The sequence below is a fragment of the Podarcis pityusensis genome (assembly GCF_964106645.2).
Source record: "Podarcis pityusensis genome assembly, chromosome: 3".
Lineage (NCBI taxonomy): Eukaryota > Metazoa > Chordata > Lepidosauria > Squamata > Lacertidae > Podarcis > Podarcis pityusensis.
In genome coordinates, this window is record NC_138026.1 from 92,490,541 (window position 1) to 92,701,165 (window position 210,625).

The 210,625-nt window shown below is 42.5% G+C and overlaps 5 protein-coding genes and 3 long non-coding RNA genes across 17 annotated transcripts; 4 read left to right on the plus strand and 4 right to left on the minus strand.

Moving 5' to 3' along the window:
• Nucleotides 1-37,972: 37,972 nt before the first annotated feature.
• NVL (nuclear VCP like) lies at nt 37,973-135,562 on the plus strand. 2 transcript variants are annotated; one of them, XM_081000133.1, is made up of 24 exons: nt 37,973-37,982; nt 89,166-89,234; nt 90,067-90,140; nt 91,829-91,881; nt 93,521-93,617; nt 94,324-94,372; nt 95,637-95,903; nt 101,847-101,958; nt 102,138-102,214; nt 103,062-103,196; nt 104,067-104,168; nt 106,285-106,402; nt 108,720-108,864; nt 109,982-110,252; nt 111,521-111,739; nt 116,222-116,326; nt 117,907-117,969; nt 118,834-118,953; nt 120,116-120,215; nt 121,397-121,503; nt 131,002-131,078; nt 131,607-131,695; nt 133,579-133,649; nt 134,040-135,562. In XM_081000133.1, exons 2-24 carry the CDS (start codon nt 89,172-89,174, stop codon nt 134,082-134,084), a joined length of 2,559 nt encoding a protein of 852 aa, XP_080856259.1. In that variant the 5' UTR covers nt 37,973-37,982; nt 89,166-89,171; the 3' UTR covers nt 134,085-135,562. The 2 variants fall into 2 exon arrangements, with proteins under 2 accessions (XP_080856259.1, XP_080856258.1); XM_081000132.1 differs by lacking the exon at nt 37,973-37,982 and having other exon boundaries at nt 88,699-89,234.
• Nucleotides 37,991-73,725, plus strand: WDR26 (WD repeat domain 26). Of its 5 annotated transcripts, none has more exons than XM_081000176.1 (15): nt 37,991-38,516; nt 40,325-40,424; nt 40,638-40,694; nt 53,925-53,972; nt 55,502-55,638; nt 56,816-56,913; nt 57,538-57,694; nt 59,077-59,215; nt 61,131-61,271; nt 61,752-61,871; nt 62,787-62,932; nt 63,233-63,311; nt 63,815-63,944; nt 66,678-66,863; nt 73,396-73,725. In XM_081000176.1, exons 1-15 carry the CDS (start codon nt 38,125-38,127, stop codon nt 73,428-73,430), a joined length of 1,965 nt encoding a protein of 654 aa, XP_080856302.1. In that variant the 5' UTR covers nt 37,991-38,124; the 3' UTR covers nt 73,431-73,725. The 5 variants fall into 5 exon arrangements, with proteins under 5 accessions (XP_080856302.1, XP_080856303.1, XP_080856305.1 ...); XM_081000178.1 differs by having other exon boundaries at nt 37,992-38,516; nt 69,458-73,725; XM_081000177.1 differs by lacking the exon at nt 53,925-53,972 and having other exon boundaries at nt 55,457-55,638.
• CNIH4 (cornichon family member 4) lies at nt 77,200-88,617 on the minus strand. 2 transcript variants are annotated; one of them, XM_081000327.1, is made up of 5 exons: nt 88,458-88,617; nt 85,735-85,803; nt 82,551-82,663; nt 79,290-79,430; nt 77,200-77,384 (listed from the first exon to the last, which is right to left on the minus strand). In XM_081000327.1, the coding sequence occupies exons 1-5, from the start codon at nt 88,524-88,526 to the stop codon at nt 77,357-77,359; spliced, it is 420 nt and encodes a 139-aa protein (XP_080856453.1). In that variant the 5' UTR covers nt 88,527-88,617; the 3' UTR covers nt 77,200-77,356. The 2 variants fall into 2 exon arrangements, with proteins under 2 accessions (XP_080856453.1, XP_080856454.1); XM_081000328.1 differs by lacking the exons at nt 85,735-85,803; nt 88,458-88,617 and adding an exon at nt 84,854-84,877.
• Nucleotides 135,243-136,704, minus strand: LOC308474250. The gene is made up of 2 exons (XR_013984617.1): nt 136,423-136,704; nt 135,243-135,943 (listed from the first exon to the last, which is right to left on the minus strand). It is a non-coding gene; the product is annotated as an uncharacterized lncRNA (long non-coding RNA).
• Nucleotides 136,705-137,284: 580 nt separating this feature from the next.
• Nucleotides 137,285-156,029, minus strand: DEGS1 (delta 4-desaturase, sphingolipid 1). Of its 3 annotated transcripts, none has more exons than XM_081000272.1 (3): nt 155,825-156,029; nt 151,595-152,337; nt 137,285-138,384 (listed from the first exon to the last, which is right to left on the minus strand). In XM_081000272.1, the coding sequence occupies exons 1-3, from the start codon at nt 155,904-155,906 to the stop codon at nt 138,238-138,240; spliced, it is 972 nt and encodes a 323-aa protein (XP_080856398.1). In that variant the 5' UTR covers nt 155,907-156,029; the 3' UTR covers nt 137,285-138,237. The 3 variants fall into 3 exon arrangements, with proteins under 3 accessions (XP_080856398.1, XP_080856396.1, XP_080856397.1); XM_081000270.1 differs by lacking the exons at nt 151,595-152,337; nt 155,825-156,029 and adding exons at nt 139,787-140,529; nt 144,067-144,235; XM_081000271.1 differs by lacking the exon at nt 137,285-138,384 and adding an exon at nt 149,905-150,221 and having other exon boundaries at nt 155,825-156,027.
• Nucleotides 137,514-150,136, plus strand: LOC308474221. Its single transcript, XR_013984572.1, has 2 exons — nt 137,514-137,626; nt 149,359-150,136. It is a non-coding gene; the product is annotated as an uncharacterized lncRNA (long non-coding RNA).
• Nucleotides 156,030-156,148: 119 nt separating the features above from the next.
• LOC308474215 lies at nt 156,149-183,075 on the plus strand. 2 transcript variants are annotated; one of them, XR_013984557.1, is made up of 4 exons: nt 156,149-156,838; nt 161,836-161,968; nt 178,754-178,807; nt 179,983-183,075. It is a non-coding gene; the product is annotated as an uncharacterized lncRNA (long non-coding RNA). The 2 variants fall into 2 exon arrangements; XR_013984558.1 differs by lacking the exons at nt 161,836-161,968; nt 178,754-178,807; nt 179,983-183,075 and adding an exon at nt 175,381-175,519.
• On the minus strand, nt 169,741-190,720 carry FBXO28 (F-box protein 28). Its single transcript, XM_081000273.1, has 5 exons — nt 190,469-190,720; nt 178,273-178,382; nt 175,373-175,511; nt 174,756-174,951; nt 169,741-171,974 (listed from the first exon to the last, which is right to left on the minus strand). Exons 1-5 carry the CDS (start codon nt 190,703-190,705, stop codon nt 171,580-171,582), a joined length of 1,077 nt encoding a protein of 358 aa, XP_080856399.1. The 5' UTR covers nt 190,706-190,720; the 3' UTR covers nt 169,741-171,579.
• Between the last annotated feature and the right edge of the window lie 19,905 nt (nt 190,721-210,625).

Here is a 210,625-nt window from a genome sequence, read left to right on the forward strand (position 1 = left end):
GTAATCATTACTGATAAATGTCTACCATTTCTCTACTTTAGCCAAGACATAACATACAGGAAGCTGCCTTACGCTGAGTCAGACCATTGGGCCATCCATCCCAGTATTGTAGACACTGACTGGCAGTGGCTCCCCCGGGTTTCAGACATGGGTCTTTCCCATCCTTACCTGGAAATGCATGGGATCAAACCTGGGACTTTCTGCATGCAAAGCGGGTGCTCAGTTACTAAGCTCTGGCTCTCCCCAAAATACTCTCCCCAAACCTAGCAATAAAGCCATTCCTTTCTTTCAGCTCACTGACAGTCCTGCTTCCAATCTTCTTGCTTCTTGTTTTAGTTCACTTTTGTAACTTCCTTCTTGTGATTTGTATATCTCTCTTTCCTCTACCTGCTCTGCTTCACCTGCATACACTATTTTAACTCACCCATCCAATGTTCTAGCCAACCAGAAGTGCAGGAGTGTTCAAGTCAGTGACTGAACACTGCTAGTGGGGGGAAAGAAACAGGAAATTCATAGCTGTCTACATTTCCCTTTTTTTACGGGAACTTCCCTTATTCCGAATAGGATTCCTCGCAAGAAAAGGGAAAAGTTGACAGCTATGGGAAATTGGGGACAAGTAACTAGATTTCCAAACCCCTCCCTTACATTTCAGTTTCCTGGGTTGACCTTTCTGAATTCCCAGCAAGAACAGCCGCCGAACAGAAGGCAACCATTTTGTACCTAAAAGCAAACACAAAATGGCCGGACAGAGTTATGCTTTACGTCAGGCATAGGCAAACTTGGTCTCCAGATGTTTTGGGACTACAATTCCCATAATCCCTGACCACTGGTCCTGTTAGCTAGGGATCATGGGAGTTGTAGTCCCAAAACACCTGAAGGGCCGAGTTTGCCTATGCCTGCTTTACGTTATTGACCTGTGAACTGCAGAGGACTACATTGCAGTAGGGATGTGGTGATGGATGAACCAGCATAAATGTCTTTGCTAAAAAATAGAAGAAAAACCATATCCTTTGTTAACTGCTCACAATACTACTGTATTAGAATTGTTGCAGACCCTTAAGATGGTCATCCCTATTCCGTGGGTGGCACGGTGGTCCAAATCACAGACCCTCTTGGGCTTGCTGATCAGAAGGTCGGCAGTTTGAATCCCTGTAGCGGAGTGAGCTCCCATTGCTCTGTTCCAGCTCCTGCCAACTTAGCAGTTCAAAAGCATTCCAGTGCTAGTAGATAAATAGGTACTGCTGTGGCAGGAAGGTAAATGGCGTTTCCGTGCACTCTGGGTTCTGTCACAGTGTTTTGTTGTGCCAGAAGCAGTTTTGTTGAAAAGAAGACAAACTTAACATCCCCCTCACCCTGCTTTTCCCCAGCCTGAAAGCATAGTTCAAATGTAGACAATAATAGCAAATTTCATACAAGCACTGAAGTGGAAAGAGACTGAAAGCTGCTAATATCAATATAAAGGAAAATGTCAACCCAACCATATATTATGGAATATGGCAGGCACAGTTTGTCCTGTAGTCTTTGTTCATGTGCTAGATGAATGGCCACCAGTCTGCTACAAAAGTCTCTCAGTTTTTGAACTTTACAGTTTCTAGCTATCAATAATCTTGCTGCCAGTAACCAATTAAATGCTTATAAAATAAGCCTTGGTTGTCCCCGCTGAATATACCCAACAATTCTTGTATTATTATTATTATTATTATTATTATTATTATTATTCCTCTTCTATTTGAAAGTTGAAATACCCAACAATGCTTTAAAAAAAATTATTAAAGATTTTCATGAACTACAAAGAACATGCAATGTCTCTCATTTTTTTTCTTGATCAGCTTATAATCTTTTGGTTACGTTCAAAGTAAGATGTAAAGCAATATGATATCCAAAGGCAAGAGTGGAGGGTGGGAGGTAAACTCTTGTTGTTTTGTCAACTTGGTACGTACATGGGGTTTTTATGTCAGTGTCAATTGTGTAGGTTCTCTTTCTGTATATTTATTGGTTTACGTTGACAATGAGAGATATTTTTAAATAGGTTTTCCCAGTATTTTTGTTATTTCTGCAAGTATCCAATAAGTATCTGATTCCTATTTCCTTTCCCCCAACCTGTCATAATTTGATGTACTTTTGTCAGAGTCAACATGTTCTTCAAAACTGAATGGGGTCCAGTGACATAACTAATTATTTTCCATGCCCAGGATATGTTTGCATTGCTGTGTGTTTCCTGCAGCAGAAATGAAACTTTTTAGTGAGCCACTGCTGAAATTTCAAATTATTGCTGCTCTGCTCAAATAGGACTTCTGTAGTGCCCAGCAACCTACTGGCAGCTACTGCCACCCATTGTCACATGCCCTGGTTTTCTTCTCCCTCACCAGCAGAGTTCAGTGGCTGTATGTGCTTTACTGTGCTAGACTGCAGGGACACCTTCCATGGCTGAGCACCATCAGTGACCTCACAATACAACTGATGACACTTCAAGTCCTTAAAAAAACACCCACTTTTCTTCCAAGTCATCTCCTCAGTTGTTGTTGTTATTATTTTATTTGTACCCTGCCCATCTGACTAGGTTGCCCCAGCCACGCTGGGCGGCTCCCAACAAAATATTAAAAACACAATAAAACCAACCATAAAAAACTTTCCTGAACAGGACAACCTTCAGATGTCTTCTAAAAGTCATGTCATTTATCTCTGTGACATCTGCTGGGAGGTTGTCCCACAGGGCGGGCGCCACTTCCGAGAAGTCCCTCTGCCTTGTTCCCTGTAACTTCACTTCTCACAGTGAGGGAACCACCAGAAGGCCCTCGGAGCTGGACTTCAGTGTCTGGGCTGAACAATGTGGATGGAGACACTCCTTCAGGTAAAGGTACAGGACCCCTGGACAGTTAAGTCCAGTCAAAGGCGACTATGGGGTTGCGCTGTTCATCTCGTTTTCAGGCTGAGGGAGCCGGCCAGTGTTTGTCCACAGACAGCTTTCCGGGTCCTGTGGCCAGCATGACTAAACCACTTTAAAAAAAAAAAAAAAAAAATATTAAAGTTTTCACAATATTACATAATAAAAAAGAAAAAATACAAAATACAAAATAAAAAACAGTTAAAAACAATTCCATCTTTTCATCACTTATCTTTCATTTGCTTGTTTCCCGGACCTCCTCATGCCTCCCTTTTTTGTATTCCAGTTCAATTTATTAATTCAGCAATTCCTTTCCCTCCTTATTTTATCCTGATCTTTATCTTAATATATTATAGCATTAAATTTTTACCTGTTAAAAATCCAATTTGTTCATATTCTTTTATACCATTACAGCTAGAAACCACTTAAATTCATTCCAACATCATTATAACATTCATTAATTTTGCAATATTTCTGTAAATAGTCTTTAAATTTCTTCCAATCTTCTTCCACCGACTCTTCTCCCTGGTCTCGGATTCTACCAGTCATTTCCGCCAATTCCATGTAATCCATCATTTTCATCTGCCATTCTTCCAGAGTGGGTAGGTCCTGTGTCTTCCAATACTTTGCAATAAGTATTCTTGCTGCTGTTGTAGCATACATAAAGAAAGTTCTGTCCTTCTTTAACACCGATTGGCCGACTATGCCCAGGAGAAAGGCCTCTGGTTTCTTCAAGAAGGTATATTTAAATACCTTTTTAAATTAATTATAAATCATCTCCCAGAAAACCTTAATCCTTGGGCACGTCCACCAAAGGTGAAAGAATGTACCTTCAGTTTCTTTGCATTTCCAACATTTGTTATCGGGCAAATGGTAGATTTTTGCAAGCTTGACTGGGGTCATGTACCACCTGTATATCATTTTCATAATATTCTCTCTTAAGGCATTGCATGCCGTAAACTTCATACCTGTGGTCCATAACTGTTCCCAGTCAGCCATCATTATGTTATGTCCAACGTCTTGTGCCCATTTAATCATAGCAGATTTCACCGTTTCATCCTGAGTATTCCATTTCAACAGCAAGTTATACATTCTTGACAAATTCTTAACTTTAGGGTCTAACAATTCTGTTTCCAGTTTTGATTTTTCCACCTGGAAGCCAATTTTCTTATCCAAATTGTATGCCTCCATTATCTGATAATAATGAAGCCAGTCTCGCACTTTGTTTTTTAGTTTTTCAAAACTCTGCAATTTCAGTCTATCTCCATCTTGTTCCAAAATTTCCCAATATTTCGGCCATTTGACCTCCATATTGAGCTTTTTCAGAGCTTTCGCTTCCATCGGTGATGACTAAACCACTTTTGGTGCAACGGAACACCATGATGGAAACCAGAGCACACGGAAACACCGTTTACCTTCCTGCCACAGCAGTACCTATTTATCTACTTGCACTGATGTGCTTTCGAACTGCTAGGTTGGCAGGAGCTGGGACAGAGCAACGGGAGCTCACTCCATTGCGGGGATTCAAACCACCGACCTTTTGATCGGCAAGCCCAAAGAGACTTAGTGCTTTAGATCACAGCGCCACCCGCGTACAGGGCCAAGGCCATTTAGGGCTTTAAAGGTCATTTATTGCCTTGGCTCTGGCTTATAGTCTGATCTTGCCTGATCTTCAACCCATCTGTGATCATGTCTCCTTCCACTGACAAGTCCCCCCCCCCCCCCGCCCAGCTTATCTGTACCAGAATCAGAGTGCCATTGTAGCCTGGTGCAAAGCTAAGCTCCAAATATGACCACCACGTTACCAAGATCTGCACTCCAGACCTTTATCTGCAGAGGTGTTTTTTTTTTAATGAAGTTTATTTTATTTATGTATCTTAATTTTAATTTAAGGAATGTTTTTATGCCACCTTTCAGTGACAAGATTATTTCTAAGGTACATTGCATAAAACAGGTATTCCTTTAAAAAGCTCAACAATTTTCAGGTTGTCCTGGTTTGTACTTTTTTGAAATATGACAACCCTAATAAAAGGCATACTTGCAAATAATATATTTTTTAGTTCATAAGAGGAAGTTTTATTTTTAGTAGGTATGCTGCTGCTTTTTCTTTTCTTTTCTTTTCTTTTCTTTTCTTTTCTTTTCTTTTCTTTTCTTTTCTTGCCTTATGGGGATGACAGTATTTAAAAAAAAAAAAATCCAGCGGCAAGGCTAAAAAATTAATAAACTAGCCTGAAATTATTTGCTAGAAGCAGTGCTATTAATGATCATTCAGTACAACACATTAACTAGATTTCATTAACTGGAGCAAAACAATTGCAAATTATAATAGGCTTCACAGTTATGCTGGAATGTGGTGAATACAGTAACATTATTTGGTCTGTTTGCCTTTTTACATCCGAAAGCCCTTTCTTCCTACAAATGTGGAAATTAAATTATTTCTCAATAACCCAGTAGATTTTAGACTGCAAAACAATATCTTTGAAGAAACAGTCACTGTCATTTGTACAGTATTGTATTACATTTCCTCCAACACCTGAATGTTTATCATCCACATTAATATGGATGGGGGGGGGGGGACAGCAGATGGTTTGTGGATAATCTGTAAAAAAAAACATTTTGTTCTGAAGCAGCTCTACAATAAGAATACACAGAACGTGGATGAGAAGTCTGCAGCACTGTAGTGCAAATTGATTCTTAAAGTGTTTTTGCTATTCATATTTGTTTCCTTTCTCCACACAATAATGTCCTTGCAATGGTACATAATTTCTTTTTTTAAAAAACCCAATGCATTTCTAAGCACTGGCTGTATCTGCAGCTACTTCCACCTAATCGGACATATTATGTTAAACTAAGGTAATGATGCCATGGCAGAGTTGTAGACTAGCACAAATGTTGAGATAAAAGAAGCAGCTACCAGCCACCACTATGGTTTTATGCCAGTATGCACAGGTATACATGATGAATGATGGAACCTGAACTGATTTTAGGCTGGACCACTACTTTCACTGTCTAAGCTGAAGACTAGCACCAGAAAATTAATTTCCAATGTTCAGGTACAATGAAAGATGAGGGTCATTAGATAAATGGCATGGGGCCAGGTTAGTATTAGGAGTCTCATCTTCCCCCCTATGAGTCTGCCTGCCCACTACATTCATCATCTGAGGCAGGTGTGGGGAACCTGTGGCCCTCCAGATGTTGCTCAACTACAACTCCCATCAGCCCCAGCAAGCATAGCCAATGGCCAGGGATGATGGGAGTTTTAGTTCCAACATCTGGAGGATCAAAAGTTCCTCACACTTGATCTGAGACCTGAGAGCAGGCATAGGTAACAGGACCCTAGCTAACAGGACCAGTGGTCAGGGATGATGGGAGTTGTAGTCCCAAAACATCTGGAGGGCCAAGTTTGCCTATGCCTGCTTGAAAGGCTCAGGTGTCCCGGACATGTTGACAAGGTCTTTGTCATTCTGGGGCAATGAAGGCATTCCTCTATTATCAGGAGTTTGGCTTCTTTTAACAATTCTCTCGCTGTTGTGGTTTGTTGTACTGCTGCTTTCTCTCTCACTTTTTTTTATTTGCTTGCTTGCTTACTTACAATATTTATAAAAAGAGTTCTAAGGATGGCTTGTGAGAAGAAATTTAAGATTCAGTAACTACTATAACGAGCGTGAAAAAAAGATCAGCACATAAAAACAGTCACAGAAAACAAAAGCAGCTGAAAGCAAAAACAGATGGAAAGGCCTGCAAAATGAAAAAGTGCCAGGCAAACCTTTATGGAGAGGGCATTTGACAACTGGGGGCCCACCACTTAAAAGGCCCTCTGTCCTGTAGCCATCTATCACACCTCACTTACCAGAGCCTCAGAAGAAGATCTCAAAGTCGAGGTAGGTTGATATGGAGAGAGATGGTCTTTCAGGTACCCTGACCTCAAGTCAGGAAGAACCTTAAAGGTCAAAACCAACACCTTGAACTGGGTCTGGAAATGGTTCCGTGAAGTTCTGCAAATAACTGGCATGATATGTTTACATCATCCAGTCCCTATTAGCAGCATTACAGCCATATTACGATATACAATATACGATATCTTTATTGTCATTGTCCCATGCAGAACAATGAAATTGAAAAACTACATAAAACTACTACAAAACTACATAAAACTACTACAAAACTACATAAAACATTCAAAAGCCCCTAAAAACTCTGAAGCCCCATTTTAAAATACACTATACTATAGATAGAGACCGCTTATGCTGCGTTTAGAACCAGAATTGCATTTGCGTAGAAACTGTTTCTCAGGCGGCTATTCCTGGCCTTTATAACCCTATACCTTCTTCCAGAAGGCAGAAGCTGAAAGAGATAATTTCTGGAGTGCGTACTATCCTGCGCTATCTCTGCCGCTTTCTTATGGCACCTGGCAGCATAGATTTGATCTAAGGTAGGAAGAGTGCACCCAGTTATTCTGAACTAAGTGAAGATTCTGGACCGTCTTCAAGGCAGCCCCACATGCAACACAATTCAGTAGCCCCCCAAAAGGAAGTTACTAGATGCATGGGTAACAGAAGCAAAGCTCTCTCTTTTCAGACAGGGGCACAGATCTCCATTATTAATTGTCTTGTTACATGCACCCCATATCTAGAAGCCAGATGCTAAATTGCAGCAGACAGGAGGCCAGCCTCCAGAAAGGTATGCTGGGGGCCCTCTCAATCATTCCTGGCACCTGACACCTCTACTCATTTTTTTACCCATGCATAGCACACAGAGAGAGAGTCAGTATGAAGGGGACATCAGCAACCAAATTGGGGAATCAATACACAACTGATTGGTTTGACCTGGTTGTCCATGTCACTCAAACAACACATATTCTTGGGACTTTGCTTCCGGTTATCCAAGGAATATCCAATGTTGTATCTATAGTTGTGCTGCTATTGCACAGGCCAGGAACAGTCTACATGATACCTCCAGATGTTGTTAGACTCCCTGACAATTGGCCATGCTTGGTGGGGCTGATCTGGAGGGCACCAGGTTGGCTAACCGCTCAGTTAACCAACAGGATAACACAAGGGTCCTCCAAATCAATTACTCTGGTTTTGAGCATTTTTTCAGCTTGTGAGAGCAGTCATGGGCTGTTGCATATGTAATAGCACTGAATCACTTACATATAACAATTACAAATACATTTATTCAGAAAATCCACAAGTTGCAGCTTTGATGCACATATGGCATTACCAATCTTTGTTGTTGGATGAAAAGGTTAGATTTCAAAAACATGGCTTTTGCTTTTGCATATTCTTCTGCATTTAATTAAGCATTGTTCTAAATTGGTGTAAACAGCTTGAAATAAAAACTGTCTAGTTTTCACCTTGCAGAAAGAAGAAAAACAGACAAAAGCTGTAGTCTTCAAATCTCTTGTCTTAGAATCACTGGTTCGTCTTCAGCACATTATTCTGCCTAAAGTTGATCTGTGGTGTTGCCTGGAATGTAATTTGTACAAGGACTAAAATGACATTTTTAAAAGGAAAAAAATGAGAGGGTTTGAGTTTTCTGTTTTGCTTTTTTCCTAAGTACATTAAAGACCAGGTGAGTCAAAAGCTATTTTAGTGACACCACTCAAAACTACCTACATTAGAGAATTATAATAAATAAATAAATTATAATAAATAAATAAATAAATAAATAAATAAATAGAATTATAATAAATAAATAAATTATAATAAATAAATAAATTTTCTCTGAAAATCAAAAGGGGCTAAAATAAAGACTTACTATGAGTATTATATTATAAAGAAGAAAGCCACCTGTTCCCTACATGCAATGTGGGTTTCCCCATTTTATTTTTATTTTATTTTGAAAATAGATCTTGTCAGGATGTTCTCATAATTAAGATTTCACTGCTTTTTATAGACTGGTTCCTACTTTCATGACAGAACCTTGGCTAGCCCATGGGCATCCATGGTGAGAGGCGGGGCATGGGGCACAGTTGCCCCCCGCCCATGAACTATAATCCCCAGATTCCCGGCTTTCTTTTCTTTTTAAAGGGTAAGTTCATAGATTCGGGAGATGCTGAGATATGAGGCAAATGTACAGGGACTAGGTAAAGGTAAAGGGACCCCTGACCATTAGGTCCAGTCGTAATCGACTCTGGGGTTGCGGCGCTCATCTCGCTTTATTGGCCAAGGGAGCCGGCGTACAGCTTCCGGGTCATGTGGCCAGCATGACTAAGCCGCTTCTGGCGAACCAGAGCAGCGCACGGAAATGCTGTTTACCTTCCCGCCGGAGCGGTACCTATTTATCTGCTTGCACTTTGACATGCTTTTGAACTGCTAGGTTGGCAGGAGCATGTACAGGGACTATTATTCTCTTTATTTTTATTCTTAGAATCTAGCCTGCTCCCCACTTCCAGGGTTTTGCTTCGCCTTCCCCTGAAAAAGTCCTGCAGATGCCCAAACACTGGCTGAAGACATTTTGCTGCCTGAGGTGACATTCTATGTACAGAAGCCAGTGAAAACGGCAGTTGAATCTTACTGCAATAATGGCAATGAGATCATGTCTTCCACTACATCTGAACACAGGAGATTGTCTTGGAGTGATGGGCTGGCTACATGGCACACAAGCTGTGTCCTCCAGCAGAAGGCTACAACTAGGGAGCTTAGAAGGTACAGCCAGAGGACTGCTGCCACTGTCCCACAGCATCTGCCACCTGAGGCTGTCACCTCACTGCCTAATAGCAGGGCCAGCAGCCATAGGTGTGTAATCATTTTTTAAGCCGTTCTCCTCCAGTACAGTGGTACCTCGGGTTAAGAACTTAATTCGTTCTGGAGGTCTGTTCTTAACCTGAAACTGTTCTTAACCTGAAGCACCAATTTAGCTAATGGGGCCTCCTGCTGCCGCCGCGCCGCCGGAGCACGATTTCTGTTCTCATCCTGAAGCAAAGTTCTTAACCTGAAGCACTATTTCTAGGTTAGCGGAGTCTGTAACCTGAAGCGTATGTAACCTGAAGCGTATGTAACCCGAGGTACCACTGTATTAAATAGTTTCCTGAAGCCATCATACCACTCAGAATTCTCAAGGAAGTGTTGATTAGGAGATAGGTGAAATGTAATTTCTGGAGAAATGGAAGTACTAAATAAAATCATAATTATTCATTACCTAAATGAAGATAATGATACTTGTCAACCTGAGAAACATGAATAGTCAATAAAATGCCACTGCTTGCAGAAATGTCACAGACACATATAGATGTGGTGATTTGAATTGCATACTACCTAGCCTTTCCATGATAGCCTTTCCACTGTCTTGACTATTTAGAATGAAGTTCTACTGACCCAGCTACTGCTTAGCATTACTACTATGGGATGTGAGTGGCGCTGAGCCTCTTGGGCTTGCAGATCAGAAGGTCAGCGGTTTGGATCCCTGCAACGGGGTGAGCTCCCATTGCTCTGTCCTAGCCTAGCAGTTCGAAAGCACACCAGTACAAGTAGATAAATAGGTAGTGGGAAGGTAAACGGTGTTTCCATGTGCTCTGGTTTCCGTCACGGTGTTCCGTTGCACCAGAAGCAGTTTAGTCATGCTGGCCACATGGCCCGGAAAGCTGTCTGTGGACAAACGCCGGTTCCCTCGGCCTGAAAAGTGAGATGAGAGCTGCAACACCATTGCCACCTTTGACTGGACTTAACCATCCAGGGATCCTTTACCTTTTTTTACCTTAGCATTACTACTACTTGAAGTGCATTGGTAAGACAGAATAATCCTATAATCACAATGTGATGAGGGGAGATACGCTGCCACTGTGCTGGTGGAATAGCTGTCATATCCAATTCATGCTCATCCCAGGAAAAGAAAAAACGCACAAGCAGAAAACACAAATAAGTCATAAAAGCAACAGGCATCCCACTCAGCCCTGGACACTCAGTTTCAGCAGCAGACCAATATAATGGAGCATTTTTCTTCCACCAAAAACTGTTAGAAGCACAGGGGATATTGAAGGAACCCTAGCTGAGTGGAGCAGCTCATGTTTTAAATGCAGGCGCTCTCAGCTTAACATCTCTAGGGTATGATTCTGCAGGCCCAGCTGATCCCATCAGAAGCTGGGTAACACAGACCGATAGCCCTGCTCCTGCATGGACCAACTCACCCTTTTGGCTTTACCCATCACCCCGGCAACACGTGTGATCACTTCTTATTACATTTTAGTTCTAGTGTAGACAAGGGTATTGCATGCACATCTAAGGATTTTTCAAAACCTCCTTTAGGGAGGTTGTGAAAATCTCCGCCCCCATCCCTCTTTGCATCTGACTCATGCACCCTGACAGCAGCCCCCAATCCACTTGTATACCCTGAGGGCTTCATTAACTAAAAAACCCAAAATTTGGGATCTCCTCCAAACAGGTACCAAAGCTGTGTAATAGTTTTGTAACAGCCCCAAACCTGAATAATTGTTACATCAAACCAGGGTTCCTTGTTAACAGCCCCAAACCCACCATGCTCTGATTCACTCCAAACTGGTGCCAAAGTTTTGCAGTAGTTTTGCAACCTTTTTGTAGCGAAACCCCCACAGTTGAGACACGATATAGTAATAACATAGCACAAAGGAGTGAGGAAGACACTCGGGGCAATTCTACTTTGCAGCAAATGTTTATCCTTCCGGGTGCTCCATCCTGACATGGCCAATTTTTGGAGGGGAGTTTGGTGTTTGTGTCTTGAGCCTCAAACAGTACCGGATTACCAAATAGGCAGGGCCCTACACCTTTTAGGAGCCCTATGACAATGGATCAAAATACTATTGATCTTGAAAGAAAAAATTACAATCAAGTTTTCTTAGTTTTAGGAGATAATTTGCGAGCCCCTTGCCCTGAGATTTTTTTTGTGTTTGTGTGTGTTTTATTTTTTTATTTTTTTAAAAGATATTTATTAAAAGTTTAACAATTATAGAAAAAGAGAAAAAAAGAAAACAGTAAAAAATTACAATACATTACATCAAAAGAAAATAAAAACCAGATTAGAAAGGAAACAATGCAGCACAACAATAAAAACAAAAAAAGCAAAAACATTTAAAAACAAAAAACATTTAAAAACACATCCAATATTCCTTATCTTTACCTTTCATTTACCTGTTTCATCGACCTCCTCACACCTCCCTTTTTGTATTCTAGTTCAGTTAACTATTTCAGCAAATTCTTTCCATCTTTCTCAATTTTTGTTCTATAATTTATCTTAACAGTCTAACCTTTAATTTTTCCATTTTTACCCATTATCAATCAACTTTTACTTAAATATTTATTACATTTCTGTTAAAACCATATAGCTTCATTCCAACATCCTTCTAACATTCATTAATTTTGCAATGTTTTTGTAAATATACTTTAAATTTTTTCCAATCTTCTTCCACCATCTCTTCTCCCTGGTCTCGGATTCTGCCAGTCATTTCCACCAGTTCCACGTAGTCCATCAGCTTCATCTGCCATTCTTCCCTGGTAGGTAGATCTTGTGTCTTCCAGTGCTTTGCAATGAGTATTCTTGCTGCTGTTGTGGCATACATAAAGAAAGTTCTATCCTTCTTTGACACCAATTGGCCGACCATGCCCAGGAGAAAGGCCTCTGGTTTCTTCAGGAAGGTATATTTAAATACCTTTTTAATTTCATTATAGATCATCTCCCAGAATGCCTTAATCTTTGGGCATGTCCACCAAAGGTGAAAGAATGTACCTTCAGTTACATTTCCAACATTTGTTATCGGGCAAATGGTAGATTTTTGCAAGCTTGACTGGTGTTATGTACCACCTATAAATCATTTTCATTAAATTCTCTTTTAAGACATTACATGCCGTAAACTTCATGCCAGTGGTCCATAACTGTTCCCAGTCAGCCATCATGATATTATGTCCAACATCTTGTGCCCATTTAATCATAGCAGATTTCACCATTTCATCTTGTGTATTCCATTTCAACAGCAAGTTATACATTCTTGACAAATTCTTAACTTTAGGGTCTAACAATTCTGTTTCCAGTTTTGATTTTTCCACCTGGAAGCCTAATTTTTTATCCAAATTATATGCCTCCATTATTTGATAATAGTGGAGCCAATCTCGTACTCTATTTTTTAGTTTTTCAAAACTCTGCAATTTTAATCTGTCTCCCTCTTGTTCCAGGATTTCCCAATACTTCGGCCATTTGGCCTCCATATTAAGTTTTTTCTGTGCCTTTGCTTCCATTGGTGACAACCATCTTGGGGTTTTATTTTCTAACAAATCCTTGTATCTTATCCAGACATTAAACAATGCTTTTCTGACAATATGGTTTTTAAACGCTTTGTGTGCTTTAAACTTATCATACCACAGGTATGCATGCCAACCAAATACATTGTTGAAACCTTCCAAGTCCAGCACATCCGTGTTTTCAAGAAGCATCCATTCTCTCAGCCAGCAAAATGCGGCTGATTCATAATAAAGTTTAAGGTCTGGCAGGGCAAATCCACCTCTTTCTTTAGCAACTGTTAATATCTTAAATTTTATTCGAGGTTTCTTGCCCTGCCAGATAAATCTAGAGATATCTCTCTGCCACTTCTTGAAACAGTCCATTTTATCCAAAATTTGCAAAGTTTGAAACAAAAACAGCATTCTTGGCAATCCGTTCATTTTTATCGCAGCAATTCAGCCTAACAATGATAACTTCAAATTTGACCATATTTCTAGATCCTTTTTCACTTCAACCCAGCATTTTTCATAATTATCCTTAAATAAATTCACATTCTTAGCAGTCATGTTAACCCCTAGGTATTTTACTTTCTTTACCAGTGTTAATCCTGTCTCTTTCTGAAACTTATCTCTCTCCATTTCAGTTAAGTTTTTCTCTAAAACTTTAGTTTTCATCTTGTTCAACTTAAATCCTGCTACCTGACCAAATTCTTGAATCAGTTCTAATACTCTTTTAGTACTTGATTCTGGTTCCTGTAAAGTCAATACCAAGTCATCAGCAAATGCTTTCAATTTGTACTGTTTGGCTTCCACTTGTATACCTTTTACCAATTGGTCCCTTCTAATCATGTTTAGCAAAACCTCCAGGATAAAAAGCAATGGAGAGATTGGGCAACCTTTTCGTGTTCCTTTCTCAATCTTAAATTCTTCCGTCACTACGTTGTTCACAATCCCTTGCCCTGAGATTTCAAGGGACAAGCTATCTCCTTGCTAACAATTCTGTGCCAGATGCTAGCCACTTGCAACCATTGCTCCACTCCCTGATCTGGCCAGAGCACTGTGGGGCTGGGGGCAGCAGGAGGCCCTATACCATAAGGGAATCCCAGCACAGCTGGCTCTTGCAACTTGGAGAACACGGTCACAATATTGGCCCCGCCTGCTCTCAATGGAACAGGGCACACAAAGGGAATGATAGAATTCTGCAGTTGGAAGGGACCTTGGATGTCATCTAGGTAAAGCCACTAGTCCAACAGTAGAACATCTGCTTTGGATTCAGAAGATCCCAGGCGCAATCCCCAACATCTCCAGTTAGGGCTGGGAGATTCTCCTGCATGGAACCCTGGAGAGCTGCTACCAGTCTGAATGGACCTGTGTCACCACTGCGGTATGCACCCATTTATGTGCACAGACATGCCCCATGTCCCTGCCCATGCCAGGCCTCACCTTTCTCCCAATTCCTAGTAAATATTACCAGCAGAATTTAAACTCCGATTTCTAGGTTCTTCTGCATTCGGTGGCCCATGACAACTTCCTGAGCATCAAATGGGAAAGCAATCGAGCACAACTCCATGTCTGCTACTCTTCAGCACATTACATTCATCTAACCAATAATTATTAATTGCTATTAGTTGTTGAGAACTGTGATGGAACAAAACATTTCTGCCTCAACTACTTCGACTTTTGCTTATGTGTCAGTTCCTGCTGTTGTTACATAAAAATGTTCTAGTTTTTTCATTTGTACTGTTTGACATAACAGTTGGAACAAAGATAGCATTTAATAAAGGAGGGATCAATTGTACAGTATGTCTGGTCCTTTTAAACAACAGAAGATGTACCAGCCTGGAAAGGAAAGCTTATAGAATTCTCCTACAATAGTAGCAGGTGCTTCGCTAGGTATTTAAAGTCTCAGGGTGCAGGACCATGAAACAAATTTGCATATCATTTGCACATGATGATTTATATGCATAGCCACAAATACTGCGTTCTATCCAACACTGCTGTTCCGACGCAAGAGACTTCCGCTTGCACAACGGAACAGTCCTCTTCTGTGCCCTGAAGCCACCTGTGCACCTTCAAATTCTGCTCCAGAGGATTGGGAGACCCTCTAGAGCAAATATTTATGGGATGGGGCAAGAAGAGGTAGTGGAAGTCCCACTGCATTAGTAGATACATCATTCCTGAAAATGGAGTGGTGGTGGGGAGCCCACAACCCAACATTTTAATTTGAGGGGGAAACCCTGGCCAAGAGAATGTCATTCAAAAGTTTGGGTATATGTACAGGAATGACTAATTTTGTAATTGCTCAAGCAATTGTCAGAATTTGTTGTTGTTTTGTATAGTAAAAGCTAAAGTACCTGAAGTAGAAAATGCTAAATCTCAATTTTCTGCTTTCAAAGGGAGTCGAAACAAATGAATCCCCAGCTGCTAGGCTGCAATGACTAAATTATTTCAATTTGTTGCTGACATAATGCCATGATCAATTTTGATTTCCAAACAGAACTAGCATCTACAATTCCCTGTGAAAGTGGTACAGAAAAAGAAGCCAGGAAATGGTGAATTGGAACAAGTTTATTTGGAATTAAACCCAAGGACTTAACTGTTTTGGACATATTTTCATGGGACTTTTGTCTCTATACTCTTAGATACCATGGTTATCCACTAAAAGAAATTGAGGTGCAATCCTGTGCACCTGTGTTCAATACAGCTTACTCACTATTTAAAAAAATTTAGGATTGCAATCTTACCCAGCTGCAATCCTGTACACACTTACCTGAACGCAATAGTGTTAATAATACTAATAATAATAATAATAATAATAATAATAATAATAATAATAATTTATTTACACCCTGCCCATCTGGCTGGGTTTCTCCAGCCACTCTGGGCAGCTCCCAACAGAATTAATGACAATAAATAATTAAAAAGTGATAAAACATCAGACATTAAAAGCTTCCCTAAAAAGGGCTGCCTTCAGATGTCTTCTAAAAGTCAGATAGTTGTTTATTTCCTTGACATCTGATGGGAGGGTGTTCCACAGGGCGGGTGCCACTACCGAGAAGGCCCTCTGCCTGGTTCCCTGTAACCTCATTTCTCGCAGTGAGGGAACCGTCAGATGGCCCTTGGCACTGGACCTCTGTGTCTGGGCCAAACGATGAGGGTGGAGACACTCCTTCAGGTATACTGAGCCATATACGATTAGAGATATACAGGATTGTACTTAAAACCTAACTACACATTACGTTAATAAAATTATTAACAAGGCCATGGTTTTTTTAAAAGTACCAGATATAGGGGAAGCATTAGCCATCAGCACTGTAGCATGTGGGATGGAGAACTTTCCTCCTCAGATTTGATGTCAATAAAAATCCGCCTCACCACATAATTAAAATGGGAAGGAACTCCCATTGGTACTAGTGGCAGTTTGGGAAGGTAGCTTAAATCTCTCTTCCCCAAATGTTGTGTTGTTGATGAGTACTCTCCCCACCACCCAACCTAGTATTTCATTTTTTAAAATATATAATTATCACATCATTAACATAATGTGTAGTTCAGTCAGTTATTTTTTATAAGTTTTAGCTGATGAATTAATAGTCTGCAAAATTTTGCATTACAATTGCACAGCATAGAACTGTAAAAAGCAAACTTCCTGTGTTTTTTAGAATATGAAAGTATGTCTGCATTTTAGAATAACTGTCCCGCCTTCTCTCACAAACCAGAGGGAATGTCTCTTTTAAGATTGTGCTTGCCATCTGCAGGTTTCATTAAAGCGTATCAGTAAATGTGCAACTCTAAGTGGGGTTTGGAGGAGTGAAATGACAGGCAGTTCACCAATTCTAAAGTCTGTTGTTTGGTGTCACCAGGCCAGAAAGTGTGGAACAAGACTTTTCCCTCTCCCAGCAGCTCATTATTATTATTCCCCCTCAATTGAAACCGATGGGAAGGAAATTACCTATACCAGGTCTAGGCTGGCATAGATAGTGAACCCAATTTTGTGGCCTCTCAGGGTTACAGTGTTGCAGATATTAATATTGTGCAGTTTGAAGTGACTGGATGCATGCATGAAAACTGACTCCTTTTAGAAATGAAGCATTGTCCAGGCCCATAAAAACCATTATTCAAATTTTACTAACAGAACTCTTCAAACTCTTCAAAACAAAACAGAAACATTAACCGATATATCCAAAATATCCATCCAATGTCTTCTGTTGTCCAGCACAGGCTCAGCATCTTACAAAATATGAAATAATTCCAACAGACCTAGAAGCAGAGTTCTGTCTCTTCCCACAGCATCCATTTTAGCCTGGACCTGTTTTCTGTCTCTCAGCCAGCCAGACAGTGTCATTTACATGTCCTTACTTCACAGAACCTTGAGACAAAAGACACAAAGGCAACTCCCTTCAAAATGGAGATTAGCAACCCAATTTCTTCATCACATGATCTAAGGTTACAACACTCACATGTTAGCTACCAGAGAACTAGTTAATGATTAACTAGCAAAAGCTCAGAGTGCTCTCCTTAGTTTTAATATAGCCCCATGGATAATCTCCATATTAAATCTTCAGCAATATATACTTAGCCATTTTTCATTTTAGGTAAAGGTAAAGGGACCCCTGACCATTAGGTCCAGTCATGGCCAACTCTGGGGTTGCGGCGCTCATCTCGCTTTATTGGCTGAGGGAGCCGGCGTACAGCTTCCGGGTCATGTGGCCAGCATGACTAAGCTGCTTCTGGAGAACCAGAGCAGCACACAGAAACGCCATTTACCTTCCCACCAGAGCGGTACCTATTTATCTACTTGCACTTTGAAGTGCTTTCAAACTGCTACGTTGGCAGGAGCAGGGACTGAGCAACGGGCGCTCACCCCGTCACGGGGATTCGAACCGCCAACCTTCTGATTGGCAAGTCCTAGGCTCTGTGATTTAACCCATAGCGCCACCCGCGTCCTATTTTTCATTTTAAACTTTCATTAATACACATACATTTTCCATTTCTGTGTCAATTAAATCTATTATACTTAACATCCAGGTGTGCTTTGGATCCAGTGGATTCAATGCCACATCTCTCTGACTTCTCCAACTACTTAAGACTGTTCCAGTCTTGACGGTGGTGATCTCACCATGGAGTTTTCTGCTGGAGTAGTAGGGACATCTGTGGTGGACGTGGTCCTCCTGCCAGCAGAATTACTCTGCACAGGTGGAAAAGGATCTCTGCCCCTCTATCCAACAGATCTAGGATTTCTGTCTATGTGTATAAAAATAATTGACAATCTGATGCCTAGTTAATAGAAGTAGGCTTTTAATCAAGCGTTCCCCAACCTGGGTGCTCTCGTCTGTCCCAACCAGCATGGCCAATAGTCAGGATTGATGGAAATTGGAATCCAAGACATCTGGAGGGCACCAGGTTGGGAATGGGTGTTTTAGTCAATGAAAATGTTTTGCACCTATGTTCATAAGTGTTCCTTATGTTCCTATTTATGACCTCTGTTGGGTTGAAATAAGCAACAGATGAATGGCAAGGTGTCATACGGGAGGCATCTCTCGAGCATGTGCTCGGGAAGTCCCTTTTATTGAATCTTACAGCATTTGCCACATATGTGCTTATTGCTGATTGGTTAACACAAGTACAAAGCAAAGTTTACATTAATCACCAATAGATTAAAGGTTGGGAAAGGGAGCACAGAACTAGACAGGCATGAAACCTCCTAATTAAATGATAACTAGTGATTGATATAGCAAGACTAAAACAATTACTAATGATTGATCATAACATGAAAGAATAATCGCGTTCCGTAGATGTGGTCAACTATGCATTAAGAACAGGTCAGAGTACAATGTTTTCATGAACTCAATATGAACTGAACATCCTAGGGAGATGAGGGACTGTCTTGGTATTTAGAACGGGTTGTGCAGCATGTGCAAAAGAAAAGCTTAGAAGCAAGACTTCCCATCATGCCACAGTCATGTGCAGAAGCAGAGCTTCCCTTCAGACCTCACCAATGGTGCAGCAATGCTAGCACATTTGCAAAGCTATATGGTTCTATATGGTTTCAAATTGAATGGGGGACCACATGTTGAGATTCCTGCATTGCAGGGATTTGGACTAGATTACTCTTGGGGTCCCTACCAACTCTACAGTTCTATGATTCTATGATAGCAGGACTAACACCATCAGTAAACAGATCTTCCTTGCATAAGTTATATTCATGAAAGATGCATAAGTTCAGACCTCCCAAGAGAAAGTAAGAGTTTTCCCCATTTTAGATATATATATATATATTTATCTTTACCATTTTAATCTTAAAACAGATTATGGGGAACATTTTGGGAGCTTTATTTAAAACGGCTGCATATTTAAAAGCAGCTTGTTGATTTCATCGAGAATTGGTTAAGACATATAAGACATTTACACAAATCTGCACTATTTGTAGGAGGAAAATAATAAAGGAAGACAGAACTTCCTTAACCTAAAATTAGGATTTTATTATTTTCTATAAATCTCTTTAAATCTGTCAAGATATTGGGGGTCTTCTACGAAGCCTTGTCCACAAATGTTGGTTCAGCCAGGAGATTAGACATTTTTCTCTCTGCTAGTTGTTAGCACTCTCATTAATTGCACCTGTGTTATCTTGCCTGTGCCAGGAATTCGAGGCTGAAGATGGCCAATCTGCTAATTGGGGGGAAATCCACAGCTGTGAAGTCACACATACATACACCCTAACTCTCAGCTCTGGAAAGTTACAGCTTAGACATCTTCCGATTGGCTGGGGAAATCCAGTTGGTTACTAAGCAAAAGAGTATGTTACTCATATGCCCGGTATGAGCTTCCTCACCTGTGTCTTTACCTTCCTGACTAATACCAGCGTTACATCTCTATGGGGTCATGGATTTGCTGGTAATGTGCTAAACAAGGTTAACTTTATTTTTTATTTTTTATTTGGTTGTTGCTTTGTGATTTCCCAAATGGTCCTATATTCGGAACAGAGTTTCTTTCCTTGTTTTTCCTGGTTGGTAGACAGGTTTTATGCTATGCTGCTATTTTAATTACATATTATTTATACTATATATATATATACCTCTTCATTTTGAGGTGTTTATTTGAATTTAACCTGGGTTCTAAGCCAGTTCCTTGGACCTCTGGGGTCACAGTGGCTGTGTAATTTAGCTTCTTTTGCCTGGGGTCCCTGAAGAGTGGAGAGCCAGTGTGGTGTAGTGGTTAAGAGCGATAAGACTCGTAATCTGGGGAACTGGGTTTGCGTCTCTGCTCCTCCACATGCAGCTGCTGGGTGACCTTGGGCTAGTCACACTCCTCTGAAGTCTCTCAGCCCCACTCACCTCACAGAATGTTTGTTGTGGGAGAGGAAGGGAAAGGAGAATGTTAGCTGCTTTGAGACTCCTTCGGGTAGTGATAAAGCGGGATATCAAATCCAAACTCCTCCTCCTCCTCTTCTTCTTCTTCTTCTTCTTCTTCTTCTTTAGCTCTTGTTCCTTGGAGTCTTGGCAGTGTCCACACTACAGTACAGGCTGAGCTGTCCTGGTTCAGGCTGGGTGGACTAAACAGGAGCGATGGCAGTTTACTACCTGGCAGGATTGGTTTTACTCCCTGGGTGCACCATCAGAACCACCAAGAAAACACTGGCCTGGGTTTTGGGTCAGGTTTGTTTGACAAATCCAGTTTCATAATCTTCAAATCTCAAATATCTGAAAGATAGGTTCCATCAGCTTAAACACCTGTTAATTTCCTCCTATTATTTAAAGGAAGGAGACTGAATGTTGAGATTATTTTTTTAAGTTCGCATTTTCTCCCAGTTTATCTGCTTGAACTGCAGAGTGTGTGTTTTTTACAATTGAAATTTGCAGATATCTGTTCAAAGAACCCCAGCAACCATACTTTTGCCATTCAGCATTTTCTTAAAACAATAGTTTATGAGTGGAGGTGTTTAAAAAAAGAAAGAAATCATTTCAGAAGAATTATGCAGATTTGGTGCCCCCTGCTGTCCTTTTTAACTATGGGAATATCAACTAACAGAAAAGGTGCACTAAATATTTCCAACTGCACAAAACCACCCGTTGAAAATCTTAGGAAACATTTGGCACATAGGAATAAATTGCCACAGAAATTATCACTGCTTTGCCCTCTTTTGCAGTCTTCCTGCTTGCTCCTCCAGGTCCATTAAAAAAAATGTCCCTTCAAAAGAAAAATCCAAATGCTTCGAATTAGGACTACCTATTGTTAGGTTTACACATGTTCAGTGCTATTTTTCTAGAAAAAGAAGTGCCGGAACTCACCACGAACACCTCCCTTGTTCTCTTATAATGGCTATGGGGCCCACCTGAAAGGTGTCTGAACTGAGTTCCAGCAGCGGGAAGGGGGGAAGCCCTGATCCTTAGAAGTTATTTTCTGCTGGGGCCCAAATGTTATGGATTGGGAAATAAAATGTTGGACTTCACTGAATCTTTGAACTAACTCAGTGAATGAAAAACTCTCTCTCTCTCTTGCTGTGTGTGTGTGTGTGTGTGTGTGTGTGTGTGTGAAATAGGAGCATGGCAGCATACCCCAACCTTGACCCACATGCATTCATTTGAAAGTCTGCATAAGAAGTAAAAGTGTACACATGTATAGGCACCTAGGGAACGATCTATGCAATAAAAAGCAGGGGATCTGATTCCATGTACTGCATAGAGTCCTATAGGGTGCAGACTTCCAAAAGAATACATGTACTCTAGGGGGTAGGGATAGTGTATGTGATCCCACATGTTCATTCAATTTGGATACAATGGAACTGGAGGCCCCTTGACTGTCTTCGGGTCCAGTATTGGACCACTTCAATCGGATACTCCCAGCCGATGTGGACAGACTCCTCCAAGCCGGAAAGTCCACCACTTGCCCTCTTGACCCATGCCCGTCCTGGCTGATTAGAGCGTGCCCAGACGAGGTGCGGGTCCCCCTGGGTGACATCATCAATTTGTCCCTTGGCACGGGGACATTGCCAGGGAGTTGAAGGAGGCAGTGGTGCGTCCGCTCTTTAAAAAGCATCATTAGATCCTTTAGATCTATCCAATTACCACCCAGTTTCGAACCTTTCGTACCTGGGTAAGGTGATTGAGAGAGTGGTTGCTGAACAGCTTGGTGGATTCCTGGATGAAACATCAGCTTTGGATCCATTCCAGTCCGGCTTCCATCTTGGTTATGGGACCGAGATGGCTCTGGTCACCCTAACAGATTATCTCCATAGGCAGCTGGATCGAGGTGGGTCGGGGCTGCTGATCCTTTTAGACCTGTCAGCAGCCTTCGACATGGTCGATCACAAACTTTTGGACCACCGCCTTCCCAACGTGGGGAATCAGGGCACAGTCCTACAATGGCTGCGCTCTTTCCTTTCTGGTTGGGGACAGAGGGTGGCGTTAGGGCAGGAGCTGTCGTCGCACCACTCCTTGGTGTGTGGAGTGCTGCAGGGTGCAATTCTCTCCTTGATGCTTTTTAACATCTTTATGCACCCCCTCGCCCAGCTTGTCCAGAGTTTTGGTTTGGGCTGCCATCAGTACACTGATGACACCCAACTCTATCTGCTGATGGACGGCTATCCTGACTCGGCTCCAGACACACTGATCAGATGTTTGGAAGCTGTGGCTGGATGGTTGCGTGGGTTGAAGCTAAATCCTTCAAGGACAGAGGTCCTTTGGCTGGGTCGGGATGATATGGGGTTGTGGGGCCAACACCCATCTATTGCGGGGGTGCAATTTGTGCCAGCGCCTTCTGTCAAGAGTTTGGGTGTAATCGACGCCTCCCTTTCTATGAGGCCACAGGTTGCAGCTACAACAAAGGCAGCATTTTCCCATCTCCTCCGTGCTAAGCAGTTGGTCCCTTACCTCTCTCGCCCTGATCTCGCCACTGTGATCCACGCAACGGTCACCTCCAGGCTTGATTATTGTAACTCACTCTATGTGGGGCCGCCCTTGAAGCTGACCCAGAAACTCCAGCAGGTGCAGAATGCCACGGCGAGACACCTTACGGGGCTTTGCCGCTGGATCACATTCATCCAGTGCTGTATCAGCTGCACTGGCTCCTGGTGCAGTACAGGATCAGGTTTAAGGTACTGGTTTTAACCTTTAAAGACCTATATGGCCTAGGACCCTCGTACCTACGGGACTGCCTCTCCTGGTATGCCCCACGGAGGACCTTACAGTCTGCAAATAATAACAGCTTGGGGATCCCAGGCCCCAGGGAGATTAGGTTGGCCTCGACCGAGGCCTGGTGGAATGCTCTGCCACAAAAGATCAGGGCCCTGCGGGATTTGACATCTTTCCACAGGGCCTGCAAGATGGAGTTGTTCCGCCAGGCCTTTGGTCAGGGCTCAGCCTGACTCCCCTTCTCTTTTTGTATACGAACTAGTATGAAAGAGGCCTCCCAGCATTCTCACAGGCCCATATAAGAACAGTGTAAACAGTTGGGCCTGATGAACATTTACTGTTCCCAACCCTAATCCTGTGGAAAGCCATCTAATTAGATTTAAATTTGATCCTGACTTGTTTTTAGGAGGTAATTTAATTATTGTTTGATTTTATACTAATGTTACCGGTATATATTTGATGTTAGCCGCCCTCAGCCCGGGTTCGGCCGAGGAGGGCGGGATACAAATAAAAGTTGTTTATTGTTGTTGTTATTGTTATTATTAACTTCTGAAAGGGAATAAAGTATATGGGGTGTGGTTAGGAAGAGTCCCCGGGGCCAAACAGAGAAACTTGGAGGGCCACATTTGGCCCCAGGATCTGAGGTTCTCCACTCCTGATATATAGGATTACAATGTAGTGTGTTCTCTTGCACAAGTAATATTAACACAAATGCTTTGATGTATACAGTATATGCTAAAACACATATATTATTTCACTACCACAAAATCAGTTAAGTTTTATGGAAAGCAAAAAGATTATCTTTCCAATAATCATATATATAAGCAGTGCTTTTTTCTGGGGGGGATGCAGGGGTATGCATACCCCTAAATATTTTGTGAATCTTTGTACTTTTGTCCATTTACTGTATTTATTTTTCCCAATTTGAACTATAAAATGGTGGTTTTCTTGAGTCAAAGAGAGAGTACCCCTAAACAATTTTTTTAAAGCACTGTATATAAGACAGAGAATCTTCAAACTTAAAAAAAAAAATAATAATTCAAATCATACTTCCAAAAGTGGAAATTTCTGAATCAGGCATATTCTGTGAAAGACCACTAGGTGTCTTAATTTCCAACAGTACATTCTACACATTATTAAGATTTTACCAACTCTCACAGCTTTAAAAGAAGTGCTTTTAGCTTCTCTTTTGTGAATGACCAATATATAGTTTATTATGTGAATGAGACTAACTTTTGATCTAGTGAAGATGTCTGTCTGGAAAATAGATTTACACAGTGGAGAATGCAAAGGAGGAAATCTGCAACTGACACATCTTGCATGGCAAGGATTTAAGTAATACTGCGGGTCTCAAGTTTTATGACCAATTAAGCGTAGACGAAGTCAAATAATGAAAAAAATAACCAATCAGCAGCTTAGCACCTCCCTTTCATTTCATGTGCTAGCAACTGGCAAGGTAACCCTACTTAAAAGCTAAGGGTTGTGTTTTAGCTGTCTGAAGATCTTACTGTAAAGTTCAATGTGTCTTACAAGTTGACCTTCCACAGGCAGAAGGACCACTGAGTTCAATGGTTCTCACTCCCATGTAACTATGCAAAGGATTGCAATCATACTAATCCTAATAAATTGGATATTGTACTATGTACTCATGCTATTTGGGGTGTGTGTGTTTATTTTTATTTTCACCTTTTAATACAAATTTATTGGCTAATAGATTGGGAAATTTAGCCAAATATCATAGTAAACCACAACAAAATCACTAAATTCCTGTACCTATAATTACATTAAATACTACTAAAGAACACAATGAAGATCAATGGACAAACGTACTGGAGTTAATTTCAAAACATAGAACATAATCTGTTAGGAATTATAAAACAATTGTATGCAGAAAATGATAAAAATAGGAATGTCTATTGATGATATCCTATAACATTAAAAGGGAAAAAATCCCAATTTTGTCTATTTATTCAAGGTGCTACCAATAAACACTCCTCCAGAGAAACGAAAGAGCTGACAAAAAATGTAAATCTATGAGTACACACAGGAAAGAAATCCAGAAGAGGAACAAGCTAAAGGGAACAAGGACACAAATGCTAGAGAACACATAAAAGAGGTCTCTATGTGATTCCCTTCCACCATAAAGAGCAAACTATCAGATCCAGATCCACGCAGATCTCTACACCCACCCACCCTTCACCTGGTCTTCACAATTCGGGCTGAAAGATAATCAGAGATGTAACCAAGAGAAGCATTAGGCTTCTGGAAGGGGAAATGCTTGTGTGTGAAGGGTGTGTGTGTGTATGAAGCGATCTGCGTGGATCTGGATCTGACAGTTCACTACTCCCTGTTGTAGGGAGTTGTATGTTTTGGGACTTCAGGTGGGCTTTGATGTCCTTCAGGTGAGCTCTGGGATGCATGGCTTTCCTCCATTTCCACTGTGCAGGATTCCTCTCGAATTTCAAGATCTTCTGCAAGACTTTCCACCATTTCAACTGTGGAGGATTTCTCTTGAATTGCCAGATCCAGCAGAGAACCACACTTCGAACAAGTAATTAGTCTCTCGCTTTTTACCGTACTTCCTGGGGTAATCACCACTACAGTTTCTATTTGATATGTATCTGTTGCGGTGGTCCTGATGCAACATCTCTCCATCCCAACCAATGCTGCACTCAGCAGCTGGAAACCTGCAGCGATACAGCCTAGATAAATAGAAGGTCCAATATGCTGCTCGCTGGGAATTTGAGGCAATTCAAAAGTTTCTGGGAAGACAATTTCCCCATTTTGCAAGACAGCAGACATGTTCCATATCACAGAAATCAGGACAAGTATCCCTGCAAGTAAGTTCAGGAGAGCTCCAAGCCTAAAAAAGGTTAAGACAAAATCCTTATGTTTTCTGGGCTTGAACACATTGTACAAGGCAAATGATATTAATCCTAGGGCCGCTGAATTCATAATGGAAGCTAATGCCATTAAGTCCTGAGCAATAAAAATTTCCCTTGGGAGGGTTGGATATTGCTCACTGAGATCTTCACATTGCCAAAGAGATTTGGCGTTGTTAAAAGGGCCTTTCCAAAAACAGACATCCCAGATTCCAATCCAGACGTTTCCAGAGCCGATTCCCTTGATGTTTTCCACACGCCACACTCTCCAGTTGACACTGACTGTTGAGGCAATGCACACCAGCAAGGCCAAAATACTCATCAAGAATGCACATAACTGGAGGCAAGAAACTAAGCTCAGCCATCTTACCACCAGGGAGCCTTCTTTCACCCGCGGGGGGGGGGGTTGGAGGGGAGAGGACCCCGGTAGACATTGGCAGACATTGTGAAATGCGTTCCTCAGCTACAGTCTAGCGTGCCAGGAACAGGGCAGGTATTTGCTAGGTGCTCCTGAGCCTCAAAAAGACTGAGCTGCTGGCCACTGAGCTGACCACAGCAGCAACTGCTCTGCAGAATAATTCTTAGGTCAGTTACAGTCCAGTTAGAATCCTGACACCAACACAAATCATAACTCCAGGGTACTGGTCATTTGGAACATCAGGAAAGTGGAAAATGGGAGGGAACTCAGTTCCCTTCTTTCCTAATGCAGAGTGTCTTTTCCAGGACACTTTGCAGTTAAAATACGTTCTTCCTGATGTCAGATTCAGAGCAGTTCCAGTAGTAAAAATGGTGATGTGTGTATCTCAGTTCAGATTTGTTTGATGGTCCTGAATGCATTTGATAAAGGATCTCAGTTCAGATTTGTTTGATGGTCCTGAATGCATTTGATAAAGGATCTCCATGTACAAGAAGGGCTAATAGCATGAGGCCCTGAACAATAAAAATGTCCTTTGCAAAATTATTGAAGACTCCTTAAAAACCAATCATTCTTCTTCCCCATCTCATCTTGTTTGGACATTATAGTAAGGGAGAAGATCTTAGCTCTTTTCCTTTGCACTGGGACCAAATGAAATTTGTGCCATGGGACCCCCATCACTCACACCAATACAGGCAACATCATTTTCAGAACCTAGGTGTCCATGATTTAAAATTGCTTTTCTAAGACACTTCAGTCAAAATATTTGTGTTGCTTTCTTTCTGTTCCTTTCTGTGTTGATGCTCCGAATGTGAGCTGCTCAGCTGCATGCAGTTTCCACTGAAGTGTGTGTGTGTCATTAACATTTGGCCAAGCAATGGGCCTAAATCCATCTCTTTAAATATAAGTAGAGTTAACAGGGAAGCTCAAGCATTAAGGATAATGCTAGTCCAAACCTCAAACTGCCCACAAAGCAAGCTTATGTGAGCAGTATCTGTTTTATTTTTTTTATTTCATAAAAAATTATATACTACTTGATTGTTTTAAAAAAACCTAGTTAGGGATATACAGTGGTGCCTCGCAAGACGAAATTAATTCGTTCCGCAAGTCTCTTCGTCTTGCGGGTTTTTCGTCTTGCGATGCAGGGTTTCCCATAGGAATGCATTGAAAATCAATTAATGCGTTCCTAGGGAAACCACCTTCAGACCAGGTCCGGGGACAGTCTGTCCCCGGACCTCTTCTGAAGGCTGGGGGGGGGGGGATAAGGGCTTTTCTTCCCACCCCCAGCATTTTAAAAAACCCCGGGACAGCGGAGGACTTCTCCGCTGTCCGGGCAATCTTAAAATGCTGGCGGGCGGCATTTTAAAATCGCCCCGGGACAGCGGAGGACTTCTCCGCTATCCGGGGCGATTTAAAAGCCCCTGGGAAGGCAGGCAGGGGGGACAAAGACTTTTGCCCCCCGCCAGCCTTCAGAAGGTGTTCCCGCCCCCCCGCCCCGCTTCGGAGCACCGTTTCGAAGCGGGGCGGTGGGGGAAGGTGTTCCCACCCCCCGCCCCGCTTCGGAGCACCGTTCCGAAGCGGGGCGGTGGGGGAAGATGTTCCCACCACCCCGCCCCGCTTCGGAGCACCGTTCCGAAGCCGGGCGGTGGGGGAAGGTGTTCCCACCCCCCCCGCCCCGCTTCGGAGCAGCGTTCCGAAGCGGGGCGGTGGGGGAAGGTGTTCCCGCCCCCCCGCCCCGCTTCGGAGCACCGGGAGAAGCGATCTCCCCGCAGCCCCTTGCTTCAAAAGAGGTCCGGGGGCAGCGGGAAGCGCTTCCCGCTGCCCCCGGACCTGGGGCTGCGGGGAGAAGATCGCTTCTCCCCGCCGCCCCTTGCTTCAAAAGAGGTCCGGGGGCAGCGCGAAGCGCTTCCCGCTGTCCCCGGACCTGGGGCTGCGGGGAGAAGATCGCTTCTCCCCGCCGCCCCTTGCTTCAAAAGAGGTCCGGGGGCAGCGTGAAGCGCTTCCCGCTGCCCCCGGACCTCTTTTGAAGCAAGGGGCTGCGGGGAGATCGCGATCTCCCCACCGCCCCTTGCTTCAAAAGAGGTCCGGGGACAGCGGGAAGCGCCCGCTGTCCCCGGACCTCTTTTGAAGCAAGGGGCGATGGGGAGAAGCGATCTCCCCGCAGCCCCTTGCTTCAAAAGAGGTCCGGGGGCAGCGGGAAGCGCCCGCTGTCCCCGGACCTCTTTTGAAGCAAGGGGCGATGGGGAGAAGCGATCTCCCCGCAGCCCCTTGCTTCAAAAGAGGTCCGGGGGCAGCGGGAAGCGCTTCCCGCTGTCCCCGGACCTGGGGCTGCGGGTAGAAGATCGCTTCTCCCCGCCGCCCCTTGCTTCAAAAGAGAAGACCCGCTGTCCCCGGGGCAAGCTTCGTTTTGCGAAGCAAGCCCATAGGGAAATTCGTCTTGCGAGGCAACTCGAAAACGAAAAACCTTTCGTTTTGCGAGTTTTTCGTCTCGCGAGGCGTTCGTCTTGCGGGGCACCACTGTACGTTAATAGTGGTTCCGCTCCTTCCTCCTGGGCCGTGTTCAGAAAGTGGTGGTGGGAGATGAGTGTTCAGACCCCTGGGCTCTCACTTGTGGGGTGTCTCAGGGTTCTGTCCTCTCCTCCATGCTTTTCAACATCTACATGCAGCTGCTGGGAGAGATCAACAGGGGGGTTGGGCTGGGTGTTCATCAGTATGGGGATGATACCCAGCTCTACCTCTCTTTCAAATCAGAACCAGTGAAGGCAGTGAAGGTCCTGTGTGAGTGTCTGGAGGCGGTTGGAGGATGGATGGCAGCTAACATATTGAGGCTGAATCCTGACAAGACAGAAGTACTGTTTTGGGGGGACAGGAGGAGGACATGTGGGGGGATTCCCTGGTCCTGAATGGGGTAACTGTGCCCCTGAAGGACCAGGTGTGCAGCCTGGGAGTCATTTTGGACTCACAGCTGTCCATGGAGGCACAGGTCAATTCTGTGTCAAGGGCAGCTGTTTACCAGCTCCATCTGATACGCAGGCTAAGACCCTACCTGCCCGTGGACTGTCTTGCCAGAGTGGTGCATGCTCTAGTTATCTCTCGCTTGGACTACTGCAATGCGCTCTATGTGGGGCTACCTTTGAAGGTGACCCAGAAACTACAACTAATCCAGAATGCAGCAGCAAGACTGGTGACTGGGAGCAGCTGCCGAAACCACATAACACTGGTCTTGAAAGACCTACATTGGCTCCCAGTACGTTTCCGAGCACAGTTCAAAGTGTTGGTGCTGACCTTTAAAGCCCTAAACGGCCTCGGTCCAGTATACCTGCAGGAGCGTCTCCACCCCCATCGTTTTGCACGGACACTGAGGTCCAGCGCCGAGGGTCTTCTGGCAGTTCCCTCGCTGTGAGAAGCCAGGTTACAGGGAACCAGGCAGAGAGCCTTCTTGGTAGTGGCACCCGCCCTGTGGAATGGAACGCCCTCCCACCAGATGTCAAAGAGAAAAACAACTACCAGACTTTTAGAAGACATCTGACGGCAGAAGCTTTTAATGTTTAATAGGTTATTGTATTTTAGTGTTCTGTTGGAAGCCGTCCAGAGTGGCTGGTGAAACCCAGCCAGATGGGTGGGGTATAAATAAATAAATAATATAGATATATAGTGTGTGTGTGTGTGTGTGTGTGTGTGTGTGTATGCAGTGCCGGATTTACATATAAGATAAACAATCTATAGCTTAGGGCCTCACTCTCTTGGGGCCCCCCCAAAAAATTTAAAGGGAAAAAATTGTATATACATTTCCAAAATATAAGATAAAAAAACAAATAAAATAAAACCTACAATTATTATTTCATGTTATAGCAAGTTTCTAGACACTAGATTATGAGTCTTTGTAAATTGTGTTTCTAAAGGAACTTTTGTTATTGCCAAATGCCAATGTGTTTGCATTATTAAGCTTGTTATGAATAAAAAATCATTTTAAGTTAGACCTTAATAATTATTTCACTATTAATATACTTCTTCTTAATTGTATTTCACTATTAATATACTTCTTAATTGCATTTCAGTTCAACAATTACTTTGATAAAATACATATTTTGTTAGGTGCAAATGGGTTTAGATACCTATTAGGTCCATAAATTACCATATAGCATATATTCAACACAAAAAAACAGTGACAATTTGTTGCTGACAAAGGACAGCTGGACATATAAAGGGCCCCATTACCTTCAGTAGCTTAGGGCCACATCAAACCTAAATCTGGCCCTCTGTGTGTTTGTGTTTGTGTCTGTGTATGACCTTGGGCTTCCCCCAAGTCTGCTGACACATTCCCCTTTGTGAATGGTTAGTGCCACTCTTTGGCTACATAAGCACCAGCACTCAAAGTGCACAAAACCAGAGCAAATGATACACAGCAGATGTGCTTGGTGCAATACACCCACGTTTCTGAACATAACCCTGGAGAGTTCAGTGCTAACATTCATGGACTCTCATTTTCAGTCATGTGAATGTTCTCTCAGATTTATTTTTTGTCCAGAAAAGTCCAGAAAGTCAGAGATATATCAGTGAATGTTGCCTATCACTGAGATAAGATCACCCACATTCATTGATGTATTACAGTATTTTATTATTTTTTTGGAAGCCGCCCAGAGTGGCTGGGGAAGCCCAGCCAGATGGGTGGGGTATAAATAATAATTTATTTAAATTATTATTATTATTATCAGTGTACATCCTATAAGCAGCACCATGCATGAGGAATGCCAATATTCACAAAAGATGATCAACATTAACATGTGTTGATAGACGACAATGGTGAGGTTGAGAGGGGGTCGTCGTCTGGGTATCCCAGGACCTCTATACACATTGCCCAGGCTTGAGACCCTGGGAGGTCACTTTGGTGCCACTAACAGACTGCTTTGATTTCACCCCTGGAGGCACACTCCATTCTCTTTTGAGACAGACAGGTGCCAACAACAACAATAATGTCTTAAACTAAACTTCCACTGCCACTTGTTCATCACTGGATGCTGATTTTAAATCTATTTTGGAAAGAGGCTGGTTTTTAAGGTTACATATGATCAATTTGAACCAAAGCATTACCATCCTGAGCACCATTTTGTATCATGCATATTCAGTATAACGACACACAGCAAATGCACAATAAAATGGTAGTGGGTGGATAATGAAGTTGAGCTGGAGGTTTGTGTCAATGGCAATGTGTCATGATTCTCATGGCTGTTTCTCCTGCTGACATGTCTCTAACTCCACTGCATTTATAATTTTCTGCTCCTGCTTTCATCCTTCTATTCTTTCCTTTGTATCCCCTCCCTCCTTCAACAGCACCATCCATTTCTTATGACAGGTATCAAATCTATAGAGCCACTTCCGACCTGGAGAGGAGGTGGGGTTGCGGGCCCACCCCCTCCCCACGCACACGGGGGCTGGCTCTTAGCCCCCGCGAGAGTAGGGGAATCCTCCGGCGCACCTCCGACCCGGCCAGCCAATCGGCAGGCCGGGGAGGTGTGGCCTAGCGCATCTAAGGCTGGCGCACCCGGGGACTGCCCTCTCTTCCCCGTCCCAGCTGCTCAGGTTTTCCCATCCCACCCTCCCTTAGGTTTAGCTAGCGTTGACCTTGCTATGGACTTCGGTTGGTCACCGCAAGGGGCCTGGTAGGAATTTTTCCACTTGGCAAATTTCCAGCCTTTGGTTTTTTCGCCTACCTTGTAGCAAACGTCACAACTTTCTCGCTATTGGCAGTTAGGCATTGGCAGGGGTTATTGTTATGCAAATGAAGGGGGAAGGAAGCGCCATCACCTTCCCCCAAGGAAAAGGAGTAGTCCGGTAGAGGACACCGGGGGGCGTTGCCTTGTCCAAAACCTAGGGAGGTAAGGGCCTAAGGCACGCCCCCGAGCGGTGACACCCAGGAGATCCTAGTTGGCGTACTTCAACAGGACTCCCCCGGCTGGTGGTTAACCCTTCCCGGTCTCCATGCCGGGTAGTCAATAGGAGCCAATGCCTAAGGCCAATACCTTTCAATTCCTGTAATCAATAAAGTTGTGGCCTTTTTACACCCATTAACCTTAAATAATGTGTCTGGTGTCTTCATTTCACAAGGGGGGAGGGGACTTGCCACGCAATCAATTATATCAGTGTTTGAAAAAGAAAAAGGTTCTGACCTCCTTTTTACTCCTTTGCCTAGTCCTCAGACCTTAGTTGGCACAAAAGAGTCTTTGAGAAAGAGTATTCTTGCAGAGTATTGCTGCTTTTATTCTTAAAAAGTCTTCTTCTTCAACCATGACCGACAGCTTTTACACACACCAAACGCAACCAGCTTTCTACCATCCATCCAACCCACACCAAACGCTAACATTGACCATTCTATATATACAGGTACAATTTGGTGAAAGGTTGCATGAGCCATTGTAGGCCGCTGACTCATGCTGACTTAGTTCTTTTAGCATTAAAGAAACAGCGGCCAATTTTTAGCTGTGACAAATTATTTAAAAAATTATAAAAATAAAATATATAGAAATAAAATATATAGAAATAAATAGGTTAGGCTAACAAACAGTGACAGGTCCAAGATCACCAAGTGCTCTTCATGGGTGAAAGGACATTTGAACCCTGGCCTCCCAGACCCTAGTCCAACACTCTGATGCATCAAACAAGAGTACAGTTGTACCTTGGAAATCAAACGGAATCCGTTCCGGAAGTCTGTTCAACTTCCAAAATGTTTGGAAACCAAAGTGTGTGTGTGTGTGTGTGTGTGTGAGAGAGAGAGAGAGAGAGAGAGAGAGAGAGAGAGGAATTAGAATCAAACCTATGGAGCTTCCTAGTTCTTCTCATTTCTACTGTGTACCATTTTTAACTTACAAGATACCTATTTTGAAAATTAGCTATATGGTACTCAGGGCTTTTTTTCCAGCTGGAACTCACGGGAACTCAGTTTCGGCACCTCTCAGGGGGGCACCATTGCCATTCTAAAAGAACAAGGGAGGCGTTCATGGTGAATTCTGGCACCTCTTCTTCTAGAAAAATAGCCCTGATGGTACTGTAATCATAGAAACCAAAAAAGTTGTTCTCAATTGATGTTTATCAGACAAAACTTCCAGATGATTTACAATTCTATTTTGTATATGAATCCAGGAAACCATGACAATCCCAGTTCATAGGCGAATAAAAATTAAAAGGAGTGCCAGGATGCGCTGTAATGCCAGGGCAGGCTACTCAGGTTATAATTGGATCTAATTAACACCTTACAAGTTGCAGCATTAACGACTAGTTTGTGCATCATACCAAAGAGTGAGGCACACTTTCCTGTCTTTAAAATTAAATCTTTTTTTTAAAAAGTGTCTTTGATGATTGCTATTCTAAGCAACAGCTCTGATCCAATATTGGTATATGTGAGTAACAAACATTAACTGAAACCAGTTTTGAAAGGAAAGCTGTAGTGTAACACACACACACACACACACACAGAGAGAGAGAGAGAGAGAGAGAGCGTGCGCGCAAGAGCATTTCACAGACAAAACCACAATATTTGATGATTTAAAAAAATATATTGGAAAGAATTCTAACCCTAAACGTTTCTGTTTAAGAGGTTAAATTCCTCAAACAGATTCAGTTACAGTTTGACTATATTTGAAAGTAGTGGAATGTGACTAGGAATACAAAGATATGTTCTTAAAAGGTAAAGGTAAAGGGACCCCTGACCATTAAGTCCAGTCGCAGACGACTCTGGGGTTGTGGCGCTCATCTTGCTTTATTGGCCAAGGGAGCAGGTGTACAGCTTCCGGGTCATGTGGCCAGCATGACTAAGCCGCTTCTGGCGAACCAGAGCAGCGCACGGAAATGCTGTTTACCTTCCCGCCGAAGCGGTACCTATATATCTACTTGCACTTTGATGTGCTTTCGAACTGCTAGGTTGACAGGAGCAGGGACCAAGCAACGGGAGCTCACCCCATCGCAGGGATTTGAACCGCCGACCTTCTGATCAGCAAGCCCTAGGCTCTGTGGTTTAACCCACAGCGCCACCCGCTGTTCTTACCCAGTGACTAAAACAGAAAAGAGGGTGCTCACCCCTGTTTTAGAGAAACTGTGAACATCTTCCTTGTTGAAAGCTATGTGATCAAGTACAATAAAGTCCTTTCTTCTGGTCACATCTCTACAGATCTTGAAAGAGCCTATTTTTATGCAGCAGTTAGGAAAAAATTGTGTCATTCTCAGCACATTTGCCACATTCAACTTACTTTTTAGTCACTCACTGGCCTGAAGTGATAGTGCAACTTTACCCTTGCCACACCCCTAAAAGAAGGGAAGAAGCTCTGATAGTGAAGGAGGGATGAGACAACAGCCAGGAAAGAGTCAATATTACATTCCGTATGCACCAGTCACTCAAAATGTTTTCCTCTCTAGTGAGATACAAATTTTTGCATGAAAAACTGAAAAGTGGAAAAGTATCAGCATTTTACTGTGTGAACACCTGAAATTGCAGATAAAGTCAGAAGATGCAGGGTCTTCCCCACCATCAACCTCAATAAATATCCCTCTAATATTTTATGAAGAAAGCGGATAAGGTTAATTTAGCAGGACATAAATGGTATAATAACAAATGTGTATTTAACAACAACGGGCACAGTAAGCCCCTTCAGTGAGGAGTAGTGGCATGCTTTAGCTAAACAATGTTTCAATATTAACCTTTATACTGTACATTTTTATCTCTGTTTGATAGCTGTGAGTGAAGTGCTCTACCAGTGCAATCTAAAGATATATACTGAGGTAAATACCATTAAAATTGCAGCCTAAATGTCTGCTGCTACCTGAAGAACTGTGGGGAGGGGAAGTTGCTGCTTCATAGCATTTATGGGTGGTCTAGAAATTAAATCAATAATATTTTAATAATAATAAATTTAATATGTGATAAATTTTAATAAATAAGAACATTAACAAATAATAATGCTGTGTCTTGAGTTATTATTTTTGTTTGTCATTGTGGTACGTATTTATGTGTTTTTCTGTTGTAAACCACACTCTGATCTTTGGATGAAGGGTGGTATAGAAATTTGATAAATAATAATAACAATTTATAGTGAGAGACCATAGGGATTTTGAATGTAATTATTGTTCATTATGTATACACATTGGCTGTTCACTGCTACTCAGTGACATTACACAACAATATAATGGCAGGAAGTGAGAAATAGCATTGTATTCATGGTACTATTTAGGTAGGATGCTTGGATAATTACATTTTATAAATTGGAATTAGGCATGGCACAAGGCCAACACCCATGCCTTGTAAAAAGTACCATAGGATCTTTGTTGAGAAGGAGTAGCATAATTGTATTCTGATGTCTCTTCCAAAAAGATGGTAACTAAACAAGACTCACCTGGTGCAGTTGGGAGGTCAGCATCATATAGAGAAGCTTCATATCTGAATTACCAGTCACCAGCATTATCAGGCCAAAGACCATAAAGATTATTGTGGCACCTTCAAGACTTAAAAACAAATTTATTATGGCACAAGTTTTTGTGAATTGGAGTCCATATAATTAGATGCATGAATTATTACCCTGAGTTACCTAGGTATGGTTGTAGGTAGGCAATGGCAAGGGTTAGTTACAAGATGCCTAATGGAAAGGCAGACCCAGTTGTAGTTGGGTCCTTTCGAGACAGTTTTTAGCACTATCAATAAGCAGTTGTTATTCATTCACTGTGTGGATTTCTGCAAAACCAGTAAGATCCATACATCAAGCTGCAATATTTCTCCATACGTCAAGCAACAATATTTTGTCACTGAGAAAAACACAACTCCTGCCCACAGTATATCCTTTTGGGATTGTTAGTGCTACGTGGAATATATTGGCATGAGAGCCACAAGCATCTACTGGATAGTGACTGGGTTGTCATAGGGTTTACTTCCTCCCTCAATGTTCTGTTGCCCTTGAAATACTTTTCATTTTAATGCATTTTACAACATTTAGTATTTTTAATAGAAGGCAGTACTAAAGCTAACACCTGCTCTTAAGGGGGGGGGGAAGTACATATATATAGATAGATAGAGAGTTATTATGTATATTTTGTTATTCAAAGGCTATACACAACTGCCCTCTAACACCAGAGCCCCATTTTTCCCTATTAAATGGGAAAGGCTGTAATTCCTGCAGTAAGGCAGGGCTTGCCACTCCTACTCTATTGTGTGGGGAAATAATATTGAAGTTCTACCTCAAGGTAGGGGCACAAAAACAAGGGGGAGGGATATTTTCTTAGTCTGAAAACACTATGCAAATATGTTTGTGTTTCTTACAAACACCTGTTACTTTGATGTTAAAGGTATATCCATCTAACTATCATCCACTGCTTTTTTTTTCCTTCTTAAAAAATGTTTAGGAGTAACTCTCATTTTCCTACTCGTATTGTAATTCTGCCCCTCAATGAGGCCAAACTCAGATTCACAAAATGTTTAGGAGTATGTGTACCCTTGCATCCCCCCAGAAAAAAGCACTGGATCTACCTACCTACCTACCCATACATATATATACATACAAGCCAGAAAGGGAAGAAACCCACTCAGAACTGAAACAACAACTTCCAGGACAGTAGCCCTATTAGTCTTGCGGAGCCTTAAAGACGAACACATCGGCCACAAGGCTCTTTTGCTGTTTCGAATACAAAGATTCAACTCACTCCCCCCGCCCCCAAAAAAGTAATTGGTAACTATAGAACAATGTTTTCGGAGCACATCAACATGCTAGTTCCCGTTTATGTGTGCCATTTCAGAGCACGGGGAAATGAGGGGGTGTGTATATATTTACATATACCTCCAGCCTTGCCCTATATGGGCATATGAGATAAGCAAGGTGGAAGCATAACAAGCCAGCCAGCCTCACGCAAACAGTCAGGTGCGGTGACAAAGCGCCCACCTCAGCCACCCCGAGCAGGGCCTGTGCCCGCCCAGCGGGTGGTGCTGTGGAGGCCAGCCGGAGCCCCTCACGCCACTGGCCCTAGGCTGCCCCCTCTGCACTCTGCACCCCCAGAGCCTACCCCAGGCGGCGGCGGAAGTGAGTGTAGGGGGCAGTATAGGAATTTCCTGTGACGTCCCGGCCCGGACTCCATTAGGCTGCAGCTAGGCAGAGAAGCCACAAACCCAGCGGGCTAGTGGAGAGGAGTGGGCCGGGCGCCTGGGGCTGCCAGGCGGTGGGCTTCGGGCAGCGTTAGCTGGAGGGACCCTAGAGCGGGCGGCGGCGGCCGCTGCTGAGGGGCCTCGAGGAAGAGGGACCAGGGCTCCCCCCCACCCCGCTCCTCACCCCCACCACCTCCCCCACCCCACTCCCACCCCCGCCTCCCCTTCCTCACTCCCCCCCCCCGGCTTCCCACCACGGCCGCTCTCGGCGAGGAAACTCTGGCCTCCGCTTCCTCCTCCTCCGACTCGGACACCGGCGGAGCCTCCCCGCCACCGCGGAAGAAAGCGCGGGCCTCCCCGGCGGCGGCGGCGGCGGAGGGAGCAGGAGAGCCCGGGGCTTCCGCGGGCAGAGCAGGCCTCACCTCGTCCCCGTCCCCCTCGCTCTCCGCCGGGCTCGCCCCCCCTGCTGCCAACCCCCTCAGAGCCAGCGGCGGCAGCAGCAGCAGCAGCAGCGCCATGCAGGCCAACGGGGCAGGAGGGGGTCAGCAGCAACAGCAGCAGCAACAACAACAGCCGCCGCCGCCGCCGCCGTCATCGTCGCAGGGTCCGGAGCTGGGCTGCCTCAGCGCCCAAAACGGCGAGGCCTCTTCGGGCTCGAGCGCCGGGGAGCAGCTCGCTCACGCCAACGGGCTTCTGCCGTCGGCCAACAACAACAACGGCGGCGGTGGCGGCGGCGGGCCGAGTGTCAACAACGGGGTTTCGGCCCCCGGGGGGTCCGCCGTCGAGATGGGGGGAGGCAGCGGCGTCGGGGTCGGCGGCAGCGCCCTGAAGAAGAAGAAGCGGCTTTCGCAGTCCGACGAGGACGTGATCCGGCTCATCGGGCAGCACCTCCACGGGCTGGGCCTCAAGTAAGTGGGGCAAGCTGAGGACGACAGTCTCCATTAATGCCCTTCCCAACTCAGCGCTGTGTGGGGCGCGGAATCTTCCGTGGGGTGCGGAAGTGGGCCCAAAGACGAGATTTCACTCACACACACACACCGTTTTGGCTGACCCCATCTCCAGAAACCTCTGTTTTGGCTTTGGCTTTCTCGTTGTTGTTTGTGCTTTCCCCCCTTTTGAGTCACTGCGAGGCTCGCGTTTAAGAGACCCCCAGCTCTTGGGGTGGGGTCGGGGGTATTGCTCTTGTAAAATGCCTTTTTATTTTTTATTTCCAGCCAAATCTTTGAGAGGGGGGAGGAGGATACAAAATAGACGAGGGTTTGTGCTGATGAGAATAATAGCCATGGCCGACTTGTTTATTTTAGGACACATTATATGCCCAGGGGAGAGAATCCAACACTTTTGTGTGGCTGCCTTGGCCCATATTTATCCCAAAGAGGGGCACTTTTTGTCACAGATTATTCTGTCGCAGTTTAATATCAAAGAGAGAGATGGGGGGGAGAGGAGATAAATCCAGGGAATGAAGGGATGAAGGCAGTGAAACTATGGGGCCTATTTTTTCAGGCCTAGTCCTGTGTGGACTTCCTACTCGGAGAACAGGTAGACTCTTCTGTCAACTATGACAGTACGAAGGCCCAAGAACATAGAATAAAGGTGAATTGGTGCAAAGATGGTACAGATAAAATAGCATTTTCAACACAACAGTGTACGGAAATCTCTTTGTCTATAGTCTTAAAACAAGTATGTTGAGTTAAAAAAGCAAACCAGTATATCAAAATACTTATATTTGTACAGTCTCTGTCGTTGGCTAGGTGTTAAAATGAACAGTATGTTTAAAATGTAATTTGGATATAACTATGTCTAATGTAGTCTTTGAATATACTCTGTGTATAAGTACTTCAGAAAATTAATGTCAAATTTGTTGACTCTTCTGTTGCTTGCAGCACTGCAGTACTTTGAGCTGAGTAATAGGCATGCAGCTGGGGTGGGGGAGGGTGAAAAGCAAATAAATGCAGGACATCAGCAGTTGGATTAACAAAACAAACCTAACAATAGTACAATATAATAGCATCTAGAGAATATTGAGATGTGGATGTGTAGGAATATGTACTATAGGAAAATTATGGCCCCTTGTATGCCAAGAGCTTGTGTTATTGTGGGAATGGATTGGTTTTAATTAACTCGGTCCTCGAAACAAGCACACCACTGAAATAGGGCAAGTTTACAGCAGCAGGTGACAACTCGTGACTGTTCATAGACTACACCATAGTAAATGCGCTATTTTTAGTTTAAAATGTGAAGGGGAGGGTTGTAGGTTATAGAATAGTCTATTTTATTAAGATCCCAGCCTAATGGACAACTGACTTGAAGGCAGATGATATATTGGTAGGGAATAACACTGTGCTCGCTGCATCAACAAAATTCCAGTTGCTATAGGTAGTTCTAATCACGTTATAATCTAATGTCAATGTTTGTGTTTTCATATGAATAACATGTTAAAACACTGTGTTTTTATGGAGCCGTGTTTTTCTTGATCATCAAAATAGTTGAGGAAAATAACTTTGTATTTGTGAAGTTTATACTCCATATGAAACTTGTGGATCTGAGGGCACAAGTTTGTTTGCTGGAATTCATTAGAACACATTCCAGCATCTTATTTTTCTTAAGGTGGAACATATTTTTAAACAATATTTTGGATTTATGGCTACATGGATGGCTTCACTGTAAGAATAAGATTGGTCAGCTTTTTTTAAAATACTGTACCTCTCTCCTGCAGCCAGACTGTTGATCTTCTAATGCAAGAGTCAGGATGTCGTTTAGAACATCCTTCTGCTACCAAATTCCGCAATCATGTCATGGAAGGAGAATGGGATAAGGTAATGGAAGAGGCATGCAACTGCCTAATTATCACTAGAACTGCAATCCTATACACAGTTACTTGAGAGTAAATCCATTGAACTTAGTGAGATTTAACTTTGAATAAGCTTCCATAGGTCTGAGTTGCAGATTTGTTGGTTGGTGCTGTTCATAATCCTTGGTTTATCTCTTTTTTTTCTCTCCCTTTCTATTTTAAAAACTGCTACTTGTAGGCTGAGAACGACCTGAATGAACTCAAGCCTTTAGTGCACTCTCCTCATGCAATTGTGGTAAGAGAGATTCTTGAATTGTTTGATATAGTTTAGTTTATTTGTAGTAATACTATGCCTCCCCCTCCCCCCAGATTTGTGTTGGGGTACACATGTGTCTTAATAAAATAAGTATATACACCAGCCTACCTGATATTTGTAATGAAAAGCCTAAAAAAATTAAAGTGTCATGTCTCATGTCATGAGTGTATTTGAACATCCTGCAGCAGTGTGGGCATAGATATATAACTATCTCTTGTAAGTCACTGATGATAAATGTGTACATTTTTGTGTTCAACTCTTTAATCTGTTCTTGAGTGAAATTGTTCTGGGTATGCCTTTCAGGGGATGATATATGGTCTCTGTGAAGTGGCATATTTGAATAAACATTAGTGAAATGCAATGACTGACAGCAAACAGTACTCTTTTCAGTTGACTTTTGCATTTATGTAGCTGTCTAGAACTTGGGTCATTCTCTGTAGTTTTCTGTTTAATTAAAACAAGGCAGTCTTCTGATCATTTCATTGAGATGATATAGCTCAAATTTATACACTGGAACTAAAACAATTATGTGCGTACACACACAAAATAAGGGAGACAATGTATTGTGTTTACGGGAAGCATGAAATACTCTCTTAACCACTCCTATCACCCATACTCTTCTGTACTGAGGGTTGCATGCATCTGAGTCATACTCTGAGTAGACCCATTCAAATAAATTGAAATTACTAATGTAAGTACTTTGATTTCAGGGGCTTTCCTCAGAGTATGGTTCAGTTGGATACAACCCTGATTTTTTTTTTCATACATTCAGCTGCCCTGTCATTATAGTGGTGTATTTTTCCTCTTATTCAAGTGGAAAATACAGCATTACTACAAAAGTGACTATGAAAACAGTGAGGAATTGGTTGATGTTGGTTTAGCTTTCTTCTGGTTGATTTATTTGTTGTCAAAAGGATATTTTCCTGTTCTCTCTTCCCTTCCCCCATCAGACAGGAAATGAAGTATGGAAAAACAGGTGTTTTGTTAAACTTCAGTTGCTGCCTGAAAGTATTTGTATCTTGTTCTTTTTAATCAAATCAAAGTCTAATCATGCATAAACTTTTCCTCTCAGACAAGTAGAACTGTGTTACTTTAAGAATGGACAGCTGATAATATGATAGTCAGCACTTAGATAATATAACCAGACAGAACAAACAAATGCTATAAAGTGCAAGAGTTGTGTAGGAATAAATAATGTAACTGAGGTGAATATAAATTGAGGTAAAATCTTGTGCTTTTATTGAGCACATTGCATAGAAGTGGACTGGCATTCTTTTGAGTATTACATTTATTGGAGCAAGGAGTGTTTTCACCATTCATATGTCAAAAAAGCAATTTTGGGAAAGTGTATTGAAGTAATTGGGAGAGACTGGTATTTCCATTTATGTACAAATGTAGATAAGATGAATAAGAAATACATTAATACATTTTTTTTTAATTAAAAGACCTGTACTGTAGTACCTTTGTCCCCTTCAGATTTCTGAGAATAAAATTTATCCTTAAATCTTATTCAGAACATTTCACAATAAACTTCTGAGAATGAAAACCAGAGTATTTTTCCTAGAAAATAGGTGTTTGCCTTTATATTTTGAACAACTGGTTTCTCATTAGAACACACAACAAAGACATTTAATTTATTGGAATTTCAGCTGATGCCTCTGGTGATATTTTATGGGTCATGGGGGGGGGGGAATCCATAGGTGTTAAGATGAGAGAGAGAGAGAAGTTAAGGGGTGGAATACTTCTCACTTTAGGATTTTATGTTTGTAATAGGAGACCCAAAAGATATACATGACTAAGTATTTATATTTGGATTATATTTTGGTCAGTCCAATTTAAAACTATGTATCTGCTAGATGCAGGCAACAGGGGTGAAACTGCTAAAGTAGCTGTTTTAGCAAATGCTGCAGTTAGACAACGTTATGGTCTTCTTTGATAATATCTAGTATATTGCTTTCATGATGGCACATTTTGATTTTACATTGTGCCATCACTTTTCCTTTTGTATACAACTTCTGTGTTGCTTATTTGTTCTGACAGCTAAGCCTTCACAATAAATTGAAATATGAAATAACTATGAGAAGCATATAACTTACAAATGGGAGAGATGCTCCAGGTACCTCAAAACGTTAATAAAAGAATCTATGAATTTGGAATGTGTTGTCAAGCTCGACCTTTCTTTGAACAGTCCTACTATATAATTGCTGGTGAATCAAAATAAGAATTAATATGGGAAGATGTATAGTAAACTTTATTTTAAAAGTAGTATTTAGGAGCTGTATTTTTTCCCTCCTATATTAAATTTGAACACACCTCATCTAGAAGACTATAGATTATATATTTGCAAAATATAAAAGAAAAATGAATGATGAAGTACTAACTCCTCCTGCAAGCAAAGTTAGCATAAGAGCCTGTGTGTGTGTGTGTGTGTGCGCGCGCGTGCACACACACACACACACACACATGCATATGTGCTACATGTATACACTGACAATACTTTCAAAAGATGTTTAGGGCTGGGCGATAGTAGATCTTCAGGAAAGGAATCCTAAATTAGAGCAATTACAGAGAAATCCCATGTATATACGAACAAATCTGATAATAAACAAAAAGGTATCATTATGATTAATAGCTTGTGTTGCTGTTGACCTTTCAAGCTAACAATCTCACGTGAGATTGGGAAAAATTTATATTGCAGTTATTTTGGGTCAAGCTGCTTAGGGCTCTGCAGCCTGATTCTGTGGGTGGTTCCTTAGAAATAAGTCCTGTTGAGTTCAATAGAACTTTCTCAAAGTAAGTGCATGTAGGACAGCAGCCTTAAATGTTTAGTCAATTCTGCCAGAAGTTACTAGGATTTACTTCATATGTTCCACTTTTTAGGTTGATGCCAAAAATGTGTGAATGTATTATACAATGGAGTTCAAACATACAGGTACATTTGTTGGGGCTCTAAAGGCCAACATAGATATTATTATTAATAATAATATTTATTACCCTCCCTTCACTAGTAGGCCCCTAGGCAGGTTACAGTTTAAAATTTTAAAAGCTATCCAGGCTGTAGACTTAAGTGACCAAGGGAGACTGAATTGCTGTCAGTGAAGTGTGTCTCTCCTTCTTCTCCACACCGCCTCTTTTGTACTATCTGCCAACGGTGGTCATTACAGCTTTGTGTAGATCCTTTTTCATTTGGCTTGCTAACATCCAGTATCACGAAGAGAGCCATCCCAGAGCACGCAATCAGGCCAACATCCTATTTCTAACAGTTGCCAGTCAGAATTCCCTGGGCAGTCTAATAGAGAGACATGAATACAACAGTCCTCCTCCTGCTAAACATTCAAAGTATCTGGTATTCAGATGTATACTACCGTGTGTGTGTTTTCAGTCATGGCCAACAGAGCAATAAGATTGCAGGTTTTGAGTGAGGTGCCCATGAGTTGGCTCATGTTTATAACCCGTGACACCATGTATTCAAATCAGTTTGCGCAGTTACCTTGCAAGAGGCAACTTGGAAAACCTGTAAGGGGATAACGAATAGTCCTTTCACTTTCTTACATGTTCTTATAAAAACGAAAAGAAAGTGGAACACTTGAGCAGCATCACAGCACTAATCAGACCCCATAGTCATGTCAGCAGTGATCACTTGGTATCAAAGGCTACAGAAAGGACTAACAAGATTGATGAGGTTCCATTTCTCCTCTTGATCTCTAAGCAAAGCAGTGCTTATCATTAACTCTAGCGTTTGTCATACCCAGGCTGAATGGTGGATTGGGAGAGACTCCAGAAAAAAATGATAGCTCTTTCCATTTGTCTTTTTGGATTAGCTGAGTGACCACTTGTTCAACAAGTGACTTTGAAAAGCAAGTCTGCAGAGAGGGCAATACATGGATCAAGAATCTAGAATTAATCAGCTAGGATGATCATGGGTCTATATATAGTCACCTATATATATGCCCCAGTACATCTTCTAGTGATAGAAAATATTATCTGAAGTTTAATAACTTCCTCTGTTTCTCTGAATAGTTATTTTGATATTTTGTTTTAAATCCTATATTGCTGTTGGAAACAAGATTAATCCAATAAGTAGACCATTGAAATTATTGATTCAGACTAACGGGTCTATTCTGAGTATGACTTACTTGGATGCTATTTGATGGATATGGCATGGCAGAAAAGGGGTAAAGTAGCCATCTGTGTTCATCATTTTCAATGTTGTATTAAGTATCGTATATTATTTAGCATATATGCCCCTGAGGTTGATCATTGCTATCTGTGGATTTAACATGGATAACTACTACTTGCCCAAAGCCACCTCATGAGTCTATGCCTGATCTGGATATTCAGTTATATTACTTTGATACAAGTCTATTAATTGGATTGCAATAACAAAATAGAAAATGCATCATTCTTATATTAAGATGTTACTGATACAATATTGATAATATCTTACTTCTATTCCAATCCACCATTAATAATCTTTCAGATATAATTTAATAATTATCATAAATTAAATAATTTCTTCTGAAAGACATTGTGCTTTATTGTGTATAAAACTAATAAACTTGTAATCAATGCTGAACAGTCTCCAAGTGTATTCCGGGGTATAGTGTGTTTCAGGGATGTAGGAGACTAGTTCCAAGCCAAATTTAGGTGGTGACAAAAGTCCTGTGCTGCTTGCTCATTTACACATTATTGTGGCGGCTGTTCTTCATGTTCTATAGTCTTCGAGTGTGAAGTGAAGTGAACTGCATTAGAAGAGAGGTCATTGGGACAGCCACAGGTTTCTGACCCTTGACATATGCTGCTTCAGGTGCATGGTGACAGTATTGGGAGAGATTCTGTAATGGGTGTGCCTCCAAATGCAGTGGCATATTAGGTTGCATTACCCTCATTCTTTCCAGACTTTTTACTTCCTTGATGAATGGCTATAATTATAATGGATATTGGGGAGGCATGCACTCTCATACCTCACCTGCCATCAGATTTTGAAATGGGAATATTATTAGCTGTTTCCACTTCCTCCAGGTTATTGTGATTTGAGGGCCTGCAATAAGAGCACCAATTTCTGTTTTATTGCTGAAATCTTCATGAGAGTTTGAGTTTTGTATTCCTGTTTTGAAGTTGAGCTTTGGATGTAGGAGGTTTTTGTCTTAATTTTGAGAAACAGGCTTTCTGTGTGCTGTGGGATAAAGCCTACATTTTAAAATTCCTTATTCTAGAAAGGGTAACATCTTGAGGGTCAGCATGGTACCCGTCAGATGTTGGTGTATTGCAGTCTCCATCTTCCCTGACGATTGGCCATGCTATTCCGATCTGATGGCCTCTGATAACATCTGGAGAGCACCGCATTGGCTACCCCTGCTGTAGAAGGTTAGTTAGCACATGTGGACTAAAGGGGGCCTGTGTTGTCCTTGTTTGCATTTCATTTGTTTCAACCTTGATTTGACAGTTGGTCATGGATGCTTTAGTTGAGATTCCTGCATTGCAGGGGGTTGGAGTAGATGACCCTCAGGGTCCCTTCCAACTCTGTAATTCTATTATTCTGTGTAACTATTCACAGGCTGAAGTGTGGTGTAGTGGTTAAGAGCGGTAGTCTCGTAATCTGGGGAACCGGGTTCGCGTCTCCGCTCCTCCACATGCAGCTGCTGGGTGACCTTGAGCTAGTCACACTTCTTTGAAGTCTCTCAGCCCCACTCACCTCACAGAGTGTCTGTTGTGGGGGAGGAAGGGAAAGGAGAATGTTAGCCGCTTTGAGACTCCTTGAAGGGAGTGAAAGGTGGGATATCAAATCCAAACTCCTCCTCTTCTTCTTCTTCTTTTTAGAGACTAAAGTTGTAATTGCCAAGAGATAATTTTAAAAGTATGCGTACCATTTGGCACATACTTCTTTCTGATTTATGCTTACAAAACAAGTTTTAAAAATTCCCTGGGAATCTATAGGCATCTTTAGGCTATTCAGTGTACACGAGGCTTTAAAAATGGTTGATATGTATCCATATTTTAAAAATTATTAGTTTTTCAATTATTAGGGAACCACAGGCAATTTACAGAATTCAGTAATATATCTAACTAAAGGCAGGGCAAATAAAACATAACCATATTAAATAATACCCAGTCTGGAATGGTAATCATATTCTGTAGATGGTGTGGGGAGAGATACCTGTAAATCTGTAACTAAACTATTTGAAATAAAATCCCAGGAAAATACAGTGGTACCTCGGGATGCGAACGGGATCCGTTCCGGAGCCCCGTTCGCATCCTGAATGGAGCGTAAGACACGACGGCGTGCATGCATGCGCGGATCGCGTTTTGCCGCTTCCGCGCATGCACGTGATGTCATTTTTAGCATCTGCGCATGCGTGAGCGGTGAAACCCGGAAGTAATGCACTCCGTTACTTCTGGGTTGCCGCGGAGCGCAACCCGAAAGCGCTCAACCTGAGGTATGACTGTACTGTATCTCTGGGGCCAGCTGAAGGATGCATGGAAAGGCGGCTGCTGCACTACTGCACACATCAGCTGTTAGGAGGGGAGCCTGAGGAGCCTAAACAAAGCCCTGCTGCATTTCCAGGCTCTTCGAGGCTTCCTCTGCCCTCATTGATGTCCTGCACCAGGCTCCAGGGAGGGTCTCCTTGTGAGCCACGAGGACTTTCCATCTCTCTCCCACCATTTCCAGGTTTGAATCAGATTATTTATTTATTTCCCAGTGCCGTGTGTCTATGATGCAATTGCGTGTGAGTTGATCATGTGTAAATGGGAGGGCGCCTGTATTCAATTTTGAATAATCACTTCTGAATTCACACAAGTGCATGTATATTGTGTATCTGGAATCATTTTAACCAGGTTGGACCTCAAGGATGTTTAATTTTTGAAGAGAGACTCTACTGTTCTGGAATGAAGGGCGGAGCTCTTTCTGCCAGCAAAGGAAATGGGGGAGAGGATACAGTTAGTGACAACTGTATCATTCCAGTTTGAAGAACCAGAACAAATGCCCTTCGACTCACACAGGAGTCAGAGGTGGGGAGTTGTAGAGTGAGCTGTGTGATGGCATTAGCCACTGGCTGTCCCTTTGGAATGCAACCCTAACCCTAACCCTTCCCATGAGTCAGCTGATGAATTTGAATTTATATAATGAAATCAAGTTTCTCTTTCCTCATAGAAATTCAGATACAGTCATACCTCGGGTTACAGACGCTTCAGGTTGCTTTTTTTCGGGTTACGGACCCGCCAAAACCTGGAAGTACCGGGTTACTCCCAGTTTTTGGCAGTCGCGTATGTGCAGATGCGCCAAATCGCAACCCATGTGTGTGCAGACGCACCGCTGCGGGTTGCGAACTTGCATCCCGCACAGATCACGTTCACAACCCGAGCATCCACTGTATTTCCTGACTTAACATACACACAAATGGCTTGCTTTATACATATGTTTGTAACTAAACACTTTTATATGGTCACAAAGCCAAATTCAAAACTTCTGTTTGCATAATTGCCATGACTTTTTCACCACTGGAATATTAATGATTCCTTGCCTTGTACAAAGAGTCTTAAGGAGAAGAAGAAATAATACAATTCAAAAATACAAAAATTCAAATTCAAAAATAAACAATAAACGAAGTAATAAACTAGAACACTGCCGATGAGCATATGATGGTTTTCAGTACATTGATAAAAACCCCACCTTCAAAAACATGAACTACTAAATAATTCCCTTTCAGTAATGGCAATATTTGTTAAGAATCAAATATTTAGAATAAAAGATGATAATGTTGGCACCTGGTTTGTCTCTTTAGGGGGTTAGCACTTGCCACTCTGAATGTCTATGGGAAGGTGCACTCTGAGAAAGGCCTCTGAAGCTGACCTCTGAGTCTGGGTAGCTCATATGAGATGAGGTGTTCAGTAAAGTATTGGGGTCTCAAGCAGTGTAAGGCTTTGAAGGTTAAAGCCAACCTTTGGTCCTGGGAATGTATTTGGAGCCAGTACACATGGTCCAGAATTTATTACTGCCTAGAGACAGGAGATCAATAGTGAAATTAAAAGATTTCTGTTTGGCTTACTCTCAGGACACGCAAGGATACGAAGCAAAAACATTCAATGGCAGATCAGGTATCTGGATTTTTTTAAAATAAGGACTGCCAGTAGCTAGGGAGTACAATGTTGTTTCCATGTGTTGGGAAGCAAACTATACTAGACCTTTGCTGGTGCTACAGCTGTGATCTCATTAAAGAAATCTTAGTTACTTTTAAGTGTTGATTGAGCAATTAATTAAATCTGCATATGAGAAAAAAACACAATAGTTCTAAAGCAGGTGCATGTTTTTTTAAGGCGATGCACACATTTTATGTAGCAATAATATTTTTTAAAAATATTAAAAATCTGATTTAAAAAAAAAATGCTAACCAGGACACTTTTTAGTCTACAAAAATCTGCCTGTCAATTTCTCCTATTGATTTAAACAATAAATGTTGCAACTCTCATTAATCTAAAAATATTCATAGTTCATAGCTTGTACAATGATAAAATCCATTGTATATGGCTTTTGTGTTAAAACTGACTTTTGATTTGTTCTCTTTCATACAAGAGGGTTATGGGTGTTATTTTTAGCAATTATCAGTGTTAAGATGCCTTACTTTTGCATATAAAATCTTTCCTTCTACAGTAATCAGTTTTATTTTTTTTCCTTTTTAAAAAAGAATTCTATCTTACCTCCTGCACTTCATTTGTCTATGTATTCTCTAACTTCAAGCTTTGTGGTTAGAATCCTAGCAGCCTATACTGTTTTAAGCCTTCCTTATTTTGTGACTTTCTCCCCCCTCCCCATTGCACCCTCCGCTGTCTTGAGTTTGAATGGCATATCAGGCCTTGTCTCAGTCTTGGACTTTGCTCCCTTGTGTTGTGCTGCTGCTCCCCCATTTCCACCTTGATAAATGAGATCATTTGTACATGTCACTGCAATAATTGCACATTCCTCCCCTGTTTACTTTGTACTTGTTTTAATTGTGACATTCCTCCATTTCCTTCCCTTTCTTCTGTAGTTTATTTAGTAAAAAAAAAGTCACAGTCAAAACAAGTACTGGTTACATTAAAATCATAAAATAAAACCACAGAACAAGCAATGACAAGATAACAAAACAGCACAGAACAGCAGTCCACAATCTGTTGTCTCTTTCGTGGTGTTCTGAAATGCTAGGGGTGTGCAAAAATTAGATATTAACACATTTCAGTGAGTATCTTAAAGGAAAGGATATCTGTTTGGATTGAGTTTGACTTTATGGAGGCAGGAATAGTATCTTGAAAAATTACTTCAATATTATAAAAGGATGGTAGGAAACTGGGTGTAAGGTAAAGGGAGGTGCAGTGTGTGCGCTCTCTCTCTCTCTCTCTCTCTCACACACACACACACACACACACCCCAAGCCTGCCTGTGATTTATCAGTGGTAGAAGGCAAGCCTGGGCTGTTGAAGGGGACATTTTTAGTGAATATTCTAAAATGGGGTGTCAAACCTGTCTGGTTGTCATACTTAGACACCTCTAAACATGAAAGAAGGGACGCGAGTGGTGCTGTGGGTTAAACCACTGAGCCTAGGACTTGCCGACCAGAAGGTCGGCGGTTCGAATCCCCGCGGCGGGGTGAGCGCCTGTTGCTTGGTCCCTGCTCCTGCCAACCTAGCAGTTCGAAAGCACGTCAAGGTGCAAGTAGATAAATAGGTACCGCTCTGGCGGGAATGTGAACGGAGTTTCCATGCGCTGCTCTGGTTTGCCAGAAGCGGCTTAGTCATGCTGGCCACACGACCTGGAGGCTGTGCGCCGGCTCCCTTGGCCAGTGAAGCGAGTTGAGCGCCGCAACTCCAGAGTCAGTCATGACTGGACCTAATGGTCAGGCGTCCCTTTACTAAACATGAAAGATACTCTTCTTGATACCAGACATAAGGAGGCTGGTTATTTGTGTACATGCTCTGTGGGTATTTACATTTCCAAGACTGAGCTTTGACATTGAAATAGGATCTAATGCTATGGATCCTGATTCAGAGTATATCCTTATTTTTGTCCATGTGACTGAAATAATTAGTTCAGTTTTAAGGGAAGAAGTGGTTTGGAGTTTGAGAGTCTGCATGATGGTGGTTCTTGAAGTGGGTGTTCCCTTTCATTTTAAAGGTGTGATATATTTGATTTTCAGCAATACGGCATATGTATGTTTGCCTAAATGCCCATACATTCAAGAACCTATGCCATATGCTATGGTTTAACTTGTACATGAGAAATTTAACTCTTTATATCACCAGCTGTTCCATGAACAGAAGGAACCCTTCTGTCTTTAGAATAAACTGATTCTGTGTTTTTCTCACTGTGATACACATAAGACATAAAGCAAACAGTGGGATGTTTTGTTTTTAATGTAAAGGTTATGTGTCTGGTGATGTTAGCACAACAAAGTATATAAGGTGGAGCCTTTTTGTTTTTACTGATTCAGGAACTAAACAAAACTCTTGCATAAAGTTCTGCAGTTTCATCATCAAGGGCCATAGTGTAAACAATGTGGGAGTTGAAAGGCAAATGATCATAAGTTTATGGGCTGCCAAAGTAAGGATGACATTAGTTAGCATTGATCAAATATGCAATTGTCTTTAATCTGGGGGCATTGTGATTCTTGCAGGTTTGAAGTAAAAACTGAGGTCACCATTTCATTTTAAAAATAATTAGTTGCAAGTAGGATACAATTGGTGGCTTTGTAAATAGAAAGAATAATAGCAAATTACATTGTTGGCTTAATAGTTAAATTATGCTTTGTTTCATTAAATTATTGAAATACTGTTATTCCTTTTTATGTTAGTATATCATAAAAATAAGCATGTAATCTTCCTGTGAGTATGTCACAATCGCTTGACAATCTGAAGGCAGCCCTGTTTAGGGAAGTTTTTAATGACTGATGTTTTAATGTATTTTTAATCGTTTATTGGAAGCCACCTAGAGTGGGGAAACCCATCCAGATGGGCGAGGTAAAAATAAATTATTATTATTATTATTATTATTATTACTACTACTACTACTACTACTACTACTACTACAATCGGGGAGCAGACCTACAGGAAGACTAAGCAAAGAGGCACTGGCTGGCCCTTTCTGGTTTTTCTCCCAGACAGCAAGACAGAGAGAGGGAGGGGGAGTTTTGCCTGCATCAGTTTGTTTGTTCTGTTACATATCTGCCTGCAGGTAAGAGAGTGTTTGTACTGATTGCAGTGAATAGTACTTCTTGATTGCTGGCTGAGTGCATGCAGCTAGGGTGTGGTTCTTAGCCTGCCTTATTGCAGCAGATTCTCGCCATATGTGGTGCAGTTGTCCCCAAATGGGTTGACATAAAAAGGAATCTCTCTCCCCTTTAGGTTATCACTGAGGGAAAGGGGTATCTCCTGTCAATCAGGATATGAAATTGTAGGCCATGCACTGTGGGAGACAGGCATGTGACCATTACCCAGGGTGAGAGCCTGGGAGAGTGGAGGTTTGGCTTGGTGGATTCCCCCTGAGATCCAAAGAGAGAGATGGTGAAATTACTGTCTTTCACTTAACAGTAGAATATGCCTACAGCTGGGCCTTTGTTTATTACCTGTGGCCCTAACCTCAAAGCTGTATAGTGTGATATTGGATGGTAGTGCTAGAAGGTGTTGGGAGGGGGGAGGTAATAGGGAGTTACAAAGATATTGTCCCAATTTCAGAAATGGTGTTTGGCAGGGGAAGGTATAGTTGTAGTGGAGTGGCTGACCGCATTCTGGGATGGAGACCTAGGAGTTTGGTTTGTAGATCCTTCTGGTGTGGTGGTGCTGTTATTGTATGCCAGGTCCATCACTAAAAAGGCCATGTTCATCCACAACTTGATCATGGATGATCAAGGGATGGCTTGGCTGCTGTTGGACTGGCTCAGAACTTCAAGGTCTTCATGACAACCATGGAGCTGTCTCAAATACTCATTAGTCAAACTCATTGGGAAAGGCACACCCTTAGTCTTTACCGCCCCCCCCCCCACATAGACCATAGACCCAAAGATAGTGGGGAGCAGTGCACTCCCTTGCAATGCATTTCACCAGCTAATGATGAAGCCTGGAATAGTAGTGGCAAATTCCTCCGTTAGGGTGGTGGGCCCATTTGGATGGCCCTCCCTTAGAGATGGATGGAACTTGATGGGTTCCAGCAGAGAAAGCTGGTGATCCTGTTGGAGCCCTGGTCTTGCTATGAAATCACGAGATAAAATGGGTGGTTAACAGGATCATTCACAGACCTACTTTAACCAACTGGCTGCACGTTTTGAGGATAAAGTCGCTCAACTTCAGAGTGACCTTGACTGTGCAGTTATTGCAGTTCCAGACGAAGTATCCAGTAGCACTGTCAGTGATGTGTTGTGGGATTGGTTTCAGCTTATGCAGTCAGATGACATGGATAAAGTGCTTGCACCTATATGCCTGACCCCTGTGCCTTTTTGACCCCTGTCCCACCTGGCTTATTTAAACCTAGCAGAGGAAGTTTGACTGCTTGGGTCCAGAGCAAGGTTAATACTTTGTTGCATATAAGGAAGTGTTGACTTTTGCCTTAAAAGAGGCAGTGGTACAGCCTCTCCTAAAGGAACCAGCCCTGGATCCCTCGGACTGGAAAAACTATCAACCAGTTGCAAATAACCCTTTCTTGGGGAATGTAGTAGCGAGAGTTGTGGTGGGGCAGCTGCAAGCATTCTTGGATGATGGAGATTATTTAAATTCGTGCATTCGTGCATAGGTGCAATCTTGCTGCTGTTTCTTGATCTCTCCATGGCTTTCAATACCATTGATTATGGTATCCTCATGGACCAGCTCTATGGATTGGGAATTGGGGGCACCGTGTCACAGGGATTCTGGTCTAACCTATGGGACCAGGTCCAGAAAGTAGTACTGAGAGAGTGCTTTTTGATCCCCAGGCATACTAATAGATAGATAGATAGATAGATAGATAGATGAAGCTGCTGGGAGCGTCAGAAGTTTGGGGGCAAGGTGCTTTTCATTGCACTGATGATACCTGGCTCTGTTTCTCCATAACATCTGAATCAAGAGAGGCTGTGTTTGGTGCCTGAATGCAATGGTGGTATAGATGACAAAAAATATGCTGAGCCTGTATCCTTGTAAGACAGACAATGTGAGTGAGTAGGTCCCATGTCCGGAAAATGTATTATATTTGTTACGTCACTTTTCTCACAGGGGGAACCAACGCAACTTAAATGGGAATGCACTCCTCTGAAGGAACAGGTATGCAGTTTGGGAGTGGTTCTTGATCCAGCTACTAGGTCAACTTCAAAGCATTACCATTAGTATATTCCCTTAACAGTTTGGGACCAGTCTACTTGCCTAACCCATATATGCACTCTTATCTCTTCAATCTGCAGAACTGGCAATGTTAACTGGTGCCACATAATACTGATTCCACACTTAGAAAAAATTGATCTTTTAGTATGATAGCAGTTACCATTTGGAGTTCCCTCTCTATTGACATCAGGCAGACGCCTTCACTATAGTCTTTTTGGTGCCTGCTTAAAAAATAAAAACCATTCTTGTTTAGGCAGGCCCATCCAGACACGTAGAAGTTACATCTTAGAAAAAGATGTAACTACTGTTGATTTTTATAATTTTCTGAATGTTTTAAAATACCTGTTCCTGTTTTCTATTTCGATGTTTCATTGTATATGTTTTTGTAAACCACTTAGAGATTTTCTTACAATCAAATGATGCATAAATTTCTTTAAATAATGGAAGTTTGAATAAAAAGAACAAGAAACTGTTTGTAAGGAATTGTTTCCAATAACTTAAAACATAAACAGATATTCAAAAATTGATGCTTATCACTACTGGTATCAAAGCCTAAGTATACGTAACAGAATAAACTCCTTTGTCCCTCACGCCTCATGTTCCCCACTCCTTGCCCCTGGGACAAAAGTATAATTCAGCAGTTCTTCTGAGCTGAGACTTTTTTGGGGCATGAGGGAGGACATTGCCTGCTACCAGGTGAGAGACAGGCACAATACATAGCAATGCCATGCTACGAATGATATACTACTGCCACTTGAGCTTTCGATAATCTGTGCCAAATATTTTTCTCCTTCCTTCCCCCTTACCTTAAATTCATGAATTTGTTGTGTTGGTCATGGCTATCAATGAGAGGTCCAATTTTTAAAATATATGAAGGTAACATTGCTGCTGAAGGTGCATATATTTTCCATGGACATGCCTGCTAAGTGAGTTCTGAATGTAGAGAGTGGATAATCTTTGCTTTCCATGAAGACCAAAATATATACATCAAGTTAAGCCGGGTCTGTGTTTTGTTTTGCAGACAAGCAATGTTTGCTTTTGCATATAATATATTTGGAGGTCCTACATGCTCTGTATAAATCTAGTTTCTGGGCAGATCCCTACTGGGCTGGTGTTCTGTAGTGTCATTGTACCTAGAGTGATAATCAGGGGGCGGGATTCCCATCCCTAGCTTAATAGGATTGTTTGAAAGTATGGGTACTTGGTATAGGAAACTGGAGGAAGATTGAGAAGATAATTTGGGGTTCCATCAAGTGTGTATTCTTGCAGCTTGATGACTTATAATAAACAGCACGAATCAGTGTGTCTTGCAAATGCTGAAAGGCTGTTCAAAGCATTCCTATGTCATGAGAGCAAATGTATTGAAAAGGCAAGTTGGAATGGTGTATACTCCCTTGTTTGGGCTCAAATGTTTTCTGAAATTTCAGTCATCCTTTTCTCCCCACCTGACCTGCTGCTTTCTGTCATGTCAGAGGATGAAGTTTTTGCTGCTGCAGCAAAAGTACCTAGAGTATCTTGAGGATGGTAAGGTTCTGGAGGCACTTCAAGTTCTGCGTTGTGAGTTGACACCACTGAAATACAACACAGAGCGCATTCACATTCTCAGTGGGTAAGTACTTAGGGTTGCAATCACATGTTTACTCAAGAGTAAATCCCATTGAACTAAATAACTTTTGACTTGAATTGCATAAGATCCTACTACCTGTTTTACACCAGTGCTAGTGTTTTCTGGGATTCCTGAAGCAGAGGCATGCCAAAAGGATATGATTCTACATTGTTGAATATATCTCAGTAGTAAACTTATTATCCAAGCATTGATCCTTGCAAAACCGAAATGGCATCACCCACATACAAGAGGCTGAGAGGAACGTCCATATTTGCAGAAGTGTCAAAGAAACTTATTTTCTCTAAACGAAAGGTGAAACATTCAAACAGCTCTCTGAGGACTGAGCATGCTCAGTCTGCACAAAATGCTAATTGATGAGGTGAAAGAAACAGAAAACTGGGGCGGGATGGGGAGCATGTCATGAACTGTGTATAGGAGTACTCAGCACTGCAGTGTTTTGTTGCAGGTTCCACTAGTCTTTATTAAAGTAAACATCCACCTGGGAAAACTCCTATAGAAAGAAGACATTCCTGGATGCCTCCTTTCAGAACTCCCACATTATTTCTAAATTAAATGTGAAATTAATATATTCTTACTAAATAGAATTGCATTTTTACTTAGTAAAAATCTTTAATCATTTGCATTCTGAGATTTTAATGTGCTTTTATCTTCACATCCTGACATTTCTCAAGGAGATTCAAGGGGAAAATGTGTGTACGAGAACACAGACTAATCAGTTGTGTAGACAGAACATCTGAACTGATCAGTTACTGATTGGTGCTGGAAGTTGAACTCCGTGGGATTTTTTCATTGATCTATATAAGGGAAGTCCTGTCAAACAGTTTTTAAAAGCAGTTTCAGGAACATGCCTTTGAATTCTCATGGCTCTGCTTCCTTCCCACCAACTGCATACTTGAGCAGCGTCTTTAATTAGATATGCTAAATTCCTTTAAATATATATATATATTAGAGCTTTACTAAACAGTGAAAGCAGAAGTTTAAGCCATATAGACTTAACATAAAGTCTGGTGTTAATAGCTTTTCTGCTAAGTCCATCTCCCTTTTTCTTGCTCCAGAGAAGAATAAATGTGCTCTTTTGGTTCAAATGCTGTTGCAGTTGGGGAAGGTCAATATTTCCGAAATATGTAATCTCATGTGTTTCTCTTTTATATACAAACAGATATCTGATGTGTAGTCATGCAGAAGACCTGCGTGCAAAAGCAGAATGGGAAGGGAAAGGCACAACTTCCAGATCTAGACTTTTGGACAAACTCCAGAGTAAGAAAAAACTTAGTTTCCACTGGGCATACAATGTTTGCACATCTGTTTATCTAGTATATTTCACTCTAAATCTTCCTTCCCTAACTGGGTGCCCGTCATATATGTTGGATCCTTCCTGGCTGAGGTTGATGGGATTTGTAGGTCAAAACATAGGAAGGGTAGTAGGTTAGGGAGACCTACTTTTAAGGGGGAAATTTATGAAGGGGGAAATGCAATGGTTAAGAATTGTTAGCTGTAATTAGGATAGCATAATTCTGCATAATGGTGACTTAAGTGTCTCATAAAATCAAAGTATAATGTACTCTGCTATTATCTGTGTTTTACTTCCATATCGATGACACCTAATAAGATACCATGGCGCTGTGTGATAGAGTTTAGGAACTGACTTGTAGTAACTAGCATTTTCTTAATAATTTTATTGGCATTTAAACAATCTTCTGCTTCTTTGCAACAGCAAAGGTTGAGTTAAGGTTAATGTGAGAGGATTTTATTAATGTCCCAAAGTTATGGGTAATTTTTAGCTTAAATTAGATCTGATACTGGCCTGTATGTGAATACCAGATTTCTTACATGCTGTTTCTTATAAGATTGCTCTGAAATACTCTCTTTAATTTTTTGAAGCTTACCTACCACCATCAGTGATGCTCCCCCCAAGGCGTCTGCAGAATTTACTGCGTCAGGCTGTGGAACTACAACGGGACCGGTGCCTCTATCACAATACCAAACTAGATAATAATCTAGATTCTGTATCACTGCTGATAGACCATGTTTGCAGTAGGTAAGAGAACTGCTCCATTTTAATGAGAATGGAAATATCTTTTAATATAACAACATTCCTTTAAATAATTTTTACTCTCTTATGAAGGCTTTAAAGAGCAATTTTCTTAGGCAGCTGACTTGTTAAGAATGTTGTATTTTTGCAATGTTAGGGGGTGTTTGGAACGTTTGTGTTAAGTCCTTGATCAATTTAGAAACATGTTAACAATATGAACAGAGAAGTAGTCTTTATATAGCAGTAAATCTAAATGTAAGGATCCTAAAATAATCAAAATATTTTCAAATCTCTGGCAGTTTTTTCAGTTTCAGAACTTACTGCTGATGGTCTTGGCTTCAGTCCTAATTGCAATCCTAAGCACATCTATTCAGAAGTAAGCTCTGTTCAGTTCAGCAGGGCTTACTTAATGATAAGTGTGCATGGGATTCAATATATTTGGTAGCTTGGACTGCCATTCTACACAGTTATTGTGTTAAATCCCACTGAACTCTGAGATCTAAGCAGACTAGTTATGTGCAGGATTGCCATAATAGGTTCCAGTATCAGACTGAATGATAGCCTTTAATGACATGAGCTCAGCCCTGTGGAACACCCTGTCAATAGACATTCAATCAGCTCCCTTCTGTTCCAACTTTTAAATGCCTGCTGAAAACTTTTCTATTTTTCCAGGCCTATGTAGGCAATTAAGAATACACCCACCCACCCACACCACACAATGGCCTATTGATGCTTGTTTTTAACTTGTTATGATTTTATTGTTTGGTTTTATATTGATGTAAACTGCTGTGAAAATTTTTATGACACAGCAGTATGTATTTTTTTAAATAAATAAATAAAATAAATAACAGTTTAGGATTTGTTGCTTGCCCCTTACATCCTTGGTTCTTACTTTTTAAGAATCCTTTCCCTCAATTCCTAAAAATCACCATAAAATATTGGGTAGCAATTCCTAACTAGCATTCAAATGCCCAGTCAGGGTTGGGGCCCTGTTTGCAATGCCATGAGCCAAAGAGCTCCTTTTAGACATATACAAGAGTTTGGTGTCAAGCAGACCCTCATGTGATATTGCAAACTGCTTTTGAAAGTCTAATCAATTTAGCGTCCAGTTTGCTTTGCACCACTGGAGGCTACTGTTTGACCCAAAGGCTCTTTGAATGCATGCAGCTAGCTGCATGTTTATTTGGTTCATGACTGATACCTGGTCATCATGCAAATAGGAGCCAGCATGACAGCTTCAAAAACTAAAGTGCTATAGCAACAAGAAGTTTCATATTGTATATTTGTAAAATCCTACTCTCGAATCCATGCTTTATTGGGATATGTATTAGCGCAAGTAAAATGACTATGATTCTACTATATAATCCTTTCTTTGCTTGTATTTTTAGGAAACAGTTCCCATGTTACACACAGCAGATACTTACAGAACACTGTAATGAAGTGTGGTTCTGTAAATTCTCAAATGACGGCACTAAACTAGCAACAGGATCTAAGGATACAACTGTTATTATATGGCAGGTTGATCCAGTAAGTTTGTAAATTTGTGCACCAGAATCTTCTGACACACAAGCATAAAATTTGGCACATCACTCCTTAGTCATTAAGCTTTAATTTTTAGTGCATTACTTTATTTCCTAAATGCCTTGGTGTATTTCTGTTTGCATCAGTTTTGTGTTTTAGGCTATGTTCTGCTCAGTTGTTCAACCAATACTGTGATTAGTTTCCTGGAGCGGGTTGTATTGGAAATAAAGCCTGTTTAGAATAGGAGATACCTATCTCAGTCAGTCTGTTGTAATCTTAAAAGTCAGTAAGTGTCTTGCATGGTGAGACTTGTCAACGGTCTTGGATAGATGTGTTGTTCTTCCCCGTAATGTACCTCCTTTTGTGTCTTCTGAAATTCTCCTAAAATGTCAACATTCCCTTTTTACTTTGTCTCCTTTTTGCACTCTGTATAACTTAATTGATGAAGCCTGTTGATGAATGGTTATTTGACTGAAATGTTGGATAGTGTTGCTGGACTCAGACTCCCATCATCTCTAACTATTGGCCATCTGAAGCAGTGTTTCCCAAACTTGGGCCTCGAGCTGCTTTTGGATTACATTTCCCATCATCCCTGACCTCTAGTCCTGATGGGAGTTGTAGTCCAAAAATAGCTGGAGACCCAAGTTTGGGAAACCCTGATCTGAAGGATTCTCCGCCACTGGACTAAATAGTAGCTCCTTCCAAAATCTGAATTACATTACCTAGACTGAAATCTATGCATACCAGACCAAGAATCCATCAGATCCTGCTTTTTGTTTTCAACAGTGACTAGTTAGGTGCCTTTAGGAAGCCCACAATCAATTCAAGAAGATAATACCCTCTTCTGTTGTTACTTTTCAGTAACTGGTACAAAGAGGTATACCACCTCTGAATCTGAGGCTGCATGTAGCCTTTGTGACTATTGGTAGACAAATTAATAGAATATATATCTTTAACTCCCTTTTAAAGCTACCTAAGTTAGAGGCCACCACAATCACTGTATTGTCACTTGCCTCTAAGTAATCACGCATAGAATGGCATTGTACAATTCCAGTCCTGATAGTCTCTGTGGACTTGGCTGACACCGCCTGGTCCGTCTTTGGGGAGTGGGGGGTGAGCGAGCGGGGTAGCTCGCCTGTACCCAAAGCCAGCGCCAGGAGCCTCAGAAAGGTGCTCCGAGGTCCCTGCTGCTTGCGCACAAGCAGCAGGGACATTGGGGCTTGCTCAGCTGGGGGCAGGAGCCTCTCCAATGCATCTGGCCCCAGCCTGCGAGACGCTGGAGTGAAAGCGACTCAGCTCCCGCTGTTGACAGCTGAGGCAGTTTCACCCCGCGCCTTGCCGGTTGGTGCCAATGCATCTTGTTTCAACACTGTGGTTTATCGCCAAACTGCGCTGCTCGGCTAGTGATACATCACAGTATTGAAAACCTAACATCACCCAGCCCTAGAACATACAAAAACTAGGCAAAAATCTTTGAGGACCAAAGGTGCAAACGGTTATTATGCCCAAGGTTTACATTTGCTAGTCCATAGCCTTCCTTTCACTAGTACTTCTGCTTATCGCCCTAATGTCTATCTGTGTTTGAAAGTATTTTGCTTTTCATTAGTTGGTTTCCAAGAATGTTGTTAAACCAGAATGGGGAGGCGGTTCTGTGTTGCTTTGTATGGCTTCCTGTGTACCTCCTTTCTTGGTTTGCCCTGGTACAGCCTTTCCTACACTTCTGTCAAGTAGGCAGAAAATGAGTGTGTGTCTTCCCTGAGGTAAGGTGGAACTGGTAAACAAGCCCTTGGTATGTTGGTTTCCTAAACTGTTTTGGGAGGAGGCAGCGAGAGATTAGGCATCAAAGACAACTGCTTAAAACTGCAGGTAGATCTCAGTAACAACCCAGATAGCCATTGTTGCAATATTTTCTTTTTTAAAGGATACACACCAGCTAAAACTGCTCAAGACACTGGAAGGCCATGCATATGGTGTTTCCTACATTGCTTGGAGTCCAGATGACAACTACCTTGTTGCCTGTGGTCCAGATGACTGCTCTGAGCTTTGGCTCTGGAATGTACAAGTAAGGGTTATTAATATGAAGTTCGTTGATAGAGTGTCTTAATCAATAATGTTTTCACAGGAACCATAATTGAAGTATTGATATTATTGAAGGGGAGCCCCTGCTATTCTTGGAGATGAAAATCTGATTAAAACATGGTTATCTATATAGAACAGATTATTGATTTCTATTCATTATTACCAGCAGTATTCCAATGATGTCATCAGTTACTATGTATGTGTATATATCCTATATACGTAACAATGTAAGGCTGTTGTCACGTTGCAGTTCATGTGGCTGCCGATAAGAGTGTGAGCAGGGGTGGCAGCCTCCACTGTATGTATGTGTTTGTTTGTTTGTTTGTTTGTTTTAGTGTCTCGATTCTTTATTTGTAAGCTGCCCTGAATTTATGAAGCAGGTTAAAAATTTAAGTAAATGTTAAAAATTTGCTTTCTTAAGCAAAATTTTCATTGGCTTTACTTTATACTTCTTCACCTACAGACAGGGGAGCTGAGGACAAAGATGAGTCAGTCTCATGAAGATAGTTTAACAAGTGTGGCCTGGAATCCAGATGGAAAACGTTTTGTGACTGGAGGGCAGCGTGGACAGTTCTATCAGTGTGTAAGTACTGTTTTTACAATGCAAAGTGCCATCAGTTTCTTGTAGACTTTGCACTTAATGCTGTCTCTGTGGTTCTATGTTCTGTGTGGGTAGCTGTGTATAGCTGTACTAGAATATATTTTGTAAGGGTTTCTTTTCACAGTAAAAAGCCTCGCAAGTATAACCTGTTGTAGAAACCTACCATTTGGAATTCGCTGAGTGTTTTTATTCCTGTGAAATACTAAGCATATTTATCTGAAGCAAAAATAAAGCCTCTTTGAAAAGATCCCCTTCTTGCTCATGTGTGGTGCCATCGTTTATTAGGTTTTGGTAAGACATAGGAAACAAGAAAGAATCCTTCTGCAAAGTAAAAAAAAAAAAAAAAAAAAAAAAAAAGCCAAAAGAAAAATTCAGGGAAAGATCTGTACCCCTGTTGTTATGCTGGACTAGGTGGAGAGATTGAAACTAGTGTGTTGGAAGTCTACAGCACTGCCTAAAAAAAAAAGGGAAGTTTTTAGATGAAGATACAGTGGTACCTTGGATTTTGAATGTAATCCGTTCCAGAAGACTGGAGTTCCAAAACATTCGAAAACTAAATACGGAAGTTACGTGGCATGTACAACTTCCGAGGCGTGTTTGAAAACCGAAGCGTTTCGGCATTCGAAAACCGAAATGTTTGTCAACAGAGACGTTTGAAAACTGAGGTACCACTGTATATAGAAAACCAAGTTAGCGGTCAAATTGTTAAGGGGCTCTGAAGTCTGCCAGATATGGACTGCAGGTTCACCACCTTTGTCTTGGAATATATTTTCCCTTGTCTGCAGCACATACTTACATACTGCTAACTGCTTTTATAACCCAAATTTTTCATGTTACAATTTGCTTTAAATGAAGACAACCTTTATCATTATTTCACTGCATGCATTTCCTGTCTAGGATTTAGATGGTAATCTCCTTGACTCCTGGGAAGGAGTGAGAGTGCAATGCCTGTGGTGCTTGAGTGACGGGAAGACTGTGTTGGCATCAGACACACACCAGCGAATTCGGGGCTATAACTTTGAGGACCTTACAGACAGAAACATGTAACTACCTCTTCTTCATGTTGTGCTACATAAACAGATCATTGTAAACTTTGTCAAATACTGAAACTGAGTTGAGATGCCTTAAAATTCCATATGGTGTCTTGTTCATACACCTGCTTTAAAGCTGGGCTCCCCCCCTTTTTTCTTTTTTTTAGGCCCTAATTAGGCAAAACGTGTGGATGTGATTGGGTCTTATGGGTCTGCAAGGCACCATATAATGAGACCAGTTAAGTTGGGTAGAAATGCTAATTTTGAATACGAAGTCATGACTCTCATCTTATGTGTTCTGTTATTTTTCAGAGTACAAGAAGATCATCCAATTATGTCTTTTACGATTTCGAAAAATGGCCGGTTAGCTTTGTTAAACGTAGCAACTCAGGTAAGTGGTCCAGTTGGCCTTTCGCTTTATCCCTTTCATACTCATAAATGAGAAGGAAAGTCCTGCCTACATTCTCCATTGCATTGCCATGGAAACTGTACAAGCACATGTTTTCACCCCCTTTCCTCCCGGATTTTAAAGTCTATTCTTCTGGGAGGCAGAAGGGAAACAAGTGCCCATTAGCGCTGCATATCACAACCTCCGTATCCTCCTGGAGCCGCTTGTGTAAATGGGAAGTTGCTTGTACACACTGCATCTCTTTCCCACTTGAGCTTCAGGGGCCTTTTCTGAAGGTCCCTCAATGCCAGGCAGAGGCTGTCTGGAGGTGCAGGCAATCTGCAGTGAAGAGGAGTAGGCAAGAAATCTCTGTTGAGCAAGCGACCTTCTGCTCATGTAACTTTGGGGTATAAACCATTGTTGGTGCACATAAAATGGATTGCTTTTTCTGTTCTGAATTTGTTTGTGTAATGTTACATTACCTCCACCCTGCTCTTTGTTCTCAGGGAGTTCATTTATGGGACTTGCAAGACAGAGTTTTAGTGAGAAAGTACCAAGGTGTTACACAAGGTTTTTACACGATTCACTCATGTTTTGGAGGCCATAATGAAGACTTCATCGCTAGTGGCAGTGAAGGTAACTCTTGCTTTTAAGATCTGTTTCTGTGTGTTTTATATATATTTCAAGGATATTCTTCCTACATAGGGGAATGATGTAGTATTCTACTTAACAAGTAAGGTAAATATGCTAGCAACAATTCACACAAACATCAGAAGAGTCTTGCTGGATCAGACCAAAGGCCTATCTAATCCAATTCTCACAGTGACCAAGCTGATCCATATAAAAAGTTATTTCCATAGAAATGATTTGTTTGCTGAAAGAAGAAAAATCATCTAGTAGCACAGGAGGTTGAATGTACAAGGCTATTGTTTATGGTAACAGCTGTAGTCTGGGTAGAATGAGCGTGGTGTACAGGGATACAATTTTTATTTGATGTAGGCTTGTTTTTCCAAAGGTAGGTGTGCTTATGTAAATCCAGATGAGTTCTGACATCTCAAGGATAATTACTAATTACAGTGAGAGAAACAAGTTTCATATCCTGTAGCAGATCTAGCATGTTCAGTAACTTTGGCTATCAGCAACCTGACTGTCATCTTAGCGTTTTCTATTGTTGGTTCTGTGAGTGGCCTATTTGACAGCTTTTCTAGGCATTAAGGAGCTTACTCTCTGTGAGGGTAATAGTATGGTGGTATATACAGTGTGGACAACAGTACTCCTGTCCTGTAGCTTATAGAAACTTTAGGAGAAGGTGGTTTTGGTCTGAATAGGAGGTCATTTCTAATTGGGCTCTGCAATAAAGTATTTTGAAACAGTGTTTCTTCTTTACCACTAACTGGTGAATTTTTCACCTGAGAACAGCCTGTTTATTGATGCCTTGTATCTTAACTGTATTGCCATTGTATGTAGTTGTGCCACTCCTATTGCATGCATTAATCCCCTTCCCCTTCCAGATAATTTCTGGCCCCAGGAATGTCTAATCAACTGTATTAACTCCCTGGTGTATCAGTTTTTCAGTACACCACACAGGATTGCATAAACAAATCACTTAGTTACAGCCTACTGTTTGTTTGACATGAATGTGAATTTAATTTATCCAGGTCAACTTAGAAAAGCTTTTTATTTTTTTCATTTTCAGTGTCTAAAAACTACCCAGCTGTAGTTGAAGCTGATGGCACCTAATTTAGATTCCGACTGCCTGAGGCTGTTGCCTCTTTGCACTGAATTGTTGCAAATATGGCTGCTGTGAAAGTCTCTATGTACAAAAAAAGTAACAGATTTAAATGTCATAAGCTCTTAAGTGTAAAGGTATGTTCTCAGCTAGGTAGGCTTTCCACCTACCAGCCCCAAACATCAAAGGGTCTTCCCTGGGAGTAAAAATCACGTCTAACTCGTGTGCACATAAACATCCATAAAGTAGAGGGGAAAATATCTTTCTATGAGTAAGTGCTGTGTGTTGCAGCCTTACAGTGAATGTGTGATGACTTGAAGCTTATACAGTATAGTTTGAAATTGGTAGGTTAAAAATGGAAATACGTACAAGTAGGAGTCTTTGATACCATTTAGATGCCATGGTAATTTGATTTTTTTAATGATACAGACAGCACTTCTATAAAATACTTTAGCAATACTTTAGGTCACAGCATGATTATAGGGGTTGGGAAATAAGTGAGTACTTTTGGAAATGGACTGTCATATTTTAGTTTTCAAACATTGTAGTTTAACTTCTAAAACTTTTAAAATAACTCTTGTACTACCAGATGTTCTTCATGTAATTGCTTCTGCCTTATCAAGTATTTAACTCCAAGTCAAGTTTGCTTCTATGGAATATTAATATTTAGCAGAAATCTCTCTTTTTGGTAGCCATTGTGACTTGTGGTTTTTCAGTAGTGCAGAGAGTTGTACATCTGATCTGCAGCCATCTCTGTATAATCTACAATTTAGATGGGTGCAGTCAGTACAGGAATCGGCGCAAGAATCGCACAAAGTTGTCTCATGTCACATTGCTACTGTTCAGATTTGTACACTTTTTATGTGGATATGTTGTTCTACAACAACACAGCCATGGATGTTTGGAGCCTTTGAAATGGAGTTTGTTGCCTCCACTGATAGAATTGTTCAGATAGGATAAGATACTTAAAGGCAACTCTGTGGCTGTTGCTCCTCCCTCTCCCTTACCTGTACATTTGGAAAGATGAAGACTGGGCCCTGCAGTTTGCCCACTTCCTTCTCTGTTCTTAGGCAAAAGTTAATCAGTGAATAAAGAGTTTCCTGCAGTTAATTGAATACAGAATTTTCATAGCCCTACATATTGAACCGGTTACAGAAAGGGATTTTAATATCCAGTTTTAGATGGGATCCCACACTGAAATAGCTGTGTTCTTTTTGGAAGTTGCCCATACCACCTGTAGAGGTGGAGGAGGGACAGAAAGAATATGGAGGAAGTGTGAGAGACCAGAGCTTGATTCCAGTCTTGATGCATGTAGAAGGCTAGGGTAAGGAGTTAACACCCAAACCACTCGCATTCTTACTTGGATAATATGAAGCCTACTTAAAGCTGTATTATGTTCCAGTTACCTACAAATATTTTCAACTTGCAGAGAAGATCAGTGCTTGTTGTTAGTTTAAATACAGGATTCTAAATGCCATAAAAGAAGCTTCTTGAAGCTGTTGGATGCATTACTGAGCAGATATCAGTTCTTGGACATAACATGGAATTTTAACATGGAAACAGTTAATACATGGATAAGTGCCGGAACATGTTTTAAATTTTGGGATGCTTCATGTTTCTTCCCTCCTGTCTCATCTTAGATCACAAAGTATATATTTGGCACAAACGCAGCGAGCTGCCAATTGCGGAGCTGACGGGGCACACGCGCACAGTCAACTGTGTGAGCTGGAACCCACAAATTCCATCCATGATGGCCAGCGCCTCTGACGATGGCACTGTTAGAATATGGGGACCAGCACCTTTTGTAGACAACCAGGATATTGAAGGTAAATCAAATCTAATTTTTATGGAAGAGGAATTTGGTATGCTGCACTTACTTACTTGTGATCAGGTAACTCACAACAGATGCACATTTAATTTGTGCGCATTCAGCTTTACACACTTGGCAAAAGAATAAAAATGGGGCAGGAAAGAGATTGTGGGTCGGGGTCGGGGAAGCAATGTTGGCAATCCCATTCCACTCACCATGGAACCAAATGTGTTTTGACTATATGCGGTTTTGGCTTTATGCACTGTCCCTGGAACGTAACTCCAGCGTAAGCCGAGAGTCGTCTGTATTTTATTTTGGGAATTTATTTTATTTATATCCCACCTTTCCTTCAAGGAGCTCAAGGCAGCATAAATAGTATTCTTCGCTCTCTCCGCCCCCCCCCCCCCCCCCAAAACCAGCTTTTGGTCCTTACAATAGATCTGTAAGATAGGACAGGCTGAAAGTTAATGACAGGCTGGAGTCACCCAGCATGTTTAATTGTTTAGAGTGGATTTGAAGCAGGGTCTCCCCAGCCTTGGTTCAGAATTAAGCTGCACACCACAGTGTATGAGGAATTGGCTGCCTCAGTTATTATTACTGTAAATAGTTAGGACTGGGTAAAGGGGACTTTGGACAAATTCACATCATACTGTGTATTAGTTCCTCCTTTTGAAGAGTCTGCTACCTTGGGAAACTCCAAAAAGTTCAGAACAGGGTGGTAGTACCTGTTGGCTTGAACTATAACCTCTCACAAGATGCCTAAGGACTGGGAAGAAGTTAAGGGACAAGGAGCACAAAGACAAGAATGATAAGTGAGGTGCAATATAGCCCAGGGAACCAAGAAAGAAACCTCAAGGAAGAGTAGGTAGAGAATGAGACTTGAGAGTAAATGACAGAGGAGATAAGTTACTGAAGTATGGTGTGGAGTTTCTGCATTTTATCTGTAAGCGGCTTTGAGTACAGGTCTGGAAAAAATGTGGGATATTACTACTACTACTACTAATAATAATAATAACATTGGGTCACACACATAATGAATTTTATTATCTCCTCTCCCTATGCCCCCTAAAAAGTCTCTTGAGAGTCAAAGGAAGCAACTTGAACAATATGGATTGCAGCGTTAGTGGAAGGGCTGCACAGAGAGGCAGGGGATTGCCAAAAATCAGATGGAGACACCTTGTGTGAACCGTTAGAAGCTGCAGCAAGCTATTTTAATGTTACTGAACCTGGTAGTTAATTTTTTTTAGTTGGCATGAAATGAAAAGAAATCTGGACCCTAGCAAACTAGAATAAAGATCAATTGAAACTGATGATGTAGCTGTTTCTTTGCTTTGAAATGAAAGGGTATCTTGCTCATTTTGTTAATTGAAGCTGTATCTGTTACATGAGGAGAGAGCTTCAATAGCTGAGACAAACCTGAGCTTCAATTCTTGACTGCTTCTTAGGTATCACCTGGAACCTTTTACTGCCAGTGGTTCTGCAGGTTTTGAATTAATTCCAGTTGATATCTCTGAAATGCAAAAGTCCTATCTGGGTATTAGTCCAAGCCAGGACTAATTTTTCCATCGCTCTGTCAAGATGCCCTTCTTTTGCAAAGCTGGTGCAGCATAAAAAGAGATACCATCATATGTGAAAACTAGACTGTAGTAAACAAGTTCTTAGCACACAGGCTTTTGTTAGATGTATACACTTTCTAATATGCAAGGCTGTAGGAGTTTTTGTGTTTATAGGTGTAAGCCAATACATTGCACCATGGTGTGAGCAAAAACAATGTTATTTTCTTAACAATGTATCAAAATTTTAATTGGGCTTCCAGTCTGCAAAACATTTTCCATTCTTTTAGAAATGCTTGCTTTATTCTGCTTTAGAATTTCCTGAAGTGGCTTGCAAAGTAATCTTAGGGAAAATTAAAGCCCCATGTACCAGTTCTTATTCCTTCCATCTCAGTATCTAAAATGGGTTTTACGAGAGCCAGTGTGGTGTAGTGGTTAAGAGCGGTAGACTCCTAATCTGGGGAACCGGGTTCGCTTCCCTGCTCCTCCACATGCAGCTGCTGGGTGACCTTGGGCCAGTCACACTTCTTTGAAGTCTCAGCCCCACTCACCTCACAGAGTGTTTGTTGTGGGGGAGGAAGGGAAAGGAGAATGTTAGCCGCTTTGAGACTCCTGAAGGGGAGTGAAAGGCGGGATATCAAATCCAAACTCTTCTTCTTCTACTACTACAACTTTTCTCAACCTCTTAATTACTTTATCACACTGTTAAATGTGGGTTCTGGCAGCTGTCTGCTCCTGCAGGGGAGGTTTCATCTCAATCAAGGAAGTCTCTTTTGCACGAAAAGCCCCTCTTCCCACTGGCCCGGTATTAGAAATGACTTCTGTACCTCCCAAAGTGAAGCAAGCTGTTTAAAAGCCCCTGCTGGACTCTCAGAACTAGTACGATGGCGATTGTAGCTGCTCAGTTGGGTTGGGTTGCTCTAAAAGAGTTTGTGTGTATGTGTTTTGTAAATCTGAAGATACATATGTATATCATGGCTAAGGTGAACTATGATTTTAAAGATATTTCTTATTTTTTCTTTTCTTTTTACATTCCATCTCCCTCTCCCCCCCTTAGAGGAATGCAGTAGCATGGATAGTTGATGGTGAATTTGGAGCAGACGACTTCTGTTTAACTTAAATTTAGTCGTATTTTAAATGGCTTGGGATTTGGTGCAAACAAACATGATTGATAGCTGGACAGACATGCTCGTCATGAAAAAAAAGAACCATTTCTGAAGCCCAACTGGGGCCAAACATTTTACCACCTTGCTTCATAGTAAACAGTTGAGATGAAGCACGTCGTTAGAACGTTGTTGGACACCATGTTGAAGTAACCCCCCATCGGTTGTGAAGAACTGTGCTACATTCAGGCTAACCATTGAACTCCGTATATACATTTTCCCTTCTGCCATTTTGTCAGGCAGACTACTGTTATTGTTGCTCTTCTTCTGTGTAATGAAGTTTAAATGCTTGTTTGGAAACCTTTTATTTAACAGTTTAGAAGGCTTGGTAGAAAGAGTGCTTTAGTCTGAAGAGTACATGTTGGATAGGAAAGTCTTTCCTTCTCTTCTTTCTCTGAGTCTCTCCGCCTTATTTAGCTTGAGATCTTTGCAGCTTAGTTCATGGATTCTAAGCCTTGCCCGTTGCACAGTATATCTAAACCCAGATGTTTAAACCAGTGAATGACATGAAAAGCACTCTTCAGTATCACACTTGACAAAAGGTTTTGTACTTTTCACCTAGCTTGTTGCCCTGTAAGTAGGTTAACAGCACAATCTTCTTTTTTAAGAAAGAAAAATAAATAATTTATAGCATTAAAATGACTTCATTTGTATACATTTGGAATTGAAACCAGCTTAAAAAGTGTCATCTACAAGTAAATGCAGTATAATTGGTGCTCCTCTGGAGTGTTGTGTAAGACCATTTGGCTGGCAACAGTTTTACACAGGCTATATAAAGTATTATTTTAAAAGGAAACTTTGTTTACCAACGTAAAACAATTTGAGAACTTTCAGAATCGCCAACTAAACCATTACAATGTAATTTCTGAAATTTAATAAATGAAAATTCTAAATTGGCCTTAATGTGCAATGGTTCTTATTTAAAACATAGTAAAGACCTAAAATGAGAATAGTACTTTATAGCATTATCTTAAAAATAAATAAATCAGTGAGTTGACTGTCTGCTGTGAATTAAATACATACCTTGTACAAACTTTCCAGATCATTCTTTCTCCAGGAACTGTTTCTGAGTAGGTGCTGTTAACTATCTTTGTGCAGAGGATACATACTAAAATTCAGAGAACTAACCAGCTGTTTGACATAGTTAGTTGGTTTCAGAATTTCTCTTATAGTTAAAGGGTGAAAATGCACTTAGGGCCATCCTTAAGTTTAAAAAGAACAGAAAAGAAAGCAACTCATAATAAAAGAACAGTTAACACATCCTTGTAGTACCAGCTAAAATAGAAGCTACAGGTGGGAAAAGGTCTTAACATCAGGAAAGACACAGGACTAGAAGGAAATATGCTCCCTTGTGCTTGTTTTTTTTTAGGCACAGATTCTGTGATAAGGAATATGAGTTACTGCCATTGCACTTGGCATGTATCCCTTAACTCAGACTTGCTACAGTTTTCCTTCAGAGCCTTCTAATTTGATCAGAGATTCATGATTGAATTTCTTTAAATACCTCCAGACTGGAACAAGTGGTATTCCGATCAATGTGGTAATTCAGTTGTTTAACTTTGATTGTCTCTGAATAAGCACACAACACTATTACAATTATCCAAGTCGCTTAAAATGTATGTGCAGACCAGGTTTACAGAGAAATCTTTAAACAACAGAATGCCGCTGCCTTGCATTCTCATGGATTTAGGAGCAGCAAAGAAATTTACATCCAGTCTTTAATACATTTAAGCTGTTCTGTTGCAGCTTTTTATATGTAATTTTACCTTACATTTATTACAATTGTCCATTGACATGTATTCTGTTCATTTGACATTAAGGTTTGTTTTTGTAATTGGAACATTTTTGTAGTCTTCCCTCTGAGCCTGTATAAAATCTTACTTTTGCAGACACCCTCATTCTGAATCTTTAAAAATTCACAGCTGTATTACTGATATGGTGCTGGTGGTACTGCTTGCAAACTCAAAACTACCCTAGGAGATTGGAAGGGAAATTGGAAGTGAATTATGAAGAGTGCACTAAAATCAGTTTGATTTGGTGCTACTAGATTTCTATAGGTTATTCAATCTGATGCTTGTAGTTAAGACTTCCTGCAAAGACGCTGTTGTGGTGAAAAAAAATTGACCAATTTGTTTCCTTTTCTTTGAAACGCATAACACCAGCAGGAAACCAAATTAAGAGCAAAATTAAGTGGACACACTACTGCTTATGCTTCCTCACCTCTTATGAAAGAGTTCTTGGATTTTTTTTAATAAAAAAGCACTTGAGTGTGGAGCTGAACGAGAAGCATGTGTTTTGAGAGTGCCATTTCTAAATCCAGTTGCATAATACAGACCACGCAACTTTAAGAGGAAGCTCTTCAGATTGAGGTAGTTTTAATTTCTGCTTCTTGACATACAACTGAACCAAATAAAGTCAAGATCAGTCTGGAAGCAAACTTTTAACTGCAATAACAATGCTAGGATTTCTTGTGAGTCATCTTAAATAGTTGAGCAGCCTAAATTGACTGATATGTAGATTGAAAAGCATGTCAGCATTTCAGATAAAAAAGAACCCTAGAGTGTCACTGTTGTTAGGGGAGAAGTCAAGGAATAGGCTTATCTCAACATTCTTTTTTATATATGACGAAGGCATTTCTACTCTAGGCTAGAGCAATCACTGATTACTGGCCATATCTTACCATGAGCAGAAGGCAATGAATGGGAAAGAGGATACAGTAGTTTGCATTTTGCCTTAGGTTTTGTACCCATCAACTCCAAAATATGCACACTGGCTATAAATCACTACAGTATCTTGCCACAGTGCTTCTCAGATCAGGTAAGTGATTTTAAAAGTAGGAGCACAAAAGAAGAAACAGTTTTTACATAGCCCTTAAAATCGCCTTGTAAATGTGTGGCTTAGTTCCCTCATTTAAGTTTTTAGTTTTAAAATTAGGGGATCATAATACAAGTTTTGATATGAAGTCACCAGTGAAAGCTACCCAACTTTTGCCAATAGTCTCATTCTGGCTTCCGAGCAGATACTGTTGAATGTAATTTAATACTAGGTGTTTAGTGCCATCTTAATTAAAAAAATTAATTCCCACCCCAAAGGGAAAAATGGCTTTAAGTTAAAATGTTTTCTTAAACCAGTCCTGTGCTGGCAAAAGAGACATTGGGAGAGTTCTTGTAATTTTTATTTTTATTTTAGTTAACAGCAGAAGAATGTCTAGTTTCTAATTTTGGGGTAGGATCAGAAGGGGAAGAGAACCAATTTTCAGTAAAACTTGGTGCCCTTTGTCAATACCCCCAAAGCACACGTTGCCTCAATTTGATGCATTTCAAATGAACTGTTAAAACTGGAGTATCAATCCTATATATGGTTAAAATGTATATTGCATTGGCTTGAGTCCATTTTCAGCTGCCATAGAACAAACCGCTCATTTGACAATTAGTAGAATTTTGGAAACACTTTGACACTTTTTGAACAGGGTGGACTTGACTTGTGCAGTGTTGTCTGCAGTAGCTGCTCTAGTTGCTGGAACACAAACTAGAACCCCATTTCCTGTTTGCTGACTTTGGATGACCCGGATTCAGCAAAGTGTGTGTGTGCGTGTGGTATGAATGTGTGTGCGTGAAACACAAAGTCATGGAACCAACTGTTCTAGGTACATGTCATGTTTTACTGCATACTTTAAGTCATGTTGTGTGTATGTGAAGTGTCCTCTAACTTTAAGATTTTGGTTAATACCAATATATTTTTATAAATTTGAAATTCAGTGTGCTCCATCTTTTAAGTGTTTCATTGTTAGGATAAATGTACTAGATTTAATTCTTAACACTTCTCGGCACAGATGGAAAAAGTTGTCGGCTCCTTGAAAATGTATGAGGAAGAAACGGATCCTCAAAGCATGTGTGTACTTACAAACCAAGCTGTAGAGATCAAGAAAAGAACTTTTATTCTCAAATTTCTAAATTGTCAAGATTTATATGGAGTTGTGGTGGAACTAGTTAACACTTAGAGCTTTTGGTATGTAATGACTATTTGCTATGGACTGATATTAAATGTTTCAAAGGATTGCGTTCTTAAACTTTCTGGATTTTTGTTACTCTTGAATTATATTAAGTAGTTTAAAGTTTCTTTACTATATTACATTAAAACATAAGAACTTTGGGTCTCCATATTTATTTTCACTTGTTTTACTAATTATTTACAGAACACCTTATTTTATAAATATGTAGTATATTAAACATATCTTTTAAAATGTTCATTCAAACTACATTAATTACTGGTTTTTGTTTTTATTGGGGTTTAAAAAAAAAATACACTTTTCCATGTCGGTGCACAGCACTTAACAAATATTTGTATTCCCTTTCTTTCCAATTCAATAAACAGAATGAATAAATGGACTTGAATAGTTCTTAGCTTTCTAAGCTTCAGTGCTATTTCTGGCCAACCCTGGTATATATCCCATGAGCATTTGTGGTCTTTTTATGCAGGAGCAGCAGGCCCCGGGCTTTAGGCTATGATAGTTAATCCTCCAGTGCTACTCTTGCTCATTACATAAGAGCAAGTTTACAAGAGTGATCCACAGAGCAGAAAAACAGCTTAGCAGCCATCCGTTATGGCTTGACAGCCATTCCTGCTTTATAACCACAGATGGGACTCAAGGCCGGGCTGTTTATGCACAGGGCTATATTCAGCTTGGAGGATCATACGTTGTGCTGGGCTGCATTATAAACTAAATGACCCCCACAGCTGGTATATGTGTACAGTCAAACCTCGGTTTTCGAACGTCTCGGCTGTCAAACATTTCAGAAGCCGAATGCCGAAAACCTGGAAGTGAATGCTTCCGTTTTCGAACGCACCTCGGAAGTTGAACTGCTATCATCAGATGTCAAAGAGATAAACTACTACCTGACGTTTAGAAGACATCTGAAGGCAGCCCTGTTTAGGGAAGTTTTTAATGATTGATGTTTTAATGTATTTTTAATCTCTGTTGGAAGCCACCCAGAGTGGCTGGGGAAACCCAGCCAGATAGGCGGGGTACAAATAATAATAATTCTGAGGTGCATTTTTCATTTTTTCCCATTGACTTTGCAGCCAGCCCTTTCTCGGTTTTCGAATGTTTCAGAAGTCGAACCAACTTCCAGAATGGATTACGTTTGAAACCCGAGATTCCACTCTATATATTTTCCCCAGACTGCCTCTCTGTACCCTGGAGTGACACTCAAAAGGTGGCCACTAGTATATAGTAGAGGTTGCTTCAGCTGCAACAACTTAACACCTTTTACAGGGATACTCTTGCATCAAGTACGTATAGAGCAAGCTACTGAAGGATATGTGCACCTCCCTTGACCTTTTTTTCAGTTGCACCAAAGGAAGGTAGAGATTTCCATGCATTTTCGAAGAATAAGTGTGCCTAGCTCTCTAGAAACTACTTTAACCTCTAACTACACTATAGACTAACCTATACAGTGGTACCTTGGGTTACATACGCTTCAGGTTACGTACGCTTCAGGTTACAGACTCCGCTAACCCAGAAATAGTGCTTCATGTTAAGAACTTTGCTTCAGGATGAGAACAGAAATCATGCTCCGGCGGCAGCAGGTGGCCCCATTAGCTAAAGTGGTGCTTCAGGTTAAGAACAGTTTCAGGTTAAGAACGAACCTCCGGAACAAATTAAGTACTTAACCCGAGGTACCACTGTATATGCCACCTGTGTGCTATGTGACCAGTAGCAGAAGAGGAGCAATATGTACCAAGCCAGTTAGTGAAACTATTGCGAGAGCAGTTGAGGGAACCACCTGCAGAACAAGACAAAAATGTGTTTTGCTCTGTCTTCTAATAGGAGGAAAAATTATACCTGATTCTAAACCAAGGAAAATCAGACGCAGGATAGGGAGTAAACTCCATTTCTATAGCAAGCCAGATAACAATGCAATTAACAGTTTAGGTGGAAAATAGCTCCTAAAGGTGCATAATCCATTTTAAAAACTAATCTAAAAAATTTAAGTGGTTTAGGCTAGAGTGGTGTTGAAATGAGCCAAACAGACTGATGTAAGCCCTTAAGGCATATTTAAAGTAGGTAAGGATTGTGAGATGTGTTTTCTTAGAAGCAGCCCTTAATTACCAAGAACCAGCTTCAACTGCAGAAGCCTGATGAAAGAGGACACTTCCTGCTCCTATTAGTGATCAGATTAAAATACCATCCGTGAATGAGCCGAGACTGCCTGATCCTGTAGCATTTCATGAACCTACCTTGACATGAGTCACAATAAGCCATCATGACCAAACCAACAGCAGCTTTGGGCATGAGGAAGATGGATTGGGCTACTTAATCCTCTCCTTTACACCCTTCCAACAAGGTTATTAGTATCTCTAAAAGGGAAGATTCACACAGAAAACCAGGAGAAAAGGGTTGAATTTATCCTACCATAGGGAACTCCTACTATGTCAAGGGCAACGACAGTAGAAATGTTGACAAAAAGCTGTTAAGTATTCTAGTCTTTGATTGATAGCCAACTTTATTAGGCTTCAGGTCTTTTAGCCTGCTACCCTGTGTCTTTTGGCCAGATGCATTTAGAAATAGCTCCAGTATTTCAGATGCAGTTTCACTGCTTCAGTATAGAAATACATCCCCTGAGAGCCAGTGTGGTGTAGTGCTTAAGAGCGGTAGTCTCGTAATCTGGGAAACTGGGTTCGCGTCTCCGCTCCTCCACATGCAGCTGCTGGGTGACCTTGGGCCAGTCACATTTCTCTGAAGTCTCTCAGCCCCACTCACCTCACAGAGTGTTTGTTGTGGGGGAGGAAGGGAAAAGGAGATTGTTAGCCGCTTTGAGACTCCTTAGGGTAGTGATAAAGCGGGATATCAAATCCAAACTCTTCTTAAAAAAAAGAAAAGAAACACATCCCCTATGACCCACAGCAGTTTGTTAATGTACTGGTGGAAATTTGATTTTACAGGGAACTACTCCAGGGCCCCCCCGATTGGGGTAAGAGCAAAAACACTGCAGGTGTTTAGAGGCCGCTCCATATCCCATATAGGTAGCATCAAATGCAGTTCTTGGGTTGAAATGGTTTATGTCACAGTAATATCTTGGGATTAGCCAAGCTCTAATGGTCTTTATCAACAGCACTTCAACACTAGCACAGCTCATACAAAAACTACCATTTATTATGGTATAAGTTTTCACTCCATCGGATGCATTAATTCAGTGGTGGTCAGACTTGGCACTCGAGCTGTTTTGGGACTACAACTCCCAGCATCCCTAGCTAACAGGACCAGCGGTCAGGGAAGATGGGAATTGTAGTTCCAAAACAGCTGGAAGGCCAAGTTTGGCCATCACTGCATTAAGTGCTATCCTGATTTATAGAGGGGTGTGTGTGGATACACAAACGAGGAGCGAGGAAGTGAAAGATTTTAAAAAGTTAGGTCCAAGGGAAATAAAATTCAGTAAAATACAGGAAGTGATGGTTATGTACTTGTAACTGTGGTAATTCACAAAACAATTATTGATGGTGACATCCTGGCATTGGTGCCATCATCTGACTCCATTCATTGGCTAGCTGGCATTCTTGAGAAAAAGATGCATTGAATATAATAGGAAAATTGACTGTAGAAGGGACAAATCAATGGTTCAAGAAACTCAGTATGTTGGTTTTTTAAATATTTTTTATGTTAAAAAATACAGCAAAAATATTTTTTGTTCAAAGAGGAAAAAATATACTGCATGACGACACTGGTCTAGGTTTACTTGAAAGCTGTGAGTGACAACTCAGAATTTGGCAACTGTAACACTTCTACTTCAACTTCAGTCATTTATCAGCGCCAAGATCATACTGCAGAAAGAAGGAAAACATATTAAAGGTACAATTTTAAATAGATAACCTTACATGCACACCCTGCAACTTGCATCTTTATTATGCTAGCAACATTGGCAAAGTTGTTTCCATTTGGTTCATTTGCATAGTCCGGTCTTACTGAAGAACTAGGCATCGTGATGCAAAGTGGTAGCATATGTGATTGTACAAGGCTAGCCGTTACCGCAGCAAGTCACTTTTAGTCCAGGATATCCTCAAGTTTAAAGCTGCTTGATAATCAAGGCTTCGTAAGGCATGTCTAGTGCTAGACAAATTCCAGAGTTTACAAGGTATGTATTATGCATAGCTGGTGTGGCATGTAGGACTGCGTGTTAAACAGGCCTGTCTTGTCAATAGTTCACCACCCAGAGTTTCAAAAGCATTTAGATCATAAGCCTTCAAATAAAGGCAAGGACCACTTTCATCATCGGTTGCAACATCCCCAGCACAGATGGACCAATGATTTCCATCTCTGGGAACCTCAAAGAAAATCCTTATAACTTAAACCTGTCCAGAAATCCAACCTCACAGCCTGAAATGATGAAACTAAGTGAATGGTGTTAATACCACATAGTGTTACTTCCCATCTATGAGCACATGGCATTTATTCCAAAAACCATTCCACACATGCAGAATAACCACCCTGGAACCGGGCCTATATTCTAGGGAAGGAATGGGACACTTTTGTCATATATGTATGATAACATCTAAATATATGACAATTTACATATATGGAATCTTCTATATATGGAATCTTCTCAAGGTGTGGCCTGAATGCAGATATTTAAACAGAAACAAGGAACTGCTCAAAAACTGAGCCTGCAGTACTGTATACAGGACAAGATGACAAACACTGTATACTACAGATTTCAACTTGTTAAACACAAATTCTCTCTTCCCAGAGAACTTTGGGAACTGTACTTCTGATGCGGCAGGAAAGAGAGTAGGGATCTCTTAGCAGATAACACCCAGCTAAACTACAATTCCTAGGATGTTTTTGTATAAAGGCACAAGCGTGAAAAGAAATATCCAGCTGGAAGAACAAAACATACCGCATCTAAACAGAAAGTGTAAGTTAAGAGTGGACTCGCACCTCATTCCGCAGTGAGTGTCGCCACAAATAAACTTCGCCCACAGAGAGGCTCTCAAAGAAAAAGCCAGCAGTGATGGAAGTCTTTGTGTGACAACCAGTCACCATACAACAAACATGACCAGGTGAATTCATTAATTGATTGATTTCTATACCGCCTTATACCCGCAGGTCTCAGGGTGGTTCACAGGATAAAAATAAAGAGCTATTAACAGCTAAGGAAGCGCAAAGGAACCATGCCCTTGTTTACTTGCCTTTTTACACGAGAACCACAAGATCAATTTAAGTTGTGACCACCTCTGCTGTTGCTTTGTGAGGATTATGTGTCAGCAGTAAAATTTGGGGATGTGTTTTCAAAAGCATTGCAAGGTGCCTTTCTGATTTGTTTTACATTAGATATATCCAGGTCTTGAATCTCTTTCCTGGATGAGCTGTAGTGTGATATCCCAGAGGGTCATGTGATGTGCTGGGCTCCCAGTCTAAACCTAAACCCAGTTACAAACAGTGTCAGTCAGATATTCCTGATACCCTCACGAAAACACATGAACACAGGAACATGCAGCAAAACTGAAAGGCAACTAGTATTTTTTTAACAAAAAGAAAGAAATGGGGGGGTGGGGTTTGAGGAGAGAGGAAGAACTAGCATTTGGCCACTATTACGAATTGTGAATGTAGCAGAAAGCTTAAACAGCACAGCAGATAGATGAACCCTATTAAGTTCAGAGCTGGTGTGGCGGCAGGTATTTTAAATATGCTGCTGGTCTTCTTTCCAAGTTGTAAGACTTGAGACTTACCTGTAAAGATACATGAAAAAACAAAGGAGATGAAAGCCAAGCTTAATCATGGCTTCCTTCATGTGTGATTTCAGCTGCCCTCGATTATGGATCTCTGTGGGGTCAAATACTCCCATGTTTCCACTAGGAACCATAATGTACCTGAAAAGGATTAAGGAAAAAATGTTGTAATGCCAACAGCACTCCAGCACAGAGGAGACACAAATCAAGCTCATTGTGCTAATAGAAAGGACCAAAAGGTATCAAAGCATGAAGAAGGGTCTAGGCAAGCAGAGCGGCGGCAAGACAAGTTTTGAAGCAGATTTTGTAGAGAAAACTGGATTGATGGCTGGTGGGAAAGCAGGGTTTGTCCCAGAGAGAATATGTAATGCGATGGAAGGCAGATATCAGAAGGCTCAAACAGGAGAGCAAAACGAAAAAGGGACAGAGAACATGGAAACCTGAATACTTGCGAGGGCAGATGGAAGCAGTGCAACTGGAAAGAATGAGGGCATATGGAGACTGTGCCTGTGCAAAGGGGGACAGTTGTGGAGAAAGCGTTTGCACAACATTAGTTTCACTAGACAAAGAAATGCTTTCAAAATATGGTGCAAATTCATTATCTGGAGAACCCTGGGAACTCCCCCAATCTGGAAAAATGGAATACTGCAAATGCAGGGTTATATATTTACTTGGAACATGGAAGAATTTAGTTAAGAGCTTAAGAACATGGCCAGTTGAAAGCTGTCTCTCCAGTGTGTGTGTTGGAACCATGCTATTTAATTTGGGTGCTACTTCAGCTGCTTGACCCTTGTAAAGAGTTGCTCATGCACAGAACCTACTCATGTGAACAGCATTATCTGAGAGACTTCTGTGAGATCACAGCATCCCACCGGCAATTAGAAAAACACACACATGGCAAGTTGTCCTGTTTACAGAGGGAAGGGCTATGATCTTTCGTAAATCACCTTGTTTTGACTTTATACTATTCATGTGAGTAGATCCACACAAGCAATTTATGTGTGAGGGAGAGCTGGCTGAAATGTTCTCTGACCCAAATTTTAGACCATACAATGGATCTGCAATCCACTTGTCAATATCAACTGTAGAATGCAAGCAGCTTTCTACTGGGAAGGGGGATGGGAAAGGGAACCAAATGAATGCTTACTTTCTTGTGATCAGCATATACAAACCTGCATCAATGTACAAAATAGGTTCACAGACAGTAAAAAAAAACCCCAGCTTTGATATGGTAAATGTACTTCAGAAACCACTTTCACATTTAGCTTCTCTCTACTGGAAGCACAGGCAAGTTACTCATTTCGACATCAAAAAGGTCAGTGGTTTTCTTTTAAAGAGAAATGAGTTAACAACCAAGCACCTACAGCAATGCCTACAAGACTTATTTGGATATATTTTATTTTGAGGAGACAATTTAAACAATATTTAAACAATTATTCATAAGCCCACAAAAGCTAATGAATCTATTTAAAATTCAACAATAAAAGTATGAATACAGCAAAGGGGTAGTTACAGAAAATAAAAATATTGCAGGCAAAGACAGATCAAAAGGCTTGGAAAAACAAAAAGATCTTGCTCTGGCAGCAAAATGACAACCATATAGGTTGAAACAAAATAAAAAAATTCCTTCCAGTAGCACCTTGGAGACCAGCTAAGTTTGTTATTGGTATGAGCTTTCGTGTGCATGGACACTTCTTCAGATACTTCTTCTGCACATGAAAGCTCATACCAATAACAAACTTAGCTGGTCTCCAAGGTGCTACTGGAAGGAATTTAACCATACAGGTGTCAGATGAGTCTCTTTGAGAAAGGTAGATCACAGCCAGGGGGCAACCACTGAAAATGCCCTCTGTCCTGTGGCCACCAACTACACCTCAATCATTCAGGGCACTTTTGAGAAGGGCATCTAAGGTGATCAAGTGGAAGAAGATGGTCCTTAAAGATCAAAAGCAACACCTGGAATTCTGTTCCAAAACAGCTATGTCAAGGATGGGAACTCTCTGTCTTCTAGATGCTATGACTACAACTCCTATTGTCCCTGTCCATTGTCTGGGATGACTGGGGCTGTTGGGAGTTTGAGTCCAAGAACAACTCGAGGGCCACAGATTCCCCATCTCTCATCTATTATGTTAAGTTCCCTCTAATGTGTCATACACACATAGAAGTCATCAAGAGGAACATGAATGTTTGACCTAATGTGCTAAGTTTTTTTTGTGTTTTTTAAAATTTATTAAAGATTTTCTTGGTTTACGAAAGTACATGCATTGTCTCTTTTCAGGTTGCAGAATCTTTTTTGCATTTGAAGTGAGACATTAGTGTTGTGTACAGAATAAAGTTGAGGAAGAAGAGGGGGGTAAGGGTGGAAATACTTAGTGTCTGTGTGGGGTTTTTGTGTCAGTGTCACTAGGGTAGATTCTCTTTCTATTTGTTTATTATATTTCCTTGGTAGCGAGAGGTTAGGAGAGGCAGGGCATGGTTGGTTGTCTTTAGTTGGCTGCAAACAAATCTCACTGCAGCCAACTATGGAAAACCAACCATGTGCTAAGTTCACCACAATATTAGAGGAAAAACAGCAGCTCAGGCCTTATAAATAGTTGCTCTACCAACAGTGGTGTCAACTATTATCAGCAGCACTTGGCATAGCACCACAGCTATTGGAATTAGTGGCTCAGTATGTGCATCACTTAGGACATTATTACATAATACCAATACTAATGGAAGAACACAAGGGGAAAGCAATGATACAAACCAATAGATTATTTCGCAGTAGATAGTGCCCACAGTAGCAATGATGTGGGGGTATAGAATTTTATGTAACAGAAAAAATTCCCACCATATATTTTCCTGTAAAATAAACTTTCCATCCATCATGAGGGAGGCAGACACAAACAACATCAGGGCCTGCTTCAACCCATGGGATCTTTTTATTTGGACAGGAATAAAGAAGCTCCAAGATGCAGTTAGTGAGCTTTCTGGCCCTCCCCCCACCTTCAAATGCCCTCAAGGAGAGAAGTCACATCAGTCCTCAGGAAAAGCAAAACACCTCGACAGATTTAAAAGTTAAGAGAGTAGAGAAAGTAACACTGAGGTTCAAGCAGTTCCCGCTGAGGATGGTGAATTTCATAAATTGTGGAACAAGACAGACTAATGGAGGAACAGCATGATCGGCATCAAGTCAATAACAGCATTCCACATCTGAAACACATTTTCAATAAGTGGTAACAGTTATAAAGACCCACAAACAACCCCACTGGCCCTTACCTATATATATTCCAGGTTGCTACAGGTAAATTGAGGAGGAAGATGAACCAGTGCAGTGAAATAAGCATTAATACAGTAACAATGGTATGGCCAATCAATTCAGGGATCACCCACTGGAAAAGAGAAATTTTTAGAAAAATAAAAGCCTTTATACAACACTCTGTGGGAGTGTACAAGCAAATGGGATAAAAGTACACTGTCAACACTATTATCAGTCTGCCGACTGATCACAGAACTGGCACAATTCACATGACTCCAAGTACTTTAAAAAAAAAACACACACAAAAACACCACAATGCTGTCAAAGTGTCCAAACTTCTTTTCAGGATCTAGCCGTGCACTTCAGAGGCAGCATTGAGAAAAGTACTGCAGACAGAAGCAGTTGGGTCTATTTGGGAACATATCCAAGTCCAGAGTTGTGTGCAGGATTTGGAAAAAAAGTGCATAATTTAGCATTCCAAGGATCTTAATCTTATTTTTAAGTTTCTAAGCCTTTTGGCTGAGCTCAGGCTTCAACATGTAGCCTGTTGCATATCTTCCAACATTTATCCAATGAAAATAGGGATAGTCTAAGGAAAAGCCGGAAATTCCAGGATCAGTTCAGAAACTGGGACGGCTTCTGTAAATCTGGGACTGTCCCTGGAAAATAGGGCACTTGGAGGGTCTACTGTTGAGATTTCAGAAGCAGAATGGAGAAGTGTGCCCAGGCTCTGAGGCATCACCTTGCAAGCACACGCTCTTTCCCTCTCTCTCTCTCTCTCTCTCTCACACACACACACACACACACACACACATAAGCAAACATTGGCATGATTCTTTTCTGCTGAAACCCCTAATTTTGAGCTCAAACAGTAACATTCCACTTCCACCAGCATTACTACTATGTTCCTTTCTACTTACTTTTGCACCTGAATGGTCTGCTAGGTTCCCTCTACAGCATGGGTAGGCAAACTAAGGCCCGGGGACCAGATCCGGCCCAATCGCCTTCTAAATCCGGGAATCAGCGTGTTTTTACATGAGTAGAATGTGTGCTTTTATTTAAAATGAATCTCTGGGTTATTTGTGGGGCATAGGAATTTGTTCATTTTTTTTCTTCAAAATATAGTCCGGCCCCCATAAGGTCTGAGGGACAGTGGACCAGCCGCTTACAGAAAATGTTTGCTAACCCCTGCTCTACAGGAACAAATTATAAATGCTTGCCTTTAACTTCAAGACTAAAGTTCTAGGGAGGGCTCCACAGAGGGAAGAGGACTTTCCAAAAGGGCAGGGCTGCATGTGTTATGTTCTTAAATTCTTAAGACACAGTAATCCAAACTGTGTCATAAAAAGGATGACATTGACAACACACATATCTTTGCTGTTTGTTAGCAATGGATACTAGTCCTCGGCAAATTGTTGATCTTTTAAAGCCATCGATGGTAACCTGACTGCAGAACTAATGCAACTTAACAGGAAACAAACTGTAAAGAGCAGAGGAGAAACCAGGTGGCAAAGGGGACTGAGCCATGGGATGCAAGCAGTGACAATACTACAAGGGGAGAGCAAGGAGGAAAAACACAGGAATGGGCTAGAGAGGCATACTTTGCAGGAAGTTGCAAATGGCCAGGTCTGGGCAAGGAAGAGGAAATGGCCTGCAAAGGACAAGAAGGTAGCAGAATGCGGGTATACAAGATGAGCTATGGAACACAGGAAGCCTTATACTGAGTCAGAGCACTGATCCAACTAACTCAGTATTGACAGCATAATAGCCTCCAGGTCGTCAGACAGGAGTTCTTCCCAGCCCTTCCTCGAGATGTCAGGGACTAAATCTGGGACCTTTAGCAAACAAGGCATGTGATTCCCCCCCCCCCCCCGAGTCACGGCTCTTGCTTTCCCAAAGCCAGGAAACACAAGGAGAAAAATAGAGAAGTCATGGAGTGTGGTGGAGGAATTTGAGCAACGCAGGTTCTGAGGATCAGGGGAGATCCAAAAGGCCCATTAACTGAACAACCCACATGTTGACACCAGGTCCCAAAGAGAGTTAGTGGGACGGGAAGAGGATTCCTTTTCCCTCACAAAGACAAAATACTATTAGCATAGTGCTGGGGAAATCCCTGCATCAAAAGTACTACCAGAGGAATGCATCTAGATCTAAGTGGGTGAATTTTCAAATAAGCAAAAGGCAGCAAACTATTCACACATGAAGGACTCATCCATTTCTTAGTTATTCCATTGTAAGTCAGAATAGGGATTCAAGATGACCTAAACAGGAGAACTGGGCCCAAACTTTATTATTATTATTATTATTATTATTTTATTTATACCCTGCCCATCTGGCTGAGTTTCCCCAGGCACTCTGGGCGGCTTATAGCATATCTAAAAACAAAATAAAAACATCAAACATTAAAAACCTCCTGCCTTCAGATGTCTTTTAAAAGTTTCAATAGGGACAAATGTCAGGTTCTACACTTAGGCAGGAAGAATCAGGTGTACAAATATAAGATGGGGGACACCTGTCTTGTGGGTACAGTGGTACCTCTTGGTTACAAACTTAATTCATTCCAGAGGTCTGTTCTTAACCTGAAACTGTTCTTAACCTGAGGTACCACTTTAGTTAATGGGGCCTCCCGCTGCCACCGGCATGCGATTTCTGTTCTCATCCTGAGGTTAAGTTCTTAACCTGAGGTACTACTTCCGGGTTAGCAGAGTCTGTAACCCAAAGTGTTTGTAACCCGAGGTACCACTGTATAGGTGTAAAAAGGATCTAGAGGTCGTTGCAGACCACTAACTGAACATGAGTCAACAGTGTGATGCAACAAAAAAAAAAGCTAATGCTATTCTAGGCTGTATTAACATAAGTATAGTGTCCAGATCAAGGGAAGTAACAGTACTATTCTGCCTTGGTCAGACCACACCTGGAGTACTGTGTCCAGTTCTGGGCACCACAGTTTAAGTAAGATATTGACAAGCTGGAACACGTGCAAAGGAGGGCAACCAAGATGATCAAAGGTCTGAAAACCAAACCCTATGAGGAATGGTTTGACAGTAAAAGATATTTGACAGTGGAACGGACTCTATCGGTATTATTATTATACGTTACATAATCCTGATTATTTCATATTAATAAGATGACCCCCCCCACACCACTTCTAAATCTAATTCCAGAATTGCATCACTTTAAAAAGAGAAAAGAAAAAAAACTTACTTTATTTAGTTTTGAGCAGCAAGATCTAGCATTAATGTAGTCACATTCCAAATCTGATAATGTAATTATCTGAAGGTCAAGATAAGGAATTACTATGGTTTTGGAAGCCCTCTACCCTGTGACACAAGACCCATAAATGCCTTGCACCACCCCTGAGTATTACAACAGAGTTAAACAGTTCATATAAACATCTGACTACAAGAGATTCTACTAATGTAACAAAGGTTACAGAACAGGCAGAACGCTCACAAGCAAGAGGCTATTTCAGAAGATTCATCGATTAGTAACAGCAGAATTCACAACCCAGCTGTTACGCTGATAGACTTAACAACATCAGTGCACACAGCCAAGCCCCAAGCTACAACAAACTTGGCATCCTAGGTAGTGCAAGCCCCAGCATCCACACAACCACCGTGACTGGCCACAGCAATCATAATAGTTATAAGGCAGAAGCAGAGAACCTAAGGTGCCAACCTAAGCGCACACACCCAAGACTAAGTGCAGGCTTCCCTGGCCATTGTTGCAATTACTGTGTTGGGTCACAGCCGCTTCAGCAATAGCTGAACAGTGGCTTGGCCACGAAGGGTTCCAGTTATACCTGGAGTCTGCAGGAGCCTGACAGGTTTTCTAAACTGTTTTTATATAAGGAACTGTTTTTTACACTTTTTAAACTTTCCTTGTTTCGTGGTTTTAACTGTTTTCTTTGTTTTATAATTGTAAATTGTAACCTGCCCTGGAACCATATGATAAATGGCAAGAAAGCAAATTAAATAAAGAAAATAGTTGCATCTTCATTGCAGAGCTATAGATAACACCTCTCTATCAGCTTGGGTTCGTTCCTGTTATTGTACAACTATTTTATATATTGAACATTTAATGCAGAATAGCTGCTGTAACAAAAGCATACAACCACACATTGGTCACATTCATATGCTGCAGGAAACAGCAGCATTGGGATTGTATTCAACCAAGTTTACTTAGAGTAGAACCACTGAAATTAATGGACCCATCTCAGTCATATCAATTTTATTGAGTCTACTTAGCTGAATAAAACCCATGGTTTCCCTTTATGTGAATGAGCTGCAATGAGACTTACACATTCTTCCCTCTCTTCCCTTCCATCCCCTTTTGTGCACTGGAAACTGTTGTTGAAATTCAGAAGCAAAACTTTCAGATCCCCTGCCTGGAGGCACGCAAAGGGAACGGAGGGAAGGGTGAGCTGTTAATTCACGTAAAACAGAAACCTATGGTTTCTTGCCACAAGGCTACTGTGGCATCACGCTGAACCCATGACAGATACACCCTCTTTGTGCTGTTACAATAAATTCTTGAGCTAGAAATTTAGACCCAACTACAGGTCGTGACCAACAGAAGTAAGAGCTAAGTATGCCACTTAATACACTGAATTTAACTGAAGCAGGGCATAATTATACTGACATGTTCAGTGCTCCATAATGCCTTACTTATAATGGATGCATGAAAAGGAAGCAATTTTAGTTAGGAAATACTAGTCATGTAATCAACCATTTAGCATAGCAACATCTTCAGCAGCATCAAGATATTTAAGAAAAAACTCAGGATATCACACAATTCTTAACTAAAATGCTTGAACATTTTCTTGGAAAATGAGAGATATCTAAATGTTAATCTTAGGAGCAGGCACACTTAAGGTACTTTGACCTTCAGAAAAAAATCTGAAGGCCATGTTTAAGGCCTTTGTAACCTAAGAAGTCATAAAACAACCACAGAAGTATTCTTGCAACAGTCTGAATGATAAAACAAAGGGCACATATACCTGGAAGTAAGCTCCCATTCATGAGACTAAGTTCCTATTCATGAAATTTATTTCCAAGTATACACATCTAGGACTAGGGGGGCAACCCAAGTATAAGCAGGCACCCCAGCAGAACTCTCAAATATCTCATATGAGGCGTATAGCTAAAATGTCATGATAACAATAACAGTTTTCAATAGTTTATATATTTGTAAGTTGCGAGTTCTAGGCAAAACTTAACCTATCCATATAAAACAATCCGTGAAAAGCACTGCCTGAGTGCCATACTACAATTTACAGAGCTACAATAAAACAGGGTTTTTATACAGTTAGGAAGACTGCGTGTGCATTTAAATTTCTGCTGGAAATGCTGCCATATTACCTCCATGTCTCCTTGGCCACCACCATGGCTAGTACCATAGCTTAGCAAAACTGGGTGGCTGCCAGGGCCCAGCAGTGGTGCCTTCTAGTCTAGGCTCTCCAATGGGCCCAAAGGGGTAAGAGGCCGGCACTAATGTCCCATTTGCCTGGGCCAGGATACCAACCCTGACTGAAGGTGCAAGGGTCCGCGGATTCATTCCTTTTTACCCCTCGTTGGCCACACCACCCTTTCCTCTCGCCCCAAACACCTGAAGGCAGCGTTTAAAACATTCGCACCCCACGTTTCTTCCCCTTAAAACATATTCTCGAGGCCGCTCCCCCAAAGCCCCTCGCTGCCCCCCCCCACGGTCTCCTTCCCAGGAGCCCCTTCTTTCCTCGTTCTCCCGCAGCAGCACCTTCGCGGCCCCCACGGCCGACGGTCACCGACGCCCCCGGCCTCCCAGAGCCCCTTCGCCGCCCCAACGGTCCTTCCCAACCCCACCCACCCACAGACCACGAGGGCTGCCTGGCCCGCTCGAGCCTCCCTCTTCCCAGGCCGCCCGCCAAAAAAACAGAGACCGGAGGATACGAAATAAACGGAGAGGAAGATCAGGGCGCAGCAGTCAATGAGCGAAAAAATGAACACCACTGACTCCATCCCGCCACTGACAGTGCCGCCTCCGGCGCGAGCCCCACCAGCCACCGTATATCGCCACACCCCTCGCGTCCCTTCGCAGCCACCGTACAGCTCCCGCTTCCTGCGGCTTTGCCGCATTGCACGCTGGGAATTGTAGTCTCTTTATCCAGTCGCTCAATAGAGGTGTGGCAAACGTGAGGCGCTCCAGATATTTTTTTTGGACTGCAACTCCCATCATCCCTGGCCGTTGACGACGGTGGCTAGGAATGATGGGAATTGGAGTCCAAGGACATCTGGCGGGCTGCGCTTCCCTCCACACACACACAGGACCAAGGGATACGAAATGCTTCCGTAGAGAGAGAGCTGAGGCTAGAAAGTATCATAGGCGCCGGGAGTGGAAGGGTTGGAACGGGGGGCTTAAATCAGGAATGAGACCGGAGGGTGACGCCAATTTGGGCCTTCATGAGTCGGGTGGGTGTTAGGCGTCTAAAGCAGTGCCTGCACGGGGATCCCAACCGGCCTCTTGGCTCTGCCTTTCCCTTTTCTGAGGGGATCGTCGTGCCTCAAGGCGAGGCCGATTTCCGGGGTCTTCAAGGAGTCTGAGGCGGAGGGAGGCGGAGCTCCCGCTTCGTTTGAGGGGCGGAATTCGGCGGCGGCGGAGCTGCCATGCGGATTCGCGGAGGAAGTAGCCCCGCAGGGGATCCTCGGCTGAAGCATCGGATTAAGCAGGTACCGCTTCGTTTCTCTCCCTTGGTCCTTCGCTTATGGGGCGGACTCCCCATAAGCTGAGCCGCCTGGGCTTTTTTTTTTGCACCCTGGGCAAGGAAAAGCGTGCCTCTGAGCCTACTTAGATTGTTTTTGCCGCACTACGCCAACCCAGCAGCCGTAGCCTGGTCTCGCACATCCAGCATTAGGAGAGAACTGGGCGATCAAGTCCGTACGTAGCACTTTTGTTCTGCAGACCAAGTTGATTTTTATTTTACCTTGAACTGAATTAATATACAGTTGCGGGATAAATTTAAAGCCCCATCCTTACCATCTTCGGTTTGGAAATAAGTCCCAATGTGTCTGGCGGGATTGATTTGCGAGTGTATTTTGGAGTCATGCAGCCTAGGCGTGTTTATCATGTCTGCCGAGTTCAGTGGATTTTTAATCACATTGAACATCCTCCTCCTATGAAATCAGTGGGCATATTGCTATACCTGCAGTGAAACAGGTAGGCATGTCCTTGTCAGATAGCATAGGATTGGGCTGTTAGTCTTTAGTGTGAGATGGACAAGTTAAATGCTGATGGTAGAAGGTATTGTGCCATGCTTTTAGACCATGGGCTTCCAAATGGTTGAGCTGAGATGGAGTGAGTAAATAAATCCCTTGCTTCTCTTCACATTATCACAATTCACATTTGTAAAAAGCAGTGCTAGAACCTTCATACAATGAGCAATTGTTTATTTGATGTTTGTCTAAAAACTAAAAAACCACAATTGAATTTCATAAACCTATCACGTATGCAAATACTGTACTAAAGTTATTTTTTATATTTAAAAAATTGTATCAATTACAGTACCTGAAGAGTAACAAATGTGGCAAGTATGTTGACATTGGAGTTTTAGCTGCTGAGCTACAGAAAACATACAGGTAAGCGATTGAATTCTTACACTTGCTTGATGATAAACACAAGGACCGGGCTTATACAGAACTGTAAAGTGTGGTTTAGTATTATGTACATGAGCCTCAGGGACTCACATGCTTCTCCTTTCCCTGCTCCTATTTACAGTGATGCCAGTGGAGGAGCAGAGAATGGGGATTGGAAGTTTTTGTTTCCATTTTCAAATAACCACAATAGTTAATTTTGTCTAATCGCCATTTGTCCAGCCTCAGTGTTAGGGAAATAAGCCAACTTCAAGTCATGGTTTATTATCCTGGCTTTTTTTTTCTAAACCATGGGTAGGCAAACTAAGGCCCGGGGGCCAGTTCCAGCCCAATCTAAATCTTCTAAATCTAAATCCGACCCGCGGACGGTCCGGGAATCAGCATGTTTTTACATGAGTAGAATGTGCCCTTTTATTTAAAATGCATCTCTGGGTTATTTTTGGGGCATAGGAATTAGTTCATTCCCCCCCCCCCCCAAAAAAATATAGTCTGGCCTCCCACAAGGTCTGAGGGACAGTGACCAGCCCCCTGCTGAAAAAGTAAGCTGACCCCTGGTCTAAACTATAGTTAACACTAACAATGACGGATTGGATCCTAAAATTCCTAGGCACTCTGATGTGTCCTGATGAATAGCAGAGTCCCAGAAGTGTATATTTGTAGTGAATGTAGTAATAAAACACGCAGAGTTAAAGGTCTATTAGTAAAAGAAAAACTTACTAAAGGCAAAAAGGCTTCGTTACAAAAAAAAAAACTTCAGAGAAAAAACTGCAAACATGTGAGGTACAAATGAAAGTAAGAGAGAGAATGACCAGCTCGCTGAGCGCACAAATTTATCTCTCTTGGCTCAGCGTGACCTTGAGATAGTCAAAACAATATATGCAACAGAAATGAATATTCTAGAATGAACTAGAATCTTCCAGCATTTTCTAGTTTCTGCCATCAAAGACTTTAGCCATGACAAACAATAGTTCCAGATTTGGAAAAATAAATAATTTCCATTAGTTGGAAAAATAACAGAAAATGTTCCAGTCACCTTTTCAGGACTGTGCTGGAAGAGGAGAGCTCAGGACTCACCCAGGCTTAGGGCCCATTTACATATCCTCCCTCTGCCAGCAAGTTACTTGTGCTCTGCAGCATGGATAACTTATACTGGACATAAATGCTGGATGGAGTTAAGGAAAAGGTGAACCAACCTCTATCTCATAAGGAGAACCTTACACCTGTGCATGGTTCTGTTGAGTCTAAAGGGCCTCCCATGGTAGAACCCATGGCAGACTGAAGAATGATATGTTATTTGATAAAGAATGTACAGTTGAGTCACAACTTACGTGGGGGTTATGATCTGGGGTTAGCTTGTAAAGCAAAAATTGCATATAGTCAAAACACACTCTCCCTGCACCTCCAAACTCCTGAGGTGAGTGCAATGGCGGGTGAGATTGCTTACGTTCCCCGCTTCCTTTCCCCTGGCCAAACTGTAAAACTGGATTCATGCAAGTTAAGTACACATGAATTGCAAGTCAATTGTAATTTGGAAAGCAGCCCACTTTTGTTAAATATTGGTCCCAATATTTCCCTGTGTTTGACCTGAATAACTCAGGATAAGTCTTTGCTGGAAATGCAATATGTGCAGAAGAAGGCCTTCACTGAGACTAATGTATAAAATTGATTTCCAGTGCTGATTATGGACGAAGAAAAAGAAATGCCTTTAGAATACAGGTAGAGAAAGGTGAGTCCTTTTTTAATATTGAATTTGAAGCGAAAATTCAGTCCTCGGTAATGGGCTGGATGAGAGCCAAGAAACTGAAGCTCAAATCTAGAGAAGACTGAGACACTGCTGTTGGGTTGTTCCCTAGACTAGATGGATGGGAGATTGCCTGCTCTTGAAGGGGTTATACTTCCTCTGAAGAAGAGGGTACATAGTTTGGGGGTCCTTCTAGATCCTTTGCTGATGCTTAAGGCTCAGGTGACCTCACTGGTGTGGAGTATCTTCCATCAGCTTCAATTGCACCCATATCTGGACAGGAATAGCTTAACTTCTGTCTATGCTCCAGTAACCTCTAGGTTATGTTAGAATTCCTGCTCCATGATTGCAGTCATGGGATGTTTGTCTTTCACATGATGGTATATGTTTTGACTCCACAGAGTGGGAAGTGACAGAGACAGGATGCTTGTGTTACTGTGTTCCATGAAGTGGGGCTATTGTCCTTTGTTCTTTTTCCCTTTGCTGTCTGATGCTAGAGAGAGAGGGAGCCATGTTGCAGTGCTCCGTGTGTGTTTATATGTAAATAAAGTAGATTAGCCAAAATGCTGAGCTGCTGAGGTCTGTCACACAAGATGCGCAAACTCTGCGGATCCCTAAGTGTGCCAGTGTTGGTTGGCATCGGTCGCTGTGATGTTCGGGCTGAAGAAAGCTTTTGAAGCTCCCGAACGATCGGCTAGGAGGGAGGGAACATGCCAGTTGGGCATGTGTCTCTGCCAGGGTCCTACTCAAGTGTAGGCTGAACTACTGACAGGTTATACGTAGTGCTGCCTCTGAAGATGAAGTTGGAAACTTCAGCTGGTGCAGAATTCAGTGGCCAGGTTGTTTACCAGGGCAAGACTGTTTGAGCATATTACATTGACCCTGTCCTGACTGCGCTGGCTGCTGCTTTGTTTCTGGGCCCAATTCAAAGTGCTCGTTTTGAGATCTAAAATGGCTCATGACCTCAATACCTCATGGACCGCCTTTCCCCATATGAACTGACCCAGATCCTGAGATCATAATCTGAGGACCTTCTTCATATGCTGCCTCCATGAGACGTCTGGAGGGTGGCAACACAAGAATGGACATTTTCTGTGGTGGAATTCTCTCCCCAGTGAGGCTCTCCTAGTGCCTTCATGGCATATCTTTAGGTGACAAGAGAAAAGGTTTCTATATAACCAGGACTTTGCCTGATTCTATGGCCTTTTAAATGTGTTTGGAGGGGTTATTGGTTTGTTTTTGTTTTATTATGTATTTTGTTTTCTCATTCTGTATTTTTGTGTTGTGAACCGTCCTGTGATCTTCAAATGAAGAGTGGTATATAAATATAATAAAAAATCATTGCATCAAAGGTAGTTGTGGGTAATCCAAAAGTATCCTAAGATTCTGCCTGCTCCTCATCAAAATGGATCTAGGCCAGATTCACTGTGATGTGTGGATCCTAGGTAGATCTAACACTTACTTAGGCTATGGTCTTATTGAGGAGCTTTGAATTCATTGAGACTTCATTAAAAGTAAATAGGATTGTGCTGTTCAAAGTGTTTCTTCTTTTTGGTTTCACTATTGCCAAACGAGATGATGGGGTTCTGTGCTTTCATCTAGGTTTATTAATTTTATTCAACAGTTTTTGGGATAATCAATGATGAGCTGAAGTCTGAAGATTTAGCTGCTCTAGAGGATGAACATTTGGCGAAGAAAGCAAGACACAAAAGGGAGGAAGAGTAAGTTAAGAGTTAAGAACTTTTTATAAAGCCATGGAAATTAATTGGTCCAGGTCAGAGGTAACACTGCATGATCTCGGAACCATAGTTGGGCAATTCTCTCCTCCAGAGCAGATACTAACCCCTCTTTCTGTTTCCGAGCAAACTATGGGTAGTATTACAAATCATGTAGGAAACAGAATAGGGACGTGGTTGGCGCTGTGGGTTAAACCACAGAGCCTAGGACTTGCCGATCAGAAGGTCGGCGGTTCAAATCCCCATGACGGGGTGAGCTCCCGTTGCTCGGTCCCTGCTCCTGCCAACCTAGCAGTTTGAAAGCACGTCAAAGTGCAAGTAGATAAATAGGTACCGCTCCGGCGGGAAGGTAAACGGTGTTTCCGTGCGCTGCTCTGGTTCGCCAGAAGCGGCTTAGTCATGCTGGCCACATGACCCGGAAGCTGTACGCTGGCTCCCTTGGCCAATAAAGCGAGATGAGCGCCGCAACCCCAGAGTCAGTCATGACTGGACCTAATGGTCAAGGGTCCCTTTACCCTTTATCTTAGGAAACAGAATGCTGAACTAGATAGACCTTTGGTTTGATCTAGCAGGGCTCCTATGTCAGGGATGATGGCAGTTGCCATCCAACAGCATGTGAAAGGTCACAGGGTCTCTGTCTTAAAGAATAATGCCAAACATTGTTGTTAAAACATCCTTTCTTTTTCCTAAGTGATTCAGAAAGCTGCATGGATACTTCGGACACTGACACAGGACTCCCAGTAAGTGTGTCTGTGTTGGACTGTTGTCTGATGAAATGTATCTTTACTATGTGTTCTAAGAATAGTTTATAGTTCTGAAACCAAGTGTATGCAGTGGATATAGATGAAAAGCCTTCAATCAGTAGTGGCCAGCCTTTTCTTCAAATCTATGTGAGATTCAGGTAGGTAGCCGTGTATCTGAAGAAGTGTGCATGCACACGAAAGCTTATACCAAGAACAAACTTAGTTGGTCTCTAAGGTGCTACTGGACAATTTTTTATATATATTCAACTACGTGAGATGGACAGCGCCACTCCTGGTACAGTTCATGATCATACATACGTAGCTCCTGCCATCTAGTGGCTTGGACCGGTTTGCCTCTTATCTATTGTTTTTCCTATAATCCAAACGACAACGCTCCTGTCAAGGTGTGACACATACTGCTGCTTGTGTGACTTGTGACACTCACATTGCAAATTGATGTTGGAAAAGGTGTGCGAAAGCAACCCTGAAAGAGAAAGGTATCACAGAGAGCCAGAAAAATTATAATCCAGAACATTATAAATATATAAATTAAAGAAGTGTTATAATGGACTTCCTGAGTGATAAAACTAGGGTGGGAGGGCGATTGCAGGAAATACCCTACAGAAGGAGGAAAAGCTGGATACTATTTACAGCTAGAAATTTTCTGAAGTGCAGATGTCAGATATTTTGAATGATTACTTTATATGTAATTGGCAGATAGAGAAGCGGACCTTCTTTTTCTATTTCTTATTATTTTTATTATTTTCTTCTTGCCTTTCTTTTTCTTCTTTCTAGACTTACTTTTTCTCCTTATTCTTTTTCTTCTATTTTTTCTTTGTTAAGATATTTAATGTTTTAGTTTGGGGGGAGATATTTGATAATGTCCTGTGTTTTTCTTTATGTTCTAATAAAATTTATTTTTAAAAATATGGGTGAAAGTCAGCTACATATGTGCTTGTACCAAGTCTGCCTTCACCTGGGCAAAAATAAGAAGTGCATGTGTGACTAAAATGTATAAGTGTTATTTGTGAAGTCAGTTACTTGCTGGAGAACTCTTGCCTACCTGTATAGGCAAGAAGGCAAGGGGTTGGTTACAGATCTGGTATATTTATAAAGTACCATTCAGTATTTTATGCATCATGTATTCTGTAGTGTATTCTGTAGCACATGTATTCTGTAGCACACTAGTAAAAATAACTATGGTTTAAAAAATTCATAACCTTCCATTGATTCTTTTATAAATATATATTATATTTTTCAGCCCTCAAATCACATGAACTCCTCTTTGTTGACCTTATACCGGAAAGGAAATCCAGATTCTCTTCCAGCATCTCCCAAGAGTTCGCAGACAATGTCCAGCACTCCTTCACAGAAGCCTGGATCGAATAGGCTTCCCACTCAAGCGCCATCTGATACCAGGATCTCAGAAGGTGGCTGGTTTATTGATAAAACCCCAGACAGGAAAGAGGAAAACTTTTTTATCGACCTTTGTGCAGAAGAAAGCGATGGTTCTAAACAGATGGTTGAGGTAATGTCTTGACATTAGTGAGAATTTCTTCCCTCTTTCCTGTCCCATCACAAAAACTTAGGGTAAATAACAATAAAGCATACATCTAAAACGTACTATAAAAATAGTTTTAGGAAGCTATGTTATTGCAGAAACTAAAAGTCCTAAACTAGTATCACCTTCACCAGCTGAAGGCAGTTCTAATGTTGTGTTGTTATTAGCCCATTTCAGATGTTTTCAAAAACACATGGGAATGACAAATTATTTTACAGTTCAGTGCTCTTGGAGTTCAGTGAACATGCTCAGTCATTTGTTTATTTTTAAAAGAATATTCTGTATTTCTGCATACCACAAGATTCATCTGAGCGTGGGGATTTTTCCCACTTGTTTCTCAGTGGCCTGGTTTTGGTTCCATTTGTGTTCTCCTGAGTTTGCAGTGAGAGGGAATATCCTCACCAAAACTGAGACCATTTACACATCTTGTTGCATTGTATGATGATGATGCATAGCTTTGAGTAACAAGTTCCATGTTATGTTTTGTTATAGTGTTGGCACAAACCCTGTTCTTTGTTTTCAGCCTTGCCTTAGTATATGGCTGGCTGCACATCTGGAAAACATCATTGTTTAACTTTTGACACACGTTCAGACCTTCTTGGCCTTAATCCCTCTGTTGGCACATGTAAAATGCACCCCAAGGCTACGGGGGGGGGGGGGAACCATACAACCTTTTTTGTGCCTGTCTCCCACACCTTGCATGTTCCAGGTAGTCCTCAGCCTAGATGAGATGTGAATGGTCATGTGGTGTTTCAGGGTCCCTCTTCCTTAATCCAATGGAAAATCAGTGTTTTTACAGCTTTTTTGCTCAATTCTCACCCTATTTGAATGACTGAGAGAATTAATCAAAAAAACAAAACAAAAACCAACCATGCACATCAGGTTCTGGGGAGTCAACGGGCTTTTTGCAAAATGTTGTTTAAGGTTGTTAGTTGCTCATTATCTACAGCTGCTTAGCCCAGAACCTGTTTTTCTCAAGTTGCTTGAGAAAGCAGCACATAACGTGTAAAACAATATCTTGTCTATTTTATGACAAATTATAATGTTATTGGGGTCGATAGGACCACACAGGTTTCCAGACACCCTTATCTAGCTTGCATTGTTTAAACATTCGCCCACAAGGAAAGCCTTCCTTGTGACGCACTAAGACTGGGTTTGTCTAATCACATCATTTTGTGTAAAACTTTCTAATCTAGTCACTGACACCCCAACTGTTTACAGACAATCAGTAGCCTCACTTTGGCAGGTGGCCAGACTTAAGGGCAGCTCTCAGGGCCTTTCAGTGGCTCACTCACGAGTTACTAGGACTCATAAGTTCCTTGAACTTGTAACTTTGAGCCTGCAAGACAAGTACACTTAAATGACCGTGTCTTGGCTTTCCCCCCTGCAAGGATAAGCTTATACACTCTTAACATGCCAGCCAAACCCACAAGGTATGGCATAACAGTTTGGCTGTGCTGCGATTCCAAAGAAGAGAGAGAAACAGAGAGAGAAAGGGATAGAAAGAGAGAGAAAGGGAAGGAAGCTTCCCAACATCTAAGCCAAACAGAGAGCTGGTAAGTTAGTCATCACTCTGCCACCCACCGGGAAATAGCTAATAAAAGATTGACTGCAGTTGGCATGTTATAAAACAAACCAGAAATGCCTTGCTCACAAATCCAGAACGATCGGAGGCAGTTTTTATAGTTTTTAAGAATGTTTGGCACTTGAAATGAAGTAGATCAAGCAGATCAAGAGAAAGGGAAGGTTTGTGAAACCTGCAAGCAGGATTTGAGCCCAAGAGCACCCCCCTCCTGTAGTTCAGCAGCTGGTCTTGAGAAGCATTACTGCTTCCAATTGTGGAGTCAGAACATCGCCATCATGGCCAATAGCCTTTCATGGCCCTCTTCTCCCTGAATTTGTTCGATCCCCTTTTGAAGCCCTCTAGGTTGGTGGTGGTTGCTGCCTTCTGTGGGAGTGAGCGTCATAGTTTCACCATGCGCTGCATGAAGAAGTGCTTTTATCTCTCCTGAATTTTCCAACTTTCATTTTCCCTGGGTGTTTCTTGTGTTATGAGGGAGGGTGAGAACAAAATATATCTCCTTGCACTTTCTCCATACCATGCATAATTGTATCAACTTCTATCATGTCTCCACTTACTCACCTTGTCTCTGAACTTAAAAGTCCCAAATGCAGCATCCTTTCTTCATTGGGGAGTTGCTGCATCCCTTTCATCATTTGGGCTGCCCTTTTCTGAACCTTCACCAACTCTACAATACAGTGGTGCCTCGCAAGACGAAATTAATTCGTTCCGTGAGTTTTTTCGTCTAGTGAATTTTTTGTCTTGCGAAGCACGAAATCCCATAGGAATGCATTGAAATTCAATTAATGCGTTCCTATGGTCAAAAAAAGTCCAAACAAAGCCAAATTTGGTACAACAAGAGTTTATTAAGTGCTCTTTAAAGTCACACATACTGTAAAGAGCATTTCAAAAACTGAAGGAACAATAAATTAAGTTTCTAAACATGACAGAAAAACATTTAAAAATCAACAAAGTGTACAGTACATTTTCTAAGACTCTGGGGGACAACTCGAAGAAGGTACCTCTTCCACTCTTTGCTTCTTGCTGAAGAACCCCCTCCTCAACTGTTCCCCCAGCCACCCACCACACAGAAATTCAAATCCAGAAATTTTTTAAAAAAACAGCAGAGTGGCCCAATGGTCACAGAAAATCATAAAAATGCAGAAAAAAAACCACAAGCTTCCAGATTCTTGCAAACCCCTCCCCAACACCAAGTCCTTGAATTCCAAACACCCCAACCCAAAATCCAAAAACCCCCCCAAAAAAGAGGACTTCCGGGTCAGCGCCATCGGTGAATGGCGGAGTTCCTCCGATCGGAGGAACGGGCTCCGTGGAAACTGGGTCTTCCCGCCGCGGCGAAGGTGGGGACCCGCTAGAAATCCCAGGCGGAGGAAGCCTGGGAACGTGGGGTTCAGCAGGGCACCAGGAGCACCCCCCCTACTCACCGGGAACCCCATTTTGGGGCGCCGGAGCGAAGTGGGGTGAGCGGCGCGGTGCTGCGAACTGATTGCTATTTTCACAGAGTGAAGCCGCACAGCCATTGCCGGAGAGCGCTGACTTTTTCCTGTGGACAATTGGATTTAAAACAAGTACCCGTGAGTAGAAACGGAAAATTGGATCAAGAAATATCTTAATTTGGCATCGAAGCGGGAAGGTTCCAAACAGGAAGTCCGCCTTCCGCTTATTGTATATAGACTAAAGCAAAAACTTTGTGAGCTAAAGCCTGGAAAGCCGTTAAAAAAGTCTAAATTTCCTTCATTTAGAATTACTGAAACCCCCTTGGAAGCAGGAGAAAAGGGGGGGAACTTTCTTTAACCCCTGCAGGAGAGGGAGTGAAGAAGGATAAGTTTCCACCGTCTCTAACCTGGGAACGGGGTGTCAGAGACAGAAATAGTTGGAGAGGTTCATTGACTGTGAATGGAATACTTTGACAGATAGCTAAAGAAGAGAAATAAACTGATTCCAATGTTGCCTTTTGCATTCTAAAGAAACAAAATAGCTGAAAAATATCTGAAAAATGAAAGTAATTTTCCTTTGTTGGACTTGCCTTAAAAAAAAAAAAAATGGATACAAATAGAAATTGTCTCCTCTAGAGGGAGCTTGTTAAATTGTTGCTGCAGCATACTTGAGGACTCAACAGCTGTGAGATTAAGATCGTGGGACCAGTCTTTTCTGACCTTGACTAAAGATGAGCTGGGAGGAAGATTGGGTGCTTGCTTTATGCAAGACAAGTTCCTTGCTGGAACAGATGCACGAGAAGATGGATTTGATGAATGAGAAAATGGACTTGATGACTGTTGTGGTTAATAACTGTGGACAAACAGGGAACATTGATACAGAAACCATTCAGGGACCAACTCATGAATCTGTACTGACTGGGCAAGTGCAGAAGATAATGGAGGAGGATGTGGTTGCACCTCAAATAGTACAAATGGAGAGAGGCCCTACAGGAGCATAAGCCGCTGTCATTGAAGATTGAAGTTGGAGCGGGCCAGGGGGAGTTTGGAGCTGAGGAGGTTCGTAACTTTGGAGAGACCTTGAAATATGCTTTTAAATACTTTTTGGATTACATTGATGACTGTGGGGAGTGGGACTGTGGGGAATGGGCGGGTTTGATGAAGGGAGATGGAGACAATTTTGGGTTGGAATCCCCCAGAGACCTACTCCTCAATGAGAAAGGAAAGAAATTAAGAAAGAGACCAACAAAAGACAAGGAAAAGGGCAAGTATAAACAAGAAGAAGAAGATCTGCAGAAGGGACATGGAAGAGACTTAAGGGCCTCGGACATAAGGCTTCCAGGTTGATGGACTAGATGGAATGGACAGTAAGGACTGACACGACCCGAGACCAGGAAGAAGAGATGTTGGATGAAGATTGGAAGAAAATTTATAAAGAAAATTTTTTATTTAGGGAATTAGCCTAAAATCAATGAATATTAGGGGAAATGTTGGAATGAAACTATATGACTCTAGCAGAAATGATATCAGGAGTTATGTCTATTTGAGTATTAAGATTCAAGCTTTAAGGTATTTTATGGTAAGATAAGGTTAAATAAATTAAGGTAATTTGAATAACAGAATATGGGGAAAGATGGAAAGGATTTGTTGAGCTAATTATTAGGTTAAATTGTTAAGATAAATTATTTAACAAAAATTGAGAAAGATGGAAAGAATTTGCTGAAATAACTAATTAAACTAGAATACAAAAAGGGAGGTGTGAGGAGGTCAATGAAACAAGCAAATGGAAGTTAAAGATATGTAATTTGGGATTTGTGTCTTTTTTTCTTCCTTTTTTATCTTTTTGCTGTATTGCTGTATTGTTGTATTGGTTTTTGCGTTTTTTCTTCTTTTTTATGTATTGTAGTGTTGTTTTTTATTAATTCTGAAACTATTAATAAATATGATTTTAAAAAAAACAAAAACAAAAAAAGTTTTAAAAGTTTAAAAGAAGTTTTGGAAAAGCTTCAAAAATCACCAAAGTCTTTAAAAACCTCAAAAAAGGCTACCACACCGCGTTCTATGAGTTGCTCCTCGAAGTCAAGTCGCAACTGTATTAACAGTGTTAAGAAAAAGGAAACAAACTTGCAAGACGTTTTCGTTTTTCGTCTTGCGAAGCAAGCCCATAGGGAAATTTGTCTTGCGAAGCAGCTCAAAAAACGCAAAACCCTTTCGTCTAGCGAGTTTTTCGTCTTGCGAGGCATTCGTCTTGCGGGGCACCACTGTAACCTTTTTGAGCTGAGGCAGTCACAGGAACATTATGCTTAAGTAAAAGTATTATCTGCCCTCATCATGCAGTTGTGTAATGTGATTGTACGTAGGCTATTTGTGTTATGTAGCATGTGTTGTTACCAGCAATCCACAACTCTTCATATTGTACTTCATATTGTGCAGCTATTGGTGGAATCCAAACCGTGTCTTAACGGAAGTAAGTCATACCGAATTCAATTGGGCTTTCTTCCCAGTGGTTAAGATTGCAGCCCATTAAATGTATGTTGATGGTATATTAAAAACTGGGGGATTAGTCAAGCCCAAACTACTGCTTGTGTTGTTTTTTGTCCCTGTTGGGGTAACCCTAATAACTTGTGTGCAGCTATATTTTTTGCTAGAAAAGGGAAAGTCTAAATGAATACTTTACATTTTTTAAAGCTTGCAAATGATGTCATACTTAATAACTTCCGCTGGGCATTTCATTGGCATTTCCTTCTTGGGGTACATTTGGCTTACCAGTTCATTTTTCTATTGATTGAGTTTAAAGGTTTTTTTTTAAAAAAAATTTTTACTGCTTTTGGTGTGGCTTACTGGGTAAAGAATATCAGCAGACTAAATAGAAAAATCTTATTTGTACTCTAGGATTCAAAAGACATTTCCTTTCTGGAGAAACCCAAGAGGAAGAGAAGTAAAAGGAGGAACGAATCTCAGGAAGTAGATGAAGAAATAGAATCTGCTTTGAGGAAACAGAAGAGTAAGAGACATTCCACTAAAGAATATTTAAACAAAAACACAAGAAAGCCACTGCTTATTCCTCTGGCTCTTTTGTAAATGTAATACCTTGTTCTGTCCCGTGCTTTCCATGTACTTGATGAGAATACCTCGCAGATTGTGTTCTCGCTGTCCTAGTAATATCTCCATTTTTCCTTACAGTTAAACAGAAAGGGTTTGAGCTGAGAACTTCTTCTGTGAAGTTTGAGGATATAGGAGGCAATGATGACACTCTGAAGGTTAGAGTTAACTAAACTCTCTGGGCGGGATTCAACTAATGAGTGCCATCAGTGGAAGCCCTGCGCAAAGACAGTGCTCTCCCTCAACCCTGCACTTTGCGAAAATGGCTTTGAGTGGCTCAGGAGAAACCCACAGGGTAGGAGGAGGGGCTGTTGTGACTGGCAAGTTGAAAAGCTTGCCATAAGAGAGCAGTCACCTTAGCTCAACATTGAATTCCTTCCTCTGACTGGATAAAAGTTGTCAAGAAAATCACTTATACAGTGAAAGAGATGAGCATCTACATAATGCTGAGGGTTGTTTCATGCAGCATTATTTAGGTGTAAGGCTATTTTTAAAAGCTGTAATCCACAAATCCTGAATCAGTGCTTTGCCTCACAGTAAAAGAAATTAAAACTCTATTCTGAGCTAACCCCAGTTTAGCTGTAAAAAACTAAATTATACTTGCTTTATTGCATGATTCTGCTTTTGCTAGCAGTAGGAGGGTAAACTGAAGCACTAGCCTTAGATACCTTAGGAATGCTATGATTGCGCCAGGCATTGTTCACAGACTTTCAAGCATATCTTCAGCTTCAGGGCTGAAGACTTCCATGGCTTAAAATGAAAGGTGCGCTCTGACCCAAGTGCTATCTCTGCGCTTGTGATAAAGACACATAGTGCTGTTAATAACATTTGCAAAGATGAGATAATGCAGAATTTACTTATTTGCATTGGTCGGAATCCCTTCACTGGTTGGGTGTGATCTCATATGGTGACAGGGCAGGAGAACACAGAATTCTGGGAGGATGTGGAAACTGTTAACCGTTACAAAAAGTAAGATAGAACAATTTTTTCCCATTTTCACTGTAGGAAGTGTGCAAGATGCTGATACATATCTGTCATCCTGAAGTATACAACTATTTAGGAGCTGTTCCACCTCGAGGATTTCTCTTGCATGGACCACCAGGGTGTGGGAAGACGTTATTAGCTCAGGCAATTGCTGGGGTGAGACTATTGGTGTATACTTTTTCTTTCTCTGCCTTCAAACCTCAGGTATATTTGTATTTTTAATGCAGGCAGAGATGGTTTTAGGCATTGTCTAATATGTATGTGACTGCGTACGTGCACATCGCACCGAACCTGGAAGTGACCCCAAAAATCACAAAAAGGTCACAAAAGGGGCAGGGGTGGAATGGGGTGCTTGCAGGTATTTTCAGTGGTGTTTCAAATATGCGCGGTTTCACTTAAACACATGGTGCTTTGGAACATAGCCTCCACATAAATGGGAAGTTGCCTGTATACCAGTACTTCTGCTAGTTCTTGCATTCAAGATGTTATAGAATGCATTGCAGAGTAATAGCTGATGAAGCTCAAAACCTGCATTAAAAAAACAAACCTCCGTACAGCATTTCTGTAGCATCTTGAAAGACAGCGCTAGTGGAAGCACTGTGAACAACACTGTAAAATGTTGAAGCTGTATGGGCCTCTTCCTGCTTTGTATGTCATGGTGCCCAGTACTTTTTTGAATAGAGGGGAAATAATTTTGATACACAAGTTCTCTCTTCTCTTCCTGCAGGCCAGGCCTCCCAGGAGGTCATTGGGCTGCAATCTAGGGTCTCCTCAATGGTTGCCTTTCCTTGTCTTTTAAATGGTACTTTACAAGGGAGTAGTACATGCTGGATAACTGCAAAATCTCATGACACTGTTATCTGTTAAAGTCTTTTTGTGCGTTGCCCATTGAATCAAGGTGTGATATTACTCTCCCTTCCACCATTCAGCCCTCCACGGTAGAGGCCCCTGTAAAATGCCTGAGCCTTGGTAAGTGTCTTTCCTACAATAATCTTGTTTTGTGTTCATTTGTGTTTGTTTTTTTAGGAGCTTGAACTGCCAATACTCAAAGTAGCTGCTACTGAGATTGTGTCGGGAGTATCTGGTGAATCGGAACAGAAGCTAAGGGAACTGTTTGAGCAAGCTGTGGTAAGACCAGCAGGAAAGAGTCTTAAAGCCTTTTATTAATTCACTTGACTCTGAATCATTTCTACACACAAATTTAAATGTGGAGAAAGGTGCATCCTCATCTAACATCCTGACAGGAAGGCAAATTTCCATGTATCAGAATACTAACTGTAGGATGGCTGTAAAATTGTCCCACTTATTTTTGTAAAAAATAATATATAGCTGAAATGCAACCTCTTTATGTTGTTGTTTAGTCATTTAGTCGTGTCCGATTCTTTGTGACCCCATGGACCAGAGCACGCCAGGCTCTCCTGTCTTCCACTGCCTCCCACAGTTTGGTCAAACTCATGCTGGTAGCTTCGAGAACACTGTCCAACCATCTCGTCCTCTGTCGTCCCCTTCTCCTTGTGCCCTCAGTCTTTCCCAACATCAGGGTCTTTTCCAGGCAGTCTTCTCTTCTCATGAGGTGGCCTCATGCTGGTGCCTCAGCTTCAGGATCTGTCCAGTGAGCACTCAGGGCTGATTTCCTTCAGAATGGATAGGTCTGATCTTCTTGCAGTCCATGGGACTCTCAAGAGTCTCCTCCAGCACCATAATTCAAAAGCATCAATTCTTTGGCGATCAGCCTTCTTTATGGTCCAGCTCTCACTTCCATACATCACTACTGGGAAAACCATAGCTTTAACTATACAGATCACTGCCTTAGATCACTGCCTTGCCGTGGTGAAGGGGCTTGAATAATTCAGAGAAGCTATGAGCTATGCCGTGCAGGGCCACCCAAGATGCACAGGTCATAGTGGAGAGTTTTGACCAAACGTGATCCACCCGGAGGAGGAACCGGCAAGCCACTCCAGTATCCCTGCCAAGAAAACTCTATGGACAAAGACAACAGGCATATAAAAAACCTCTTTATAGCTTCTATTAAAAATCTGCACTCAATAGAATCAAAACCTTTTTCTGCATTAGAATTAAAACCCAAATATTGCCTTTGCTGCCAAGTGTAGTTTTTCTAACATTTCATGATGGTTGTCCTCCAGCTATAAATTTTGTTCAGTATGGTCTCTAAGAAACTTATTTGCTAAATAATATTGCTGCCAAAATCAAATGATCTGCATTCAGCAGGCATGTAGATCTTTATGATTCTAGTTTCTCCAGGTTCTTTTCTACTTTGAATTAGGATGTGTCTGTTTCTTTATATAGTCTGTTATGCAAAAGGTTTTAGAGGAAGTTGTTTTAATGTGTGTCATATTCTAGCTCTGACAGTACAATAACTTCTTTTGAAACTATTCAGACAATACACAGTGCTTATGAGTTTGAAGGTCACTTTCTCTTTAGTTTAATGCTGGACATTTTGTATTGTCCAAACATAGTGGTGTGTTTCGGTAATTGGAATCAACTTCCTTTTATTGACTCAATCCACAGTCAAGCAGCTCTAAAAGTGGTGCATATGCCAGTTTAGCATTGCACCGCCATGTTCCTTATTAAAACCTGTATTTTCCTGCAAAGGAGAAAAGCTATTTTGGTTTTGAATAGTAGTTTTTTCTCCATATAGTAGTAGTAGAAATAAAATGATGGCTTATGAATAGACACAGAAAAGGGTGCAGTCCAAATCCATTAACTCAGTGGGGGGGGGGGGGGATTGGGGGGGGGATATTGGATTTGACCAATACTGCATCTTTCATTTTTGTATTAGTGCTGCTGTTAGTCCATGCAAAAGGGGGGAAACTGTTTATTGAATGGATTTGGTAAAAATAAAAATAAGGAAGCACCTGCAATTATTAATTGTGGCTCAATGTGTTGGGGAAGCAGAAGGTGCAAGGGGACATTATTTTGATAACTCTCATTCATTCTGTCACACCCCGACTCTCTTTTCATGTGTGTATGTCCCGTTCAATTTTATTACGCTTATACCTTTGGTAGATACCCTATGCAGACCTCTTTCCAGCACAGAGCACTTGCTAATATATATCCGATTGGGTGAAAAGTTTTGTTTTAACTTTTAACAGTTGGTACCTTGCTGTTCTTTCAACAAGTATTTATTTGAAATTATAAAACAAAAAAATCATAATATGCTAAGAGTTACTTAATCATTTTCTGTGTTTGTGCTGATTTCTTTTTTTATCATTATTATTTCTAGGCCAATGCGCCATGCATCCTCTTCATAGATGAAATTGATGCTATCACACCCAAGAGAGAAGTTGCCTCAAAGGACATGGAGCGGAGAATTGTAGCGCAGCTTCTGACTTGCATGGATGGTCAGGGCTTTTTTATTCTAGTAAAAGTTCTCTATCAAACCTGCTTTTTAAATTGGATCTTGCTCTTTAGGTGAAATTTCAGCTGAATATCATGTCAGCTGCAGATTTCCAAGTACCAAATCAGCAAATTACAGAGGGGTAATTTGTGATAATCTTTACCGAAAGCACAAAAAAGTGGGGTGTGTATCTTGTGGCACCTTAAAGACTAATTGATCTGTCATGGCAGGAGCTTTCAAAGGCCAGAACTCACTTTGTCAGATGCATTAGATACTTTTCAGATCACAACTGTGTTTATACATGCTAATAGGTCCAGTGTTGAACCTCTAATCTTCCACATGTTGAAGGACTCTAAATTCAATCAGCCACAACCAGCATGATCAGACATGCTGGGAGCTGAAGTATACCAACATCTGTATACCTGGTATAGATAGAAAAATGTGCCAGGAGACCACAATGTCAAGCAATGTAAAAGGCAACAGTTGGGTGTGTCACAGTATTATGCAGAGAGCACAGATGAGTACAGAATCCAGTGAATTGAATGCATAAGGACTAGTTAGCCTGGTAATGACTTTCAAAAGAGCAACTCAGTAAGAGGTGTTACCACCAATCAGCATTTCTGAGTAAATTAACACTATCGTTGCTATTCTGAAGGGTCATTTAGCATACACAAAAACTGGTTAAATTTGTCACAAAACTCCCTCCTTTATATTCTTCTCCCGCTCCAATTGTAACTGTGTGTCTTCTTGACAACTGAGACCACAAAAGTGTATGCAGTAATAAGATTTGTTAATCTCTAAGCTGTTGCGGGTGGCGCTGTGGGTTAAACCACTGAGCCTAGGACTTGCCAATCAGAAGGCTGGCGGTTAGAATCCCCGTGACGGGGTGAGCTCCCGTTGCTCGGTCCCTGCTCCTGCCAACCTAGCAGTTCCAAAGCATGTCAAAGTGCAAGGAGATAAATGGGTACCGCTCCGGCGGGAAGGTAAACGGTGTTTCCGTGCGCAGTTCTCGTTCGCCAGAAGCGGCTTAGTCATGCTGGCCACATGACCTGGAAGCTGTACGCTGGCTCCTCGGCCAATAAAGCGAGATGAGCGCCGCAACCCCAGAGTCGGCCACGACTGGACCTAATGGTCAGGGGTCCCTTTACCTTTAAGTGTTGCAAGACTCTTTCTGATAAGTAGGTGTTGTAAGATCAATAGTGCAGAGACAATTGCTCCGCCCATGTACTATATCAAGGGCTAGAAGGCAAATTAAAACACACCACAACATGGGCAGATACTATTCCCGTCAACTTGGATGTGTGACTAGCAGGTCAGCACTTGTTAAGCTTGGTTGGGCCTTGAACTTGCCACCCCAAGACTCTTGAGAAAAGGGAGTTGGGACCCACCCCACCCCTTTACCTCTGTTGTAAATCCAGCCCAATGCCTCCAGTACCTGTCCAAACGGTTGTGATGAATTATAGAAAGCTATAACAACCCAACAAATGCTGTTGCTACGGGAAGGGCAAAAGGTCTACTTCGTGAAGCCAACTGGGAGAGCATAAAATTCCTTCCCAGCCTTGGCAAGTGATGTTTGTCCATAGCAAGATCATGAGCAAAACTGCAACATGACAACTGGTAGAAGGCGAGTCGGTGTCAGTACTAGTGGGACCCTAAATTTATAGCTTGGGCACGGGACAGAAGGAAGTGGTTCTCGCGCCACCTTGCACTGAGGCCCTGTTCCCCAGAAGCCAACTGGTGTAGCCAGGAAGCAGGATTGAATTCTCTGTGCATCTGTTGATTGGCAGGGAGTTCAATCCTGATCAGAAAGGGTTTTGCACTGAAATCCCGGCTAAAGGTCTCACAGCCCCATTTCATTTTAATGGAAACTGCTTTCTGCTCCTGGAGCAAGGTGAGCAAGCTTGGATCTCTTGCCCATCACCTGCTTTTGGGAGATGCATGCCTTACTGCCCGTGAGGTGCTTCAAAGTCCCGGTGTTTGGACTTTTAAATGCCAAATCGGGTGATTGACAGGCAGGTGGCCCTGCCCCCTGTCAGTCTTGGCCTATAAGGCCAATCCTGTTGGAGATCTAGCATGCTGAGTTTCCTTACCTGTTTTATGTGTTCTTCTCTCCTAGCCCAGTATTATCACTGCCAAAGAGCTATAGCAGACATGCTGCGCAGTCCCAGCATTCCCTGTAGCATCATCACTAGTAAAAGTTGGTGGTACACACCTGAGTTGTGTACTGAGGGTATATAGCACAAATAATCCTTTCCTAACAGCAACGCGTACTTTCCTTTGCCAGTTCCCTGTGAGTTTATTGTTTTTCCTTCATCTTTCAGACTTGAATAATCTGGCTACTGCTGCTCAGGTCCTAGTAATTGGGGCAACCAACAGACCAGACTCGCTGGACCCAGCTCTGCGACGTGCAGGAAGATTTGATCGAGAGATTTGTTTGGGGATTCCGGGTGAAGCAGCCAGAGAGAAGTGTGTGAGCTTTGCTTTTAAAGTTGTTGATTTTTTTAAAAAAATGTTCAGTTTATGGCTTGCTAGCTCTTGAATCCAAAAGTTTCTCTTAAACTTTTAACTAAAAAAGAGCAAATATAGCTGCTGCTTCTGTTGTAGTACAGGAAAAAGTCTGTGTCAGATTTTTCCCTGTAGCATAGACGTCCCAATTCAGACATTTGGCCAATAAAGCAATAATACGGAAAGAGTAGCATGTGTGAGATTTTGATCAGCTCCTGCCCATCTGGAGCTGATACAGGCTCGTCTTATCTTGAGCCCAAGCAGAGCGTAGTCACACAACGAAAGGATAAGTAGGTAATGTGCTACATCCTGAAGTTTATTTACAAGCTATGCTGAGAGCATACAGATATACATCTTGCCTCTGTGAGAGCAGAGAAGCAACTCCTCTTGACACAAAGAAACCGAGACAACACTGAAAAACAGGAAACCAGTGTACGTCACATCCAGTCTCCCATTCCCATGGGAACCCAACAGTAACTCTGACTGTGGAATGTAAACAATGTCTTGTGACAAGCACTTTTGCTGCTCAGTGAGGGAAATAGAAACCAATAGCATGGCTTGTTTAGGATTTTTTGAGGAGTCGATGCCTTCATGCTATGTTTTCTCATAGATTTGTTTATTTTCTATTCAGATGCTTTGGTTTTGGTTCACCTATTACAGGAGTAAGCAGATTAAGGGCTTGTGGGATCTACTTCACTTTTTACTAGGACCTCGAGACTCACCCTGGTGCAAAAGACAATAGAATTAAAGAACTCTGAGCCCAGGAAACTTGCTTTGAGTAACAGACTAAAAATCTATTCAGCAGTCTAATTTGGGACACTGGAGTGGGAGGGAGAACATTAATTTTGTTACTGGTATTGTTTAAAGTTTAAGCAATGAAAAAATGGAGCATTCCTGTGGATCTTCTGCAAATCATGCAGAAATCCACCAAAGTTTAATAAATTATAAATATCTCTGCCCCTTTCATAAGCTCTGGGACAAATAATTCAATAACTTATGATTTTCTTTCTTTCTTTCTTTCTTTCATTTGTAAAGACTAAAACTGTAGTAACTTCTTCCTTTTTCTTCCCTTTGCCAGAATTCTGAAGACATTGTGTCGAAAACTTAGATTGCAGGAATCTTTTGACTTTGGTCATTTGGCTCATTTGACCCCAGGCTACGTCGGTGCTGATCTCATGGCACTGTGCCGTGAAGCCGCAATGTGCACTGTGAATAGAGTTCTCGTTAAGCTGGAGATGGAGCAGCACAAAGTCCCGAGAAATAACGAAAGGTCATCTGGACAAGACATGGAAAAGGATACTGAGGAGCTTGTAAGACAGGTTATCAAAGAGCCAGATCTTCCCACTATGGTATGTATTTTCTTTGTATCCTTTCCCTGTATCCTACTAGAACTCTTCCTTAACTTTTAATATTTCCCATTTGGTATATGCATTAGTCTTTCCTTCATTGGGGCAAACTTTGCAAAAGCCTGAGAATGGTCTATTAGGAGATGCATGTGGTCCTCCATATGTTGCTGAACTACAATTCCCATCAGCCCTAGCCAGCATGGCCAAAGGTTAAGGTTGCTGGGAGCTGTAGTCCAAGAATGTTTGGTGGGCCAAAGGTTTCACAGCCCTGAACTATAACATCACAAAGTAGCAAGCAAACTTTTGAGTTCTCCAAACTCATTTTTGGACTGGATGTTCAGTAAAATGATGAGGGAGAACCAGATATACTTCCCTGAGTTTGTTGGAACAAGCGTGGGATTAAAATGTGGTAATTATAATAGTTTAAAAAAACTCCTTTAACCCTCTCCTTGTAGTGTACAATTTTCAGGGCTGGTGGGATCAGTTGATGATGAATAAACTTTTATTTACTTATTTACTTCTTTTATTTACTTATTTAGGAAGAATTTATGAACCACTTGATTTTTTAAAAAACCTAAGCAGTAATCAATAATATAAAAATAAATTTATGTACATTTATTTTTAGAAGAATAAAGATGTGTTAAATTGAAGGGCAAGACCATTAATAAATGGCAAAACCTAAAAGTACAAGGAGCAGTGCAAATATGTTCAATTAAAGAGATTTTTTTCCTTTTTTTAGAAAAGAGCCTTGGCTTCTAAGGGTCATGCATAAGCAAAAAAACAAAAACAGAACCATAAACTTTTATTGCGCTAGCCAAAGGCCATGCCATCTTCCAAAGAAGGGGGGGAAAACAGCAGTAGCTATGCATGCAGTAAAGCCATGATCAAATCCACCAGAATTCCTTATTACGCAGAATAAAAAGTAATTCTCAAAAGAAATATGCAGATTAGATCTTGGCGTCTCCTTCATAAGCCAGTAAAACATGAATCTCTGGCCTTCTCTTGGAATACATAAACACATTAATGGAATGCAAGACAGTGAATTGCCTACTAAAGTTAATTAGTTTGTGCTTGTCTTGAACTCAATTGTTCCTGCAATATTTCACTACAAAAGGATTCTGTAAAGTAACAGTAGTCTTTGGCCAGTTTCAAGCATGTTGTAATCAAACTCCTGCCTTCATTGTTATTTATCCATACATGATTAAACTTTAGGGGATTCTCCCTCTAACCTGTTCTTGTATTTCCTGCTACTCCTGATCTTTCTTCTCTAGGATGAATTGCAGAGGCTACTCCAGTTGCTAAAGGAACCAGACCCCCTTGGGGAAGATCAGCTGCAAAAGCTATGCATTGAGTTGAATGATTTCATTGTTGCGCTCTCTTCGGTGCAACCCTCTGCCAAGAGAGAAGGCTTTGTTACAGTCCCCGATGTGACGTGGGCGGATGTGGGCGCCCTGGAGGATATTCGGGAGGAGCTCACCATGGCAATACTGGTAGGGGCTGGACACTGCTACAAAGTCCTGTTAATGCACGCGAGGCTGAAATAGCTTCTGGAGGTTAAGCAGTGCGATTCTGCCAGGGCATTTTTGCAGTTTTTTTGCTTGAAAGAATATGAGAGGAAACGAGTTGCATTCTTGGCCTATCAAGTTTGCGGGAGCAAGAAATGGTGTGGTGGTTTCACTTGGAAATGGAGGCTTATTGACTAAAGTGTGACATTATAATTACCGTATTTTTTGCTCTATAAGACTCACTTTTTTCCTCCTAAAAAGTAAGGGGAAATGTGTGTGCATCTTATGGAGCGAATGCAGGCTGCGCAGCTATCCCAGAAGCCAGAACAGCAAGAGGGATCGCTGCGCACCGATCCCTCTTGTTGTTCTGGCTTCTGAGATTCAGAATATTTTTTTTCTTCTTTTCCTCCTCCAAAAACTAGGTGCGTCTTATGGTCTGGTGCGTCTTATAGAGTGAAAAATACAGTAGTCAGCAGCTTCCTTATCCAGTCAAGTCAGAATGTAGTTTGAGGAAACAGTAAGAGGAAGCAGTACATAGAAAGGAGACATTGAAGTTCCAAGTAATTATTTCTGTCGGACTCCAGCACCAATGAGTCTTGGCCAGGCCTAGCTAATGGTCAGAGAGATAGGAGCCATAGTCCTGCAGCAGTTGGAAGGCCACAGGTTACCCCATCACTTGTCTGTAGTATAGTCCTCTTGAGGACTGAACTGTTCCTTTTTTAAAAGGAGAAACAAGTGCTATAAAGAGTAACTGCAGTGTGCAGACAGCTGTTACCAGAGATTTGGATGGAGGGAAATACAGACACTCCCTGAGTTGGTAATGCATAAAAACAAACCAGTCCTTTTTTAATTTAAGCTTGAGATGTGTAGGTGTAACACTGGCTCCCTATATCCCATGGTTTACAAATTGGGCGCCAGGCTCAGGAATAATAATAATAATAATAATAATAATAATAATAATTCATTATTTATACCCTGCCCATCTGGCTGGCTTTCACCAGCCACTCTGGGCGGCTTCCAACAAAACACTAAAATACAATACCCTATTAAACATTAAAAGCTTCCCTAAACAGGGCTGCCTTCAGATGTCTTCTAAAAGTTTGGTAGTTATTTTTCTCTTTGACATCTGGTGGGAGGGCATTCCACAGGGCGGGTGCCACTACCGAGAAGGCCCTGTGCCTGGTTCCCTGTAACTTGGCTTCTCGCAGTGAGGGAACCGCCAGAAGGCCCTCGGTGCTGGACCTCAGTGTCTGGGCAGAACGATGGGGGTGGAGACGCTCCTTCAGATATACTGGACCAAGGCCGTTTAGGGCTTTAAAGGTTAGCACCAACACTTTGTGCTCAGACACTTTGTGTCTCCCTCCAACCTGACACAACACTTTGTGAATTGTGCTCAGAAACGTACAGGGAGCCAGTGCAGGTCTTTCAAGACCGGTGTTATATGGTCTCGGCGGCCACTCCCAGTCACCAGTCTAGCTGCCGCATTCTGGATTAGTTGTAGTTTCTGGGTCACCTTCAAAGGTAGCCCCACGTAGAGCGCATTGCAGTAGTGCAAGCGAGAGATAACTAGAGCATGCACCACTCTGGCGAGACAGTCCACGGGCAGGTAGGGTCTCAGTCTGCGTACCAGATGGAGCTGATAAACAGCTGCCCTGGACACAGAATTTACCTGCGCCTCCATGGACAGCTGTGAGTCCAGAATGACTCCCAGGCTGTGCACCTGGTCCTTCAGGGGCACAGTTACCCCATTCAGGACCAGGGAGTGCCATGTTGCCCCACACCAGAGAACCAGTAGCTGCTGGGAGCTTGCTTCTCTTCCTAATAAAAAGCCCAGCAAAACTGACAGCTTACCATATTTTTTGCCCCAAAAGACTCACTTTTTCCCTCCTAAAAAGCAAGGGGAAATGTGTGTGCGTCTTATGGAGCGAATGCAGGCTGCGCAGCTATCCCAGAAGCCAGAACAGCAAGAGGGATTGCTGCTTTCACTGCGCAGCAATCCCTCTTGCTGTTCTGGCTTCTGAGATTCAGGATATTTTTTTTCTTGTTTTCCTCCTCCAAAAACTAGGTGCGTCTTGTGGTCTGGTGCGTCTTATAGAGCAAAAAATACGGTACTTTTCTTCTTTTGGAATAGCCTGGTTGCTGTGGTTTTTATAAGACCTTCCATATCCCCATTCAGGCTTCCTATCTATCTGAGTGTTTGTGTCTTGTGTTGTGCTTCCGTTAACTATTGGTACAGTGGTGCCCCGCAAGACGAATGCCTCGCAAAACGAAAAACCCGCTAGACGAAAGGGTTTTCCGTTTTTCGATGCGCTTTGCAGGACGAATTTCCCTATGGGCTTGCTTCGCAAGACGAAAATGTCTTGCGAGTCTTGAGATTTTTTTCGCTTCCCCCCCCTTTTTCTAAGCCGCTAATAGCCTTTTAGCCGCTAAGCCTTTAATAGCCGCTAAACCGCTAATAGCGCTAAGCCGCTAATAGGGTTGCTTCGCAAGACGAAAAAACCGCTAGACGAAGAGACTCGCGGAACGGATTAATTTCGTCTTGCGAGGCACCACTGTATAGGCTGCCCTGCCTTAGAGAGGGCCTTTTGAGAGCTATATATTTTATGTAAGTTTTGAAACCCCCTTCATATTGAGTGGCCGCCTCCAAAGGCTACAGTTGAGTTGGGAAGCAGGACCATTCCAGAAAGTTCTATTTGGCTCTTCCTCTCTCGACTGTTTTCATCCCAGCTGATCATTTTTAGAAGGACTGCTATTAAATTAGTGTCTGAGTTTATATCTTTGTCCTCTTCACTTTATAATCCTATTTAATCTTTTGCGCAATATATATATTTTTCTGCAGATTTTAAGCCTGTGGATAGGGACTGTCTTATGAATGCCACCCTGGAAGCCTTTTTCAGCTAAATAGCTGGGTAAAGAAGTTTTTAAAAAGCAGACAGAAAGGCCTAGACGGGGCTGGAGCAGAGTCTACTTCACCCAAGTTGCCTCAGCACTTGCTGCCACCTCCCCTTGTCCTTGACATGTTGTATGCTGAAGATAGACCTCTTTGAGACCCAAGAGAATTTTTTTCAGGACCCACCCTCTTGTGACTGTATTTCTTTAAAACTGCCTTTAATGTCGTCTTTTAAATTGTTACCTACCCTGGAACCTAATGGCAAAGGGATGTTGAGGATGATGGTGCTACTACTACTATTACAAATAATAGTATTGATTAATTCCACCCACGCCTTGGCCATCTTTGCAAGCATTCTTTATAGATAATCATAGAATCATAGAATCATAGAGTTGGAAGAGACCACAAGGGCCATCGAGTCCAACCCCCTGCCAAGCAGGAAACACCATCAGAGCACTCCTGACATATGGTTGTCAAGCCTCTGTTTAAAGACCTCCAAAGAAGGAGACTCCACCACACTCCTTGGCAGCAAATTCCAATGTCAGATCCCAGATGCCTCTCCCCTGCCCCCAGCCATGTAAATGAGGATACCAGAGTTTACGCTGTTGTTTGGGTTGAGCGCAAGGAGTCAACAACAGAGGACTTGAATCTGGGCTTCCTTGCTGCTCGGCATTCCACCATGCCATCTCTGGAGCAGCCGCATGTTTGTGGCCTGGTAGTTGGCTGCTTGTATGTGCAGGAGTAGTTATGCATGCTGTGTTGACTTACGCTGGTTTGATGGTGCTGGGGCCCAGCAGCAAAAGTGTGGGAGGTTGACTTTTCAAAGACTTCCTTCCAAGCAATATTCCTTTCCTTTGAAGACACAGCACGATCATTTGCAGGCCTCGGTCGATACTGCTTCTTATCAGTTGTCACTATGCTTGAGAAGACAGCAAGTGCTGTGAACACAAGTTCTCTTTAAGCTCTTTTGGACAACTTTAGCAGGTCGTTTCTTTTTTCATGTAGGGCAGGAGTGGAGAATCTTTTTGGCCCAACAGGCCACATCTTTCTCTCCCACACCCATGGGCTAGCTTTGACAGCTGGGCAGAACCATCTACCTGCCAATCATCTGAGGTCATAATGTGGGGGGAAATAGTGACCAAGCAGGATAGAACCCCTGGACAATCAGCTAATGAGCTGCGGGGGGATCGCGTCAGTCATACTTTCTGCCATATCGAAGCTGCCCATCAGCTGACATCACCTGCCCATTGAGGTGATATCACCTTATTGTCAGGCTTCAGAAAATTGGAACTCTGGTGGACCAGGATTGGTCCGAGGTTCCCCAGCCCTGATGTCCTGTTGAGACTTTTCAGAATCTGTCATCTGTACCAAAGGTGTGTCTCCCTCGGGAGGTTGTGGACTCTCCTTCCTTGGAGGCTTTTAAGCAGAGGTTGGATGGCCGTCTGTCATGGTTGCTTCAGCTGAGATTCCTGCATTGCAGGGGGTTGGACTAGATGACCCTTGCGGTCCCTTCCAATTCTATGATTCTATAAATAGCTGGCACTTCCATTTTCACCTACCAACAACTCTTGTTACAGGCACCCGTGCGGAATCCTGAGCAATTCAGAGCCCTTGGCCTCTCGGCTCCAGCTGGTGTGCTGCTTGCTGGCCCTCCTGGTTGCGGCAAAACGCTACTTGCTAAGGTAACGTTGATATAATCATAGTAACAGCTTGTACTAAGGGATATGGAATCACATTAAATGGGTGTCTCACATCTGGAGCTCCACTGTGTGTCTTGCGTCCGAACCAGCTTGGGCCTCTTGAGTATGCTTTGGACTTGTGGGTCTCTCCTGAAGATCATTTTGCACTTGTTTCTGTGCTGCAGGTGTAAAGCAACCAGGCATTGCTACGAAGTAGTGGTGTGAAGTACCGTATTTTTTGCACCATAACACTCACTTTTTTCCTCCTAGAAAGTAAGGGGAAATGTCTGTGCGTGTTATGGAGGGAATGCCTATGGGTGGCATGCCTACGGATTTTCCTCCTCTAAAAACTACATGCGTGTTATGGTCGGGTGCGTGTTATAGAGCGAAAAATACGGTACTCCTACAAGATGCACTGGTGGCCACTAATTTATGTGACTTGGAAAGGGTATTGCCAGGCTTCAGGGACTTGGCGTCCTCCTACCCTTTGGCAGTAGATAAGCAGAACAAAGCGAGAGGAGTGTCTTACCAGTTAGACATTTTAATGATCATAGCGAGAGAACAAAGAATCCATCTCTAGGAATGAAGGTGTTCACCCAATTAAGGATTCCACCCACTTCCCCCCCTTGTCACTTCTGTGTCTTGCAACCTGATCTCGCAGCCACTGTGCTTTCTGTGCTGCCGCCTTATCTGCTCTCCTTGATCTTGGACTGAGCAGATGGATGCTTTCCAGCAAAAGGGAGTCTGTTAACTCTCTCTCTCCCAGTTCTTCTTCTCCTAGCTGTTCACCACCCAGTTCTTCCCAACTTCGGTCTTCTGAACTATGTCCCTCTGCAAGCCACTATTCCAAATCTATACTGTCCTCCTCCTGGGAAGATTCAGGATCCTGAGCAGGGGGAGGCTCCCTCCATTCCTCCTCAGTGCAGCCCTCCTCAGCACGATCCCTGACATGTATTGAGTAAATTCATGGAGGATAGGGGTCTCAGAGGATATTGGTCCTGATGGTTAGAAGGGAAACCCCCATTCTTCCCATTTCCCCCTCATTCGCATACAGTGATGTGACCTGGTTTTCCCTAACCTGGTGTCCTCTAGATGTTTTGGACTGCAGCATAGCCAAGTAGCCAGGGATGGCACTTGGTTGTACCAGGTCACACCATTTTTAACCAGCTCAGTCTGCAGAGCTTTCGGTCATGTAAGTGGTTTGCTGCGCCTCTTTCTGAATTGTGTTAATCATTTTCTTTGTAGGGAGATGATAGTTCAGGGAAAGGACTCTGGCTCCATGACAAGAGTACATGCTTGTATGGAGAAGATCCCAGGTTCAGCCCCTTACATTCCCCTCCTATAGGGCTGGGGTAGATTCCTGGAAGCCACTGCCATCATTGTTGATAACACTGAGCTAGATGGACAAATGTTCTGATTCTGTATAAGGGAGCACCCTGTATTCCTGGGTTATATTTTTGTGTGTTTTTAATGTTTGGTGTATTGTTAGATGCCTGAAAGGGTCTTCATGGATGCAAAGTGAGGGCAAAATATGTTGATAAAATTAGTATATGCATCTCTTTATTTCCTTGCCTCTTCCCCAGGCTGTGGCAAATGAGTCTGGACTGAATTTCATATCCGTGAAAGGCCCTGAACTGTTGAATATGGTAAGTTCTGTTTGTTGTGCTCAGTTGTCACTGATTTGGGGTTTGCAGGGAACGTGAAATGTTTTGATGCTCAGCCCAAATTGACTTTACCAAATCCATACTATTAGAATGCGTTTTTACAGTGGTCTGTTAGAGCTGCTGGCCTGCAAGTGAAATGACAAGTTGAATTTGGTAGTTTAATTCTAGCCTAATTCTATGCACCTCTAATGGTTCAGGGTGAGAGGATGCTTTCTTTTTTTTTTAAAAAAAAAATTATTAACTGGCCAATCACATCAAATTAAATCATATCACATAAATTCCGAATTACAAAGCCGAATTTTAAATTTTGTTGGGGGGACCCATATTTCAAGATCCGAAGGGGAATTCTGATCATCTTCTTGCTGCTGCGTTAATGTCCCAATCAGTCCAAACAGAGTTCATAATTCTATCCCATCTTATCTTGCTGTTTCCACATCACATCTTGTTCATATATTTTCTCTTTTTTCTTTATGATCTCTTCTGATAGTCTCCTTAAGCCGATAAACACCAAGGGTGAGAGGATGCTTTCGGCATGCCCTCTGGTTAGAGAGGGCTTGCTTGAAGCTCACAAAAGTTAAAATCTTAAGCGTCCTTCCCCAGCCTTGTGTTTCAGATGTTTTGAACTGCAACTTCCATCAGCTGTAGCTGGCATGGCTAAGATGACTGAAGCTGAGGGAAATTACAGCTCAAAATATCTAGAGGGCACCTGGTTGGAGAATACTGATCTTGAGGGTAAAGCAATATCTGAACAGGTCCTTTTGACAAGCCTGTTCAAATGATTGGGCATATGATACTTATCTTAAAGATCTTACAGTGATTTCCCCTCTTTCCTTTGTCCTTTTCCAGTATGTGGGGGAAAGCGAACGTGCTGTACGTCAGGTTTTCCAGCGTGCAAGGAATTCGGCGCCTTGTGTCATATTCTTTGACGAAGTTGATGCTTTGTGTCCCCGGAGATCAGACCGTGAGGTGAGCCTAAAAACACTTCCACCAATAGCTTAGATCCACTGGAGGACTGGGGGAATATGTAAATAGGTGTCTTTTGTCAGATTTATTTGCTTTCACAATAATCCTATGAACTGGCTGTTATTCCTAGAAAAGAAATTAAGTAACCTGCTCAAACCTCCATAATTACTTTCTGGCACAGTCGAGGCCTCAGGCCACATCACCTAAACCTAAACTAACCTGCACACTGATTCATTTCTCCCCTGCTTTAAAGTTGTTAAATTTTTAAATAGCAGCAACTTCCTTTATTTTCTCCTTGCCAAAGTAACATCCCAATGCAAATCCTATGGGAACCAAAGTTCCGGCACAGTGGTCTCGCACAAGATGCAAAATATTCACCATAGTTAGTGACTGGAAGGCCTAAAAGTGTGATCCCGACCTGAGGACCTCAACCAAAGACGCTCTTGTTTATAAGACTTGCCAGGTTCTCTGTCACATTGCGACTCTTTGCACCTGGAAGACAGCAGACCTCCAGGACAACCCTTAACCTCTACAAACTGCTGCCCTTGTGCCCCTCAGTCAGGAGTCATCTACCACCACCCCATCTCTTTTTCTCTGGGAAGTGGCAGGAATCATTCCATACATGGTACCTTCCACAGCCATCTCTGTGTATTCTGAGGTCTGCAACTGCTTAGCACATTCAATCTCAAAGCAGGCTAACTTTAACCCACTGGTTTTGAAGCTCTGTTGTGTAAACTAACCATAGTTACTGTAAACCAGATAAAAACAGCAATCTGCATTTAAGAGAAACAAAAAGGCTCATTTGTGAGGGAATGGGCTAGCAATTCATTAGTTTACCTGGACAAACAAGAGCTTAAACTAGTGCTTAGTATTTTTTACTCCATCTTTCACTTGAAACAGCTCCCAGAACGTGTTACAGGTACTAGTAATAATATTAACAAGGCTATGGAAATGCTGGATGACCCTAGAATGTGGATGGTGGACTGCATCCTTAGGACCTCCCCACTTCCAAGTTTGACAGAAGGGTGGGGCCACCCCTTGATGACACTGTGACTATCTCAGTTCCTCTCAGCTGGTCAGCAGTGTGAGTCAGCTAAGATGCGCTGTCAGCATCAATCAGTTTCTTTTTAACATCTTTTTGTCATCTTTTCAATTCACTGCATAGTCGGGTGCCAGTGTCCGTGTAGTGAACCAGTTGCTAACAGAGATGGATGGCCTGGAATCTCGTCGTCAGGTTTTCATCATGGCAGCCACCAACAGGCCAGGTAAGAATGGTTAAAACAGTTGTAGCTCCACCTTAGGAGCCTTGTGTGGGTGTCTGTTCTGCCACATGTACACGTATCTGAAATCAGCAGCTTAAGTACGACATATGTTAATTGGATTGTTGTTTTTATTTTGATTGTATATATATATATATATATATATATATATATATTGTGATTTTTATGTTGATCTTGTTCTGTGAGCTGCTCTGAGACCTCCATGTATAGGGCAGTATATAGATTCAATAAATAAGAATAAGAATAAATAAGAATAATGTATGTGGTTTATACACACAATCACAGGGAAATTGTGTGTGTAAAGCAGCAGTTATTTTAGGGATTTGAGAAGCAACACACTGTGTGCATTTGAATTTTGGTACCTGTACTTACCGTATTTTTTGTCCCATAGGACGCTCCGTCCCATAGGACGCACCTAGTTTTTTGGGGGGGGAAATAAAGGAAAAAATTTTTTCCTTTATTTCCCCCCCCCCCCAAAGCAGGTCGGGAAAACCGAACAAGGTCGAGGAACAGCGGGATGGCGGCGCTGCGCCTCCCTGCTGTCCCCCGAGCTTGTGGGGCTGGCCGATTTCTGCCCGGTGCGAGGGGCGCTCTGCTTCAGGGTGCCCCGCCCACCGGGCGGCAGGCTGCTATCCGCAGCATGGGGAACCCTGCGGGGACCTCCCGCAGGGCTGCCTAGGCTGCGGATGTGTTCCCGAAGCGCCGGGCGCTCTGCTTTCAGGGCGCCCGGCGCTCCGGGAAGCAAGCTGCTATCCGCAGCCTAGACATCCCTGCGGGACCTCCCACAGGGCTGCCTAGGCTGCGGATGTGTTCCCGAAGCACCTATGTCCTTCTTTTGACTTCAGGATGCTAAGTCATCAGATGTCTGCTACTAATCTAGAGTCCTTTTTTTTAGAGTTAACTGTGCCAGCTACCTAAAATAAACACACCACTTGCTTCTGGGTAATCAACATAATATGTGCATAAACCCATAATTTCGCAGTAAAGAAGAGCTATGTAGTTGTGGTAAATGATGGCATTCCTTCTTTCTGGAGAGAAGGCACTTTGAGAAATGTCGTTTTCTGTTCTCAAAAGCTTCCTGTGGTCTGCCTTCTGGGTGTGTCTTCCTTGTGTGCTTCCAGTTTTGAATCCAGGGTCTAAATAGGATTTTACCGTTTCTCTATCAGATATTCTAGATCCAGCTATTTTGCGCCCCGGAAGACTGGATAAAACACTCTACGTCGGTTTGCCACCGCCTTTGGATCGCCTTGCCATTCTAAAGACTATTACTAAAGTAAGTGTGTGTCTGTGTGTCTGTGTGTGTGTGTGTGTGTGTGTGTGTTTAAAGTAATTTTCCCTAGAGCTTTACCTTACTCAGAATAGTTAAACGTAAACTGAATGCATAACATAATGTTCTGGATTAGACGGTCCTTTTAATTATTATTTTTTGTGCTGTTTTTAATCATTTTAATGGTTTTTATATTGCTGTACACCACCCTGATATTTTATGAGGGGGCAGTAGGCAAATCCTTTTATAGATAATTATGTAGAAAAGTTATGTATGTTGACATGGAAGGATGCGCCTCCTGCTGGGAAACATCATCCCAGTTTTCCCCCACAAACTTCCGCTGAAGGATTTAGCCCTGTTTAGCTCTGAAACTCTTTCAGCCTAACCTGCTTTACAAGGTTGCTGGGTAGATAAAATTGGTGGTGGAAAGATGGGGTTAAAAGATGATGAAATAACTCCTGGGAAAAATGGCAGTATAGCGCTGTCAGGTATAAATGGAACACCTTGCCCTTGTTGCTAAAACTTGGAGAGAGGTGAAGAACATCACCATTTGAAATTTATTTAAATTCAATTAGCTATTGTGAAATGAAATGTTTGATCTGCTGTCTTGCATCACATGCTGATGTGTAAGAATGCGAGGCTAAAGGACTCCAGTAAATACTGTCTTTTGGAGTACTTTCAAGTACAGTCATACCTCAGGTTGAATACGCTTTGAACTGAGCGCGTTTGAGTTGCGCTCCGCAGCAACTGGGAAGTAACGGAGCACGTTACTTCCAGGTTTCGCCGCATGCGCAGACGCTCAAAATGACGTCACGTGCATACACAGAAGCAGCAAAAAGCGACGTGCGTGTGCGCAGACGTGCCATCACTAGTTATGTTTGCTTCTAGATGCGAACGGGGCTCCGGAATGGATCCCGTTCATATCTAGAGGTACCACTGTAGTAAATTGTGGATTAAAAAGGTAAAGGTAAAGGACCCCTGACAGTTAAGTCGAGTCGCGAACGACTCATCTCGCTTTACTGGCCGAGGGAGCTGACGTTTGTCCGCAGACAGTTTTTCCGGGTCACGTGGCCAGTATGACTAAGCCGCTTCTGGCGAAACCAGAGCAGCGCACAGAAACACCGTTTACCTTCCCGCCGGAGTGGTACCTATTTATCTACTTGCACTTTGACATGCTTTTGAACTGCTAGGTTGGCAGGAGCAGGGGCCGAGCAACGGGAGCTCACCCCATCGCGAGGATTCAAACCGCCGACCTTCCACATGGTTCTGCTCTCGATTTTATCCTCATAATAACCCTGAGAGACTGAATTCAGTGGATTTCACAGCTACTAATGGTTAAGCTTGAGTTTTCATAGCATGTCCAAATGGAGCAAATTACTTCATGTGGCCATATTATCTCAACAGTTGTGATCTGGACTCCTTTGATCACTTCTTCTGTGGAAACTTGAAGAAAACAAATCTCCGATGCAATTTGTACTTGTGTGCAAGAACATTATGTGTTGTGCTAGCAACCCTATTAATTGCTTTTCTGTTCAAAATGTTCTCAAGTCGTAAGTGAAAAATGATTAAACACCACTGTAGTGAAGTTACAACTGTTAGAAAATCATTCCTTGGTCAAGTGAAAGAATGTGGCCTTGTGGGTATTTTATCAGCCGCAAGGACCCTGGGAAAGGGAGCTGTGTATCTTTAAACTCCAGACTTTCTGTCTCTTTGGTGTGAGAGGTTTATGGGAGGAAAGGAATCCTTGATTTAATGAAAGGCTTGACACCTGGGTTTGGGAGTGTGAACCTCTTTTCCCCTCCCGGAGGTTATTTGTTTTCTAACTGCTGAGAATTGGGGATCTGGTTAATTTCCACAGATGGGAGGAAGATTCTCTGATTAGGGCTCGAACCAAAAAACTGACCCAGCTGCAAAAGGGTAAATTGATCAATTAGGACTTTCTGATTGGCTAACAAGTTACGACGCAAAGTAAGAATTGTAGATAAAAGGATCAAGGAATTGTTTGTGAATTGCTCTCTGCCATTGCTCTGCAACTTGCAAAGATGCCCGGCTGTAACATCCATCTATAGCCGTCGTTTCGTCCTTTGAGATGGAAATCTTCAAACACCTTTAGTACGCAGATGCTTGAAAAGACTTTGACTACCCTAACTGAGTGTTGTTGTGAGTATGTAAAGCTAGTTAGATTCTACAGCGTTTTTATTTTCTTGTTTGTAAGATTCAAAAGAAGTGCCTGTTGATTTTCAACATGTTTTGTGTTATTCTTTTAAAATAAACTTTTAAAGAAGAACCTGTTGGTTTTTGTGCCTTTTCCGAGGGAATAGCTAAATCCTAGCCTTCCGCTTAGTTACGCTCTACCGGGAGAATTTCTGTCTGCAAGCCTGTGGATTCAGCTTGTAGAGGGGGGGAACTGCCAGGTAAATGAGACACACCCTTCTCCCTGGGTTGTGACTCTGGGTTCCCCTGGAACAAAGGGAGTGGTGGCAGCTCTACCGGTGTTATTTCGGCCTGTGTTTGTGAAAAGTAAACCCTCGCCAACCTGCGCCAGAAACCTGGTCTGGCCGGAGAGCAAAGACAGGTGATGGAGGGGCAGTTGGGGGCGAGCGGCTTTACTACATGTTGGCAGCTTGGTGGGATCTAGAACTTCCCTGCGGAAAAGCACTGTAACGTTTTAAAAAACTTTGGCACGTATCTTCTGTGGCTTACAAGCGGTTTATTGTTTTGGACAGAGATAGTTAGGATGGAGCAAAGCCTGGAACAATCCCTGAGAACTATTGATCAATGGGGGGTAATGGGAGAAGCTAGTTCCCTGCCGGTGGAAACCAACCCCATTAGGACTCCAAGTCCTAGCGAAAAGTCCGCGTCCTGGTTTTCCGACGGGTCCCAGGAAGAGCTGGTGGATACCAGTATTCCAGAGACGGTCCGGAAGGGTCAGCAAGAGACCTGCCGTGTGGAGGGAGGGAGAGGTGTGCCAGATTACCAATCCCTAACCCCTCGTGAGGAGGTGCAAGCCGAGATGGCCTCTACACGTCCTAGGGGAAATTTCCCTGTTTACACAGAGTCTAGAGAGATGGATTTCTCAGAGGGACTTGATGTGGAGTGGATACGAGATCCGGTGGATGGTGGATTCCGTTCCCGTGAGAAGTGTCCGAAGATGGGCCAAGCTATCCTTATGGCGCCACGAGTCAGCCGGATGCCGCCTGACTATCAAGGTTTGCCGCAACAGCGACAAGAGGTGACGGAGAGAGACTACAGCCGAGAGGCGTATGCGCCGGACGTGCGCAGGAAGGTGGGACAGCCTTCGTTTAGCCCGGGAAAGGTCTACTCGCCCGTCAGTGCTCAACCGTTTCGCGTGCCAGTACGTCGGTACGTGGTGGAGGAGGAGGAGGAGTTTTTTCAAAGACCTCAACGTGAATATGCAACGGCGGAACAGCTACGCCCGGATGGGTGGATGCCGCCCAGCAGAGCCCCAAGGTATGAACCTGTCCCTGTGAGGGGGGAAAACCAACGTCAACCGTCCCCTCCAGGACTGACTTTAAATAATCTCAATTGGAGGGTGTTCCAGAAATATCAGCCTCCTACTGATGTACTGTGTTACCTAAATCTCTTTGAGGTGACTTGCAAGGACATGGGGGTTGCTCCGGAACTGTACATGGTGGTTTTGCGCCCCCTGGTCTGTGGGGACTTGGCAGAGCTGATGGGAAATCTTCCCCAAGATGAACTAAATAATTATGAAAGGTTTAAACAGCTAGTTATGCAGCAGCATGGACTACATCCTGAGCAATATAGGAAAGCTTTTCGGAAAGTTGAGAAAGGAGGGCTCACTGACAATATAGCCGTTTTTTCTGCAAAAATGGCCCAGAATTTTGAACTGTGGCTTGCAGCCGAAGGGGTTCAGGATGCGAAGGAGATCAAGCAGCTCCTGTTGATTGAACAGTTGATGCGTTCCCTGTCCCCAGAAATTGCCAGTTTGGTTGCAGATCAAAAGCCACGAACTTTGGCGGAAGCCACCTCCCTTGCTGAGTCCTTCAGGGTTAATCGGGCCCATTGGGCTAATAAGGGGGGGAACAATGCGAATAGACCTATGACTGGGTCTGGAAGATCTGCCCCCCCCCATCAAGGAACCTAGCCGAGGTTTTCCTACACCTACCAAAGACTTTGTTGCAACAGGGGGAGAGCGACCTAAACTGTCCCCAACGTCTGGACTGTGTTTCTTTTGTAAAAAACCGGGACACGTGAAAGCAGCTTGTCCCCAGCTGGGTAACACAAAGCCTCCCATTCTGACTTCCACCCCTGCCGTGCGGTTGATTCAGCAGCAGGAGGAGGATTGGGAAGAGGAGGAACAAAAAGCTGGAGAAACCCCGCTCCTGGATGGGAAGGGTGGGGCAACTCCTGATGCTATGGCTTCTGGAACAGCTGAAGCCACTTCTAATGCTGTCACAGTGGGACCTGTGGGTACCGGTGCTGGTCCAAATGCGCCTCATGTAAAGTGGGCTATGTCGAAGTTTACAGCGCCCATTGAAGTCAACGGAATTGCTGTGAACTCTTTTAGAGACACTGGATCTGATATTACCAGTGTGTCCCGTGATCTGGTTATGCCTATACAAATGCAGGATAAACCCATGAAAATTAGTCCCTTTGGTGTGAAAGAGATTTTTCAACCTACTGCTATTATTCCAATTTCGTATATGGGTTTTCAAGGAAAAATGTTGGTTATAGTGCATGACCCCAAAATGTGTAAAAGTCCGGTCTTGGTTGGTAATGACTTGGGATATCGGGTTGCCCAGCAACAACAGACAGTAAACGTTTGTTCCATCAAGGTTTCACCCACCCAGGTACAGGGAATGGAGAACTGGGGAACAACATCCCAAAGTTTGAGGGTTGAGGAGAATCTTGTCCCGGATAGGGAGGGTGGAAGTTTGGCGCCTGATACTGTAACTCCCAAAACTACTGAGACTGTTGGGACTGCAACATCTGAGGAATTGATTGGGAGGAGGGTTGGCTTAATACGCACTGCCACTCCTTGTGTTAATTGGCCCTGTTCAGCGTCTGACGTAATCCCCAGGGTTCATCGAGTTGCTGTGCCTTCTTTTCAAAGTATAGACTCTGTTACCGTGACTCTACAAAAAGACTCAGTTTTGTCCCAATGGAACCAGCCTGACTTCCAGAAGAGTAATCCTGGTTGTGGAAAATTAATTCCCCAACCTGCAACTGCTGATTTGTTTACCTCCAAGGGTTGTATGGGGGATCCTTTTGATCCAGGTCTTGAACCCCAAGTTAGTGAAAATTTTCTTTTGGGGGAAAAGGTTTTGAGATCTGCAGTTTCAATACAGCCGCTTGCAGCAAACCCCCTAGTAGCACAAACTGTGAACTATGCAAGTGTTCCCTGTCAGCCAAACGCTGAGAGGCAAGCAGGAGGAGGGGGGTCAACTCCACCCAGTCAAGCTGCTATAGGAAGTTTTGAGTTTTTTGATCATTCTCTCCTAGGTTGCCGGGAAGCTACAGAAACTTCCCCTTGTGAGACTAAGTTTATCTCTGGTGTGGCTAACAAAGAAATTCTTTGCCCACAGCTCGAGGACTTTAGAGACCCTGATGATGTGTTTATTGTGTTTCAAAAGAAGTTTTGTAATGCAAATGTTTGTGTCAAGAAGAAAGTGAATTTGGTGGGTCTTTTACAGAATTTCAGTCCTAGGAAACAGTATGATGATGTTAAGAGCAAAAATGTTTTCAGGTTTGCTTGGAGTTCCATTTTGCCCAATCCCTGCGTTCAAAATCTGTTAGGTATGTTTGGAGGAAAATGGGAGGGATTGGAAGAAGTTAAGTTGATTTTTTCTGATTTGTGGCCAAAACGCCTTAAGCATGTGCAGAGTGTCTTGGCCCAATTGCAAGATCCAAACCTGACCGGGAAGAAACATAAATGTCAGTTTGCTCAAGGAAAAGTGATTTCATTGGAATTCAGAGTGGGGTCCGGGAATACCAAAACTTTGGAGGCCAAGGTGCAATGCGTTCAAGAGTGGCCCCGCCCTGTAGTGAAAAAAGTGGTGCAGTCTTTCATGGGGCTGGTAAATAATCAGGCTGACATCCCAGTAACTCCTCTCACTAACCTTTGCAAGAAATCCTTGCCAGTTAAGATAGAATGGACTGAGGAGTGTCAAAGAGCTTTTGATTTGTTGAAACATGCCCTGGCGAGCAACCAAGTGATGTTGGCCCCAGATCAGAGACGGCCGTTTAAAGTACAAACTGATGCCAGTCAGACTGGATTGGGTGCCGTTTTGTTACAAGAGGATCAAGAAGGAAATTGGCGTCCCGTGGTTTACCTGAGTAAGAAACTGTTAACCAGGGAACAAAATTATTCCACCATTGAAAAGGAGTGTTTTGCTTTGGTCTGGGCTCTAACTAAATTGCGTCCCTATTTGTGGGGTACCTTCTTTGAAGTTCAGACTGATCACTCTCCACTATGTTGGCTGGAAAGAGTAAAGAATTCTAACCAGAAACTGGCTAGATGGAGCATGGCCCTACAAGACTTCCAGTTTAAGGTCACTCATATTGCTGGAAAGGAAAATGTGGTTGCCGACACTCTGTCTAGGATGTACCAATCTGTTAAATGAAGTATGGATATGTATTCTGCCTGCATTTACTGCTGAGAAATTATCTTGAAACTGTGTAAATATTGGATTAGGGGGATGCTGCTAGTATGTGTGTTTAACAGCTGCTAAAAACCCCTGGTCCAGGAAAATCTACCTCATTGTAAAAATAGTTGAGATGGAATAATGGGACTTAACCCTATATTCCCTCTAGGGGGGAGGATGTAGTGAAGTTACAACTGTTAGAAAATCATTCCTTGGTCAAGTGAAAGAATGTGGCCTTGTGGGTATTTTATCAGCCGCAAGGACCCTGGGAAAGGGAGCTGTGTATCTTTAAACTCCAGACTTTCTGTCTCTTTGGTGTGAGAGGTTTATGGGAGGAAAGGAATCCTTGATTTAATGAAAGGCTTGACACCTGGGTTTGGGAGTGTGAACCTCTTTTCCCCTCCCGGAGGTTATTTGTTTTCTAACTGCTGAGAATTGGGGATCTGGTTAATTTCCACAGATGGGAGGAAGATTCTCTGATTAGGGCTCGAACCAAAAAACTGACCCAGCTGCAAAAGGGTAAATTGATCAATTAGGACTTTCTGATTGGCTAACAAGTTACGACGCAAAGTAAGAATTGTAGATAAAAGGATCAAGGAATTGTTTGTGAATTGCTCTCTGCCATTGCTCTGCAACTTGCAAAGATGCCCGGCTGTAACATCCATCTATAGCCGTCGTTTCGTCCTTTGAGATGGAAATCTTCAAACACCTTTAGTACGCAGATGCTTGAAAAGACTTTGACTACCCTAACTGAGTGTTGTTGTGAGTATGTAAAGCTAGTTAGATTCTACAGCGTTTTTATTTTCTTGTTTGTAAGATTCAAAAGAAGTGCCTGTTGATTTTCAACATGTTTTGTGTTATTCTTTTAAAATAAACTTTTAAAGAAGAACCTGTTGGTTTTTGTGCCTTTTCCGAGGGAATAGCTAAATCCTAGCCTTCCGCTTAGTTACGCTCTACCGGGAGAATTTCTGTCTGCAAGCCTGTGGATTCAGCTTGTAGAGGGGGGGAACTGCCAGGTAAATGAGACACACCCTTCTCCCTGGGTTGTGACTCTGGGTTCCCCTGGAACAAAGGGAGTGGTGGCAGCTCTACCGGTGTTATTTCGGCCTGTGTTTGTGAAAAGTAAACCCTCGCCAACCTGCGCCAGAAACCTGGTCTGGCCGGAGAGCAAAGACAGGTGATGGAGGGGCAGTTGGGGGCGAGCGGCTTTACTACAACCACTTTGCAAGTAACTGAATTTGTTTAAACACAATGTGCACATATTTGTCGCTTTCAGAGCTGACACAATGAGTGTGTTTTGTGCGTTCTGTATCTGAGTACAGAATGTTGTTTTTTAAAGCAGGTTTTGGTTCTAGGACTGAGCCAACTTTGGCCTAGAGCCAAACTTAGACTGGTAGAGATTAATGAAATGTTTTCCTGGAAAAAAGTGAAGGGATTGGGTTAATGAATGTGGGTGCTGCTCTTTAGCTCAGGTTGTGTTAAGGAAATTAGCAAAACTGCATACAAAGCTGGTTCTGTGCAAGATTGGAAGAAGACAAAGCTTGTCTTGCTGTAAATGGAATAAAGTGTGTTTTGGCTTGTTCCTACATATCTAAATGCAGGCTTGAAATTTAGTCACTGAAAAATGTTTCCCAGGCAGGCAATTTTCCAAACAATTTCTCAAGCTGCCTTTCTGATGCATAAGTATATAAGTAGTTGGTGCCTGGCTGGTAGAACTTGTTTGTGGACTGCCAAATTTTTCCTTCCTTATTGAAAGTCTGGTGATTGTATTCTTCCCAGTGCTGTTAGGATTTTTAGCTGTTGCCTAAGCCAGTGCCCTTTATGTCTGCAAATTTAGATATGTCATGCATGTTAACAGAGGGCTCTTTGATGCAGCAGACGCTTCCTTCAGTGGGAAGGGAGACAATCTTTTTTTCCAGTTCATACTACCCACTCTAGAACCACATGCCACATTGTTCCACAAGTGTCCCACCCCCACCCCCTGGATTCAGGGTCTGAAGAGGATGAAGGATTTGCAAAACTTGCCTTCCTCCCTGTTACACAGCTTGATGGTGGCCTCCACTGGGTCAAAGTGCCTTCCATCAGCAGAAAAACACTGCTGAATAAAATCCCATGCTTTCTCTGTTTTATGTGGAAACAACCAAGCAATGTTTCACATAGTTCTCTCTTTAGTCATGCCATTTGGTACTAGTGTTTGTATTTTTTAAAACAACATTATAGACTTGTTAACTTGTTTGTGAGGCTTTTGATTCAGTGTTTTTCCTGTTGTTTATTTCTTCTTTAAAAGTATTTTAAATCCTTGAGGACAGTGAGTAATTTAAGAACCTCATAAAGCCCTGGTGGCAAATAACAACATCTTGCTGGCATCGAATCAAGAAACCCGGGTTAAGAAACTGTGAGTGCCCCAAGCCAGCCATGGGTGTTCCTGAGAAGCTTACTGAATAGTTTGTGTGATTGATTAGTAGCTTGGAGGGAGGACTTGGGAAAGCCACTCCCTCCTTGACAGTTTGGTTTCTCCATTTGGCTGTTGGGGATCTTGCCAGGCCACACCCTTTGCCAGTCCTGATTTGCATCCTCCTTGTGTTTTTCCCCAGGTGTGATCATGCCTCTTTCTTGTCTGGGTGGAGGAGCATGGGATTGTGTGTTGAGACTGGCCTACCGTACAAACACAAAATTCACATTCATTTCTCTCTGCACTGTTCATCCTGCCCCCACCAACCACCTGCCGTATCCAACCCTGTCCCCAGAATGGAATAATGCAGTCCTTGGGCTGAAAAATGTACCCCATCCCTGCTGTAGGATGAAACGATTGCTCCGTGGGTGGTTGCAGTTGATGCCCTATGTCTCTAAACATTTCCCCGGTTGTCACCTTTTATAGGATGGAACCCGACCCCCGCTTGACACTGATGTGGACCTTGAAGAAATTGCTCATAATCCCTGCTGTGATAGTTATACGTAAGTAAATTTCTCTTTTTTATCTTCCATTGCCACTTGTAGGTAGTGTTGGTCCTTCTATGATACCGCCTTATCAGTAGTAGAAAATAAACACATCACTCCAAATCCTCATCTTCTTGCCTTTTTATCTCCATTAACACATCTGCCTAATGTTCCAGATTTCTTTGAATCTTCCTGTTTATGACACTGAAATGCATTAGGTTCTGCATAGGAAAAACCTCTGTGCCTAGTTTACGTTTATTTTGAAAGCAAGTGTACTTCTGTAAAATGTGTCAAGGAGGCTTGCAGCATATGCTTACAGAATCTAAATTAACACATGTTAATCCCAGTTTGCCCCCAAAATATATAAAAAGAGCACATCTCAGACTAACCGGCACACCTTGCTGAATGGAAATAATTTTATTTAAATGTCTGTTCAGTGACATTTTAATGCCCATATTCGTTCCACTTCTGCTGTTACAACTCTCCTTTGGGATAAAAAATGCGCCCTAAAATGACTCATTGGCTTTTTGTTGTTTGTTTTTATAGGGGAGCAGATCTTTCAGCTCTAGTGCGGGAGGCCTCTGTCTGTGCCCTGAAAGAGGAGATGGCAGTGCTGAATGCCACAGACAGGAAAGGTAAGGAAGAGGATATTAAACAGAATAACTTGAAGAGAGAGCAAGTTGAAAGATTTTCTTTCTTCTTTTTTGGGGACATAATTTCTTTTTGAAACTTTTCATCATACAATACAATACAATACAAGACAAACTAAATAAAATAATGTAACCAAAAGAGAAAGAGAACGGTAGATTTTAACCCTTGTCTCACAAAGAAGCTCTCCCCTTTTGGCAGCTCCATTACTGTCACTGTGTTTACTGTTATGAGAGGGAGTGATAATATAGAACTCTGAATCTGGGATAACCTCTACATGCCGACTCTTTTGGGATTCCCATCTAGACTGACTGACCAACTATGCTGAAGGGGCTAGCTGGGAGAGCAACTCGAGCCATGTGGCTCTATCCTTGTCCATACAGAAAGGCTGCTTCACACACAAGCAGCTGTAACAATTATTTCAAGTGGCAGTGTACGATCGAGCAGCGAATATTCTCCGCCCTTTCCTCTGCATGTGGTTAGAGGCTTTGTGAAATGAGACTGTGAGACACATCACAGCAATATCATTGTAGCCTTTGTTCACTGACTTTGTAGAGAAGCCAAGAATCAATGGCAGCTGTTGCTCTCACCTAAATGCTTTGTTTACACCAGGAGTTTCCTCTCAAAATAATATAAAGATTTCAGGTTAAGGTTGCTTTAGAATATTTAAGCAGATTCAAGATTTTTAAACTGGCAATCTTCAAAACTTTAAAACTACCATTTAGATTAGTTTAGTGAACTATCAGGAAGCAGGTGGGAGGGATTTTTTTCCTTATTTCTGATTGGTGCTTGCCCGTAAATGTAGAATGAAGTCCTTCAGTGCTGATGCAAATATGTCAGATGTTATGCTGGGAGCTGAAACAAATAAAATGAATTATTGCATGTTTTTGGACTATTTTACAAGTCATTGCTTCCCTTTGTGATTTGCCAGAGTTTGATGAGGAACAGCCAGTTACAACTAATTTGTGTTAGTTTGGAATGTTCTACTAGTCATGGAGCTTGTTCTGTTGTACCTTCCAAATTTGTGCTTTGATCTCCCTGTAGCCCGTGAAGTTGACAGTTCAGAGAAAATCCTTGCATACAGCAACGTACACAGAGTTTGTGGCTGGATGCATGGCTCCGGAGATGTAGACCATTAGTTAGTTACATAAACGTTTCAAGGCAGTAGGTTTAAAAAACTGTTCTTCCTGTTAGCAGAATACTGGAGTTGGACCATTCTTCATTTTAAAAACCTGTTTCTAAAGAAGACCTGGATGGGCCAATTTACTTGGTGTTAGATACCAACAATACATCATTTTCATATAATTTTCTCTTCAACCATAACATGCTGTCAATTTTATATCCAAATTCCACGAAGAACCGTAAAAATGATGTCAGATTTTTGAGTGCACTAAGGAGATTGTTCCTTTGGGCAAGCATTTCTCCTCACCTGGTGGGACAGTCTCCCCCTCCTCCCCCTGAATGCTTTTCTGGGGGTTCTCCAGACCCTCCAGAGTCAATCTGGGGGAGCCATGGGGGGAAGGGAAAGAATCCCATTGTGCTAGCAGGAGCCCTTATTCTGGCTCCCGTCAGAGGAGCAGGGTAGTTGAATCCAGCCCTTTGTTTATAAAAAATTGCGCAATCTCTTTCTACTGTTGAGAGTAGGAAATTTAGGAGCCTTTTTATCCATTTGAGCTTGGAAGTGCCTAGAAGGCAAATAGTGGGAAGCTCAATCTCTGGGCAGTCTTCATTGTTAAGGGCGTTTGATGCTTTCATTATCCTCTTCCCAAAACTTATTTTGTTTATAGCCTTAAGTTTCATTTCATTACAGTTCATTATGTATACTGTGGAAGCATGTGAACCTTCTCCTGTTGTACTGTATTGTTCGCAGGAGAAATCAAGATTGCCAGAAAACACTTCGAAGCAGCTTTCAAGAAAGTTAAATCTTCTGTATCGAGAAAGGTGAGAGGTGCTCTAGGCCAGCTGGTGACTTAAGCTGGGAGTGGCACAGAATGCTAAGGATTGTGCAAAGGAATATGAGGCAACCAATTTCCCCTTCACTCTTGTCCAAACAAGTCTGATCTGGGGGAAAACCATGCATCTGCCTTGGTGTTAGTGGGAGGGAATCTTACTGGCACATGGAGAAGGAAGGCTCTGGACACTGCCTCCTCAGCGGCTGGGATCTTTAAAAAGCCAGTAAATTAGCCACTTTGCCTTTCCCTAGGTTTCTTTTGTAAATGTTGAAACACAATCTTTGCCACTAGGTAAAAGTTTTCCTTATGGTACAGTCAGCTCAAAAGCCTTACTGAATGAGTTTGTTTCTGTTTTTCCTCCCTTCACCGGCATCCTTAGGACCAAATAATGTATGAAGAGCTGCGCAAGTCACTGAGCAGGTGATAGATGGATCATCCCTAATACCCAACATGTTGCTTAACCTGAGGAGCTCTCCCAGTGGACTATTTTCCAGAAGCATCTTCATGGCTTGGACCTAACCTTGGTTTTGCTTGCTTCAACATTGCTGGACTCCGTTTCTGAGAGAAGTTCTATCACATTGTATAGTAATTAACATTTGGCCACAACCTTTCAAACTGGTCTCCAGGATATGGCCAGAAGATACATGATGTGGCCATCTGGCTGAAACTAAGCAACCCTGGATCTGGTCAGAACCCCCATATATGCCATGGATTCTGTGATGGAAGAAAGTGCAAGATGTAAATGTTGTTTTAAAAATATGCTGTCAGCTGTCATGGGCTTCTCCCCATCACTCTTCAGATGTTAAATTTTTCTTTCCGCTATGAGACATTTGATTAATCTTGTTAGTGTCCTGCCTGTAAACTGAACCGGTTAATACACAAAGAAGCAATAACAAGTCAACCTACCGCATCAAGCCTAGCCCAGATAGCAGGGATGGGGGACCTGTGATGCTCTAGATGTTGGGACTGTAGTTTCCATCAGCCCCAGAGAGCATGGCCAATTTCCAAGGATGATGGGAGTTGCAATCCGGCATTGGGCTGCAGGGTGGGCACAAGTTCCCTATCCCCGTCTTACCCCACAGACAGGAAAACAGCCAGGCAGGTAATAGGAGTAATGTTACCATGAGGGTAGTTACTCTGCCACCTACTACGCCCTTCCAAAAAAAAGTGGGCAGCAGGGCCCAGCTGAGGAGAGGGGAAATTGTGCTGTTGGGCAAGCAGAAATGCTTTCGCTAGCAGAAAAATATCCTTAAACCTACATTGAAAACTTAAGGAAAAACAGCTTTTTCTCTGTGGGGAAGCTTCATATTATTTAAAGAAGTCTGCTTGTTTGCTTTAAAAATACCACATTCTTTCCCATACTAGTTTTATGTGTATGACTTAAAACAAGGGAATATTAGAAAAAATTGGGTGCAGTGGGCTGAAGAAGCAAGACTAAAGCCAAGCGCCTGTAGGATCTGTCATTTGATCCACCCATGACCAATCCAGACAATGCAAAGGAGACCCTCACAGGAGTGTACAAGGACTTTTAGATAGCAACCATTAATCAGCTGCATGGGTGTCCTAAGAACATGGCTTTATTATTGCAGAATCCTCTGCTTCCCACACATAGAAAGCACACAGACTTTGCTTTTCCATGTGGTCTGGTGTGAAAGTCAGATATGATTGGATTTTTTAAAAATGCATGTTTTCAAGCATCAGCAAAGCAGTAAAACAAAAAAAGTAACTTGAGAATAAATAATACAGAGCTTGTATTACAGAGAAACAGCCATCTGTAATGTGTTCCTCAAAGAGGTTCAGTGTTCAGCTTAGGATGTATTTCCATAGATTACTGGGTGTTAAGGAATGCATCCATATTCCAATGTATTTGTGTACATAATAAAGCACATTTCATAAAAACTGCTCCCTTCTGCGTTGCTTTAACTTTATGCTTAAGTTTTTTCATGATTGCTATATTCCATACTTCCCAACGTTATTTGTCCTCGCATCCTTCCAGTTTCTAGTATAATGCTAGCTGTTGTTAGCAGGAATGTTATGAATTCCTTAAGTATTGGTGTTTTTAGTGCACCATCAGTTATCATTAGGGCCAGGTGTTGAGTTTGTTGAATAATTTGTTTAGAGATTGTATTTATTTCCTGGAAAATACCTTTGGTCCTGCATGTTCTTTCTCTGTCTCTCTCCTCAGTTGCTTCCACCCCTCAATGCAACCTTCCAAATCAGTTTCCTCTCTTTACTACCTTCTCATTTGCTTCTGCCCATGTGGACCCTGGAAAGCACATAGAACTGGAAGAGGAAGTGGAAAGGGTGTGGCCAGTGGAGAGCCAATGGTTCCCCACACGTCTTTAGGGATTTGATTCCCCCTGACCAGGTATCCAAGTGGTTGTGTTCTAGTGTATGTATCTTGGTTTGGGATGCCAGGATGGGAATAGGATTCTATTGGCTTACCATCCACCCGGTAAGCAATTTTCCCTGCCCGAATTTATAGAGGCAATCACAGCTGTGGACTGAGGACTCTAAAGTGGGTTGTTCTCAGTGACAAAACATGCATGCCATGGTAGTCTTGTCTGCTGTGGCTCAGCAGTTTATGGCCTCCAAGCCAACCAAGGACGTCTCTCTGATTTTATCTTGGCCAGCACATGTATTGGGGTACACATTGGGCTTTAGGCCACATCTTCCATTTTGAAATAGTGATTTGGGTGTGGAAGCCATATGTGACACTTGTCATGGACAGATTATAAATTTAACCTGCAAGAGTAAAGGGCCTGATTCAGTACTCTCCTCAAAAGCGGACGAAATCTGAATTCCAGATGGTGTTTGGAGAATTTCCTGCAGGACTGGCTGGCAATCCTGCTGGAGCTCTTGTTATTGTCTGGAATGAGGCAGGGAGCCAAGCTGGCCCCACAACAGCTCCTAAGGATTTGGCACATTGTCAGAGCCATTGTCAGTCGCTTAGTACTTGGAGGAGTGGGTATCAATGAATTGACAAGGTCAATGTGACTGAACATATAAAAGCCCATTGGTAGTCTTCATGTAGCGATGAAATCTTACTTGTGGAGCTCCTGGCTATTTTTTTTTTTCAACCATTTTTTAAATTAATAATAATCATTAATAATCCAATATGAGCCACACTGATACAATACAAAATAATACAATTTTAAAAGGCAATTATTCCATTCCAGTTCCATAGAAACAGTATGCCATATGGTCCTGTTTTGATGGATAGTTTTCAGCTTGTGCAACACGAGGATGTGGTTAACCTGCTTCCTTGATTGAGATCAGCTAACAGAGGACCATATTTAAAATTTGAATGGGTCTTCTCTTGCCATTTTAAATTGCCTTATTTTAAAATAATCTCATGAGCCTCTCAATACTCTGCTAACCAAAAGCAAGCATGGACAGTAGCCTAAAATACTGGTTTATCTTTTAATTTTTGACAGCACATCTTGCTAATCTAGTTTCTGTTTGAAGGTGTGATCTTAAAGTAGAAGGATGTGGACTTAAGGTCTCCTTTCCCACATTCATTGAGAAACCTTATTGACACTAGGGCTTTATTAGCAATTATTCAAGAGCAGATTTACAAAACAATACCAAAAAGACTGCCGCATTAAAGTCTTGGGGCCAAAATGAATTGTGATGCCTACTTTATTATTTCAACCTTGATCTCAAGAACATTGCACACATTTGTTAAGTAAACTTCATTAATAACATCTTTATTCAAGTGTCCAAGAATGGTTTTTGAACAACAACTTTATTGTATTCCTTTGTAGGAGGTATTTAACATTCAAACAGTCAATGTTCTATACCTTTTATAAACTTGCTACCTTCTGTCAACAACTGACACTCCAGCTCTTGCCCCAGCTAAGAGAGCACAAGATGGTTACCGGGACACATGTAGGCTCTACTATTCTGTTTCTAAACTTCAGGAGATCTAGTCTGTTTCCAAAGAAGCATCTGTTTGATGGCAGGGCATAGCTCTTATGTACAGATGCATAAAAAGGGGAATGCAGATCTGTTTTCTGGGAAATGGGCCTGCTGCAGGAGATCAGATCCATGGTAATCGTATCCATGTGTTTTGAAATTACAGAAACACTAGCCTTATTCACTGGGTACATACTTTACAGCAACAGTTGTAAATCCATCAATTAGGTTAGCACTTGGATTGGCCAAGACATAACTCAATCTAGGAGGAGTTGTAGCCAGCCATTTTGGTCAACTACTACACTAATTAAAACAATTCTGGCGTATTAAAAGAAGTTAATTTGGAAGGTTTGTCATCAAAAGCTAGTGTCTTGGGCAGCAAGTGTAAAAAACTGAACAAGTACATATACTGCATGTAAGATAAAATGCTTACAAGAACAAACCAATGTTCAAGTCAACAGCTACTAAAACACATCATGAAACATAGTTATATGGCAAAAGAACATGAGAATGTTTAGTTCTAGAGATCCTGTTCTAGATTGCACTCATGTATTCATAGTTCAAACCAGGTTCAAATACAAAGCAAATTCATCTTGATCAAACAAAACCTTCTATCAGCTACTAGGCTGTCTTTGGTGTTTATGGAAGTGGGGCTTTTTTCACTCCAGTATCACTTCACCTTTTAAATGCCTTTTCACTCGCGAATAGGGGCTAATAGTGTCATCCATCACAAAGTCATAAAGCACTTTTGCCCAGGAGTTATACTGTGGCAGATGATCGTAGTATTCAGAGGCCATTTTCTTCAGCTATAATAAAAGAAAGAAAGAAATTAAAGTTTGTCAGCAGAATATTAAATAGCCAGTGTTGTGGTGAGTAATCTCATCTCAGAATTAGGAACTAATTGTATGCATGTCTACGCACAGAACTACACCATCTGCTCCCTTATATCCTGGCCTATCACTGAAATCTTCGATGCTTACCCATGGCTCAGATGCACAGCCCCTATTATTAGCCATGCATTTAGTGTAGTGGGCCCAAGCCTGGGAATTACACCCCAACTGAGATTATTGTTCCATTTTCTGTGGATTGTTTTTAATTGCACTGTTTAGAAATGCAAATACTTAAGCGGTATATAAGTGTTTTAAAGTAAAATAAACACATTATTTTGAATTGTAAAATGATTATTCTTCTTGAACTTTAAAAGGTCTAAATTAGGGATTGGAATCCTGTGGCCTTCAGGATGTTACTGCAACTTCCATCATCCCTAATCATTGGCCATGCTTGCTGAGGCAGATATGAATTGCACTCCAACATCTAGGGGACATATCACCTGTATTGGGAAATCTGCCGGTCATACAAGTAAATGTCCAGCATTCACTCAGTATGCAACTTCCTAATCAGACAACAGGCACACAAAGGATGCTGCCTCTGAGGAGGAACAGGGCACTGACAGCCACTAACCCTGTTTTCTAGAAACAATGGCTTAGGTCCCAAGGTAAGCTCATGGGATGCAGATTTTTTACCCACTCCTCCACACACCCTAAAAGCCTCTTCAGGTCTGAGCACAATCTAGAACAGGATCTCTGGAACATTGTCATACTCCGCTGGCATAGCTAGTTAATGTTTTATAATGTGTTTTAGAAGCTGTTCACTTGCACATTGGTCAGGAATGCCTCTTGAACAATGTGGAATGGAAAACACTCTCTACAGAAATGAAGCAATGCTAATTGGTATGTGCATGAGCTACAATTGCTACCTTTTTAATGTCTGATGTTTTAGTATGTTTTTCTACAGGGTGAGTCCTTTAAAAGAGGCCCCGTGGATACAGAGCGCACATGTTCCACGGGGCCTCTTTTAAAAGACTCACCCTGTATATACTATAAGCCGCCCAGAGTGGCTGGGGAAACCCAGCCAGATGGGTAGGGTATAAATAACAGTAGATCCCTAAAGCTTCACAAGGATGAAGCTCTATTGAATTGAAGGCAACTTTCTTGCAGAAGTCTACAAAAAACAATGGCAACCCAGGACTGAATTGTGGCAATTAGCAAGGAAAACAACTAGTTGACCCCACATAGGAGCAAATTTAAAATTTGCAGACATAGAGTGTAGTCTTAATATATATCCCCACCTACATCAGCAAATAACGGCACAGAAATAGAATAATATCAATCCAGCAAAGTAGCTAGTTGGACACTATAATGTACTCACCAGTGGAAGATTTTTCCCAGGAACATTAGGGAAGTCATGGTGTTCATTATGGTAGCCAACATTGAACGTAAGCTTATTAAGCGGACCGTAGTAGGAATATGTTTCATGTCCTTTTAAAAACATGTAATGTTCAGCTATGAAGTGTCCTGAAATAGGGTGCAAGCCTAAACCAAGCAGAGCTCCTGTTATCAGGTAGACAAGTGATTTTACTCCAAAGACATAGTATACCATAACATCAAAGAGAAATTGAATTGACAAATTCATTATTTCAAGTTGAGAGATTGGTTTGGGATTAATAAAAAGAGGCCGAATAACAAAGAGGAAGTGCTGAAAAATAACCCAAAGGAACTTTCGAAAACGAGTACAGAAAAACCATCCTTCAATGGGAAGAGGAATGTCCACATCAATTCCTTCACCGCCAAGATAACGATGGTGATCCATGTGATATCTCTTGAAGGATACAGAGTATGGGATGCCAAAGACGAGATTGGCAAACATTCCAAGCCATCGGTTCCACAGAGGTTTACAATTGCCAAAGGCACTGTTGTGGGCAATCTCATGAATAGCCAGAGTCATAGAATGATCAAGACAACTGCCAAACACATATGACCAAAATATAACCCATTTCCACTCCAAATCTTTAACTAGGTAAAGAGCAACTAGCTGTGCAAGCACCATCAGTGTAACTATCCAGATCAAGTTGTAGTCTGGTTTCATCAAAGTTTTTATTTCTGGGTGTTTACCTGTTGGGAGAAAAAGAGAGATAAAGTTTCAAATAACTGCTGTCAATAGACAATGCTCTTTGAAGATCATGCCACAATCTTTTGGATTCTACTTTCTATACAAGCCTATATATATGTTAAAAGTTTGAATACATACAGGATGCTTTAGTACAACTCTGCAGTCCAATGTAAAAACCACATAAATGAAGTACAGGCACAACAACAGCATCAATGCCATAATGGTTCAGGCTAAGTTAGGGGATGGAATCAGCCTTAGTTGCCCTGACAGAGGTCCGTATTTGGAAGATAGACAAGGGGACTGCAACCCTGTTGATCTTGCAGTGACTTTTGATACGATTGTTTGATACGATGTTGTTCTCTTGGATCATCTTGATGAGCTGGGGCACAATTCCACATTGGTTCCACTCACAACAGAGCAGGATTCAGAGAATGGCATTAGGAGATTATAGGTGTGTCCGCCACAAGCCGTTGTGTCACAGGACAACTTTTGTCCCCAGTACTATTTAAGATCTACATTAAGCTATTGGGAGTGGTCATTAAGAGTATGCTGATGACATGCAGTTCTATTTCTCAGTTGCAACCAAATCAGAAGAGGTTTTGATATTTCTGGACGGTGGTGGGCTGAGTAACAAACCAACTGAAATTGAATTTGTGGGTGAGTTCCTTCCAGGTATGGGATCTTGAGAAATTACCAATTCTGGAGAGAATTGCACACCCTCTGAGAGAAGAGGTAGATAGTTTGGGATGTTCTTAGATTCATCTGTCAGTGGAGACTCAGGTAGCCTCCATGACACGAAGAAGTTACACTAATTATGCCCTTTCCTGGAAAAGGACAGCTTGATCACCACTCATAACTGGATTACAGTCACATGATCTGTGTGAGGCTCTTTTTAGACAGATCCAGAAGGCAGTAAATACGCAGTCAGTTTAAAATATAGTTTTGGGACTGTAACCAAGATGCGACTTATTGGAGGAACTGAACATGGGAGAAAGGGTTAATTTCCTTCATGGGCATAAATCACCTCATAAGCCAAGATGTGCATGGTCAGACAAGCCAGTTGCTATGGCTATGGCAATGGCAATGGCGTAGCGCTGTCTAAATAAATGATTAAGGCATGTAAGCTTATTAGTCATGAGTCTGTGAGTCAGAGTCTGTGTTATGACTTAAATGGCTGGAGCAGCAGAAATACTTCTTACTTGTATCTGCAAAGCCTGCAAACTGTATGTATAGATCAATATCCAGAACTGTATTACTGAGGCCTTATCATTTGTAGCAGTGAACTGTTTTGGGCCTTATGCTGCCAGTGGTGACTGGAACAGTGTGTGGGCAATTTCCACTAACATGACTTTGTGATAAAATTATTTACTCCTGTCCATTGAGATTTTAATAATTCAGATCAAGAGTAGTAGCACTGAAATCCATGCTATCTATTCCCATGATTTCACTAAGCTTCATTTCCAGCAAGTTGCCTTTGACTAAGAACATGAACAAATATGGCATCAGATATGCAGACTTCTCACAGACCTAACTTTTACATGAAAGTCAGCATGGTTGACTAAGCAGACACAGAAAACCGTGCCGATCCCAAGGTGATCTGCTTTAATATAGTTTGAGGTCATTCAATTCTTAACTTTTCTCTGGGCAGATTCAATTAAGCTGTTGCAGTAGTGTGAGCCAGTAACAAGTCCTACTAATGCTATAAGGCTCTCCTCCCTCTCCTACCCATTTGCCTCCCCCAAATTGGCTCTGGGGGTCAGAAGAACCACAGGAGGAAGAAAGGGGAGACAGCACATTTTGCTTGCCTGATGGAACTAACAGAACAATCTCCTTAGTGCTACTCTGAATTCCGCCCATGGGGGGGATCCAAATTTCATGAAGAATAGACCCATTGAAATTAATGGACCTTAGTCATGTTCGTTAATAGGTCCACTCTTAGTAAAAAGTAGTTGACTACCACCCTATGTCTAGCAAGAAGTATACTGTGATGCAGGTAACCTAGAGATTCTCTATGCAGTGCTAGAAAAATAAAATCAAGATGCTGGATAGAATAAACCGAGTTTGTATACTCAGTTGCTTATTGGGTTTGTACATCAGGTTTCTGAATTTATTTCAAGACAGATAAAATGGAAAAAAAAACATGTGTAATTGGGAATGGCAATTGTCAGCATAAAACTTGATCTTTGTCTCCTACGGTTGCTTCTCAGCAGCCACAAGGACTAGAAGCATGCTGTTAACTAAAAGCTCAGGGCCACTCTTCTAGCACCTGCTCACTATGAGCATCAAACGTCTTAGCATGTGAAAAAAAGATGCCTCTAGGATCAACTTGAAAGCTGAGCTTCCAAATACAGCTACAGGGTTTCCCCACACTTCCACTTCACCAAGAAACTGGTGGTGGCTGGGCAACTTCAACCACTCAGCCAATTTCTGTCACTCATAAGATAAAATGACACCTTGCATTGCAGGGGCTTGGGCTAGATTATCCTTGGCGACCCCTTCTAACTCTCCAATCCTATGAGTCTATGATACTACACCTGTGGCAGCTTGTTGGCACACCATTTTGAAGTGTGCCCAACACACCAGCCTACACCCATCCCTCGCTTCAGAGAGATCCTACTGGAAAGCTAGTTGCTGACCAAGGAACTAAGAGCCATAGGAGCCAACTCCTAGGGGCTAAGAGGTCATTTTGCCCTCACCCCAATAAAATATTTGAGAGTCTGTCCCCCCAAGTTGACAACAAACCCTAACTATTGGATTCTTTTGCTCCATCTTTCTGTGCCTGCCAAATAGCCGTGTCATGCTTATGATATTTTATTCTCTTGTTAATTATGCTGTTTTAAATGTAAATTTTATATTTGACTTCACTTAGCAATGGTTGGTTTTTTTGAAATGTTTTTTGTTAACTTAGTTTGTGTTAAATATGTATTCTGTAGTTGACCTCCTTTGTAATGTTTTATTTTGAAATCTTTAAGATAATATTTTAGTTTTCCGTTAATTATGTTGCTTTGGCTGTATACTCTATATTTGACTCTATATTTGACTTTCCTCAGATTGTTTTATTGATGTTTTAATCAAACCGCTTCGAGATTTTTCTTATTTTTTATATTTTCTTAAAAATATAAAACGATATAGATATGAAATAGAAGAAGAAGTTGTTGATGGGCACTGCCATTCAAATAGTGTGTCCTATGCATAGCTGTCAACTTTTTCCTTTTCTTGCGAGGAATCCTATTCGGAATAAGGGAATTCCCCTTAAAAAAAGGGAAACGTTGACAGCTATGGCCCTATGTGGGCGGGCCTCTCCCCCCCCCACACAAAAAAAAATATTTTATTCAAGTTGGCACTCTTACTAAGAGCCCCGCCGTATGACACAGTAAAAGCAGGGAGGGGATGTTACTTCAGCCATTTTGTCCAGGGTACACTGGCAGAGCTTATGGTCGGAGAGAGAAGGGGACTCGAGAGCGCCTTCGCCAGCCGAGGCATCGTGTGGGGCGAGACCCCCAAAGGGGAGCGGGGAGGGCCTGAAGGCGCGCGCTTACTCAGGATCTCCTTGCGCCGGTCCGCGTGCGGCTGGTCCGTATAAACCCACTCGAAATCCTCTCGAGCCACAGCGTTGCCCATGGCTCTTTCCTCGCCGGCGGCGCCGTTTCCACACACTCGCGCCCGCCGCTGCTCGCCAGGTAGGGGAGGATGGTTTCCCGCCCACCGACCCCACGTCCCAAAAACCATTGGCTACAAGCAACGGTGACGCCACAGAAGCCCATTAGCGGCCCTGCCTGGAGGCAATGGGAGTTTTAAGATGTACCCGCTTCTTGCCCTCGTCGCCTTGCCTATCATTTTTCTGCCTCCCCGGCAAAAAATGTTGGGGTGGCTTCATTTCGAAAGAGTTGACATTTTTGAGCTGCATAATATTAGGTGTCTTTTCTTACAGTTTTTATTATTTTTTACAGTTTTATATTCAAAACAAAACACCATTATCCCACAAAGCATATATGAATCCAAATCCCCCACCTCCTCCCTTCCGTGACTATTAGGTGTCTTTTCAATTATTAGGTGTTAAATTACGTTAGCAGTATTCACAATTTTTTTAAAAAAAATTATTAAGAATTTCAACATAACATTTTATCAAAAATACATCATCCTCATTTCCCCATTTTCCCCCTCCCCCTCCCCCAAAAAAGAAAACCCCCTCTCCCACCCCCCCAGACTTCCCTCAGCTCCCCTCTCTGGTTTCTCAGCAAATGTTATTCTCTGCATATTATAAAGTTGTAAAAATCCTTAATTAATCTATCAATATGTTACCAATAAAAAATTTGTGTATGTTTATTCAAAACCTGCCACGGAGTCCAGTTCATTTTGTTGTTTCTTTAAGTACTTTGTAAAAGGTTCCCATACTTCTTTAAAATCACAGTTGTCCTTATCATGTAATTTGTGTGTCAATTTCGCCAATTCCACTTAGTCCATCAGTTTCTCTTGCCACAATTCTTTAGTCGGGATTTCCTCATTCTTCCATCCTTGTGCTAATAGACTCTTGCCGTTGTCGCATACATAAATATATTTTTGAATTTCCTTGGCAGGTCTTTTCCTACAATCCCTAACAAAAATCCTTCAGGTTTTTTTTACAAATGTTAATTGGAACATTTTCTTCAGCTCGTTGTATATCATTTCCCAAATTTTTTTAATCTTACTACAGTCCCACCACATAGGGTAAAAAGGCCCTTCTTTTTCCTTGCATTTCCAGCATATATTTGAAGCAGTTTTATACATCCTTCCTATCTGCACTGGTGTTATATACCATCTATACATCATTTTCATATAATTTTCTTTCAGCAAATAACAATCTGTAAATTTTAAATCGGTTTTCCACAACCTTTCCCAGTCTTCCAACATAATAGTATGACCTATATCTTGTGCCCAGCAGTATTCACAATTATGCCATACCATGAATTGTCATTAACATGATACTGTACAAATTGTAATTAGTAATATTATTTTTTAATGGCGACGTAGGGTTGAAGAAGCACAGAGAGAGGGTGCTGGTTCAGTCAGAAAAGTGGGAGCACATGACAAGAGGCCTGGCTGAGTTTCAGAGGCACCACAGTTCAAGAAGGACACTGACAAACTGGAACGTGTCCAGAGGAGGGCAACCAAAATGGTCAAAGGCCTGGAAACGATGCCTTATGAGGAACGGCTAAGGGAGCTGGGCATGTTTAGCCTGGAGAAGAGGAGGTTAAGGGGTGATATGATAGCCATGTTCAAATATATAAAAGGATGTCACATAGAGGAGGGAGAAAGGTTGTTTTCTGCTGCTCCAGAGAAGCGGACATGGAGCAATAGATCCAAACTACAAGAAAGAAGATTCCACCTAAACATTAGGAAGAACTTCCTGACAGTAAGAGCTGTTCGACAGTGGAATTTGCTGCCAAGGAGTGTGGTGGAGTTTCCTTCTTTGGAGGTCTTTAAGCAGAGGCTTGACAACCATATGTCAGGAGTGCTCTAATGGTGTTTCCTGCTTGGCAGGGGGTTGGACTCAATGGCCCTTGTGGTCTCTTCCAACTCTATGATTCTATGATTCTATGAAGGAAGCAGTGGTGTGCCCGCTCTTAAAGAAAACTTCACTAGATCCCTTAGACCTATCCAATTACCGCCCAGTTTCAAATCTTCCATATCTGGGTAAGGGTGATTGAGAGAGCGGTTGCTGAACAGCTTGGTAGGTTTCCAGAGGAAACATCGGCTTTAGATCCATTTCAGCCTGGGTTCCATCCTGGTTTCGGGACTGAGACAGCTCTGGTTGCCCTAACAGATGATCTCCGTAGACAACTGGATCAAGGCGGGTCAGGACTGCTGATCCTTTTAGATTTGTCAGCAGCCTTTGACATGGTCGATCATGATCTTCTGGACCACCGCCTCGCCAATGTGGGGATACAGGGCATAGCCCGTAAATGGCTGTGCTCTTTTATCTCTGGTCGGGGACAGAGGGTGGCACTAGGGAGGGAGATGTTGTCGCGCCACTCCTTGGTGTGTGGAGTGCCGCAGGGCGCAATCCTCTCCCCGATGCTTTTTAACATCTTTATGCACCCCCTTGCCCAGATCGTCCGGAGCTTTGGGCTGGGCTGTCACCAATATGCTGATGACACTCAGCTCTATCTGCTGACGGATGGCCACACCGACTCAGCCCCGGACACACTGACCAGATGCTTGGAAGCTGTGGCTGGATGGTTTCATGGGAGCCGATTGAAACTAAATCCTTCGAAGACAGAGATCCTATGGCTGGGTCGGGATGGCATGGGGATGAGGGACCAACTCCCTTCTCTTGCGGGGACCCAATTAGTGCCATTGCCTTCCGTTTAGAGTTTGGGCGTAATCCTTGACGCCTCCCTTTCCATGGAGGCGCAGGTTACAGCAACAGCCAAGGCGACATTTTTCCACCTTCGCCGCATCAAGCAGTTGGCCCCTTACCTTTCCCGCCCCAACCTGGCCACAGTGATCCATGCAACGGTCACCTCCAGGCTTGACTACTGTAATTCGCTCTACGCGGGGCTGCCCTTGAAGCTGTCCCAGAAACTCCAGCGGGTGCAGAATGCTGCAGCGAGGCTCCTCACGGGGTTTCTGCCATGGGAGCATATTCACCCAGTGTTTTTCCAGCTGCACTGGCTCCCGGTGGAGTACAGGGTCAGATTTAAGGTGCTGGTTTTGACCTTTAAAGCCCTTCACAGCCTAGGACCCTCGTACCTACGGGACTGCCTCTCCCGGTATGCCCCACGGAGAGCCTCAAGGTCCATAAATAGCAACACCCTAGTGGTCCCGAGCCCTAAGGAAGTTAGATTAGCTTCAACCAGAGCCAGGGCCTTTTCAACACTGGCTCCGGCCTGGTGGAACGCTGTGCCTCATGAGACCAAGGCCCTGCAGGATCTGATTTCTTTCCGCAGGGCCTGTAAGACAGAGTTGTTCCGCCTGGCCTTTGGCTTGGAGCCAATTTGATTCCCTCCCCCCTTTTTCTTTTTTCTTTTTCCTTTCTCCTCCTGCGATGAGGCTACATTTTAATATTTTAATGTTTCAATATTTTAATGTTGTATTTTAATCTTGTTTTTAAGTTGTATTCATTCAACTTGTTTTTATTATTGCTTGTTAGCCGCCCTGAGCCCGGCCTTGGCTGGGGAAGGCAGGGTATAAATAAAAATTGTTGTTGTTGTTATACTAACTCATAGAGCATGGGATTAATCTGAACAAGATTAACCTGTATTCTTAATGCAGGGTGGCAAATATGATGTAACAGGCATTGCTGAAACTAGGTGGAATGAGACTCATGGGGAGGACCCAAGCAAATTGTTTCAAGTCCAACTTTATATAGTAAACCGCCCTGTGGATGGGTAATATTGTTGTTGTTGCTGCTGTTATTAACTAATTAAATTTATATAACAGCAACTGACTGGTCAGGTTGACTTTTGATACCAGGAAAAGTCCTAGAACAGATAATTAAGCAGTTGGTCTGTGGGCACTTAGAAAAGGATGCTGTGGTTATTAAGCGCCAGCATGCGTTTCTCTAAAACAAGTCACATGTGCAGATTGTATCCAGGCATACTGTTGAAATTCAGTTTCTGCTTGAAATACATCACAAGCTCCAACTTCCTCTTTAATCCAGACGACTTTCAACTGCTGCTGCAGATGAGGAACGGCCAGTTGCAACTGCAGCTTGTAGTACAATCTGGAAGGTACAGCATTATGTTTCTCTGGTAGGCCACAAGAGTAGGCGCTTGATGAAGTTGATAGTTGGGAAAACAGGAGTCCCATTAGATCAGTGGGTTGACATCTGTTAACTGCTTTAGATTTCCATTGTACATTATGACTGAAACAACTGTTCTCACATTAACAGCAGAAGAGGCAGTAACCTAGTTTAGACTGTACCTCTTTAGACTCCAGATGAGGATTCATATTATTCCAACAAAAGCAAGAGTAACATTCTGGCCTGGATCTCTCTCTCTGCCATTCTAGTTTTCTATGTGTAGGAATCTGGGGGCTGGGGGAGCAGCGAGGAGCTCGTTTGCAGTCTGAAGCACAAATGAGCCACAGGTTTACTGGCTTGCTTCCTTTTTCTGGGAAATGTGCCAAACTAAAGAGAAATAGTGACAACTAAAGGGAAAATAGCTGTTTCCTCTGTGGGGATAATTTTGAAGAAGCTTGCATGTTTGCTTTAAAAAATTGCACGTTCCTAACCTTGCAGGTTTTACAAGTATGACTAAAACAAAGGGAGGCTAGGTAATCTTGGGTGAAAGCTGAAGCAAGACTCAAACCAAGCCCCCGCAAAATCTGTACTTTAATCCACCAGTAATGAATGACCTTGACAATGAAAAGATCCTCACTGCAGTGCACCAAATTTATTGCTGCAAGGATCTGTAGGTGTAAGGCATTAATTACGTTGCATAAATGTGCTGCCTATATCATTGACATAGCTTTAAAAACATTGCATAATCACGAGAAAATCCTCTACTTCCCAGAGATAAGGAAGCAGATAGAATTTGCTTTCCTCAAGAACATTCCACACATTTGTTAAACTTCAGTAATATCATCTTTATTCAAGTGCCCAAGAGTTTGGTTTTTTTTAAAAAAAAAAACAGCTTTCATATACTCCTTTGTAGGAGGTACTTGCATTCTCAGTCAATGTTTTATACCTTTTATAAACTTGCTACCTGCTGTCAACAACCAACACTCCAGCTCTTGCCCAGCTAAGAGAGCACAAGATGGTTACCACAACACACGTAGGCTCTACTATTCTGTTTCTAAACTTCAGGAGATCAAACTGATGCTTCTTTGCAAACAGACTAGAAGGCAAGGCATAGCTCTTTTGTACAGATGCAGAAAAGAAGGAATGCAGAGCTATACTCAAGGAAATGGGCCTGCTGCAGGAAATGATAATTTACCTTAATGAAATATAGGGCATAGGCAGCCAAAAGTTGGTATTCATATACCTGTCTATTTTGAAGCTACATGAACACTAGCATGATTTAATGGATATATACTTTATAGCAGCAATTGTAAATCCATCAGTTAGGTTAGCACTTGGATTGGCCAAGACATACCTCAATTTAGAAGGAGTTGCAGCCAGCCATTTTTTCCAGCATCTACACTAACTAAAACAATTCTGCAATTTAATTTGGAAATTAATGTTTTGTCAGCAAAACATTGAAGAGCCAAAGTTGTGGCAGCAAGTACAAAATAACCAAGATACACCACTGGTACATGAATGGCCTGAAGAACAATCCAATGTTCGAGTGAGTAGCAACTGAAACACGTTATGTAACATTAATACTAGCATTGTGCATACAGCAAGTTATAGTTTAAACTTTAATTATACAAAATAAAGCAAATAGCTTGGAATGTTCTATTTCCAGCAATATTTAATTCAGAGATCTTGTTCTAGATTGTAATCCATATATATTCATAGTCCAGACTAGGTTAAGATACAAAGCAAATACATCCTGATCAAACGAAAACTTTGTACCAGCTTCCATGAGTCTATGTCCTTGGAGGCGGCAGAGGAATGTTTTTTTCACTCCAATTTCACTTCACCTTTTAAATGCCTTTTCATGCGTGAATAAGGGCTGATAGTGTCATCCATCACAAAATCATAAAGCACTTTTGCCCAGGAGTTATACTGTGGCAGATGATCATAGTATTCAGGGGCCATTTTCTTCAGCTGCAATTAAAAAAACCCAATGTTATTTAGAAAAAAGTTTTGGCAGCTGGACATTAAATAGCCAGTTTTAGAAGCAGTAACCCCACCTCATTTTAACATACCAAGCACATGAGTCTACCCACAGAACTACACTGCCTGATCCCTTATATCCTTGCTTGACCTCTGCAATCTTTGGAGAAGTCCCTGTTGGAGGTCCCTTGTAGCTCAGATGTACAACTAGTAACTACTGGAGCCATGAATTCAGCATGATGGGTGCAAAGCTGTGGAACTCCATGCCAACTGAGATTAGTCAGGTAGTCTTTCCTGCTGAACTGCCAGCCCACAACCAAGACTTCCTTGTTCCTTCACACATTTACTGTAGTATTAGGTTTTATGATACCTTGTATTCTTTCATTGCCCCATTTTCTATGGCTTGTTTTTATGTACACCACTTAGGAACATAAATGATATATCAACATAAATTAGATAAAAACAATATTGTGAATTTAAAATAAACATTCCTCTTCAACTTTAAAAGATCTAAAGCAGGGATTGGGAGCCTTCCAGATGTTACTACAACTTCCAGTGGCCTTCCAGATGTTACTACAGTTCCCATCATCCCTAGTCACTGGTCATGCCTGCAGAGGCAGAATGGAAATTGCAACCTCACAAATGCAGGGGGCCAGCAGTTTTCCACTCTTGAGCCAATCACTTGACAGTGCTTTTTATCCCTAAAGCACAACAAAGACAAACAACTCTCTACTGAAAATGACTAATATACCCAAAATAGGAGGGGTTTAAAAAAAAAACTTTAAAAAAACCTGCACAGACAGAATGCAGCTTTAGTGCGCTGGTCATACATGCAATATCCAACATTCATTCACTGCATAACTTGCTAGTCGGATAGCAGGTACAAAAAGTATCTTTCCTTTGAAGAGGATCAGGTTAAACAAACACTAAGGCCATTTTGTAGAAGTAACAGGTTATGTTTCAAGGTCAGCTTTGGGGCTGTGCAAAGGAGTCAACATTAATAATCTATCCAGCTGTGTCTGAGCTTTAAGCATTAGAAGCAACGACCACATTTCTGCAGCTAAACAACCTCTGTAAATGTATTAGTAGCTGAATATATATCATTGGTCTGAAGTAATATGATATTCTAGTTGACATAAGGTATTGTGTTTAGCCTATTGCTGTGATTCTAAATACTGGTCTGAAAATATGCTTTGGATCAAGATAAACCACTTTAATCAACATTTACAGCCTTAATATATTTGCCAACCTACATCAGCAAATCACCACACTGTGGTGGAATACCAGCAATCCATTCATTTAAAATGGAGTTGCTTAACTCCAGGAAAGTAACTAGTTGTAAATGGACACTATAATGTACTCACCAGTGGAAGGTTTTTTCCAGGAACATTAGGGAAGTCATGGTGTTCATTATGGTAGCCAACGTTGAACGTAAGTTTATTAAGCGGACCGTAGTAGGAATATGTTTCATATCCCTTTAAAAACATGTAATGTTCGGCTATGAAGTGTCCTGAAATAGGGTGCAAGCCTAGCCCAAGCAGAGCTGCTGTTATCAGGTAGACAAGTGATTTTACTCCAAAGACATAGTATACAATAACATCAAAGAGAAATTGAATTGACAAATTCATTATTTCAAGTCGAGAGATTGGTTTGGGATTAATAAAAAGAGGCCGAATAGCATAGAATATGGGCTGGAGAATAATCCAAAAGAATTTTCGAAAACGGGTACAGAAAAACCATCCTTCAATGGGAAGAGGAATGTCCACATCAACTCCTTCACCGCCAAGATAACGATGGTGATCCATGTGATATCTCTTGAAGGATACAGAGTATGGGATGCCAAGTGCAAGATTGGCAAACATTCCAAGCCATCGGTTCCACAGAGGTTTACAATTGCCAAAGGCACTGTTGTGGGCAATCTCATGAATAGCCAAAGTCATGGAATGATCAAGACAACTGCCAAACACATATGACCAAAATATAACCCATTTCCACTCCAAATCTTTAACTAGATAAAGAGCAACTAGCTGTGCAAGCACCATCAGTGTAGCTATCCAGATCAAGTTGTAGTCTGGTTTCATCAAAGTTTTTATTTCTGGATGTTTACCTGTTAGGGGAAAAAGAGAAAGTTTCAATAACTGCTGTCAATAGACAAATACTCTTTGAAGATCATACCACAATTGAGTCTTATAATTGGATTCTATACATGTTAAAGTTTGAATACATACAGGATGCTTTAGTACAACTCTGCAGTCTACTGTAAAAACCACATGAATGAAGTACAGGCACAACAACAGCATCACTGCCATAATGGTTCAGGCCTAGTTTGGGGATGGAATCAGCCTTAGTTGCCCTGACAGAGGAGATGGACAGGGGGAGTGCAACCCTGTTGATCTCTCAGTGGCTTTTGATACAATTGACCATGTTGTACTCTTGGATCATCTTGATGAGCTGGGGCACAATTCCACATTGGCTCCACTCATTACAGAGCACGATTCAGAGAATGGCATTAGGCGATTATATGTGTGTCCACCACAAGCAGTTGTGTCAGTATTTTGTCCCCAATACTATTTAGTATCTACATGAAGTTATTGGGAGTGGACTTCATGAGTATGTTGAAGTCATCAGTTGCTGTGGCAGGAGTCAGGTCAACAACTCCCACTAGCATAGGAAGGCTTTTCTCTCCTCCCTCCAAACTGGGGGAGCTCCTGATTCAGGAGAGCCCACAGAACAACACACAGAGGGAGGAGTAGGGAGATTGTTTCATCATGCAAGCAAAAAAGAGGCTTACACTAACAAGAGCAATCTCCTCAGCACCAACTTAAATTCCACACTCTAGGTGGCACTCAAACTAAGTTTCCTGAATAGTAGACCCATTGAAGTTGATGGACCTAGCTTAGTTGTGTTCATTAATTTTGATAGGTCCACTGTGGGTAACATGTAGTTGAAGCCACCCTCTGTGTCTAACAGAGGGTCTTCAAGTGATACAAGCAACCCAGAGGCTCTCTATTCTGCACAAGAAAAAAAATATTGATTCTGTAGAAGACGAATTCACATAGCAGAACTGGATGATCCAAAGTGGCTTTTATGGCAGCCCTCAGCAACATTTTACTCTCTCCCCACCCCACCCCCACTTTCCCAAAACAAGGTAAGCAAGGTGCAGGGCTTTGGGAAGGAGACATAAGGGCTCTTGCAGGGTCCTTGAGCCCTCCTGTCCCACCTCCTTTCCAAAGCCTAGTTAGCACTTTTTAACCTTTTGGAAAGAGGTAGGTGGGCTCTTATAGGGACATTTGTCATAGGGACGCGGAAGGCGCTGTGGGTTAAACCACAGAGCCTAGGACTTTGAATCCCCGCGACAGGGTGAGCTCCCATTGCTCGGTTTCTGCTCCTGCCCACCTAGCAGTTCGAAAGCACGTCAAAGTGCAAGTAGATAAATAGGTACCGCTCCAGCGGGAAGGTAAACGGCGTTTCCGTGCGCTGCTCTGGTTCACCAGAAGCGGCTTAGTCATGCTGGCCACATGACCCGGAAGCTGTACGCCGGCTCCCTCGGCCAATAAAGCGAGATGAGCGCTGCAACCCCAGAGTCGGCCACGACTGGACCTAATGGTCAGGGGTCCCTTTACCCTTTACCTAGGTGGGCTCTAGGACCCTGCCAGAGCCTTGTACCTCCTTCCCAAAGCCCAGTGCCTCCCTTAGCCAGCTTTGGGAAGGTAGTGTGAGGATACCCCTGCAAACCAAGGCAGTGAACAGCCCACTGGTTCCATGTCAAAGTACTCCTTCTTGGTATGAAAAATTGGACTGCCCTGCTACTAAAATAAGTTGAAGTTTATATTTGCATATACAGTTGCATAATAGGTTTGTACACCAGGAGTCTGATTTTTTTTCGAGACAAAGGAAATAGAAAGAGACATGTGTACTTGTGAATGGCATTTTTAGTGTATAATTTGATCGTTGTCTCCTACTGATGCTTCTCAGGAACCAAAAAGGCTAGAAGCATGCTGTTTAATAATGCTCAGGGCCACCCCAGTCTCCTACCTTCTCATTTGCTAACCAAGAGTATCAAACACCTTGGCATGTGAAAGAAACCTCTACGATCAACCTAAAACCTGTGCTTCCAAATACAGCAACACGGTCTACCTCACTTTCCCTCCACCAAGAAACTGAGATGGTTGAGCAACTTCACTCACTTGGCTAAATCCAGCTACAGAATGCCAGTGGCAAAAGTAAAGTGACCCCTCTTGCAACCTGTTGGCAGACCATTTTAAATTGTGCCTGCAAACCAGACTACAGCCATCCATTCCTTCATAGAGAGACAGCCTACTGAAAAGCTAGTAGCTGACCAAGGAATTAAACCCACACTCTATTATACAGTAAAAGAAGATGTTGTCCTTTCCACACCCTTCAGCGTGGGGGTATATTTTAGTCATTTTGTCCAGGGTACACTTGGAGCACATCACTGAGGGCAGCACTAACAGCAGGGTATGAAGAACAACTTCTCCCTTTCTTTTATCTTCTCTCACAACCCACAGAATGTTTGGACGTTCCAAGTTACTACCACATTTGCCATGGCAATATCTAGTCCTACACATCAAAAGTCCACCTTAGAATGTTCCCTGGAAACAGGAAACAGATGAGAATTCCAAAAGTAAGAATCAAGGATGGAGAGACTGGGAGTGTCCTCTGCCGGTAGGAAATTTGAAAACCACCATCATCAGCATTTATTCCGATTTATATACAGTGGTACCTCGGGTTAAGTACTTAATTCGTTCCGGAGCTCCGTTCTTAACCTGAAACTGTTCTTAACCTGAAGCACCACTTTAGCTAATGGGGCCTCCTGCTGCCGCTGCACCGCCGCTGCACGATTTCTGTTCTCATCCTGAAGCAAAGTTCTTAACCTGAGGTACTATTTCTGGGTTAGCGGAGTCTGTAACCTGAAGCGTATGTAATCCGAGGCACCACTGTACCTCTTTTTATCTAAAGATCCCATCAGACTTCATGTTGGCAAAAGCACTGCACCCTGCGAAAACCATTTCAAAGCCTGTTTGGCTGCCACCAAGCACCAGCTGGGCATGGCGAAGTCCTCAGTTAACCAAGGTCGCTTTGAACCACCTCCCCGCATATTATGCGCAGGCAGATTTCGAAATTGAAAAGAGAAAAAGCGGCGTGCGGGGGCACAAGGGAAAGGAAAGCAGCAACGTGCTGTAGCGGGTGGCCGGCCCCAGGCCTTCGGATGTGACGCACTGCGTCTCTCCAGATGTTGGCAGCTCGCCCCCCTCCAACCCTGGGAACTCCTCTCCCCATCACCCAAGACCCAAAGGAGGGAGCGCCGTCGGCCGGGTGGGGAATTCCGCCGAGAAAGCGAAAGTCGGGGCTTCCTCCGCCGAAGACAAGAGGCGTCGGTGCGGGGCGCCAAGGGCGGGGGCCGGGAGCAAGACCGGGGGGCGTCTGCCTGCCACGCCCGGCCTCCTCGGGAGTCAAGGAACGGGCAGGAGGAGGACTCGAGCGCCTCCGCCCAAAAAAGGCATCGCAGCGAAAAAGGGAGGAGAGAGGAAGACGAGACCAAAAGGGGAGCGGCGGCGAAAGTGCGCACTTACTTAGGATCTCCTTGCGCCGGTCCGCGTGCGGCTGGTCCGTATAAACCCACTCGAAATCCTCCCGAGCCACGGTGTTCCCCATGGCTCTCCCGCGGACCCAGCCCCGTCGCCTCTCCTCGGCCTGCTACGTCCGACCCCTCCAGACGCCTCTGCCAGCAACCCGCTGCTCGGTCGAGGCGGCGGCGGCTGCCTAGAAGAAGAGAAGGAGGAGGAGCTCCCGCCCCTCCCGCCCCTCCCGCCGGTACCAGGTCCCCCTTAGCACAAGCTCATTGGCTGCCGTGGGCGGCGACGTCAGGGAAGCAGATTAGCAGCCGCGTCTGGAGGAGGAGGCGGAGTGCGGGCGGGGGAGAGTTAGAATTGAGGTTTTCGAATATGGGCTTTGCCCTCCCTCTTTGTGCGCGTTTCTCTCTCCCCGCTCAAACGCCGTGGCGGCTTACTTCAAGGGAAGCACCTTTATGTTAACCACGCTAGCCTTGATTATAACACGACGCCGTGAACTGCCGCTGACATTTATTGTAATTTATACTTGCGTCACGATAATAGTACGTTATTAAGAACTTGGTGAAGTGAAGTAGGGCTGAGGGAGCAAGTGACGCGGGGGAGGAAGGCTGTTGTTTCAGTCACGAAAGTCGGTTAGTTCCCTGAAGGTTGGGAGCGACAGACAAGAGGAGGCCCGGCTGAGTTTCAGAAGACAGACAGCCACGTCTGCTTTTTATCCTCTTTTCTGCCTCCGTTTCCAAACTTCTTTCACCACCAGAAAACAACTCCGCACTTTTGAGAACTGCTCCTCAACATTTCTCTCGGCGTCTGCAATGGCGCCCCTAAAGGTTTCGCGCTGCTAAGCCACAGGTTCAGCTTGGGACCTTCTCTTGCCCTATATGGCTTCGAAAGTCAGCCCCGAAGGGAAACTCCCCCGGGGAAGGACTTCTTGTCTCGCAGCTGCAGTGTCAGAAGCCGCTGCTGGGTGCACTTACGGTAATCTCTATCTCAATTCTGGGCATGCCTACCTTACAAGTAAGTGTGCACCATTTTTCAGTATTTAGGGGTCCAAATCGCCAAGAAACTTAACGAACTTCTTGTTTTTTTTATCTTGTATTTTTATATCGTGAAATACCCCTGGGATCTGCAGATGAAGGGCAGTATACAAATTATGCACACACACACACACACACACACACACACACACACACACACGGTGTGATGGATTGTCCCCAGGTACAAGTGTTTTGGGAGTTGGTATGCTAAGAGATTTGTGCGATTTCTGGTCAATGAATATATCATCTCCAGCATTCATGATGTTCAATATGTTTGTGGATAGAAATTTAGTTCGTAATCATAAAGAATTGTTGAGTCGTTTACTCTCGACTGCAGAAGCAGTTGTAGCTCAGAACTGGAAGACACATCGCAATGTAAATATTGACCAGTGGTGCAGCCTGTTATGTTATGTTAACTTACCTTTCACATCTGTTTTGTTTTGCTTTATCTTTAATTTGTATTTTCAAAAGCTTTGTCCCACTTGTAAATGTCTAAAAGAAAAATAAAGGCATATCTCACATGAACACTCCCATCCTACACATATTTTCTTGGAAGTTCTATTGAGTCTGTTGAAATTTTAAATTCTCTTCTGTACTCCAGTTTTATCTATCCCTGACAGACAGAAGTAAGCCCACTGAAAATTGCTTAGAGAAATAGGTGATAATTAAGAAAAAGCAGTGTAATTCTTTCAAGTAATACAGGGTTCCAGCAATGAAGGGGGGCAGAGGAATGGAAGGAGCTACTTGTCTGGGGATACATTTGCCCTCCTTCACACGCACACAATTTTTCTACAGGAACTTTTCAAGGTGTAGGAACCTTGAACATGCTTGCATCTGGTTACATAAGCAGGGCTGGCCAAAACAACTGAGGCCCCCAATCAGCTCTACCACACAACCTGAAAGTTTCACTTCAGCGGTCTTGGTGTCATTACAATGGGCCCTGCAGAGCCTCATGGATTGCATGCTGCTTCTTTAGTGCGCCTAAAAACATTGCTACTCCAAGCCACTGTTTGGTTTGTTTGTACAGTCAAACCAGTCCCTCTAGGCACAGAGCAATTAACTTGGACTACCTGTTCAAAATGTTAAACGTGGCATGTACCTGTGTTTTGATGGAAATTCTGAGACAGCATTCATTGTGCTGTAATGTTCTAGAATGAGGGAGAAACAGTACCGTTTATAAAAGGCTGGTTGTGTGCCTCTCTTGAAGTTGCTTCACACAGAGAGAGATGGCATCCATAAAAAAAACCAAAAGCACATTGAACGTGCTATGTCACATGTCACAAGCACATGTGTCCACTTATTTGCCAGTGCACACAGCTGAACACTTGTGTGTTCTTCACACCTGATGAAGTATATGGAGATTTCCTAGAAGAATGTGGTATCTGCATAGAACAGACTTGCACATCCAAGATGAAACACAGGCCCTGTATATTCGGGGCTCAAAAACCTATTTCAGCTGCATGCCTCGGATAGCAAAACTTGAGGCATTGGCTTGGGCACATCACAAGCTGAGCAGGTCTGGAATCATTGCAAGTGATGTGCTGTTCATTTCCCCTGAAATAAATATGCCGCACAATCCATCTCTGCTAACATAAAGCTGTACACATAGGAATCACACCAAACATATAAGGGCTTAACCATTTATAGAAGTCCCCCCTTCTCTCCCCCCTCCTCTTGTCTCCCCCAACTTTATACTGTATACAGTAGTAAAATCTCACATTGAATATAACTTATCTGCAGAAAGAACTTTATGATCTGAAAATGGAGACAATGTATGTACTTTTTCACCCAAGAAAACCTTTAAAAAACACAATTGGGGGGGGGGAAACGGGGTAAAAAAGTCCTGCTTACTTCAGTTTGGCTCAAATAAACCTATCTTTTTCTAGTTTGTACCAGAATCCTATTAAAAAAATTAAGAGCCCTTACTTAAAATAAGGGGCACTTAATAAGTGACTGCTGCATGATATATTGCCCCCACCTCTTATTTCACTTCATCTAATGAAAGTATTGTCTGGAAGAAATCTTACTAGTCCTAAGTAAACAAACTGAGCAAATAACAGTGACAGCTATGCAGGTAGAAAGCAAAGAGGCATGATGACTATCCGCTGCAGAAGCTTTGAGAGGTTGCTGAACAAAGCCTTCAGGGACATGATAGCCCTATCTCACTCACAGGTTGATTGCTCCTTGGTTATCACAAAAAAATGTGGGCCTCAGGGAAGGGGTGGAGGAAATCATCCATTAAGAGAGACCTATTCCATGGGGGACACACGGATATCCTCTTGTACAGTGGTACCTCGGGTTAAGAACTTAATTCGTTCTGGAGGTCTGTTCTTAACCTGAAACTGTTAAGTTGTTCTTAACCTGAAACTTTGGGTTAAGAAGCACCACTTTAGCTAACGGGGCTTCCTGCTACCGCCGCGCTATTTCTGTTCTCATCCTGAAGCAAAGTTCTTAACCCAAGGTAATATTTCTGGGTTAGCGGAGTCTGTAACCTGAAGCGTATGTAACCCGAGGTACCACTGTATTGAGGAGAATGCTGTAGGGAGTGGAGGAGGGACTCCTAGTACTGTGTGAGTCAGTTGATCATTGGAAACATAGATATGTGAAATGTGTGCAGACCACATGGCGACTTGCCTGCCTGGTGCAAAGACAGCAGATACCACATGCCAGCCTCATTTGCTAATCACATGAAGCCAAACTATGGCTTAGCACAAATGAGCAAACATGGACTTCCAGAAGGAAGATCATAGCTACTTTGCTCCTCTTTCTGTCAGCCTGCTGCTACACTGCTGTAAGCAAAGCCCTGGTTTGGCTTAGTGTTATGTCTAAACCCAGGATCATGGTTTATCTTCCCCAGGTAAAGCATGAGCAACAAGTCATGAACAAACCTTGGCTACAGCTCGTGGCTTGTCTGGAACAAAATAAACCATGAGCCCTGGGTTCAGATGTAACACTAAGCAAACTATGGCTAAGCTCACAGCAGTCATGTAAGACTAACACTTGTAAACAATAAAAAATAAAAACACAATAACAGAATATGTAACCTAGAACATGCTGAAGTTACATTGCAAATGATGAGGGATAGCCATGTATTTCAGATACACCGTCCATTGGAAGGCAAACACAGCTTAGGCAAATGCATAAAAATGTGCAACCTTGAAAAAAATATTACCCAGAAACTAAAAAGATTTGCAAAAAAAACCCTTCCAACCCTATTTTTGTTGGGGTTTATTCTTAAAATTCCTTTTCCTGTATTCTTTCTTTGCATTTGTTATTCTGTTAATAAGTTAAAATAAGATTACTGTTAACGTATTTGTTAATTCAGAGAAGCTACAGTTTTAGAACTATACTTTCTTTAAAGAAAATTAATTCTAACATAGCAGATAGGAAAATTCATAATTTTTTTCCCCAATTAAGTCAGGAGGTAAACAACTAAAATATGTCTTTCTTCTCTGCCGCAGAATATCTATATTCTGCACCTTCTTATGCTGTTTTCCATTTAACAATCTGCAAAAGAAAAAGTCAGCGCTACAGAACCATTCTTGCTAATGTCCTGTTATTTGAGTTTTCAGGAAATCGCTCGTTAAAATAGGCACTGTACTAATGTATTTGTTATTCTAGCAGAACTGATTACTCTGGATATGATATAGCAATATTTTTAGGGACCAGGTATCACTGTGATGAATAGAATACACTTTCCTCCAAATATGTAGGATATTTTGCAGTGAATGGATGCTTCACCCTATTAAATGTACACCTGTGGAATAGTATCTTTAATAATTGTGTTGATTATTTGCCATGTGATAGCTCTGGAGAATTCCTTTGTGAAAATATTTAACAGCTTATATACCACCATCCAGGACTCTAGTTCTCTCACAGGTCAGTTTTCCCCAGCAGTGTATGTTTCAGTGGTGCACAGTTCCATCCACCTGGTCATTGAAAACAGGGATAAGGAAACCAGAGCACACCGAAAGGCCATTTACCTTCCTGCCGCAGTGGTACCTGTTTATCTACCTACTTGCACTGGCGTACTTTCAAACTGCTAGGTTGGCAGGAGCTGGGACAGAGCAATGGGAGCTCACCCTGTCGTAGGGATTCAAACTACCAACCTTCTGATCGGCAAGCCCAAGAGGCTCAGTGGGTTAGACCACAGTGCCACCCACATACTCCTTCCCTAAAGGCTTCTTAGCTTTCTGACCTAACCAGACTGATTATCCTAATCCTTCTTAATGGACTTTAACTATGTATCACACTTGTTGTTTTTCCCTTCAGCCTTTCTCTGGTTCCCACATCAACCCTCCATTCAAGTTTCTAATTTCTCTGCCTATATCTCATTTTAACTCCACCCAACATTCCATCCCACTTTCCTGCTGTACATCTCTATTCCATTCACTCTTCTATTGCGATCAGGTGCTAAAATTTTGCTAAGATCCATTCCTAAATCTTGTCTTCTTTTCCTTACTGTCACACAATGTTTAAAAAAAACAACCTTATAAACTGCCCTGGAATAAATTCTGTGGAAGAGGCCGGAGCATGGCTAGGTACTTAAAAATACTCAAGCACATATTTGCTTGAAGTTTGCATATTCTAATTTAGATGCTCTGGGAAACTAATATAGTGGCTTATGAACAAATTAAGATTTTTTTTTTCATTCGTTTTCAAAGGGGCAGAGGGAGTAGAAAACCCAGGGCTCAGCCACATGTACCGCTCCTTCACAATGTTCCTGGGAACAGGACTGGTGCAAAATACTGTACCGGCTTCATTCGATAGCTTTAGCATACTCAGGAATCGAGTGTTTTGTGTCACTTTTGTAGGAAATGTGTACTTTTTTGTGCATTCTGCAATCTCCAATTTTTTGGAGTTTCCACCACCCCACTCCAATATTTCCATTCTTTCTGCCACCTGCTTACTCCACCCTCCCCTACTGTGTTCTATGTTTTTAGCTGTTCTTATTTTTATCTATAATCTGCCTGTCAGGGGAAAAAGTGGAGTATTAACAACAACAACAACAACAACAACAACAACAACAACAACAACAACAACAACATGATGTATGGAGAAACAATGGTCTCAGACTTTCCTATAGAAGGGCCAACCATGCTTGAGAATGGTATGTGTTCTAAATAAAACAGGTCAGGTCTAAACTTAAATCTCTTAACTTTGCAGTGTTTATTGCCTGCTGCCAATTTTTAACTACTATTCAAATAGTTGGAACAAGTCTGATTATATCATTGGATTATCTTGTTTCAAACACATCACATGGTGGTGGGGGGTGGGAGAGAGCTTTGGTTCCATCCCTTCAAGATTTGCCTTATGAGTAAGGCTGAACCTTTCGATCCCCTGAAGGGGATGTGCGGAAACAGAAAAACACAAAACAGTAATCCCTAGACATTTCTTGCACCAGAAACGGTAATCTGAGAAAGACCTAATGGTCAAATAGGAACAACCACTTTCTTTGCTGCTTTCTTTATAAGCACAGGGAGGAAATGAGAAATAATACATACTGTGGAAATATGTTGCTGGCATACATGTTAGATCATTATATTTTTTGTTGGTATCCGTCTGTCTCAGGGGACACTGGAGTGTGCCTCCAGGGGTGGAGTCAAACCACTGCATTAGCAGCACCAAAGTGACCTCCCAGGGGCGCAAGCCTAGGAAGTGTGTATGGAGGTCCTGGGCTGCCCAGATGACCAGACCACCCATTCAGCCTCACTAATGAGGACCAAAGAAAAGCAGAGCAATATGAAGCTATGCGCTTCAGAGTTTTCCAACCCTGAACAGTAGGATTGTTGGCATGTCTGCTAAGCAGGTTACAGCTTACAGCTATGTCAGGTCTTGAGCATCTAGCAATGAAATTCAACTTGCCTAGAATGCATCTGTACAGCGTTGTGTCAGAAAACGCTTCAGCAGTACTATCTACCTGGTAACCTGTCACCATCGGTGTGTCTGCTGGGTTTGCATCAACCAAATTCAACCTGGTTAATACATCAGCAATTTTCTGTGTTTGGTGTACCAGAAAATTACCTGCTTGGTCCCTCTCCACCTGCAGAGAAAGATAGTTGGATACCTCACCAAGATCCTTCATGTCAAAGTGCTCCTTCAGTTGAGCTAGGGTGCTTTGGTACAAAGCCTGATTCTTCCAAAACATCAGAAGATCATCAACAAAACATAAACAGTATAGTTTGTTTTGCCCCTCCTCCTTGACAAACACACATGGATCAGCTTTGCCCTGGTGAAAACCTAGAGAAAGCAATGTCTCAGTGAGTTTTGTGTTCCAACACCTGGCACTCTGCTTGAGACCATATAAGGATTTCCGCATTTACAGACCATTCCCTTCTGTATCTGCATCCCATCAGGTGGAAGCATAAACAGCTCCTCGTCCAAAATCCCGTACAAAAAAACTGTATTAATGTCATGATGGGAAACATGCAGTTTCTCCTCCGCAGCGATCTTGAGCATCAGCCAAATGCTCTCATATTTGACTGTGGGAGAGTAGGTCTCATGGTAATCCTGTCCTGGTACCTGTGAAAAACCTCTGGCAACCAATCTGGCTTTGTGTCTGACAACCTTGCCATTCTGGTCTGTCTTGGCCTTGAAGACCCATTTGCTGCCAACCAGTCTCATTCCTGGGACTACCGGTACCAATTCCCAAGTTTGGTTCCTATTCAAGGAATCAACTTCAGCCCTCATGGCATTAAGCCAAGGCTCAGCATCTTTAGAGGTTAACTCCTGAACCTCTTTGAAGCTTGAAGGTTCCCATACCTTCTCTGAGCTACTAAGAACAGCAGTTGCCGTCTTTGCAAACTCATCAGCAAATCTCTTTGGAGGTTTGCCCTTCGTCGCCCTTTCAGATCTGCGTACTAGACGCAAGTCTTCTGGACTCATCTCCTCCTTCTTAGTATATCTGTTCCTATTAACACAAAAAATTGAAGCAAAATAGTTAGCATATTGATTAGTATCCCTTCCTATTCACAGCCAATTCAAAAAGCACTTATCTGTGCTAGTTAAATGACGACTTCCAATGGAATAGACATGTCTGTCAGTTGCAGCAAAAGCATCATTATCTTGTGGCATATGCCATGAAATAGCATCTGATGTAGTGAGCTCTAGTCCACAAAAGCTTTAAAGCCTGTTTGTTGAGTTATACAGTGCATTTTTAACAGTTACCACCTTGTCAGGTAACCAACACTGCTGATCTCAAGAGGTTTCTACATGTCCTAAATTGTAGGAAAAACAAACTTGCCTAGAGGCCTGAATGTTTACACTAAGTAGATGGGCAATATTCCATCTTTCACCAGAGTTGCGTATATGGTCACCTAGATAAAAAGTTATTTATCTACAAATTCCAGAGGCTACAGACAGATAAAAAGAACAAACAGTCTTGTAGCACCTTGAAGGCTAAGGCTGCAATTCTATGCACGCTAACTAGTGAGAAGCTCCCATTGAGCTCAGTGGAACTTGCTTCTGAGTAAATTTGCATGTGTCATACCAGATTTGTTGTGACAGAGAAATTACTGATTATAGCAGAAAGAGATGAATGTGGTGGGACTGAGGACATAATGATATCAAGTTTAAGGGTTGATTTTCCACGATCCTTAAATTCTCAAGAAGTCAGTCTACTGTTACAAAGTGGAAGCATCTTTTCTGGGTATCATAACAAAGGAAGAACTGCATTCTTTTTCACATGAAACATTACAGCATGGGTAGGCAAACTAAGGCCCGGGGGCCAGATCCAGCGCAACGGCCTTCTAAATCTGGCCCGTGGACAGTCCGGGAATCAGCGTGTTTTTACATGAGTAGAATGTGCCCTTTTATTTAAAATGCACCTCTGGGTTATTTGTGGGGCATAGGAATTTGTTCATATTTTTTTTCAAAGTATAGTCTGGCCCCCCACAAGGTCTGAGGGACAGTGGACCGGCCCCCCGCTGAAAAAGTTTGCTGACCCCTGCATTACAGTATTGACGTCTTTTTTCTTAATTTATCTACTAAAATGTCTTATTTATCCTGTCCGGTTGCATTTATGAACAGGATGTTTAAAGAGTGGTAGAAAAGTAGAAATTCCCTACCTTTTCCATGTATGCTTAAAACCAGTGTCTTTGGTGAATGGGGGAACGCTATTGGCGGGGGAGAACCTAAAATACATCAGACTGGAATAATTTTCATGGGTCTTTTGATCCAGGCCAGAGGGCTCTAAATACACTGCCACAGCCTCTCCAGAATAATGTGTCACATGACTCGAAACATCTTAGTCAATTAACTGGAAGTTTTCCAAAGCAATCTTAAGCATGTTTACTCAGAGATCAAGCTCTCAAAGTTTAGTGGGGCTTACTCTCTATGAAGCATGTTTAACATTCCAGCCTTCATCACTTAAATCTGCACACATTTCAATGCAAGTAGAACAATAGTTCTCAAGATGAAAGCATGCTTTGTTTTTCTATTATTCGTGCATCTGTCACAGCAGATACCACCTTAGCAGAAGCATTCCCACTGTATGAAAGAGAAGCAGAAATATTTATCCATAAATGATGCCTGCCTACCATATGAAAGCTAAAAATAAGTTTACAGTATCTTTTTTTTACTGAAATTACTGAAAATCAGAAGAGTTTATTGAGGAAGCTCATATATTGTTCTGCACCTATCAAAATAGTTGGGAAGAGAGAGCTGGGGAATATTTTTTAAATACATGGTTTGTATGCAGTCTCTCTCAGCCAGACTGATGTTGTCTTTTACAAGCAACCTATCTTTCCAATGCAGCATTTCCTGCAAACAAGAACATGCACAAGGCGCATCATACAGAATTACTACAAACAGATAACAGACAGCTGATTCTAGGTTTTAACTTTATGAATATTTTTGGCATCCGTCAGTTTCATGAAAATATGCAAAATGTGAACTTCACATGCACATGTAATACCACGTATCTGTAGATATGGTTTTATTGCTTTCTAGAAATTATGTTACTACTTTTAGAAATTGGGTTTAGTGTTTTTTCCTGTTTTTATCTTGTATACCACTTTGATGACCTCCAGCTGTAACTTATGACACGTTTCTGAATAGCCATCCATACTGAACATATGCATTGCATATTCACTCTTGATCTCTAGCATAAGAAGAGTTTGGATTTGATATCCCGCTTTATCACTACCTGGAGTCTGAAAGCGGCTAACATTCTCCTTTCCCTTCCTCCCCCACAACAAACACTCTGTGAGGTGAGTGAGGCTGAGAGACTTCAGAGAAGTGTGACTGGCCCAAGGTCACCCAGCAGCTGCATGTGGAGGAGTGGGGAAGCGAACCCGGTTCCCCAGATTACAAGACTACCACTCTTAACCACTACACCACACTGGCTGGGGTGGGGTACACTTTTTCTGTAATCTGCCAGTGGCTGAATACCAGCAGTGGTCAGAACATCTCTTTCTCTCTGCACACACACACACACACACACACACACTTACCTCTTCCTCCCTGTTCTTCAGATTGCCTGGGGAGGGACAGGCCACTCTTAACCAAGTCCTTTTCTTCCATCTCCTTTCATTGTCATGTCCCACCCCCCTCCTGCCCTCCTCTTCTTTTGGGCTCCCAACACCTACATGAAATGTGACCAAGGGTTGTCCACATCTAATTTAGCATCACTAAGGACCTGCTCTTAGTAGAAAAGCTTTTTAAAAGAACAGGGATTTCATTTGTGTGGGTTTGAAACTGAAGGAGGCCATGTTCCTCAGGAAAAGAAGGGAGAGTAACATGATATGGAAAACACATTTTGATTACCTGCTGCTGGTAATTTAGATTGCAATAACCAAATTCTGTGCTCTGAAGTGTTTACAATGTTATTACATATCCATATAGGCACTCCATATATTTAAGATGCTAAAGAGGCCACTGCATATGCACTGAACTGTACTGCTCTCTCTAGTGTTGCCAGCATTTGCCATAGAAGTATGTCAAGAAATGGTGGTCAGTTTCAAACACCCCCCTCAGGCTATTGCAGCAGGCTTTGCTGAACAAAGTATATAATTCTTGTGGTCTAATTTTCATTACCTTGTCTATTTGCAATCTCACTGAAAGGCTCCGATTCTTACCTAGATTCTAAACTGCTAAGGGCTTTGAAAGGTATTATCAAGAATCAGGTTCTCTCGTATTTTCCTCCTCCTGTGAACATCAGAGGTCCAGCTGGGCACATCGCTGCTTCAAATGACAAACCTAGCAGTGAGCCATGAGGGGCACAGCCTCCTCCATCATAGCACCAGACCTCTGGCATATTATCTCCAGGAAAGTCTATCTGGTCTCACTGCCGTGTGTCTTTTGCCACCTGGCTAAAACACAAGATAGTAAGCTTCCTGAAAAAGCTAGCAGCAATGGGTTGCATTCAAAGTAGCAGTAAGGGAATAATCTGCTAGTGCAAGGATTTCTGCTTTCACATTGGAATGTTCTCCCCCACCCACGTGCCCCCTAAACATTCTAGGGTGTTCCCTCAACCCTCTAGAGCAGATTTGGGGAGGGTGCATGGTACAAGTGGGGAATTCTGTTGCACAAGCATAAATCCTTGCACTAATGAGTTAAAATGCAAATGCAAACAAGTACAGTCGTACCTTGGTTGACAAACGCCTTAGTTCTGGCTCCCGAATGCCGCAAACCCAGAAGTGAGTGTTCCAGTTTGCAAATGTTATTTTGGAAACTGAACGTCTGGCAGGGAAGCTCCTGCAGCAAATTGGAAGCGGCATCTTTGAAGTAAAATGCTTTGGAAGTCAAACGGACTTCTGGAACGCATTCCATTCAGCTTCCAAGGTACAACAGTACTGTATTTTTCTGCCTATAAGGCGCCCCCATGTATAAGACGACCCCTATTTTTTTGAACCCTTAATTAAGAAAGTCCTTGGTATGCCTCCCCCCCTTCTCAGTTTGATTCCCTGGCACCATATTTGTATAAATTAACTATCCCAAAATACAGACGTGCCTTCACACTGGCCAGATTACATGTGATGCCCTCTGCCGTACTGGAGGGCAGATACCAAAAGATTCCAACTGAGAAACGACTCTGCCCACGTGGAGATGGCAATCTGGAAACAGTGGCTCATGTTCTCCTGTCCTGTCCCCTTTATAAAGATCTGAGGAATGAGATCATCACCCCACTCTTACTTACCATCCCAGGCTGCCCATCTGCGGCCACATTGTTCTTTCTTTTATCAGATGAAAATGATCAGACAACAGCAAAGGTTGCAAGGTTTATCAAGTGAAGGAAAGCATCGCTTTTGCACATGACTATGGCATGATGGGAAGCATTGCTTCTGCACATAACTGTGGCATCATGGGAAGTCTTGCTTCTAAGCTTTGTTCTGCTCCTGCTGCACAAACCGTGCTGATGCTAAGACATTCCCTCATCACCCTGGTACGTTCTGTTCACCTTGAGTTCACACCATATCAATCTGTACTTACCCCTCCTTGTACATTCCTTTTTCGTACCACTCTGGTACGGGCAGTCCGAAACCATGCCTGTGTAAACTCCGCGTTCCTTTTCCCAACCTTTAACCTGTCTATGATTAATGTCTTATATGCAATAATTAATGTCTTATATGCAACCCTTGCTTTGTACTTATGTTAACCAATCAGCAACAAGCACACACGTGGCAAACGCAGTAATATTCAATAAAAGGGACTCTCCGAGGCTTGCTCGGAGACGCCTCCCGTATGACACCTACCTGCTCGTCTGTCGTTCATTTTCAACCCAACAATCGAGGGTGCAATGAGATTAACGGCTACTATCTGAACGATAATCTTGGTCATCTGATTGTCCTTTTTACCCACTGTCTTTTTAATTGTATATATTGCTTGTTTTATGTTGCTATGGCCGTTGGCTAATGCGAATAAAGTTTATCTAATTAAGAAAGTGGGCCAGAGCCTGAGTCCAAACCTGAGCCCAAGCCCCTGTGCATTCACTATCCATGTATAAGATGACCCCAAATTTCTTACCAAAAAATATATAGCAAAAAACATAGTATTATACATGGAAAATTACACTACCTACATGACTCCTCAACTTATGCAGAGAGAATTGTACTCTAGAAATTTGAATGCTTTTTCCAGCTTCCATTTCCAGAATACTTTCAATCATTCACTGAAGAGATAGGCATTATTGCAAAACAGCTGTAAAATTTGTGAGTAGAGATGCTTTCTATACCTGGGGCAGGTATTAACTTCAGTTAGCAAAGCAGTTTTCCAGACTATTGAGGACAGCAGAATTTAACAGGGAAGCTTTTGCTTTTCTACGCCTGTATAAACAAACCTGACCAGGAAATACAGTGGCTCAGCAAAATACTTCTGTGGTTACCCAAGAGTAATATGTTTCTGGAGGAATATGGGGCGTTTCTGACATGATGGTCTTTCGGTAGTATCTGTAAAGAGGACCAATGTGGGTGAAGCAAATGACAGAAGCTCATTCCCATGCCATAATCATGGGAATGAACCACTTTCACCATTGTGATTCTTTCTTGAAGATGTTTGTGTAGGATTCAGCCACAAGAAAGTGGCACACACCTCCCTGGTAGCTCATGAATAGGGTGTTACTCTGAAAATACCTGGTTGAGGGCCTAGCATGTAGATAGGCAGACTGCAATGTTTATGTCATAATGTCAGTATACTGTGCTATATACTTATGTGGTTCTACACAGACGGGTGCAGAGAATCCTATTTATCCTGCTTCTCAGGCATTGCAAACCAAGGATATTGGATTGGATACTGAAAGAAATTAAATGCACCGCACAGTAATTGCTGAGAAGACTACCATTTGTGTTCCCACTCTGGAATGCATCCGCAGTAGTTATTTCTAATGATCAATCATGCTGATGTTGTACAACATAGCTCCTCAAAAATAAGAAACTTTCAAGTGAATGTTTTAAAATTCATATATTATCCTTGAGACAGTTGAATATATGCCCACTGCTAAGACACAAGAGTCTGCTCCCATTTAAAAGGGGGGACGGGGACACAAACAGTAAAAAGGCCTTAAGATAGCAAAAACAATATAATTAAAAAATCAAAACTCCAAACTCTGGACATCAATTTGTAATATATTGTTTTATGGGGGGGAAATCTACTCCAAATTATCAATTAATGGACTTTGATTAACATTTAAGAAAAAGCCCAGAACAGTCTTTAGGAAAGCTTTGTGTTTTATCTTTAACTTGACAAATGAAAATGAATAAGCAGCTTCCATTTTAAACCAAGGTACTTCAGCGAAATGTCTAAGTTACCAGTGGCCTTTTGAACTACCACTCAAATTCAATTTTCTATTCTCATTTCAAATTCAGTCTTGTGAAAATATGTCCATTCGGCAAAAGCAGATTAAGAGGAAAATGTAACAGTCGAGCAACAGTGACATCGTTTGGTAACAGCAAATTAAAAACCATGGACAGCAATACTTGTTGGATGCTTAAAAAAAAATACAACCGGGGAGAAATTCACTGTACATTACAACTTTGAGGCTGTTAAAGTGACAAATCCAGACTGTACAGTGCAAGACATGCGTTTCCAGTTACAAATTCAAAATGGAAGGAGTGCAAAAGAAATTAAAGCTTTTTTGTCTGAAATCAATTTACTTTTTATGATAAGGAACACAGTATTAGACAGTTATTTCAATGTAACAGTAAGGTCTTTCTCTCAACATAAACTTTTTAGAATTTGAACCATGCCTTAGGAAGCCTGTGTAATACGAAGAACAAATCGTTTTTATCCAATGTTTAATAGTCTTTGAACCGCTGAATCAGCATCAGTAGTGTATAATCAGAAACTCACAGGCTAAAGGAATCAACCTTTAGATAAAAGAGTACCTGCTATCTATAGGCAAGCAGAAGCAGCAAAATAGTCTGGCTTATATACTCTTGACAAAAGTAAGATAAAATGACCTTGCAAGAAAAGAAACAGCTGTGCTGAAAGCAAATGCAAAGTCATGGCTAAGGAACCAAGAAATTGCTGTACAAAAGGTGACAGAGGCCAACGATTTAATTGCAACTCCAGGCAAATGCTTTACCAAGCTAAGAAATGCATGCGTCTCTCCATGCAAAGATAAAAATATGGCTCCAAATGCTTAGGAGGAGGGTATGCATTTGTGAAATCTAAACTGAAGTCCCTTGCCTGTTAAGTTTTACAAAAATATATATAGCCAATACTGTAAGCTTCAGAAGTCATATTTACTTGTTATGTTGACTCCCACATTTATAAGCTACTTTTCAGACATTCTAAACCTGGTCACTTGCAACAAAAAAGTCAACCTCCCCCCGCCAAAAAAAACCCCACAAGATTTTCAAAAAGTGGTTCTTTCAAGTGAAGAGAACATCTGCTGTTTATCCACTTTTAATCTTCTAGCCAATTAAGCCTGGGTTTATTTAGTATACTCATTTACAGGAACAGATGCATAAATATAAGTTTCACTTTAATAGTCATCTGCACAGAAAAGGAAAATTAACTTTTCAAAACGTGATAGAGCAGGTCTGGTTAGTACAAATCTATGGCAAGTTATAATGATTCTGTGCCGTAGGCCCACTCAAACAGAAGCAGGGCAGGTTTGGGAAGAAACATCTCAGCAACGAGAGAAAGTTGTTCAAGTCTATGGTGTTCTGAAGAACCAGCAGCCTAAATGACACCATGCTCTGAATAGCGGTATCCAGACCAGACAACCTGCTTGGGCTACTAAAGCAGTACATCCTCCTGGAGGTGTCATTTATTCCAAAGTTATTTATTATTTCGAAGGCGTTTAGACTTCCTAAGCGCACCTATTGATTCGACAGCCTTCTTCCTTTTCCTAGGAGTCTCCTCGCTTGGTGCTGACCCTGAGGAATTTCCCACTGCGCTTTCCATAACCTCTCGCAGTTTACGTTCGAGCTCAGCCAGTCGGGCATTCTGCTCACCTATGATCTGGGTTTGCTCAAGCAGTTTCTGATCTTGATCTTGCAGCTGCTTCTGTTGCTCTTGCACTTTGGTGCGAAGCTCTGATATTTCGCGCCTTAGCACAGTCACACCTGCACCGTTGGTTTTCACTTGCTGCTGGAGTTTGGTGACCTCCTGCCTCGATGGGTTTTGTTTGGAGAAGAGCTGCATTGTGGTTAAGGCTGCAGAAGGACCTGGAACTGCAGGAAGAGAAAATTTACATTTCCCCCCGTCTCATTTCAGATTTTGACTTGCACTCAGTCTTATGCCTTCAAAACAGATCATCAGGGTTTGCAATGTGAACAAGCAAACCTATAACTATTCCCCTACATATAAACAAAATTTAATGCATGCGCAAGACTTGAGCATATTCACAGATTTTTACATTCCTGCTTAACAGGTAAAGAGGAAAGTGCTGTTTAGAGACACTCCTACTTTGGGTTGCAGCCAGCAGAACAGGTTGCCCTTCAAGTGAGCACACCCCTTAAATATTGTTTCAACGTTACGTTACCAACTGTATACAGTGGTACCTCGGGTTAAGTACTTAATTTGCAGTGGCGTAGCGTGGGTTGTCAGCACCCGGGGCAAGGCAAGTAATTTGCGCCCCCTAACCCGTGGATTTGCGCCCCCTAACCCTAACCCCCAGATGTTGCGCCTGGTGCGGCCGGCCCCCCCTGCACCCCCCACGCTACGCCACTGTTAATTTGTTCCGGAGGTCCGTTCTTAACCTGAAACTGTTCTTAACCTGAAGCACCACTTTAGCTAATGGGGGCTCCTGCTGCTGCTGCTGCGCTGCTGGAGCACGATTTCTGTTCTCATCCTGAAGCAAAGTTCTTAACCCGAGGTACTATTTCTGGGTTAGCGGAGTCTGTAACCTGAAGCGTATGTAACCCGAGGAACCACTGTATTCTGCCCTTAAATATTACTCCAGGTATGTTGGAGGCCTTTTACATTTTAGCCCAACTATTTCAGGAACTCCTCATAGTAAACAAAAAAGCCGTGTTAACAGATGTTGGTTGCATGGGTCTCTCTTATGAAATCAGCATTCATGGGAAACAGTCACTTCAGTAATCAGGACCCACATAATCAGCCCCCAGCAATATGGTTGTCATGTCATTGAATGTTACCCAAGCCTTGCAGTAATTGTTTCCAGTAAAGTACCTGAATAACATTCTTAAGAACTAACCTCATGCTTCCAGACCTGCCTATAAGCAAAGTAAAATTTAGTGCTGGAAAGTGAGATACGGCTGCTGCCCTCTAAAGGTTGACTTTAAGTATAAAGAGTGAATTATTTGGGCAAAAAGTAAACACTGCTTTGTTTTAGGATTCAAGTTTGGTTTTACTGGCCAAAGTTTTATACAAAATAGAAGACTGTAGGAAGCATATCGTATATAGAACAGAAGGAAGGAAGGATATAGAGGAAGCAAAGCCAAGTTGATTTATATTCAATATCTATTTTGATAGCTAAAAAATCTCTTGGCATTTTACATGAAAAAATATTTGTGATTTGGTTATTAAAAAGGGACTTTGAACAGGTATAGAGTGAGTGAGGCTATCCTAAGACTTTAAAGAATTTTAACAGCTCTAGTTTGGTAAGAATCATGGGGGTTTAAAAAAAGGTTTGTTATTAATTTACACTACTGTACACTTTTCTATTTTAATTATTGATGTATTGTTAGAAGAGTTCTATATTATGAGTTATTCTGTTTGTATTATGTTCTGTTGCTACTATATACTGGGAAGTGCTGGTACTCAACCATGAAGTTGTTACAGTAAGTGCTACACTTTTAATGGGGGAGGGAGGTGCACCAGTACTGCATACTCTTGGTATATTAATTTTACATCATTCAGTAATTAGAGTCTATTATCAACCCCAAATCCAAACCTAAAGAGGATGAGAGCTAAAGGCCTCTATTGCAAAGCTGGAATTCCAGATAATAAACTAGCAAAAAACAGAGCTTGACAAGACATTACACTGCACTAGAGTTTTTGCTTTAAGGGAGAAAATTAGCGCACAAGAAATAATTACCGGTACCTCCTACTGCCTAATCGTACGATCACACCAGAACAGTATTCTAGAAAGTAATTTAATTTCTGACTGTAGGAGTATCAACCTATCATTAAGGGAGAGCAGGAAAGGTGTGCTCCACCCACCAAATCAAAAAGTGTAAATTACCATCATAATTTAGGTCATGGCGCTGCTTTTCCTAATGCAATGTTAAGGAAAAATTAGGCAACAATAATAATAATAAAAATAATATATTATCATTATCACCATCATCATCCCAACCCATCTGGCTGGGTTGCCCCAGCCACTCTGGGCAGCTTCCAACACATATAAACACACTTACTGGAATGGAATGGGGATAAAGCATGACGGCAGTGAGGATACAGTGGTGCAGGCTCACTGGCAGAACCAATCTGGTGCTTCCAGCCGTGCATACATCAATATGAAGTTACTTTCAGTAGTACAAAAGACATTAATATAAGCAAGATAACCAAAGAAGGAAGGTTCTTCCTTTTAGAAGCCATTGGATTGGATCCAAAGGACACCTCTGTTCACAGAAGGGCCTTCAATCCTGTGGAGAGTTCTAGGAACAGAAGTGGGTGCAGTGGGTGGGGGGAGAGATCTCCACCTATACTCCCTTGCGGCTGCTGCAAACCACTTCCCACCCTATTCCAAAGGAAGCAGAGCAGATTTGTGGGGAATATAGAGTTGGGGTGGGGAAAATTATCATCCTTCCCCCTTCCATGCACATTAACTGGAAGCACACTTTCCACTAGCAGAATGCTTCTCACTTTTTCTCTGGATCCTTCAAATAGTTTCTATTTTAAAACGTTATGTTCTGTTTTAATATAGTAATGGAACACCCTTTTTTAATGATAACATTCAGAGGAGACAAAAATCACAAGAAAGTGGAAGTACTATAGCTTCCCACTGGCTGCATAATGTACAAAGACTCAGAGCATACATGAGGTACCTGGAGCTGCCGCTATAAGCCGTCCTGATACATCTGATCCAGGCAATTTTCTTTTTAGAATTGGAACAATCTTCTCATCAAAATATTCCATTGCCATCGATGAAATGTCCCTTAACTCCTGAAGGACTTCGTGGGCTCTCTGGGGAGCTTTGGTAGAGTTTACATACCTTAACACACGATAAATTTCATCAATTACCTAAAACAAACGAGAAAAGTTGAGACATGGCGACTGGCAAAAGCTAAGAGTAGCATATCCTTTAATAATGTCTAATTTCCACAGTGACTTAAAATTATTTTAAAAGTAATTGAAAGGTACTTGAAATTATCTTGAGAACAACTTATGAGTCGTTTACCATTTTATTTACAAGCAATACAATTCACATTTTAATCAATGTTTTATAAATAGTTTCAGCTAGTACATTTACATACCATGTGATCAAAGCCCTAATAAGTTGTTAAGCCAATCCGTTATTAACAAAGGAACAGCATTTGGATAAGAACCATCTGAGATAAACCTACAGAAGGTTCTGAATTTCCATCAGTGGCTCCTCAAAACAAAGTTTAGCCCTAATGACTTATTCCATCACACTTTAATGCAGCCATCTTTTGGACTTTACCTTCCCAGGTATAAAGCAGCAGAGGTTAGAATCCACATACTTCATGAAGGTCATATTTAGCAGGGACAGCCTTGTTTCTACAGCAGCAAGAATGTCTGCATGGCGAGCTAGCGAGTGATTTCTCCGTTCCGATTCCCGTCTACAAAGACACATCCAAGACAGTGAGAAACACGGCAGAGATCTGCAGGACAGGTGGAGCAATACAGTCTGGAAGTTTACCAGATTCTGTCACCAAAAATGATGTGTGCTTTAAGAAGCCGTTCCATTTTTTTCCATTCTAGTTCAAAATAATAATGTTTATGACTCAATCTGCTTTTATATAGATCCAACAATTTTCGTATTATTTTCCAAGTAATTTTCAGACATGGGTGAAACTAAAGAGCCTTGAGTTTCCTTGAAAAGTAGATGGAGTACTTTAAAAATAAATACATGAGGAAAATGCATTGCTAGAACATCGCTCATAGCCCTCCTTTGCTCACCACCATTGCCACACTTGCATGAGTCCAAGAAGAATTCCAACAGCAGTTTGATATTTCACACTATAGCATAAGAACCGGATACAGGTGACATTGCGTATGCTATCAGTTCAGCACCTAATGCGAAGATACCAGAAGCTGTTGCTAATTTAATTCAACAGTAATATCCTTCTCTTTTTTCCACACACTCCCTGCTGCAAGGCCCATTTCCACCTGGCCTAGTGGGCAGCCCCAGACTCCCAGGAGCTTCTTTTAACTGTTCAGGGTGAGTCTGGGCCCTGCCCCCTTTGCCATGTGGAAATGGACCTTGCAGTACTCACGGCAGCAGCAATGTCCCTCCAGCCTCCCATGTCAGACCTATGTTATAGCCCAGGGATGGGTTAGGGCAGGGGTCAGCAAATGTTTTCAGCAGGGGGCCAGTCCACTGTCCCTCAGACCTTGTGGGGGGTCAGACTATATTGGGGGGGGGAATGATCCAAGAGCACCATGAACCCTGGTGGCTGCTTACCTGTCTTGCGAGTGGCAGGGGCAGGAGGGATGATGAGCGGCGTGCAAAAGGGCTCCGGAGAGGGGCTGCTTAAAATGGTGGCCACTCAAGCACTGCTGCTGCTGGCACCAACAAAGCCCAGTCCCCTTCCTCCTCTAGGCAGGGTGGGGACAAGCCAGGAGGAGGGAGGGAGGAGGCGCCGCCACCACGAGGGAGGGAGAGGGAAAGAATGTGCACGCTAGTGATCCACACGGCGATTCCCAGACCGTCCGCGGGCCAGATCCAGAAGGCAACTGGGTCTGATCTGGCCCACAGGCCTCAGTTTGCCTACCCATGGGTTAGGGATTGATTGTTTCTCTCTCCAAGCCAAATTTGGCAGTTGGGCGGGACATCGCCTGACATTATGAGACCCATTTTTGCCCACATGGCTTGAAATCAAAAGGCACAGGTAAGGGCACAGCCCACAAAGCGCTGACTGATCAGCTGATCTTGGGAAGCCCCATGCACAATGCTTTGCAGGTGCTGCCAGTGAGTGTCTGCAAAGACATGTTCAACTTAGCCATGTTTTACAGTAATATGTGATGTCGAGTGTAGGGCAGGTGGATGTTGCTTGGCTAAAATAGCCTTGCAGGTCAAAGGGGGAGGCTTGGCACACCTAATTAAGCCCACAGACTGGAGGTTCCCCACAGCAGTTCTAACTTTCTGATCCCAAATGGGACCCTCAGGCAGCTTACAAATGTACTAAAAAATGCTAGACGTTGTATATGAAGATAATGTATTAGAATAAAGCACAGAGATAAGACAGTAAAGAACTCAAAGTTGTTTACCAACCTGAGAGCCCTGCAAAACAAGAGATTTTAACCAGCTTTTTGAATGCTATGGGAGTTGAGTTGGAGTTTTCCTGGGGAGAGAGAGTACCATATAGAAGGTGTTACCATTCAGGAAACGCTGAACTTGGGAGGTGATTTCCTTGACCTTAAATGGCTGTGGCTTCCATAGAAGGGCCTCAAGTTGTACATTTGAGAAGCTAGTGCTTCAACATTTCTCTGTAAGTGCCTCCGTTTAAAATCAGTTCTACCTCTGGCAGTGCTGAGAAGCCAAAAAACCAGCATACAGAATGATAACCTGCATTAAATACCGTACATAAACCAGGATATAGAGCGATGTGGAAGGCACAGTCTTCTATACAGGGGCTTTTCAATTCCCATATGTAGCCCTGCTCTCTATTATTTTTAAAATTTACACACACACACCCTTCAGTGGCCAGTGGGTATATGCAAACAAAACTCACTATCCTATTCCAGTGTGTGCCATGCAATTTATAATCCCACTGACCTACAGCAGGGGTAACTAACACGATGCCCGCGAGATGTTTTGACTACAACTCCCAAGCAGTCTTCGCCAGTACAGCCAAGGGCCAGGTAATTATACTTCAAAACATCTGGAGGGTCCCAGGATGGTGAAAGATGACTTACAGTATTACTATAGGATATCACTGATAGCGCCTGTCTTCTCCAAAGGCAAGACAGGCAGTGACACTCAAGCAAAATGAGAGCCTAGGGCCAAGCAGAGGGGGAAAAGTCAACCCAAACAGAAAATCATTCAAGGTACAGATTGTTTGTGCTGTACTTTTGTACTGTTTTATTGTTGTTAGCCGCCCTGAGCCCGGCTTCGGCTGGGGAGGGCGGGATATAAATAAAATTTATTATTATTATTATTTCTGCTGCAGCGCTAAGGTGCACAAACAGAACTGGTAGCTCATTCTTCATGCTATATGCAGAAGCTTGACTACTGTCACAAATCCATCAGGCACAAGCAGGATATATTCTTTAAATATTTGTTTCACAACCGGTTGCAAAGCAGCTTTCCTTATATAATCTTCTTGCAAATACAGATTTTTAAGGAGTATTACTTCTGACCTTGTGGTAAGCACATACCTTGGGAGCTGTGCTTTAACCTGTTTCTGGCACAAGTTGTGGTATCTTTCCACTTTCAGAAATCCCTGATTCAGCATTCTCTGGCAGACCAAGTCCATTCGCTTACAAACCTACATTGAAAATACAAAAACAAAACTCAAGGTGTCTTCTTTAGTAGTTAATAAGCTGTGAGCCCCTTTTATGATTAACCAGTTTGTCTTAAGGCTACACAGCACAATTTGAAATGGGGCCGCTTCCAAAGATTACAAAACCGTCCCTTTGCCCGTTCCAAATAATTTGTTCCAAAGCTCCAACTCCAGAACATGTTTACCGCTCACATGGTGTGAATGTTGATGTCTTAACAAAAAAAATCCATGCTTTCTGGTGCATGAATAAATTCTCAAGTGGTGTAACACTCTTCTTAAATGGATTCTTTTAAAATTGTAACATTCACTTCAATTCCATTTATTATATGTTTATTCCACTCTTTCATCTGCCAAAGGAGCTCATAATCAAAAAGAAGCTGAGGCACATGCTCAGGTTTACAGACTAAAAGGTAAGTCACACAAAAGGAAAAGGTGTGGAGGGAAAAGAGAATAGCAAAAGATCAAAAACAATGCCAGAACAAGGTAGAAAGTTGTAAAGGTGCAAGTAGCTGCTGCTACTGCTGTGAGTAGATTGTCTCACCAGAGTAGTGCATGCTCTGGTTATCTCCCGCTTGGACTACTGCAACGTGCTCTACGTGGGGCTACCTTTCAAGGTGATTCTGAAACTGCAATTAATCCAGAATGCAGCAGCTAGACTGGGGACTGGGAGTGGCCGCCGGGACCATACAACACCGGTCCTACATTGGCTCCCAGTACGTTTCCGGGCACAATTCAAAGTGTTGGTGCTGACCTTTAAAGCCCTAAACGGCCTGGGTCCTGTATACCTGAAGGAGCATTTCCACCCCCATCGTTCAGCCCGGCCACTGAGGTCCAGCTCCGAGGGCCTTCTGGCAGTTCCCTCACTGCAAGAAGTGAGGTTACAGGGAACCAGGCAGAGGGCCTTCTCGGTAGTGGCGCCTGCCCTGTGGAACGCCCTCCCATCAGATGTCAAGGAAATAAACTGCTATCTGACTTTTAGAAGACATCTGAAAGCAAACCTGTTTAGGGAAGTTTTTAATGTTGGAAGTTTTATTCTGTTTTTAGTCTTCTGTTGGGAGCCACCCAGAGTGGCTAAGGAAACCCAGCCAGATTGGTGGGGTAAAATAAAATAAAATAAAATAAAATAAATAAATAAATAATCTGGCATTTCTATTCAGATGGGGCACGGTGACCTTCCCTCACTGTTCTTGCCTGAACAGAGATGGCCAGGTACCTGGCAACCCGGCTGATGACAAAGGCCAGTGTCCCCTTTCACTTTATTCTGCCCTCCCAAGACAACCATCAGTTGGAGCAGACACAGTTCTGGCTGGCAAGAAGGGGACAGGAAGGTACAGGTATATTTTCTTTAGATGTTCCTTCTTTGGTCAATGATGAGGGCCAAGCCAGTTTGCCCACTGCCATGGAAGGGGGGGGGCAATTATCCTTGTTCCTTTGGCCATTGGCAAAGGACACAGTCGGCTTCCTCTCTGAACACTGGAGTTGCTTGCACAAAAACTATTTCTAAGCTTTCAGTGATACAAAGCTACTGAACAACACACCTACTGGGCATGAACCGGGTGGCAGCTGAAGATTTGTTTTCTTTTAGATTTTAAGAAGAATGCAGAGAAACTGGAGAAGTTTATGAAGAAAGCAGAGATGACTAAAGGTTTATAAACACCATACACATGAGGCAAGACTGAAGAAACAGGTTCTGTTTATCCCAAAGAAAAGCTGAAAATACACACCCGTACCAGAAAAATTCAGGAAAGATCTTGAGGAAGAAAGGGGGGGAAAAACAACCATCAAAGGAGAGCAAGAAGACCAAAGTCATTTGGCTCTCCTCTCTCAGACATTTAAAACAAGGAGATTTTGTGAACCACTCTGAGATCTTTGGATTAAGGGTGGTATATAAATTTATAAAAAAAAATATTATGAAGTCTAACACAGATTGACCTGGCCTTCCAAAGAGACACCAAGTAAGAGTTATAATCAGAAGCAATATACATATATTATTAAAATTACTTCTAGCCCATCTTTCTTTGTGCAGTTTTGTAGCACAAACAATAAAATGCAGTAAAACCCAAAATATGTTCATAGTTGTGTTATCAAGTAAGTTGCTGAAGGAAGTTATTTATTATTACTTATTACTGGCCAGGTAACTTCCATCTTTTGAAAAAGAAGCAAGGTTCTGAAAGGTAACACGGAAAGAACGTGAACTCCTGGGGTAGTTGGTTTAAAAGGCTGCTCTGCTCTGAACTCAATATACACTACAGAAAGGCTTTATTTTTATCTGCATTGTTAAATATATTTTCATCTACGTTTCAGCAAAAGAAACTTCTTTGTTTTTTACCTGAAACTAACAATATGTCCTTGAAAACAGTTACAGCATCTTTCTCTGAAAGTTATACTCAAGCACAAGAAGTTTATAACGTTATATGCCAATGTAACGTATTCTACAAATCAGGGAAGTTTCTTAATTTATACTGTAAAGTCTCTGATCTTGGAACCTCCGGTTAAATTGTAGCATGCCGATCTAAGCTTTCCCCGACATAAAAGAGATTGAAAGTAGATTACAAGCCAAATGAACAACTTGATGTACTAATGCTTTGCGTGTTGGAAAAACACTGGGTTCATACAACACCTAGGTGCCTAGAAAATATACAGTTCGTGACATGTATAAATGTTTGGCATATTCCCATCTCCCCTGGGCAAGCATCTCTGAAACAACTGTATTGGCTTCTACAAATGTGGTTTGACATCTATGAATCAGAAATAATTTCCAATGTTGCCGCAGCACAAAAGCCATAGCTGTCAACTTTTCCCTTTTCTTGCGAGGAATAAGGGAATTTCTATTCGGAATAAGGGAATTTCCCTTAAAAAAGGGGAAACGTTGACAGCTATGACAAAAGCACACACAAAAGCAAAAGAGAGAAAAACCCAGCACTGCCCATGTCATAATTTAATGTGAATCTTCTCCACCCACTAACTTTAAGTAGAGTTCCTTGATCTACACATTTGGCAATATATGCGTACCCTGACACCTAGTGGCAAAGCAGAATACTACAACCTCAGTCAAAATCTACCTGGGAACATAGAAACAAAACCGGTTCTGTTCATTAATGCTATAGAATTCCACACATAAGCAGTATGTGTAGGGATGAATAAAGGGCAGCTAGGTTTGCAGACTGACACCCACATATTCAGGGAGTTAAATCCTACACAACAAAGGATCTCCAAAAGGCTGTATCCCAACTCAAACGATAAAATGGTGGATGTGACTCATGTAAAAGGTAAAAGACCCCTTGACGGTTAAGTCCAGTCAAACTTGACTATGGGGTACAGCACTCATCTCACTTCAGGCCAAGGGAGCCAGCGTTTGCCCGCAGACAGCTTTTCTGGGTCATGTGGCCAGCATGACTAAACTGCTTCTGGTGCAATGGGACACCATGACAAGCGCCAGAGTGCATGGAAACACCATTTACCTTCCCGCCGCAGCGGTACCTATTTATCTACTCAGCTCAGACATGCAATTTTGGGTGTTTCGGCAGCAGGGGAGCAAGATTCATAGTTCACTCTTTAGTATATTCAAGATCAAACCACTAAAACAAAAGGATATAGTTTAACAGTGTTTGTGGAAGTTACTTAAATTTTTCAGCCTAATATTATTACTGAGAAAAAAACACACGTGGTCTGAAATTGGGGGATCCCTGAAAAGTGCCCTTACTAAAGCTACACAGAATATTTTGGGGTCACAGCATGTCTCCCAAAAGATGCCAGTTCAGAATGCTGCAATGGAGGTGCGAGGAGTCAAAGCCAATGTCAGAAACTATTAGGAAAGATACTGAATATAAAACAGCAAAAAACTTTAATGACACTTCTATGTGAAATGTGATGCACCCATATTTGAAATATTATATGCAGCTGCATCATAGAAAAGGTATTCCAGAACTAGAAAAACTACACAGGGCCTACCAAAATAACCAGAGTGAAAGGATGTTCCCTATTAATTCCAGAACAGCAGAATATGTAATTTGTTAAGGCAGAAACAACCAGTTCATTGCAGTATGAATTTTAAAGTTATACTCTACTTCATCAAACACGTGAAGTGGCCCACACACTTGATGAAGCAGGCCTTTGACAATACCTTTCAGTCAAAGAAAGCACTTCACCTTATCAACTTGCGGAGTTAAGCACCACAGAACGTTATGATGGCACCGGCAAAGGCCACTTTTCAAGAAGGACTGAATCAATCAAGGATAGATACTGATTATAATAGCTTGAAAATGGAACCTAAATGGTAGTATGCTTCCAATTACCATTTGTTGAGATAGGCTTCCACAGAGTAATGGACCAACTGAATGCTGAAGGCAGAATGTCGAGTTAGGCAGATCTTTGATCAGACACAGAAGAATAATGCAGTTTAGAGAACAACTGTAGTTAAGTGGTATATAAATGGTTTAAATAGCCCTGGAATCTTTTTATACCATTATGCTACCCAATTCTCTTACATTTAAGAAATCTTTTCACTTCCCTCTCCCCATTGACTCTTCCTCATTTACCTTCCTTCCCTTTGCTCCAATGTCACTTGATTGCTTACTTAATTACTGCCTCTGCATTTATACAGCTGCTCTACAACAGGAGTTCTCTAAGTGGCTCACAAAACAAAACAAAACAAAACAAAACAAAACAAAACAACACATGCACTTTAAAATGAAATACAGAATAAAACTGCAACAAATTCCTTTACAAAAATCAAAACAATTAAAACATAACTTTGTATGCCTAGTCTCTGATCAGATGGTAAGCCTACAAGGAGGGTCTGGTCTAGTTCACTGAAGATTTTTGCACAATATCTAATGGGTTTAGATCTTTAAATTACAATAAAGCTAATTCCCCAAATCCAAGTCTATAGTTGTACAAGCACAGTATGGCACTGCTGTCATTTTGAGAGAGGCTGAATCAAGTGATGTCAAGCATGTGTCCAAAGTCTACCCCCACATCAAGTTTAAGACAAATCCCCTTCTTGTTCCACTGCCTTCCTATCTCCAGTCCCTGCTGCATGAATGACTAGTTTTGAGAGAACATAGATGAAATTCTTGTCTAATATCCAACTGACGCCACTATCTCAAAAAGGCCCAACTTGCCATGTTTGGAAATTTCACAGTCAATAAACCTAAAAAGCAATCAAAACTGTGAAAAAAAGAGTGAGTGTTTTTCTTACTAGTGCCAGATAGAAGCACCCCCAAAAATAGGTTTAGCCAAGTTTTTATACGGGGGGACTGTAAGAGAAAACGAGCTAAGAAAACCAGTTTAAAAGAGATGAAGATTGTGATCTCCCCCTCCACCCCAGAAAAAGCTCTCAAGTACAGAGCTGTCCTCTACTAAAGACAATGATCAATTTACGCACGTGCTTTGAGGTGACACAAAAGTGGCTGGAAAAGGGCAGCACAGGCTTATGAGGTCTCCACCATCACGTGTGATGACCTGGAATGCAATCCCCGTGCAAATTGGGGGTTGCCTGTACTAAGTGTAAGTCAGAAGAACATCTAAGAACATAAGAGCCTGGCTGGGACAGGCCAATGGCCCATCTAGTCCCATCATTCTGTTCACACACTGACCCACTAGATACCGGTGGGAAACCAGCAAGCATGATTCACACATAAGTGCTCTCCCTCTTCCTGTGGTTTCCAGAAACCAGTATTCAGAAGTATTGCTGCCTCCAAGTGTGGTGGCAGAGCAAAGCCATCATGGCTAGTAGACAGAAGCCACACACTTTGATAGGTCTGTGCGAAGATGTGCCTAGACACTTGAGAAACTTTCTGGAATAGCCTCGTGCACAAGAACAGAAAGCATGAATAACAACTGGCACACATAAGCATTGGACAATTGTGGCATTGGGAGTGGGGACAAGATTGTACTCTTCACTAGCTAGTATAAAGCTGAAAAAATAGCTGCCAGGAGATCCTATAACCTCAAGAAACAGAGAATTATGGACGTCTATTCTTTGTGGCAAACACTATTTCATGAACACCTGAATGCAGTCTCCAGGTAGCCCTGCCGTACTTAGAATACCACCCTGGTATGTGGGCATCTCAAAGGCTACTCTAGCATTCGGTGCAATGTGGTTGCCTTTTGTCTGGAAGGTTTGGCTGTTCAAAGTACAGCAGTCAACTTCCAAAGATGGTTGAGACACTAAGTACTTATGCCACTACCTGCACTTCTTTTTGTCTTTTGAAGTCCATTCAATTGGCTTGTTTTGCACCATGAGGCCCTTACTTTCACCTTCCAAGTATTTCTGGATATAATCCTTATGCTCCACTGAACACTTTTCAAGGGGACAGAAGAAGCTAAACTAGACTGTTGGCTCAGTGACAAGCCAAGGCAGCGGCTCTCAGGAACCATACAGCAAACCAGCGAGCAACTTGGCCAGCTACATGTACAACTTTAGTAGTGTCTATGCAGGTGCTCCCTTCTTTTTGAGTGCCACTGGTTATGAGCAGTCGCTACCCACCCCAGACAACTGGAGTTCTGCCAGCCACCAAATTCTGGCTTGCTTTGAAGCCATTAAGGTTTGCACACAATTGGAATCTACGATTATCTACAGCTTTCTGGTTCGTTTCCCCGTTTGTGTGAAGGGGCTGTGTACAAGTGCAGGAAGCTCATCCACACTGCATTTTAAACTAGTTGGGTCTCTCATATCTTTGTCAGGATATAGTTAGTGATGTTACAATGCAGGAGCAGGAGGTGGAGAATCTAAATTACATGCCGAGGTGATGAATTCCACAACCTGTATAAATTACGCAAGTCTGTATGATCTCTTATATTTTGCAGAATTGTTTGTTCTGCTTCCGCTAGTCACTTGAGGCAAATGGTGGAAAGAAGCTTTGCAAGGCATTGAAGAGGCAGCACCCGACTCCTGAGAATCACCTCCAATGATCCTTTTGGCTTCTGCTGCTTAGCCAAGATTTATCTACACTTTCAAATGCAACTTTGCAACCATAAGCAACAAAAACTGGCCTTGGGGAGATTCTCTTTTTTTAAAAGAATCCTTAGGTTAGAATGTTAGGTAAGCTAGATTCTAGAGCTTTCCTGCAATTCTACGCAAGTGCTGAGTAACTCACAGCCTTGATGTTTCTTTAAAAATGTAAGAAGATCCCTGCAGGAGCTGGTTTCAGTGCCTCCTGCAGTGGTATTTACGGTAAATCTTTCTGAAGGGCTTCAGAGATGCAGCCCCTGCCCCCATGCATTCCTTCGGATCAGGATACTTCACTGTGCTGGGAAGTATAGTAATTATAAATATCTGAAAATCAGTAACAAGAAGCATAGTCAAGTTGATGCCATCTGGATGCTATCAAACAGAAGTGTTTTGAGCATGTATACTGAAATAATGTATTAATCCCTGTTACTCTAAACTAGCAGGCTTGTGTTTATAGTTATTTATTTAATGGATTTATACTCTGCTCTTTGAAAAAGGACTCCACAGAGCAGTGTACAATATTTCAAAGTACAAATCCATAACACAAAAATGTTTTTTAAGAAATAGCAACAATAAACATCAGTATAAAATAACAATAGCTTATGTAAAACCCAGTTAACCACCCTCATTTATATTCCCAATCAAACGCAGATACCAAGTCATTCAGTGCTTCAAAGCACTTTGAATTTGGCCTGGAAACTCACTGATAATCATTGCAACTGACACAATATTTGGATAACACCTCCAGATTTTTGGCCCCTGCCAAGAACCAGGCAATCACATTCTGTACTAGTTCAAAGTTTCTAGACTTTCTTCAAAGCCGCATTACAGTAGCCCAGTCTTAATGAGACAAGGGCATGGAGAACTAATATGAGATCTGGCTTTCATCTTGTCTGGATCAAGCTACAGCTTGTTCTTTCTCATCCATTCTTCGACAGCCTCCAAGCACCAGCTTAAAAATACCGCGGCATGGCTGGGGTGAGCGGATAGAGTCAAGAGTCAGCTGCATATGGATCAGCACAGGATGTAAACATGGTGCCAAATAGTGTCAAATTCATGATCGCCTCTGCTTCCATTATCTTGGTTGAAGCTACTGGTACTGAACAGAATATGGTGTCTGGAATCACCCACCCATTATCCAGTTTCTCTCCTTTGCTCTTCCAGAGCAGTCCTGGGGTTCACAAATGAATAACAACCTAGTACCCAGTGTGCGTACCGGTACATTGAACGCCTCCAAAAGGGATGTGCCATGGAGGTTGTTGCTCAAATCCCACAAATTGAAAGCACCTTGTGCACTATGGATGTCAGCACACAACTATAAAGTGAAAGAACACAACAGTGCAATTAAACAAGGCATCTTAAACACATACAAATACTACAATATTTTCAAGGTGCATTTTTATATATGAGAAAGGGGTGGCTGGGATCAGAAGTTTAGTAATTTTCCGTTCTGTTTCTTTGTACTCATCACCTGTTTCATAAGCCTATTGTTGCACATGTTGTTAATATTAGGGTTAAAATCAGAACAAGGAAAACACATAAGAACTACTGCTCATGTTCTACCATGTATTCATCTGTCTGTTGAGAAGCTGCCTGAAATTGGTAGTAGAACACTTTCCCAATAACTGGATATTTGCTTGTTTAGTTGCTTAATTTTTTCTGCTTAACTTGCTCTGTCAGTAATTCCTCACATCTGCATATGTTTCAGAATCACCAGATGGAGAATTGTTACACGATAGGAGGATTATCTTAACTGCGATAGAAGATGGGAGCCCAGAATGATTATCTCCATTCAATCTTTGTAACGAAGAGCATGGTCTGAACTCTTTGGGCAAAATACTGCTGAGTGGGCAGTGTCATGGCCAACAGCAAAATCAAGTTGCATATAAGGCAGTAAGGCTTTGTGCTACATGAGCCCAAGGCACCTAGAACAAAACCTAAGACTGTCCTTCCATCTGTCTCTCTTCTGAGCAGGGCAGCTTAGTTACTCTCATACATATCCTTCAAATAATCAATTCCCCCTTGCACTGGAGGGACACTGTGCTTCAAAAACACTCAAATAAATATAAGCACAACTGTTTTTGCCACTTCTATTAGACAGAGAGGAGTAAACTGCACAAGGCGCTCCCAAGCTGCACTATGGGAACACGGCATAGGGCCATCTCTGCTCCAACAAACAAATGGGACAAGTACAGCGGTACCTTGGTTCACAAATGGCTTAGTTGTCGAAGAAATCAGCTCCCAAATGCCGCAAACCCGGAAGTGTTTGTGAACGTTTTTCGGAAGCCAAACATCCGACGCAGCTTCTGCTTTTTTAACTGTTTCGGGAGTCGAACAGACTCCTGGAAAGGATTAAGTTTGAGAACCAAGGTATCACTGTACTGGAAAAGGAAACAAGTTGGGCAACTGTAGGATACTGAACCTTTTAGACAGCTAGTATGGGTTTATCAGATTTGCATTATATACCATGAATACGATCAACTGTATATGATTAATTCCACTCTTCAAGCCACTGAAGCAAGAAGGAATCTTACTTGGATCTTTCCCGTCAATTGCTATGCACTGTGAAGCAGATAGAATGTTTGGCTGCTTAGCTACATCAGTTTGATGCCTACGTAAACACATCAGCTGAGAAAAGAGAGGGTTTGGTGTTTGCTTCACAATATCAACTAGAAATCCACTGTTACTTTCTTATAATGCATTAATATTTAACCCAAGCTAGTTTTTCATAGCACAGTGATGAAGTGGCCAGTGATGAAGTGTCTTTTGTAGTAGCCAGTGCTTTTTTCTAAAAAAAATGTTTGGGGGATACTCTCATTTCCCTATTCATATTGAAATACTGCCCCTCAATGAGGCCAAACTTCACAAAATGTTTAGGGGTATGTGTACGCCCAGAAAAAAAAAGCACTGGTAGCAGCTTCTGTTTAGCAAGGAATCTCAGCTACACCAATTCTAATAATATTTAAGATAAATTAAGAATGCCATTCTAAACTCACTTACCTGTGAGTACAGTCCAATGAACAGAATGAGACTAGCTTCTGAGCACTTATGTGTAAAACTGGGCTGCATGTTAGATGGCAACCACCCTCCAAGATCAAAGGAATATGAGGCAAAAGCAATAATGCACATTTCCCCTTCTAATTCAACGTTCTTACCCAGGCATAGGCAAACTCGGCCCTCCAGATGTTTTGGGACTACAATTCCCATCATTCCTGACCACTGGTCCTGTTAGCTAGGGATCATGGGAGTTGTAGTCCCAAAACAGCTGGAGGGCCGAGTTTGCCTATGCCTGTTCTAAGCAAAGATGTTTGTCATGGTATTACACACATCTATCTAATTTCCCCCCCAAAGGGCTGTAATGCTGTTTGATGAAGAGGTAACAGAAAATGAAAACTGAAAGGTGGAAAAACCTGTCAAAGCTTTACAAGTTAGTCAGTTTGCTTACTGCCTTGACCATAGGTTGCACATACCAACAAGAGAAATAAAGCAAACAAAATTCTGTTCATAGTCATATTTATTTTCAAAAAGTGTCAAATATCTCGGGCATCAGGAATCAAAATAAGGTCTCTTTTAAGCAGTCAATGACATTGTTCATCACAAAAAGGTGTCTTGTAATCCAATGTATATCTGCTCTGAAGGAGTAGGCACTCCCAAGGCTGAGTGCCTTAGACTGCAATCCTATGCAATTGCACATTACCTGGGGGAAAGCTGCACTGATGAATATGCAATTTACTTCCAAGTAAATACACAAAGGATTGTACTGCTGTGGAGAAAAAGCCATACTCTTGCAGAGAAACCTACAGAGACAGCATTCACAGGCACATACATGGGGATCCATTAAAATTAAAAATTAACATTGGACACTGGTGTAGACTATATCAAAACATGGACCTGATCTCAAAAAGCATCAATTTAGAGGGTTTTTTTTTTTCCAATAATGCTTTAAGATTTTTTATATAGAGAAAGTCTGACAATAGTAAAGCTTTCATTCCACATCTAGGAACTAGTTTAGGGAGAATATAAGCCTTAGATTATTAAACATCTGCTTTACGATACTGAAATTCTAAAGCTACTGAATGCATCCAAACTGTGCCTTTATCAGAACAGAACTAAAACAGATGCAGTAGATACTCTTCTTATTTCACAAATTCCCTCCCTCCCATGTGACTATTGCCACATGTATTTTCTGCCTTTAGGTGAACGTGAGATCTTCTGAGAATGGCACCTAGCAGTATGCACTTGCCCCCAACTCTATGGAATTACAACGAGATACATTAAATAATTACCAAAAGAAAGAAAGAAAGAAAAGCATTCCATTCACTAGAAAGCACTATAGAAATGATACACAGGCCCAAAGCATAGATTATGTACCGCAGTCTCTTTGCATGGTAGAGGAAATTAACTCTACACGATCAACCTTATCGGAAGAGTCCCATCGCCCATGCTATATAAAGAGATGGTCTGCAATGGAAACGCTGTCAAGGGAAAAAAAGTCAAAATACAAGGAAGCGGGGTGGGTAAGGGGGGGGTGAATGTTGAGTATGAACAGGGTTCTAGTGAGATACAATGACGATCCGATTTACGGAGACCTTCACCCCCCCAGCGTCGTACCACCGATATCTTTCCCGAAAAAAGCGCAGCAGGCGAATAGAGCTCTGCCGCAAAGGGGCTGCAACCTGCGGCGATCATCCTTGGCCTTTCCCCGTTAAACCTCTGGCTGGATCCCTTTCCCTCCCCCCCCCAAAAAAAGAGCGGGCGATTTCTTCAAGGTGGGCAGGAGGGGTGGGGAGAGAGGATTTCCAAAGGAAAGGGAATCCAGAGGTCATCCAGTGCGACCACGCCGGTCTCTCCCAAATCAAGTGGGGAAAGGGATAAGCCGGGGAAGGAGGCGTGGAGTTGGGATCGCCGAACCGAATCAAAAAACCAAGTGGAAACGCTTGCCAATCCGGAGGGGAAGGGTGGGGTGGGGGGGAAACGGCAAAGCGAACGGATGCGAAGTGTCGCGCCCCCAAATCCCCCCCCCAGGCCAAGGCAGGGGTCCGAGGCGTCGCTTCTTCCTTCCCCACCCCACCCCCGGTCCCGCGCCTCCCTCTCCCCCCACGACGCGGCCCCTCACCAGGCGGAGCTGGCTGGTCTCGTCGTAGGACAGGAAGCCCAGGATGCCCTCGATGGCCACGATGGGCAGCCCCACCAGCGTGTTGCTCTGCGGGAGCTGCTCGAGGGGCTGCGCTTCCCCCCCGCCGCCGCCGCCGCCCCGGGGCTGGGGCAGAGGCGGCGGCGAGAGCCGCGCCGAGTCCATGGCGCCTCCTTCCCCCTCCGACAGGAGCCGCTCGGCCGCCGCCACCACCGCCATCTTGGGGCCTATTCCCCTTCCTCGGCTCCGGGAGGGGGCACTTCCTGTGGCGACGTCCCCGCCTCCTTCGCCGGCAAGGGCGCTTTAAAGAGGCCGCTTCCCTCGGTGTCTCTTGGAGGGTATCGGCGGGGTCCTCCTCTGAGGGCTCCCGCTGTCTTCGAGTCGAAGAAACAGAGAACTGAAGAGTTGGAAGGGGACCCCGAGGGTCCAACCCGCCCCTGCAGTGCAGCAATCTCAGCTAAAGCACCCATGACAGATGGCCACACACACATACACCCCTTCTCCCTGAAAACTCATGCGTGTGTGAACCACACCAACCCCTATAAACAGCCATAATAAGCAACCCCAAGTCCTGCTGATCTCAAAAAGCATTCAGCAGCAAAACGTCAATGTAAAGGTATTTCCCCCCACCCCCCAAAAAAATAATGTTTAGGGGTTGGTGTGGTTCACACATGCATGTGGGTGATCATGGGCTTAGCCAAAGCTTTTTTTTTCTGGGGGGACGCAGGAGTACACATACCCCTAAACATTTTGTGAAATAATAATAATAATAAATTTATACCCTGCCCATCTGGCTGGGTTTCCCCAGCCACACTGGGCAGCTTATAGCAAAATATTAAAATACAATAATAATCTTAAGTTTGGCCTCATTGAGGGGCAATATTTCAATTTGAATAGGAAAATGAGAGTACCCCCTAAACATTTTTTTAGAAAAAAAGCACCGGGCAGCTGCCCCCCTTCAAATAAATAAATAAAAATGCTTAACTCACTGAGGTTCTGCCCCCCTCCCCAAACATAAAGCCTGGCTACACCTGTGTGGGTGAGGGCTTGATTTCGGCACACAGAGCCTCTGCTCACTTGGAAACGGGGGCTGTGAACAGGCCCCACTGAGAAAATAGGTTGCCTGTGAGGTGATGGTGTTATGTAGTGTAGTTTCACCCTGGGCCAACAGGGGGATACTGTATATAGTTTTCACTCAGGTCTGTAGATAGTTTTCACTCAGGTCCGCGTCTGTTATTTTAGGCGGGAACTCTGGGCTGTTGTGGTTACAATGTTGACAGCCGGCTGCCTATAAATACAGGCCGGCTGAGCTGTTCGCAGTCAGTTCTATTCCAGCTTACCATAATAAAGAGCTACTTGAAGAAATCGCTGTGCCGGCTGCTATGTCAACCCACGACCTAACACTGGCGACGAGGATGGGATGGATGGACATCAGAGCACAGCCAGATGCGGCCAGCCTCTGAACTGAGCTGAATCACTGAGCTGAATCACAGAGCGAAATCACTGAGCGAAATCACTGGGCAGAACCAATTCAGAGCTGACTGTTCTGGCTAGAGCACTGTGTTCCATCCATCGCCCTTCACGCCGGCATCGGGATCATGGCTTCACTTGTGCCTCTACCGCTTTTTGCGCCAGCCTCTGAATCATGGGACTCCTACCTCGCTCGGTTCGACTGCTACCTCCAAGCCAACGAGCTGACAGAAGTATCACAGGAGCGGAAGCGGGGCCTATTCCTCAGCCTCTGTGGGCCTGAGGTGTTTGAGACGGCCCGAGCGTTGGTTGCGCCTGAAGCAGTCCAGGCAACACCATGGGACACGATCCAAGAGAAGCTCCGCAACCACTACGCACCAAAGCCGTCCAAGATTGCTGCCCGCCATGTGTTCTACCACCGGAACCAGGCAGAGGGGGAGTCAATCAACAACTACACCACCGCCCTGCGACAGGCTGCCATGCACTGTGAGTTCCGAGACTTAGACGATGCCCTGATGGATCGAATCGTCTGCGGGGTCCGGGACATCCATCTGCAACGGCGCCTCCTAGCCAAGCCAGACCTCACGCTACAGAAAGCCATTGAGGAGGCTGTGGCCTCAGAAGCTGCTGAACGCTCCGCCCAGGAGATCCGCAAGTCCAGCAGCCCGCGTCTTGCTAGGGAGCCAGTTCCGGTGCATCATGAAGAGGCCAGCAGTGAGGAGGCATCCTCCAGTGAAGACGATGACGTGCACCAGACAAAGCGGGAGCGCAGGAAGTTCCAACAGAAGTCCAAGGGCCAACCGGAATGTGCTGGCTGCGGAGGCAACCATTCCCGTGCCAAGTGTCGATTCAGAGACGCCATCTGTAGGAAGTGTTCCAGAAGGGGCCACATCGCTAAGGTCTGCCGATCGGCTCCGTCTGACACCCCCCCTTCATCGACTCGCAAGTCCAAGTCTTCACTCCAGTCTGCCAAGGAAAGTTGTTTCGCTCTCACCAACTGCCGCTGCCCGTCTGGAACCACGATTGGCCAAACCGACTCGCCTACGCGACGCAAGCTGAACGTCACGGTGCTCATTGAAGGAGCTCCAGGTGACATGGAGATCGACACCGGGTCTGCCCTGTCCATCGTGTCATGGAGCACCATCAAAAGACTGGTACCCAGAGTGTCCAAAAGGCAACTCGACTCTCACCGCGTACACCTGAGAGACTACCAGGGAAACGACATTCCCGTGGTAGGCGTTGGCCGGTTCCGGATCGCCTTCAAGGATTTTTCGGGCCTGCTCCGGTTGGTGGTGGTCGAAGGTCAGCGGCCAAGCCTCCTAGGGCTAGACTGGTTTGATGCCCTCGGCCTGGAAGTCACCGGCATCAACTGCATCTCTAATGCAGAGACTGAGGGTCTGGTCAAAGACTTTGCCGAGGTTTTTGACGGCACCTTGGGCCAATATACAGGTACGCCCATCTCCTTTAGCCTTGATCCACAAGTCGCCCCCATCAAGCTAAAGCCACGCTGGGTTCCCTTTGCTCTCAAGGCTAAGGTGGACGAACAACTGGACAAACTGATCGCCCAAGGAGTTTTGGAGCCGGTTGACCACGCAAAGTGGGAAACCCCCATCGTCACGCCTGTCAAGCCAGATGGGTCGGTGAGAATCTGCGTTGACTACAAGTGCACGATCAACAAGGCACTTCAGCAGCACGCTTACCCGGTTCCTGTTGTCCAACACCTGCTGCATTCCCTGGGTGAGGGTAAGGTCTTCGCCACTGCTGAAGCCCAGACGATCGTCACCCACCGGGGGGCTTTCCGTTGCCGCCGGTTGCAGTTCGGGGTGAGTGTGGCTCCTGGCATCTTCCAAAGCCTTATGGAGCGTCTCCTGCAAGGGCTTCCGGGCGTGGTACCATATTTTGATGACGTCTTGGTGTCTGCAGACTCACACCAGCAGCTGTTCGAGCGCCTCCGTGCCGTGCTGACCAGGTTCCAGGAGGCCGGGCTCAAGGTAAAGAGGGACAAGTGCCAGATCGCCGTTCCACAGGTAGAGTTCCTGGGCTATCTTATCGATGCCTCCGGTCTTCATCCAACCACATCCAAGATCCGCGCTATCCAGCAGGCCCCCACCCCAAAGAACAAAACGGAGTTGCAGGCATTCCTGGGGCTGCTGAACTTTTATAACATGTTCCTGCCCCACAAAGCCACAGTGGCTGAGCCTCTTCACCGACTCCTTAGCACTAAGACGCCTTGGGCCTGGGGTCATCGGGAGACGGCGGCCTTCAACGCGGTCAAGGCTCTCCTTTCTTCAGACAGTGTGCTGGTACAGTACAGTGAATCCAGGCCGCTGGTCCTTGCCTGCGACGCCTCACCTTTTGGCATCGGTGCTGTCCTTAGTCACCGTTTTCCAGATGGAAGAGAAGCACCGCTCGCCTACTTTTCCAGGACACTATCTCCGACGGAACGGAATTACAGCCAGCTCGACAAGGAGGCATTAGCACTTGTGGCTGGAGTGAAGAGGTTCCATGAATACCTCTATGGCAGGACTTTTGACCTCATCACTGACCACAAGCCACTCCTGGGCCTCCTCGCCGGTGATCGTCCAACTCCACCGGTCCTCTCACCACGCATGCTGCGATGGACTGTTTTCCTGGCTGCCTACCACTACCGGCTCATCCATCGCCCGGGGAAATCGATGGGCCATGCCGACGCCCTCAGCCGTTGCCCTCTTCCAGCATTTGTGGAAGACCCGGCTCCAGCTTCATCGCTCCTTCTGATTGAGGATCTTCCGGCAGCGCCTGTATCGGCTGCCACTGTGGCCTCCGCATCTGCCCAGGATCGCACCATCAGCCGGGTGCTCAACTGGGTGTGGAGGGGGTGGCCACAAGGGCCTGTTGCATCGGAGTTCCAGCCCTTCGCAACCAGACAACATGAACTCTCAGCTCATCGCGGCTGCCTGCTGTGGGGAGACCGCGTCGTGATTCCCCAGGGACTCCGTCAGCGCGTCCTGGAGGCTCTGCACGTTGGCCACCCGGGAATTGTCAAAATGAAGGCGTTGGCTCGGTGTTACGTCTGGTGGCCTAATATGGACGATGCCATCACTGCCTGGGTGTCCGCCTGTCAAGCGTGCCAGGAGTCGAGGCCTGCACCACCGGCAGCTAAGGGACACACCTGGGAGACGCCAAAGACACCCTGGTCGAGGGTGCACATCGATCTGGCTGGCCCCTTTCACGGCCGGACCTTTATGGTAGTGGTGGACGCCTATTCCAAATGGCTGGAGACCGCAGTTCACGTCAGGCACGTTTGAGCGGTATCTTTTGGGACTGGGCATCCGCCATGCCCTAACGGCACCCTTTCATCCATCCAGCAACGGGCAAGCGGAAAGAATGGTGCGCTCGACAAAAGAGGCACTGGCGCGCCTGGACCGGGGAGACTGGCATGAGCGGGTCGCCGAATACTTGTTCGTGCAACACATCACCCCTCATGCGGCCACAGGGAGGAGTCCTGCTGAACTGCTTATGGGCCGCCGCCTCAGGTCACCGCTCGACCGGCTACACCCAGACTTTGCCGTGGCTGAACCCCCAGGCTGTGCCAACGCACCACGGTCATTTGTCCCAGGAAACCAGGTCTTTGCCCGGAACTATGTGGGGGACATCCCTTGGGTGCCAGCCACAGTAGTGGGAGTCACTGGACCTCGCTCGTACCAGGTGGCACTCGAAGACGGACGCTTGTGGCGACGGCACATAGACCAGCTTAGGCGCAGGGTTGGGGACTTGGACACTACCGAGGTGCCCCCAACTGCGCTTGCGGCTCCAGAAGAGACACGTACAGATGGCGAGGCCCCACCTACACCTCCCTCGCAAGCTGCCAGCGTGGAGCCGAACCAAGCCGTTTCAGAACAGACTCAGACCACTCCACTTGCGGAGGCTCCACCCACAGCAGCGGATCCAGGGGAGTTGGTTCCAACGCCACCTAGGGTCGCACCACAGCCTCAGCGAGAACTGTGTGGCCCTCCGGACTTGGCTACCAGTCCCCGGCGGTCTGGCAGAGTTTCCAAGCGCCCAACTTATTTAAAGGACTATGTTGTTGGACAGGTATCACTGTTGGTCTAAGTATGGGAAATGTAACCGATATGCTTTTGTGCTTAATTGAACCATTACGCGTAGTGCTGTATATAAGGAAACCATTACGATTGTAACTAACGCCTTATCTCGGTGGGGAGGGGTGTTATGTAGTGTAGTTTCACCCTGGGCCAACAGGGGGGTACTGTATATAGTTTTCACTCAGGTCTGTAGATAGTTTTCACTCAGGTCCGCGTCTGTTATTTTAGGCGGGAACTCTGGGCTGTTGTGGTTACAATGTTGACAGCCGGCTGCCTATAAATACAGGCCGGCTGAGCTGTTCGCAGTCAGTTCTATTCCAGCTTACCATAATAAAGAGCTACTTGAAGAAATCGCTGTGCCGGCTGCTATGTCAACCCACGACCTAACAGATAGGAACCTATGTGGCAGTGTATCTGCAGTAGCCCATTCACACATGCAAGCCATCCTGTAATGTACACCAAGTGATGGATGTGCATGTGTGGCCTTAGTACCACCCTGCCACTAGAGGGGGGGGGAGGCAAACCTGGAGGCTTCAGGCCAGCCCTGGGGGTTTGGCAACCCTAGTAAAGAGAGAAACTGGGGCAGCTTCCTCAAACTTAAAAGAGTTTGACTTCTGCACTGGGGGGGGGGGGGTTGAAGGGAAGGACATGGTGGGCACCATGTTGGCAAAGCCAGATGGAGACAATATTGAGCTAGGTATCGCAACAACCTGATAGGTTGCAAGGCAATGTTATGTGCTCCTGGCATAAGGCCTCAAATTTAACTCCTCAGCATAGGACTGGGAGCTGAAAGTAATATCAGACTATACTGTAAATATGTGGGGCAGAGAGGAAGGAGGGGAATGGAGGAAAGCACATCTCCCCCTCCCTCAAGGTTTTCTCTTGAGTGGGGGGTGGGGTGAGGGGTGAGGCAAGATTCAAACCCAGGTCTTTGTGACTCATCATGGCTCACATGCTGAGCCCCCACATTGCATTATTATTGTTATTGTTATTGTTATTATTCTATGCCGCCCTTCATCCAAAGATCACAGAGCGGTTTATAATATGAAAACACAAAAATGCATGCCATAACAACAAACAAAAACAATACCCCCTCCCCACAGTATTACAGTTGGACCAAGAGCTAAACAAACTCAGGTTGAGAGATAGCTCAGACTGTATAGCATGAGACTTTTAATCTCAGGGTTGTGGGATTGAGCCCCATATTGGGTGAGATTCCTGCATTGCAGAGGGTTGACCTAGATGACCCTTGTGGTCCCTTTTCTACAAATCTATGATACCTGCTCCTCTGCTGCCCAATGCCTACTGCCACGCATTTTGGGCTCTTGTACCCACAGAGTTACACTAGCAGAGTACAGTTATAACACTTAGCTGGTATGGCCTGGTGCTGGTATATCTTTGGAACTTGTCACCACAAGGGTGTTTATTTATTTTTAGGTGTCTTTATTCTAAAGACTTTTTTAATTTCCACCCAAGCTTTCCTTGATCTCTAAGATTGGACCCTGTTTTTATTCGTTTGAATCCCCTTAAATCCTGTTTTGGTTGGTTTTAACATGCTTTTATACTACTGTTTTACTGGTTTTGTGTTGTATTTCTATTTTAATTACATTGTTGGTTTTTTATATTGTATACTCTAGAGATTTTTAAAAAAATACTAAGTGGTTAATAAATTGTTTTAAATAAAATACACGAATAAAAGTTCACATTGATTACTCCTGAAAGAAACACCTTTCTAGACCCAGCAGGCAGACAGTGGTACCTCAGGCTACAGACGCTTCAGGTTACAGACACTTCAGGTTACAGACTCCGCTAACCCAGAAATAGTACCCTGGGTTAAGAACTTTGCTTCAGGATGAGAACAGAAATCATGCGGCAGTGGCGCGGCATCAGTGGGAAGGCCCCATTAGCTAAAGTGGTACCTCAGGTTAAGAACAGTTTCAGGTTAAGAATGGACCTCCAGAACGAATTAAGTTCTTAACCCAAGGTACCACTGTATTTCAATTAAAAGACAACTTTTCGCATCCTAGAGATCCTAAGAAGTTTATGTGGGACAGAAAGTGTTTCAGTGACAGAATTGGAGGATGTTTTTGCAGCCATATAGGTGCCTGGCGTGCTCTGGTCCATGGGGTCACGAAGAGTCGGACACGACTAAACAACTAAACAACAACAACATAGGTGGTAATAGGCACAGGTGCCTTGAGAGCAAAACTCGGCCAACCCTGGTGTCATAGCAGGGTTGTCAACCCTGATTTCCCTTCTGTGTCTTCAGCTTCTCCTCAACCTCATTCTGCCTTCTTCGTGACTCCCAACCAGTTTTCCCAGAGGGAATATGGACCTTGACATGAAAGAGATTCCTCTCTTCTTCCTACGCATACTTACTTGGGAGTAAGCTCTACTGAATACAGTGGCTCTTACTCCTGAGTCAACATGCTCCATGAAATCACAAACTGACTGAGTCTCAGTATGTAAGATGGACCAAGAACAAAAGTTGGACTTCAATTTTATTCTCACTTAACTGCATCAAACTTACCTTCTGATGTTATAAGTATAGGATTGCTCCACGGAAAACCATGTGCAGGGCAAGCCTAAGGATAGTTACTCAGAATTAAGTTTCAATTAGCTTTCTCCTAAATAAGCATTCGTAGGATTGCTAGCTGCATTAGCCCCACAAAAGACTTGAAGACTAAAGTGGATTCAATACAATTATGTGCCAGTTCAGATGACTGTGGCTCAAGACCCATGTGAAAAACAACAACAGTGTTTGCACGGGCTGTTTATGAATAAATAGGCAGCAATGAATAAACAGGAATAAATAGGTGGCAATTCTAGTGAGGGGGGGAAAACAGGATGCTCTATTTGTATGGGCTGCTGAATAAATGAATAAAGAGGTGGCACTGAAAACCACCTATTAGTGGTTTAGGATGTTCCTACTCTTGAGAGGCTGTCTCTTCTGTTGCAATGCCTTCATAGTTGCATAACACTTTAGGCTCACACTCCCTTTTGCTAGGGTGGCGGTGCAGTAAACAGGTTCTTCCTGGGAATTCAAGCATCCAGCTAGCAAATGTGGTGCTCAGAGAGGTGATGGATGATTTGACGACTGGTGCGTGATGCAACTTGGCAAAAGAGCTTCTGTACTCCAGATTACTAACAATGGACAGTGTGCATCCTGCCGAGATGACAGATAGTATGCTGGTGAGTATCTTAAGGGAGACCTGTTTAAGTAACCAACTCTGTCTAAGTATACCTGGCTTTGGTCTTATGCTCTTAGACAATAACATAAATCGAATATTTATTATATTTTATAATATACTCAAAGTTTAATCAATAAGTCAAATAAATGACATTATGCTGTGAGGCCTACATTACATACAGTGGTACCTTGGGTTAAGTACTTAATTCATTCCAGAGGTCCGTACTTAACCTGAAACTGTTCTTAACCTGAAGCACCACTTTAGCTAATGGGGCCTCCTGCTGCTGCTGCGCCTCCGGAGCACGATTTCTGTTCTCATCCTGAAGCAAATTTCTTAACCTGAAGCACTATTTCTGGGTTAGCGGAGTCTGTACCTGAAGCGTATGTAACCTGAAGCGTATGTAACCCGAGGTACCACTGTACTTGAAACATCTGGGAGTTTCCTAGCATGGCAAATACAGTATACTTAATCTTTTTGCTTTTCCTTCTTTGCCCTTCTCTTTAAAAATTTACCACAGGCCAGAACATAGAAAGCTAAAAGTCAGACCTTTGTTGTATCTAGCTCAGTATTGCTGACACTGGCTGAAAAGCCCTAAAACAGGGCTGAAAAGTTTGTATCTGTGACAAATGGGTTGTACCTTACAGCCATGTCAAGGTAGGACAGGTTGCAGGACACTTTGTTACTTATTGCAATGTAGAACTGCCAGCATCTGTGCATTTTAAACTCTTTGCTAGAGTTTTTGTCACAGCATCTTAGATTAAATTGACACTTCCCCCCCCCACCACTGGTGACATATTGAGCCAGACCCAGATAAAGAAGCAGGAGCCTAGGAAATGACAAATTAGTTATCTTCTTCTCTCCTATACAGCTATAGGGAAAATACTTCAAGACAGAGCTGCATTAGGCAAAGGTTAGCAATGTGGTACCCATGGGTGAAAGGGAAGCCATGAGAGATTCCTCTGCCGCTCATTAAACTTTTGAGTGCCTCCCCCCTGCTGCCAACTTGGTCATGAGGTGATGAGAGCATTTACCCTTTTCTCTTTGGAAAGTATGTAGAGGTTAAGGAGGAAGTTGGGAAGTTTCTCCTTTCTTTTTCAGCTTTATTTGCTTTTCAAGACTCGGATTAATTGATAAAGCAAAATGGTTCTCTCTCTCTATCTCTCTCTCTTTCTCTGGGGGGGAGGGGCAGGGGGCACTGATCCAAGAGAAAGGTGAGACAATTGACCTTGAGCAATCAAAAATCCAAGTGTACTGAGGGGCCTAAAAACTTTGGCAACCTTTACCTTTGTCATAAGAATTTAAGGTCTCAAATATATAAATGTATATTAAATATAAATGTCTATATAAATGAAATTAAATGTTCATACATTTACAAGGCAAACACATAAGTATATAAACCACACGTCTGAAATAGTACAGGAGAGCAATCCTGAAACCATTTTGACTCTCCCAAATTGATCTCAAATGTTTCTCTGCAAGGAGGAAGAAAATGGGAAAGACTCTCCATTGTCTTTTGCTTACCTGTCTTTAGGGCATATTTGTGTATGAATTGGGTGGGCCTGTGACCTGGATTCAGGAATTAAAGTATTTACCATCACAAAAGAATGGCCAGGCTGCCCAAATAAAGCAATCAGTGACCACTGTCAGGTATCCCGGGAGGCAGGATTTCTGTTGTAGACCACCTCCTTCTGTGATGTACGTATGATGTTTTTGGGGGTGGTCTTGAGCTACTGGGTGGGCAATTTCAAAAGTCTATATAAGGGCTTGCAAACCATTGTTCTGGGTTCCTCTTCCCTCCTGCATGTGGTGAGTGAGGACCCTGTTGCAACAGTTTAATAAAGATCAGGCTTACTAGCTGTTTTGCTTCTCCATATTCTCTGGTTGGCCTCTGTTATTTTCTCCTACCCATAGGGAACCCACTTAAGGACTCTATACGGGCTCTTGGATACCCCATAAGAGAAAAGGAGCAGGTTTTTTCTACATCACCCTAGACATTCTATATTGCATAAATAAACAGGTTGCCTTTGAGAATATGCAGAGTGCTTCCCCACCCCCAGAAACCCATGTTTGAAAAGCAGATCTCATACAAGTTAGCCACATGTAGTTAAGAATATATGGCAAGTCCGCCAGGTGTTCGCAGTATAATAATAATAAATTGCAAAGAACAGCTCAAATTATCTCCTACTACTTTTAAATACTTATAACTCTCTAATGTACAGGCATCAAATACTAAACAATAAAAAGCAAAGACGTCTGACAGATATTATATTACTGTCAGCCAGAAAGAGATTTTGGGAGGATCCACTGCTTAGCATCATAATTAGCTAGACAGCTAAGCTACCTGTTAATTTTGTGGCAATGTCTTCTTAGACTCGGGAAGTCACTGGAAATAATGGGCTAACCCACTAATTAAACATAGGATGTTAATGGTTGCTCACAATGCCCAAAATTGCCACAACACAATTGCATGAAGTATGTTAACATGTGACTTGCATGTTTGTTACATGTTCACCATCTTTACAGTGCTTAAACATCATCAAGTAGTAGTTATGTGTTCCCAAATATTTTGAAAGGCACACTTGACCTGTGGCTCTCTGGGAAAGCTGTTGTCCAATAACTACAGATATATAAACACACATATTGACTGTGCAGACTCTTCCTGAGAAAAAGTGGTCACTTCCAGGTGATCTGTTTATTGAGCACTCATCCTGATTTGTTTGTGGGGAGGCTATATGACATTGCAGCATTACAGCAAGCAATAATTCTCTCACCCTGATCAGTGCAATTTTCCATCACTTTCCTTATCGTAAAAACTCCACAAGAGTGCTATATCAACCTTAATTGTGCAATCTTAATTTGCTGATTGAATCCCACCCAAAAATAATGATAGTTTTGAAGCTCCCAGTGAAGAGATAGGAGGAATATGACCCATCCTTCAGGAAAGAGGAGGATAGGAATATGTTTTGAGACTCAGCTGTTGTTCAGATTAACATTACCACAGAATATGTCTCGATAGCTGTGGGACTGCTTACAGCATCAAAAAGACTCTCCTTTCTGAACCAGCTTTAAGTATTACTTAATTTTTATTTAATCAAATTTTTTTGCAGAACTCTATTAGTGCTTGTCCACACCACAGTTTACTGTTTGTACCACTCCAATTAAATGGGAATGCAAAGGATGTTACCCTTAAACAACACAAATCCTTATGCTTTTCTCTTGTAAATTTGGGTTTACCTGATATGGGAGTAATCTGATACACTGGGGAAAACATGCATCAAAGTAAAGTGTGGAAATATAGGTAATTTAGACTTTTAAAATATCTCCTTCTAAGCTACTTCCAAAGTTCCTCACACATTTGTGTGGTAAGTTAAAAAGAGACCACGCGTTTGGTAAGTTAAAAATGGTTTACTAACAAACTCTTCAAAGGTCAGATTCAAGTGCTTTTCCATACAGCAGCAAGAAAAGATAGGCAGTATGACTTAGGTTCCAAAAATGGTTGTCCTAAATCATTTGTATATAAACACAAAGAAAGCTTGCATAAGCCACATAGTCTAAGCTTGGAGCATCCAGTTTACTTGTAGGGGTCTCATGGTGGAATTAAAGAACAAAGGCCTGAAAATCCTTTTTCCCAAGGTGAGGAGGAAGGCCTTGCTAAGCCTGGCAGGCCATCTTACTCTATGATCTTAACCACTTCATGCATTAATTAGAGTTAAGTATATTGGTTATATGTGACTAGATATCTTCATATAATCCTTCATATTATTTGGGGCCGGATTTTTAGGTCAGTCAGTGATAATAGCTTTTAAATAGGCCAGAGTAGTAGCATCTCTTATACTGGACATTGCGTATAGATTTCAAAGAATATATAAGCAATAATGTTTTAATATTGTACTGGGGGCAGGGCAAACACCAGCCTGCAAACTGAATTAACACAATCAGAATGGAGAACTCAAACTCAAATCTTACAGAGTTGGCTTCAGAATTGAGGGGGTTTATGGACAAAGTGCTCTCTAGGGAGCCCCTTCTCTACCAGAAGGTGTACTTGGCAGCAATGGGTGACAGCAGCAAAGTATACTTCTAGCAACAGCACTATGTGACTGCGTCTAATAACTATTTCAATTTTCCACAATGCTCTCACAGTCCTGTTGTTACAGGGCATTGTGGGAAATTTAAATGGCAGGTGGTCTGAGTCACTTGGCACTTCTTGCAGCACTAGACCAAGAAAAGGGCCCAGGGAAAAATCAACAGGGGCCCTGACAGGGCCCTGGGGCCTTGGCAGCCGCCCAAGAATGCCAGGTGCTGGTGCCTGCTCTAAAATCCCATCTGAATGATGTTTGTGCATGATGTCATCCCTACATATGAAAACAATTATTAGGTAAACATTTATAATAATAGTAATTAGAACCAGCTAAATTACATCAAGGGTGTGTGTGTGTGGTGCTAAACAGGAAAGGTCTAGAGTGTGAGAAGAGACGACCAACCCACTTCTGATAAGGAGGATGCATGATCCGATCTCCTAGTATTTTGTTTAAATTAAAAAAGACACAGGGGCACGGGCACTGAATTGGATCAGAGCAGTGGTACTGGGGAATGGGATACTTAACTCCTCCTGATCTATTTGCAGGTGGGGCGAAAGGCAGGAGAGATAGGATTGCCATATTTCAAAAAGTGAAAATATGGACAAAAAAAAGTTGTTGAGCTTTTTGGGGAGAGGGCAAAGCCCTAGGAGAGATTAAAAAAAAACAATATTCAGCAGCACTCATTAACTCTCGCTGCTTTCAATGGAGGGCAGCATGAGAGCTCAGCTATTCCTCTAAAATAAAATTGTCTTAAAATTGGGTGATCATGCCTTGTGTCATTGAGCAATTAATTGCTCAGCCCCTTTGGCGCATTTATGCTGATGAAATAATCAGCTTCTAATCTGTGTACAGGACATTGCGATTAGCTCTGGGCAAGCCGTAGCCTGATTGACTAGAACACTCTTTACATTCTAGGCTCTATTGTCCAGGATTTTGCTAGGAAATCAGGGAAACTGGGACTCCTTTACTGCATTGTTCTGCTCCTATAACGGCCTTGATCCTTGCTTCATTCTTTCTACCCAGAATAGGAGACAACTCCTAGGGTCAAGGGGGCTTGGGCCCTCCCACAAAATATTTGAGGGGGCTGCCCCCCCAGTTGATGGGCATTGCTATTCAAATGGTGTGTGCGCACCATGTCATGTGACCATATCATATGGGGCAGGGCTTACCTGAGCCCCCCTATTTTATTAAAGCTGGCACCCCAGTTTTCTCCCAGCCCCATTTAATGCAAATCAAGGGAAAGAGCAATTAAGCTGTAATGTGACTTTCAGACACCTGTTAACCTTGATAGCTTTCATTCTAAGACGCTTCAGCACTAACCATACACATGGAATTTGACATGAGGAGATAATCATACACTATTCCACTCACTATTAACCAACTTTCCTTCATCTTTCTTCCCCAACTCAAAAGGCTACTTTTGATTTTTAAAGTCCTAAATAGCCTGGAACCACAATATTCAATCACCTTCTTGCATTTGAGTATACCTGGATGCCTAGATCATCTTCAGAATCTTTTTAAGTGTTGCTGGGGAATAACAAGTGTGTGAGAGAGGCAGGCATATAGGGTAGGATCTTATCTCTTGCCTGATGCCTTTCTCATATGAGGTGATTTTACTGGGGCTACTTGGCTGCAAAATATTGATGCTGTTGATCTTACTTATTTTTGATGAATTGTCTATCAGGAATCTGTTCCTTTTATCTGTTGGCTGTTTTATGTATTTTAAAAATGTTGTTTTTTATTATGCCTGGTGTTTTAACTTCAAGTCGCTCTGTGGATTCATGGTGAATGGAAAGGCAGGCTACAAATATTTTTAATTAGCAAACCAAACATCCTCTTCTCACTAAAAGACGCTAACAAAGCAACAAGTGTCCTCAGTGTTGTATTGATCCTCCGTGCAGGAAACTTCAGAAATGCACTTGAAGTATCCGTACAAACCACTAGGGAGCATTTGTGGTTTTGTGAAGCTTGAGGAAGAGGAATGTGGATTGTTGTGCCTGTAACATTTAATTTACATCACAGGCAAATGCAGCAAGCTGGAGACCAAAGGATGAAGCAGGGGCTTTGCAGATGGAAACAGCAAGGAACCCTGTGGCACCGTATACTAACAGATTTATTGTGGCATAAGCTTTGGTTACACTCAGCTAACAGAACAGAATGCTCCAGAATTTTAGAGCTATCTCGCTGGATGGGACTTACTCCCTGATAAGTGTGTATAATTATTACAGCCCAACTGATGTTAATGCAATTATAGCTTGCTGAGTTTCAAGTATGTTTGGGGCTTGTGAACACACACATATATGTGCTCTCTCTTACAAATTACATAAATGACAAAGTTTTGAAGGACATTAAATAGTAACCATTTGACTGTAGCATAAGCATTTGATGACTGCTCTGCAGCAACAAACTACAGAACTTTCAAAAACTTTCAATACGTTTTTAGAGATACTATAGGATACTTAATTTCATCTAAGCTGTCCTGTGAAATGTTGAGTGTAGCCACATCCTATTCTAAATTAAGACAGGTAAACAGTTTCAGAAATGTTTGTTACAGACTAAAAATTACATGGTTGTTCACCTTGATGGAGAAGTCAATGCTGCTTTCAAAACATTTTATTTGATTATTGCTGTTATTAGAAAAAAAGGTTGCAATTTTAAAGTACAAGAAAATTTGACTGTTGTTTATATAACACAAATGAAAGAGTTAATTGTAGTGTTTTGACTGTTCCAGGCGTTGCTAAGATACGCTCTTGGGGTTTAGCCAATGAAAAGCACCGCTGATGACATAATGGTGTTGCTTCATGTTTCCACTGTCTTGCCAAGTCAAAAATTGCTGGAGATTTGACAGGCTACAGTTCTCTGGGAAGCTCGGTTTTCATTGCTGTTGCAATTGCTGAGAGCTATTGCTTTTAAAACTTCCATTCTTTCCTAACCTCCTCTTGTCTTCTCTGGAAATATAACCTTCTTTGATAATGCAGCAAATTCTAGTCACCTTTCAAGCAGCTGTGGTCATCTGATTGCTTTTCTATGTGACCAGAATAGTTTTCAGCTGGTGAAGAGCTATATGGAAATTTATTCTTCTAGTTAGGAACTGAGAACGGATCACGCATTCAGGTATATTGCATAAATAGATAAAATTTAAAATCATGCAGGATTGAGAACATTGTGCTACAATTGCTGCAACAGCCAGAAAAATCAAGTGGTTTGCCAAAACCCTCAGCATTTTTCAAGTGGCCCTTGGGGTGGGGGGATGGTTGGGAAATCACGGGCAACAGTTCTCCAGGATTTCAGACAGGCGCCTTTCCTGGTCATACCTGAGATGCTGGGGCCTTTTGCCTGCAAATCAGTTGCTCTGCCACTGAAGTACGGGCCTTTTCCTCTTCATTCTGCCATTACCCCTAGGCAGAAATAATTCCTACAACCATAACAGGCACACATAACATTTCACTGCTCATGTTGTGTTATATTTCTTGGAAAGGGCTCCTGCATGTCTTCTTCCTCTTCTGAAAATGCTCTAAGCACTGCTATTTTTCTACAAAAAGAGGTGCCATAACTTACCATGAACACCTCCCTCGTTCTCTTAGAATAGCAATGGCTCCCAGCTGAGAGGTGCCGGAATGGAGTTCTGGTGAGTTCCTGCTGAAAAAAGACCCTGGCTCTAAGACTTAAGGCATAAATCCAGCAGCATGTTGTGATGGGGGTCATAGTCGATAAGGCTTTTGGAACTGGATAATTGAGGCTGGCTTGCTCACATGTGAATGGCGGGTTTGAACCAGATCAAACTCTCACATGTTTATTTCCTCATTCTGACACTTGCACCCGTCCCATTGCAAGGTGCATGCTGTTAGGAACATGAAGATTCATCTCTGTGTGAAGTAATGTACAAGTAGGTACTCACTGTTCTAAGAAGATACATTTGCACATCGTACTAAACTGGGATTGGTTTCTACCTGCCTGTTCCTGTTACCGTATTCTCAATAAAGCCTGCACAGTACTTGTTTCAGGGCATGTTTTTGAGCAGCACAGAGAGGAAAAGCCTGAGTCTGATCATAGCTGGAAACTAGAATTTGTTGTAAATATTGGGAAAGTTATTCTTTAGGGGGAAATTTGATTTAGGGTGAAAGGGATTTAAAAAATAATAATAATATGACTGCATAGCTGCTACAAAAAGAACAGACTTACTTTTCTCAGGCCTTCTAATTCTTCATTCAAAATCTGAATTCTTCTCAAATTGTGTAACTATATTTTGGTAATAGATGGCAGCCCTACTTATCTCCTCCCCACCCCACCCTCCCCATTGGCATTCTGAATTTCAGGCTTATTCACACTTTGGGACCTTATTTTAAATCTGTGCCATCTGGTTGTTTGCCAATCTGGATTATATGCCGCCCCAATTTAGTCTTCAAATGGAAAATGTTCAAAAAAAGATTACTGATATGGTAAATTAGCATTTGTGTGCATGATAAAGCTCTTGGATAACTGTTATCATGCCTCACCTATACTGCACTTCCTTCCTTCCTACACACACACACACACACACACACTCATAAGGATAGTTTGTATGGTTACTCTCACTACTGCAGCTCTCCACTTTTCTAAATCATTATTTGAGAGAAACTCTAGAAACTAGGTGAAAAGAGACTGAGGTACAGGCTAAGAGATATTCTGATGCCAAGAAATCCACCAGAGGCATTTTGTTTTTTCTTTCCCCGTCTCTGACTACTTTTTGCCTTTGCTATTCATGTGGTTTTTCTGTTTTTTAATTAAGCTCCCAATGCAGTCATGACAGTGGTGAAAGCAAACAGGAACAGACAGGCATTCAAAACGTTATGGGAGGCTGGAAAAAGATAGCCCACATTCATCACTAAATTTAAGAGTACTATCTATGACATTATGAGAGTTCCAGTAGAAGATATTATCTGCCAGTGTGGTGTAGTGGTTAAGAGCGGTAGTCTCGTAATCTGGGGAACCGGGTTCGCGTCTCCGCTCCTCCACATGCAGCTGCTGGGTGACCTTGGGCCAGTCACACTTCTCTGAAGTCTCTCAGCCTCACTCACCTCACAGAGTGTTTGTTGTGGGGGAGGAAGGGAAAGGAGAATGTTAGCCGCTTTGAGACGCCTTAAAGGGAGTGAAAGGCGGGATATCAAATCCAAACTCTTCTTCTTCTTCATTTACATCCCTGTAAACTATTCTGCCTGTCTACTCACACAACTGCAACACTTCAGCTTATTCCCTGAGGGCTCTTTATGGCACCTCGTGAAGAGTGCTGCTAAATAACCATATCATTGATAAATTGTACAACAACTGGTTACACTAATGTTTAAATAAGGTTTTAACATTATTAGCTGTTCGAACAACTGCATCACACATCTCACTTCAAATGGTGTGCAAAGCATTTTGAGGATAAAATCACTTGTATCTGCCTGCACCTTGACTGTGCTGTTGTAGCAGATGTGTCCAGAACATTGCCCAGTCCTGTTACGTTGGATGAGCTTCAGTTAGTAAGGCTTGAGGATGTGGACAAGATGTTTGGTTTGACCACTCTTGCCCCTTGCTCATGGCTGATGAAAAGCTTACAGAGAGGCCATAGGTGGCTGGGTCTGGATAGGTGATTTGATGCCTCCCTTGTAAGCGGTGGTGGTGGTCCCTGCTTGCTTGAAGGAGCCAGTGATAAGACCACTCCTTAAGAAACCATTTGCCAACAGAGCAAATAGCCCCAAATGGCTAGTGAAGCAACTCCATGCTACAGGGGCATGCCAGACAAAGTCAAATATCACAAACATGAAAATGCAAACATAAAACCTGAGCCATTCCCTAGTCTTAACTGGTAGAACTAAGTTCCCAGGTAAGTGGTTATAGGGTTTCATATCTCCAAATACCTGGGTATAAGCCCCACTGAGCATAATGGGACTTACCGTACTTCAATGTAGATAGTGTTTTTCTTCGTGTGATGGTCACTGGTGTGGAATACTGTCACCCTTATTTTGCTGCCCATGGGATCCATTTAGTGCTGGCATCTATGGCACTTTTACCAAGATGCAAGTACTGGTACCTCATTTTTAACAACAACAAAAAAGCACTGAGAAAAAGAGAATAACAAACATCAAACCGAACACATGTTTATTGAGGGGGAAAAGAAAGACACAAAAGTTGTAGACAGCAGCCATGTAAGTTCTGATACGTGAAACTAAATAAAGGGGGAAAAAGGGGGGGAGGACTGTGACAATATTTATAGAGCATTTTGCTTAAACATACAATACAGGCTTTTAGCTCAACAGTGCCCAACCCTTCATTTTGATATAGGTAGGATGGTACATTTGTGTCAACATTTCTCAGTCAAACATTACAAGTGCGAGAATAATTGTGAATATTACATAATCCTGGTGTTACAATGCAAAGGTCACTGTCCTAGGATTTTTACACAGTCTCTTCCAGTACCACCCTGTTAATGTTGACTGAAAAGTGAGTCCCATTTAATTCAATGGGACATATTTCTAAATAAGTATGTATAATAGGATTCTAGTCAATTGCATCTTTGTTCATAGTTTCTTAGGAGACGGAGTAGATTGTAATGTATGTTTACAGACTTAAAAAAACTCCACCTGTCCGTTGTATACAATGAATATATTGTTTTTGAATGCAAGGAATGTGTGCCATAAGAACAAAAGAAGAGCCTGTTGGATCAGGCTAATGCCCTATCCAATTCAGCATCTTGTTCTCAGAGTGGTCAACCAGATATCTGTGAGAAACCAGCAAGCAGGATTCAAGCACAAGAGTGCTCTCCCCTCTTGTGGTTTCCCTCAGCTGTTATTCAGAAGCATTACTGACTCCAACTGGGTAGGCAGAGCACAGCCATCCTGGCTCGCAACCCATCGACAGGCCTCCTGTCTATGAATTTGTCCAATTCCCATTTAAAGCCATCTAGGTAGACACCACTGCCTCCTGTGGGAGCGAGTTCCACAGACAAACAAAAATCTATATCCCAGCTCACTTTAGTATAAAAATGGTCTACTCCAGTGGTTCCCAATGAGCTAAGTACTGCAGTGCAAAGCCCCTGCTTTTCAAAAGCCAAGTCATGGACCCCCAACTTTGCAAAATGTGGTAGTTTTCGTTATCCAAATAGGGTCATGACACCATACCCTCCAGCACAAAACTGGGATGTGCATGCATCTTCTGGGCCCTGCTCCTATGCGAGCACTGCACCCAAAAATGTGATTTTTTTTGGCACCAGTTTTGGGGCGCTTTGTTCTCACGTGAGAGCATGGCTCCTCCAAAACAATGTCCCCAACAGTTGATGGGTATGTGCCACGGACCCCC

What these genes read in the sequence shown, in the direction of transcription:
- DEGS1 (XM_081000272.1), bottom strand. Translation starts at nt 155,906, where the DNA reads ATGGGGAACACCGTGGCTCGGGAGGATTTCGAGTGGGTTTATACGGAC. An exon ending in CCGGCGCAAGGAGATCCTAA is followed by an intron (nt 152,338 to 155,824) that starts GTAAGTGCGCAC and finishes TTCCCCTAACAG; the next exon opens with GTAAACATCCAGAAATAAAA. An exon ending in CTGGAAAAAACCTTCCACTG is followed by an intron (nt 138,385 to 151,594) that starts GTGAGTACATTA and finishes CTTTTATTATAG; the next exon opens with CTGAAGAAAATGGCCTCTGA.
- NVL (XM_081000133.1), top strand. Translation starts at nt 89,172, where the DNA reads ATGCGGATTCGCGGAGGAAGTAGCCCCGCAGGGGATCCTCGGCTGAAG. An exon ending in GCCCTGAACTGTTGAATATG is followed by an intron (nt 117,970 to 118,833) that starts GTAAGTTCTGTT and finishes GTCCTTTTCCAG; the next exon opens with TATGTGGGGGAAAGCGAACG. An exon ending in TTCTAAAGACTATTACTAAA is followed by an intron (nt 121,504 to 131,001) that starts GTAAGTGTGTGT and finishes CACCTTTTATAG; the next exon opens with GATGGAACCCGACCCCCGCT.
- CNIH4 (XM_081000327.1), bottom strand. Translation starts at nt 88,526, where the DNA reads ATGGAGTCAGTGGTGTTCATTTTTTCGCTCATTGACTGCTGCGCCCTG. An exon ending in TCTTCCTCTCCGTTTATTTC is followed by an intron (nt 85,804 to 88,457) that starts GTATCCTCCGGT and finishes CTTGACCTTCAG; the next exon opens with ATAATTACATTATCAGATTT. An exon ending in TTTTTCATGTATCTTTACAG is followed by an intron (nt 77,385 to 79,289) that starts GTAAGTCTCAAG and finishes TTCTTTCTGCAG; the next exon opens with TATGATCTTGGCGCTGATAA.
- FBXO28 (XM_081000273.1), bottom strand. Translation starts at nt 190,705, where the DNA reads ATGGCGGTGGTGGCGGCGGCCGAGCGGCTCCTGTCGGAGGGGGAAGGA. An exon ending in AGACCAGCCAGCTCCGCCTG is followed by an intron (nt 178,383 to 190,468) that starts GTGAGGGGCCGC and finishes TTTTCAATGTAG; the next exon opens with GTTTGTAAGCGAATGGACTT. An exon ending in GCTGCTTTATACCTGGGAAG is followed by an intron (nt 174,952 to 175,372) that starts GTAAAGTCCAAA and finishes CGTTTGTTTTAG; the next exon opens with GTAATTGATGAAATTTATCG.
- WDR26 (XM_081000176.1), top strand. Translation starts at nt 38,125, where the DNA reads ATGCAGGCCAACGGGGCAGGAGGGGGTCAGCAGCAACAGCAGCAGCAA. An exon ending in CTCCACGGGCTGGGCCTCAA is followed by an intron (nt 38,517 to 40,324) that starts GTAAGTGGGGCA and finishes TCTCTCCTGCAG; the next exon opens with CCAGACTGTTGATCTTCTAA. An exon ending in AGACAACCAGGATATTGAAG is followed by an intron (nt 66,864 to 73,395) that starts GTAAATCAAATC and finishes TTCTCGGCACAG; the next exon opens with ATGGAAAAAGTTGTCGGCTC.